Raw genomic sequence first — 262,141 nt, forward strand, 5'->3', positions numbered from 1 at the left:
ATATGATAAAATGTGGCACAGTTATCATCTCCCTGATAATTGCTGATTATCCACTTGTTCTCTTCATGTGCAGTCTGCAGCTATGAGCGAAAAGGAGTTTGCCCTTAATGATTCTGCTTGTGCAGGAGAAGAGAACACTTGATTTCATAGAGCTTTAGAAGTTAAATCAATTCACCTTCTGCAGAAACAGCACTGTAACATTCTTGCTTTTCTGGGAAGGTTTATACTTCTGCCTTGAAGTAGGAGACAAGATCACTTCTATCTAATTGATGGAAGGATACTCACTATTACCTGAAGCAAAAAAGTATAGTGTAAATATCCAGATTTCTCTCTTCTCTCTCTGCATATGCACACACTTGAAAACTCCAATGTGAATGCAAAACTCATTTTAGCAGTTCAAATTGGGAACTTCACACAACAGAGGACAAATCCAGTTAGAATTTCAGGGAGACAGTATTCATTCTCCTTTAAAGACAGCAAGTACTCAGCCTGGATTAAAAAGAATTTTGTTTTATTTGAACAACGGCAAACAATCTTTATTATAAAACATGTATGTTTCACCTGCAGTAGAAGAATCTCAAAATCATTTTTATAATCTGATAACAAGTATCACCACAACTAGTCAAGGTTCAAAACTAAAATCAGTTACTCATAGGTTAACGATGTTTAAATTTTTTAAACACATAAAATGGGTATTTTCTAAAAATCACTCTGCATTATGATTATGAGACTGTTTTCAGAGGAAAACTCAACTAGCACAAGTTTTCCAGAGCAGAAAAATCACAACTAGCCCTGAACAAGAACAGTTACATTAGAAATCCAGAAATTCTTCCAAATACTTCTGTCAGTTTTATGTACAAGTTAAAAAAAAAAATTCTAATTCTGGCATTACCACCGCCAAGAAGAGGTAATATGAAGACAAGTATTTATGTTTATGCTCTTCGTTGCTGTTTTTCTTTGGTTTAAAATGTACACAAAACACATTTTATGAAACATCTTCTTTGCTATTTCATATTGCTAACTGTGTGTACTGCAGTATGCTTAATGTTAGGCACTTAATAATGCTCCAATATGTTTGACACCCCATGCAGCACGTGGGGACCTGCATTCCCTACCTGGTACACAGAGAAGGAAATCAGATGTTCTTCCAGAGGAAGTTTTGTATTTATTCAAAAGGCATGCATCTCAACTGACTTTATTATGTCTTTAAATGTTCAATTTCATGGAACTTATAAATTAAGGGACCTCTTACTTTTTCAATAATATTACAAGCAATACTCATTGGTGTACATTGTAATTCAAAGGGCTTATACAAACCCCCTATACCATTTAACCCCCTGAGAAAAGGTTTTAAACGGTGTTCCATGGAATCTCATCCACTGTGAAGGAAAACACTGAGGCATCCTGGACTGAAAGTGTCCTGAAAAACACTTTAAAGCTTTGAAACGTTTTTCCTCATCAGAATGCACAAATGCAAAATAATCTATCCTATACCCAAAACAATCCAAAATGTTAACAATAATAGCTGGAATTTTAAATTTAAGAAATACTGTCAATGAATGCACATTATGAAAACAATTTGCAAATCTGAAAAGGCAATTGTCATCTATATTTCACATATATATATATTAATATAACAATACTGTTATATTGTTATATTAAAGTTGCTTTTAAGTTTATGGTAAAAAGAACTATATGTATGTAACTTTCTGACACCAAAATTGTCCATAAAAAGCCTGGACTCTTGGAAATGTTTTAATTTTTAGTGTCTTTCCTCAAAGGGTTTGTACATTTAATCTGACCAGATGAAATAAAGTACAAATAATTTTTAGTCTAAATGTTAACTGAGATCTGTGATTAAAGTCTAAGGAAAATTTTGTCAGCTATCATGTTATAAAAGAATCCACACACAGTCATAACTGGATTGTAACATCTAACCAGGCACTTTTTAAACAACTTGTTAGTTTAAAATCAAGGATAAAAATGGGGTTTGTATACCATTTGATGTTTCAAAAAGGCACGAATCACTGGTATGCCCCTCTACTTTGTCACGTACCAAAAAAAAAATTCACTCAGTTTAAAAAAAAAATCCAAAAACTTGTATGATTATGATCACTACAAATTTTAGGATGACAACAAGAAGTGTCTTTGCTAAAATGAAAGCTCCAGGCTTTGATTGAATTCTCAACACAGCAAACTAACTGTCTGATTGCAAACTTGCAATTCATTGCTAAAGCAAAAGCCATAAAATAAACTGCAGTGCACAACTTCAATGTGATTCTAAGAACTTATTAATGCTGATATTAGAGGTGATTTATTTGGCTTTGTGGTGTTTTGCATTTGTTTGTTTTGTAGTTTTTTAGTAAAACCTTCCCCTTCTGACAGAATACTGTTAAACACAGGAAAAAAAATTTGCTACTCTCTACTGTTGTCAATCTTTCAGACACAATTAAAAAACCACAACATACAAGAGTTCTAGAGCAAGTCATCAATCTGCAAAATGTTATACATCAGTAATAAGGCATCCACTTTACAGCTATTTGAACAAAAAAGGAAGCATTTCCCAAAATATGTATTTTGAATCTGTGTAAACAAAGCTCATATGTATTGCTTCCATTAATTTCAAAAATATACACCCACATGGACTGAAAATGATCTTGATGCTATGAAGTTTAGATTACTGTAATTTCTGCAGCTGTAATCTGAAGGTACAAAATCCAAATATTTTTGAACTTAAAATTTTGAAACATGTTGAAAATTTTAATCATGCTTATGTGAAAAGAAAGCTAAAAATACACCCCAAATTTTATGCCATTTCATTGAACAAAGGAGAAAGCACTATGAAAATAAACATTCATCTGGTTTCCTAACAATAAATACAAAGACAGTTATTATAAGATACTGCAACACAGGAAATATTACTATATTGACCTTAGTGTTCAATCAGTAGTTTTTTAAATCTTTCCTCATTGACATCTGAATCTTCTACCTTGTCAGCTGTCCAACAACTTTTAAGAGGGTTTTGTTTTCTTGCTTCAATTGTTCATTTTCGTCTTCTATATCATCTAGATCCTGTACAAGAAAAAAGAAAAATAAACACTTCTCAGGATGGAAATACAAACTCTCAATTAGTAGCAGCAGAAATCTAATATCTTAGCTCTGAAATGAGGAAGCTGGGACAGGGAAGAATTAGTGTCACAGTAGGTACCCTTAGAAATGTTAAACCAGCCTGTTTCAAAGTGTTACTATAATTACAAAACATTAAGATTATATTCCTAAGCACCTTAAATAGAAACATGTTCAAATCAAAGCTACAGCAGGAATTAATGCATAAAGAAACCAAAGCAGAATTTGGGTGATTATTTTTCTGGCATATACAGAGAGTGTATTTAATCAGCTCCTGTTCCTGCTTTCCCCAATTGCCTGTCTGCAACTATGGCTCCCATGTACACACATCACTGACTATTACTGCAAGAAATCCTGTTTTGTGTATTAAGTATCAAAATTTTCAGAAAAAGACATGCCAGTTCACTTTTTTCCTGTGGAACAAAAAATAAAAACAGACTTTGTAGCTTTTGTCTGAAGCGCTACTGGAAGAACAGACAGCGTGCACAGAGTAGTAATGGGTGCTCAAAATAGATTGCTTTCACAGTGTTTGAAAATGTGTTTGACACACACAAATGTTTGTGTCTTTTCCACTAATTACCATTTTTGTACAGTTCCCATTTCACTTCTTCATTCCTAACAAGTTTTTTCAAGCCTTTAAAGTGAAAATCAGTAACAATAATGGCTTAATACAAACATTACTTCAATAAATGCAATTTTTGTGTACAAAAATCTCATGCAAAAACCAAAATGTGAACTAGAAAAGAATGAAGAAACAGAAGAGTGATGTCAAGGACAGGATTTTAAGGAGAAAAATGAAAGGTGGGCAAAGGAAAATGAACCAGAATTCTCACTGGAGATCCTATGTGTTTTTTGATTCAAGTCTGCCAAGCTGTCCTCTTGCCTCAAGAAGTAAAGAGAAGATTTTCTCTCTCTTGGTCCTTTAAGTTGTTACACAGTGTTTGACATACAAAGCTCCAGTTCTTATTTCTTTCTCAGTGAGGTCATTCCAGAAGTGCACAATAGAGATCATCTGTTCAATTGGTATAATGATTTTTAAAAGCCTCTTCAGTTTGGTAAGCTAAAATCCACACCTCAATACTTTGCAATCCCTTTACTGTTTTCTAGAGTAGAATCAAGAAATCACAAGCAGAAATTTCTCTTTGCCTCACAGAAGTAAAGCTGCATCACAATATGAACCAATTCCAGGAAAAGCATTTGACCACTCCAACATAACAGATACAAGTGACTTAAATACCTAAACAGGGTAAGTCTTGGTGGATAGATGCTATAAATACAATTTAGTATAAACAAATACACTTTATAATCTCTTTTGTGCAATTTAGATTAATAATCAGATAGATGGAAGGGATAACACATTTTCAATAAACTACTTCTTTTTCGTTTGGTAAACATAAAACTTGCATTATAATGTTTAAACTTGGTGATCGAGCCATCGGATATCTCAATTAAAGCTTACCTAAAATCCTCCTGTTTAAAATTCTTGTATAATACACTCAAAATATTAAAAGTTTCTGAAATGTTTATGCTGCAAAAATAACATTCCAGAAATTACTACATGTAAAAGTTTCTTGAATATAAGCCAAGAAAAATAACTGCTTTAAGGATCTACAGAAACAATGGGTTGAGAGATGGAGGGGATTCTGCCACTCTGAAATTTAAAGTTTCTTATTCAAAATTACAATACTAATTTAAGCTTATTAACAAAAATAAGATGCAATAGCAGGAAAGCTTGAACTTCACATACCAAAAGAACTGATAACTACACAATTGGCATTAATTGGACTGTAAATCCTCACTGACAGACTCTCTCCAAACACACTTTTAACTACACTGACATCTTAGTAAGGTCAGAGATGACTAAGTGTAAACTAATTGACAGCTAAACTTTGCCTACAAAGTATTCAAATGTTTTTAGATGCCTTTCAGACATTTAAGGTTTTTATGAAGCAATTGCCCCTTTCTTACAAAGAACATGGCAGACATACCTTTAATGTCTAATATACTGGAATAAGAGAATGCTGTTTATAGGAGAAAGCATTTTCTGTTCCTCAATATAAATGCAGCTCATATCCTTTAAGTATCTCTGTGATGTACTGACTGAGATCAGCAAAATGATAATGTCACATTAAATAAATATACTCACTTAAAATGAGAAAAAATCTACCAAGAAGTTCTCATGATTCTTGGAAAAAGTTTTTCAAGTGCAACACAAGGTCTTTGCCAATCAGGCATGCATCTGTGGTTATGAATTGACTAAAACTTCTAGAAAGAGCGTTTTGCTAAATATGGACTGAGCAGTCAGAAAGATACACAATAAAATGGCCTTCTAAGAAGTTATCTAGGGTATCTGATGTAGTATTCTTCCCATACCTGCACATGTTAACCTCCAAAAACTGTATATATTGATGAACAGAAAAGCTGGAGGAGAACCATGAATGTGTAGATGGTCAAATTTAGAGACCCCTATTTAGGCTGCTACCAGCAAAATCTTTGAAGACAACCTCTACATAGACACACTAAATAAAGTTCAGTCCTCAGGACATCCTTTCATCTAAACAGAAGGCTGAAGATTGCAGCTGTTCTTCCATGAAAAGCACCCAATACTGGTGCTAGGCCTACAGAGGGACACTGTAGGCCTCATCCATCCATCAGATGGATGTCCAAGTGTTGGCTCTCATGTTCTCAGTTATGATAATAAATCTGAAGCAAATACAACTGACATATTAATTTCCATAACTGTCTATCATGAGAATGATGTGATATTTCTGCAGCTTTTCTTAATTTTTTAAACATTTTCTCTTTCTGAATCCACATGATGGCCAATACAGAAGCAAGCAAATTCAAGAGTTAATAAACAGGAAAGTAAAACTGCATTTGTGTTTATGGAAGCATCACTTGAGACATGAGTTCAAGAAGACAAATAACTATGCTGATCATAAAATCAAAAGGCAGCTAATTCACCCTTAAGAAAAGCCTAAGAGACACAGACATAAATAACTTGCACTCTATTGAGCAAACAGACGATATTAAAGGTATGAAAAATGCTGACCTGATGGACCAAAAAAATCCCTTCTCTTCTGTGTTTAAAAGTATCTACCCTAGGAAGCACCAGCAAGATGTCTTTGTAGATCTCATGTAGAGGTAAAATTTTAGTCAATATAAAATAAAGCTGGCTTTGAAATTACTTTATTCAGTTTATGTTTTCTTCCATACAACAAGTACAAATTGCCCTTGTACTTAACACAGGCAATGCACAGACAGTGCCTAACTTTACTATGGATGCTCAAAGACAGTTTCTAGTTAAGACACTTGATGGATTTCATTTAGGACATCATACTTCAAGTATAGCCAAAAAAAACCAACATTGCTTCTGGAATATCAAACCTATCAAAAAAGCTGTGGTCCTAAACCCCAAGATTTCAGTCATTTAGGTTCTTTCAATTTGTTCTTTCCAACCTTTGAGTCAGGAAGTCAGACGTGACCAACAGTATTAAATAGCTTTGCCATCCATTATGCAGAAGGAATGAATACCTGCCTTAACTGGCCAGCAAGCTTAGATGTGACAGATTCTTTGCAGAATGAAAGAACTGCATGAAGAGCAATGCCTCAATTAAAATAGAAATCTCTCTAAAACCAACACCACCTCATTTATCCTACAGATCAACTTCCAACTTTCTGCATATAAAAGCCAAAATGTGTTTCAAAATAATCCCATCTCTTAATTTTCTAGGTTAGTTTGCAAACTTCTGAATGTTGTTCTCCTTTGCTGCTAATGCAGAGGTGCAAAATGTAGGTCTGACACTCTTCATGCCTCCCTTCACTGATGGATTCACCAGACCCCTATCTGCACTGGACTAGAAGAGAGGCATGTATCTCTAGGACATCAGGACTCCACAATTCAGCCAGGAAGTGCAGGATGAGGTCAATAATACACCCTGTGAAAGAATATCTGTTTGCCCTTAAAACTGGTGCAATTTTTTAAAATCAACTTTAAAACTTCTTATCCTGTCCTATTTCCAAGCATGTCTCACTCTTCTAGCCCTCTTCTCCTGCCTTCACACCTTGCCTGATGTTACCTCATGTCTCCTGCCCTGTGTCTTATTCTGTCTTCATATGGGATCAACAATAAACAGTATGAGAATATCTGTCAAAATATAAAGAGCTTTTGGTTTTATAACCTTGCTTTATAAACACTTAGAACAACAAGGAATTGACCAGACTTAGGGAAGTTAGTCATGACAAATACAAGTCACCTTAGAAAGAAAATACAACTTATCGACATACCTCTTGAAAAGCTACACAAATACAAAAAACCCTCACACTAATGCTTTTCTGACCTTGCCCAATGAATGTCACCTGAAGAATACAACAGAGAATGCAGTCACTTATTCCCTCCTTACAGAGCCATGGAAGAAAGTATTTGCTTACTCTGTTTAATAAATCAATTTCTTCTTTCAGCTTTCCAATTAGTTCCTCTTTGTCCTGTGCCATCTTCATTAATCTTGCATTTTCCTGTCTTTCTTTTGCAAGTTCCTATAACCAGAATAAAGAATGAAGTTGAAAATGTAAATTCTTGTTTTAAGAGACAGTTTTAAGTTAATACCGTCTAAAACAAAGAAAGAAGAACAAACACACACACACATTTATCTATAATTCCTTTCCTACTGCAAGTCAAACCCACATCTTCAAGTTCTTTTACATTTCAAGGAGCTAAAGAATCACATCTAAGAATATTTTACAACAGCAAATCTGTTTGGTTTGATTCAAGTGATAATGTTTGAATTTATATTTAACTTAAGCTTGAACACAGAATTGGACAAGGGCCCAAAACAGAAGAAATAAATGTAAAGTATCAGCTCCCAAATTATTGTCGGTTGGATTTTCTGTTGTTGGTTTTTTATAACACCATGAACAAGAAATGAAGACTCACTTTTAAATCTGTGGGCCTGAATGTGAGAAAGAATGAAAATGTTCATTAGGAAAGAAGGTGCTTAAATCTTCTTCTGTTTTTTTTTACTGGCAATAAAGTATTTCAGAAAGAAGATGATTTAGAAGGGAGGATTATGGTACACTTTACTCAAATGAAGATTCCTCAAGTCTTAAATCAAAAATAGCAATTTCTACAAAATACATGTCATTTTCCCCCTTTCCAAAAACAGACCTATTCAAATTGTGTTAACTTAGTAACTTTCACCCACACGATTCAAGAATATTTGTGAAGTTACCCACAAAAAATCCACTTCAGAGGAAGACAGAGAAGCCAGTAATAGATAACACAGAAAAGCTGAGCTTTTTGCCTAAGCCAGTATTTTGCTAAATTACTTAGCAAAATACTGGCTTAGGCGAAAAGCTCAGCTTTAACATTATTACATTCTCCCAAAACTGTTTTTATTAAATCAGTATGAAACAATGCAAACCATTTTGAATATGTGTTTTGAATGTTTACAGCTCTAACAAACAACTAGATAGCAGTTAAATTTTACAATATTTTGGTATACTAAAAAAACCAAACGAACAAGTAGATCAGAAACCAGCTTGTAACCTTGTGAACAGCCAGTGAGCTCCTTCTTCCCCCAAGGTATTTGCTCTGTGTTGGTGTGTCACGAGGTACACAGGAGAAGCACACAGAGCACTGCTGGCTCTCTAAGTGTATTATCTTTGCCTTAACTATTTCTCACTTAAATACCAAATGAAAACTAAACATCTGTGATTTGAAAGTTCACATTCTTCTTGGTCAGTCTGACTCTTTGTATGTTTTTGTAGACATAACTATCTGTACTTCAAGCATTTTGCATCATTTCTATGTAGTTTACCTGCAAATTTCCCCATGAAGTTTCAGAAGTACTTCATTTCAGATGTATGCCATAGCAAGGTTAGTTGGTGCTTACCCTTTCAAGTTCCTCAATCCTCTTCTCCAAAGAGTTACTAGGTAGAGAACTGCCAGAAGAATTTGCATCTCTGCTGTATCTGCCGTAAGCTGTCCTCTCTGGTCGGGAATATCTGTTTGGAGCATCATCTTCTGGTGCATTGGCTGTACTGTGAGGGGCAGAGAAAGCACACACCTATTTACACATCTCACAAAATGGAAAGGAGAGCAGTCACAGAAGAGCTCTCCAAAGCAGGTCAGTCTAATAAACTGCAGAGAACATATTCCACAGCTGAGAACTCACTAAATTCACTGCCTCAGGGATTCAAATACTTGGATAATGCAGCTTTCATCACATGGGTAATACACCATAAACACATACTTATCCTATTTTTCAAGTTTCATTAACTATGCACATTAAAAAACAAGCTAAATTACTTTATTTCAAGAACTAAAGTGCCACTACAGAGTTTAAACCAAGAATCTTTTTAACTAGATCAAAACATAAGAGATGAAAAAACAGGTACACATCCAAAACATAAGAATATTGACTAACTTTTTGGGAACTATGGATTTAGCCTGTAAGGGAATGGAAAGTAAACTGAAGTGAGAAAGTGATGTGACCCAACAAACCAATTTTATGCCATCTCCAGATATTTTACTTCAGAACTTTGGTAGAGAGGAGTTTGTCAGAGCTCTGTTGGCTGACGCTCACTCCTTAAGTGGTCTCTTGGGACCAGGTGGTCTAGATTACACGTCTATTTATTAAAAATCAGTCATGGAATCAACAAATAAGCACTGCAAATGCACATAAGCTATGTTTGTTTAAAAAAGCATGCAGGGTCTCCATTACTACTGGCATGTAAAAAACCAGTACTAATTTAAAAATATGTATGACAAGTCAAGCATTTTCAGTCACAAAACTAACAGCATCCTTCCCATAGCCATTTTCTTCCTAAACAATAATGTTACTCACCTTCAATGAAGAGTCTAATGAACAACTAAGAACAACAGAACAGAGTGCCCTGAGAGCAGACAGAGACTCTCCCTCACCAATTCACCAAATTACACTTAGACTTAAAATATACAAACTGCCAAGACAAAACCAAAAAAACTGAGATACTCAAAAGCCACCTGGAGATGGTCCTCAAAAATCAGCTCTAGGTAGCCCTGCTTGAGCAGGGGACTGGACAAGATTACCCCAGAGGTCCCTTCCATCATCAACCAGCCTGTGATTCTGCAAAATCCCACAGCTGAAATATGTATACACTGGTGCTCTAGACCACTTAGGAAAAGAATGAAAAGCACTATGAGCATCCCTACAACATTTCCTTTAAAACACAGAAGAGTATATATGATTAATGTGTTCATTTAACAATTTTGCATTTCATAACTCTAGAAAACCCCTGCTGACAACATGCAGATTTAGATGGATACAGTGCCAATCAAAAGCAGGAGTATCTGGCAAAGGGATGTCTTTTCGTGGATATAAATATTCTTTTGCTCCAGTATGTGTGAAGTTTCCAAGACACACTGACACAATTGTAAGGAATTTTGTAGCTTAATGTTATTACCATATTTAGCACTGTTTATTCTTCATCCAGAAGATTTTTTATAAAACATTTCTAGGACCGGATATGCATGTTGCAACACAAGACAAATATTTAAACTTAACTCTATAAATTCTACATTTTTGAGTTTTCTAAAAGACATGTAGTTTTGTGTTGTTAATGTCTCAAGGAGAGACCACACAAAAAAAAAAGTCTCAACTTTTTGTAGTTTAAAAAATGAATATTTATGCCACTATACTGAAGTATTTAAACTCAGCTCCAGTGAGTGATATTGGCAGAAGCTCCTACACAAAGATTAGAAGAAAGAATACCTGGACAGGAAGGGTTTCATTAATAAAGAAAATGCTTTAATTTTCAGGGCTTTTTTTCCTGACATTCACACTTGAATTTCCTCACCTATTCCACTGGGCTGTAGACCCTACTGAACACACTCCTTCTCACTGTAGGAAAGTACAAAGAACATATCATGAAGGCTTCTAGGTAATGGGATTTAAAAAAAAACATTTAAGAGGGCATAAGTCCAAAACCTAACACAAGGAATATAACAGATAAAAAGTTTATTATTTTGGGTGTTATAACCAATGGCTATGACACAGCAATGGCAAAAAAGTACTACCCATGACACAACAGAAACATCTTTCACAAAGAATGTCTTCAGATGCAATGTCACTTCAAGAGTGCTAAACGAGAAAGAATCACAGAATCAGAATATGCTGAGTTGGAAGGGACTCATCAGGATCATTCAAGTCCAGCTGTTGGCCCTGGACACCCCAAGAGTCACATGTGCCTGAGAGCATTGTTCACTTCTTGAACTCAAGACAGGCTTGGTGCTGTGACCACTGCCCTAAGAAACCTATTCAGTGCCCAACCACTCTCTGGCTGGAAAACTTCTTGATACCCAACCTAAACCTCTCCTGACTCAGCTTTATGCCCCTCCCTTGAGTCCTGTCATGGACCGTAAGTGTCAAGATATCTGTACCTGACTCTCCTCTCTCCCTCCCAAGGAAGTTGTAACTGCAATGAGGCCTCCCCTCAGTCTCCCCTTCTCCAGGCTCAACACACCAAGTGACCTCAGCCATTCCTCAAAGGCCTCCTGCTCCAGTCCCTTCACCATCCTTGTTGCTCTCTTCTGGATGTTCTCTAGGAGCTTGAAGTCTGTTTTATATCGTGGCACCCAAACCTGCCCCCAGCACTCAAGGTGAGGCCATCCCAGTGCAGAGCAGAGTGGGACAATCCCTTTCCTTGCCTGGCTGGTGATGCTGTGCCTGATGCCCCCAGGATCCTTTCCACAATGATGACTAGAAAAACAATATCACTGAACTTGTAGCCTCTTCACTAAGAGGAAACATCTATGAACCACCCCCAACAAAGACAGTGTCTGTGGAAGAATAGCTGTAGATTATGCTTATGTATAAAAATACACAAATATAAATTATTTTACAAGGTGCTTTTCTGGCTATACTTAAAACAAAAACAATATAGCAAAATCAGTTTGACTCCTCTTATAGAGAAACAGAAATTTTGGTTTGGTGTTCCTAGTTATTTTCTTTACAATAAAATCAGTTATTCACACAGGGACAGGTTTAAAAGCAAGGTGAAATATCTCTTGCTTCCTTCCAACTTGCTTCTTTGATTATCTCAATGTCTTTCTAAAACACTGTCCAAATTGCCATTTCATCCAGTGAAAATCACCCTGTCCAAGCTGTATTTCAACTATGACAGGTTTATTTTTATGCCAGAATCTTATAACTGTACCTGATTTGGAAACTCCTAGGTATTTATGTCACTACAACTCGGTCAGTTGCTAACTGCTTTTCTGGAAGAAGCAAAGGACAATTACTTCTAAACAGGGCACCTTGGCTTTCTGTTACTTTAGACCACTTAAACCAAATTTGTGACTCTCAGAGCTGAGCTAAGGAAAGGCAGTCTTACCTTTTCTACAGCTGCATTCCCGAGACTCCTCCACTTTTCCTGCCTCTGGCCTTCAGGTGAATGGGAAACTACTCAAACCACGAAGCAGCAATCAAGCAAAAGGAAGCCATCAACTTGCAGCCACAGTGGCTCCTTGAGGCAGTAGCTTGCCCAGCTGCATGAGCACTGGCTCAGGGGGGAGTGAGGAACTCCAGCCAGAACTTAGACCATCAAAACATTTTGCAGAAATAAACCCTACTTGTTTATGCCTTCTCATAACATCAGCAGTGTCTCAAGAAGGGCTAGAAAAGTCAAGAAAAACTTCTTAAGTGACCCCTGTCTAAAATAAAATGCTCATATCTGCAAAGCAGTGGTCCTAAGGTAACAAGCTAGATGAGACAATGCTTCCAAAGCCAGCCCTCACTGTGGAACTCCTAAACACAGACAAGCAGGCATGTCTGGGCACAGCATTATGAAACAGTATTTCATGGCTGTGGTTTTCTTTAATTAGTGAGATCAAGGTTAGTATGATGGAAAGTAAACTGTTATAGTTTGTGTTTTATAATTATCTAAAAACACTGAGCAAGGCAATTTCAGCAGTGTTCAAACTTCAGACCCCTCCAATGAATGCTCTGAAGCACTTTCTTTTTTTATGGTCTCCACTTCCCCATGTATTTTTCAACTCTTACATGAACGATAAACTCAAGTATGATGGAGTCTTTTACAATTACTGCTAAATAGTCTCTACCTCTAGGGTTCCATGTTAATGTGCTGTACTATCCTAAAAGAGGGGGCAAAAATCCTCTCTTGACATTTTGACTGGAAGCCATGAAACCATACCATACAGTATTCTTTTCCACTAGTAAACAAACTTATAAGGGGAATACACTTCTGAACCATGAAGAGATTTTAATCTAGCTCTTTTTGTAAACTAATCCAGTTGATCTGTCCGATTCAAGAACCATGCAAAAATCTTTAAATCCCAATCTGCAAGGTTTGCTTTACAATTCTTTTTTTTTAAAGAATCTAAATTGGTTCAAAAACTAGTAGATAGTCTAAGTAATCTGATAGAACAAACTTTCTGTGTTTATTAAAATACTCCTATGTCTGCATAAATACCTTGCATTACTGTTACTTGCAAACATGCCTTTTAGTTTACAAAAGAAACGTAATTCATGTTTACATGTAGATTAGACTCAAATAGTTCAATAAAGAAAATGCACTTTGGCCTTCTTATGTTTGAGAAATCATTGGTAACATCAACTATGCTGATACTATCAGACCTTAATCAGAAAACCATTCTTACTAATGGCAATATGTTTAGTACTTAAAATATCTATTCACAAAGCAGTGCAAAAAATGGCAGACCGAGTTTCATAACAGCAGTTTGAAATGGCCAAGACAAGCCATATTACATTAAAAAAACTGAGAGAAAAATGGAAGAATGGGAAGTTGATATGAGCTATTACAACTTAAGTATACCTAGACATTAAAAACACATGAAGCTCACAGTTAGGACACCTGACTGACCACAGCTCCCCAATACTCTCCTGCATGTCCTGTGGCCTTCATGTCAGCATGACCTTGCAGATTCTGGTCGCGCTTTTAATAGATCTCACAGTACCACTCCAGCCCACAACAAAACCATCACTTTCTCTTGAAAATATTTTATGGACTTAATAATGAAACTACAAAGGAACCCTCCACAAACTTCTGGGAGGTGTGAACATTTCTGAAGCAAATTCAGAAGACAGACTACAATTATAGACTTATAGATCTTATAGACTAAGATCCTCATCACAAACTTTTATTTACTTTACAGCACAAAGAGACAGGCTCAGTTTGTCCAAGTCACTAAGCACACAGCAATACACAGAAGCCATCAGAGTTCATTTGTAAACATGTTTTCCAGTCAATGGACACTCAGTGAAATAGGTTTCCCAGCAATGTCATATAAATGTTTAGTCACAGACTGTTGTATCCATAGGGGAAAATAGCCAGTGTAATTCACAGTGTAAAATCTGTACAAGTCCTTAAGTCCTGGAACAGACCAAGAGAACAATGATTCTGTAAGAACACACATAACTGATCTTCTCTCCTTTTTAATCTCTTTTCTCTTGTCAGATACAGGAGGATGGGTATCTCAGTGTAGAGGCAGAATCACAGAATTGTTGAAGTTGTAGAAGAAACTCTAAGATCATAACATAAAATATGAAAGCAGTTAAATGGAAAGGGAAAGGTACTGGATGTCCAGAATGATATCAGTAATCCAGGACTAGAAGTCAGAAAGGACAGATAATGGAGACAAAACAGGAAGAAAAAAAAAACAACAAGAAAAAAGCCACACACACAAAACCAGACAAATAATAAAGAGAAGACCAGACCTCGATGATTAAATAGAAGGATGTAAGAGAAATGGGGAAGAGAAAGGAAAGAGTGCCTAACTGTGCTAGGAAATGGAAACCAGTGAAGTGAAGAAAAATGCTGAAACGAACAAGATGCCATGTTTGATAAGGAATAACTGGGGAAGAGTGAGAAGACGAAAGAGAAAAAGCAGTAGTAGGAATGGAAGAAAGCAACCTGAATATTTCTGGCAAATAACTCAATCTCTGAATGGGAAAGAGAATCTATTACAGAATCCAACATTTCAGGAAAATACAGTTTCCTTTTTGCTATCATAAGTCTATAAAGTCTACCAACCATCTCTCCCACAAAAGTACTGGCCACTTACTATTGCAAGTTTCAAATAGGATCCCAAAGTGATTGTCCCTATGTGAAACATGCTTCACTCTCAATTTGCTTTAAAAACCTAAGAGAGTACACCTAAGACTGTTAAAAGCAAATGAGGCTGAGTGTATCTGAGCCTTGAAGCAGCCTATTATCTCAATTCAGCCTTTTGGCATTAACATTCCAATTCTAGGTACAATCACAGAACGACATTTTCCATTTCATAGATTCACAGAATATTTTGAGTTGGAAGGGACACAAGGATCACAGAGTCCAACTCTTAAGTGAATGACGCATTCAGGGATTGATCCACAGCCTTGGTGTTATTAGCACCATGCTCTAACCATCTGACTTTCCAAGGGACTCCTACTGTATTTGGGACTTCAGTGAGATCTGAGTGATCTGAATAAGAATTACTTATAGAGGAGCCTGCTTTCTGTAAGACCTTCACCTACTGCAGATGTTGGAAGAAACAAACAAGCCCAGAACAATGCTGGTTCCAACTCCTTTAGCATTCAAATCAGAAAGCAAAACCACTGGGAGTCATACCTCAAGAACCCTCACAGGAAAAATTAGTTCAGGGAGGCAGAAACTTTCAAATACAGCAGAAAATTAATAGATACTATTAACTCCAACCACAGTGGGCATTGTATAACTCAAGGAGAATAAAACCCTCTGAGTATTTGTGAGCACTGGGCACTGTGTTGACAGTGGCAAATAATCCTTCACTTTCAACTTGAAGTTCAAGACTATGCAATAAAGAAGATAGATGGCAACATTCATAAAATATTGAACAGCAGCTCGCAGCAAGTCAGATTCCTCCTGCATGTGATGCCAGCCCTGACAGAGGAAGTTGACAAAGACTCACATATAACTAAAGCTAACTGAGGGGAAACTGCATAACCAAGTCTTATTTAGCATTTTCTAGCTTGGCATTTCCTACTTTTGCAATGCTAATCAGTAGAATTAGATTATTTTCAAATAAGTTACCAACGGGGTTGTGCAAACTTCTATTTATTACCACCCCACGCACAAGCAAGTTTTTGCAAGCAAGTATATACAGCAGGCAAGCAGAGATAAGGTTTATGAAAAGCCACAAAAGTATGACACACACCACTAAGTATTTGCAGATACAAACAGCAGTAAAATTCTGCACCAGGACTGAAGAGGAAGTAAAGACTGAACTAAAATGTGCCTGATTAATAAGAAATGAATCATGAAATTACATAGTTACTAAACTTGTGACAATAAGCCCACCCATTCTGCAATGACAAAGTGATTTTTAAAAAACCCTATAAAAAGCATCACTCAACTAGGTTTATGAGAACCTGGGAATATAAATATAAAAGACACTGTGTTAGGAAAGCTAAAGCATAACAGGATAGGTTATTCTTTTTTACAGTGTGGGAGGTGAGATTCTGGAACAGGTCGTCCAGAGAAGCTATGGGTGTTCCCTCCCTCCAAGTGTTCAAGGCCAAGTTGATGTGGCTCTAAACAATCTAGTTCACTGGAAAGTGTCCCTGCCTATGGCAGGGGGACTGGACTAATATTCTTCAAGGTCTCTTCCAACCCAAACCATTCTGTGATTCCACAGGTGAACAATTTTGAGGGGTAGAAAATACAGCTGTGAAAGCTAGATAATTTAGATGGTCTTTGCACTTTCTTCTACAGCCATACATATAACTGATGAGTTAAACACCTACATATTTTACCCAAGTAAAGGATACCTGAAAGGGAATGCATTCAGGTACCAAATAAAAACATTCTTACACAAGTGTCTTGCTTCAATTGATGTAATTGAGACCCCACGTCAGCTGTGATAGTTGTGTCAGTACTAATTCCACATGGACAAAAATTTCACGGTTGTTGAGTGCATCAAGAACTTCTGAAGTATTTATCTGATTAAAAAGCTGGAGTAATGACCAGGGTAATACTTGACTCAAAGACAAACAAATAACAAACAGAACATGCTATATATGAGAAACACCTCTACAACTGAAGACAGTAGTATTACAAAACCATCTTTAACTATTACTGTGGAGAGCAACAAAATGATCTTCCTTTATTCAACTTCGGAATACAATGGTTCATAAATTAAATTGTGAAAATACTGGCTCCTAGGCAATGTGTAGTCGAGTTTGACATCTGATTGGGAAACTGCTCTGCCCTAGTAAGATCTAGTAAAACACTAGTGGAATTTATTTTAAAACTGTAACATAATAGAAGGCTTTGGATAAGCTTGCTGCATCTTTCAGGTCCTTTGCCTGGTATCAGGCTATATATCTACAGTAGCAGTATGATGGCTTCTACTACAAATAGCCATTTAATCAGCATTATTTCTGGCAGAAATGCAAACAAAATTGTTATGTACAAAGATCTCATACCTTTTATACCTGCTTGAAACCATTCTGGAGGAGTCCTAAAAGAAACAAAAAGGAAAAATGAATTAGTATTTTTCTTGTAGCTATACGGCCAAAATATCCTATCAGTCCACAGAAAACAAAGTCTGCAGTGAGAGCAGTCCCATGCCACTGTACAAGTCAGTTTTGCATGATTTTGTTGTCAGGTACAGGCAATACAAGGACTATTGTCACCATGTTATTGCTTCTGAACATTACCCCAGAAGCCTTAAGTGTCTGCCTCTGATTACATCATAAAACTGGATATAAAACACTTATTCCATAAAACACTTATTCCATCCCCCTGCATGCACAACATGAAGCAGCTCACACCCTGCCAGCAGTACATCTCCACCACTAACTAGTAAGGAAACACGTGTGCACTTTGATAGTTGTTCATCAACTTGTCCAAGAGCAGCAGAGCAAAACTGTTTCAATTCCTCAGCAGCAGTGCTGTCCTTCTGGATGGGAACAAAAACTGAAGCTGTCAAGTACAAAAATTAAGACATGTTTCAACTGGTAAACAAGGGCTCAGATTTGACAGAGTAAGTCCATAAATATTTTTTAGGATGTTGTAAGAACATGAACCAATTATTTTCTTAGTCATAGGCAAAACTCCCCTGGCAAATAACAAGTAAAAAGTCAGGAAAGAATATTCAAGGAGTTAAAGGACAATTGCCTTTATGAGAAAAAAAAAAGGCAAAGTATGGAATGCTGCCTATTTACAACACTTACTGTGGGCAAAGAAGTAAACTAGTTCTTAAAACAAGATGCAAGAGAAATTCCATCCACTCTGAAAATTCTACAGAACATTACACTGCCTTCACTAATCAGCACACTAGTGATTTTGTAAGTAAATAAACAAGCTAAAAATTAGGACACAAAGAGTATTATTTTAGTATAGAAAATAGTATTTTAAAAATATTTGTATTAAAGAAAAAACTTGATCTGAAAGTACATTTTATGAAGCATTTTCCATTTCTGCCATATGTGCTACATATTATTCCTAAGATAAGCAGAACAAAATTCAACAAATACATGGGAACTAGTTAAAGAAACCGTCAAATTTGGCAAAATTGCCGGTTTAACACTGGTAACTATTTTTATCATTGATGACAGCATCTGAAAATTAGTGATTCACAGCTGTGAAACAGAAACCTTATTTTACCTCTAAAAGGGCAGAGAAACAATTTCAAATGTTACCAATGCTATTTTTAAAGTTTACTTAAGGGTAGGTTATCTTTGAAAGGTCATGGAAGCAGGGGGAGGTTTCTGAGGACTAAAATGAAGTAAATATCATTCCTTTCTTCAAGAAGGATCATCCAGGGAACTACAGGACAGTCCTTAGCTCATTTCTTGAGCAGAAAATGGAACAAATCCTCAAGGACAGGAAGGTGAAATCAGCATGGCTATAGGAAGGGGAGACCATGCCTGACCTGACAGCCTTCTATGATGAGAGGACTTGGTGAATGAAGGCAAAGCAGATGATGCTTATCTAGATGATAGCAAAGCTTTCAACACCTTCCCACACAACATATGTATATGGAAATAGAGGCCAGATAAGCAGACCATGAGATGCAGTGACTACTGGGTCCAAAGGGTTACGAGCAGCAGCCTAAAGTCCAGCTGGATGCCAGCCACTTTGCAGGGATTGATACAGGGGCCAGTACTGTTTAATGACTTCATTAGTGACCTGAATTATGAGACAAAGTACAGCCTCAGCAAGTTGGCACACTACAAACAACTTGGATGAGAGGTTAACAATACATCAGATGGCTGTGTTGCCATCTAGAGGGACACAGACAGGCTGGAAAACGGGCTTACAGAGACCCCATGAAAGTCCAAAAAAAAAAGGAGAACGCGAAGTCCTGCACCGGAGTCTGGAGATGAATAATCCCAAGCAGGAGTACTTGCTGTGGAAAGCTGCTGTACAGAAAAGAATGCTGGTGTCCTGGTGACATCAAGTCAAACATAAGCCATCTCTGTGCCCTTGCAGCAAAGGCCTATGGCATCCTCAGGATGCACTGCCAGCAGGTTGAAGGACAGCATCCTGAGGAGAGCTGCAAGACAGTGAAGGGACTAGAGGAGAACTTGACGTCACTTGGCTTGTTCAGCCTGGACAAGACTGAGGGGAAGTTGCAGCTACAACTTCCTCAGCCGCAGTTACAACTTCCTCATGAAGGGATGAGGACAGTCAGGCACTGACCTCTCCTCTGTCGTGACCAGTGACAGGACCTGAGGGAATCTTGAGGGAATGCCTGAAGTTGTGTCAGCAGAGACTTAGTTTGGATATTAGGAAAACCTTCACATCTCAGAGTGGCTGGGCACTTGAACAGGCTCTGCAGGAAAGTGGTCACAGCACCAAATCTGATAGACCTCAAGAAACATTTGGACAATACTCTCAGGCACAAAGTGTGACTTTTGGGGTGTCCTGTTCAGGGACAGAAGTTGGACTTGTGGGTCCCCTCCAACTAAGCATATTCTCTAATTCTCCTCTGCTCAGCCCAGGTGAGACCACAGCTGGCATGCTGGGTCCAGTTCTGGACTTCTCAGTATGAGAACAATATATTGGAGAGCTCCAGCAAAGCTGAACATATAATAAAAGGTCTGGAGCATCTTACAAATAAGAAGCTGAAAGTGCTGGAAGTGTTCAGCCAGGAGAATAGGATGCTCAAGAGGTTTCTTGCCAATGTGTACAAGTTCCTGATGGGGTAAAGATGATGGAGACATATTTCTATCCATTGTGATAATAAAAACCCAACTGGCCTCCAGTCCTGAGCAATTTGCTACACATATCCTGCTCTGTCTGCAAGACTTGGACTGGAGACTTCCCAAGATCCCTTCAAGCCCTAAAGATTTTTAGCCTTAAGACAGTCAGCAATGACTGATGAAGTGATTTGACTCTGAGTTATCCGAAGAGATTCCAATTATTTCATCTAATACATTAAGATCCATGTTCCCTGTATCTGAGAACTGAAACAGCACATCAGTAACATCAGAAACAGTTCCTGGTGGTGATGGTCTCAGAAACATCCCAGCTGCCCCATCAGCCATGGGCAATTGGTTCAATCGCCTTTTGAGGCTTGGATGGAGAGTTACACTGGGTCTAAATTTTGCCTAACTGCCTGCAGATCCAATAAAGTAGGAACTCTGGGCTCTAATCTTCCTCAGTTCTTATTTTTTTAACAGCTTCTTTTCTTCAGGAAAATGCTTCCTGGTGAACATAAGCCTCGTTTTGCAGTGAAAGGCAGAATTCATGAGAAAGTGAGAAATTGCACTTGAGATTGCAGACTGGTGAAGCACACATACCTTTGTACAAAGAAATCTTAAGGTAAGAGATGCTTGTTTTGTACTTTAGACACTAAAAGGATACAATGAATGCACTGTATATCCCCATATTTGCTAAAACATTTTCAGATACTAAATGCAAATATAAGCTGTAAAGCAATTACATAGACTTGTACATTTAATTCAACTGGAGCCTTTTAAAATTTTGGCACTACTATTCAGAAAAGCCAGCTCTTCAGAAAAAGCTGGGAGAGCAAACAAATGCTCAGAGACAAAGTGCACAGTAAATATTCTCATTTGCTACAAATGACAGCTGTTAAAACAAACAAACAGAAAAACCTTGACTCAATTAACAAGTCCTTTGTAACAGATGTTTCTACAGTAAGTAGCAGTGGTTTTTATTTCTGTAGTTGAAACTAACTATGAACAAAAAGTTAAAAATGCACATTTGATGCACAAGAAAAAATTGCTCTGAACACCAAAGTAATATTGCAGATCTGGTAAATTATTCTTTTTATTACTTTAAAATCTCTAATGTAAATGCAAACCAATGATTATTTAAAGAGATTATGAAAACACTAGGAAAATGTATTATTTACCTCTGTTCTCAAATTTATTTTGTGTGCATCCAAAAGTCTCTGGCAACATGAATATAAGTAGTCATGCTGTAAATAGCCTTATGTACATATAAATCAAAAAATAATCTAAGATTTCAAACTACTCAGAGATCTTAAAATGAGGCAAGCATCAATAATTTAAGATCTTGTCTCCTCAACTTTTGGAGAACTGAAGGTCGGCAGAAAATCAAGGAAGGGAAGAAGAAAAGGAGGGACATGCCTGTTCTGACAAAGAGTTAACCTAAAAGCAGATGACTATTCTTGTACATAAGTACTTATTTACAAATCTGGCTTATATTCCTTAATATTTTTTAACTTTGATTTTTAACCCACATGTAAAATATCTAATCTTCACTATAGAAGTGAATGATTTGTCATGAGCAATGAAGAGACCTGCTCATTTGAATGTCTCCCTCTAAAAGAGGAATTATTTTTATAGTCTGTGGAAATCCTGAATGGAAAAACAGTAAGTAAAGAATTAATCTGTAACAATGCTAATGGTTTCTTTCATACTGGTGAAAAAATAGTCCTGCCAAAGACATTACCTACATCAGTTCTTTGTCCAAGGCTGAAATCAAACACTCACTTCAATGCAGTATTCCAAACACAGGCTTAAAATTACTTTTACTTTTTGCACATAATCTCAGGCAGCTTGCATTTACCTTTTAACAGTATATACTTCACTAATAAACCAAATTATTAGTGAACCCTCTGCAAACTACTGCAGAGTGACATACATCAGCATAGCTCCAGAAAACTGGTCATGTTCCTTTTTTGTTTTGTCTACAGAAGTGATTGTGTGGATGGTATAAATGCAGGACAGGGTGTGATCTATGAAAAATACCAAGGAAAAAGAAAACATTTCTCTCATTCCACATGAGCTCCTTCATCTGATTCACTGCACAGACTAACTCATGGACATGCACCTGCTGCACAAGAGAATATGCAAGGACAGAAAAGGCAGCTGAGACCATTTCAGTTAATGAAACCATTTACTGCCAATTAAATCTCTGTCAAACTAGGATGAAGGAACTTGGCTAACTCTCCTCTTTGCTCCTGGCTCATCTTGGTATTTCATCTGGCCAACAGAGAGATTGCATAAACAAGCTGGTCATCGGGCTTTAAATAAATAGAATTGTCTGTGTTTACAAGTGTCTGACAAAGTTTTCCAGATGTTAAACCAACCCTACTATTACAAATTTGCTAGTTAAAATGCCCTAACAAACACTGGCTTTAAACAAGTGCAGACTCTGGAATCAGCTGGACTATGTAAAAGAGTCACTGGAATCCCTTGAAACGCTACTTAAAAGTTTTGCAAATAATTAAAGCAAATCCCCTGGATCAAACCAGGCTGTTAGGGCTCACTAGTATATACACTGACATGAAGAATATGCACACTATTTTGAAATAGAACTATACACTAGTGCAAATTATTACTATATAATGATATTCCTGCAACATGCAAGGTTAAATTTTGCCCTAAATGAGGCTATCAAAACAATTTTCTTTTCATATATAATTCAAATGCAGGCTTCCTAAAAAGTTTCTTGTACATTCTTCAAGATGTGAGTAAATACAACTTCACTACATGGAAGAAAGAGGTCTACTGCTGGGGTTTCTTACCTTTTTACATACCAAGGTAGATTCTATTTCCATCCAGCAAATCAAGTTAACTCCTGTACCTTAAATCACATCTTGATTAACTACAGCTACTTCTCACATTCAGTATAATTCTGCATTGAGATTTGTTTGGAAATGGCAGTTACATACCTTCTGCAATACAGACAAGGTTTCATTCAGCTCCTAAGTGGGATAACATCTAAATGCTAAACAACTGAAAGGGAATCTGACTCTAATACAAACCAGGAATGACTGCAGATGTGAAAAACAGCAAAAAGCAGATGAAATATCTTTTTTCTCTTCCCACCAAAATTTCCCAAAAGCAATTTTCCCTCAGGAGTCAAGAGATACCATTTACCTTCCATTCCTGAATCACTGAATCAAAGAATATGTTGTGCTGGAAAGGACCCATCAGAATCATCGAGTCCAATTCCTGTCCTGAACAGAATATCCCAAAGATCACTCTGTGTGACTGAGAGTGCTGTTCAAACACTTCCTGAACTCTGTCAGGCTTGGGCCCATGATCACTGCCCTGGAGAGCCTGTTCCAATGCCCAATCACCCTCTGGGTGAAGAGTTTTTTCCTGATATCCAACCTGAACCTCTCTTGACTCAGCTTTATGCCATTTCCTCGGGTCACAAGAACAAAGAGATTGGTACCTGCCCCTCCTCCTCCCCTTGTGAGGATGAAGACCACAATGAGGTCTCCCTTCAGTCTCCTCTTGTCCAGGCTGAACAGGTCAAGTGACCTCAGCTGCTACTCATATGGCTCCCACTTCATATCCTTCATCATCCTTGTGGCTCTCCTCTTGATGTTCTCTAATAGCTTTTAAAGAATGTCTTTTACACATAGTGGCACCCAAAGCTCCACACAGGACTCAAGGTGAGGCCACCCCAGTGCAGAGCAGAGCAGGACTGTCCCCTCCCTTGCCCAGCTGGTGATGCTGTGCCTGATGTCCCCAGGACAGGGTTGGCCCTCCTGGCTGCCAGGGCACTGCTGACTCATGTTCAGCTTCCCATCGACCAGGATCCCCAGGTCTCTTTCCTGCTCCCCAGTCTATGCACACAACCAGGACTGCCCCATTCCAGGTGCAGGATTTGACACCTGCCCTTGTTAAATTTCAGAGTTGGTGATTTCCCAATTCTCTAATTTGTCATGGTCTATCTACAGGGCCTCTCTGCCCATGAGGGAGTTGACAGTTCCTCTCAGTTGTGTCACCCCCCTTGGAAAACATCTAGAGATGTTTTTCATAGAAATGCAACACAACTTTCTGCACCTTATTTTTTACAGCCTCATCTTACTATCTCTTTATTTAATATGTTATAATAGATCTTCAAACAAGAACTAACAGATGTGCTACAATGCTTGGGTTCAAGTGATAGATATTACCCCTGTGAAGCCAAGGGAGTTATAACTTATCTGCCTGCTTACACAGAGCCAGGGGGCCATGGAGAAACACTGCAAGAACATCTAGGGAATCAATCAGAGTTCTAACAGGTAAGTATCCTCAGTTTTTACCCATGAAGAAATCTATTAAGGACAGAAAGTGAGAGAAAATAATTAAAGAAATACCTGCAGATAACACAAGTAATTCCCAGGTAAGTCAAGTATCTTCCAGAAGAAAAGGGCTCCCAGAAATAAGGAAACCAGAAACACACATTTAAACAAATTAACAGAGCTTTTCTTATATTCGTTATTCTCTATTTCTGTATTCAAGCAATATTTGCCACTGAAGAGTCAGAAAAAGAGTTCAGGACAAGCAGTTAGGCACTCAGAACAAAAGCTGTGAAGGAGTTGATTTAATTAGGCTGAAAAAAATCTGACTAGATCTCAGGTGACTCACAGATAAAGCAGAGCAGGAAAAATGATCAGAAAGACAATGTGGTATCCCTAAGAAATAAGAACCTGTAGGCTCCCCTTAGACAAAAATATTTGAAATCACACAAGGGCTGAGCTACAACTCAAAGAGGTGTTTTCAGAGCAGGAAACCTAGCTCTGTGCTGCATAGCCCAGCATGTTGATTAAAGGTATGCAGTTGTTTCTGAGCTAGCAAAGACTAGTAATGTCCTTGTAGCACTACACAAAAGGCAGCCCAAACTGGTGCTGTGATGTTCACACCATTTAAGAGGACTGGTTCCTGGTACATGATTCCTCAAACAGCCCTCAGGTATGACATAAGAGAGCATTAGGTAGCGTGAACCAAAACCATGCCAAAAAATGTTGCTAATAATTAAGCCACAGGCTCTATCAGCAGTGCAGCAGTTGAGCTCACACCCAGGTCTAGCAGTTTTTAACAGTATAAACACAGTCAGACTGTCTCCACCAAACAACTATGAATTAGATTCCTCCTCCCTCCTGAGCCATCACCATAATTACACTAGACTGCAAGGATGGAGAGATGGAGCAGCAGTCTACCCTGCCCCAGCCATCCTCCCACCACCATGGAACTGGAATATGCACCTTCCAAATGCACCAGCACATCTGAATAACTACTGCTATGGTGTTCTCTAACTATTAGTAATATAAATGTTTGATACATGCTACAAAATGTCTGACAACTACTGCTATGTGTATTTGTGCAGAGTGCACATTTTAGCTCATCCTTCAGCAGCACCAAGCAAGCTGTCTCCCCTCTCCACCTTGCAGCAGGGATCCTCTTGGGCCATGGTCCATGCTAGCTCTTGCAGGAAAGCACCTCCTCCCTCTGTACACAGCCAGCAGGTACTCATACTGTTACCTGGGCTTCAGATTTGTTCCTGCCACGAAAGCAGCATTAATTAAAGTTCTCTCTCTAGAGTAGAAGCACAGGAAAGTGCAGGTATCAGGAGTATTTCCATGCCTTACAAAAGCTTTTAGTATCAGGCTGTGTAATCTATTTGTACAAGTAGATACATCAGAAAGACCTTCTTTTTCAATAAATTTGTATGTGCTCAATGACTCCTCTTGCCAAAGAAACCTCAGCTGCAGTTTATCATTATACTTTCAGGATAATTTGTTTCCCAAAAAAACCAAAAAAAACAAAAAAAACCAAACAAAAAACCAAAAAAAAACCAAAAAAAACCTGAGGGGGGAATACCCACTAACCCAGCTGACTTAAGAAGCTAGTCCAAAACAGAAAACATGTGGGGAAAAAAAATTAATTCCTTTATATGGGTTCCTCTAGGCTGCTCAATACATTCGTTAGGTATGTGATAAAGTGCTTCCTATTCCTTACATCTGCATAAAGGTTTCAAAAAAAGGCTCCAGACCAGTGTAACAGCAGCTAGTGCTGGTAGGATTCTGGAGCACAGCTATATGAACTCCATAGTGAAAGAAACAAAAACAAACAGGGCAACAAGCCCAATTTCTGTTCATACAGGCTGAGTACACAGCAACAACATCTGAAGACAAGAAAAAATTAGAATAAAAGTAAATAAAGCCCCCAAAATATGAAATCTTAGTGGAAGGACCATGACCAAACTTCATCAGAAGAAATCATAACTTACAAGCTTTGCTTCACACATGCTGTTTATAAGGATCATAAGGATCTGCTCTTCTGCAGAAGAGCAGGCTGTGCTGAAAACCCTGTAGATTCCTAGGCACAGCTGTGACTCTAAAGCAAGAACAGGAAGCCTTCACAATGCCATGCCTGCACAGGCTTGATTCAGCTTTAGTTTTCATGCAGGTCCTGTGACAAAGAGTTGTGCACACACATACAGGCTCACAAAATCAAATATTCAATTTTAACAGATTTCATAGGTACATTTAATTCTATATACTGGGAGTGAAATCCATTCATCAAACAAAATTTTAAGCTTAAACCACTTATCCACTAAATTAAACTTTACTAAGCCCAGATGTTAAAAATATTAATAATGCTGTATTTCTTTCTAAGAAAAGCATAGTTTGCTATCAAAGGTAATCAAATTTATGCTGACAGTGATCAAGCACTGAACACAAATAACGCCTTCCACAAAAAACTGAAAGATCTCTCTTCTTGGTGAGTTGTCAGGAAGACAAATCTTGGTAGTCATTATCAGTATTTCCCTTCAAGAGCAGAAGTCAGGCAACTCAAAGTAGGGATGCCCAAGCTGCATCCTCAAGGTTATATGTTGCTTAGCCAAGCAACCTTTTCTGGCTCACAGGCAATTTACAGCCACCCTCTTTCCCACAGGTCTCACATCAGTAACTGATGTGAGCTTCCTGATTTTTTAGGGGCAAAAAGGACCATGATTTCACTTGAAAGCACTTTCCAAAGCAGCAGTGTTGGATAGTGCACATGCAGTACAGCTGAATCAGATGTAGATGTACAGATCCTTTGGCACAGTAAAACCCACTGAACATGCATGGATCAGCAGCACTCTACCAACAGACACACATTATATACTAAATTTGCTCACATGACAGGAAAGGAGGAAGATTTTGGCAGTGAAAACCATGTTGCTACAACAGCATCTTATGACACAGCCCACTCCGGTGAGAAAACCAGACTCCACTTTTTGAAAATCTTCTTTTCTACTAAAAACACAAATCCATACAATGTAACAAAAATTAGCAATCTCATTTTTATCAAAACAAATCCTTGAGTGTAGTTAAAGCCTCCAGTTATACCAGACAAGACCACCGTGCAACATTATTACTCCAACTCAGAAGTTACCTTGAAGAGTAATTAAAAACTTACTATGTAGACTGGGGGTTTTCCAACCTGCAATAACACATGCAGAAAAAAGCAATTAAAGCAAATCAAGATTGCAAAGTCAACCAATTCAGAACAGGTCAGAACGTCCTAGACCTATTCCCCTTTCATTCAAACTCATGATGCTGCCCTTCCTGACATCATGATGTATTTTTCCACAACATCTCTTAAGTGGAACACAAAGAACAGTACTCAGTGAGTAATGCTGAATATTCATACTTGCTAGCTCTTCACAAAGTGGACATGTGCCTTAATTACTTAGTTATTAACATACTCAAACTGCTCTGAATATAGGCCCATTTTGCTAAAAATTACCTGAGTGATTGCCTGATCATGTGTGACCATGAAAACATGAAATTCCTGTGTTCCTGTTGCCTTACACAGATCACAAAAATCATCTGGGTCTCCCAAGCCATGGGAGCCATGGCAGATGGTAACTGAAGCACCTGGTTCATGTTATGACCCACACAGGGCAGCAAATTCCCTCCAACTAATGTCACTTTAAAAACACTGCACACACACAAAACTGACTTCAGGTGCAAATCTATTTTAAAAATTAGTCATCTTTTAATACTTAACATTGAATTTGAATAATTTTTAACTAACATTTATGCAAATACTTTTCCACATATAGTCAGATTTCCTAATGAGTTTTCTACTGCAGACACTATTATTGCTTAAATGCTTTGTGGATACTAATGACTGCTTTCATATCACCTCTGGGAAGTGCATCACACCCCACCTGCAAATAAAAAGCACAAGATGATTATCTGGTAGTTAAATCTCTAATATTAGAGTCTCATAACCTGATTTGGCAGAATTACTTAAGATTTCCAAACTCAAAGACACGTCACCATAATTAATGTATTTCTGTACTTTAATCACATTTAGTTCCTTACTTTTAAAAACAATACCAATGTTATAATCATGTTATTATGCAAAATAATTCCTGGCCTAACATCTAAAAAATGTAGTGCTGAAAAAAACCCATGTTTAATACATTTAGGCGTGCCTAGTGTAGCACGACTACATTTTCTCTATGGATGGAAATTAACATCAAGCAACAATCACACAAAATACTTACAAAAGATGAATTACTACCCTTGAATGCATGCATACAATTCTTCATTGTGAGAACTACATGAAACCTAGATGCCAAACACCTTTGAAAAGCCAAGATCATGTATGAATAGGCATGAATACTATTACCACATACTTTGGATAATGAGAGTAATTGTAAAATGATGTTGTATGACATTACACTGCTAAATGAAAAGCCAGAAAAGGTAAAATAGTCAAGAAGTGCAACTTGAGTTGGCTTATTTGGCAGTATAATCTCAGCACAAGACTGAAGCACAAAACTCCACAGATGCTTCTGCCAAGCAGGTTTTCAGCTGTCCTTCTGAAAGGAGATGCAGGTAACAAATTCAGATCCCTGCATTTCTCAGAGTCTGCCGCAAGGCTAAGAAGAAATTTTATTCCTTACCTTTATTTACTGCTTTCAGGAAAGCTTATAAGGTATGTCTATTAAACATTTAAACAATATACACTGATATATATCCTTGCTTCCAAAAATTTCAATGTGTTAGGCCACATTTAAAGAAAAGAATCATATTTAAGCAAACAGAACTACACTTCTGTAGAGATATCTCTGGACCACGTTCCTTTTAGAAAATACCTGCAATGTTTTGGTGAAATGTTAAACTTTTTTAGAACAAAAGGTTAAATAAAGATCAAATGTGGTTTTCCTTCAATTTTCAAAGGCTTTTGAATGACTTACAACTGAATGCACAAGGCATAACTAAAGGGTCATGTTAATAAATCAAGTTTACATTACTTCACTAGCACCTAACCTATTCATACTGAAGTTATACAATGAACCCAACCTACTGTGACACAATTTCATAGTTGTACCATTAATGCTAATTATGTAGACATTTCATCCTACCCTCACCTCCAATCAACAAGGATTCTTTCAAAGGTACTGGGTAATTTTTACACTAAATTGAATGATTATCCAAGCATCCATCACAAGCTAACCTCTTGCAGAGTACAAAAACCTGCATTGCTGCTACAGAGAGTAGTGAGAGCAACTCAAGACATGGCAATACTGCTGTGTATGTAAGTCAGTGCTCTGAGCTGAAAACTCGGGCAGCTTTGCCTTCCCTTGTCTTGGATTAACAGCTCCACAGGAATTCAGTGCTAGGATCAAGCTTTAGTCTGTCTGCTAATGCACATAACTTGTACTTACTGCAGGAATATAATACAGTTTACAGTCTAACAAGGTTAAGAGCTACAAATGAAGTGGCATTTTCTGTCTAGCAAATCCATTCTGTGTTTGTGACTCCAATTCAGTGTGGATGTTTAACTGCCTAAAATGCCTCTCACAAAGCAGTATCTTGTATAAAGTAATTTTGTAAAATTCAACATCTTAATTTCTTGTTCATGTACATGCTAAGACCAATACAGGGAAAGCAAGAAATGTGCATTACAATTGCCTACACACAGCAAATTAATTGTTGGAACATAATTATTGCTACTTCCAGCTGAAGTGCAAGGTCTTGAATGAGGCCCTGGGCTTTGAAGCAATACATAATATAAAATTAGGTACAGCAAAACAGTTGTCATAGTGAGTCATCTCATACTGGGGTCCCAGACTTCAAAATACTTGGGAGGCAAAATTCCCCTCCCAGCTTCATACCAGCACTACAAATACCAAGACAGGTTTCTAGCAGATAACTGCAGAGAGTCTTTGGCAATCAGAGAGATGCAAAAGATACTGTTAACTGTGATAGTTATGATCTTCAATTTCTTAATTAAGAAATACACTAGACAAATTCTGTGTGACAATAATAAAGATCAGCATTCCCTTTCTACAGTAAGGTATTCTAAATCATTCTTGTATTTATAAATAATTACCTTTCAGTTGAAGGATTCAGAGTATTAGTTTCACAAAGGCTGAAGTTCAGTATCTAAGTGAATCAGAATTTCCTTTTTCCATGCCCACAGGTGCAAAAATCCGTATCTCTCACTATAATTGATTCCTATTTCCATATTACGTTAGTAGCAAAAATCATGACATGTTTGGGTCAAGTCTTCCAGGGAGAGGAAAGGATTCAGCTCATCCAGCAAGACCCATTTTGTCCTCAGTGAGGAGAAAAACACACCTCTAGAACTCAATAATCCCCATTCTCATGCCAATGACAAAAGTAATTTTGAAGTTCTCAAATGCCTTTTTGTCTCTTGATGCTTTTGTCCATATGTATTTACTCAACTCCCATATCTTAAATGTCAATTATTCACAGCTGATATATTTTTGGCAGTGTACTCATTCACTGCTCAGCACAGCTAGCATTCACAGACATTACAACATTTGAAATAAAATGCAAGCAGAAAGGAACCAAAGATAACATAAAACAAAGGATTTCAAACCCTTTCCAAGGTATTGAGAATGATACTTCTGTATTAATATAGAGTAACTACCAAAAACCAGACAGTTGTAATTTGAAGATTTTAATGGATGGAGGACCTATATATGTGTCTCTCACTGCAAGACTTTATATTAGCTTTGACTTAGTCTTCTCAGCCTTCCCCTTGGCTCTCCAATTTCCCAAAAACACTATAAGGTGACATATACATCATTTTGGCTCCCCAATTTTCCAAGAACACCATAAGGTGACATATACATCACAACATACTACCATGCTCAAATATCACCTTTGTAATGACCGATAAGTTATGTTAACCCTACGGCCACATGATTACATGAAGAAGGGCACATATTTGGGACATATTTTAGGAAGCCAGATGCACAAACAACTGAATTCCAAAAGGCACATGACCATAGTATCAGCAAACGTAAATGCTCTGATATAAAGGCCTTGCATGTGGTGTTTTTTGGCAGGTTTTTTTTGAGTATTAGCTAATAGTAACATCTTTTCCACATTCTGAAACTCATAAAGTTTTCTAAAAGACTTAAAGATAAATCTTCATTAAACAAATTGGTTTTTTTCAGCCAAATCTTGTAGGTTTTTTGGATGCAAGCTTTCTGTATAGCACATAAATACTAACACTATTTTCAATGAAGACATGTTCACTACTTTGAACACACCATTTCTATCCACCTGCAAGAAAGACATTGCTATCAAATAGTTTTGCACTATTTTCATTTTTGCCATCTCTGCTAAACAAGAGCTAGATTTCTATAATTACCAGACACTGAAGATTTCTAGTTAAAGTAGAAACCTTAACTTTTAAAGTAGTAGTTTTATCTATGCTTGTCCTTAGCATTACAGATTTTCTAGCTCATTTGTAAGAGGCTCATTGATATATGACTTATCACCTTCAGTGTGCATCCCCATATGCATCACTGGTGTAGCCCACAGTACCATAACTCACAAGATCAGAACAACTGAATAGGATTTTAGTCCTACTAAGAATAGGAGGAAAATCGAGCCAGAAAGTCAAGAGTCAGATATATAACACTTGTTTAATGTTGAGATGAGATGAGGCTATCCACACTATCTTTTCCTAAAGTTAAACAACAAATTCTTTGATTGCAACAGTTTTTCAGTGCTTGTAACATTGCCAGACCTATCATCTTCTATACTTTCAATACTGCCAATATAAAATAATTCAGAAGATGATTTCAGTCAAATACCTCTGCTTCGGGAAAATACTCAAATCTACTGTATTTTTAGATCTATTCTTAACAAACCTGGTATGTCTGTGCTTTGGATGAAGAACTTCCAATTCAGACAGTTTTCAAAAATGTACATATTGCCTAAGAAAATGAGAACCGCAACCTCTGACAATATTAAAAGGGAACTGAAAAATCAGATTAAGGATTGGAAAGAAAACCTTATTAAGCAACGTATTTCCTCATCAAATATGAAGTCAATACCATTTTATTTACCATTTTCACAATAATTATGTATTTACAAATTTCATTAAATGATAATAAGAATGGACAAATGGGGGTAAATAGCTGTAACTACAGAAATGTATTTATTCTGCTTAGTACATGGAAGTAAAATATATATTGGTCAATGGCAACTTAAAATTAGTTCTTACATCTACATCGTAAGCTCTAGTTTTAAAAAGTATTAGTCTTGGACAGAGTAGAATCAAAAGGAAATTAAGTCATCAAAGCTGAAATAACACTACTGTCAATTTCTGCTCAAAATGGGCAAGTTCTAAGTCTTCTAATAAAAAGTGAATTGACAGAGCCCATAATAAACTGATTAAGTCTTAGTAGCTACAACTTTCTAAGGTTCCATCTGTTCTGTACATGTGCCACCCTGGGCCTTTGCCAGATCCGAGACCTGGGACTCATTTCTGTATTGTTGGTGACACAACACTTCTGCTGTGCTCTGTCAACCATGAAGTAGTGCCTGTTGGGAGAGAGGTGACAAACTTGGAAATGTAGGATACAATTAATACAGACAGTTTGGTAAATAAAACCTTAGGTTGCTTGTCAAGAAGAATAGAAAATATGGATGAAAAAAATAGAAAATATGGATGAAAAAAAGAGGACACGGCAATGTAGCCAAAGCATTATATAATACCACTAGGAGAAACTAAAAATTTAAACTTTTGCAATACCTGCTGAAGAAGTGAAAACAGAGTGAACAAGAAACAATTTTACAAACAACTTGGAGAAAAGCATAGAAACTTTTCAGCGTGATGGCTCCTGACAAATCTGCAAAGACAACAGATCTGGTTATATGAGGCATACTCAGAGGAGACAGTTGCTTTGAAGAAATATTTTTGTTGATGTTCACCATGGAAAAGAATGGTAAGAGTGTCATATCAGAGCACTCCCTCTGGAGAACGGTCTATTTACAGCAGAAGCACTGTTAAAATGTGGGAAAAAATTAATAAAAGAAATTTTAAAATGTTACCTACCAGAATGAGGCAGCTATTTACTCCTTGAGCTTTGAAGAAACTATTGATGTTACTAAAAAGTATAATAGCTGAACTACTCAAGATCAAATGGAACTTCTCATTTAAAACTGCCCTAGTACCACAGGGTAACATAAACATCATCCTCAAGAAGATTCTTAAACAAACACAGAACTATAGAGGAGTAAACTTGATATTTATATGGGATAAAGTGTTTCTAGTAAGTCTAGAACAATTAAGGAATAAGTAAGTAAATATGATACCATGTGGAAGAGTCACCAGGGCAATTGTAGAATAGTTACACTTTGCAAATCTAATACAGCTTTTTTAAGTTATAAAAACATGTCCAGGACAGAAATTTGATTGACAACATACTGCATTTCAAAGGCATTCCCCAAAGCCTACTCAAGAAAGTAATCTCCTCTTAGAATAAAAGAAAATGTCCTGTGAATAAACCACTGGTGAAAAGGCAGGAAATAATGGTGGACCCGACGGTCAGCTTTCACAGTGGATGGAACAACCAGAACAGTGTCACAGGAATCTGTGCAGGAACCTGGGCTTTTCAATGTGTTTGGGGAGGAGATGTCCACAGATGCTACTCAGAACAGAAAAGATATAGATCAACTGTTAAAACATGAATGACTCCTTTATGGGGAGTGACTGGGAGGTGGAACAGGAGATTAAATTTAATGTAGATAAGTATAGTGTACATAAGTGAAATGAAAGGTGAACATGTTTCTAAATTTACACAGGCATTGACCTCTGAGCTTGTTATTCTCACTCACAGATAACTTGAAAAATGTTAAGTTAGATTAGGCATTCACACATAAACAGTAAATTCAGGGCTCAGGAGACAAATAGGCATCAGGAATTATTAGGAAAGAAACAGAGAACAAAACAAACCTCACCACTAAACCACTCTATGACTGCATGTTATACTGGATGTTTCATTGGTTCTGTTTTTGGGTACAAAACAAAGCAGAGTCAAACTGGAAAGTAGAGAATGTTACTGAGTAACTCTACCTGTAATGAGGAAAAACTATGTAAAATAGAATTATTCAGCCTAGGGAACAGGCAGCTGAGAGGAGCCATCCTCTCTTTGCAGCACTCAGTCACATAAAAAGGAAGCAGTTGTTCCCCATGTCTTCCACTGGGACACCTTGCTGAAATCACATGGAACCATGGAAAATGACAGATTCAACTTTAACAAAAGGAGACTAATCTTGACATTCCAGGTAATTAACCTGTAGACTTCTCTGCCCCAGGCTCTTAATGTTAAAGGCATCCATGAGCAGATGAAAGACAAGGCCAAATTTTAGAAGGAAAGTGCATCCAGATTCACCAATCCAGCCATGCCACCTCTAGTTATGGATGGTTATAAAACTACCCATGAGCACCACATCCTTAGTTTGTTTGCATTTTTTTTCTCCCTGCACATGTGCTGTTGCCTCTGCTGTCAACAGGCAGCACTGGATGGCCTCAGTTTGTACAGCTGGGTTTGTACACACTGTTAGGTAACAGAAGGAGAAACAAGACTGGTTAAAGAGACTTAGGGCACTCAGGAAATAGATGGAACATTTGCCACAAGTGGTATAGTATGAAGGAGGGGTGTACCAGGCATAACTGGCAATGTTTTGATGTCAGGGGGAGGGGACTGCAGGAATCAGTGCGGGCAGGGAATTGGAAAGCAATAAAAAGGGAGAAAAGGTTTCACAGAGGCAAGGGCTGTTTACCCTAGGAGTTAGAGTCTTGGTTTCAATCCTAGAATCAGTAATTAGAAGTCAATAAACAGAATAAATTAGGGAAATGTGTTCTGATTTAAGAGGCTATCTCCAATTAATTGAATATTCTATGCCTGTCAGTATTTTTCACTTGAATCTCCCAGTTTCTCTTCCCCCCACTAAACAGTAAGTTCTGTGATGAACATCAAAACTATTACCTTCAAGACCTCTACAGAAACAGTAGATTCTGTTGTCAGAATCTTCATCTCAGTAGTTTTAAGTTTGTGGAATGGAACCTCATAGTCTGTTTTTAGCAATGTGTCAACTCCTGAACTTTAGGGGTTTTTTTCATGTAGGGTATAATCTATTGTTTAGAAATACAAAGAAGAAAGCAGTACGAGTTTTAAATTGGAGTAAAATGATAAAACAAACAATGTTAAGATCTCACCTGCAGTAAGTATGAGCAAGAGGTATCTGCACTGGAACTCTCATTTTGTACCGTGTTCTGCTGAGTAATAGCATCCTCTTTCTTTCGTTCCTTCTGCCCTGCTTCATCATCTTCATACTCATCAAGGCTCTAAAATGAAAAATATTTGGTTATTAGTTATAGTCTTTGTATGTTGCTCCACATGCTTCCCATATTTCACAAAATTCATGCATCAGTGAATATCTTCAAATATTAATTTCATATTTCAGGAAAGTCTAATTAAATGTTTAAATGCTTTTCTTTCCAACTAACAGCTTTTTCTTCCTGACAAAAGTAAGAAATAATCAAAACACAATCCATTTTGACAAAGGTTTAGACAATGCCATGTAAGTTCAGTGCTAATCCTGCTGTGAGCAGGAGCTTGGGCTACACCTGAAGTTCCTTTCATCGGAATGATTCTACAACCCTGTCTGCCATATGCAACTGTATTACCTTTACACAAGAGATTTTCAGGAAATCCAGAAAAGAAAAAAAAAGTTCATTGTATTCTTCACTCAACAACTGATCTTTTTTGACATAGTGGCACCTGCTGTAGTTGAAGTGTCAGTCTCAATCACCCATTTTAATTTTGGCCCTCTAGGTTTTCATTTTTTCTTTGAAAATTTACCATTGAAAATCAGTAATTTTTTTAATGACTTGGACAGTCATTAATTACTCACAGTTTTACACTTACATGTAATGTTTTGACCCTTCAGCACAAATGTTTCATACTAGATTTGCTGAAATACTTGCTTTGAGAGGATTAAGTTTCTAAAGCACTGACTGCTGTCAGGCCAGAGACAGTAAAACTAAGTAGGCAAGTAAATAAAAATATAAAATAATCAGTATTACTGCCTCTGTCCTAGCTCAAAGCCATGTTAAGGCCAGCTTTGGGCTAAGTCAGCTATGTTAGAAGACCAACTTAAAGCAGACAAAGCTAAAAAAACCCCAAAACCTCTGACTATGACATCACAAGCTGTTTGCTGGCACTCTACATCAGAACAAGAGATGTGTGAAACCTTGTTACTGAAACACAGGGAAATAACCAGTTTAAGAGACCAAAAAGCTTCTAGATTGATGTACAGTACCTTGAGAAACAGAGAACAGGACTAGCAGATAACAAAGGTGAATGTCAAATTATTTCAGTTGACATTTCTAATGCAGTAAAAACTAAATCAGTATTCTGAGGCTCAGGTACTGACAATCTCTGTCATCACCTTACACAAAGGACACCAAACTAGTCAAAAATATATAATGAGAGTGTTGGAATACAGTATCTTTAAAAATAAAGCCAGTGTTATTTGCTAGCTGAAAATAGCACTAGTATATCAAAAACTAACTCCAGCTCCTCCAAAGCAAACGCCCTGGTGATACATGTGCTAGAAAACTGGCAAACCAGAAAGGGATATGTTTCCACAAGTGAACCTGAATAAAAGCCATTTCAACTCTCCACAGCAGTGCTCATGACAGCAACACTAATGCAATTTCACTGGTCTACTTCTAACAAACCTTTCAATGTAACTCATGCAGACCTGCTCCTACCACTAAGGCACACTTAGAAGGTTACTATGGCTAAATCATTACACATTCAAAAACCCTTTCAATGAGTCTTTTCTAATAAAATAACTACAAATATTTAACATAATTCTTTAGGGTCCATTTGTAACAAAGCATTTAAAAAACACTGCCATGGTACATTCTAGGAAATTATATTTAAATCAACATCCTCTACTTTTCATAAACTGTAAAACTTAAAAATTTGATGACATAAACTTATGACCTAATTTATCCCATTATCATATTAAGCCATTATGAATTGACACAATAACAAATAGTAAGGCCCTACTGCAACAAGAAATGGAGTCATCTTTGCTTCTTACAAAGCCAGCCTTGTTCAGAAAGAACTAGGAGGTACACAGAAGTTATCATGTAAATTTTAACTACTGTCACGCAGATGAAGAATGATACTGTGTTAGAAAAACAGAAACTTTTTCAGATTGGCCTTCCGTCTCCAAGTTGTCATGACAGAGAATGGAAACAACTTTGCATTTTCAAGGGAAAACGTTCTTTAAGGAGAAAAATGAAGCTGAAATATCAATATTGTAAGAAGAAAGTCTGAGTAGTGACTGAGTAGATAAGTGTACCTTTCTCCAGAAATTCTCTCCTTCAGATACATGCTTCTCAGAAGATTTCCAAAGACAATGAGTGCTCAGTAGAAATATTTTTCTCTGAATACAATTACATCTGTAATGAAGAATGTTCTTCTCTCTTTTAATATAAGGTTACCTGCTATTAACTATTCTTTTAGCATTTTTGAACAGGAACAAAATCTGTTATGAAAGTTCTAGCCACATAATTTTAAACTAAACATTTTCAGTTGGGATTTGCCAGCAATGTCCATTCCCACCCTCTCCTTTCTTCTCAGGAAGGTCCAAGATCACCAAATTCTGCAAGTCAGTACCATTGACAGGTATTCAACCACCCCAAATAATCCATACTTCCAAGGTTAAAGGCCTTCTTCCCAAGCATGGAACAGTTGGTTAAACAGTTTATGTAAATCTAATCTGTTTTAAAGGCTATGGGGGCTTGCTCCCCGCTCCAGTTCCCTTCACTGCAGCAGGTGTCCCACCAGCTGAGGCCAGCACAAGTTTGAGTGGTGAGAACCACAGAAGCACCAGGTTTTTTATGACTTGTAAGAGGTGAGGTGGAGGAGTCAGGAGCACAGGTTGGCAGTCACCATCCATGGCTGACACAGCACATTTGGCCAGGGCTGCCAATGCCTTCCTGCCCTAAAGCAGATTCGTAGTCACTGTCAGAGGCCGTGGTTTCCCAAACACAAAGGTTGTGCTCCCCTTCCAAACGTGCAGACACACCAACTCACATAATGTTTACAAAATGCAGGCTGAGCACAAACCAACATGCTAACAACTACATCATTTAAACCTTTTACTGCCTTTTAGGAAGTTATTAAGTTTTGCTTCAATAACCATTAGCCTTAAAAAGGAAATCCACTTGTTTTGACTCATGATGAAATAAGCTCTCTTATTGAAAATATCCTGCTTATGCACTTCATCTTCAGTTATTAACTGCTAGTATTATTGTCATTTATGTTCTTAGCTAATTTTTAGAGGAATAAAAATCAATAAAACCACATTTTGCTTTGTGGGTGAGGGTTGATGCACTATTACTGAAAAAATTTAAAATGTTTAAAGTGTTGTTAGACACTTGAAAAATTGGGTTTTTTTCAAACTGCCCTGCAGCTGAAACTGCCTCAGCCCACAAGACATTTCAATTAGCTGGATTACTGTGTTGTTCACGTTGCAGGCTCTCTCAAATACTGCACTTTGCTGTAAAGACTAGTTTCACATCATTGAAAAAGACGTAAGTACAGCAATTACTTTCTCTGTCAGCACAGCAGAGAAATGGACTTGTAACCACTGAGGTGTAATTCTGACCCATTATATAATTCTCTCTGTCCATTCCCTTTCCTCTGCTTTTTTATTTTGCCACTAGGCACATACCATTTCAGATTCTTATTTTCCATTAAAATCATCTGAGTTTTGTATAGCAGATATTCAATGTGACATTCCCACATCTGATCTTAATATAAGGAATCCACAGAAATTTTTTAGGTTTTCTAGGATTTCAGTAGATGTTTGAAGCTGTAGTATAAACATTTTTTGTAAACCTCTAGTATGGAAAATACAAGCAGACTAAGATGCTTTCAAAAGAATCAGACTGAGGAAAGAAACTGCCACAAAGATATCTCCACATTCCAGCACACCACCACCTCCAGTTTAAGGAGACACTGTACAAAGAACATTTCTAATGATTCACTGGTTTGCCCCTATAAATATTTGTGCATTGTTAAGAACAAGCAAAAGTTGGGGAAGGGCTGTCTTTTCCCTGGAAAGAAGCAATATTCCTATCCTGTGCAGATCAGTTTATGAGTATGCACAAGCTGCTCTCGCCACAAGAAACCACACTGAGCCAAAATGTCCCCGTTCCCAATCCCTTTCCTGCACTAACCTGCTTCTGCCTTACAGCACATAACTGAGGGCTCCCAGCTCATTTCATGAAAGGTCAGTCAGGTTCCTTTCAGCAGTTTTAATTAGCTCAATTGATTTTGCCTGGACTAGATACAAGCCCATTCAAAATACTTATTTCACAGAACTCCAGAAAGCTGATGTAGCACAACCATTCTGCAAATGATGAGCACTTGAGATAATACCATATTTAACCAGTACAGCAAGATGTGCAGGCAGATATGTACTCTCAGTTAAAACTCATGTTCAGCTTCATATTGGGCAATAAACAGAAACTCTACATCACAAGCACCATCGGTTATCTCGATGGGCTCTCCTAGCTTAACCATGGTAGTAATGTCAGAGAGGAAACAAATCGAGGCATCTTCCCATTTCCCTGAAACAACCACAGACAATCTAAAAAAGCAATTTTAAAAAATCAATTTTACCATAAGGATATTTCCCATGCTGAGAAAAAGTTCAAAGTGCACTATCACAACTTCACCTCAAGACACTGTAAAACTGCAAAGGCTTCTATAAGCTTCTAAAGCTTATTTTCTAAAAGCTTCAACAGTAGAAATACAAGACAGGATTTAAGAATTGCTTTTAACTCTGAAAAAACTTATCCAGGCATTTAACTACTTACTGCAACATACATTTTGGAATTCAACATTATCTTTCCCTTGGCTGACCAAGGAAAAACCTGGAAAATTAACTGTGAATAAAAGACAACTATCTTACACCTATCTTACACATGATTTCTCTATAATCACTCTTCTTACTGCAACATTGAGAACCAAATGCTTCCTTGCTTTACCACCCACAACTTTGGTATCAGCTAAATACCACCTCCCTATCTCTTTGCATAGTATCAAATGCTTCTGTCAGCTCCTCCCATCAAAACCAAGCAAAAATCCCAAACTTCTATGATTTAAGATCACGTATCTCTTCCCCTCTGAAACACTAATACTAACCATATTTATAACACACTTTTATTACACTGTCCAGACAGCACCCTAAATATTTAAGTAAGACACATTTAGAGTAATAAAATCTTTTTATTGGAATGACAGTATAACTGGAAAAATTCTGCAAGCCTTTCATCACATTTCACTTGCTGAAGTGCTTTTCTGTACAAGTTGAAAACCATTCCTACAGAAGTGAAACAAATAATGTTAATCCTAGGAACTGTCTAAAACCTAGATGCAGTTGTATCAATTACGCAGCTAAAGATTTTATTTTTTTAAGACTTCAATTCTTCAATTCTCACATTAAGCGAGCCCAGAAAAGGATACTGAACTGCAACACCTTATCCACACGATTTTTGTGCACTTCTAAAAGTCTACATCTGTAACTGGAGCAGTCCAATATCAACCATTAGTATAATCACAAGCATGGATTTTTAACATAGAAGAGTAGCAAAGGCAGGAATCTTTGGTATCTGAGATCAAAAGAGACCCTAGGACAAGAATGGGTCAGTGCCCAGCAGGTGGGCCAGAGCACAGCTGACTGCAGCCACAGGATTCGCTCATCCTTGACCATGTTGCCAACAAAGCAATCCTAAAAGACGAGCATCACATAGATCAGTCAAATGTACGTCCTGCTCTACAAAATTCACAGCATTCCTGATTATAAGTCACATTTACATTTTTTAACTCTATCCTTTTCTCACCCATAACAAGAATTTATAAGTACCTACTTTGTACATTCAATTATATTCCAGAGCAAATACAATTTAAAGTCTCAAAATCCTCTTAGAAATGTTTCAGGTAAAAAACCCAGCATATTTGTCTGCATTAAGAGCAAAATAACAAAGTATTTTGAATTCTTTTAAAGCTTTATGTAAAACATCAACTGCATCAACACCAGAATGTCAATTATCCCTCATTATAATAACAAAAAGCAGCAATGTTTGCAGTTTGTTATTCATCAAAAAACACTGTTTGGTCACCAGTGTTTTCAAACATACCACAAGAATGAGTTCAAAAGTCAAATGTTTAACTTAAACTAATCGCCCAAAAATCCTTTATCACAAGGCTTGTCAAGAATGATTGGTGGTTATGCTTAATTTAACTACTTAGTACATGATAAGAAAGTCACAGAGTAAAATTCCAGGGATACAAGAAAACTTGTCTTGCAAAAGACAAGCTATTGAGCATTATTAAAATCTTTCTAGAAAATAGAGAGACAATAAAAATTATGGATTGACAAACATCAGAATTAAGCACCAAACTATTTAACTGAACTCATGGTTAGCATTTTAGAGCCCTTCTGACTGATCAGCACCTAAGAACAGAAGAATCAAGCAGCAACAATGACTGAGGACCCTTATGCAATGACATCCAACTGTTTACACCTGTTCCACAGGGAAATTATTATGTGAATAGAATTATGACTCATCCAGAAGAAATCCCAATCCCATGCTCTTAAAAAGAAAGTATGAATCAACATCAAATAAAGGGTGTAAGAACAAAGCAGCCAAACCCTCCTAATGCTGCTGGTATGATCTGTCTTTCAGAAGTATAGGGTCCCTACATAGCACATCTCTGTGAGCCAAGAGTGAAAATAAACATCCTTCTCATTCAAATTTTGCACACTGCTCCTTACTTCTATTTTGACAGTAACATGTCTTTTCCCTCCTCTGCTGATGGTGGACATCTGGTAAAGAGTTAATAAAAACTACTTTGTCTGCACAGAAATTACTAATAGTGTTGAACATATGAATCTAAAAGTTACAGAAATGGTCCCAAAAAATCACACACACACAGAGAAGTGGAGTCAGTCACCAAACCAGTCTCATTAACCTCCTAATAAACATTCTGAAATGATGCATCCTATCTGAAACAAAGATGGCAAACCAGTGGTTGAGCAGAAGAAATCTGGTAAAGCAAAGTTTGCCTGGTTCAGCCACGGGGGAGAAAAGAGATCTGTTAAAAATATTTGCACTGTTCACAAAGAAATATCTATTAGTTTGCATCATGCCAAAGATGCTAGGAAACAACAGTCACAGACTGCAAGAGCAGAAAAGAGAACTCTTCCTGGATGTATAGAAAAAAAAAGCGATCATTTAGACGCCTGATGCTCGCCTATGCTACTTTTTCTATTAAACTGGCTCCTGCATTAGGGATGATTTTGGGAGATGTTGGTATTAGAGTGCATGTAAGCAATGGCTGAACAAAAGCCACTCAAGCAACAGATAATGGAGTAAAAATGTCTGTAACCACCATCACTTTGACTTTCACTGCCATGTATGTCTTAGGAAACAGAAACAGTGCTCCAAATGAGAGGAAGACTTATTGTCATGTAGCAAAAGACCATACAGATTGAGCACCCTTCTCTTTAAAGCCACAGAAACAGGGAGAGAAAAAAAATATTGGAGAAGATTAGCAAGCTATTTTCAAAACAGAATTATTCCTTTTAATGTGACCATGTAACACAGAAGAATGTTCTTGCCCCCAGTACATCTATGGTGCTTCTGAGGAGAAATAAAGATGAGGTCAGTACTGGAAGAATGTTCTAAAAGGAGACCAAACAGGTTAATCAGTGGAACTGTATTTCTAACTATCCTATCCCCTAAAGCATGCAGTTTGTAGCCATTTACACTGTCTGAATATCAAGTTGCATTTAATTATTTTTTTTAATGCAGTGACTTCATAGGCTTCTGCTCTCCTGCCTAATGGGCTAGTTGTCATTTCTCTTATTCTACTCACTGAATCTCATTCATTGTTTACATACAGTGGGTGTGGGATTGGTCAAACTAAACAAAGGCAAAAAGGCTGATGAAAAACAACTGAACACAGGCAAGCCAGGACAGCAGACTCAAAACCCATCCCAAAGGGAAAAAGAAAACTTTGGCACAATACTTTTTTGAGAGTTGCACTACACTTCTCATTTAGGAGTGAGATCTTCTCAAACCACAGAAAAACTGATTAAAAAAAATCAGTCAGATTTTCTGCACTTCCAGGTGCTTCTTTTGAGTCCTAATACAAGTAAGTGTACTAACCAGAGATAGACTCTACATTCAGCTGTGGGGCAGAAAAGGAAAAGTAGTACTGAAAAAGGAATTCAAATAGGATAGGCACTTATCTGGATGAAAAAAAAAAAGTTTGAATTTTATTTCCAAGGCAATAAACAAGACTTTTGATGGACTCAGCACTGTTATCAGGAATAGACGGCACTGATCAAAACTGTGCAGGCAGAAAAAGCACATCTGTGGTACTGAAGCCTCCATAGGACAGATATAACCAAGTAAGATGAAAAAAGTTTAAAGTTGTTGCTCAAGTCAATATTTTAACTATTTCCTGGGAGAACACCTTATATCTACAGATTTATCCTAGTGCCAATTCTGTGAAGCGGCTTCCCAACCTAGAATTCCAAAATCACTCTTTAGCTCTGTATTTGTAGGGAAGTCCTCTTCCTCAGGAGCATTACCAACACTTTTTTTATAAATATATCAATGTCCAAGTATCTTGATAAAATCCAGCCCAGGTTCTCATAGTGCAATCTTACATGTTAACAGCCCAAGAGTCTTCTGTTACCTCCACTTGTATCCTTGCTTCTTATGGAAACTGCTCAAAAATGCCAGCTCTTTTGTGCCTGTATCTTTCTGAAGTCACTAGTGCTGGTGGGTGCGTGCATGTTGTGTTCCAGACAGTAATTAATACTTAGTAAGAGATTCTTTAAGACATGAATGTTGCACAAGTGTGAGGGGGCTAACTGAAGTTTGCTACAAGAGAAATATGCAGATTAGTTGCCAGAGTAATTCAAGGACTAGACAAAACAGGCAGTTACCCTTCCACCTAAGCAGCCAGCACTGCACACAGCCCTGAGCCAGCTCAGCAGGTGTTCGACTCTTCCCATTCAAAAGCTCTGGGAGGAACTAAAGGAACTATGGTATTGACTTGGGAGTGAGGAGGAGAAAGCGTGGGAGACAGAAAGAGCTGTGGGAAAGGCTCACAGAAAGAACATGTAGCTGATGCCTGGTGAGAGGGAGCTACTCAAGTAAACAGATATTACAGCAGCAAAAATAGCCAAGCAAGCAAAGGACACATCTGTTTCAATTGGTCTGAGAAGCAAAACTACACAAGGTACTTGTTTTTTGTGGTCTTTCTGTCACTGTGAGAATGGGCTGCCTAATTTTCCCTGCAACGTGCATCCAAAAATTTTCATATTTTGATTACCAGGTCTAAAACAGAGTTGGACACACTACACTTCCAGTAGGTAAGAAAAACTAGGATTTCAGGGTGAGAACACGCAAATAGACAAGACTTTGCCGCTAAAGAGTATTTCATGTGCACGCTAAACAGTACCAGAATACAAAAGTAGCATTTGAATATGATGACCTCAGAGCAGAGAACAACATGCATAGACAGAAAACCAAACCCATCCAGGTGTGAGGAAATCATAGTACAGGATCATAATGGGAGGAATGAGTCACGTCACACAGTTGGTCCAAAACAACTTCACTCACTGGAACCTTACACTACTGTCACTCATTCCATAAAAGAGCAATGCTATTTCTACAGGAAATCAAACCAGAACAAAGCATGAATAAATAAAACACAGAAAATGCTGGATAAATAAAAGCTTACATTCACCAGTTCAGAATTTATACAAAAAAGGCAATTTTCTGTTACTGTTATTTTAATTGTTGAGTGACTGATAGAATTTTGGGGTTTTTTTTAGCTATAGAGTTACTTGCATACAATATAGTGTATGCCTTGGCCAGGTCTTCAGACATGAATTATTTGTGTGTCACCCCATCTAGACACAGACAACAGCTCAAGCAAGGAGCCTGAGATGAGACATCTCAAGCAAATCATTAAGATTTCAGCTTATAAAGCATTTAATATCTTGATTCATAACATCAACTGTCCCATGCATTTCTTAACTTCAAAATAGGAATATTGGGTAAAGTTCCCTCTTCTGAAATACTCAGAAATCTACCCATTACTGGTGACTGGGAAACTTTGCTACAAGGTGACACAGATTTGCTCTGTGCTCCAGACCAAGGCACTGGCAAAGGTCTCCCTTGCTGAGGCACAGAACAGAAGGGCTACACCCCTTCCCCCCTTTCTATTGAGTGTAATGAAAGCGTGAGGTTAAGGTTAAGATAGATGCAAAATTAACATGCATCATGTTTGCCATGGTAACTGTTCACATGTGTTGTTTTCTGTAGACCAAACTGTGGTAAACAAAAGGTAATTCAAGCTTTACCATTCCTCAGTGAAAGAAAGGTAAACAATTACAGGCAGCCTGTAGGTACCACAGGGTAGAAGCATTCATTCCGTTGCCATGGAGCAGCCCTGAGCCACTGCTGTGTCCAGCCCAACAGCCTGTCACTCTGACCAAAGAGGACAAGGAGAGGAACTCACATGAGTTGATAACACTGGAAATGGAATTCCACTCAATTTGTCTCATATAATTACCTATCACAGCCAAATGAGAGTTAAAATCAGACTTTTGTCCCTTGATTTAAAGAATCTTAATGACAAAAAACCCCTTTCAAATATAAACTGATGCTACAGGAGGGATCTTAACAGGAGGACACACACACACACAAAAACAACAAAATAAATCCCCCCCAGCTACTGCTGCACTCTTAGTCCAATCCAAACCAGAGAAAAGGAAGTAAAGAAGTATCCGAGGAGGAGTCAGGAATGAGGATTGTGCTGTTCACGTTATTAAAACATTTCTCAGACTACGAGCTAAAGCCTGTAATAACGACGCTTGGAAAACAGAAGGCTGAGTGAGCATCTGAGGGTGAAAAGGAATGTTTTTACAGGCGCAGTTAGTAAATACCACCGGCTCCTGCAGACATTCTTCCTTAAATGGAAATTAACATTGCTTTAGGTTAGAAAAGAATCTCTTGATACAATAGATGTGATAGGGTAGTTATTAACCTTTTAGCACCTGCACTAAATGAAACAAAAATTAGCAGAAGGATTTATATATACAGTTTTCTATTCAGTAAATATTTAAAACTCTTTCCCTTCCCTGCCACATGACTTTTGGCTGTAGATCTGGAAGAGCAAGGAATCCTAAAGTCTCACAAACAATATTAAAATAATGTGGAAACGCAAAGTTTCTCTGCATATCTATGACTAACTGTGTGAGGGCACTAGACAATTTAAAGAAAGGAAACTACTCTAGATACAATCAGAACTGAACCTTCACCCTAAAGTTGAGCCAAACTTTATTTCCACACTGAAATAACTCTGCATTGCTTTGATTTTACTTCTGCTTCCTATTTTTTTTATTTTCATGTCCCCCTGCAACCGCTTTGTCCAGCCAAGAAAACAAGACTTCTCCCTCCCCCAAGATTCCTAAGAAATTTAACAACATAATGGGCAAGGGCTGAGGTTCCACAACAGCTAGAATCAGCAAGTGTCCATTTAGATATACTCCAACTCCCTCTTTCCTGCCCCTGCACAAGGGCCATCTACCAATCCTCTGCATCTCCTCATGGACACTGGCAAATCATGTCAGGGTAATTTCCTAGCAGAAAGGTACCTCTATGAAAAGTGAATGGTATTTTGTACACCTTGGTCTACCCAACTACAGGATCAAATGGGTGCCAGGACCACCACAGGCAAGTCAGGTAAAGCAAGGATCTAAAGCAGTCTGGACATGGAAAAGGATAAAAATCTCACAAAATTAAAATCTCAGCAATTCAAACCAGAGAAATATGGGTTCAACAGAAATTCATCTAAAAGCACATACTAACATTAAACATAATTAACTTTTTTGGGATAGAAATAGCGTCACTGATAATACTAAACACCATTTATTTTTAGAGGGAAACAAACTACTAATTCAGACTTCAGAGCTCCAGCACAAGGCTTGGGTGACTTCTTGAATCTGCAGGCTCTATGTGCTACAGAACAGTTTTCCCCTTGTAACCTGCACAGCTGCTACTACTCTAAGCTGGAAAAGGAGGACTACTACAGAGCTGCAGAACTCATCCATCCAACCACTGGAAGTTTCACCACCATGCCACATCACGGCACAGCGCTGTGTTAACATTCCCCAGGTAAAAAGCCCATCAAGAGTCAAACACTGGATTAACACTCTCCTCCTTCTTCTTGGCTCCACATGCAGCAGGGCCATTGCAACTCAAAGAAGACTGCAACACAAATATAAATTAACAGAATGGAGAGACAAGAACAAGCTGGACTTAACCTGTCTTGTCCAACACAAACGGCATGAGGTCAGAAATACCTACAGTCTGGTCAAACAGCCCAGCCTCATCTTCTGTTCTTCCTGATACATGCACTGCCCATCCTTCTGTCCTGGCATGTTTACCTGATCCCACAGTAAATGAATTCAATTAATCCCAAAAATGTAAATCTTCAGAGCTGCCACTTGCCCTTTATTATGACAGGTGCACAAACATAACTGACAGCACAAGGACCTGGCCTAACACCATGCAAAATTTGTAATGAATTACCCCTCTCTTGGCACAATATACAAAAACACATTAAAATATGTATACCTTGTATACATAGCATACCTCACATTAGTGACTTCTCCTGCTAACGTATGCAAGTCATTTTAGGAAAAAATATCCATTAAAACAAGACCGCAAAGGATCATAGCACAGGTACTGCATATGCCCTACACTGCCAGGATTTTAGTATTCTCTTATTTCTGCTTTAAGAAAAATTTTCCACATTTTTGAACAGGGAAGTCCTTTTTATAAGTAGAGCTTTGTACACATACATACTTCTATGCCTTTTTTTAAAGTGTACTTATGACATAGCTTGTAAAGATAAAAAGAAGGTATTGATAATTTAGCTGCAGTAGCATATGCCTGGAATATAAGTGGGGTCTAGGATTTTTCTGGCTCTCTTTATTTCTATAATATGTAGATCTTATTAAATGGAGTTAGGATAATGAAAGCTCTGACTCTCTTCTGTAGCTCCTTTGCTATTTATGGTTTGTGTTTGAAAACTGCTTCTAAATTGTGGAGAGGGAAGCAAGACACAGGTACATCTATGCAGCAAGCACCTACAAGGGCTTTCACAGTCATTCACTACTGATACAAAAGGTTTTCTCCCAAAATCTCAGCTCACTTTGTAAACAACCAACTGGATTAGTGAAAACAAAAACACACCTTGCAAATAGGATGCAGACTGATTCACTCATGCATTTCATTCAATCTAGTAAGACTTTGTTGCAAGAACAACAAGTACATTACAGAAAAAAAACCCAACAACATGCAAAAAGCCACGTCCAAAAAGGGGCATAGAGCAGCTTGTCTAGAAAAACAATATTTATCACTGGAGATTTTAAAGTACACATCAATGGAAGATAAATATCAGGAATAACACAGGTGTAAGAATGCTGTTGGGACAAGATGACAAACTGGACAGTTCTTCAGGGCTCCCTGCAGCCTAATTTCTAAGAGTTTTCAATAGCAAACTACTTGCAGGAAGAGTTGCAGTGGCAACAGAAACAACAAATAAGGATAACAAACCGCACCAAGAACACATTTATCCTCACCAACCTTCATGCATACATCTCACAGAAACCACCTGCAGCTGCACAGCAAACTGGGAGAAACAAGCATAAGCAGCAGGGCAATTCTGCTCTCACATGTATGGGATTGCAGCATGCTGGCTCTCCAGCAGAAGACATAGGTACATATCAAGAATTCCCCTAAGCACAATATAGCTCAAATCTGAGATGGTAGTGGTCAAAAAAAAAAAAAAAAAAAAAAAGGAAATAAAAAAAGTTGTTCCATATCTGCTTTGCTTTCAAACACATTCCCACTCATCCCTGCCAAGAAAAGATGTTAGGATGTTTCTGGAACGTTTCTCCTGAACAAGGACAACTGCTCTTATGTCACTTCGATTACAGGCTTTTTTTTTTTAAGCAAAGAATATCAGTTCCCAAATTACACTTTTCCCTTCTTGACCTTAATCCAAATGACTGCACCAGAGTATTAACTTCAATCACTATATCACACCTACTGAAGAAACTAGTTCACTAGTTCATCTACATTCCCTGTTAGCTTAATGAAAATTACTAACTACCTTTCTTACAACCTCTGCCTTCAAGCTATTTACAAGACATACATATGTATACATATGTATATATGTAGTTATACACATGTATATATACAACTACAACAGAGGTATGTGATTGTCTCAATTAAAATACTAGGAAAAAAAGACCTGCTAAATTACACTGCCTGTTCATTAGTCAAGAAAATTAGGTAAAATAGATCTCCCACTAATTTACTTAGAACTGACTCCTATCTAGCTGATCTAGATTTATGAACCTAGAATTGCTTTTGTAATTATAAAATATATCAAATTCTCTGAAAACTTCTCCAGTATTCCAAGGTTTCTTAGAAATCAGTATTACCAGACCAGAGACTACTATGGAAAACTCCTTTGAAAGTTTTCTGGACATGGTAATTTTCAAATGTTTATCCTTAATGGACATGAACCAACTCCCTAGAAAAGCCTTTCTTAATGTGAATACTTACACTGATTTCCACTGGGCAGAAAATAGAAATATTTCTTCAATATGTACTCCTAATGGCAAGTACTAATCAATGTAGCATAATAATACCAATCTAACCAGAAAGATACAACATGATTTACATCATAACTGAATAACTGTTTGAGGAAAAGAATTGCACATTAAAGTCAGATGGGTCCTCCAAATGAAATGTAGCACTTGGCCATGGCCATGCTACCAGACCTTAGAACCAAAAACATTCATTTAAAGTATCCAAACCTATTGTTTAAAACAACCCCTTATTTCCCACTGTAATGAGCTAACAGCACACCCTATTAGTAACTCTGCCTTAAGTGAGATAGGCACATAAGAGGCACAGAACCCAATACTAACACCATCACAGCTGATCACTAACCACAACCCCAAGTCTAAAGCAGGATCTTCCCTGGCAGATGAATGAAGGTTCTACTGAGAGCAGGACAGGTCCAAGCCAATCTGCAGTGGCCACAGTTCTCAGTAAGAGATGCTGCTGTATACTTCCAGAGGAAAAATCTGAAAACTACTGGTTGAGAAGTTTATCTGTGTGTGGAGTCAAGTGTTGGAAACACTGAGGATTTATCTGACTCTGATGGCTTTGATACATAAGTTACTTATAAATTCTTAAAAAGAGACAAGAATTGTAATTTTTTGTTTTCTCTTTAATCAATCCAATGGTTTGTTTTATTTATTACATTCCTAGAGTGCTTTAATTTGTGGTTTTCTTCATATGCTCACCCTCCAGTGAGCAACACTCCTGGCAAAGCTGCCCATGCTGAACTTTCAATTATTCAACAGCACAGACTAAACATTTACCTCTATTTGCCACAAAGCACATGCACTGCTACAGTCTATTCTTAAAGACAAAAATTTTAATAGAAGTATTTGTAAAGAATGCCTATTTTGAAACGCAGCATTCAATTGCTTGGTGAAACCCTTTGGCAAGGATCTTGTGCATTCCTAGGAGGATTTAAATTAGCTTGCCGCAGAACAAAACCTGGGTTACGGATAGTAACTTGGATACAGTCACACACACACACAAAAGAGAACCTTCTCACTCCTCCTGATCTTTTTCCTTGAAAAACCACAACCATCAACATGCAAAGCCTGTTTTAATAAGATAATGCGAGGGGGTTTCGGGGAAGCAAAAAATACTGATTGCAATATAGTTTATACACCAAGTTAAACCTGTTTGTACTTCTCAAAATTACTAAGGAGTGTAACTTGGCAAAATCCTACAATACCTGAAGCTGCTACTTTTGAACTGATATTTGAAAAGACAAATTTACATTAAAGACCCGAATTGTACATCTCAGTTTGAAATTCAACTGCTGATTTTTTCTAAAATATTATTTGAGACCTGCTTGCTTAAAATAATTTCGTAGTTGTTCACTCAAATCTCACTTTTCTGTTCAGCTAATGAGTAGGGCATCAGAATAAAGACAGGCCTTAACATAAAAAAAGAAATTTAAACCAGTCTCATTAAAACAAGGCTTCTCAGCATTCAGTTCCCATCTTCTAGGGAATCTTCATATACATGATAATTAGCTTCCTCAAAGGCTAAGGCTTAAATGTCATTTCTTTGTGTTGTAAATTCTAATTATTCATAGTAAATAAATTAGTGATACTCTTTTATTCCTTAAAGCAATGTAGAAACTTGAAGTAATCGTACAACTGGCAAAAATTAGGAGTTCCCAAAAAGGGAAGTAAAACTTCATTCTTCACATTCCAGTAGACTTAAAAAGGGCTCCATTAACACTAACGGGTAAAGGGCCAGTGACCTAGAACTTTACTTATGGTCCAAAACTATTAATGAACTCTGAAGAATAAGGAGTAATGGGTATTCAAAATCCCAACTCCTGTGATGTAGCAGGAGAATGAATAAGCTGTGCTCTAATTTACTCTGACATGCAGCACATCATGGCTGCAGAAGCAGTATGTTACAACAAACCATCTTTCAGGAGTCACATTCTTGGGAAACAGCCGATTCCTGGGGATTCTCACACGACCTTTAGTTTAATAGCAAAATACTTAAGAAATTAAACTACATTTTTTACATATAAGTCATGAAGAAAGAAAAAAGTATTGAGGGGGGGAAGAACATGCTATTTAGCCTTACTTGAGGAGACAATAAAATCAAATGGACTTTATGACCACTCTAACATTATGATTATTATTGAGCTTTATCCCATCTGTAAATTTTAGATTATGGATGTCACAGTTTTCCACTACTGGAAGACAGAGACAACTTGAATATGTCCCTTGAAAAATTCCCTTGAAAAACTGTCAAATGAAAAGGCATTTAAGCATCTCAATAGTCAGCTCTTGTTCCCTGGGCCATTTTATAGACAAATAAAGCATAATATGAACCAGTATTAAAATGACAAAATTATTTTGAGCTTTCCTCAGACTTGTTCAGATTTGGGCTCTACAACTAAATCAAGCACTTGATTAGAATTTGGCTTTCTGAATGGAAACTAAGGAAATAAAATACCATTCTTGAAAACACTAAGCTAAGTTACTCACAACCAGTAGTGTCATTCAGCTTTCAAAACCATCCTGCAAAAAAAACCCACCAAGCAAAGCATTCTATTACTAAACATACCTTAAAACTTTTATAAAGAACAAATAATCTTCTCACAATAGTGGAGTAAGTACTTTTTTATCAGCACAAAGGCGGAACTCAGCTTTTATAAAATCAAGCACTATCAGATGATTAAGATATTGGGATAGATTTGAAAAGTTATTACATTTTTCTACTAGTCAGAATAAACACTTAATGCTGTTTTCACATTCAAATTTAAACTATCTGTAACTGGATAACAGATACATTGTATGTGCATTCCATAATTCATCAAGACTATGAGTCTCCTAGATGGCTCCTGCAAGCATTACCAGAATTCTTTAAAATACTATAAATATGAGAACACATATCTATCCAAATCAGCACTGAGTATTTTTGTTACTAGAAATACTTCTGGTTCCAACTAAAATGCTTCAGTTTAAAGAAGGAGGAACAACCTAAAAAATATCTCCTACTTAAAATTACTGCATTGGACATATCATTTGTGGATTCATATTGATTTCCTTTTTTGAAAGAACAGTTGAATTAAGGTCCCTAGGTGCCTGAAACATATGGAAAGAAAAGGATCTGAGAAAATGTGAAGTTTTAATAGCTTCTGAGGTAGTTACCTTGAAAAACAGGTAATTCTTTCTTTCTTATTCCTTTATAAAAAGAACAACCCCCAGTCTCTCTGATATGCGTCTGATGAACAGTAACTCCAGCAAGGAGAACCAACAAAAAGACACTTTTCTCAGATATGCTTCAGCTCACTTACAAGAAAGATTAAGAAAACCAACAAAAATAATAAACAATGCTTTATACTCCCTTTACTCTGATTTAAATATGATTAAACTACAAAATCAGAGTAATTTCTGAAAACAGCAAATGAAGTAAACAGCAGGAAAAGAAACTAGAGATGGTTTTCAGAGAAAGAACACATGAAGCAGGGCTTGTTCAGCTTGCTAAAGAGGAAGTCAAGGAGCAATTGAAGAGCAAGCTCAAACTATCTGAAGGCTGGTTACAAAGAGGATGGGAACCAGGCTGTTCCCAGAAGCAGCAGATGATAAAGCAAAGGGCACAAAATGCCTCAACGGGATACTAGGAACACTATTTCAGTAAGAGAGCAGCAGCACAGCACTGGGTGAGGTTACTCAGAGAGACAGTCGAGAGACCATCCTTAAAGGTTCTCAAGCCATTTTAAGACAAAGCCAAGGCTGACCTGATCCAGGGTTGCTAAAAGTACTGCTCTGAGACTTCCAAAGGCCTCCTTCAATCAACATTTCTATGCATTTACAGAGCCAGCAGGGCTGCTTGATCTATCTTCCATGTCCTGTCACCCACTTCCCCCCAAAATGGAAATCTCAGAGTCCACTTCCGCTTTTATTTTTCTTACATTTGGGCAACAACGAGATCAATTCTGCTTTTTTGAGATGATTCAGACAAAATGTTCTGTAATTCAAAGGTCTGTGTAAAGAAGCATTCAGGCACAAGTCCAAAGATGCATCTAAAAAAATGTGCAGAAGCAAACAATCTGGAAAAAAGTCCACACAAACAACTAATCGGATGCATTTGAAAAGTTCTCCTAAAATATGCAAAGGAAAATCTTTTAAAAGCTAAAGCTTATGGTTTTGAAAGAGCCAGCTGATTCTCTATTATTCATTAGGGGAATGAAGAAAGATGGACTGCTTAAAATGCATACATTTTTCTGGGCAGAAATATACTTCTTCCTGTGACATTTGCTAAAGTTACCCACACCCAAAAAGTGAGCTGCCCTATCCAAATGTACCTTCACTGCTTCACTGTTCCAACTCTAACTCTACTGGCTATGTAAACAGATACACAGTAAAGTCACAACTCATATCACACATTATATGATGAAGACTAGATGTTGAGCAAAGGTGTTCCAAATGCACCAAATCCAATAAAGGTCAGCTTCCAATGGATTTGTGATCTTCTAGTTCACTGAAATCAAATCAAAACTGCCAAGATCAGAAATTTCTCTCCCTTCCATGAATTATTTTCTGCTCCTTTCTCTCAGTGCCTTCACTGACACTGCATTTCCTTCAATTGCATATTAGTTGGATTGCTTCTTTTATTGGCCTTTCATTGGAATTTGTAACTTAATTATTATTGAGAGCAGCAACTTTCTCAGATGCAAGGAAAAGAAGAAATGGGACTCATGGATTAAAAGCTGCAAAGGAAAACCAACATAGAGACAAATGTTGGAAAATCAACACAGTCACATGGAGACTGCAAATCCTATTCCATGTGTATTGCTATATGATCTAGTGAGAAGTTAATGGATACACAGGTGTAGCTCTTGACTGCATTATAAAGTACCTTCTCAAGAGGATTCCCTGACCCTCCCCCTTCAATATGAAAGGACTATTTGATGAAAACAAGTAAACTTTCAGCCAATAACTATAGTAAGCAGTGACTGTATTGACAAAGGCCATGCTGGAAATTGATATTTGAGCAAAACTAGGAACCAAAGACAAAAATAATGAAATTTTCTGACCAATTCATGGCAGCATAAAATAAAATCAGTAGAGTTTGACTTGGAAATTAAGGCTGCCTTCAAAGTAAGCTCAAGTGAAAAAAAGCATACCCTTGAGTGAATTTAATTGTATTCGGTTCTCAAAACAAACTACACTTAGTCCTCCTACCAGACATTAACATCTGGAAGTGATGTGCACATTTCTGGTACAGTACTCTAGCAGCAGATACAGCAGAGATTTCCAGTGTATAAGCTTCACACCTTTTCCTCTTGCTATTTACTGTCAAGAGGAGACAATCAAGGACTTTTTATGGGGACTAAACAGGCAGCTGCCAAATGTCTGAAATGGGTAAGCAGCCAAAACAATTCCTTCTGCCTCATTACAGGCCCATTTAAGTATCTTGTAACAAAAGGCACTAAAGCTTAAAACAAAAATTCACAAGTCTTCACTTAGCTCTGCAGTTCTCTTTCCAAATACTTTAAAATAGTTGAGTGGAAACTGTTCCCTCCCATTATCTTCTGTCCAGGTTTTGCTCCTGTAGCATCGTGACATACCCACAACGAGTAAACTGCTCCAACACAGTAGCAAGTTTAAATGTAACATCACTGTATGGACTGAATTCCTGGCAAGTTCTTCAAGTCCTGGGTCAGTTGATTACATCAGCAGATATCTACTTATATTTCAACAACAACTGACTTGACCATCATCTTCAAGTTCAACATTCCCTAAAAACCAAGGAATTCAATCCAACTGTGTGTAAAACACCCCGACTACTAAATTAAATATTTAGAGTACAGGATTATGGTCTGAACAATAAAAAGAGCCTTCTGGAAATAAATGCCTTTTTACAAATCCACCTTTCAAGGACAGCTCCATCTTTTGAAGAGGATTGATCTTGAAAGTAAAAAGCACTCATCTATGAACTCATTTAAATTATAAGCAGCAAATGCATTTAAGCAGAAAATAAGCACAGTCTTGCAAAGCTTCCCAATTAAAAAAAGAAAAATACCCAAAAACCTGAACATCCATTATCACAATTCCACAGACTTTCAAAGGTGTTAAAACATTTCACAAAAAGTCAGAACAAAAAAAAAAAAATCCAAGCAGCAGCAAATGTTAATTTTGTTCAGAACCAAACCATTCCACAGCTAGTAAAGCTAATTTTTAAGTAAAATACAAACAACACACTTTTTTATCCCAACACCACCAGTTCTGAGATCCCATGTAACACATTGTCTGCCCTGGGTGAAGTATATTTAAGTATCTGCAAAATACCCCCCTCCCTCTTGCCACATTCCCTTCTTCCCCTCCTCACTTTTTCAGCTAATACTTTGACATTACTGGCCTCACTAAACTCAATCCTGCAAATTCCTGACATTCATGTCTTCTTAATCTGAAACGTAACTTGAGGAGATGGTTAACATTTGACCTTTGCTCTACCTCAGACATACCTGGAGACACAAAAAAAGTCCAAGGCATGCAAAATGCATTCACAGCCTAAAAGGATGTTTTATTTTAAAGTTCCCAGCACACAATCTTTAAAAACAACAACCCATTAAAACTTCAAAAGATAATTTAATAAAAATTTTTCTACAACCATAGACCTTTGCATAAACATTACAAACTTGTACTGAGAATGAAAACATGAAGAAATAAATAAGAAATAAATCCCTAGAAGCATACACCCAGGAGTTTTGGTGAAATTAAGAATTAAATAGCTGCCACAACTAACGAAAACAGTCAGTCTCATTTAATTAAATTGGATACTACACTAAAGAATGAAAAACAATAAATCATACATTGATTACAGAAGTGGACATGGTACCTAACAAGCTATTAAAATATTAGTCAGAAACAAATTACTAAGATAAATGGAGGATCAGGCTACAAAACAAATCAGAAATAAAGCAACCAGCTACTTTGTAAAATGGAAAATCTACCTGCTTGCTCTAAATGAAGCCAAACAAAGGCTCAAATACCAGTACCTCTACTCTTTTTTCTTTTCATCTTTAAGATGAAGTTTTAAAACTAAACCTTAAAGATTATTCCAGCTTTTATCCACCCTCCTACTTTGCTTCATTATACACACACACCCCCCAAAGGACTTTTGAAGATGGCTAGCTACACTTCAAATGGGTGCATTTAAAGTAGGGTTTTTCATTGTCGTACTTTGGGAAAAAGATTTGTTACAAATTAAATACTCTCAGTGATCAATAGGAAATGTTGTATTGGTGTAACATGTTTTTACCTTAAATGAACTTGTCAGGCATATAGGCTTCACATCCTCTCACCTCTTAATGGCTGGAGTACCCTATCACCAGATACTGGCAGTGCCAGAATTTTGAGGGAAGAAGGAAAATAAAGGGTTGGAATACCAGGGATGAACACTATTGTTTAATGAGCCAGTGTCCCTTTGCTAGAATACAGTCCCCATTTGCTGTTATCTCTATGTGCTTCAGGCATTTTGTTTGTCATACAGTTAAGGCATGACTGAACATGCCATTCTGAGACTGTTCTTGTTAAATAAAACCTGTGGCTACAACCAATAAAGGGAATGTCCTCTTACAGACATGAGGCATGCCACCTAAATTTTAGTCAAGTTCTTAGAAGTAAAAAAGTGAGAAAATAAAGTGATTACTTTTCTTCTGTTCCCAAGAAATTCTCTTTTTCAGTTACAATTGCACCTTTCAAATCAACTTGTACCAGTAGCTGCTAACACATGAAACACTGACTAGAAAATTCATAATTTTCTCAAAAGTAAAATATTTCAAGGAATGTATTTCCATAATTACATTACATTATTTATAGTCCTCTCTGGAAGTGCTGCCTATCACAGAGAAAACATGTCATTCCTTGGACCTGTAGCTGATTCAAAGCCAAGACCTTTCAAATGAAACCAACTGCACTTGCTTTGGTTCAAGCCTAGAGGCAAAGCTGAATTTGGAGTCTGATGGCTATCCCTAGACACAAATACCTGTGACCTACCACTACGTCCTCCAAGCTTCTTTGTCTGGACAGGCAGCTTCCCCTCCCACCCAGCACACACCCACACTCATCCCATTCAGTGCACTTGGCTCCCCAAGCCAGCACCAGTCCCTCTGAGCTCACTTCTTACATCCCATCACCTATGAGTTCACAGAGTGCTGGCCTACAAACAGCTCATGCACACGAGGACAGCTAGAAAAATATGGTCTAGGCTGAGTTCCAGATATAAGGCAGCATCTGTAATTCCTGATAGAAACCCCTTTATGGCAGAACATATCCAGTGATATTTTAGGGGATTAATTCATGATTAATTAGTGCAGCTTCCTAATAAACAGTGCCCAAGCAGAAGAACCATCCCTGCACAAAAGACAGAAAAATCTTAATTCTCTAAGTTGAATAAAAGTAGACTATAATGGAAAAAAAATCCACTTAAAACTGTGGAAAATTATTTTACAGGCCTTATTTCTTTTTTGCTAATCAGCTCTTGATACTGGCCAAATACTAGTCCAGCCACAGATCCTAGTTCATACAGTCCCTCCAAGCTTCCACTGGAGTCTCTCTATGGAGAACCAATGACTGTGGCAAACAACAAAACAGGGAAAAAAAAGACTCTTTACCATTTATTTCAGATTTAGAACTCTACCCTGAACTATAGGTTGCATAAATGCTACCAATTCAATTTCATAGGGAAATAAAGAGGTGTATTTAAATTGTAATTTTAAATACTGGCTAGTAAAAATGTAACCAAACTAATTTTCATATTTAAGCTTATATTCACACACATTTATATGAACAAAAATTTTGGTCACCTGTGTTTTAAGAGTGGCTGTAACAAACCTTCCATTTTGGAACCTATAATTAAAAAACACGGAATATGTAACTTGACTGGAACACACTTTCCTTTCTCCCTTCTGACACTCAAATACTGCTGCTCTACTTTCTCTTTGTCACATGCTCACCTCTATTTTCCAATCAAAGTTTTATCTATCTCATACTCATTTTGGAGGTGCTGTGGAAAATGAAGGGAAAATCCAGCCATATAGTCACTGCAGATTTAAAACAGTTAACACTTATGCACCCCTGCCTGGTTTTTCCCAGTATTCTTCAAAAAAGTTTATCTCAGTCTCCAGACTATGAAGAAATGCAAAAGTCTTTATAAATACCATCTTATGTGCAAGTATGAGCACTGGATACAACATGTATTCAAGAGACCAAAAAACTAAAACAAAAGATAAACCAATCAACAGCATGAGAGAAAATCACCTCTGTTTAGTGAGCTGCTTTTTATTTATCATGTTCATCAATTCTCTCCAGACACACCAACAAAATTATCTCTTCTAAACTATATCTCTTAGCTACCTTTCCTTATCATCTGCTTTTTTAAATATCAGGACATTTTTCATCTTTGTTGAAGGCCTGCAACATATTGCAGGATAGACACATCTTGAATTTATCCTTCAGTTTCGCCTTTTTTTGTTATTTCCTATGATTTCAGTGAATCTAGTAAATTGCTCCTCGGTTTCTGCCTCAGGCTAAAAAATCCAAGCATATTTAAAAAAGATTTTTACAGGTATATTTTAAAGGAACATAAACCATTCCATTCTTCCAAAGTGCTACAAAAGCTATTCTTTTTAATACTGCTCCTTCCAAACTGAGATCTGATAGACAGACCTCAAGCTCATGCACCAGGTGCACAATCTGCACTCATTCAAAAACAACTGTACTTACTCAATACAGTGGCAAGTCCACCAAACACCCTTAGAAGTGGGAAAGGTCTGACATCCAAAGGTCTGAGAGTCAGCTTGAACATCACTGTATCACATTTGCATACCCACATTTTGCATTATTTCCATATGGAGTCACATAAGGTCAGCATGATTTATTAACCACAAGTTCAGCAGTGCCTGAGCATCATCCTGGTCCTTCCACATTGATCCAAGGAGGATCTCAAAACAGAAGAACAGCTATTCTCAACCTGAATTAATAAGCTGTAGCACCTAAATACAAGGCTGTAGGGATGCTTACACTTATAACAATGGAATAGATATTAACTGATAGCTTGCACAATGTACATAATCCAGGCTTCAGATCTCATTTTCTGGTCTCTCTGCTCATGCCAGTAGTAAATGATGAGAGCTTTAGAACATAAAAACATACAAACAACCTCCAGATCATTCTAAATAAATAGACCACAAAAAATATGGAAAATCAAAAAGGGAAGCGGAATGGCAGCTATGAATATGTCATGCATGCAAAAACACATCAATATTTCCAAATTCTTGGTTTGATTCTCATAAAAAATGTAATATGCAATGAGAAGTGGTTGTTTGTATTGAGCTGCTTAGCAACATCTGCATTCAAATAGCCTCTGGGTAACTTTGACAAAACTGATTTGACATCTGACAAGCCCCAATTTTTTTTAAATGAAAGGAAGAAGCAAGCCCACAAATGGGATATATTAAAACACCCATTTATGTTTTAGACTAAAGAAGATAAGGAGATGCTCCTCAGTTTCTGCCTCAGGCTAAAAATAACTCCTATATTTTGCTGTAAAAGTCAACTGCCCGGGGTGCAGTATTTCACACAAGGTAATTACAATGCACATCACCTTCAAGAGGATACAGGGTATCTCACTGTATAAGTCTTGCTAATTTTAGCTTATTTCTATTTCCACAAAATTACCTTTAGAGTTTCTATGTCTTTCTAGCCATGAAGAACTACAACAGACTTTGTCCTTTTCAAATCTATTAGTAAGAGATCAAAAGAGTAGAGAAATAGGCTGAATAGGAAACTCTTTGACAGATGGGTTAGGGCTAACAAAATTCTAGCGATGCCATTCAGAAATATCTGAATGCTGGCACCTAAATATTTGGTTGTCAAGTGTGGGTCCCTAATTTAATTGTTAAGAATGCTCAAGGTGCCCAATTCCAATATACTTCATTGGAATGCTTTATCAGAGTACTTAACACACCAAATATATGCTTCTTAAACATTCGGCTGTAGAACTCCAAATCTGAAAAACGACATTTCTGACATTCCTACAGTCTTTACTACCTTTGTGAGAGAAATGTGACCATTTTCTAGGCTCAAACATCTTGAAAAACAAAGACAAATCATTAACTAATGATTATGCTCCAAACATATCCTTTACCTCTTCTCAGCATAATACAGGATAAATGAATGTAATTTAAAATACCAAAAAAAATAATGTGGACCATCTCAATTCATCATATCTTCAGCTATTTTTCTAAAGAATAAAACCAAAGGTTTGCTCTGTCAAATGTCTCTACATTCAGTTTTTAAATCCTTCAGCATTTCTCATCATGTTGCAGATGTTTTTAGCTTTTGTCTAATTGAAATGACAGTGTCATACAATCGTCCTTTGAAGTATCACATTACAGACACACACACAAAATCTTTTATCTTGGAGTTAGTGCATTAAAGAGAACTTTTTACAAAAGGGCCTCAGAGCTTTTATAGGAAGGAAGAAATGGTAGCCCTAAATATGGCTGTGTAACAGACAGAAGTTAAACAACTCATTTAGCACAGGTCTAAACCATAATTTTCTACAGGACCGAGCACTTCCATGTTCCACTCCAATTTCCACATTCCAAAATACCTAGATCTTTACTCAAAACAGATCTTACTCAAAACTACTCCTCAAAAGAAAACAAACTACAAACAAATAAAGATAAGCTTTTGACTTTGTGTTCTAGAGGCACCTGTAGCAGCTACCAGCTTCAGGAAAAAAAAAATATTAAATATTACATGTGAAAAGGTAATAGTCACTAAAGTACAAAGAACAGAGTAGTCACACATGGAATCTTTGCTGGGTTCCAGGCTGTTTTCCTACATTGTGAAGAATGTGTATCATACAAGACAAAATGAGGAGAGGTGCTCAGTTAACAGAAGTATGAGTCCTTACTCATACTGCTAAGCACTGCTTTCTGACCAGAGATCAATATGACTCTTGGTATCAGACTTGTGAAAAAATGAAGTCATGGTCCTATTTCAGACTGGATTTAGTCAATAACTGTTAATGAACTTCATTGCCACAAATAAAAAATACACACACTCCATCTCAATCTGTGAGTTACAGTCTGGGACACAGACTACAAGCACAACCACTGCCAAACTGCAAACAACTAAGGCTAATAAGGCACTGGCATAGTTCTGGCTGGGCAAAGCACTCATTAATTCATCAATATTATTATTAAGTCCTAGTTCAACCTGCAAAAACAAAATGTATGTTTATGGAAGAAACTGAAATTATACTTTGTATCACTGATCACTCTGTTCATTGCATCTTGGGAGTATTCAGATTAAATTTGTTCTAAAAGCAGACTTAAGAGCTCCTAGAACTCTTTTGAAATGGCTGCTCACCCTATATTGTTGGTTTAAGCCTTTTTTGATGTTCACTTCTTTTAATAATCTGTCAGAGTGCAAGAATATTAATTAGCTCCTAAACTCTGCAATAAAGGTCATCTTTGAGAAGCTCAACAATCTTGAGGAATATATACAGTCACTGGTGAACAGGGATCATAACATGAGGCTTACAGATACCACACTGAGTTTCTGCAGGGAAGAGAAGGAAATAATCATAGAGAGGTATCTCATCATCTAGGAGAGTTCTTAGAAATGTGGACCTCACTGCCAGCTGATGTTTTGCTTACTAACAGTTTACACAAGCTGAAGAGGAGACTGAACAAGTATTTTGCAATAAATTCATGTTAATTTCTGTCTATTTAGCAATTTCTATACAGTGTTGCAAGTCTTTGAGATGAAAACTGCCAAGTGGCTAGAAAACTATCTCACAGGAAGCACCAAGCAACATTTCTGCAGACTTTTTCCTATGTGTCTGATTATGGCCATGATAGGAGCAGGACACTGAGCAAGGTGGTTCTTTAGTCAGACACACTGCAATTAGTCTTATTTTATTGTTGCACAGAGAGGAAAAATTAAGCTAAAGAACTTTACAAACAGCATGCAGTGGGAAGAGACCAATCCAGATGAGTGCAGGTTTCAGATGAAATCCCATGTTCCTACAAACACTAAACTGCATACTGCACACAAAACAGCTCATAAAATACATACCAGTAACTACAGTGGACAAGTAGGACATGAACAAGTTCCTGTAATTCACAAAAATAAGCAGCAGGGTCAGAAAGTGCTGAGAGGAGGAACAGTGAAAGAGGGGAATTCCCCACTACTGCTTCCTTGGCTTCTGCCTCCCACTATGGTCTCTCACAAACCTCACAGATGTCTGTGGCTCACACACCACACATACAATCGGCTGTTATTCCACAGCACCTTTCCACATCTGAGTGCTGCATGCATTCTGCCCAGCTATCCTGCCTTTCTACCTACAGATCTTGTTACATCACCCATTTCTGCCCATCTAGATTGTTGCTCTTCCAAAAAACCAAATCCATCTTTTTTCCAACTGTCCCAGGCAGACACCAAGTAGACCAAGGCTCTTTACAGCAGTGCATGGCAGGAGACAATGGATGTAAATGTAAAGGACAGACCAAAAGAAAGAAAAACTGTCATTTCAGGGACAGTCATGTCCTGGTAGCATTGTCCAAAGAAGCTGTGAAAACTTCATCCTTGGAGATTTTCAAGATCAGACTGGATGCAAGAAGGTTGAATTAAAGACCTCCTGAGGCTCCTTTCAGCCTTAATTACACTTAGATTCAATAGCTACACAAAGAAAGCACCCAGCACTGCACTGGACTATGCTTCCACAAGTCTCTCACCTACTAAAAAGCTTCTGACTTAAAAGATTCCAGACATCAGTCACTTACTTAGGTTTCAGATCAAGAAAATCAATTAAATACTGCATAAAACACTGTGTGAAGCCCATACCTAGCCCTTTGTTGTTGTTTGTTTAAAGGTGAGTAACAGTTGAGAATTAAAATAGGTAAAAATTGCAGATGGCACAGCATTACTTTTGTTTCTCTGAGGGGCTTTTTTTGGTTAATTTATTTTTTTAAGCTTACCTTAATTCAGGATGATGTTCTTGTATTTTGTACCAAACATAGCTACCATCTAAGATGATGTGATTATTACATGGTAAGACTATACAACAGAGCTGAATATAGATTTTCAGTCCTAGAGTAAGAGAGACCTAAATGTTCCATTCAGTTCTTCATAGCAACAGGCAAGCCGATCAAATACAGTCAAATCCTGAAATAAAACATCAGGGTTGTGGTTGTTATTTTAATTTCCCATGACCTCATGTAGCACAAAAAATAAGTCACCCACTTAGTATTTCAAATGAAATTATTTAAATGCACAACTCCAACCCTGGGGGAAGAAAAGTTGCAGAGAAAACCATACGTGAGTTTACATAAATGTAATAAGTGTAAACTGGATATAGTTTTAAGAACACAGTACAAACTTGTATGGAACTAATCAACAGTGGCCCTTCCAACTTGCCATCAACCAGGACCCCCAGGTCCTTTTCCACAGGGCTGCTCTCCAGTGTAACACTCCCCAGTTTGTGCAGACGCCCAGGGTTGCCCTATCCCACGTGCAGAATCCAGCACTTGTAATTTTTAAACTTCATAGGGTTGGTGGTTGCCCAGCCCTTTTATTTGTCAATGTCCCTCTCCCTTCATAGCAATAAACAGCTCCTCCCAACTCAGTGCCAAGCAGACTTATTTAGCATTCCTTCCAATCCTGTGCCCAAGTCATTCATGAAGGTGTTGAAGAGCACAGGGCCAAGGATGGAGCCCTGCAGGGCCCCACTAGTGACAGGTCACCAGCCTAATGTAACTCCACCCACCACAACCCTTTGCTCACAGTTGCTCACCCACTGCACGATGTGTTTATCCAGCTCCGTGTTGGACGTTTTGTTCAGAAGGATACTGTGACAGACATTATCAAAAGCTTTACTGAAATCCAGAAAGATCACAACTGGCATCCACTGATCAACTGGAGAGTTACCTTGTCAAAAAAGGAAATTCAGTTGACAAGCAGGACTTGCCCCTCATGAACCTGCGCTGCCTGTGACCCATGACTGCACTATCCTCCAGGTGTTTCTCAAAAACTCCCAACATAATCCTCTCCATAATTTTACCAGGAACTGAAGAAACTGAGAGACCTGTGGTTACCAGGGGCAGCCTTCTGGCCCTTCTGGAAAATTGGGGCATTTGTCAAATTCCAGTCGATTGGGACCTTTTCAGATTCCTGAGACCATTCCAGAATCATTGAGAGAGGTCTTGTGATGACATCAGCCAGCTCTTTGAGTATCCTTGGATGAACTCCATCAGGTCTCATGGATTTCAAGGGATTTGGCTGGAAAAGCAAATCCTCTACGACACTGGAGTTCAATGGGAGTTTATCATTCTCACAGTCGTGGTTCTCCAGCTCAGGGCACTGGGACTCCAAGAGGCCACCACCAGTGTTGAAGACTGAAGAAAAAATTAAATCTCTGCTATGTCTACGTTCCATTTTTTGAGGTGAAGGTGACCATCTTCATCACATATATTATTTCTGCACTGCCTTTTGCTATCAACATATTTTAGAAAGCCCCTTCTACTGTCTCCCACAGTTCTGGCCAGCTTCAATTCTGACTGAGCTTTAGCTACACCAATTTTCTCCATTTTCTCCCCACAGAGGTGAAACAGCATCTTTGTTATCTTCCCGTGTCAATGAACATTGCTTCCACTGGACATACAGTTTCCTTTTTGCCTTGGCTGCAGAAGAAGATCCCTGCTCAGACAAGTTAGCCCTTTGTCTCATATGCCCGACTTCCAACATTTTCAAGTTACCTGCTCAGGGTACTCTTAGGAACGTGGTACTGAAAAGACCAGCACTGTTAGACCACAGCACCTTCAAAAGCATCTTCCCAAGTGACCTTACTCACCAGTTCCCTGAGCAGCCTGAACTCTGCTTTCCTCATGATCATTTTAAACTTGATCACTTCCTGGTCACTGTGGCCAAGACAGCCACAGACCAGTCAATCCACTCCACTCACAAGCCCCACTCTGATGAAGGCAACAAATCAAGAAGGGCCCCCTTCCAAGTAAACTCCCTTAGCATCTATATCAAGTTACCATCTAGGTGCTCTAGAAATCCTCTGGACCTGTTTGTGTGGTGCTGTGTGGTGCTTCCAGTTAACATCTGGCAAGTTAAGGTCCCCTATAAGAAGAAGGGTGGCTGATTTCTATTCCTTAGCTCCTTAAAGGATAATTCATCAGTGCTGTCATCCTGGCTGGGTTGCCTATAGAAGACTTCCACGATGAAGTTTGTCCCTTAATCCTTACTCAGTAGCACTCAACTGTGCCACTGCCAACTCTGAGCTCCATACATTTCAGCCCCTCTATTACCTATGCCACCTCTTCACCTCACCTTCCCTGCCTGATCTCTCCTGAAGAGCTTGTAATTGTAACACAGCAGTCACAGGACTCATCCCACCAGGTTTCACTTTTACCAATGATGTCACATCTCTGGGATTAAGGAAGCTCCTCTTCCTTGTTCCTCTTGCTGTGTATATCGTTGTAGGACTGTTTCAAGTGCAGTTCACTGTAGACAACACCTCATGGGGATGACTGACAGACCTCATAAGCACACAGTCCATCAAATTTTGCCAACCAGTTCCATTGCTTATCACAGGCAAACCTGGTTTTCTCTCAGGCTTGCCAGTGATAAGCAACGGGATGGGCACACCAGGCTTGGAAGGTACACACACAGTGATTTAGAAGCTGCTACAGGATTGAAAGTTTTTCACACTTTTAAGTTTATTAAAAACTTAGTTATGATTGGTTTTTTGGACAAATAACTTCCAGTACCTAGCTATGTCAGGATATTAAAGCATACTCTTAAACAAAACAAAACTTGAAAAAAATAAGGATTAGCTTATCATATGCTAAAAAACATGGAAAGAAGAAAACATGCCCTTTGAACAGGTATTGTCAGGAGACTTGGTTAAAATCAGAATTCACAAAGGCATTAAAAGAAAAACAAAATGGATATAAACAATCTCAATACAATTCTTTTATTAGAACCTGAAAATGTTTCTATTCACCCTGCCACATCTGAAAGAAGAACCATAAATGGAATCCTAGTAAGATGTGTTCACTAGAGAAAGCCAGCAAGAGAATGGTCTAACCTATCGTGAATGGTTGTCTAGGTCAAATAAATATATTCCAGACTTCCACTATAACACTACTACATCTGCATGAATGGTAAGCATATAAGTCAGATGCAGGGGTTTTTCCTCGTACTTTGAACAACCACTTATTGAGGCTGTTTTTTGCTCAACACAAAACCAGACAAGTTGTTTTACAACACAACTGATGTTAGACATGGAAAGACACTACCTCATTAATCTCAAGATACAACATGAAGACACTTCAATCCTCAGGTAGGGAATCACTAAGAAAGATAATGCTGAAGGCAAACTTCTAATCAAAAGAGCTCAACAGCCAGTACAGGATTCCACTCCCCTCTCTATTTTCCAGCCATTCAGAGAAGGATTTCAATTCCTTTACAACACACACAGTAATTGCTATGCCCCACACATGTAGCACTTAAATTTTCTTGATATTTTTCCAACTGGAAGACAGCAACTTTCTGTTAGTCTCAACTGAGCACACTGGACTTCTCTAGTAGCAGGAACTCTTTCCCCACAGAAAGCACTCACTGCTCTGCTTGCTTCCAAGGCTGCTGTTCAGTACAACACCCACCAAGCACCACACATGCACTGCCTTCTAAACACACAGGCAGACTCCTGACAGGGAGCCATCAGTGGGGATGCAAAAAGTTATATCTTTACTGCTATTCACAAGACAAGAGATGAACACAGACTGGCTGAACATCCTTTGCAGAGTCCATATTTGAATCACTTCTGCCTTTTCACTCCAGTATTTCCCACGAACAGGTCGGGAGACTGTTGTGTCTCAGGTCTGGCAGCCTCAGGTACCAAATACACAGATCAGCATTCCTTACACCTTTTAAAATCATTCATCATCTTGTTATTAGCAAAAGAACACTTCCCAACTTAGATGACTTCCATCTGGTTAAGTAAAAATGTAAACTTTATCTATACTGCACATATTACACAAAACCCAGCTATACAACTGTCCTTCCTAAATGAACGAAGATTTTGATTATATAGACATTAAAAAAAAAGTATATTATATATACTTTTAAAAAAGTAACTACAAAAATATTTGTTATTCTCCTTTCTGGAGTTCAGAAAAAAAAAAAAAACACCCCAAAAAAAAACCTTACACACAGCTATACCAGCATAATTCTCAAATGTAAAGTTACAAAAGTAAAGCTGCAGTTTCACCAGTGCACCGTGGCTTGCTTGGAGCTGGACATAATTATTATAACAATACAAAACATAACTGTTATCCTATATATGGATCCTCATAAAGCACTGTCAGTGAATAATGGGAGGAGCTCTGTGTTTCTTAAATAGGCATTAGCATAACTGTAAATGAGAAAAATGCTGCAAGTAAACTCAACACCTGCATCAGGTGAGTACCTGCAAACTGAGAAACACATTCCAAACATAATTAAAAACGGTTATAAAAGTTAATATTTAAGGAAGATAACATACATAGTAAGGGTAATTGCATATAATTCAGTTACCTTTTACAACCTGAAGAATTGTTATGAATCAACAAAACCCAAATCCCACAGCACTTAATATTCAGACAAAATCCAACTTTCAAGAAACTACGGGTGCTGAAAGGAAAAACACTGTATTTCCAAAGCCATTTTCAAAAGTCACCATGACTTAGATAAGCACTAGTGCTGAGAAGGTAAAAAAGCAGTCTTTACTTTTGTCATGGTGGTCCCCAAATACAAAGCATTGTCAACTTCCTATACTAGTAGCAAACCTGTCACCATCTGTTTTCACAGCTTCCAATGTGGTTTCTGTCCTCCACCAACACCCATACAAAATACAGTTAAGACACAGAACTCTTTAAGAACTGGCCCTATTACCTTCCCATTGAACAGGAGAGAAATTAATCATTAATAAGTAATCTGCTAACATTTTTCATGCCTGTTTCAAGATAACTTAGAAAACACAAACTGTTCTTATTCTGCCACCTTTCCTATCAATAAATTCTCCAGCTGCATTGCAAATGAAATTAAATCCTACTTATTTGGGGCAAAACCTATTTTTGTATTCAGTTTTTGGGCACAAAAGCTTTTAGGCACTTAATGTCTTCTAGGAGTGCATTTTTTCAACAGGTACCAGTTTTCATTTCAGAGGATCTCACTGGTCTCCACCACAGTGGCATGATGATCATAAAGGGGAGATATTTAGCATAAAGTGTCTACTTCATTCTTACAAAAATTGTTTTCTTGAAAAATAAGACAACGACACATCCAGCAAAACTCTAAAATAACATCTCCTGAGAACTAATTTTAAAACATACACCATCAAGAGCTACAAGTAGTAAAATTCAGGGTGTACTACTACCAAGTCACTGTGTATTGACTGCACAGTAAACTATGCCTAGCACCAAGTGAGAAAGACAATAAGAAACTGGAGTGTTGCAGATTACTCCAACAAGCCATCAGCTACATCACAGCCTTCTTTTGTCTGAGAACTTCAGCTGACCAGCTTGAATCAATACTTTAAAGCATTTTCTCATGACTACAAAGCTGTATGAAAGACAAGTAAATAGTCTGCAAAGCATTAACCAGTAAGTAGGTACTCACATTTGACACTGGAGACTGTTTTTGAAGCTGTTCACTACCAGGAATGATGTAGTGTTCCCTAGCTAAACAATTCTTAGGAATGCGTGTGGAAAGGAATAAAAACATTTAAGAAAGGTGAAATACTGAAAAGAGATAGATCTGAATAAGTATGTACTGGTAAAAAATGCAACACTTATTAGTAGCAAGCTTCTCCAATGACACCTTGTACAACAGTTACCTACAATTATTAAAATTTGACCCCAAAAATGTGATGAAATGCTTAATTGCTACTTAAAGAAGCAATTAGCATAAAGGTACAGGAAGTTTCCAAGAAGCACCAACACATGGCGACACTCAGCAAAGTTTAGGAGGCAGGTGGGAACTTGTTTCTCAATGCCTAAACACATTACCCTTAATAAATAAAGATATCCTTAAAAATGCAGCAAATTCAAACACAGGATTCTAATGGCTGCTGAGCAAGGAATGTGTTTTCCTGGAAAGCAAGACACATTTTGAGTAATACTTTAACCAAACAAACAAACAGACACCCCAACCACAACCCAACTCACCAAACCCCAAACCACGCCATCCAAAATCTACCAAAGGAACAGCAGTTCAGAGAACTGGGATGTTAGTCTCAGAGAGCAAAAAGAAATCCACTGCTCAAAACCAACCAACCAAAGAGTGTACAACTAGGGACAGGGTACACAAGAGAGACCCCTGAAATACCATGTCATAAACACCTGCTGCAATGTGCAAAACCATTACTGACTGGGCTAGGACTAGTTCACTTAGAGAAGAAAAGATGCAGCATTTTAAGGTTCCTATAAAAGGCACAAGGGGTAGGTATTTCAGGGAGGTCCATATAAAACAAACAAGATACAGTCTATGAGGCTTGCACACCCTGAAAAAAAACTAAAATAACTCCCTTGTATTCACCACTTTACAAAACAATGGCACTGAAGACCTATGCCAAAACTCTTTACCTCAAACTAAAGACTATGCAAGCAATTGTTCTCAAAAACCACAGCTATAAAGATTTCTACTGTTCCTGAAACTCACTTCTCAACCTTCCAAGACCACCTCACATGAAAGGGTGTGCTGTGGAAGTTCCTAGGATGTCACAAGTGACTTCAGGTGTGAAGAACACAATTTCATCTTCTCCTGCTGCTTCAGAAACAAAGATCTTTAATTTTCTTGACTTACTTTAATAATCCATAATATTAACCAGAAGAACTACAATCTTTTTTCTACAAAAATATGGTGATCACCATTACTAGTTCAAAACTGTAAACAGAAATCCAACTCTGTTCAAAGTTTCCTGTGGCCTTTCTTATTAACTGCAAAACAAGCTAAAAGCTTAGTTATCATTCTTCTGAATTCCTCTAGGAGTATTACAAATCAATGCCAGATTTTTATACTAGTAGCAAACCGCAGAGGACAGTGGTGTTGGCTGATAAAAATATCTTCCTCTGCCTCAAAAAAATGCTCTTCAAACCACTACATTTTTTCCAGTGCAGGAAATTCTTCTGGTTTCCAAACTGAATAATATTTACACCTGAACATCTATTCCAACCTGATAAATCAATTTTCTCTCATTACTATTATTTCGACCATACTTTTACATGCACGTGTCTCAGTTTGATCTCCAAAAGGTCTGAACTTACTTAAAAAAAAAAAAAAAGTCGCAAGTTAGGACAGGTCTAGTTTATTTAGGATAAATGACACCCCATCTGTCCGTCGCTTGGGACGCCGCCCTGCCCCGAGCGCCGCGCGGTCCGTCCGGCAGGCGCTGCCGCCCGCGGCGGAGGGAGCGCGCTCGGGCCCGGCCCGCGCGGGGAGCCCGGGCACGGCCGGAGAGCGCCCGCCAGCAGAGCAGCACCGGGGCTGCGCCCGCGCCCCCAGCGGCGGCTCCGCTGCGGCCGCGCCCCCCGTCCCCGCTCACCTCGGCGGCCGGAATGTTCACCACACCTGTCGACCTCCTCTTCTCCCTCAGCTTTCTCTTCTCGATCTGCCCCTTCCCCTTCCTGGCGCTGGGGCCCGAGCTCTTTCCCTTGGCGGCCAGCTTCTCCTCGCCCTCGGGGGAGCCCGGTGCGGCGGCGGGCTCGGCCCCGCGGCTCCCGGCGAGCGGGCTCCTTGGAGGGGGCGCCGCGGCCCAGGGCGGCGCTGGCGAGGCTGACGCAGTTCAGCGCCCCGCCGGTCGGGGGCGCCGCGCGCTCGGGGGGCAGGTTACTGTTGTTGTTCAGCTCGGTGGAGGGGCCGCCCCCCGCAGGACGGGGCTCCCCGCCGCCCGGTGCGCCCGGGGCCGGCGGTGCCTGCTTCGCACGCATCTTCTCCCGCTTGGCTTTCCATTCCTCCAGAAAGTCCGTGGTGCTACCCCCGGCGCTGCGGTAGCCGCCAGTCGCCATGTTCCCAGCGGGCTGGACGGCGAGAGCGCAACACCAGCACCGCTGCCGCCGCCCGCCCCGAGGCGGCTCTGCTGCCGCCCGGAGAGGAGAGGTCCCGGCGGGTCGGGCGGGAGAGACGGGGGCGGGAGAGTCGGGGGCGGGGAGAGAGGCTCGGAGAAGCACAAACACCCTGGAGAGAAACAAAGAGGGGACGTGAGCCGTCCCGCCGCACTGCCCATCCCCGTCCCGCCGCCCTGCGAACTCCCCGGGAAGCCCCCGGCCCCAGGGGACGGGTCTCCATCACCGCCCGCCCTCGCACGCTCGGCTCCCACGGCTCGGAAAGCGGCGCCCGGCCCCGGCGCGGCGCCCCTCGCTCCCCGGAGCTCCCCTCACCCCTCGGCGCGGGGCCGCCCGGCAGTACCCGCCTCTCCTCCGCCCGCCCGCCCGCCCGCCCGCTGCGGCCACGACGGCCGCGCAGCGCCGTCCCTCGCCCCGGGCCATCGGGTACCATCCCCCGAAGCCGGTGCCATCCCCCCGCCGCCCGCTTGCCTGCCCGGGGGGCCGCGTTCCCGCGCGCAGCAGGGCGGGGCGAGCGCGGCCGGCGCTCACCTCCCGCCCGGCGCGGCCGCGGCTCGGGCGCTGCACAGCGCCGGCGGCACCAGGTGAGCGGCACCGCCTCCCACCGTCCCGGAAGGAGCGGCGCGGCCCCGAGCCTTCCCGAGCTCCCTCCCCTTTCCCCATCGCGGCGCGGACACAGCCGAAGCCAGGGCGGAAACTGCCGAGATGGCCCCGACAATGGGGTGAGGGCGGGCAGGCCCCGCCCGGCCCGGTGCGTGCCGCGACCCGACCGCCCCGGCTGCCGGCCCGCAGCGGTGCCCCGGCACCTGCCCCGGGCAGCGCCGGCGCGGGAGCGGACACGGACCTCGGCGCTCCCGTCCCGACGAGCGGCAGGGACGGAGAGGGGATGCCCGGGCCGGGACGACGCCGGCCGCGGCCGCACTCCGCTTCCCCGGCGGCTTTAACGGACGGCGGGCGGGGGCTGCCCGAGCCCCGCCAGGAGGGGCCGGAGAAGGCGGTCTGGTGTCACACCCCTCCGCGGGGGCTTCCCCAAACCCGCCCCGCACCTGCCGCGAAGGCTCGGCCGAAGGGCCCCGACGTGCGGCCGCCTCCCGCGGGGCAGGTGCCGGGCTCGGCCCTGGGGCGGAGCGGCTCCCGGCACCGCCGGCCGCTGTCACCGCCGGCCAGCCCAGAGCCGCGCGGAGCCCGGCGCCGTCGGCCGCGGCTTCGCTGCCATCGGGAACACGATGGGACGGGATGGGACGGGAGCGGCCGCTTGGCCTCGGAGCGCGGTGCCGCCGCTGAGCCCTGCGGCGGGGCCGGGGCACGGTGGGAAAGTGCCCGAGGTCAGCGGCTCCCGCAGCAGCAGAATGACTTCCTCTGGCCGCGCCGGTGCTGGGCAGGCTGCTGCTAGCCGGGTGGAAGTTCACTCCCGCGGCGGAAGGTTGGGAAAGATCCTGTGTTTTCCTGACGTTACAAGAAGCCAGGATTCAAGGGGTTTCCGCCAGTCATGCCGCAAAGACTTGACAGAGGTCTCGTTTTAGAAATAATAACAGCCCTCACTGGGGAAACCTGACTGGGTTAAATGTTAGGAAAAACGAACGTGGAGGGACCGTGGTGGGAGCATGTGCTATCTGTTGAACAGCTTGTGTACCTACACAAGATAAGATGGGTAAACCTGCACGGAACACTCAGCTTTTTTTTTTTTTTTTTTTTGTTTGTTTGCCTGAACTCACTATGTCTTAGTAGCGCCCTGGAAATGGATCGTGGTACTTTTGAAAATCACAGCTGTCAATAGGCTTGTGGCTTGCTTAGTCGTGCTGTGTAAGTGGTATGCTGAGGGAAGGGAACATATCGGTGCCACCTTTCCAGCTGGCTCAGGACGAGATACAAGCTTACATCAGTCAGAGGAAATCCATATAACCTGGGCTCACCTAGCTTTTCTCCTCTTTTCAGATTCAGTCCTGAATTTGTCCACCTAGTTAATAAAATTCAGTAGTACTTCAGAATATAGACTTTGCAGGGATTTTTGTTTTCTTTTTACAGAAAAAAATATATATAGGTGTTAGGGATAAAAAATATCTAGCAAAATGGAGCTCCAAGTATCTGCTGCTAGGCTCTCTGCACTATGTAAATAACAGGATTAGTCCATGTAGCCACTTGTGCCTTAAATAAGCCTCTACCTCGTTCTCTTTCACAGCAGTGGGCACAGTCTTACCCTGCCAACCTTCTCTGCCCTTCTGGTGATCATTCATTTACTTGGACTTTTCTCTGAACTCATATCTGATTTCTGCTCTGGTTTGGATTTTGGGGTGTTTCTGGTGTGTTGGTTGGTGTTTAAATGTTCATATATGTGGAAGTTAAGGCGCAGTTTCATTACTGCAGAGGAAATCTCTTATCTTTGAGGCCAAGGGAAAATCCCCAAACAAAATCAGCTAGTTGTTCAGTGTTGGGATGGAATGCTGTAAATAGGCAGAAAAATAGATGGTAAAAACATAGTTCTGCACTAGTGCTACTCTTCACTACTCAGCAGTATGAAATAAGTAAAGCTGGTCCCAAAAGAAGTTCTGACTAAGCACTCTCCCAAAGGAAAAAATCTTACCTGCACACTCATATGTAGAGTTTTAAAATTAGACAAGTACTCGATTGTATTTCTAGAAAACATAATCTACAGAAAGGATTTTTGATAGGAATTCTTGTCTCTCCTATCATGTAATTTTTTTTCCATTTATACAATGAAGAGCTTTTCTTGAGAGAATCATGTAACTGTAACACCCTCATTATTACACACCATGAGCAGCACAGCTGGCCAAATATTAGCAAAAAAGTCATATTAGAAAGTTGTCACTTACAGCATGTTGTGTATATTGAGAAATATAACAATGTATTTTAGTTCTTAGGACACCCTCCTTTCTCTGCTGCCCCTTGAGCCCCTTTCTCTGTGGCAATCTGTAGCAGCTAGCAAGGCTTAGCTGTGCCTGCCCTGCTTCACATCCCATGTGTCCACCTTTCTTATGTGTAGGAGCTGACATGTCCAGGCTTTAGCTGCATCTACCTCTGCTGTTGGATTTTTTTTTCTCTCTACTCTAAAAAGCATTGCAAGGTTTGGGTGGGGGGGTGGGTGGGCGTTGTTTGGGTTTTTTGGTGGTTTTTTGTTTTGTTTTGTTTTGTTTTTTGTGCCAAAAAGGCTTTGTTTGCTTTATAGTCTGTTATAAATTAACAGAAGTACAGAAGTTATGTTGTGGTGAGTGAGGTTGGGCTTATGTGCCCAATACAAAAATGCTGACTGTCAGATGTTTGCATCTCAATAAGGTTGTCTGTGCTGGAGAGCTTTCAGGGATAAAGTCCCAAATAGTTTAAGTATCACGCTGCATGTTTTCCTCTGCCACAAGGGAGAACAGCTTAATAGCTTGCAAACATTTTTAGAACAACACTTTTCTCTTTTCTTACAAAGGAAAAAAAAATCCTCAGGATATCCTTAAGTCCTAGAAATACAATTCATTTTACTAGCTATGTTTTAAACTGGAGTAATGATAAGGGTCCTTAAGCCTTAAGATATTGGTTTTTATATGTTCTGGACTGAGATTCTTCCCTAGAGGTAAAATTACCACCAGGATTGGGTAGGATGATCTTGGTCTCCTTTGCCATGGAAAAAAATACTTCATTTTTTAATTTAGAGTAAAACCCATGATTCATTCTTAAAATCACAAGGAAATGAAGTGCCTTTTGGGGTTGGGCACTTCAAAGCTGCCTTCTCTGTAAAGGGTTGCAAACTGCTTGAGATGTTCATAATTTCTTCTAGAGATTAAACCAAATTATCCAACTTTGTTAACATTCTGAGTTCAAGTTTATCTGAGCCATAATCATTTCTGAAGTGGCAGTTTTCAAGGACTGGAAAATAAAATAGAGAACATAATAACATATTAATGGCTGAGAAAATTAAGGATAAGATCCAAATTCCTTCCCAATGTCTGTTTACTTGTTACCATCATGCTCTGAGCTTGGCAAACATTTATTATATACACTCTTGTTCTGCAGTGAAACATTCCCTCCATCTCACCCTCCTCAGCATCTCTCCCCAAAGTCTCTGTTGAGTTTACTGTGTTCACCTGCCTGATTCTCAAACATACTCTTCCTTCTGCTCCAGACTTTACTTTGCCTCTCCTATTACTTGAATTTCCATGAAACTCTTCCACTTAGTGCACCTGTCTACTGCTTCCCATACTGGATCCCCTTTGAAGTTCATTCACTCAGCATTCTTCATCTTTCTTCTCCCAGTCCAAACTTTTACAGTCACACACTTGCTCTACTTGCTTTATTGCTCATGCCTTATTAAGCATGTAATTGTTATTTTTTAGCTTGCTCTGGCGCTGTTCCACTAAACTTTCCCTCTCTGTTGCTTTAAATTTTACCTGCTGGATAACCCTCACTCACTGTACCCTAACTAACATGTCTACCTACTTATTTCTGCACTATCTCTCCAGAAATGGTGTTGCTTAAAATTGCTGTGACTCTGAAATCTTACAGCCATCTTTTTGTAGCAACATCTCTTCTTTTTATCCATGAAATTTCAAAAACCTCTTTAAACCTTTCACATTAAATCTCTGGCTTTAACTTCGGTCTAATCTTCCTGTAAATTCCCTGCATATGTTCCATGACATTTCTAATGTCAAATCCAACCTGAAAGTAAAATAGTCCTCAGGCATATACTCCTCTTTTTCAGCCTTTTATTCCTAATGATCTTGGGTGTTTTTGTCTAAAGGCAGGTGAGCTGCTATCCCTTTCAATTAAATACCACCTTCTGCTACTTCTGAGCTATGCACACTGTTCTGAGAGGCTTAGCTTATCATCAGGGATTCTCCTTTTCCTCAACTGTTCTTGCAGAAATTGATTAAATCATTCTCTTTTTCCCCCTCGCTACAGATTGGGGCCATAGTGCTAACTTGCTGGCTAGGTTTTCCTCTCTAAGGTTCTAACAACACATTATGTTCTAGTTGGTGTAGTCAGTGGTTTAAATGGATTGCTTTCTCACAGTTTGTGTCTGCAAACTTGTACAAATCTGACAAGCCTGCTTTTAATGAAATGCCAGTTTTATCCTATTTGCTGTGCTACTGAGGTGGATGCTTAAACCCTTTAAGTGCTAGGGTTCGATTTGAAATTTTGTGTATAAATAAAACAGAATTTTGTGAAATAGCTGGATTTATCAGGAGGCATCTGCATTCAAGATCAGTCCTAGAGTGCATCCTCTAGTCTTGTTTCTGTATGTGTTTTACCAGTCTTGAACTCTGCTATCATTTGACCAAAAAAGCTATATAGTTTCTTTGAACTAGTTTGGTTTCACAGACAAACTAGTATTGTGTCTCGCAGCAAAGTCTATTCATCTGTCTGATGGAAGGATGCAGTGTCAAAAGTCAAAAAAACAAACTAACAGAAGTTTGCTTGATTTTTTTTTAAGTATTTCATCTTATAGTATGAAAAATTAATGCAGAGATTGGCATCTGTCTCCAGCTGGCAGTTGTTGGATAAGAATGACAGTGGGGATGGGAATGGATTCGGTGTCTGTGCAGATGACTTCAAAAGTGTGATGAGAATGTTTTCTGCCACAGTTACCAGTCTGACTCTGTCAGAATTCTGTTGCTGCTGCTCATGTCCTGCACCAGGAGGGTATAGAGCAATGGCTTGGTTTGTCTTAACCTCCTTGCTATTTTTGGTTCAGCCAGCATAGTTTTGACAGGGTTTATTGAGCAACTGTGGTACCTCTTTTTTTCATCCAAACAGGTACTTGGAGGGTCGGATTTGAACAGTGAACCAGGTGAGTATTCCCTACAGCAACTTGTTGAGGAATAGGGAAAAACAGACACAGAGTTAAAATGTTAAACAGTGAGGTATGAGGAGGTAGAGAAAAAGCTGATGCTGATGAGCCTCACAGTGCTTGGGAAAGGAGGGGAAAAGGTGGATGCTGTAAGGCAGCCTGTAAGTGTGACTGGGGACCAGTTTGCCAAAGGCAATTCCCCTGATGGCAGATCAGTAGGGCCAGAATATGATCACCATACAAAAGGAGCACTTTTTAAAAAAGCTTTTCCCTGCTATGAAGGAGCCTAGGGAGCATCTTGCATCAGAGCTCTTCACTATGACAGATCCATCAAAATCAAAGAATTGGAAAGAAACACAACAAATTGAGAAGATGAAAAACAACAAATTGACAAAGTGAATGGCAGTGATAAAGTAGCAGATGGAATTCAGTGTAGGTAGACATAAAGTGACTTGTATTGGGACAGGTTTTCTAATGCACAATACCACCTAGAGATAGTTGAGCAGCAGAGAGTCTGTTGAACTAAAATGCTCCTTCAGAATGCCTGTGCTTCCTTGCCATAAGAATACCAGGGAGCATAACACAGAGCCATTGGATTTAGCCATTTGCTGGTTTATTAGTCCAGCTCCAGACTTGCCCTTTTGGGAACAAACAGAGATGCTTTGCTCTCTTTGTATTCCTTCATAAGAGAGAGCTCTCTAGTCTTAAAGGATGTGAGCCAGCCTTGGGTGTTTTCTAGGGCCTGTCTTTGTGCCACATTGTCCTCTAGAGTCCTGATTTATTTGGCATACCCTAAATGTGCAGCTGGCCTGCCACCATCTTCATTAGTGGAGAGGCTGCCAGGTTACCCCACTGCTGTGCCATGTAAGATATTGTCTATCACCTTGGTGATAAAGAGCTGACTGTACCTCTCCATGTGACAGAAATAATATCATAGGTGTAAACTACCTTATAAGATAACCTTATCTTTGTTTCTTTTTATGATGTTTCCAGCACCTATGGAGCCTACTCATTCTTTTTAAAGACAGCACCCTGTGACCATATGCTTGTTTTAGTTTTAGGTAGTTCTGCAGAAACAGGGAGTTGGATGCAATGATCCTATGTGTCCCTTCCAACTCAAGGTACTTCTGTGACCTCTATGCAGCTAGCTCATAAGTTTAAAACATTGTTAAACAGATTTTTGGTCTGAACCAAAGAGAATTCTGTTCCTGTCTTACTGTATCTCCAAATGTAAGCAGGCAAATGAATAATTAGAAACCAAATCCAGTGGTTCCTGGCTCACTGTCAGTCTGTGTCTTGTTGGTACTGGTTACAATTCATAATCCTTCAGGGCTGTTGTATTGCGGTTTTGGGGTTTTTTGTTTTTTAATTAACAGCATTCTAACTCTCAAGAACTATTTTGATTTTTTGACAAACCAATACAAATTTACAGTAAAAATTAATTAGGCCTCTTGATTGTCACTGTCTACTTCTTGACTGAACTTGATTATACCTCATCCTTTAGATCTAACCTCGTTCAGGTGATGAGTTGCACGCAGTAGCAAAGTGCAGTGAGCACAAAACTATGCTCCAAAAGAATCATAGTTAAGGCTGAAGGATCTCCTCAGAGAGCTGACTAAGAAGCTTGGCCTTTGCTGAAATGCAGTAGATGATGCATGCAGAATTTAGTGTGATGGCTTTTTACAATGCTTTGTTTGAGCTATCCCTTCATTTGGAGATTATTTTTCTCCTGCAGCACAGTATTTCTAGGGCCTACTGTGCTTCATATGAGACCATAATGAAGTTGCCTTGGAAAAAGAATCAGGCAGATATTTCAGGAATTTAGTACTAGTTATTAGTAGCAATCATCTGGAAGTATCCAAAGCAAACACAAACAACAATCAAGCAATGGCAGTGACGTGTCAGTGAGTGTAAGCAGAGGAGGGGGAAGCACTTGGAAGAGTTTAGAGTGACTGTGTATGAAACCAGACTACAAAGGAAGCAAATAGCTTAAAGAACATAAATAAAATATGCATCCTATTGTTAACATTTTGTTGATATTTTATATTACAATTTTTATTTCAATGATACATGGCCATGCTATAAACATTTAGGATAAAAGTTTGAGACTGTGAAAATTGGAACAAAATCTATGTGCCATTGTAATGATTTTATATAAACAAATGTAGACGTCCTTAAAAACAAATGTTGTCATTTGCTTATAATACAGGATTTGCTGTTTCAAGATGACAAGCTTTAAGTACATATTAAAAAGAAGTTTTATGTTCAAAAGTTACTTGAGAGAAGACAAGCTGCATGCTTCAGCAAACCCACAGCCAATGCTCAATTTATTTATTGCCTAGCATTAGGACCCAACAGGCATCCCCTTATGGGTTTGCTTTATTGTAAGACACTCAAAATGAGATGAAGGAAAACTAGGAAATAGTGAATTATGCCTGCAAACACCTTGATGGGTTGAAAATAAGAGAGAAGTGTAAGACCTTTCACTCTGGAAACTGTTTAGAGGAATGGAGCCTATGAAAAATAGTGCTGATTCCTGAGGAGGGAATAACAGGATTGAGTGGGAACAGGTGACTTTTAGGAGTGGGCTTAGTTTATGGTAAAACCACCCCCTTGCATTACAGATAACCAAGGGTAGGTGGGAACTCATTGGTTGGGTAGAGACATTCCTGCTGGGCAAAGATTAGATTATCAGTGAAAAAAAAAAAAATCCAGTGGTCAGGAAAAGATTAATGGGGTCTTTGAAACCATTAGGGATCTAAGAAGCTCAGGATAAGGCAGTGTGAGGAAAGGGGAGTGGGACGTGAGGAACAGAGGCTGAGGAGAGCGTGCAGTGTTGGGGCTGCTGCACTTGTGGAGTGAGGAATTGGGACAGCAGAAAATTCAGCTGAAGACAGAACTGGGGAGCAATGAGCTCTGGAAGATGTAACCATGATGAGGTCTGCAGGGGAGTGAAACAGGAGAAGAAGTGGCAAATGAGCAGAAAGTGCACAAAGCAAGCAGAAGGAGGGAAGGTGGTCTGAGGGGCCACAAATAGGCAGCAAGTACAAGAAGGACTGAATGGGGGTGCTGGGATTTGAATGTCCAAAGGGGAGTTTTCATGGTCGGGGTGGCACTCAGGAGCAACTGAGAAAACTGACAGCTGAGGTGAGGAGATGGAGGAGAGGCTGCTCTTTCCAGCAGCTGTGGCATGTCGGTAAGCTTGTAGTGACTTGTTGGTGAAATATGAAGGAGTTCTTGCACTCAGTGCCTGCATGTAGAAATCCTGAGTGCCACTCCCCATACAAAGGGAAATTAGTGCTCAAAGTCCCGGGGAAGGTGACTTCGGGGGTCTTTTATGGCTATCTCCAGGGATAGCAGGGAATGTAATTAGACTTCAAAGCCCTCTCTTGCACAGAAAATAATTTTAGATGGTGGCTTGGAAATAGGGCAGAACCCCATCCATGCAGAACTGAGCAGAAAAGGCTGAGGAGGTCAGAAAGATGTAAGTGCCCACGGTGTACTGCGCCAGAGAAGGGACTGAAGGGAGAACTCCAAGGACCTCACAGCGTACAGAGCTCTCTGGTCACACAGCCAAGCAGCACACAGATGATACTCAAAGGGGGCTGAGCAAGAAGGAGTTAACCAGTGTTTCGGCATTTCAGCCAAGTGCAGTGCTGCTATGAACCGCTGATTTGACAGCTTTTGATATGGAGGATTACTTTTTTTGCTGTCCCTCTTCTCTGTAGCAGAGCTGTCCCGTGGTGCCTGGTGTCTGTGTTCCCAGCCTGTCTCTTCACTCAGGACGGGAGCGCTCACTGTGCAGGGGTGCCTGCCCGCACTCACACGGATCCCTCCCGTCAGACCCACTGGCCAGCCCCCCTTGGGTTACAGCTTCTGCCTCCCGAGGGATGGATTTCAGCTCACCAGCCGAGCCAAGCGCACTTTGCCGTTCCCAGGGTGTCAAGCTCCTTTCGCAGGCTTTCAGTATAAGATATTTAAAAGTAGTCCTTGCCGTCTTCAGACTAACCTGGTGCGTTCCTGGTATCGATGAATTTGAGATTGCGGCTCTCTGCCACGCTTTATCGGTCATAGCAGACCTGGCTCAGTTTACATCAGAGGCAGAGTTTCCTCCAGGCACGGTCGTTTGAGCCATTCCTACGCACGGGTGTCGAGGGCAAAGCGGGAGGGACAGGTGCAGAAGCCGTGCTGCACTCCCAGACCGACGGGGAGCGGGCTCAGGCTCTGCCCGTGCCCGGCTGCGGGGCCAGAGCTGGCCGGCACGGCGGGAGCCCGGGAGCAGCCCCGGGGAGCCCCGAGGGAGCAGCCCGGGGAAAGCGAAGCCGTCTGGTGCCACCTCCCGGCTACGCCGGCCCCAGCGGCCCTGACGCGCTCGGAGCTCCTCCACGGGCTGAAACTGATCTCGGGGTCATTATTTCTAGGCAGAAACTGGTAAAGTAATATTAGCGCTTCAGGAGTATCGTTTCTGCTCCTTCCCCCTTATACTTCTGAGTTGTGCCTTTTTAATGCACATAAAGAAGCATCATACAATCCTGTAGTGAAAGCTCTCTTATTTTCATAAAGCACAGAGAGTGGCTGTGGCTGCACTACTGGGCAATTACTTAACATAATGCATTGCCGATAGCCATGGGTTAAGTGGGAGGAAAGAACTTAGTCTAATTTGGTGCTTTTCATACAGCTGAAATTAGAGCTGAGCTGCTAACAGCTGAAGAATCACCCCCACTATCTGCAGTTGATGTAAATGTAGATTTTGATTTTTCATTAAATCTTTTCTTTCTGGGCAGTGACTGGACTGTGTGGCAAGATGTGTATATTGTGTAGTTTTGTGTAAATGTGTATTTTGCACCAGCTGATGTAAAAACTCACACTTTTTTGTCAGACTTGGGGTATAGGCCCAAGTAACCACATAGAGCAGAAGCTTCATTTTAGCTGCAATGTAGCAATTCCCTCAGAGCAGGTCTATCTTTTGTGGAATTAGAGACATCATTAAAATGTGTATCTAAGCAGCCACAAACAAGGGCAAGGACTGTTTTCTGTCTGGGGAGAGATGAAGGCAGGGGGAGGTGCAGCAGCCAGCCCTGCTGGGGTCCCACCCCAGGCAGTGCAGCAGGCACTGCTTTGCTCAAAGAGCAATTCAGCCCAGTGAGTCTCTGCTCCAAGGACTCTGTAGAGCAATGGGGGAGCACAGGAAGATGGTACCAAATAAATAAATAGCTTCTTTCCCACCACCCACCATACTTGATTGTGTTTTTTTTCTTTCTTCTCCAGCAAATAAAGCAAAGGGAAAAGACCACACCAGAAGATGAATCGCACTGTCTTGGCTAACTATTCCTGCTAAGCTTGAATAGGTTTGCAAAACAGACGTGTAGAACCCAAGCAAGAAGGGCGAAATAATTAGAGTTGGAATGTGGGGCTTTTGTCCCTGCTGTAATTGTCCCTGGGCCAGATGAGAAACATTAGACATCCAACAGGTGATGTTTTCAGATGAAAGAACTGAACAGTTCCTCCTTTCTCTAAAGGCTACATACTTTTCCTATCTAATCAGTGATACAAAATGGGGAGGTGCTGACACAAGCAGGAATAGCCGATTACCTCATCAGTATGGCAGCAGGTCTCCCTTTAAAGTGAGCAATTAATTGTGAGTTTGGGAGGTTTTGTTTTGCTTTTTAATTCTGTCTTCGGTGCAGGAACCTGCAGTCACCTGTCACGTAAGTTCTAGTCTTATTTTATATCTACATTGAGGCTGAGCAAAATATTATTTGCTACTAGTCTCTAACCAGCTCCACTGCTGCTCCTGCAATCAAAACAAATGTAAAGTAAGTAACTCCAGTTGCCAGCATTTTTTCACTCATGTGGCTTTGATTTAAGAACTTAAGGAAGCTGAATCACCACAGCTAAATGTAACAGTGTGTACATAACCATGAATAGCAAGAGCTTCTTCTGAAAAACTTAAGAGCATTTCTTCTGTTCCCTAGCAGACAGACTGGCTATCCCTATGTGGGAAAAAACTGTAATTTCACAGAGGTGACCAGTAGAACTGCAACAGAACTGTTCAAAAGAACCTTTAAAGCAAGTGGGAAAGCAACCCCCGTACAGTGCACTGACATGTTCTTCTGTCTCTTTCAACAGTACCCTCCCCCAAAAACTGCATAATGGCTGTGGAGTTTGTTTTGTTGGGTTTTTAAAATGTGTATTGTATAGTGAATTTGTGTTATGCTTTGCTTTAACAGTCCTCTGGATTGTAACTGCCAATAAATTTCATCTATAAAACATTATTAGTCCCCCAGTTGCACAATTAAAGCGCAGTCATTAACTACTGGCCACACTGTACCATGTCAAGTTAGAGAAACTGAAGCTACTACTAAAAGGTGAAGAGTGACTTCAAGTGTAACTAAAAATGAGTTGCTTACACTTCCCATGCTGCACAGGCTTGAGGCCTCAACTGCCAAGAGCCCTTGCCCACTCTTCTTTCTAGGGAGGCCCAGCCTGGAGCTTCCCAGGATCCACAGCTGCACCACATTTCAGCATGGCAGATTTGGCCGCCTCCATTTACACTTCTGTCACAAGATCACAAGCAACAGGGCAGAGACAAAAGAGTGCATGTTCCTTTCTGAGGAGCTGGTGTGCTACTGAGATGAGTAATACCTCAAGATGATCATAAAAGAACAGTAAAGTCCCAGCTGCGGGAAGTCAAGACACTTCCAGGATCACCACATCAAGTCAATGTAATGATGATTTCATACTCAATTTAGAAATAAATTAATATCTCCTTTGAACAGTATTATGAGCCAGCAGTGAGCCATAACTCATACTGTTGGCTGCACTGGACATTTCTCTGTTCAGGAGTTTGGATGAGATGGGGCCTGGCCTTGAACTCTTGACTTGGGGCCAATTTTGTTCTGATGTCACCACGCAAACCATTCATTTTCTGACATGGTCCTGCCTTTCCTAGTCTGACATCATGGCATACTTTTTCCTCACTCCCTGCCCTTTTTTGGTGTAATTTCCTTTCTACCATAATATTTTGGCATTATATCATCACTCTTGACTATAAACCTCATGGTTATGCCAGCTAACAGGGGTAGAAGCCTTCTCAGATGGAGTCCATTCGTGTCTGATAGAGGTGAAATAATTAAAATTTCTCTCTCAGCACAAATCTCCTAAGGCAGGTATCTTCAGAAACCCAAAAGCATGTCTTTTTCCTTGTCTAAAACATACATAAGTAACTACTCTTCCTAAAATAGAAATGAGAGGACCCTTGTATAGCAACCCAATTGCTCTTATGGCAGCAGATGAACAGTGGCTAGGAATACTGGACAGGTAAGTTTATCACCAGTTCAATGTTCATGTGCGCACAATCCAAGTTTAGCTAGGACAGTATTTCTAAATGAGTGAATCCTGAGATTCACATTTTGTACTTGGTGCTGAGTAAACAAATGCATTGACCTACATGCTGTGAATTGTAACTGTGCTTTTGGGGATCTGGCCAGGAAACAGCAGTAAAACAGTATGAAGTAGGAATTAGGAAGGCTCAGAGGAAATTGTTGACAAGGGAGACAAGGTTGAAAAGAAATGAAATTCCAGCTCCTGAGTTTTTTCTTCTAGATAACTGCTATTGTTTGGAGCCATAAAGGTCAGGCAGTCCTTATGCAGCCATGCTTCCTGCACTCTCCTCCCACTTAAGTGTCCTGCACTCAATTCCTCCTCCTCAGGTTATGGCTCCCTCCACAGCTGGAGCTGGTTCTGGGCAGGTCCTTTGCCTCTTCACTCTCCACACCAGCTACTTCCATGCCTCTGTGTTTGACATTAATTCTGGACACAGAGATCCCTCTCCATACTGTGACAAGTCCCCTGAAAATCTAAGTTGCTGGTCTGAATTACCATTTAAGGCATTAGTCATTTAAGGAAGCTTGTCAGGGTCACCAGCCAGCAATAATATGCTTCTTACATGCAAACAGTCTCCTAAATAAAAAAATAGTCTTCCATGACCCATTTTTCTTTCTGTTGTAGCTGGATTTTCTGGGGATATAATGGATCTTGAACACAATCAGGAACAATAAGACAATGACACAAGTTTAGCAATTGCTTTGTGAGATTAGGGTTATATCACATAAAAAATGGTTCTCAGATTCTGCACACAGACAGGTTTATGTAAAATATATAAACATTTGTCCAAGTTGTTACAGATTGCATAAATATGGCATTTTTACTGTTGCATTTACAGATGTGCATGTACAATGATGTGCAAATAATCACAATCTGATTACAATCTTTGAAAGGTACTTGAACCTTGCATCCAAGTAACGCAATGAATGAAAAATGCCCACCAAAGAATTTAAATAGCAAACTTATAACATGGTTTAAATTCATAACAAATTTCAATGTCTTATCAGTAAAACTTTCACACATTTAAAATATTTTGTATTCAGTTTATTTGTATATGTCAAAATACATTTTTTTTTCCAAAATAGTGGGTTTTGCAACTAGTTTCATGCAGATACAAGGTCTGCTCAGTACTACCAATAAAATCAATATAGCACAGTAGCCATTCATTTTTTAGATATAAAGAATAAATAACCTAAATATAAAACACTAAAATATTAGAAACACGTATTTAATCATCCACAGGCACCCAAACTTTACCAAATATAATCCAGAATATGCCTAACTGTCTTGTAACAGAACTCAATATGTTGCAGCCATTCAATTCTTTATGTTAGCATAAGACAATGGAAGTCCCTATGGTTCAGACCCACCTCTCATACAGATCAATTACAATAAGATATCTCAAACTATCTGTGTACCTTTAAAATCAAAAATCCTGAGCTTGGTAGTAAGAGCATAACCTTACATCTTCAAAAAACCAATCAACAGAGAGAGGACATCATGTCTTCCTTACCAAAACATATCCCACCCCTGTAAAGCTAACCCTCCCTCCCCCCCAAGTAGGCAGTAGGACACAACCTTTTTAAATGAAGGGGTACAAATTCACATTTAATATAGTATACAATATAATCCATAATACAATAGCTACTACAAGCTTTACAATGTACAATTTGTTTTAATGGCTGATCTGTTCAGTGGTTTTAGGCAATAAACTATGTGCCAATAGGATGTCATATTTTGAATGGTTTAGTGAAAATATAAAAGCTGTTCCTAACAAAAACGATCTTCACTTAAGTACTTTTTTGTTTTTAAAGGCCACTGAAATGTATAAAATGGTCTGACACGGTGTTATCAAATTGGATGCCTTCTCACATGGCAACAACAGTGCATATAAACATTATTGTGAGTGTAATGGGTTATGCTTTTCAAATGATTTAGTACATTACTTTGGCTAGCACAACAGTTTTGGACAGCACTCAGATAAATACAGGTATGTGAAATGTAGTGAAGCAGTTATATTTATGCATTTTTTTATTATGGTGAACACTATCAAATGAAAAAAAATGGGACAAAAAGATAATAAAGTTTTTATATAGTTTAGACCTTTTGTAAAGATAGGGCTCCATACAATGTACAATGTCTAAATTCTTTATACCATAAAAATTAACGAACTTTGTTAAACACACTATTCTGGATAGCCTAATTTGCATTAACAGACATTTGCAATAGGGAAATATATTCAAGCATGCCACGTGGTGGTCTGAAAAATCAAACCAGTACACATTTATATATACAGCATCACTCAGTACCTGCTCAAATGAATGTGACGATTACAGGATCTAACGTCTTTCACTACAAACTTCTTTTTTTTTCTTTTTTTTTTAAAGTGACCAATAAAGGCAGAAAACAGGACTCTTAAAATATTTCTAGTTTCAACTGACTTTTAAAGCATTTTGTATAGGAAGTAAATGCATATTGCACAAACAGTGAAAGCAAATGTTCCACCAAACATCTCTGTTCCAGGTGGTTGGACAATACAATTCTAGTTAGCTACACAAATTATGTAATTTAAAAGGGTGTGTGGTCTCTGCAAATGGTAAAGCTGTGAAAACACTGTACAAGAAAATCTGGTACACAAAAAATTAGAAGGGAAAAAAAATCCAAACTTAAATCTTAAAGAAAAACTGAGTATAGGAAAAAAATGGGAATTGTGGCACAACAAAAATGTTATTGAGTAACTGTCATCTGTGAGAGCTGAAAGCTTTTGTTGATGTAAAGTGTTTATGTACAACTAAGGCTTACTGGTTAAATATCTGAGGCGTATCTGGCCTTGAATACTTTCCTTATTATGCTGTGGCTGTAAACAAGATTTCTCAGTCATTTCATCTTCTCAGCAGCTGCATTTTAACAGAAACAATGATCTTGATACAAAAAAACACACAGGTAAGAGGGTGTTTGGCAGGATATCTGAAAATGACAGTCTCCGAAGGATCTTCCCACACTTCCAGTGACTGCCATACCATGGTCCACTGGAGTTATTAGTGATGTGCAATACCGTTACTTGCTGCTGTAGTAAACCTTTTATTTGGAAAGTTTGCTTATAACTCTGATCAAGGCCCCATTTTCATCTTTTAGCCTCTGGTTGTCTGCCTTCAGGTCTGGTAGCATCTACGAAAAATGAAACAGGGTGGTTATTTGCTGTTACACCCCAAGTAAAAGCAGCAAGACTAGACAAGGACTGTGAGTAAAAGTCTTTATTCAGCTTAATTATCTTGGCAGTTCTCACACTTCATATCAGCAGTTCAGAAAAATATCCCCTTTTAGCATGATACATTTAAGGGTTAGAGATTAGAAGTTTTCATTTGCTTGGACTAAATGCACTAAAACTCAGTGGTGCAGATGACCAGCCTCTGACAAAAGCATTTATAGTAGCATGAGGAAAGTAATGAAATACTTCAAATTCCAGGGGGGAGGAAGGGGGGCAGAGGGAAATTAACTACCAACAATTTAAAGAGGCTTGTCTATACTGCACTTGCAGAGTTTCAAAAAAACATGCTGTGGCTAAGCATCTCTACCACTGTGCCCTTGGATGATTTCATCCTGATCAGATACAGGGTGATTCAGCTTGTTAGCTCATAGCATTAATCCTCCAACCACTTCCAAAGTCATGTTGAAGCACACATCCTGTAATTTGAGATCATGTCCCTGAATAGCATAGTTCACACAAGATCAGATCACTGAAACAGATCACAGCAACACCAGGCTACACACTCAGGCAGACAGGTTAGGGATCGGCAAGTTACGGCTGCCAAAGGAGATAGGTGACACACAAGCACAAAAGCTGCAAGGCAGAAGCCAAATGAGGTGAGAGTTGGACAGGATCAGATAGGAAAGGAGGACAAGTCAGGGCACAGAAGTTGGTACTGGGAGAATTCAGCTTCCAGAGAAACCAGAAATTATCTCAGTAGTTCTCTGTACCTACATTCACACACTGATAACAAACGACCTATCACACTCACAGCTATTTACCCCTATGGATTCTAGCAGGGGTTTCACACAGGAGGTAACACCTATTCCTGCACAGTGGCTACTCAGTAACCTCAAGTGCTAGTGTATGCAGGAAGTTCAGCTACTAACCTACCTAACACCTTTTACCCTCTTCTTCATTATTTTTTTTGGCACTATTTATTTTCATTTTATTTAAGCAAAATTATACTTTCAATCCCATTATATTCAGAACATTATAATGGAATAGAAAGAACTAGGAAGTTTAAAGATGCAGGGTCTGTTAACTGTGCACTAGAGGTTTCATTTCTACATCTCCTGTCCACACTCTCTTCACTGAACTGCAGACTCTTTCAAAGTGAATCTACTGACCTTGCAGATCTCCCTGTAGTTTATTTCCCTGCAAATACCAAAGTATGTGAAAGGAAGTTGACAGGAGATCATAAGAAGAAAAAAGGTGGTTTCTACAATTAGAGTAGTCAAAAATCATTCAGGTATCCTTGATTCCAACTCTGTTTTATGGATGAGCCGAGGGAAAGCCACCGAAGTTGAGCTCTATAGAGTCACAGGGAAGCTTTCATTATAGCCAAATGAGAGCTGTGCTCTGAACAAAAAGAGCTGTAAAATGCTGATTACTTTCAAAAACTATGTAAATATGTTTGAAATTGGGCAACATGAGTGATCATTTTGCAATTGTCAAGCATTATTGTTAAAGTCTAAGCTGTAAAAAATAACTACTGTTGTCCAAGATAGGGGTCTTATCAGACAACACGCATGTGTCTGCACACAATGGAACAGCCATTTGTTCAGGCAAACCAACCGAAAGCTTTTCTTCCTCCTTTCCATTCTGCCACAGATTTCATACCAAAGGTACTGGGTGAAACCACAACAACCCTCATCTAGCCATGCACAGGGAATCAAGGGAGTCTGGTTTTGTACTGGTTAAATAGGTACCTTGAGTAGCATTGTGTGTGCATTCCAATGAAACCTCAAAGTAAACCCAGGAATGTCACAGTCCTCTTTCAACTTACTGAGCAGAGAGGGAGGTGCAGCCCAGAATGGTTAATTACATAGAGACAGACCCACAGAGAGGTAGATTTTCTGGTGAACTACTTTTAACAAAATCCACTGTTCAAAATTAGAGCTTTAACATAATCCAGTACCATTATATATCTGCAAATCTCTGTAGGTAGATTTTAATCCTGATTCAATTAATAGGTAGAATAGGTCTTAAGGAAATACTCTCTTTTGTTGTGAGTCTACTAGAGCATAGGGGAAGACTTGTAGGAGACAAAAGGGTTATATGACAAGATAAAATGGTATTGAGTTGCACTAGGAGATGTTTGTATTGCATAGTAGGAAAAATTTCTTCACCAAGATGGCTGTCAAGCAAAACTGCTCAGGGAAGTGGTGGAGTCACTTCCCTGACAGTATTTAAAAGATGTGTAGATGTGGCACGCTGGGCATGGTTTAGAGGTCGTTGGACTGGGGTACTGGTTGGACTTGATGATTTTGGAGGTCTTTTCCAATCTAAATAATTCTACAGTTCTGTCAATAGCAGGAGATTCATCAGGAAGGATAAGAACATGTAACCTAAAACACTTACACTTCTCATCTGTACTAATCCCCACATACTTTAAACAAATCTCTTGGAGCAGTGCATTTCTATGGGTACTCAAACTTGTCGTGAGGTGACACCATACACCTTTAATGTCAAGAGGGAGGAAAAAAGGCCTTTGTAGCAAATTCAATAAAATTACAGTAACACACTGCACTTTGAATTCCAATTTGCTTCTCACTAAAATAGCAAAGTATCTTCCTGTGATAAGAATCAATTAAAAATGCATTGTTTTGTCTGTCTGTATCATGACTAGCTAGTAACTTTGCAGTATTATAATTTAGCAAATCATGATTCAATAATCATCTGACATATGTGGAGCCATCTCAGATCTGTAAAGTAATAATCAAGTCTGTGTGTGCTAGAGGATTTACCAGTTTGTACATACAAAACAACTTGGTTAATAACGATTACAAAAAGCTCATGAACTGCTTAAGTACCTGCTCAGATTACTCAGGCACACTGCTATTGTTAACCTACCACCATACTGTCAAGGCTCCTGATGAGTGTCCACTGCTTCTCTTTTGCTGGTCAGGCTACTCAAGCTCCACAACCACCTGCCATTGAAAACTCCTGCTATGGAGAGGAATACTGAATGGTTTTCTGTGGTTAACACCCCAAATGCCTTACCATGGTTAAAGGAATGCCAGTGCTAGCAAAGAAAAAGGCAGTATGGATGTGTAGATGTGGACAGCAGTCATTAGATTAGCTCAGCTGTGTTGAAAAACCACATTGTTTGCTGAGGCTGGTGTAAGATGGACAGCCCTAAAGGGACTGCTCTGCCTCCTCATGCAGCAGTGTGCTCCTGCTGCTTTCTGCACAGTTAATTTAGTGATCCAACAATACTGGGGTGAGATGGATCGAGTACTATTATGAACAAAGGGATTTGTTTTCAGCCAGGTCAGCGAGCTGACTTCACTTCCTCAGCAAGGGTTAACACAAGGGAGCATTGTGGAGTACAGGGCCTGGATGAGGAACACCACATCCTAATGTTAGTCCAATTCCAGAAGGACACCAAGCAAAAGGATAAACCTCTTCATTTCAGGCCTCTTAGTGGGGAAAACCCGAGATCAGATTCTGAGCAGAATGCACACTCATCGCGTTCTTTCCAAGTGGGAAGAGGGGTAGATGAAAGGAAGCAGTTTAGCAGGAGTCACTGTACAGAAGGCTGGTTTGTTTTTTTCAACTACACATCTTAAAAGCTCACTGTAAACTCCAGCCTAGACACTTGTTCTATTTAAGAGGAAAAAAGGCATATAGATTTGGTGTAGAATGAAACCCCATTTTATCTTTATGTAAGTTTTGAACCTTCCATGGGTTTCTGTAACATCCCTGAAATAACACTAAGAACAACAGACTAGCATTGTTTTCCAAGATGAAACTCAAAGCAGTTCATACTCTTATCAGAAGGGATCTGAACCAATCTGACACACTAGGCAGAGTTTGTTTTGTATCTGTGATTTTACAGTTCATGCACTGTAGGACTCTCATCCACACTGGGATGCCTATATGTATAGCAATATAAATCAATGATCTTAACTCTGTGCTAGAACAGCATGTTTTAAATTGTTTATGTAAAAATAAGGATTGGCAAGACCCAAATGGGAAGTTAAAGTGAAAACAGTAATCACCTTGAAATTCCAATACATTTCTGAAAAAACAATACTTTGGTCCCCTCTGAAACACTGAAATACAGAAATGTAAGAAAAATAGTTGCTAATGCAGCCATTCAGGAATGCGCAGTATTGAAACCGGTTCTCAAACACTCTTTTTTTGTTAAGATGAAACTTTTACCAACTCTATGCAATTAAACCAAACTGCAGAAAGAAAGCTCAAATCTGAATTTCAATTTGTTAGAAACTAGAGGCAAATCTGTTTGAGCATTTACACAAACATCAAAACAAGAGACTGACTTTACTGTATCCTCATGCAAACCCAAATCCTTTCAGTTGTTGCCAAGATTTTAACATGTCAAAGGTCTCCTAGATCCTTGCCAATTTATTTTCAAGGACAAGCTTCAGTGCTAGCAGGGGCAATACCACACCAGTCCATCTGCAATACCTCCAGCTTGTACACTGGGCACCATGCTTTAGCTGTAGCCACACCTCCAGAACCGAGCAACACTGAGTCAGTCTCTGACACACAAGTGTTAATAGTAAAATTCTGCCCAAGCACAAACTGAATGTCAACACCTGCCTGGCTAAACAAAGGAGAAGGAAGAAATTACAAGTCCACAGAGCGCAGTTGCCTACAGGACCCTGACAACTTGGCAAGCACACGGGTCAAGGCCCTATTCTCAGTCACCAGTCGCTCATTTATGTGTTTCAAAGATTGAATCTGCTTTATTTGTTGCAGCTTCTGCAGGAATCAAAGAAATAGGAGTGAAAATGAGAAAAAAATCCACATGTATATTAGATGAGCAGAACTGAAAGAAAACTTAGAAGAAACAGTCCTGTTTAAAGTAAATAAGCTGCTGTGAAAGGAAAGCATCAAAGAAGTGGCACATTCTTGAAAAGCAATCTAAGTACCAGTAGTGATTAGTCACAGCTTTCCAAAACAGTTCAGGATGCATTAACAATGAGAGCTATTCCTGGAATTCTTCACTTAACATCCTAATTGCACAAACTGAATCTCCTATTCAAAACCCTGTACATAATGACATAATGACGTTTAACAGATACTTTTAAACAACTATGCAACTATGGAAAGAATATTTAATCTTTAATTAAAAACTTTCACTTCTTGCTTATTGAAAGCGAACTTTTGGAAAAAGCAATATATCCGTATTCTCTATTTTTATCAGAAGCCCTGCTTTCCCTAGAAGCTCACATCCTGTCTTCTATTCTTAGGCAGACCATTATTTTCCTCTATCATAGTTTGTTTTTTCTGTATTACACTTCTGAAGACCCTTCAAGGAATCACAGACCTTGTATCCTGCCTTACAGCAAACTATCTTGGTCTGAATCCAAGGGAGCCAGAGGCATCACAGTTGCTGTTCTGCCTGTCAGCTTCAATTACCTCAACAGAACTTGGTGCATGTATTTTAATGAAAAGAATTTGGAAGTTTATGCCATTTCCAAGCACCAGAGGGAGCTCAAAAATGAGCTTAAAAGGAAACTTTTTATTAAGCAGTACAAATTTGACAAATATCAAATGTCAAAATAATGGTATTTTCACATTCCACTTAAATTCTATGAATTTTGTAGGCCATATCCAATGTTTATACGAAAGGACATAATAGAAAATAAGCCCACCCAAATTCTCACCCTTCTTAATGATATCAAAGGGTTTAACATTGATAAAGACTGGCTAAAAAACGCAAACAAACAGAAATGTAATTTATTTTAAAAAGAATATTGCTTCTGAGATTCACTTTATACATAGGTGAAAAAAGCAGAAATCAATATGGTAAGTGTCATTTGTCAACAGCTCAAATCTATCTACTGCATTTTGTTAAGTAAAACCTGATTCACACTACACAAACAGAAGTTTTTCTATCAACATTGTAAGATGCCATCTAATTAATAAAGAGCATGAGATAAAGACTGAAACAACATTTAATGCTTAAATATCTATACAAGTATATGCTACCACTATTTAATAATCATGGATTTTAATAATAGTAACTATAAATAAAACCAAGGAGTATCACATCAAAATTGTAGACTGCTATTCCATCTTGATTAGCTTAAGATATGTTTCACTCTAACTACCTCTGAATGTTTCTTGTTAGCCATGTTATAGAATCCTAGAACTCAGCACCTTCTTCACAATCGTACCCGTACAGCTGCTTATGCCAGCACCACAGCTTTGCTACAAGCTGTGTGACAGGAGTGACTCTGACATGCAGCTGTAACTTAGTTATCTTCTAGTGAAATTACAGAAACCAGTAATACTGGTAATTTATTATAATAGTAGTAGTAACAACAACAACAACAGTAATAATAATAAAAAATACCAGTAAGACTACATGTGTTACTGACATAGTAATACATTTTGTAACTAATAGTGTACCAATTTACTTACTTTCAGTTCCTCTTCCATTTCAGATATCCTTCTTTCTAGCGCTCTTCTTTCCTAAATCAGAAGATGTGCGTTAATGCTGAACAATGCAATGTTTTAAAAATTACAGCTTGTAAATACCGTGGTAACAGTGAAATACTTCAAGTTTCAAAGATCATACAACCAAAAGCATAGTGTGGACAGAAAACTTGTGACGGCAGTGATACATAGAAATTTGGTCAATATGGAATTTTAACATCCAAAGAGGAAGAGATAGAGAAATTCATATCAAGTCCTACAAAAATACCCCTTCCTTTTCACTAATTTAGAAAGGTTTTAAGTATACAACTTGTTTGGATTTATTTTTCATGAGCTAGGCTTTTGTAAGACCTTAATATCCAAGAAATGCAGAAAATTATCAGAAACAAGCAAGAATATTAAAAGATACAAGCACAAAAGCATAAGCTTTCACAGGCAAACAAAGGTAGCTGAAACATCTGTCTCAGCTCAGTGGGATCTGTCCACACTCCAAACTGCAACAGTTGATACAACTGACACTATAGGACTTAGCTCAGTACCAAAGAAATCTAGTTACATGAGATCAGCTGCTTCTTGAGAAAATGTTTCTTGAATATTTTCTGCATTTCTCGTATAGTTTAATTTTCCTTTTATTTCCCTTTTTACCTGAGAAGCAGGAGAAATTATCCTTTGTATATGAACTTGATTGCACTGACTATATAACAAGCCAGCTTATGGAAAGTTAGCTTAGGGTTTTCTATACTACACTGCAGTCTGCAGTGCAGATACATTTTTATTTTGTTTAAACCTATTTTTCAACACATCTAACAGATGAGCAGCTAATGCAATAGACTCTGGGATTTATAGCTTGATTGCTTGCTTTCCTGTGTCAGACGATGCAGTGACTCTTTTAAAAGCAGCTGCAGTTATCAGTAATCTACAATCATTTTTTTTCCAGAGGGTGAGAGGCAAAAGCAACAGATTATTGCGAAGTGGACATATGCATCTGCATACAATGGTGTTATGCAAACAGCAAGCAGCATTGACTGAGTGTGTAAAACTTTGGTTAGATCATACCGCCCAGTAGATACTGACTCTTGCCGGACACCTTTCAGATATAAATCATTTGAATTTAGTTTAATCACAGTGCAGTTATACCCCAACATTTTCCCATTATAGCAAACAACTTTAATTTTTATCAAAGTAATAAATATATTACTGCAGTTGTTACTATTAATGTACTTAACTCCTTCAAAATAAGACTTTTTTTATAATGACTGTAATGAGCACAAGTACCAGTGAGTTAACGGGATGCAATTAACTAACAAAAATCCCACACTGTCTTACAATACTTAGAATTTAATCTGTTACCTACCAGTTTTACAAAATAACATATATGATGTGTTCTATATTAAGCAATATTCAACAATTTTTTCTATTACGAAGACATGAACAATCAAACAAATTTCAAAATTTCAGGTGTCTAGAAATTCTTTTCAAGCATTTGCTTAACTAGCATGTTGAACTTGTCTATTAGCAATAAAAGTCTATTCTGTAAAATCTTTAACTGACTTTTTATATTTCACATTATACAAAAGAAACAAATAGACTGGTATAGGAATAACAGTCTTTGTAGAACTGTTTTGTTCCTATTATTTGAAGCTATGCTCCTCTTTTTCTTGAACTGCTGACTCTTTTAGGAACTGGTTTGAGGGATGCCAATGAAATAATGCACTGCAGTGTCACTGAGAAGATTTGCCAGTATTATTTGATTATTTCCTGCACTCAAAGAAAGCATTTGAAATCTATGAGGACTAAAATTTTATTATATACTTCCTCAACTCTCTAAGGTCTGTCAAGGAACATTTGTAACTCACAAGAAAAAAATCAGACATACACAGACACACACATATGAAAAATTGACCCCTCCAGCACTACACAATTTTTAAGAAGTAAAACCAGATGTATATGCCTACATATAATTGTATAATCAATAATACAAAGAAATACACCTCTCCACAATTCAAATTTCCAGCTGAAGAATTCTAAATTTGGGAAAGAAATTGTTTAAAGGTACCTATTTTTTCTGATTTCTCATCCAGACTGAAACCTCTAAATTTAAATTTTGGTTCTAAGTCTTATTACCATGTCATACAGATTTCTGCAAAGGGCTGTTAGCATATTTGGCAGAGTGACAGTTGTTAAAGAAACACTCATTTTTGCTCATATATTGCTAGGACCTTGCACATGTGCTCTCATCTCTACCCCCATCCCCATGGAAATAGCCCTTTCTGGTACACAGTTTTCAAATGAACAATATTCACAATGTATCACCAAGTCACATCATGGAAACCCACTTCTGAAGGGTGAATTTAAATAAAATTAAAAGTCAGTATTTTCTGAATTTTACTACTGTGCAAATCTAGGCTTAATCTATATTCTCATTTTCTTCACTGAAAAGGTAGGTTTCAGCTGGAAAATATCACAGTCCAAAGATGCCTTCAGCTCTTTCTCTGTTGGCCTTTTTTTTCTTACAATTTTTCCTCACTCCTTTACTTTTTCCCTCTCCTCTTCTCTATGTAATTTATATGAAAGTCTTTAGGTTTGTATTTTATTTTAGTGAAGTCATATACTTGGAGAAGTATACATAGAAAAGCTCTACAATCTCTCTTAATTTTTACATTTTTATTGTTACATTACACATTAAAAAGATGTTTTAAAAATTATTTTTAAATGCTGAATTCAATAAGCTTATTTCTAGAGATCAGCTATTGATGACTAGCAGCTGAGAGTCCTGCTTCAGTCACATTCAAAGTGAAGCTTCAGATTTAAACAAAAACAACAACAACAAAAATCATAAATATATTCCTCATTTAAATTCCTATCTGAAAAGAAGTGGGTAATTATAAACACGATTCAGATGTACAAATTTTGTGTAAACCCTGTTTCAGCCATACAGCACCTAAGTTACATACATACATCACTAAGTTAATTATTTTATCCACTAGATTTAATAGTAATACATTTAGGAAAAATAACATTTCTGAAAGACATTTTGCTATTGGGCTGAATGCCTTAAAAAAAAAAGTGCAAGACTTTCTAAAAAAGCCAGTTGTCATAACACAATGGCCTGTTTTGGGAGAAAGCCAAGCAGTAATTCAACACTGAAATAATGTCTATCTATGCAGCACTCTGTACATTACCTATGAACCCACACAGTAATGGATGCAACTCCATCTATTAAATTATAAATGTCCACTTGTGTGGCCATGCTAGCAAGCAAGAAACCAGTTAACTGCTGCTGAAACCTTTCTACTGATGAAATCACTGTCCACACTAGGATGCCAAAAAAATTAAAGAGAGAAATATGTGCTAAATGGCAGCAATAAAGTGCAGAGACTATTAAGATAAATATAATGAAATTTCAGGAAGTGCCTGAGAGCATTTCTACATCTCCATGTGCTTCTGTAAAGTCTGTTTATATACTGGACAGTTTTGTGTAACTAAAACTTGTTTTGTATAACTAAAACCTAAAATATTGGAAAATCAATACAAAAGGCTAGTGAATATGAAATTTACCAGGGATTAATAAATGTTTACCACATCACTTCTTATTGTCAAAGTCTAGCTTTTTTTTCCAGTTTGTCTCTAATGTGTCATTCCAGGATCAAGGGAGAGAAGAACACATGTTGTTCAGAGTCATGAAGGAAGCCAAGACCACCACAAAACCAATGTAGTTTGCTTTACAGTGCCATGAAACTAAACATTTATAGGGCTGGATTTTAAGTAGCATGAAATTGCAGCCTAAAATTATCATGTGTCCAACTTCTGAAATAATTCCTGTAGTCTATCTCACATGTGAATTCACTGCATGACTTCTTTCCCATTCAGTTTAGGATTGTCTCTGACTCTGATGCCCCTCTTCCTGCACTGCTTACTCATTCTTCCACTTTCTCCCCATATCCCATTATCATATTCCTCTGGAAAAAGCTACAGTGCAAGGAAAGAGGCAGATAAAGATAATTCTATATCATTAGCAGGTTTAAGGTCCCATGTTTCTGAGGCAGAAACAGCTATCTCATTACCAACAATAATTGGTGCCTCTGGAAAGCTCTGAGGAAATTAACTTCTCTGAATCTTGGAAATGTGTTAAAAGATGAGACACAATGAATCTGCTTAACCCTCTGGAATGCCAACATTGTTTTGGATGAGATGGAACAAGTGGGAGATCCCTGGAGGGCAGCAGAGTTTATAAACTGGTTATCATGAACAGGCAAACTAAAGGCAATTTTTAAGAGTAATTCCCACCTCACATTCATTGCCACTTTGAAACCTAAAACCCCAAATCCTCTAAAAAATGCAAATTATAAGAAAGGCTTCTGTTCCTACTAAAATCTATCCAAGCCAGGGGTTGCAAAACAAGCTAAAACAAAGCTTGGAGTATTTAAAAGCTCTTTGGAAGAAACTCACCCTTTTCTCCATTTCCAAGAGTGATCTGTCAGCAAATCTTTCTTGTCTCTGAAACACAAAATTGATGAAGACATTGACATGTGCTTTGACATAACACAGAACTGATGAAAAAAACCAATTAGACATTTTAGTAGTCTGTCTGAAGTATGTAATCAAAACCATTTTAAAGTATGTTCAGGGAAGTAACACTGAAATAAAGAATAAGCTGAATTTATCACGCACTTCTTTGGTGACCATCCCTGTTATTTAATCACTACACAGCCTTTGGCTAACAGGAAAAACACAGTCTTTCTATCTAAAGGAATTACAAAACAGGCATCTTTTAAATGTTCTTCACTAACATTTGCAGGGTATCCATCAAAGACAATTAAGTACAGGTAAATTGTGATAAATGTGATCCGACAACATGAAACATTCTACAGCAAGAGTAGACAAATTTAGACAAATCTAACTCCAGTATACGTGTCTTGTAAAACTGTATGCAGCACTGTTAGCTGACAGCAGTTATTGGTAACAGGAATGCATTATTTGCTCTTCATTTCCAAAATAAAGCTATCTAACCAGCCAGGAAGAACTGCCAGGTTATGCTAGCAGTCCCACTTGTCAGTTTGAATATAAGCTTAACAGTGTAGAAAATCTTTACTCCTACCCTGCAAAAAAGCTGCATGCAGATACATGCTGGCAAGAATCACTACTACTAAAGTAGGCAGGAAGCAGTCTCACATGTTTTTTTCACAGTTGAAGACCAGAATCCTGCACTCCTTTCTGTTTAGAAAGAGAGAAATTCTCCATTCCCATCTTTGGATAAAAAACAAAGCTGATGCCTAGTGAAGAGCAGCCCATAGGCTGGGGTGCTTCTGGTTTATTATCTTTATTATGTTGGTTAAGTACATGCTTTTTTGTTTTCTACAAACCTGAGTGGTCTTCTCCAACTGTAGCTTAAGATCTGTAAGTTCCATGTTGGTGTCATGTAACTGTGCTTTCAGTTTTTCATTTTCAGCTAGAATCTGTTCATAAAGCTAAGAAAAAATATTTGTTAAAAAATCAGATAATAGTGAGATTAGCCAAAAAACTTCAGAAGCATGATTGAAGCACACGTAAAATTAAAAACACATTAACAGTCTAAGAAGTAAAATAATGATGTTTAAAATTAGCAAGCATGGTAAGGAACTGTTACTAAATATTTCTAGAAACAAACAGCTTTGTATAGGAAGCACACAACTTACCTTACACATAATTAAGCCACCTTTTTTTCTTCAGACTCCACAGATTACCCCACCACAGTAAACTTTTCAACAAACTCCTCCTCTATTTTAAAACAAGATCTAAACATATTTTTACCTCATATGTATGTAAGCTGGCAAACACATAATAAAGCCTTTACATATACATACATCAGTTTTAATGATACCTTCTTACGATAAATACTATCATATTATTTTTTAAAATTTGACTGTATCTCGGCTCCTCTGATTTCTCCCTTGCCTTGAAAAGTACAAAAGCCAGAAGCTGTTTCATAATGTATATTTTTCCCCACTGTAGTGGTTGCCATGCTTCTCCATTCGGCTAAATTACTTCAGGCAGCATTTCGAATGCAATGTGAGACTACTTTCACACAATTTAAGAAAAGCAGTAATGAAATCCTATTTTTGCACCAAACTTAGTGAATCAGATACCTTCTTAAAATCAGGGGTATCATCTTTTTCTACTCTACTGCAGTATGGTTTTCGATCTTCAAGATAACTCTGTGACCCTGATCGCCCCTGCGCTGAATCGTAACGATCACCTGCAGACATGCTGAGCGATCCCGAATCGTATCTGTAAAAGAAAAGTTCTGGTTTTTCTTTGCCTTTGCAGCCAAACTGAGACCCCTGACTGTATCAAATGTTTTAAGTTTGCTGCTACCCAGCTGTAACCAACCAAATGCAATTAGGTATTTTTGTTAGACTACCATGTCCTAATTTGATGCAAATTTCATTTTTACATTCTCCAGTACTTCAAGATTCTGGATGAAAATGTTTTCAAATTGCTCAGTCTGCAGAGTAATGCATGCAGAGAAATATTTTAAATGTAATTAAATTATTTAATGCAAGCAAATATTTACATGTCTTAAAATACTTTAAAACTGGCTTAGATAGCTTAATTCTTCTTTATTTATAAAGAACATTTCTTTTTAAAAGTATATTAATTTAATATTAATGTTTTAAAAAACACTAGATGAATGGCCTAGATGAATTTTAAGTTTTGTTACAGCAACCAGGATTTCAAAACTATTTGTTGTGAATTCTAGTATTTCAACAGAAACAGCTGATGAAACAAATCTTTAGCAGTCTTTATCCTAATAACTCAATAAAACCCTGTATTAATAAAGTTAAGAGCAATTTTATACTGTTCACTCTTCACTAATCATGTGTTAGAGCAGTTTAATTTAACAGATTTTCACCAATCAGAACATAATAAAATTCAATAATTAAAGCTAATGGTCCAAAAATAAATGATTTTTTTTTTACATTATCAATATTCCAGCATTTACTTTTTAACAAATCTTAAGGAAATACGTTTTTCAGAGACTGTATTTTTCTTGAGGTTTTGTAGAAAATTTTCAGTAGGATATTCTAAAAGAGAGGCAATAAGAACCTCTTGTCTTCTTTGTAAAAGCTGGGTCCATGCTGAAAAATCTGTAGGGCATAGTACTGTGTCCACTATGTTCTATGAAACACCCAGCCTGCCTTCAGTGCACTATAAATACAGAGTTCAACATATTCCCCTACATGGAGTATTCCACCCACACATGGCAGGACTGTAGCTTCACAATCATACTTCATGCAAAACACAAGTGTCATCACAGCCTTTGAAAGCTCAATCCAACCACTGGATTAAAGCTGAATTTGTACATAAACAACTTGAAATGACATTAAGTGTAACAATTCTAATTAATTTGTTTAAATTGCACATACCTTGAAAGGCTCTCACTCTGAGGTGGGGAGAGGTAAAAAGAGAGAAAAAGAATGGATTGGTGAATAATTTAATTAAAACATATAACAATCTGTGAACAAATACAACTAATCAGTTAAGTCAAATGTGCATGCTATCCACCAGTATGTATTATCTGAACTGTGTCAAGCTTCAATTTTGTTATGTCTGGAAAAGAAAATAAATACATGCTAGAATGCACTTGACAAAATATGATTTACAAGGACGTTAACATAACACTCTAAAAGTCAGGAGTGCCCTAAACAGTGGAGTTATTTCAGCATTTGGTGCATTCTGGGTTTGCTTCCTCGTTATCAAAGGCGTCAGAACAGTGTTCCTCAAAGTCACTGTTCCTTCCTTCTCTTCTTTCACATAGCTACAAAATAATGACTTCAGCTCTAAACAATATATTAAGATACAGGATTGCTGTTTCAACACAGTGTGACTGGAAACAAGTTACTACACCAACAACATAAGGTAGACTTAATAGACTTAATTACAGTAAATTTTGTCCCTGTGGATTCACCTGGAATGAATGAACAAATTAATGAAAGCAATATAAAAAAATAACTCTTTTTAGTTGTCAAGCAAAACTTAATTAAAAGTAATGACTTAAGAGTGAGGGAGTGTCCTCTAAGTATTACATCAGTCATACAAACCTTTTGCCCCTCTGAGTGGTCAATACAAATTCATATTTTTTTCCAATTATTATTCTAATCTTAAGTGAAGACATTTCAGTCAAGAAACTCTACTGACATATCATCACCTGGACATCCTCCAATGTTACTTTCCTAAAAGTGGCTGAAACCTTCCCCACAGGTGGTTTTCTAGGGGGGCTGATGTGGCTTGCTTGGTTTCCTTTTATAGAAGGAAACTATTTTTTCAATGTACATAGGTAAACATTCTCCACAATACACTCAATTTCCCCTTTGACACCTTGAAGTGTATTTACTGCACAGAGGATATCAAAGGTACATGCTATAGCCTAACCACTTCTAATAAAACACTATTTTCTGTCAAGACCATAAATAATGCTGAGAATTAAGAGATTTTGTAGAAAACTGGGCAACCTGTTCTGATGTTTCACCATAAAATCATTTGTGTTGGAAAACACTCCCAAGATCACTGAGTCCAACCTTTGACTGAACACCACCATGATCATAAAGCTGTCCTGTCCGGTTGTTTCTTGAATGCTCCCAGTGATGGTGACTCCACAGCCTCTCTGGGCAGCCTGTTCCAATGCTTAACTGCCCTTTTCAGCAAGAAAATTCTTCCTCATGTCCAACCTGAACCTCCCTGGCTCAGCTTGAAGCTGTTTCCTTTTGTCCAGTCCCTGTTAGCAGGGAGAAGAGACCAACCCCCACCTGGCTACAGCCTTCTTTCAGGGAGTTGGAGAGAGGTCTCTCCTGAGCCTCCTTTCCTCCAGGCTAAACAACCCCAGCTCCCTCAGCCACTCCTCACAGGACTTGTGCTCCAGACCCTTCCCCAGCCTTGTTGCCCTTCTCTGGGCATTCTCCAGCACCTCAATGTCCTTCTTGCAGTGAAGGGCCCAGAACCAGACACAGGACTCAAGGTGTGGCCTCACCAGTGCCAAGTACAGGGACACAATCCCTGCCCTGCTCCTGCTGGCCACGCTATTGCTGATCCAGGTCAGGATGCCATTGGCCTTCTCGGCCACCTGGGCACAGCTGGCTCATGTTCAGCCACTGTCACCAGCATTCCCAGCTGCTTTATCCCTTGGGCAGTTCCCAGCCACTCTGTCCCCAGCCTGTAGCACTGCATGGGGTTGTTGGGAGCCAAGTGTAGGACCCAGTACTTGGCCTTATTGAACCTCATCCAGTTGGCCTTGGCCTACTGATCCAGCCTGTCCAGAGCCCTCTGCAGAGCCTTCCTGCCCTACAGCAGACCAACACTCCTGCCAAACTTATGTTACCTGCAAACTGACTGAGGGTGTCCTAGATCCCCTCAGCCAGATCATATGGAAAAGTATTGAACAGGACTGGCCCCAACACTGAACTCTGGAGAATTCCACTCATGATCAGGTGCCAGCTGGACGGAATTCCATTCACCACCACTCTCTTGCCCTAGGCACATAGCAAAAAGTGCACATGTCCAAGAACTCTATACTTCTCCACCATTCCAGCCCAACACACTCACCCTTTCAATAATATTCATGATTTTGGGACTAATTTAGCAGTATTTCACTGTAATGTTATTAATTCTATCAGAAGCACCACACAGAATGCTCTACCAAAATTAATGTCTACAGAAGAGATTATGAAGTAATTACAGACCTTAGGATAATGATAGGGGAGGGGAAGGAAACAGGACTATGTAGTTATGTTAATGTGGCACAGAAATAAAAAAGACAGCAAACCAATATGACATAGAATGAGTCTCTTAACTAAAATATTTAACAGATGTGTAATGGAAGCTTTTACAAAAAAAAGAAAGAAATATCACTTGAGTTTTATTCCCAAGTAATGAACATGATTCTGTAGTGTGCTACTCCAGTGTTTAGGTCAAAAGAAATACATTCTTCTTATAGCTCAGCTTATATAACTAATCCCTTTTAACACCTCTTCATCCCACTGCCAAATACCTTTCTGTTTTCAAGAACTTTTCCCATCAAATCAAGCCTATTATACAGATTTCCACTGCCTTTTTATCAAGACCAATAATACTTGTTTAGGATATTTAGAAAACCATTTTGTTCACTGAAGAAATTACATGCATTGCGCTCTTTAATTTTCTGTGTTTCCTTAAATTAACTTCGCATATTATTTTTTAATTATAATAATGACAGCACTGGGATTAATTTTCAAAGCTTTTAATTCGTGTGTGTAAGTAATTGGCCATAATTTATCTGACAACAACAACGTAGGTGAAATAAAAATTTTGCTGGGTAGAAACTGAATGCTTGCTCCAGTAACCTGCTGCATCATGTCCCTGACCTGTGTGTCAAAAATCAAATCTCCATTTTCTGGATGCTAATTCTACACAATCAGAATGGAAGTCAAAATGGTCACTTATGGCCACTGTTGATATGTAAATTCAAGTGTAACAAAATTTTTACAACAAAATGTATCTCTTAAAAGTTAATGAACAAATTCTCTTTCTTAAATTACCTGAGTTTCTTTCTTATTTGTTCCTTCTTCTGAATCAGATTGGTGATCCTGTTCATTTTCATCACTCTGGTGAAAGAGGTAGGAGAGGAAAAATAATTAAAACTGTTGAAAACTTAGTAAGATTTTAATGCATTCTACACTTTGAATATGAAAATATAAGAGCAGAAGAATACTCCACAGAGAATATACAGGATATATGAAGAAAATTCTCAAACAGGTACATGTTTCAATACCAGAAGGAGATGAAACAATTTTACATTTGACACACGAAAATCTGTCTTTTACATTACATATGGATCCCATGACAAAGAAAAGGGAAAAGGAATAGTCTGAAACATCAAATATAATCTTTCTAATCTGACAGCAGTTCTTCAAGTAGTTAAATAGATAATTACTTGCAATGTGCCAAATCAAGAGTCTGATTTTTACACCTTTGGTACACATGCAACAGAAAAGTTTTGTTCAATAATTTATTTCTTTTCCTTAGATTATGATTAATTCCTATTAAGTTATGGTTACTACAGTGTTCTAGAATTCTGGTTACCAGTATCAACGGAAAAAAACTTAATTTTGATTTTGCTCCTGAAAGCATCAAACCAAAAGCGAAGAATATTTAAATTTTTTCTAGAACAGTGAGTTACATATTGAATTACTCTAAACAATTCTCTATTTTAAGAGTACACTATACACATTTCATTTTGTTACAAGTGAAGTTTACTTACATCCTGAGTCCAATATGAAACTCCTGTAGATCGTCGTTTTTCTCTTGGTCTCCGTCTTTCCCTTATAGACTTAGGCTGTGACTTATCTTCTTCCTTTTCTTCTTCTTTTTTGCCCCCTTCTGTTAAAAACAACTTTCTCATTCACTGAATTATAACACAACCTAATTTTCTAAAATACTTCTTCTCAGTCTTTAAAATGCCCACAATAAATTCTTTTTACCTGAAAGAAATTCCTGAAGAGCTTCTTACCACATACAGGGTTTGCTGTAACATACACTCCCCAGAACACATAGCTCTACAATACTGTAAATACTAATTTCACATCAGTCACCTAAACAAAATGTCTTAATGTAACAGTAATACAATACAACTTGGATTTACAATTCAGTTTTCAAAACTGTCATATAATAATTGAAACATCTGTATCAGCAGATGTATAAAAGTACAAAAAAAAAGAAGGTAATCCTTTATCATTCTTCCTCAAACACGCTTTTTTTTTCATACATCAAGGATGCAGTATTAAAAAACCCCAGCCTTTACAAATCCTTCTTAGATGCCTCCTTTTCACCACAGTCCCCTCCTCTTTTGCTGTAAGGAAGAATAAATTGGGACCTCCTAGATTAGATTATTACTGTATTACAGATATCCTTTCTCTTTAAAACCAACACAATGGCAATTCAAAATAGATGTAACAACTCAGGATTGTGTTTGCTACCCTATGTGTTTACAAGCAACTTGTGGAAAAAAACCCAGTCAAAAAAACCTGCCCAAACCAAAGTTCTTTACTTATTATCATGCAGTTTGTTCAGCCTGATGTTCTTTATTTAAATAAAGTAATCACAGAATTAAGTCCAGATAGAAGGATCACTAATCATTAATAACTATCATCACTAGTCTTCAGAGGTAAATAAACACTTTAGAGTGAAGCAAAAATTAAATAGGAAAGAAGGGAAATATATTTATGGTGAACATACACCTTTCCAAATTTAATAAACTAGGATTTTACCTCTGGGATTTCAAATGATACTGTATTTCTCCTCCAAATGTCATAACTCGAAAAAAAATAGAACCTCTGGTAGCTAATATTTACCAAATGAAAACATTTTCCATAGAAAAATCTAGCATGAGTTTCCTAGAGTAAGCATGCATTATAAAAGAATTGTAATCTAAGTTTCAGTTCATTTTAGGACAAAGGGAAGAAAAAATCAGAAAGTATATCCAGCCCCAGTAACTTCCTCAGAAATCACCATCCTAGGGAATATGGCAATACTGCTATATAGTTCATGGAGATTTCATCAGTGGATCATTTTATCTGACCCTCCGTAGAACAAAATTATCAATTTCAGTCAGTAACCCTACCGAAGTTACTGATCAATAACTTGAATTAAAATACATCTCTCAAGTCAACAGTGTCAAGTCCAAGAACAGGAGATCACACCGTTAACAGGCTCCTCATTTGACAGGCAAAGAATCAGGCACAACATCTCTCAAAATTATAGCAGGGGACTCACATTTGAAATGAAGGCAAAATCTCTGTGACATTAGAGAACATTTTGTGATCTCTATATCATGCATCTAATCCTCAGTTTAAGATGACATAAACCAGTTAAAGCATGCAGAAGTATGGTTACATCTGAACCGCAAGGGGAAACATCCCCTTTCCTTTTCCAGCTGCTCGTACAACCCTGAGAGGTCCTTAAAGAAATAAAGCATCATTTCAGTCCTTCAGCGTGGAAGGACTGAAACAAACCTCAAGTTATTTAGCAATTATTTAATCAAGTAAAATTCCTTCTTAATACCTGCAAGTATTTAGACCCTGAAATATAGCATTTTATTACAGGGACTGTGTTAAAGTAGAAATTACAGCATTATGTGGGTATTTATGGGAGTATATTTGAAATTTCTGTGACCCAACAATGGAAAAAAATCACATGGCTGCGAAACACCACCAAATACAGAAATTTTTTTTCCTCTTTTAAAGTTTTGAAATTTCTTACAGAAGATTTGAGCAAGGTACATAGTCAATGGTCTTACGTATCTCACCGCATTTTGAAATACCTATAGGAATGTAAACTGTCCTTTGTCAACAAAATAACAAAAATCTCCTTCATAAACAGTACTCCTACCTCTCTCACCTTCCTTTGTTCCACTCCGAGAATAGGCAGAAGTTATACCTATAAGGCTGTTTGGTCTGTTTAGCTGACTTGAACTGGATAGAGAGCTAGTGGACGTAGAGAGCGAAGAGGTGGATGATGAGGAAGTTGAAGTTGAAGTTGGTCTATAGCGATGATACGGCTATTCAACAGAAAAATGTCAAAATTAATTTACCAAGATTAACGAATACAAACAACGGGATAGGAAAACATTTAACTATATAAATTATTCTTACAGTACTATCAAAATTAAAATAATATTGTTGGAGTAAAGATTCGTATAATTTCTCTACCTAAAGAGACTCATCATGAAAATACCTCTTCAGCAGTTCGGGAATATCTTTGTCTATAGTCATCATCTTTAGTTTCAGATTCTTTCCTTTCTTCTTGTTTTTCTTTGTCTTGCTTTTCTTTCTCCTCCTTTTCTTTTTCTTCATTTTCCTGTTCTCTGGTTCGTGTGGGACGACTTCTTCCTATAGTTTTTTCAGCTTCTTGAAGATCTGTCAGTGTTACGCCCTGTGAAAACAGCAGTCAGGAAACACCATTCAAATATAACATTAACATTAATGTAGATGATCACATTACATAAATATTTTAAAGAAAACATTCAACTTAAGAAAATTAAATCTATCTATTAAGAAATAAATTTTACCTACATATTCTACCTATAAGCTTTCCTCTTGAATCTTGGAACCAAACATCCCTCTGAGATGTGGCAAGTATTTGCTGTAATGCAATCTACCACAGACTCTCCAGCAAGCCAATTTTTAGCTGAACTAGTAGATACAGATGGCATAGAAGATCCTATAGAAATAATTTAAGAATCCAATAGATGCTTTTAATATGATCAAGAGCATAGTAAACATTTCTGAAAGAACCCTAAAAATATAATACTCATATTTTAAGAAAGGTTAATACTTTACAAATTAATTCCTTGCAACTGGATTTTTAGGTCAGCAACACTAAAAAGCCTCTTATTTTTAGGCTATAAACTAGTTTTGAAATAAGCTCAGAAAGCAAACAATTTTATGAAGACAGTTTTTTTCTACTATACTTTTCAGCTGATGTATTTTACTGAGACATTGCTCAAAACACTTTGTAATCTACTCTTCAAAGCCAACTTTCCATCTTATGAGTTACTGAATTGCTTTGAGTGTTGATAAAGTTTAATCCAGTAATTCCTGGTAGCTTCTTCACTGTAAGGATTCAGCAATAGTTAGCAGGGCTCTGAATTAGTACCACGAAGTAAAAATACATCCTATACAATGAGGTTTTATCAAGCAGTACAGATCTCTCATTTGGAAAGCTAACCAGAAGTACAGGAGGGGTTTAAAACTGCAAAGATTTGAAAGCAACATCAGTAAGCAACGTAGCTACAGACTCAGCCTAAAAACAGGAAAGGAAAATGGCTACAGCACTTCTTTGTGCTGTTTTATCCAGGGACTATTTGCTGATAATTCTCAGTTTGCCAGCAGACAGTGGTTGGCAGTTGCTCCACTGCCCAAAGAGCATTCAAGTACCATTAGAGATACCCTATTTTGCTCCTGCCATATTGGTCCCTAGTTGCTAGTTGCTGATAGATACGGATAAAAACTGGGAAGAAATTCCAAATATATCAGTACGTAAACTCAGAGAAGTGCTGCAAGGAGATATGCAGTTAGATACTAGATTATTAGCACATAATAAAAACCTCTCTTTTAGTATGTTTCCTTCTCCAGAGAAATTAGATTAAAAGTGTTTTTTTTTATGTCATGAATCTTATTAGCTATCCATGTTGATCAGCTCCATTATATTATCTACAACAGCTCCTGCACAGAAAAAAAAGATTAGAAATGGATGCAAATGCAGTATGCTATGCCTGTTTCTCAAGAATGATGTTATGGGTATGTTTTCAAACATGTAGAAGCTTTAGTAGTACTATACCTGTGTAGATCTTCTAGACTGTCTTGCTTGCCTGGATCTAGCTTTTCTTTGGGACTCGGACTCTTCATCCCGTACTGGAGTGAGGTATGATCTAAAGAGTTAATTACAAACAAAATTGGCACATGATAATTTCTGCACAAATTTATTAAATGGTCAACTCCCCCCCAACAATGCAGACTGAAAACCAAGGCAGTCATAAGAAAATATTTAACTATATAGGATAGATTACATTTTAGACATTTCATTCACATCATACTGATCTACTTATTCATCAAGACAGCAGCTTTAGAACTCAATTAAAATACACAGTTTTCCTACTTCATTTAGATTTCTTTTTACCATTTTCTATAAATTTAACTTCAGCTCATTTAGTGTATCACTGGTCTACTAACACAGGGGTAGAAGACCTCAGAGATTCAGCCAGTTAGACATTTATATATCAAATATGTGTATGTATTACCTTTTAACATAACTTATAAGCTTTCAGAAAAAGCCAAATGTACTGTTAATGCAGAAAATCTAATTATATCATCCATTTCACTAGAAATTAAGAATCCCTGAGGAGGTGGTTACCATACTTTCACATTAATCATCCACACTTTGAGTAATCCAAATCCCTTTGAAAAAAATGAGCTTAAAAATAAATCTTCATGAAACCCACAGAAGTCCTGCAGAATAAGCAAGTAAGTGTAATCAAAGATAAAAGGCTACTAGGGTAGATACAAGGTCTGGATTCTTTTAAAGAAATTCTCTAATCCAGATAACAGGTAAAAATCCAACAGGACATAGATACATGCACAAATGCATAAATTTGTATGTATGTAAACCCATAATTAAAGAACCTAAAAGATTTTAATGCATTTGTTGATTTTCTATGGCAGAATACTCTGGGAAGCTGCTATAATTTCACACAGCTTTAAATCCTTAAATTGGCTAAAAATTAGAAAAAAGTGAAAAAAAAATTTGAAAAAGCGAAATCAAAAGATTGCCAAAAGGCTGCTTATAACCTCTCTGAGGCTTCTTTAGATCAGATTCTATAATATTTTCTGATTGTGTCTCTTTATACATAATTAGTTAAGAATAGTTAAGAGTCATTGGATAAAGTTTCAATAATTTTCTAGTGATTATGCCATCAGTTATTAACACTTAAGTAACTTACGTATGGAAAGAGCAGTTTGCTCACCTAATAATATATTTAGTAGCCTTAGCACATACTAAAAAGAGTTCTGAAACAATCATAAGATTTAAAAAACTTCATTTACACAGACCTATGTATTGCAACCTATGCTCTACCCCATTAAAATACTTAAAACTTACTGCTATACTTAAAAATGTTGAAACAAATCCCATCTTATGGTGCATCTTAAAAAACCTACACTATGTAAATTTGATTTTCTTACTGGGTCTCTTGCAAGCAGCATTTTTGATTGACTTTCTATTTCCCAAAAACTCTAGGCCATTAGGCTGCTTTAGTTAACCTGACCTGAACCACCACCTACCTAGGAGGGCTTGACAGCAGAGCAGGTGTCATCTTTAAGGCTTAAAATTGCTACAAAACTGTTTTGCATAACTTTCTTTTTAGTAACTGCTGTACCTGCACCTACCTTCCAACAAATCCGAAATACTTTAAACTGCACTGAGAAAAAATGAGAAGTCTCAACTTTTCAGGTGCACATTGCAGCTACAGTCAAGAGTAGAAAGTGCTCTTCCCTAGCATCTCTTGCATGTGCCACATACAGCTACCTATGCTGTATTATCCACGATACAAAGACTTAGAGACTCAAGTTTGTAATTTCCTTCCCTGATTCTCTAAACCAATCCCAAAAATCAAATGAAGAATATAGCTTCTTCAGCTGCTCCAGAAGAATGCACCATTATGTGCTTCATCAATGAAATACTTTATATCTTCACTTTCAACTATCTTTGAAAGAAGTCTTGCAAACATACTTTCTAAATATACAATTTCAGTCGATAAACACAGATTAACTGTCTTCATTACTTAAGAAAATATATAGCATGTAATATTTAATATACATTTATTTTTTCATGTGCATAGAAACATATGTAGATACACAAATATATCTATCTGTATATATACAGATAGATATGCTTGTGCTCATATTTAGAGCACAACATTCTCAAACGCATGCAGCAATTATTCCAATTTTGATTTCTAAGATTCATGGATATACTAATATGCCATCAAGAATGCATCTGCCACAGTATATTACACAATCAGCCCAGTCAGAGAAAACCACAGCATTTCAGGCCAACTGCAGGTATCTAAAACATATGTACTATATGCACATTAGTATACACACACCGGTTAGAGCAAACGAGACAGCAAAAGCCTAATTCTAATTTTCATTGCCTTTCTAGCTATGTAAGATAGATATAGCTATCTATCTAGATATAAGACTGAAACAGCATTTGAATTCTAGAATTTGAACTACTCTGAATTACTTTCGAGAAAACACACATTTTGTTGGTTATACCTTTCATTTGCTGGGTTTAGTTCAAATTTCACTATGGAAAATGCAGGTTCTGACTACTGTAGCTATTGAAATTGATTGTTAGCACATGTGGACCCTTCCTGAATCATGGTGGGGAATAATAAAAACATAATCCACTTATCATAGAAGTTTTTTCATCTCAGTTTTGGGTAGGAAGGCAGACTACAGAAAACAGACTACCCTAATTAGGCCCCTATAAGGAATCTTGAAATGCTGCTGCCTTAAGTGAACCAAAAGAATCCAATTTTCTCCTGTAATAAAGAACAGCTTCATTACCTCCTTGAACATATAGAGATACACATATCTGGCACTGATACAGAAAGTACATTTTGAACCTACTACAGGAGCAACACACAAATCTGAACTTGCAGCAGGAGGGTTAAAGGATAAACATTTATAAGTATCCAGAAAAAGAAGAACAAAGGAAAGCTAACACGAATTACCAATCTTTTGAAATCTTATTTTTGCTTCCATAAATAGAAGGAAACAACTCTTTATGGAAACAAATATGCACCAATCTTAAGTCATCCGTCATATAACTGTAAACAGAAAAACCCACCATATTCTTAAAATAAGATTTACATCAGCTTCTTACTCATTCTTCATACTGAATATCTCTTAAAGCATTGCATTTAAAATTGTATGACTATCTTTCAAGTAGAAGAGACCCTAAATCATGCAATGAAATAAACAGAATGTGTTGGGTTCAATACTCTCTTCTCAATAATGTCAGGCATACAAAATGATTGGAAAACCGCTATGCTGTGACTTATTAGCATACTGCCAATGGCACACTACCTCAGTCTGCAGCAATGTAATTATAGTAATTAATGAATTAATTGATAATTTAATTCTTTTTAATTCAGTGTTTTTACAGAGTTGCATTACTGGTACTTCTAAGAGGACTCATTTAATCTGTTAAAATAAATAAAATCTGAAAATACCATATACCATATGAGTAACCAAGGCCAGTCAAAAACATAGAATATCACAGTTTAAATTTCATTAATGGTCTCTATTAGTACTAAGCTCTTAGATAAACTGAGGTACCAGTTGTTTCAATGCCCAGCAAGAAAACAACATTGCTTTACACCCCATACTGTTCAAATCTGTGGTAACCAACACATTCCTTTAAATAATAAATAAAAAGTAGAACTTTTGGGTAAGAGCAATATTACTCTTAGGACCTTTACACACCTCCGTCTCTCCCTGACCTCTGATGTTGAGGACACAGTGCCAGAAGTAGCTGTAGTCATGGCTGTAGTAGTGGCTGCAGCATTTACAACTGATGGTGCAACAGGAACGGTCACTGCTGTAGGAACACTGTCCTTTTCTTTCTCAGTACTATCCTCAGCCCACAAACGATTTGAGGTACTACAGCATAACAAGCAGCAACACAAAAAAAGAGAAAAGGAAACAGCTAAACAATGAAAGCACTTTACTAAACAACTAATAACATGTAAAATGAGGGATGGATTTTTTTTTAAGAAGCAAAGTGAGAAAGGTCTCTACTATGAAAGCTCAGCTTGAGCTATTAAATTGAATAAATTAAGAATTACCAGTTCACAATAATTGAACTTTTATTCTCCAGACCCTTCTAATATTTGATATATTTTTTATACCAACATGGCTTTCATGTTACAGTAGAAAGCCATTCACAATTTTTGAGCCAAATTGAATAAACTCAAAACAAATTTAACAGTAAAGTGAAAAAATCCAGAGCCCCAGGATCTACTAAACAAGAACGCATGCACATACATAAGCACACAGTAGACCTGACAAAAAAAAGGAACAAAATGTCCTGGTGCCATTACCTGCTTTGTACACCTGCTGAAGTAGAACCCGTTGTACTCTTTGTAGTAGTGTTTGTGCTGGCAGGCAGCGTTTTCTGAGGACCAGCAGAAGAGGTAACTGTTGATGCAGTACTTGGAACATTAGAACTTATCAAATCATCTTGTTTTCTACCAAAGGAGCCACTGAAGGAGAGACATGTACAATGATGGCATTTATTACTGATATTTACTCATTAAAATATCACCAAGCTGTGAATGATCTATTAAACTTCTGCCCATGTATTCTGTGCCTCAGTTCAGTCTTGGAAACTTCTGGTGCAAAAGAAGACTTTTTTCCATTTTTTCCTTGGCTAGGACTTTTAATTTATGATTTTGGAGGGCAGCACAAGTGTCCCTTAGTCCCAACCATTTCTTCACCAAAGAGGATAAAGAATGGAATCTCACTCGTTTATGTAAGAATGTCTTGATCAGATCTACTAAAGCATTCATATAGGGCCCCCAATGTCCCATTTTTAAACTGCTGTTTCACCCACACTGAATACCTCAGAAAATGCAGAACCTTACTGCACAGCTTGTCAGGAAAGAAAATGTCATCAATATCACTCCTCTTATAATTTGAAAGCAATTAAATATACTGCCCCATTTAAAAAAAAAATCTTTAATCATTCCCAGGAAGAATAACCTCCCACTCAGGTTTTTCCCTTGCTCTTCAAGCTATAAAGCAGATCCAATGGTTTACAAGAAATAAATATGCATTATGCCATATGAGACAGCCTGGTTACTGATAAAATCAATGTCAAGACTCAAAAAATTGCTAAGTATGTATCATGTACATCAGCAGCATGTACCAATATGCAGCTTCGTTATTTGACTCTTTTCCTTGATCTATTCATTTTAGCTATTTATTGCCCCACTAATTACAATGAAGAATTTGACTCACATAGCTACATTGAAACTACACAATGCAGCAAAGTTAATCATGTATTATATGTGCAGCATATGATTCCTCCTAAGAAAATTCTGCAAGTTAGGAACCAGCACACCTGAGAACTATTCTCGTATTTTCATAATTTACTTTGCATTCAAGTGAATTTTATGTATTCTATGATGCTGATACTCAACATAGGTATGGATATAATTTACAATTAAGGACAGCAGTCCAATACTTCCAAGACTGTCATGCAATAACCAGAATTCAACAGAGACAGTGTTTTCCCCCTTTTCATATACCAAGCAGAATTATACCTATTGCAACATTTTAAAAAATTGTCTTTGACTACTGAACTAATCTGGAAAGCGTCAAATGAACCCCAAACTGAAATAAACCACAGGAAAAAGCAAGCATCTAACTTTAATTACATAGATTAAAATCAGCCCAACCACTCCATCAGCATACAACTGCATGTTTAAAACCAGCACAACCATTGCAATACACACTTTGCAATTATTATGAACATGGCAATATGTCACCATTCAGTTCTAAATTGTCCTTACAAAATGATTCAGTGCTTGTTAACTTTTAAGCCTATTTTGATTAAAAAAAAAGAGAAAATCCCACACCTTTTTTGATAACTTGTGTTTAATGATGCAGGACCTTCATTCAAACTGTTTTTCTTGACATCTTCCTCCCATTTTCTCCTGGTGTAGGAACTGCCACCACGTATTGAACTAGCAGACGAATCCCTGTAAAAGAGATTTTAGTTTAGCAAACTCACATTAAAGAAGGAGGTTCTTGATGTGAGTTGAACAGGAGCTTTGAATTAAAATCCTGGAAAACACACTTAAACATAACTGAACAAGGAATAAAATTGCTTTTATGGACAATCGTTTTCAAGCCTGTGTGAAAAGATATTACGTTCATAGTAACACAATTAGAAATATAAGAAGAAAGCAGCATCAAAAGAAGACTGCTAAAGAGGATTTAATCAACATTAAATCAATTATTGCTTTTTATCTGTGGTCATTGCTAGCTTTGTTTTTCTCAAAAAAAGAACAAGATGTTTTTCTGTTTGCTCCTGAGATTATCCAGTGCAATAAGGGAAATCTACTTGGCTTTTTTAATAGCTGATTTGATGGCATTTTTCATTCTTTGATGTTATAAGAAGTTTAAAAGCTGGCAAGCCTTTAGAACTCATGATACTCTAAGACCAGCCTAAGTAGGCTTGCAGTAGCCATTCCTGAGGGGTCTGACATGTATCACTAGCTGACATGACTTCAGTCATAAGGAATTTCCAGGCTGTTGTTGCAGTTTATAGCAGCAAGGAATGACCTTGCAAAAAGCAACTTAGAAAAACTATCCCAAAAACTGACATGCAAAAACTGAATTTCTAATGAAAATACCAGCTCAAGATTTGAAGTTCAGACAATAGGAAGAATAAAACATGTCTTTCACAAAATTATACATAAGGAATCAGGTGTAGGAGGCAAAATAAAACAAAACTTTGAAAAGATGTATTCTATGTTCAGATAACCTTGGCCATCATAATGTACCTCTTTTGGCATGTAAATGTATGTTAGCACTTCTGCAGTTGCAAACAAATTGGTTTTCTGCATAATCTATACAGTCAGACAATGCTATAAATTAGCAAAGTTTTAAAATATCAAAGTTTGTCAGTCACTCTAAAATATTATTTAAATTTCATATTAAAAAGTTATATAACTTCATAGTCACCTGTTTTCTTTTTCATCAATGTCAGAGGTACTGGCCAGCCGTCTTGGTATTGTAGGTGCAACATATGCAAGTCGAGTTCCTTTTCCGTCTTTCTCCTGAAAGACATTAATTTTTTTGTTAATTGTTACTATTATTGATTATCTTGTCTGGAAAAGCATCATTATGCCAACTCTGACCATGTTCATTGTAACCCGATTATACAAATGAGTTTAAAGCTTTAGTTAAGTATCATAAAAGACTACAACAGGAAAATGAAGCTGCTAATGTTTCCATTCTCGTAATGCTAATGACTTATTTTTTTCTGCTTTGCTGCAGTACACTTCCAACAGTGATTCCTGAAAGCAACTGGTTCAGTATTTTTATATAGCACAGTACATTACTATTCTTAATCTTTAAATCATATAAACATTTGTATTTAAAATAGAAGCACAAATTTTATTTTGTTCAGCTACCAGAACAACACTTGGTTTAGCGTATCCATGTTTAGTTACAGAACCAATTTTTGAAAATAAAAAATCACTACAAAATGAAAATTAATACAAAAGAAACTTCTTTCATTTGTAAGATTCTTTCAGCATAATTCTCCAAGTGATGCAAATGCTATCAAATCTCCCATGTCCCCGAATTGTAAAAATGACTACTAGGTTTGCAAGTCCTAAAAAGGAATAAAATGCCAGATCTATGTACCAGGTCGACAGACATTGAAGGAGCATATCACACTTTGAGAGATACTATAAAGAAGCTCTGTAATTTAACTTTCTGGAATTTTAGTAAAGAACAGATGTGTACTACAATCTTACTTCTATAATATATCATTAACATCTAAACTAAGAAAGGTATAAGAATTCCTCAAAATGTTGTTTTATCCTGAAAATTATTACCTTTTCTTTGTTGTCCAGTGAAGAGGAAAGTCTAGGACTTGATGCAGAACGCATAACACCTGCAGAGTCCTTTTCTTTCTGAGCTTCTTTGGAAGCGGTAATCTCTGCAAGTGCACCATAACTACCAGTTTTTCTAAGACCCAACCTCCATGAAGCAGGAGATTCATCTTTCCTCTCTTCATCTTTGGGAGAAACCTTGGCTGTAGATGTTGGAAACTATAAAACACATGAAAATGAATTTACATTATTAATTTACGTTATCTATGGTAATTCACGCTCCTTGCAAAGATTCGAAAACACAAATGTTTTTAATAATCACAAGTGCTGAACTTGTACAGAAGTTGTAGTGAGAGGCAACCTATGCACTTTTCTCTTGAATTAGTCAATGGGATCAGAAATGTAAGGCTGGTCAAGGAATACCACTCTTATAAAAGTTAGCTTACAAAAACCCACACTTTGTAATACACGCTGTGAACTTGAGATAAAAACTTAGAAACATGCAAATCTGGTATTAACATTTTGATTAAATATGTTATTTTGCAACCTGTACATAAACCTGTGCACACAAGAACCTCACCATAGATTTTTCACCCTTATTGGGCACAAGAACAATGCCAGTTTTGCGCAAGCCCTGCCTCCATGATGCAGGATCTACTGACTCCACGACAGGCATGATAGGAGGAATGAAATCATACTAAAGCCAATTAAGACAAGACGAAGATGAAAATTGAAAAGAAGGAAAAGAGAAACCAAAGGTCGTTTTAACAACATATAGTTTGATCCTAGGTATATAGTAAGTAACTCTTCATTACAACACAAAAATACCAAAAAAGCAGTAAGAGACTTAAAACCATAGTAACAGATAAGAACTAAATGTAACACAGCATGTTTACCTCATTCAGAGACAGAATTACAGCTTGCACAGAAAAGAACAACAAAGCCTGTGACCTTACAAGGTCTGTGGCCTAAATCTTCACACTGTTGAGAATACTGGAAGATTCACACTAACATACCCCTCATCTTCTTACCATGTATCATTCATATCCCTGAATCACATCCCACATGCCAATAGCTAGCGTGGCTATCCTCCCAGACTTGCCTTACCTTCAGTACCTGCAGTCACAGAGCAGCAGACTGAAGGAAATCTGACTTTAGCTTAGTATACTGCATCTGCACCTCTTGGTTTGGCCATCTGTGATGTAAAAGCAGAAGTGCACCTACAGCACATCAGATGGTGCAGACCCAAAAAGGCAGGTGCAAGAATAGGTGCAAGATTACACACAGAGTGCTGCTTTACCTTCATTGGTAAAAACAGTTTAAAGCATTTTTGTTTATCGATAGAAGCTGTAACTGCTCCTTTAGATCACATGAACCTGCTATATTACAAGATAATAATTTTGATATAAAGTGCATTTATTTTATAGCTACAGAAGGCGCTGAGCTTTCCTAGTAATAGGAAGCTAACTACAGTTTATTTTTAGCCCTGCACCTTTTACCTAGAAGACCAAAATATAAACCATTAATTTCTGCATAACAGAATCAGAAGTGTATTGATGATTTATAAAAGCTTATAATTTAGCTTAAAATCAAGCTTATTTCCTCTCTTATGAAAATACTCCCCCATATCATTAAATCACACACCTGTACCTGTTACATTAAAGTATACTTTGTAAGATGAATCACTATTAGATTCTATTGTGAATATGGAAGTATAACCCCAGTAAGCTCCCAGGAGCAAAATACAATTCAGAGTAGTATGTCCTAGTAGTATGTCTTTTCTCTCTACTGTGGCTGCAGTGTATCATGGTTACCACTTCTCCTGAACATGCATTTCAGATGCATTAGTACAGGGCTCCCCTTTATGATGATGTGTACAGGAAATTTGTAAGGAATGACAAATGAAGATTTACTGGCTTACTATCCAGCTTGCTCTGATATTCTAAAAGTTGGATTTCTGACTATGCTTTCTTATCTACTGTAATTTTTTTCCCCAAGATACCTATCTTCCCCATACCAAGTAAAACTCAAGTTCATCCAAATAAACTTTTCCTGTAAAGTTACAAGCTGTAAAGGCTTCCAGCAAGCAATATGGCTTTGTTGGGTATGGCTTTGAGCTATGCATTGAATAAATCATGTGTCCCTATTATCTAGCTCTTCCATGAGGTCCTAACCATATTAAAACAGGGATGAGACCCACACAATTTTTTACTTCTTATTTCAGGTATAATTTTCAACTTCTCTGCCAAAATACTAGCTGAATACTTCAAAGGACTCCCAAAAGTCACATAGTCATGCCTGCCTCCCTTGAATTAAGTGCATCAGAAATACAGGTACTGAGAAACACAAGAACTGTAGGTTCTACAAATTCTGGAGGAGTTTGACATACAAAAGACTTTCAAAAGATGAAGTTTAGTTTCAGAAAATAGAAGAACTCCACTCACTATGCAACAGCATTTTCGTTTTCAGAATGATTTTACATTCAGCTATTTAATAGCTCTGTATTTTAGGTCCCTGTGCAGAATTAAAGTCATTCAAAATTAAAAAAAAATTAACAGCATCTGGGGAAGAACATAAAGTATTTTAAGAATCTGTGCATACTTTTCTCAATTCACTGGTTAACCAAATCTACTATTTACACTAGAATCAAAAAAGATATACTTACACAGAAAAAAAGAAAGAGAAAATCATAAGATTACAATATAATAGAAAATAAAAAGGTATTTTCTTTTACCTTCTTAACAGGTGATGTAGGTGCCCCTTGGCCACCAGCTACTGAGGGCGCCGTCACAGCAACTGATGCTGATTGTGTGCTTGTGGTATTTGCATTATTAGCTGCCAAGGTTTTGGTCTTATCTGCAAAATATTTACAACATTTAATCATCATTCTTCATTCACAATTTCATCACCTTTACAACACCTAACTGAATTTTCATCCAAGAAATTTGACAGTTAACTTTATGACCAGCATTTTATTATTTATTCCTCAGTGTTTTCTCCCTCACTCCTAATTTACATCTCAGCTAGGTCCACCTTCTTTTCCTAAACAGTTGTGCACACAGCATGCAACAATTATTTTGTATTCATCAGGTGTTACCACTCAGAGATGCAGAGACAGAGGTATGGAACCATTCAGGTTCAAAGTGACTCAGGAGATCACCTAATTTACCCTTCTGCACAAAGCCTATGAATCAGGTTGCTAAAGGCTTTGATGAGTCACATCTTGGAAACCTCTGGACATAGAGATTTCAGTCTCCCCACACAGCCTGCATTTCAGCATCTGGCTAATGACTTTATATAAAAACTGAAACAGGAGGAGATCTGTTAGCATCTCATCTGATCTCATTAATGCATATAAGTATCCCAAAGGCAGGTGTTGAGGATGGTGCCAGACTCTTCTTGGTGCTGGCCAGTGACAGGACAAGGAGCAATAGCCATAAACTAAAATACAAGGAGTTCCACCTCAATATGAGGAAGAACATTGAGGGTAGCAGAGTACTGGAAGAGGCTGCCCAGGTAAGTTGTGGAATCTCCCTCTCTGGAGACATTCAAAACCCACCTGGATGCTTTTGTGTGTAACCTGCTCTAGGGTCACCCTGCCTTGGCAGGGAAAGTTGAACTTGATTATTTCCAGAGCTCCCTTCCTACCCTGACTATCCTTGGATTCCATGATTCTGTAACAGTTAATTAAGTACAGAAGGCAGGTGCCAATTTAAAATGAAACCCTTATGCTCTGATAATTATGCACATTTGAGTTCAAAGAAATAATTAACTGTACAGAGAAGCACATCAGGAATTCTGGTCACCAGAATGACCTGAGACAGGTACTTGCCTTCCAGAGCACCAATTTACCATTTGCTTCATTCCTTCTTTGTCCCTTGTTTTTCTTACCCACATTTCACTGTTTACCTACCCAGTCTCTTCTGCTTTCTCCAAATTCCTTCCTCTGCCCATAGTTCATGAACCTTAACCCTTCTTACACAAACTCACAGAAAATGTCATGATTGAGATACAACAACTGCTGTCACTGCTTTTGCTTGAGCTTCATAATGTTACACCTCCCTTCTGTTTCGTGTATTTGAACTGCACATTCTTCAGGCTTGGATGTTGCCTCCTATTTATAAGCACAGTATGAAGCAACATGGGGGTTCATTCCCCACTGGTTTTGGCCCTACTAGAGACACATCTTTCCCTCTATGTGACCCACAGAGCCTGGGAGCAATTAATTTAGAAAGCATACAAGGTTTTCATGCAGTGTTCTTACAACTAACATTTAAATTCAATAAAGTACTGATATACAATTAGAAGTTGTGTAATTCACAGTATTGGTGTTACACACTTGTTTTAATTATGGACATAGTTGAACAGATGTTTTAAATGTTAGTTATGCAGTAAACAAATACAAATATAAATAGCTCACATGACCAACGGCCCTAGATGGAAAGTTCTTTTTAAACACAAGTGAAAAAAATGGGTGGTAAAATTCTAGGTTATAAAAAGCTGAACAAGGCAATGTGGACTGACAGTATGATTCGAGATGATGCACAGGCAGACCTGATAGAAATTTGTAAGTAATACATCTTTAAAATACACAGAAATGATTCCTTAAATTTTAGCTTTCAGTTTTCCAGGTTCTGTGCTGCAGTAGTATGTAACTCTGAACTTCACATAAAGTGTTAGCACCTTCTCCTAACAGTTCAGTTAGACAAAACAATCCTTTTCCAGCCTGAGAACCAAGAACACCATTGCAGCTTCAGGCCCAAAAGTTATAAACGGTGAACTGAGAAGAGCAATCTGGGAGAATGGGACTTCATAACCTGAAGCTGTAATTGGACAATTAACCCCAATATGTAAATGGACCAAAAGTTTTAAAAGTCTAAAAACTTGTGATCTGTTGTCCATCTTGGGTGTAGCCTTGGCCAGGCTCTTGTATACTGCCCAAAGTGTATCCTTTGAAGGCCTTTTAATAAATAACTACTTTATTCCTTTAACGCTGTCTAGCCTCTGTTCTAGGTGGCCTCTCAAGGCATCAGAAAAAGTTATCAGGAGTGAAAGCATGGAAGGAAAAAATGGATTTTTCACAACTGTGTTCTGAAATTATTTATAGAGCAGCAAGAACACAGTTGTATGCACGACTAAGCTGTTATGGACTAATTAAAAAAAAATTAGAGTACTTCAAAAAGAGTAAGTTACAAAACCTGAACTGATGAAAATTTTATTTTTTATCTTGTTTCCCGGTTATTTGCAATAAGCTACTTTCATATTCATGTTTTCCTTCTTGGTCTTACAGACAGAAGTGTATTTATATTTAAACTATATTCTCACATAACCAATGAAACAAAAACACAGGAAAACCTTTTAATTATCCCGAAAGTTTTGAAATCACCATTTCCACAACTTCAGAATACGGAACGCTGTTAAAATATTCCACAATCTGAATGCTCCTTATAATAATATTTTTCACTTGAAAAATCTTTCACTACCTTAAGCTGAATAATGGTAGAAAAAGGGGAAAGTAAAATCTTGGAACTTAAGAAATGTAGTTCTACAGGGAAAAGCTTCAAGTGTATCTTGCCAAATAAAGTATGATAAAGCCTTGTTGATATTAAAACCCCTGAAGTTTACATAAATTAATTCTTGTGTCACAGTCAGATTTTCCTGGCACGAACTACTGGCAATGAAGAGAACACAGTTACCAGAGTCATAAAGTTCAGCAGACATTACAGTCAGCTCAGTGACAGAGAAATTACTACATGTTATATATTATAAATAGTTTGAGTTTAGCAAAGCTCAATAAATAATGGATGCAAGTACACTAAGGTAAAAAAGTAATTACAAAGCCTGCCAGACACTTTTTTTTTCAGCTTAATATTGAAGTGCTGGATTATTTTAAACTACCAAAAAAAAAAAAAAAAAATTAAACCATAATAAAAAATTTGGTTTCACAAGTTATTTTTACTTCTATCTACATTAAATGCATTATGATAAATTGGCTAGCTCTGAAATACACTATTAGTCTTGTCTTTTCAGGTGTAGAAATTAGAATGTATTAAAATAAAAACTGATAGCTCACCAAACCCGGTTATTTTTCAAAGTTTATGTATAAAATATTAACAGGCTGTTTCGAATGACATCCTTGTCTATGAACTGTACTGCTGCATTGCAATTCTAATATTCTTTATTAGGATTAAACATACATCTTTAAACACTTATTGTCAGACACTTGTTTTCTGGTTTGAAAGGAAAATATACACATTGCTCTTTTATTAGTACTTACTGCTCTGATAATTGTTCAAGAAAAAAACAACCCACTAATTCTATTTCTCAGGAGAAAAAAACAGAGTAATGTGCAGACAATGCAAAACTTTTCAAAGAACATTCCTCTTGAAGTCATATATGAATTAACAGTCAACATTAAAATAATACATTTAAAAGTTTATCTCAGAACACACTGAAAATATATGCACTACTACTTTATGAATACCTGAGCCAGATTAAGTAGTAATTACTTCAAGATGATAAGAACAAATGAGAATGTTTGCACTTCTTCTGATCCAATCTCTGCACCAGTTCCACAAGCAAATACTGCTAAGAATTCTTCCTCTCTAATTTGACCTTCTAACTTTTTCAATGTTTCTGACATGCTACTTCAGGCTGATATTGTTTTATCTATGTAACAGCATCTATTTGTTAAGCAGCCAATCAAGAAAGCTGGCTAATAGCTTTAACCTAAGTAGCTACCAGTGAAGACATCCATTTGATACATCTGTTATGACTCAACTTTAGACATCTACAAACTTACTTTCAAATAACCGGAAACTTAGTGAAATACAGAAGAATAAGAGAGATGTAACATACTTAACTCTGTATCATGTGATATTAAACAAGTAAATGTATAAAGTAAATATTTAATGAAATGCAATGCTCCAAATAACATACCTGCCTCTGCTTCAGATTCTGAGTCATCATCTTCTTCCTCTTCACTAGAACAACTGGATTCATCCTTCTTTCCTTCTTCTTCTTCATCTGCTTTCTCTTGCTCCAGAGACTCTATACTAGATGCATTCTTTTCTTGCTCCATAATCAGCGTCTCCTTACTGAGTTTGTAAAGAGAAGTATTTACTAAGTACTGAAAAAATTTACTAAAGCCTGTCAAGTAGGACTTTGTGACAGTTTTAAAGTCATCTTTTTAAAGACTTGATAATTTTTCTTATTTTTACTTACTTTTTAAATGTTTTCTGTGTCTGATTATTATCCATGTTGGCTGTGGATTCAATTAGGGGAGATTTCTTTTCACGTTTTTCACTATGAAGCTTGAAAACAGAAAATGATGCAGTTTAATTGTTAGAATGGCATCAGTGTGACAAAATAACAAATGGAGGGGAATTTCTAAATACTACAAACACTAGAATGTGTAAAAAATTTCAAAAAGTATGAATGTTCAAAGCTCTAAAAATCTTAGAAACTGTTATTCCAAGTAAGATGCTCATTGTTGATACTTTGGATCATAAAATGCCCACTGGACAAGGCAAGTTGTAGATTGCCTTTTTTCTTCCAAGGCTTTTTTGGCCACCATAGGTGACAAGTAAAGGCATAAAAGACCTTTTGAGATGACTGTGGCATCACCTGAATTGAAACCCTGAATTTAAAACTTTACTTTTAATTTATATCCTGCCCTGAGGTGGATACCATAATCATATGTATATTAAAATGAAACATACATACATATATATATATATATATATATATATATATATATATATATTATGTGCAAGGCCTACCAGATTCTGCTTCTTTTGTAACTCTTCTAAATATCCTAGAATATCTTCATCTGCCACATCAAATGCTGTCTGGCCCTGGAGAAAGGGAAGAAGTAAAACCCCGTAATTGTACAACAGACTTTAAATATATGGGACTACGATGTCTTCTCATCACATGATGATGCAGGTTAAGGAGAACGTTTAGAGAGAGAAATTGGAAAATATGAATCAAGCTCTACTGCAAACTGTTAGTCTGTCAGTACTTGAAAACAATTTTGCAATATTCCCTTTTTTTGGGTGGGGTGGGGAGAAATTAAAAAAAACCACTTATACCTGATGAGTAAACACATTTTTAAGTGATAAAAGACATGACAATAAAATTTTACTATTGTTTGAAGGAAAAAAAGAACACCATGAATGAAAAGTAGATCGATGAATATAATCTCACAGTATTACTGCCAAACAACTGTTCACAATGGCAAGTTGAATTGATGGATCCTGAGCAGTTCAGTATCCTGCCCATCTTAGACTATCACATACAGCTTGATTTTTTAAGTTTTAATGATTTAAAGGAGTTGCACTAAATTTAAGCAGTCATGCACTCACAGTTTACAGCAAAACTCTATTTTACAATTTACATTCTATTTTATAAAAGATCTGGTACAACCACTTGTTATTTCTCCCTAGGGTATGATTTCCATGGCACATATACTTGAAGGCTGGAATCTAGGCAAAGTCCTGTATTCACTGGCATAAATGCAACTGCATCAACATGCTGGGTGGATTTACTGAGATGTTGGGGGAGGATCATGACAAGATCATTGTACTTCATATGTAAAGAAGTACATATTGTACTTCTGTACAATAACCAGTAATGAAAACAGAGCAGTCATTTAAAAGTGGCCACAGCAGCTTGTAAAAATAATGAAAGGTGCTCCTGTTTGTCTGTGCTTATTTCAGTGTCTCAAAATGTTAACTAAAGGCAAACTTATTCCTACTTACACTGTGAAGACTATCTTAACTGGTTAGAAATGATGAACCATTAAACTACTAATTCTGATCATACAGCAGAAGCACATGCACCTTTCAACAAGAATTAGACAAAACAGCTTGAGGTCTTCTACCATGTGAACTATTATCACAAGTTTATATTTGCATTATAACTACAGTTTTTAATGTGGCCTTCTACTTTCAGGTAGCTGTTAGGTGGTAATTAGACCAACTATGACCACAAAAAGTCACTTTGCAGAAAACTGTTGCAGTTGGAAGGTTACATCTTAAATCAAATCTGCAACAGCTGATAGCTGAAGTCAGGTGCCTAAACAATAATGGCTGAGTTCTCTGAGATGCTAAGCACATACAACTGAAACCAAATTCAGAGCTTTCAATCCCCATATCTCCGAAAGCAAAATGCTTACTAGCTTACTTAAAAACAGGCAAATCTTTCCTAGCTTGCAGAAACAACTCCATATGCAAAAAAAGCTGATATGTCTGTATGCCTCCTTTTTTCTTATTCTTGTCCAGTGGATTTGAATGTACTAGAGAGTGCTCTCTAGTGCATAACATCCACACTTTCACAACCTCAGTAAAAAACATCTAACACATACATTGGAAGGAGAACAGAATCTATCTGTAAAACACACTACGAAGAGAAGAATGAGAGCTCAGCACTTACATGGCTGAATGAAAAGGTTTGGATCCTTTTGATGGCTATGTGAACTCATGAACATATTTATGTCTACTGGGAGCAAGATCAGCAAGCCACACAGGCCATTGCATGAAAGTCAAAGAAATAGAGCTTAGGAAGCATTGAGGTTATGTCCAGGGGGTGCAGAGCTGCCTACAGCTTTCTTCCACCACACCCAAATCAGCATAATATAGTGACAACTCTTCAATATACCAACACAAACTGATTTTAAGAGTTAAAACACTAGCCAAAGGCACCATCATCATCTTCAGAGATCAAATAAAAGCCTGTAATGTAATCCATCAAGTCACTAATTTTGTACCTCTGAAATGCCAACAAACTCTTTCAATTATTAATTTCCATGTCAAAGATTGAATGGATCATTTAATACACAGCTAAGCATAAAGCTGGCCTTTAAATTAATTTAGACAATCAGAGAATTTAGTTCTGAACACAACCATGCTGTTTTGACAACACATGCATTATATAAAGCTCCACGGACAGTAAACAGCAGTTTATCATCACTTTTCTTACCCTGGCTTCTAAAGTCACTTTAGAGACCAGAACTTTGTATCTTGACAAGGATTACATAAAAATCCTACCACTTTGTTGACAGCCTCCATATCACATAGGTTTTCCACTAAAATGCGACATGCTTCTTCTTTACCCCAGTGAGCAGCAGCATGAAGTGGTGTCCAGCCATCATAATCTTTAATATTTACATCGTAGTGAGCCTGTATTAAAAGCCTGAAGAAATTAAAGAAATAGATCTTGATACTGCTGACAGGGATAAATAAATTTTCGTAAAAATTGTAAAACTGCTCTATGGTAATATATTTCTCTTTTTTTTCTCACAGATATTTTCGTTGGGCTACTGACAATTGATTAATTTTACTTCTCACAGAAACATCTGCCTTTTCATTGTTTAGCAGGTGTGTATACATATTTTAAGGAAAATTCAAGAAAAACAGCCTTTTCCATTTTCTCCTCTATTCACTTCCTCTCCAAAGACCATTGTTTCTACAGTTAGATATTCTTTGTACATGCGGTAATAGGCAAAAGGCTTTTTAAGGAAAAGAGTTGCAAAATGTAAAAAATTGTTAGATACAGTGTTCTTATTAGTAAACTATTAAAACCTCCTTCCATTCTAAAAATAGCTGTTTGAAACTTTCACTTCCTGTCATTAACTTTTTGCAAAAATCTACTGTTTACATGCTTCAACTGCTCTCTGAGAGGGAGCAGAGTTCCTCAAAGAGAGGACCTGCTGTTCTGCCTGCATTCAGGACTCACATTCATCATGCTTCTCAGGTAAGCATCAAAGTGACAAAGGACACTTAACCCATCAAGTATTTTTATGTAAAGAGCTGTCTGAACCACTGTTCATAATCGTTAGAAATCACATAAGAACAAAATTTTTTTTTTCAAAAAATTCTCTCAAGTTTCTCAAGAGCCAATATACTTATAGTAATATCTCCAATGAGTCAACTTTCACACATGCTGAGCTGCAAATCTTGCAGTCTTGCATCCAATACAGAGCACACATTTTTGATAATTGCAGCAATCACAAAAATTGGCTGCACATATGTTTTGCCTCTCCTAGGAGAAATATACAGACTGGACTACAAAAAAGCACAGTAACGGAGGGTGCTAAAAAATGCCCAAACAGTTATAGATACAACTCCCTTACAGACACCTGCCACTCTAAAACAAAAATTCCTTTTTTTCAACAGAATAATTTGTCTCCATCGTGTTGAAGCATCAGGGTTTTTTGAAACAGAACTCCCATTCAAGAAATTGCTCTGCAGACCTTAAACACATCAATACTCACAGTCAGGATGCGTGTTCATTTTCACTTATGTTACAGTTTGTAAGAACTCCTAGCACTGCTAAAGCAGTCAATTAAATTTACAATCACATTAAAGCAATGTATTACTAATTATGCTTTACTACAAAAAGAGTAAAGCTTTGATGAAAAAGAAATTAAATATGTTACAATATATAATATTACATGATATAATATGATATTACATTAATGAAAAGCAGTGAATTAGAGGACATCTGAAGCCTAAAGCTTTCCAGGGAAGATTTCAAGAGTCATTGAATTGAATTTTAAAAACATCATCAAAACACAAAGTTAAATTATCTGGTTTTTAAGTGTAAAAACTTTTAGCCTGAATTACAAACTCTGCTTTATGTATGGAAATAAATATGGTGTCCTGAAAATATGCACCAACCAGGATGCTAACTGGCATTATAAAAAGCTCTTAAGCTTGTTTACATAGCTGCCTTTCGAAACAGGGAAGTTTTTAATCAACTTTCTTCTCTTACAATTAAGTATTTAGGTTCAACATGTATACTGTATTCATATTTTGAATGACTTAAATAGAAAGCTAACCACATCACGATTTATGAGCACTTGAAAACACCAAATCAAGCACTGAGCATAGATTGTTCTAGAGACTGGGATTTTCAAAATACACTCCCTAAATGTTAGAAGTGCCCAATTCCAAGCAGCATTACATCAAAACAATAAAATATGAAAAAGCTAAACCACACTTACTTTAAGACTTCTGTATAGCCCTTAGCAGCAGCTACATGAAGTGCTGTACCACCAGATTTTGCATGCCTGACATCATTTATATGGCCACTGTTGAGCCACTGTCTTGCATCTCTTAGCATTATTCGTTCTTCTTCTTTTCGAGCTGATTCTATATCAACCCCTAATTCAGACAGGGAGGGGGAGAGCGGAAGAGAAGACACAAAATATTTTAGTTCAAATATTTCATTTCAATTATATAACAAATTTTATGCCACATTTATATGATACAGTAAAAAGCCCCTAAACCTGAATAATGTTCAGTTAGATACGTATATTTTTTGGAAGATGAATTCCAAGGCTACGGAAACATCCAACACTGTGGGACAGCTTGCATAATGCCTTTTTTAACAAAAGGAGGGGCTGGGTGGACAAAGTATTATAAATAAATAATAATAAAATCAATCTAGTAAAACTCTTCAAACTCATTCTTCTAAGAATGTCTACCATCACACTAATAACTACTGAAGCAACCTGATAAAAAAAGAGAAAAATTATATTTTAATTTTCTAAGCACCAAAAACCAAGTCTGTGTTGATGTAGCTGTACAGAGTAGAAAACAGCTGAAGTTGTTTTACAAACAGATCTCTATGGGAAGAGAAACAATCTTGCTTCTTAACAGTGATGACAAAATGGAGCTATACCTTCTATACTTTCCAAAGCATGAATCACAAACCTTTTACACAAATAGACAACAATTTGGATATTGCACTTTCATAGCTCTACTAAAAAAACACCCAAAACACTGAAAACTTTTTACAGCATGTCTCACAAAAAAAAAAAAAAATTATACACTGATGGAAAGGGAGAAACACAGTCTATCATCATAATACCTACAAGTATATGCATCAGGTTAAACAAATGGAAATAAATTCCAGACCCTGAAAGGGTAATACAAACACATTATTTGCAAGCATTTTTGTAAGTACTACTTAAAAACATAGCAGGAGAGAGATCTTGAACTATGCAGGAGCATAATTCTAGCAATGATGGCTGAAAGGTGACAACTCATAAGGAAAAGCAATTTAGAAACTGTGATCATCAAGAGCACAAACTGTACATGGGTTGACCTCTATCAGAAAATCAGTGGCCCAACCCTCAACAAAATGTTTTTATGTGTATGATTTCTCTAATCTTACACACTGGTATGCAGGGATTTAAGAGATATATACTGTAAAACTTAATGCTAAAGACAATCAAAAGATAAATCTTCACTTAGTACCATAAAGTAATTGAAGCAAGTTAAATAGTCAGTGTTCTGAGGACTTGACCAAACCCCTAGACTCATTCAATAAATTGCCCAGCAAAACCATTTTAATCTTGACAATTTAGGTAAAAAATTAATAGAATTACATTTTATCAGAAACAGACGAAAAACCATAATCTGGATGTTGAGTCTCCAAGATGCAGGAAGACATACAAGGCTGTTGAAGGACTCAGCAGAGGAAAAAGCTGAAAAACTTTCCAAGTATGACAAATATGAAGAGTTAAGACCAGGAACTCTGAATCTATAATACACTGATAGTCACACATTCTCATTCCTTAGGAAGCTCCTACATATTGATAGGTGAACTACTAACTTCATGGGCATGAGCATCTGCTTTCCTTTCAGAATGACACAGCAGTGACCAGCAGATCCTGGCACAATACTCTACAATACAGTCATTTACATGTCAGTGTTGCCTGCAAAATACTACTATATAAATAAATACTGTATATTTGACAATCTCTTAGTCACATTTATGTCCATTCCCTTTTTTGTATGCTCAAAGTCCAACTGTGAATCCTTATCAGCATGAGTAACCTTCTCCACCTGAAGAATCTGAAAAAACTCCTATCAGTGTAAAACTGTTATTTACATATCTGTTTGTTCTGAGGCACTTTGGTATAAAGGAAGAACAGAGTAAAAACTCATTCCAGACCCTGATCTTGTGAGCTTCTAAGGGGTCACATCTAAGCTTACTTTCCAGACGGCCCTAACAACCCAGATTATTATGTCAAAACAGCAATGCTTTGCAGAAAAAGTAACTAATACTCAATACAGACTTCCATTAATATCACAAACTACTGCATTTCTGAAGCCCAAACAAAACATTATGGTTACAGAGGAGTAATGGCTGTATCAATACATTATTTCACAAGACAGTTAATTTCTGGTCATATTTCAACAGAAGAAAGTACCAGAATCTTGGCAATCTAAATAAAACATTCCACATTGGTAACGGGAGTGAAAATGGGAATTAAAATTTGTGGCACAGAAAAAAAGTTGTGCTCTGAGATAAATACAATTCCCATTATTAACAACAGAAAATGGAATGTAAACAGCCATAATTATACCTTGTATGGGCTTTTCTCCTTCCTTTTGTTTTCCAGACCAGGGGAAAAGAAAATGCTCATCATCTGTTTCCAACCCTTTCTCCCGACGGCCCATAGATGGCAATGCGCTGCCTCCCAGCTCAGCCTCAGACACAGCACTCGCTTACACCACCAGTGCACTTAACCTCTCTGGCAGCCTAACAACTTATATCATTAATGATTTATTGCTAAATGCTTCCACTTTTTTCTGATCAACAAGTTTTACTCAACAGCCCAAATCAGGTTTGAAAACAGTGTGCCATTCAGTGAGCATTTAATGAAAATTCAGCATAAATTTAACTGCTGAATCATTGTTTCAGGACGACTCAGCCATATAAAGGCATGTTTTATAGATACTGCAGGGAAGACGAACCCACTTTTTACTTCATGAAGTGAATGTTTATATACAAATGTAATAGTTTGCATTTTATCCATATAAACAAATCTGAGTTCAGCAATACATCTGGGACAGTCTTTTTACATCACCTATAATTAAGAATGAGGAACATGTGTTTCTCCTTGGAACAGGAGTGACCATTCTGATAGTTACTGAATAAATAGCTACTACACTGAACCCCTGATTCACCTCACATCACCTCTCCCCACTAACTGACCTTGTGAGAATGTTTCCTATAATTCAAAATAACTGCTTAAGCAGTTAAAATAATTTTAAGAGGCCATCTGACAATCAATAGCTAAAAAAGTCACTTCAAATCATTATACGTAACCCCACTCGAGCCCTGAGGAGAGACAACATTTAAAACTGGCCAGGGCTGGCCAGGACTAAAACCATATCTCTTCCAAGTCTGCTGGTTTTCACCAGTGCAAATGAAAACTTTACTGGTAAAAGACAACTTCCACAACTCTGTGTTAAAACACTGCAGAGTAGAAACATGACAGGTCACAATGAGAAACTTAATAATATTTTTGATGAAGCTAAATGATTTTGAGAATTGCAGTGGCCCCTTATATATACATGGGACTGACCAATGCAAAAGATAGTAGTCATATGGAGGAACAACAAAAGTCCTTGATAAAGAGCTTTTATAACACACAAAATAGTTTAACCATATGGAGTGCAAACAGAACAGTTGTTCAGCACTACTCTGGAATAATTTCCATTAAACACCTGATTTTGTTATCTGTGAAGTGTTTGTAACTGGGTCAAAAAAATCTTTACACCTTACTGGAGCATGTAATTTCCCTTCTCATAAATTACAAAGCTAAGGAAGGTTTTAAGCTTAAAAAATAATTAATCTAATAATTCTCTATTGAAGATTAGGGTAGAAAAATATTTTCCTAATTATCAGAGTGGTACAGCTTCAGTTACAGGATAGCTATTCCCTTAGTTCACAATTCCTGCACACTCCATCATGTCAAGTCATTCTATTTGCTCAGCAGGACACAAGAAGACACAGGCACAGAAAAGGCACCTGACCCTTGGTGCAATTTAGAGGTGTAGCATGTGGGGATCTGAATGACTAAAGTCAAACAGACACTCGATAATAATACTAAAAAATCTTTATTCTTTAATGGCCAACACTCATAACAATAGAACCTGTGTAACAAGATTATTTTGTATCACTAACCAACTCCTCTCTAGTCAGATCAGACCTTGGAGCCTGAGTATTAAAATAGGATGAGGAAAACATTGAAGATCCTTCCTTTTATTAAGCCTCTAATGTCACACAGAACTGAACTGTATTGTATTCTATGATTTATTTTGTGCATTTAGTGTCTCTAGAGGCTTCCACATTTTGTCCTGTAATAAGACATGTCCTTAAAATACAGCTTGATAGCTGCTAAAAAACGGGCCTAAGTACAAATTGATGATTAACAGAATGCTGAGTAGCTGGGTAGTCTGTTTTGACATTTCCTATAAAGACAAAAGGCCTGCAAAAGCAGCAAAAAAGGAGACATAACAAGTGACTCTTCTTGGATTTCTAGCAGGAACAAACATCAGATATCATCACTTAAATGTGAAATCACATTAAACCTGACCAATCTTTCCAAGCAATTTTTTGCCACCAAACAACTCTGCTAATCTGTACGAAGCCGAATTTACAGCATTAACACACAACACAAAAATGAAGCTACCATGAACACAGGAATAAATACATGAAGGGGTTGCAAGGCAAAAAAATGTTATGGAAAATGCCTACTTAATTTTCACACTGCATATTTTATCTACACAGAGATAGGATATTTTGTCACCCAGGCCTGCTTATTTTCAAAATAAATAGGCTGGTCTTCCATCACCCTTAACATTGAGCCAGGGCTGATCATTCCACAGATCCCACTGTTAATTTGCATTATCAAAACTGTGGCAATGTTTTATTTAATATGAAGGAGTGTATCATATGGCATTATCTCACTGCTACAGGGATAATTATACTCAGCTACACGTAGCTGAATAGCCAAAGATGAAACTGTCACAATGCCTCACTATTAATTGCACATTAAGAGAAACAATTAGGTTCCTATTTTAGAGCTATTAACTTCTCTAGCCACAACACACAAAATTATGCACTTTTTAAGTGATTCTGATAATGACTAAATAATCCTTTTCTAATGTAATATTAATACACAAATTTATGTAATATCTATATGCAAGCTAGGATGCCATCAAAGGTGCATAATTAAAATATCATTGCTGAGACAACAGTCTCATGATTTAGTAAGATATCCACTGTAAGTTCACATCCAGATTCATACCCTTCCTAGTCCATTCTCATCCACAATCATGAAATAATTCCTTTGGTTTTATCTCTGCGCATAAAAGCCCTCAGTTCTTATGTCTTCAAACACAAGTTTAGAAGGAGGGATAATGCATGCCTTCTTCCCTGCTTCCGTGAAACAAGCAAGCAAACCAGCTGCCATAAAAATGCAAAAAGAAGCAAAGTAGGTTGCCCATACTAAGTGAAATTTAGTATTTTAAAACAACCTAAATTCTTCCTTTAAAAGCTAATAGCTATGGTGTGGGAACACGTACCTTCTTCTCAGATTTATAAGGACAATACCTTACACAGTTTACAGTAAGCTTCAACTGTGAAATATGCAAACCTCACTGAGATTTTCAGTGCTGTGGCATTATGCTGATTTTACAATTGGGATGTTCAAAATAATTAAACTTGCAAAAGAATAAAAATTAGTGTTGTTGTAATTTGTAATGTTGACTATCCACATTATAAAAATGTATGTAAAATCCTATATAACAAAATATCTCTTTAAAAAAATGCAGTAACATATAAAAGAGATTTTGGAGGAGTTCATTCCCCAAACAATTCCAATTTGATAAAGAGCTACTGCAGTCATTTAGTATCACACATCAGTAAAGCCAAGCATTTCAAGAACAACCTTAAAAAATCTAGGCTGAGGTGAATTCTAGAAACAACTCTCAAGCAAGACTGACAGTATTGTTAGAAAAGAGAACAACCAATTAAAATAGAGAAATGGTAATACAGACAAAAAATACACACAACTGTCTAATCTGATGTTCGTTGTGTGTTAACTGTAAAAATGGGTAATCAAATTTCTGCTAACACTACCAATTAATTGAATCAAAGCCTTTGCAAATCCACTCTACTTCTGTGTATCTCTTATCTTAGTAGGTATCTCTTATTTCCCTGCAGATCATGTCTTCCAGTTTCTTTTCACCATTTGCTTTGGGTTTTAAATGGGTTTAAGCATATAAATTAAAACTGGGCAAAGCCTGAGACAATTAGTAGTTTACTGTAAAATTATGTAAATCTGTTTTAAGAGACAGACACCTAAACACCATACATTCTATATTGACCAACTCTCTTTAGAAAATAAATTGACTACAACAGTCACAATTTAGCCCAAGTTTTCAAAAATACATTTAGTGTCCATAAATACAACTACCCTTCTGTATTCAAAATTACCTTGTCTATTTACTTCATTCTGAAGCAGCTCTTCCATTGCCTCTTCTTCAGCAATATCTAATGGAGTGTCTCCTTCACTATTTACAGCTCCTACATGTGCTCCTTGACTAATTAAATACCTGCCAATAGACAAAGAAAAAAAGTCCATAAATAACACAGCAAAGCTGATGGAAAAAAACCCAAAAAACCAACATAACAGCCACTAGGCTATCATATGCACACGTACAATTAATAGCAACATTTATATTGGGTGTAAATACAAACCCTTTTGACTGTCTGCAACCTATGAATACTCGCATGTCTCTTCATCCTAATACCCATTAATACAAATAGCCTTCTGGTGTTAGTTTGCCACAAAGACTCCTGACATGTTTCATACATACCTGAAGAACTGAAAGAAGAAAATGGCTAGATAATGACCAAAAGTGATGACAAGTTGAACAGCGACGGAACCACCAATTCCTGTGACCTCCTCTAATTAAACCACTTTTTCTGTAACTCAGTGGCACATACAATTTGCCAAAATGATGACTCCTGATCCCTCCGCAGATTCTTAAAGTCAATAAAAACAAAACTACATCTCCTTCTAAGTATTCATAAGGTCAGCTTTTGGTGGGGAAGGAGGAAAGGGGGAGAAAGAAAACAGTACTTTACGCATTTCAATCCCTTTATGTTTTCTTATTTAATATGTTACTGTCTCAGGAGTCAAGAACCCCAAATTCTCTATTTCCAATTACATCATAGTATCAATTCCAACAATAGGTCACTAAAGTATTATATTATTTAATTGTGTTAAACCGTAAGCCTACCAAGTTATTGAAAAGCTACAGTTAATGAACAATTAAAATTGATCAATAGTGTCTTGCAGCTTCTGACCATAATATTTCCATTAACCTAAAAAATTCAATACTTTGAGCCATGACAGGTGTCAAGAGAAGAAAAAGCTGCAAATCCACCTCCTGTCTTGCACAGCTTAATCATATATTTGACATATTTGAGAAAAAAAAATTCAGGATATACCAAAGAATCAATCATCTGTCATAACAGGTGTACAAAATAAAGAGTGCTTTCCTACCTTCACTATTACAGAATGCCAAATTATGCAGGAGACAATCACAAAATTAATCCAACACTAATACAAATGCTTTGAAGTACTTTATTGCTGCCTTAACTTCTGCCAATTAATTATCATCCTAGATAGCTGGAATCTGTTATCTTTAATCAATAACTCAGAATCTAATATTCTCATACATTTGTATTTTTTAATGTATGACTTAACTAGTATTTGCTACTAAATTTCTGTAATTACGTCAAGAAGTGGTAAGAACCAGTAGATCACAAAATGAAAACGAATTCCCAGAAAGGCAACTATTATCTCCTGACATATACATCCTCAGTTGCTACCAACAACTTTGATGCTGGTAAACCATGCTGGTTTTATACTGTTCTTCTTCAAAGAGTGCTGCGCTCTAACTCTGACCTCCCTCCTTTTAAGAGATTGAACTTCTGCAGGAATGAAAAATTAATACAGAGGAACGATGTTTCTCAACAATACTAGCTGTATTAACAGTGAAACAGCCTCCCAGGTCACAGATCAGGTAATTGCTATGCAGGGGGTTGCTAAACAGGCAAAAACAGCACTGGGGAAATCAACTCTCTTACAAAGTCAAAATAAAGTCAACCACTTACAAAAATATCTTTATTTAAAAATCCAAGTGGATATTAATGTTCTTTCAATGTTTACGTTCTAATATAGACAGGAAAAAACCATTTTTATGTATTTCCACAGAGTAACTCTAGCAGAAAATGAAACCACTTCTCTAAAGAAAATACATATCTCATTGAAGCAGTTGTATTTGGTCACTGGGTGAATATAGATATGACAAAAGAAGGAATGCATAAAAAAGTGAAGGGAATGAATAAAAGGCTAGTATAGCAGTTTAATGTTATTATTTTTATAGATGGACAACTTCACGATCAATTGATCCTTTAAAGCAGACTTAAAATGAAGCTGCTTACAGATCAAAATCAGATCAGCAATGCTAGGGGATTAGTAGGGTTGGAGAAGTACAGTTATCTGATTTTCCTTTTGCAGGTACTTACAGGGCTTTGGTTTTCTTGGGTCAGCAAAGCAAGCATAGGTGAACTTGCTCCCGAGTTCACAGGATTTAAAGGGATGGAAGAAACACAGCAAAGATGAAAGGCAGCACACTTCTTGCCACAGAAGTGAGAACAGAACACACTTTTTCCAGCCTTCCTTCAGCCACCCCAACTAGGCTCCTCCACTGCTATCCCTCTCAAAAAATTAACAGTGATCCTCTCAGGAAAATTAAATGAAAGAACATTATTTATGATAAACCAAGTAACTCAAATTCCAACTATTTTAAAGACACCTTTTAATATGTAACCTTTTTTCACCCGATAATGAAATCTACATTTGTTCTGTTTTCCATATCATTCAGATTACCTCGTCCTGTAAAAGTGTATGATGCATTTGTTTACTTAGAGTACTGCTACTTTCAGCAAGCAATGACAGGGTTCACATGGTATATGAAGTCAACCTGCTACCTACAGAATCAATAGTTTTCTTAGGAACTTAGTGCTACCAGTGGAAAGGAAAGGAATCATTTTCCATGTGGAGATCATTTGACTCTACATTGCATACACAAAGGAAGCAGATTTGGTAAACAAGACCAGGCGAATGATGCCCTGACTTCATAGGGCATCACTGAGCAGAAGACAGTACCAGAACAATCCTAAGAATGCGAAGATTTTGCTTTTTACATAAGAAAAATGTTTCTCGAGGGAACTGTATTTCAAACTAAATGTTAATTAAAACTTATATAGTATGACTTCAAATAAAGGTGTATTTGACATTTTAGTTACCCTGGTGCCATAGACTAAAATCTTCACATGCTACCATGTATTATTGTGTGTAGGTATGTATGCATATATAAAACTTCCATTTTTGGGAAAAAAACCCCAAACAATGTATACAAACAACTGCTTGTATTTTACCTTTTTAAAGTAGATGATACCTTCATCTTGAAATTTCATCTTTCCTAAGCAAGTAAACATAATATAACTTAATTTCCTTGACAGATATTTAATTTATACAGATACATGTATACAGTGAAAAGGAAATTGAAGCTGTGTAATAAAAAGTCCAGACCCATGCATTTTGACACCATGTCTATAAAAAGGTGCTTTATGTAAACTTGGAAAGCAGTGAAAAAGTAAAAACATGTAAGATTTCCGCCACCACCTACTAAACGTTTTTGGTATAGCACTTGAATTTGTATCTTTTGAAATTTTGAAGTTTTGAGTTCAAAAATGGTAATGTTAAACAGACAACTACAGAAGAAAAATTCAGTGATAAACTGTATAATGTATTGGAAAGTTTTCATTCTAAATCTAATTAGATCACAAGGAAACAGTAGCTTGATTCATACCATCCTGTTTTATTGAGTTAAAACTTTCAAGTGTTAACACTGAAGCTAAAGGTATCACTTTTAGTCTCTTGGGATCTAAATATAGAGAACTGTAAGTATCCCAGGAATACTAGGAGAGATAAAAGCAGCAAAAGAAAAGAAAATAATTTGTCCTGATATTTCTACGACAAGGATTATGCAGTCTGGGTAAGACTAGAAGAAGTTTGCTTTGCAATACCATTGTTTTATGAGGGCAAATATACTTCTAACTGAATTTTTTCTTCTAGGAGTCACTGCTATATACTCCTCAATAGCTACTGAAAACTGAAATTAACTACTTTGAAAAAAAAAAAGCAGCAAACATTTATTTTTCTAGAATTATTATGAAACCCATATACTCTCCTAGCCTTTAGTGAAAAATATATTTTTATATAACGAATAAAGGGCTGGAATCTTAGTATATCTGAGACAATAAAAACTAACCCTGAGATTACTGTACAAAAGCCGAACAGTCCACACCAAAACCAGTCCCAGGAACTGGAAATAAAAAAAAGTTTAACTAGCAATGTGGCCTACATTCTGAATTAAAAAAAAACAAACCCAAACCAATAAAAAACCCTTACAACTGAACACTGTGTGTCTGTACATCTGTTAACAAAATGCATATATAGACAAAAAGAGAGGAAAACCTCTCTCTGAAGACACTTTGTATACAAAGTTGAGTCATATCTCTGAATTTAGAACTCAAGAATCTGGAAGATGCTCAAACTTGGCTAACAGCATACACTGCAGATAGCATTTTCGTATTATTTATCTCAGCAGCAGAAAGAGGGGCATATGTTTACATTCGAACCTTGGCCCAGTTCACAGTATCTGGAAACAAGTTTGCAAAGGCATTACAGATATAATTAACTTGAAGTACTGGCTGAACCTGAAGGTCACCAGAAGGGTGGAAGGCACAGGGAAGGGCAGAGCACAAGTGGCCATTACAAACTGCTTACTGAGCTCATTGGAGACTCACTGGTGCAAACAAGTGGTCCCTTCAGACTGTTCAGAGGACTGGACAGCAGATCCTGACTCCTAAAATGTGATGAGAGGGACCTGCCTAAAACAAAGTTACATATACATCTTAAATAAACATGCTCAGTGTGTCCTTCCCGTGAAACAAGGCCTAATTGCCACTGAGGGGCCCAACTAATAGCACAACTGCCAAGAACTTTTAATTAATTAGCTAACATTTAAGATTTCAGCTAAGCCCAGCTGGTTTAAAAAAAAATCCATACATGTTGGAGTTCAAATTAATTCCATGAGTATATTAACAGAATGATAATAAGGGGCCAGAGACTGAAAAAGTATCACTGTATACATGCAGCTGTGTAAACCCTCATTTGAAGAAACAAACAAGGAAAAAAATTAAAAAGTGACAATTTTGGAATATGTATTTTAATTGGTTTTTTATAAGTGCCTTTCAGAATTGTTTCACTGTTTATTTTTTTAAAATATAAAGTATCAATGCACTTATAAAAGCACATCTTTGTAAAACATCCATATTACTGGTAGACATACATTTACAATAACTCTGGCCAAACAGAGTCTCTGCCTCCAAGAGACACCTAACAAATAAAAATATAAAATTTTAACATTACTATTTCCAGTTTTTTTAAAAGTTGAAGTACACTGAAACTGTAAAACCTGATCCTTCTCAGACCTTCTATTGCTCTAAATGTCAGGGAATATTTCTTAAAATATTTTCTAACTGTAAAATAGTTCCACTCTGATCTCCTAACAATGTTCTTATTAACTCAGACAAGGTAGAAATGCTAACTCAAGATTACTTGTCATTTCCAAATATAGTTTTGTTTTGGTCTGGCTTTATCAGTTTGGAGTTTTATTTGGCATTTAACTTTCAGCAAAAATAACACTTATAGGCCAGGTAAGAAAAGATATACATACCTGTAGGACAACACATTGAGAGATAGGATTATATCTTCTATGTGATTCTTGAATTATAACGATGTACTTCTCAAAATAAAATATTTAAGCAAGTCCTGGTATTTTTATTTTTCTTGAATGTCTTAAAATAATACAAACCTCAAGCAAATCCAGTAGCATTAGAGTAACATTATGCTAAATTCTGTTGTGGTACACAGTATAAATATGCCCTGTGTCAGTGGGCAAGCCCCACGGAAAACATACAGTTGGCTGAACAGGTATGAACAGCCAGTGTACAGCTACCCCTCAATCACTCCCTCATGCACCCTTCACAATGTTACACTCACTTTTGAACATGTAATCCAAACCCCAGATAAATGTAATGACAAAAAGCCACAACTTCACAGTTTTGGAAACCTATGTTGTAATCCCTACAAGCATTTGGTGGAGAGTGTTAAAATGTGTGCAGCATGGGGCAGGCAACAGCAGGTCTGGCCAGGCGTGGAGGAGCCCTGCCCGCCTGGGCAGGGACCCCTCCCACAGCCCCCCCTGCTCTGCACCACCAGGGACCCTGCTCACCCCCTGGAGAGAAATCCAACAGGTAACTTTCCTCGACGCCCTTCCTCCACAGCTGAGGTACTACTGCAGTTCTCTCTTCTCAATCTATGATTTATAAAAGAACGTGAAGGTTCCAAATTCAGCATTGGAACCAAAACGACAGAAATTCCAGTGGGCCTAGAATCCTTTCTCCTGAATGATTTTAAGACCAAAAGGAGAACAAATCAAATTACTTGAAAAACAAGGTCAAACTCGCAGGGATGTCTTATTCAGGCACTCTGCAAAATGCCATCCCACACTGTCAGTCACTGGGGTGTCTCAACATTCTGCCTCTGAGCATTTAAAACTGAATAGACACTGGCACAAGAAAGACAGTCTTCTGTGATGGCATTTAAATTTAAACCAAATAATGAAAAAACTCATGCACTTCTAAGGTTATGCTGCTTTGCAAAATCCAGAAGACTTTCACTCACATCTTCCTCTTCTGAAAAAAGAGTGCTGCAGCACTTTTAAAAAAGGAATACTCCCCCCATAAGCAGTATCATCAGCTAGTAGCAATGCAAAACACAAAGTTAAATCAGACCAATTAGGGTTATTTGGCATGACTAGACAATTATTTACTCTGAAATACATGAGTGATGATTTTAAGACAGCTAATATCAACAAGAGACCTGAGCTAAATTTCTGATTTTTCTCTTGCGGAACACAAACCCCAAGAATTTCTGATAGCTAGAGATGCTTAAAAAAATAACAACAAAGAATAGGGGAGAAACAAATGGCCAAAAGATTTTAAGGAAATAGAAGGGAGACATTTATTTCCAATTTTCATCAGGATAATCCAGACTAAAGCATGTATATTTTTTTCTAAATATTTAACCAGTTTGCAAAGACAATTTTATGTCCTTCAATATGCAATAGCTCTTGCAGATAGCATCAAATCCAGCTTCTGATTCTCTCCCGTGAAGCTCTTATGAAAGGCATCTTGGACCGACCGATCTTTGCTTCAAAATTGTCAAATACTCCCAAAACTATCAAAGTAGTCAAAGAAAAAAAAATCTTCCTATGTAAACACCACTTTCTATCACTTCTAAATATTGTACCTCTAGAAAAAATAGATTTATGATTAGGAAGCCAACATTCCATAACATACCAACACATCCCTGAATTTTGCACGTAGCTGGCTGTTCCCAGCCTCCACTGCTACTTGTATGCCCAAGGAAGCACACTGTAGAATCTCATCAGTCTTCCTTTTTGGTATGCAGGAGCATAAAAGAAACAGTGTAGATAACAGTATCTGGTTAGTTTTAGTCCTCTTGGGCTCCAAGAAACCTCTGAAAGAAGCCAGCTCTAGAAATATTTGTACGTAGGTGGCCAGCTAAACTTAATAACGCAAAGATGGAAAAGGAAAAATTCCTACTTGCAGCATCTGAAAAGCAACTAAGCCTTCATATTTTGCCTTATCCATACAGAGGGAAAGACATTTGAGAGGTGGCAGAGCAAGGTTTAGGTGAAAATAAACAGCGAGCGAAGCAAGTAAAGTCAAAAACACGAAGAAAGCCATATAGGGAAACATATGGCCTATTCCAAAAAAAGAACAAACAAAAAACCAACCTACCACAAAAAAATCTGCAAATGAAGCAGCACCCAAGAAAAAACTGAAGTGGAGCCTGACATTGACAGGAGGAATAAAGGGCAAAAATTTCAGCAGGAATGAAATGAAGCAAAACAAGAAGTATTTTTAAAGTGCATATCTAATGTTATTTTCATGATGCACTGCATGAATGAGCGTTCATCTTGAAGCTTGCAGCATATTGTGCAAAAGTGAAGGCTGAGTATGAAAAATGTCTCACTGCAGCTGCAGAGGTCATGCTGTAACTCCAGCTGACAACACTATGCTTGGAATGCTTCCCCATAGCAAGTCTCCAAGCATTTGTGGTGATTTACCTAAACATCATCAAGGTGAACAACTGGGATTGAGTTACAGTGGTTGAGAAGAAGAGGTAACAGCAACATGGAGGCAGAAGAGGAGGAGGGAGAAGGAAGACCATGCTGCTTCCCACTTTCCTCAGCTAAGAAGAGGTGATCCCACCAGGAGCTCACCATCCCTCCTGCCTTATTGCGAAAAGCAGCATTGCTATATTTGGGTATGGTAGCATCAAAAATAATGATTTTACCTGTTGACTTCTATTTCAGCAGAAGTTATGAGTATGGACTTAACAGGCTTGTTTTCGTCCAACAGCCACATGATTGCATTTATATCAGAAAAATTTAAACCAAGATCAATTCATTTCCTGTGTTAAAAAAGGTCTTAGTATATACATAACTACTACATCCCAGAACTTATCTTACTTGTAATTATATTACATAACAATACAGTAAGCAGACCTCTCTGTAAAGCAACACTACTATCACAGTTGCAGTTTCTAGCATCAATCAGTAGTACTGAACTTAGTCTGACCCCCATTTAGATACCAGCAATCTGCACTTCATAGCAATTGTTTACATGTTCAGTCTGCTTTGAATTTCCTTGAAATCAATCTTCTTCCAAAAGCAAGTCCTACTCTTCATTCAAATGTCTCAATCATTCATTTGATAAGCAGTATCTTGTCTGTAATAAAGAGGTTTCAAATAATTACTTTTTTATACCTTTTTCTTGTCAAATCCACTGCTTAAAGAAAACCCTCACACTTCTGTGTCTTAGTGTCTGTCTGAATTGTACCCAAATAACCCACTTTCATCAATGCACAGCAGCCCTTATGTGTCTAGAGACACCATGGCTACATCTACATGCGTTTTAGGAGAACTCAAACATCTTTTACCCTGTCTCAGTCAGGGGTAAGACTAGAAAACCACACGCAGATTATGGTCATTTGCACTGAAATGACGCAGTTTAGGATAGCCAACAAAAGACGTGGCTTTAAGACAAGATAAGTAGGTCATAAATTGTTTTAGTGTCACTAGAAAGTCTACTGTATTGTGCCAGAATAGGGTCAAACTCACAACAGATAAACCACTCAAGTACAAGCTGAAACAAAATCAAAACTGAGATGCAGAGAAGTGGCAATCTATACCACAACCTTGTTTTCTCCTAGAACACAATCCTCAAAACCAACTTTGTTGCAAGTTAAATTATTTTTATATCAGATAACTCAATAAACACTATATTCAGTGGTCAACAGCACTAATAATTCCATAGATTCCACAGTGTACAGAGGATCTATCATTGCCTCTGTCATACACAATTTTGAACTGGTTGATGAGGCCCCTCACATGTGACAGTACGCCACACTCACCAAGCCTTTGTGCAATTCAGAACTTGGTTGCCCATGTATATAATATACCTAGAGATGTTCTCCCATGTTCTAGTCCTACCTAGAAAATAGGAACTTACTGGTGTCAATGGGCAGTTACAAGTTACAAGGGAAGGACCTCCGTGTTGTTTCTTGTGAGTGTATACAATCTCTCAGGTTTCCATATCTATCTCTGTTCTGTATATGTTCTTTTCCTTATGTACCACCTTCCACTTCAGAATTCAGACATAAGGCATCTACTTTAAATTGTTCTCAGAATACCAATAAAACCAATGTTTTGTGAGAAACAAGTAAGATCTCTCCTATTTCACTTCTCAAAGCATGATGGTTTTTTAGACATCATCTCCATTTTCAAATTCTTTTTCAGCCAAATACTACGAGTGCATTGAGCATTACAGTGGGCATCAGTCACTTGACTTTCATTAGACTGAATGAATTGCTAAACTGTATTAAAAGAAAAAAAGATATTTCCCAATTAATTGTGGTCCTGAGGAAGATATCTCTGAACCTAATTTCTATTACATTTACCCTTAGAAGAACAGGAACACTTACTAAATATTAATACATTAACTAAAAATATTTAGGGTCACGAATAGAGATGCACACAGTAAGCCAATCTGAAAAAAGGCAGCTATAGAGCACACACTTTACTGTACATTCTACAGTGACCAGCTCTCCTTAACTCCCTCACCTGAACAAGCATGTATGAAGATCACTTAAGTCCTATAGTTTCCTCTAACCTATCAACCATATTTTACTGTGTATTTCTGTCAGCTGGGTTTTATCCACACATCAGATCACAGCTACACAGTAGAAAAGATTAAACTCTACCACATAATGGCATGATTTCAAAAAGGGAACTTCACCATCAACCTTAACAATCTCATTAGCATTTCATTATTCTTAGGACATTCATGCAGCAAAAACATGCTGGCAACAGGACACTACCACAGTACACCTTCATAAAAGAAAATGCCAACTGATACTACCTCACTGATCTTCTCCCAGTCTGTCCACTATTTTATGTAACAGAATTTAGTTTTATCATTGCAGATAACTAATGCAAGTTTGGAGAAGGAGGAATTTTTATGTTGCACAGAGTATCACAATTTGACTGGGGGCGGAAAGTAGGGGACACGTTTTTTCCCCAATCTGTTTTTCCACAAAGAAGGCAACAAATGGAAATTAACAATCTTCTAAAGCCTGCAGCGACCTTTTCCCAGCTCTCAAAACAAACACTTGCAGCTTTACCAATATCAACTTGTAAGAGTCAGTCATTCTTCTAGAAGAGATGTTTTTCCTTGGCTGGGAATATATCTTCTTTCCCTGTTTTTATTTTGTCACATGACTTGTTTTATCCTTCTGAAGTCCTCTTCTCATTTTCTTGAGTGGGTTGTATGATGTTTCATCTTTGCTTCCTTTTACTTTTAATTCTACACCTCCAGTCAGCATTTCCTACTATTTAAATAAACATTTTAGATCCTGACAAAAACATCCCTTCACCTTATAGCATCTCTGTAAGATCAAACCCCATACCAGTTTGCCTCATCAGTTTGCATGTGGTTTACCTCAGACCACAAGCTTTACCTTGTTGTTCAAAAATCCAAATTTCCAATTATTCTCCAAAGATCCATATCTGAATGCATCACTAGTAATATCACTTCCTACTCAATTAAAACCATAACTTGTAACCAAGCTGAAGGAGATAGGAGCCATCCCTGACATTTTTATTACTGTGCTTTGCTTAAGTAATGTTTTGCTCTTTAGGATTAAAATGTGTTACAGTATAAGAGTTTAGATTAAAAACTCACTAATAAGAAAGAAATAGCTTCAGATGATCAAGTTATTAAGACTTTGGGAGAAGATGGATTAAAAACAACTGCTTTGAAACATACTTTCTAGCACTAACACCCTCAGATATCATGAAAGAACATTGAACAGTACCAAGTGGTTCAGGCTCATGAGCTGGGAGATGAACCATGGGACTCCACCACTGAACAGGCAGCTCTATTCAGCCAGGCTTCCAATCAGAAGCATAAGATATGTCTGAAAAGCAACTTAGACTTTTTTTTTTAACCTGAATATCTATGCCAAGTGCTGCTGGCAAGCCAGGTCAGCTCAGTGATCCAAAAGAGAATAAAGCCTCCAAAGCCCCTGAAGGCTATTCTTATGCATATAGTTCCCACATTGTTGTGTGATCATTAGATAACACGAGGGAAGGTGGAGGAGGAAGTGAGTATCTGCCTGTTTCTGCAATAGTCCCAAGTTAGATCACTCTAATCAGGTTGTCAAACTGCACTGAATTCTCTTGACTAGCTGTTGCCAGATGAGCACAGGTCCTGTACCACAGGCAGGAATCACTACCAGGCAGCACCCACAGCACTCCCCCCAAGGCAATTAGAGCTGTAAGAAAACCACCTATCACTGAACATCTAGATATCCAACTACAGGTTTGCAGGATTGTCTCGAAGTCCTCTGTCTATCAGACAAGGATCACTCATTTAGTCTTAATGGACTGTTACCAAAATAGGGAGATCCTGGGACAATGGTTTGCAAAGGCTTCAGCAAACAAGTTTGGCTGGGTTCACTTTCGGGTGTCTGGAGTCTGGAAGAACAGATGGGCGTCAGCAGCAAGCCTGTGGTTACACACAAGGCTGTTAAAGTCTGCTTTAAATATTAGGGGAAGGAAGGGATATATAACATAGGAAACTTTGGGCAGAAAGGAAGAGTCGGTGTTTTACAGCAACAGAGTTGGTTAAACTACTATTCTCTTCCTAAATAAGCTGAGGAGACTCTGAACTTGAGATGTTTTTTTGTTTCTGACTGTAATCATATGCTTCAGCCTTCAAAACCTCTTAAATAAAGAAGGTGTATTTTGAAACTGGGCTAAGTCTTAGGATTTGTATGGGTATCAAACTACAGGTATCAAACATGCTTCTCAAACATAAAAGCTACTGAAAAGAGTCAGTCCAAATATCCAGAGAACATCAAGCCCATCTCCAAACATAAGATCTCCACGGAGAACTAAAGCAGAGCAAATACATGCTACTTTTCATATAATACCTTTCCAACTACTGCCATGGACTTTCTCAATCAGATTCCATTTGTATGTATGCATTCTGCCTTAGTATTTTTTTAACGTATCCACCCTCCACAGATTTGTCATCCCTTGAACCCACGAGGAATTTCAGTATCTCCAGCAACATTTGTCAAACTGCTCGTAATACCTACTGCATGAAGGTATGAAAATGCTATTCTTCCTTCAGCAGACATCTCTCTCCCCCTTCAGTTTTTGGGTGTTTTTTTGCAACAAAACTGTAACTGTCACTGACTTTGTTAGTTTTGAAAAACATTTTTCTTATACTTCTTGGAAGATGCATCTTTCATTCTGGGTAAAATGAAAAAGCACTCCTATTTAAGTAGTATAACTGCATAGTAGCCTCTGAGCAGTTGCAAACAAGGTTCAAAATATGTAAACTACACACTCACAACTAGGCAACCTACAAAGCCCACAAGAAAGTAATTTTTAACACAAACTTTAATTATTGAACAAAAGAGAAGTTTCTGCTACTTCAGATTTTTCTTTATCTGGTGCAATACATAGCAGAGAAATAAAAAAGTAAGCATTTTAAAATTGTTTCTTAAATGCCACTTTTGCCCTCCCCGATTACTTATTTTGCATTCAAAAAAAGTTATTTGTTTATTTCCTGATACTGAAATAATATACGAACTTTTCAACCACAGAAGAGATCTACAGACAAGATAATTCATTATACACAAGAAAACAACTGTATAAAGGCAAATTCAAGGGTCCTACCCATTAAATAGCATCTTAAAGAATGCACACAAAATTTCTGTTCAAGTCCTGTATTCAAGTTAGTTTCTTTTCACATAACTATAATTTTAGAAAGCATTTCATGTTGACTTCCTAATTTACACTAATATATTAGTGAAAAAAAAGTTCACTTGGGTAAAGCTTTCTGTGTATAAAAAAAATGGAGAACAGAAAAGAGAACATACTATACAAAATCCACCTATTATGGAAATGTTGAAGAATTTTGATTTAAAACATGTTCTTATTACAATTACTTGCAAGGTGATTTACATAATCATAAACTAGATGAACAGCAATCTAAATAGACAATTCTAAAATTAAAGTATTCAAAGAATTTCTAATAAGCTGAAACACTCTCAGTATTTACAAATGTCAGAAACAACAGAAGCAGTTGCCTTCCATACCAGAAATTTTACTTTTACAGCAGGACTCCCCCTTTGCAAGCAGCTGACACATTGTTACACACTAAACCATGTTCTTTGCTGTATTTCAATTGAAGTGGCCTTCTACAAGACAAACATTTCTAAAAGTGGAAGATGCATTTTTTTAGAATAGACAGGAAACATAGTCAAGACAAGATGGCTGTTCTGAAGGAGCAGGAAACTGAAATGGCACAGGAGATACTGCTGGGAGAAGCTGTCACAGGAGTGGTGAACCCAGTGGAGGATAACAGGGACAGGGAATACACCTGCAATGACAAACCCACTGACCAGACAGTACAGAGCAAAATAAAATCCCAACAAGTGGGAGACCATGCCACATATTCACTCAGCTCACTAGCAATTAGCATGGGACCAAGGCAAAAATATTGCTGAAGTCGTGGCTCCCTCAGATATCCAGAGGTTTTTTTCAGAGAAGCTTCCTACCACCTCCATGTTCTGTACTTCTCACAGATCTCCAGCACATGGAGTGCACTCACTGAGGAACATCTGAGTAGCAGCAGGGACTACTTAAGAGTAATGTACTCACATATATATGTGAGTACATTACAGCTCACATATATACCTTACAGCAGCCTTCTTGTACCTAAAGGGGCCTATAGGAGAGCTGAAGAGGAACTTTTAACAGGAGCATGCAGGGACAGGAAAAGGGGAAATGGCTTCAAATTGAAAGAGGGAAGGTTTTGATTAGATATTAAGAAGAAACTCTTCACATCTACAGGGCAACCAAGGGATCAGGTGCACCCAGCATAGGTTTAGGAAAGGCAGGTCCTACTTGACCAACCTGATCTCCCTTCTATGACCAGATGACCCATCAACTGGATGAGAAAAGCTGTGGATGTTGTCCACTGAGACTTCAGAAAAGCTTTTGACACTCTCTCTCAGCAGTCTCCTGGAGAAACTGGCTCCTCATGGCCTTGTCAGGCACATTCTTTGCTGGATAAAAAACTGTCTTGATAGACGCATCTAGAGAGTGGTGATGAACAAGTTACATCCAGCTGGGAGTTGGTGTTCCCCAGGGCTCTGCACTGGGGCCAGTCCTGTTTATTATCTTTATGGATGATATGGACAAGGGGATCTAGGACACCCTCTGTCAGTAAGTTCAGCAGGAGTGTTGATCTGCTGTAGGGCAGGAAGGCTCTGCAGAGGGCTCTGGACAGGCTGGATCAGTAGGCCAAGGCCAACTGGATGAGGTTCAATAAGGCCAAGTACTGGGTCCTACACTTGGCTCCCAACAACCCCATGCAGTGCTACAGGCTGGGGACAGAGTGGCTGGGAACTGCCCAAGGGATAAAGCAGCTGGGAATGCTGGTGACAGTGGCTGAACATGAGCCAGCTGTGCCCAGGTGGCCGAGAAGGCCAATGGCATCCTGGCCTGTATCAGCAATAGTGTGGCCAGCAGGAGCAGGGCAGGGATTGTGTCCCTGTACTTGGCACTGGTGAGGCCACACCTTGAGTCCTGTGTCTGGTTCTGGGCCCTTCACTGCAAGAAGGACATTGAGGTGCTGGAGAATGCCCAGAGAAGGGCAACAAGGCTGGGGAAGGGTCTGGAGCACAAGTCCTGTGAGGAGTGGCTGAGGGAGCTGGGGTTGTTTAGCCTGGAGAAAAGGAGGCTCAGGAGAGACCTCTCTCCAACTCCCTGAAAGAAGGCTGTAGCCAGGTGGGGGTTGGTCTCTTCTCCCTGCTAACAGGAACTGGACAAAAGGAAACGGCTTCAAGCTGAGCCAGGGAGGTTTAGGTTGGACATGAGGAAGAATTTTCTTGCTGAAAAGGGCAGTTAAGCATTGGAACAGGCTGCCCAGAGAGGCTGTGGAGTCACCATCACTGGGAGCATTCAAGAAACAACTGGACAGGACAGCTTTATGATCATGGTGGTGTTCAGTCAAAGGTTGGACTCAGCGATCGTGGAAGTGTTTTCCAACACAAATGATTTTATGGTGAAACACCAGAACAGGTTGCCCAGAGAAGTCGTAGATGTCCCACTCCTGGAATTGTTCAAGGCCAAGTTGAACACGGCTCTGGATAACCTGGTCTAGTTGTAGACGTCCCTGCTCACTGCAGAGGGGTTGGACGAGTTGACCAATGAAAGGTCTCTGCCAACTCAAATACTCTGTAATTCTAGGATTAGAATTAAAATCTCCTAGTTCAGTTGCTTTCTTAAATATCATTTTAGATTTTGAGACATGCAAGCCTGAAATAATCTTTTGCATATTTGGATGATTTAAAAGAGTTGTGCTCTCTCAATAAGTAAATTTCAACTAAGAGGAGGGAGGGAGGCAGGAAGGCAGGCAGGAAGGAAGGCAGGCAGGAAGGCAGGCAGGCAGGCAGGAAGGAAGGCAGGAAGGCAGGCAGGAAGGCAGGCAGGAATGAAGGCAGGCAGGAAGGCAGGCAGGCAGGAAGGCAGGCAGGAAGGCAGGCAGGCAGGAAGGCAGGCAGGCAGGCAGGCAGGCAGGCAGGCAGGCAGGCAGGCAGGCAGGCAGGCAGGCAGGCAGGAAGGAAGGAAGGAAGGAAGGAAGGAAGGAAGGAAGGAAGGAAGGAAGGAAGGAAGGAAGGAAGGAAGGAAGGAAGGAAGGAAGGAAGGAAGGAAGGAAGGAAGGAAGGAAGGAAGGAAGGAAGGAAGGAAGGAAGGAAGGAAGGAAGGAAGGAAGGAAGGAAGGAAGGAAGGAAGGAAGGAAGGAAGGAAGGAAGGAAGGAAGGAAGGAAGGAAGGAAGGAAGGAAGGAAGGAAGGAAGGAAGGAAGGAAGGAAGGAAGGAAGGAAGGAAGGAAGGAAGGAAGGCCTAAGAAAACTTAAGATGGCAGCCAATGAAGCAGAAACAAGATTGCCAAGTCCCCAGTTTGAGAAGTACTACAAAGCTGTGCAACAGGTGATTCCACAGGAGGATGAGAAAGGGAAGCACAGGTCAGACTCTCCCCAGCCCTTTACTAATGAAGGTAGAAAACAACAGAACTCATTCCCCGAGTGTCTTCTCTCTTGCACAAAAATACGTGCTAAAAGTATAATACATCAGATTCAGTCACAGACATGCATGAACACACATTCTCATGTCATGCTTCCCAGGAATGCATTCTCACTAAAGGAGATGCTGAATCCAACGCATACTATGGACTAAATAAAAACAAAATTTCTAATCTCTGGTATTTTATTGAATTCACAGAATCACTGGGTTGGAAGAGACCCTAAAGATCATCAAGTCCAAACCATGCCCTAACACCTCAACTAAACTGTGGCACTGAGTGTCACATCCAATCTTTTCTTAAACACATCCAGGCATGGTGACTCCACCACCTCCCTGGGCAGACCATTCCAGAACTTTATCACCCTTTCTGTAAAAAACTTCTTCCTAATATCCAACCTGTATTTCCCTTGATGTAGCTTGAGACTGTATTCTCTCATTCTGTCAACTGCTGCCTGGTAAAGAGACCAATCCCCACCTGACTACAGCCACCTTTCAGGAAGTTGTAGAGTGATAAGGTCACCCCTTTTCTCCAGGCTAAACAAGCCCAGTTCCCTCAGTCGTTCCTCACAGGATTTGTGTTCCAAGCCCCTCACCAGCCTAATTGCCTCCTCTGGATGCGCTCAAGCGTCTCAACATCCTTCCCGAACTGAGGGGCCAGAACTGGACACAGCACTCAGTTTTGCTTCAGCTGTTAACTGTGGTTTCTAGAATTCATTTTTGTAAATTATTTGAAGATGAGATTGTGGAGAAGCAGTCTGAAGAAGATCTAAACTCTATGGGCATCATCAGCTATAAATACTGCTCCATTCACATCAGGTTCCCCTTTTCAGCTGCATATGGAAATTTGTTTCAACGGCTTATCTTCGAAACTCCATGCACCTCAGAATCACTGCTATTCCAACATCTTAGATTCTCACATCCCAAAGGACTACAGTTCAATAATCCCATTTCTCTAAAGGCTATCTATAGAAAATATGCAGAGAGGTTCCGCTCCAGTCTGAGAGAACAAGAACCAGACAGATCTCAGATATTCAAGTCAATAGTGAAAAACTGTTCAGTGGACAAGGGACATTGCTCACTCTTTCCTAACCAAGTGCAGTGGACAAGGGACATTGCTCACTCTTTCCTAACCAAGTACCTATGCTCGGCTGCAATGCCAAATCAAGATCATTTAACTAAACTTTTTCCTATAGTGGAATAAAGGCAGGTGTTTGACTTCCACTAAACTGTAGAAAAGCCTATATTACCTCAATTTGCAGGGAAATTCTTTAGCCAAGTATAGTATAATAGTATAGCCAAGAAGTAAATACTTCCAGTACTCATGCAAGGGGGACAACAGCATCAAACATCAGCATAGCGTAGAAAGGCAGATTACAAAGTTAGTGGTCACACAGTGCCCCAGGTATACTGAGGATATACAAAGGAAGTCACTCTGTGAACACCTCAAAAAAAATTCCAGGGAAAATTATACACTAGAGTCTCCAGAATTTTTCATTTCTCTCTAGACTGCAGCAAGTAAAACTCTCAAACTCACAGAACAAACTCACAGTTTTCATTCCTCACCACTGCAATTAGTACATAATTATATGATAAAATACCGCTTTCTATTTTATCCAAATTTTACATTGGATCAGATGTCACAATGAGTTTGGTAAAATTAATGAATTTTGTGTTTACCCAAAGGGTTTTAAAAAAGACTTTATTAACTGCTTAACTGCAACAACAGCGTGCTGAACAACATATGCCACACATTTTCTCAAAAGAATCGTAATTTCAGGCTTGAACAGGTAACCTATCAAAAATTTTAATTTTAGCACACCTTCAGTGGCCCTCAACAGACTTCAAAAATAACAAAACCACTCCTGGAATTCAGTAGTAAGCTTTAACTAATACTGAAACTTATTGTAGGCTTTTGCTCCACAGCCAAAAGAACTAGTCAACTGTTCTATACCACAGCTGAAAAACAAATGTTTCAAGACTGCAAATACAACTGTAAAACTTATGTCCTACACACAGACTTATCTCAGGATAATATTTCAGACTATTAATAAATGTAACTTGGAACATTGTCCCTATGCCTTCCCCCAGAAAGCCTTTCTACAGAAAAAAAAATAATATAAAGAAATAATCTGACAGTCATAAGCAGTCTTATGTTTATGTTTGTATCTATCTAATATGCAATATTAGATAGATATTGTATCTATCTAATATGCAATATGTAAAAAAACTAGAAATAGAAAATGCAACACACAAAGTTATAGACGTAGCACACTTCACAAATATCAAAGCATTCTTCCTCACTACACATCCCAGAGGCAACTAAAAACATAACTTATGAATACCATAATGCTTCTATTGTCTCTCTAGCAATGTATGAGCAAAATACACAGATTTAAAAGTAGAGGAAAAAGTCTTACTCTGCTATATCAAGATATCCACAGGAAGCAGCTGCATGTAGAGGTATCCAGCCTTCATTATCTGGTTGATTAATATTTGCTCCATTTTCCACCAGAAATTTCACCATATCTACGTTATCATCTATACAAGCCTACAAAGAAAGAAAGAGTTAAGAAGTAAGTTCATATCAAAGCTGTTCTACAATGGACATCTTTAAGCAAAATCTTCAGGAGAAAGCGTAAGTATTTTCAGTTCTGATGAGGAAGTAGGGTTTCTTTGTTGGGGTCTGACAGCAAAACAGGAAGAATTTGAGAGATAAACAACACGTGTTCCAGATCTATAAAACTTTTTAAATAAATGAGTTTAAACAGTTTAAAAAAGCAAAAAAATATTATTTTCTCAGGTAAATGCATTCTGGTTTTATGGTAAGCCCTTTACAATCGCCACTGAACCCCTATTCTCCAGTATAAAGTGGTTCCTCAGGCCCTCCCTTCGTCCCAGGCCCAGCTCAGCCACTTGAGTGGATATTAAAATTGAATAAACAGCTACACCATGAAGTAGAATTGTGACTAAGAGCAAGGGAAACACTTTGAAAACAGTGCCATAATGTAATTTTACCTGTAATGTACATGAAACTATGGAGTACAATGGGGATGCTACATAGTATTTTAACATCACCCTACCCTTTTCTACTGCAGTATATTCTATACCACCATAAATCTTCTAACAGTCTATTAATCACTCCTGTTTATAAACTTATTTGGGTATCATTTTGGCAGTTGCAAAAATCTTATCATCTGCCCACATCTGTTAATTACCAAGCAAACAGCGTTGCTCAGATGCAGAACTACTGCCATTCTGCAGACCTCCATCTTGACTGACTCCTGTTTTGCCTTTCTTCTCTGTGTTCGAGTATTTTTCTCACAGGGTGCTCAGTGAGTTTTCTTGCCAACTTCTATCCTGCTGCCCTTAAAAGGGCAGAGCAACCGAGAGAAAAGTCCCTCTACATTTCAGGGCAGCAAGAACTCCAAGCAGCTAGACCCCACAAGACTGGTATTAATTTTTCAGCTTAATAAATCAACAATGCTACATAGCCACAAGGCTGAAATGAGAACCTCTACTCTCGGGCTCCTAAATCCTACTAGGGAATTATGCCTCTAATGAAATGTAACTAAGTTATAAATTTTACTTTTCAGAATACTTCTGAAAAATCCCCCAAATTACATAATGTTTCACAATAGAAAGAAAACAACTCGGATATCACTATTTAAGTAACTGCATGCTCAAAGATTAATCCTGAAGCTTTCCTCCATTCTGCAATGCTGAGGCAACAGCCACATGAGGAGAATGTTACTGCCCAGTGTGACGAGCCAAAGAAAACCAGCCACAAATTATCCTTCTTTAACTCCATTTGCTTTAGTTAGGTACAGCTAGACTGCAACTAGACTGCAATACACCGCTTGCATTATTTGTTTTTCAGTTAAAAACAAAACCCCACTCTTAAATGAAACCTTCCCTTCCTTTTCAGGTATTCTTGAAAACTGACTTGAAAACTTTTTAGTCATATCCATCCCTAATAAAATAATGTCTTAACATACTCCAACAATAGAGACTACAAGTTTGTCAACCATATTTGTCTTCAATTTCTCCCACTTATCAGTAAGTGTACAATGATTACACACTTATAACAAGCTCTGAAAGAAGAGAATCACCTCTTTTTGTAAGACTTAAGTCTGTAACTTAGTGAAAAAGAATCCAAACACAAGACATGGTTAATCAGTTTAGGAGAAAAACAAATTCAAGAAACTCAGATGTCTACACTTAACAGAAATATCAACTATATATAGCCATATATCCAGTTTTTCTGGATATTCAATTTGTCCAACCACTGATATTCCTCATCTATAATAATATTCACCATATAATTATAAGGAAAAATAAATTTATATGAGAAACATTTTTTCAAACACAGGTATTTGAACATTAAATTTTAATATGATGCATGCTTATCTTAAAATTCAAAAAAATTCATTATCTGTGAAAAAGCTATCTTAAAACTGATTACCGCTATTAACCAAAAAACCAACCAACCAACCAACAAAAAAAAAAAAAAAACAACCCCAAAAAAACCCCCAAACCAAAAACCCAACCATCTGATTGTGACACAACTCAACAATCCTTGCCTATTTTTCAAATACACATGAGAAAACCTGGCAAGACATAGTCATAAAACTGCTGTTGCTAAGTGAATCAAAAGCTTACATATGCAGCACATTAAAAGACATATGACTAAGTGGCTAAAAATATTTGACCAAATTTGGGCAGTTTATTGTGCCATACATGGCAAGAATCAGGAGAGCTCAAATACACTTTTCAGGTATTATCAGAAACATTATTCATATTATTCATAACAACCAAAAATATTTTATTAAAACCTCGCTGTTGTCTCCAAAAAGATAATACCTATCTTAAGTCTAGTACAACAAATTGCAATTGATTCTATTGCTGAAAAACATGAATCGATTGCATCCTATGTCTCCATGTCCCCTTTTTCTTCTTAACAGAACTACAGGCAGGTGTTAGGTAGATCCTATCACTCTCAGTACTTTCCATAGGAAAGGCGCTTTTTACTATCATCAGGTATCTTAAGACAGAAAGCCAAGAAACAAATGTTATAAAAGAAATTTTATCTAAATGTTTTTCCATTTCTATTGCTCTGTTCACTTCTAAAAGCAATGTTTATCAAGTGTCAGAAGTGCCTCTGTTGCTAAAGACTGACATCTCAACCACAAAAGGAAAGCTTGTCAGAGCAGCATGATAAACTTAAAGCAGTAGCCTCTGAACAGACTGCCCTTCTAGATTTCAGCCTGCAAGTTATTACAAAGGAAAAAGCAATGTACATGCAAGATGTAAATAACTAGAATTCCACTGATGCTGCAGTAACTCAGAAAGATAAATTCTCACTTTTATTTCTGTCCCAGAATCTGAACACAGGACACAGACAGCTGCAGGTCTTCCTTCTGCACATCTCTTACAGCCCTTCCAAGATTCATCTCAGTTCTTCACAGTCATCTGCCCTTATCCCCAGTCCCTCCCTCCATGGCCCACAGTTCCCACCTAGAGCATCGGTTACCACTTAGTGAAACCACAGGTCATCCTGAAGCTCTTCCCAAGTGCTTGCAAAACACATCTGTAGAGCACATACACCAGCCAGCTCCTAGGGCAAGCAGAACATGGGAGCTTACACATAAGATACCCTTCATCCATGAATTGCTTTCTCTCCCTCAACCCCAGCCTCACCAACTGGCAGAAAGGCATTTCCACATGAAGCACTCACTACCCTGCCAGACTTGACCTAGCAAACAGGCCTCAAACAGAATGACAGCTGCCAGTGCAATCATATAAACCTTGTTTCCTTTGAGAACCAATTTAGAAATTAGGCTAATCAGTCATAAAGTCAAAGCAAAGTTGAGAATACAAAGTCTGGTTACCTTTTCTGATAAGAAAAAGGAAGTACACTGAAGTCCAGGAAAGAAAACCAGTTTCCATTTGTACAACAACCTGAAACCTGGACTGCAAAGACCAGCAAAGATCAACAGCGCCTGGCTCCCACACAGACCAGTCCTAGGTAGATCTAGCTTGTGCTGGTAACAACATTTTAACCTTTTCCCATAAATACCCAAAAGGGGACAACCAGATACCTGCTGAACATGCTAGACTATAAACTGCCATGACTTTGTATTTCAGTGCAAGTGGCAGGAGATGGAGCTGACTCTTGATACTACGCGTTAAGAACGCAGGTGATGGGGAAAAACAACTTAGTCAGTAGCCTTAAAAAGAAGCAATTTTAAAAGAAACATCAGAATGCTCGGTTCTTCAGGGAGTAAGCACCCAAAGAATTCAGCAGACAGTACTCTTCCCCAAAAGACAGGAAGAACAAGCCTGTAATTATTTTGAAAAAATCAGAAATCTTGTAGGGAAAGAGGCAATCAGTCTGTTAGACCACTGTCCCATTTACATGAAGCAGAGCCATACACCATGCACCTTACATGGGGCTACAATTTTTACTGATTTTCATTAACATTAACATCTAAAGAGGTAACGCCATCTAAATTAGGCATTCAGACATTACACTTCTTTTAGTAAGTTTTGGTAAAATTTGTCTCCATTCTCCACAGACAGATTAAAATCTACCTTTTTACTGATTAGATCAGTATTCTGATCTAGTCCATAAATTATTTTGCATCTATTATGAAAGCAAACGTTTTTTGTTTCACACCTCTGCCATCAAATTTTATTTTTTCCTTTTTTACTCTTGGTACAGAAAAGTCAAAAATATGAACACAGAAGAATATATTAAAGGGATAAAACAAGTCCAACAGCCATTCTGAATTGCCTTGTTAATACTGGAAACACAAAGAAGACCTCACACAGTGGGTCTGGAGTATAGTTTGTCCCCTCTTTCAATTTTTCCAGTGAAGTAATTCCAGTTGGTCCAACAGGACTTAGCAGGACATGAACATCTGTGCTAATGCACCCAAGAATCAAATTAAAGCAGCAGAGCTAGTTAAAAGTGGTTCCTGTTCTCTTTACCTTGGGTTGCTTGTTCCTCTGCCATCACACACCACACTTCCTTACAGCTATGCTGACACATTGCGCTAAACTGGACCAGAAAGGCAATTAGAATTTAAAATGAAATAAGTAAAAGAAAGAAAAATACTCTTATCTTTATCTGTTTAAAGCAGAATTATTTGCTTGGATTACATTAAAATGGATTTTGTATTCAGAGAAGCAGCATTGTTCTGAAATTTATTGTCATATCTTAATTCCACTATCAAAGAAACAAAATTTAGTTTCACTCTGAATTTTCACCCATTATAAAGCCTGTGTTAAAACTTCTTGTTTCAAACTGACACTTTTTGAAAGACATATTTCTAAATTAGCAACGGATTCTACCACTTGTACTTTTGAATTTACAACACATTTAAGCCTAGTTTCTTGTTTGTAAGTATTTCACAGAATAATAAAATATTTTGGGTTGGAAGAGACACATCTACATCCAAATGCCTGTCATGGGCAGGAACGTCAGGTTGCTGAGAGCCCCATCCAACCTGGCCTTGAACAGCCTTCCTACAGAAATCACATAACTCTCTCTGTCTATCTCACTGTCCTCCCTCCCTCCCTTACAGAGCAGTTTCAACTGAAACTGAGACAGGAACAGAGGCTGAAGAGAACTAAATTCACCAGTTGTCATGAGAAGGTGGTTAACCATGAATCCTCTGAAATAATGGCACCACAGAGCAGTTCACAGTGTGAGCTCAACAGTTACTACTCCCACCCAAGTCCTCGTGCTGACCTCCCAGTGAGCACAGCACCATGAGATAACCCCCACAGTTTGAACACTGGTCTCACTCTGCAATGATTTTTGCCCTCATGAGGAAAGGTTTTCTTAGGAGAGAGGACATTGCAGTTCACTAATCACATCTTCTGTTCATCTTCACTGACACTGGGAAAAAAAGAATAAGTTTACATATTGCAATTCTTATAGGTTTTCTTCTGTCAATAAACCACTAATGGAGAAGGTCTAAAAAGAAATTTGGTCAGAAGAACCAAACCAGGTCCAAGCAACACCTTCCACTTTTCAATAATTTACATATTTATGCTACACATTAATTAACAATGAAGTACCAACAAATGAAGTGGCAGTAAAGTGTATGAAATGAAACATGAGCCTTATCTAACTTTCAAGTTACAGAGTCAAAGTAATCTGCGAGTTACTGCCACCAGAACAAAAGAGGAATTTTTTTTTGCACCTAAATTTGTTACTCGGCTATTAATTCAATGTTTTCATACCAAGTATAGCATCTTAAAGTTCTAATACTTGTAATGAGTATATCCTAAGACTCAATGAATATTCTGGAACACTTTCAGGATGAAAGGTAGTAAGAACGACCAACAAATGAGGTTATGAAGTATTAGTGATTACTACACTTATTTACCATTCAAGTAATCACTATAAAAGCAGGTATTTCACATTTGCCAAGCATTCTGTTTAATACAGTACATACAGGCTGAAGAGGCTGCTGTTGATGTCCATGTTTATGTTAAGAAACAGAAGAGTTTTGGTGTTGTAACAGAACTTCACATCTTAATCTAGTATTACAGATGACAAATGTTGCTCAATTATGAAATTAAGCATTCATTTAGCGAACCCACAAGTCACAGCCTCTATTTTTCACTGAGCTGGTACTGGATACCTTGCCTACTGAAAAAATCTAGTTTTAGGATTGAATATTTTACTTTATTAAAGCAAGTTTTCTAGTAAAAATTGTATGGTCCACAATGCAAATATCCTTGCTAAACTAGTAATATTACCCTTTTGCTAGACTAGTGTTACTTTGTTTAGCTTGCCTGTAAATATTGTGCCTATGATACACTTGTGTGTTATTTTTTGGTAAAAATGGCCTACTATTTAAAATCCTGGAGAACTGACCCATAAGAAATAGTTAAAATTATTATTACTTTATCTGATAATTCAAACTACCAAAGTACTTCAAGAGTATCTCATGGCTTCTGCAAGTAACAGCAAAATCTTCTCCAGAGAAATTTCTTGGGAACACTTCACTTTTAAGCGCAGAAAATGAGAATCATTTTAGACATCTGCAAAAGCAGGTAAGAAAGACACTTTCTCCTAAGGAAAAACCACTACTTGAAGATGATACAACATTTCATGTCCATTCAAGTCTCATGGGGAAGGCATGCAGAGGCTATTGAAACTGAGCACCCATTAACTATCGTTACTTAATTCAAATACCGCAGAACTGTCAAACACTGACAAAAATAGACAAATCATTCCAGAACTCAAACTTCTCTAGCTATTATTTCCACTTCATGTAAACAACTTGTCAAAGTTTAAGATATACACGAATATATCTCAACAAAAGTTCACGTAAGATTTTCTTTCAGCTCCAAGATAAAACCAGGAGCTACATGAAGTCAGTAAATGTTTAGCTCAAATATGCAGTAAGAGCACAATGTAATTTCCATCCTACAATTCTGTCATGTTTTCTTTGCTACACTGAATTACAAATTTAATTATATGCCTTTAAGCTTTGCTAGTTTGTAACTTATAGTTAAAGCTGTAGGTTTAATTATGGACACAATTAATGAAAAATTCTAAAATCTATCGCTGCTGATAGTGATATAATCTACATGTTAAAAAGTTGATCTGATAGGGATTTTCCACTTTTTAAATCCTAATGAATGCTTAATCATAGATCTTAATCAGGACTACAATATTTGAGTTGTTTCAGAGTTTCAAGTAAAGACAGAATTATCCTTGCCCTCTAACCTCCTGCCAAGATAAAAAAGGAGGAGAGTTGGCTGCTGCAATGTTATTTACTCTAACCGGAGATGCTGCCCTAGTGTTACCAATCCCAGTAATGGATCACGACTCATTCTGACAGACATTATATGGACAAAACAACCCAATCTAATGCCTGCTCCTGTTCTAGCTGAAATAATCCCGACTATTCCAGGCTACCTAGCATTACATGCAAATGTGCTTCAAATAAATATTTGTTTTCATTTTTAGTTCTGTGAAAATCTATTTTCAGGAACACTTGAAATTCCCATACCAGAAGTTATCGCTTAATTAAAACCACCATACTAAATATGTAGTATTAAATTTTAATGGTATTCATCTACTGCAACACGAAGGAAAATCTCAGGACAGCCTGCCAAAAACATCTGCCTAAACCCCTCAAATAATCCTTGGAAAATGAGATGTCATGGAAAAAAAATATTTTGGGAGAGATCAAACCAAATGGCATTGAAAGACTAAGTTACTGATGCTGGTGCAGATCTATCTGCCTGAGTGGTATTTTTTTTGTCCTGGCTCAACATATTGACAAAGTTGGTGAAGAGACTGGACTCTATGAAGCAATCTTTGACTGAAGTTCAAACAAATGAGGCTTTTTCTTAAATTTGTGGTATTAAGTGCCTGAGAAACAACTTCTGCTTTTTCTTCTGATTTCTTTCAATTTAAAAAGAACATTAGTACTTGTTGTGGAACTTGCTTATAAATGAACTTTCAGGTTTCTTAGGCAGCTTTTTAACCATATGCCAAGTGAAAGAACAGGAGTTTACCAGGCAAAATGGAGAAATGAAGATCTGACTGACACCATGGTATTATAGCTGGTACAATGTGCAAATTCACAAGATGTCTTGAACCCTGAAGCCTTAGGCAGTAAGTATGTATAAATTACATATGACAGATCCTCATTTTAGCACATACCAAAAATCAGTGAATGTGGGAGTTGCATCCAGAACTGAATTTCAAGCTCTTTTGTTCCACAAAAGGCTTTCTCTTTTTTCTGGCCTCTGGCGAGGCAATTTCAACAGATCACAGAATCACAGAATGGGGTCAGGTGGGAAGAGACCACAGAGGGTCATCCAGCCTAAGCTCCCTGCTCAAGCAGGGTCATCCTAAGAGCACATGGCACACGATGGTGTCAAGACAGTTCTCAAGCATGTCCAGTGAGGGAGACTCCACAGCCTCTCTGGAAAATCTGTTCCAGGGCACAGTAAAGAAGTTCCTCCTCACACTCTGGTGGAACTCCTGTGCATCAGTTTGTGCCCATTGCCTCTTGTCCTATTGCTTGGCACCACTGAGAAGAGTCTGGAAAACTCCTCTGACACACTCCCTCCAGATACTGACAGACAGTGACCAGGTCCCCTCTCAGTCATCTTTTCTCAAGACTGAACAGGCCCTGTGGTTGATGCACCATGCTCAGTGGGACAAAGACAATACAACCCTCCACATCTACCTCCTGACAAGTATGGAAAAGAAACAAGGTTCAGGAGTAAACAAAACTGGCATACTGTAAAAATATAGTGGCATTATACAGTAATGCTTTCATTAAGCATTTATTGCTACAACTTTGGCAGATAGCAATTAGTTTTCATGGTCACACAATGTGTAGATACTACATCTCGGGAGAAAGCAATGTCATATATTTTTGTGCAATGACATGTATTTTTGTCCCAGTCAAATTAAAGAGTAGCCAATTGCATTTCAAATAGGGTTTTTTTTTTCCATGAGTAAACATAACCTGCTTTTAGCATATGGGTGACTAATCAAGTTCTTGAGCCAAAGTAGCTTTCCAGTTTAAAATACTTAACCTCCTGATATCCCCTAATGCACTTTCTTAACCAATATAATCTAGCAAAACAAAAAAGCATCAAGAAAACTTTGTAGGGGAACCTCTTTACATAAACAAATAGGTTTTTTCATTTCTATGTTCCTTCTATTAAATTTAAACAACAAGTGCCAAGTTTTCTTTTTTTCCCCTCTGCTTCTGACTATCACCTCTATACAGTTCTGAGTTCTTCAGAGTGGAAGAGTGCACTGCCTTGGAAGAAAGCAAACCTAACCACATCTATCAGCCTTCCTCTGTGAACTCATAGGCTGTTTGTATTCTAGTCATCAGCTGACGTTTAATCTTCTGTATTAGCAGGATCTAGGGGAAGTGTTCCCTGCTTTCTAATTTTAGCTAAGTGAAGTGGCAGAACAGAGTAGAATAAAAGAAATAACATTGAATTTAAGAAAAACAATAATAACCCTTCACACCATCAAGGAGGAAAAATTTACATGCTGATAGAGCATCCCAGAGTAATCAAGGCAACTTTCTGTGCTGTGATCCTACTACACCTTATTGCTGACAATAAAAAGGGCCCTTAACAGAAAAAACCCCAAGATTACAGGTACAAAAAGGCAGTAAGACACTCATTCAATTAGCACTTGCCATGTGTGGTTTTCTCCTTAGCATTATACAGTATATTAGTAGTAAAAGCAGATATAGTAAGCTGATAGGGGTGGTATCAGTCAGGGCTCTTTTACTCCCTAAGCAGGGGAATCTATGCAAATAAATGACTAATTGGTATAACTCAATTTAACATAGAATAAAAAAGTACATGTGAAGTACAAATAATACATCAGTTAGATTTATATGCATTTTACATGTAAAAAGTGAATATCATCAAATTGAATGAAAAAACTCATACACGGATGGAACCAAAAATAAAATGAGAAGCAACACTGGCATTTCAAATTGCTTAAGCATTAATCAGATAATCTTAAATATGATAAATATATTTGTTTATCAAAACTGCATTCTGTGCACAAAGCCACTTTAAAAAGGTAGGACTACATATACACATGGAAACTAATTGTTTCTCAATTTTCCATTTCTAAGGAAAGAATATCTTGCCCCTGCTACTTTCTGTTTCTGGACTGGGAAAAGAAAAGCTATTCTTTTCTCATGTAAATCCCAGAAAATTCTTCAATTTGTGATCAAACTTACAATTCATTGAATTGACTAGATAAATTGGAAATAATTTTCAGCTTTTCAAAAACGCTACTAAGTCTTGAAGATGACTTAGGTTGCAAATCAGCAGGTTCAAGATGAAGGTAAAGTATTCTGACAGGCTCACCAAAATTGAAGCAGAAAACCAGGGTTTTTCTGAAAAAAACTCAATTAAACAGAGTTTAAGTGAAATTATCCAAAAGCAAATCAGCCAAACTTGTTACAGTAAATATCAAACAGTTTCTTTTTCTCAAAACTGTATTTTTAATATAGATTTTGTCTATTCAGATGGTAATAAGGTGAGAAACCTGCAGCTTCCAGTCCCTGCAACTCTGTAGGTGTCAGACAACACCTTTGCCTGGTGTATCAGCAGTGACACCCCAATGCTCCTCAGGACAGGCCTTGCTCTGAGGCAGGGCAACACAGAAGTGTTGAGAAACCTCCAGAATAATCCTTGTAGCACAGTGTGTTTTACACATAACAGTGATGCATTTAAACTTAATTTTTCAACAAAAAAAAAAAAACCCTAAAAACCCCAGGAAGCAGCTCTCCAATTTTCTCCAATGGCTGTGGAACACACATATATACATAACTTCATTTTACAATCACTCATTTAACTTCTGCTTTCAGAAATACATGCAGAACAAAACCAGAAGAAACTGGGACCTGGTTTGCTTTCTGTTCTGTTGAAAGTTTGAAGGAATTACTCAGGGGAGTGCATAAGGTATAGACAATGCTAAAAAATTTGGTGTCAGGTAATTTCCATACACATTTTCATATTCCACATTGTAAGAACACACAGAGCATCATTTGGGAGAACCTGTCCAAAGCCTTTTTTCTCATTCAATCTGCACAAAAAAATGTCCCTGTGGTCTCCAAAAGTTAAGGTACTTACAACAGACAAGGGTCACCAAGACTCAAGTTCTCTGCAATTATAATTATAAGATGAATGACATCAGGATATACCTAAAGGCAAAATTCAAGTCAGACAAGTCACTTAAAGAAACCTCTGGAAGTTAAAAAAAGTGTTTTCAGGGTGTCCCACTGCTAAGCAATCTTCTAAAATAATTTGTATGCGTGCTTCAGAATATTTAACAAAATTATTTGTTCAAACAAATAAAGAGATAATAATCAAGCACATCACAAGCCTCTGTCAATTTTAAAGAATAAAAAGAAATATGCAAGACCAAACTCCCTTTCTCTCAAAGGCCAGCTATGCAGCTGTTCATCTGCGTACACATAGTTTACAACTTCTAAAAAAGGCGTTTTTGCCACAGTGTAACTTAACACTGTCCTCAATAAGCTCGCTACACTGTGAACTTGCTGAGCTTCCTCACTGGTTGGAGGGAAGATGTGCACCCACGTGGATGCTTCCTCTGCCCCAGCAGCAACCCCAGTCCCACCTCAACAGCTATCTTGATTCCATCCAAATTTTTCACTAGCACAAGAAAACAGCCGTGAGTACTTCCTAACAGGGACGGCCATCTAGGATTTCTCTTGAGCCACAAAATTAACAACATCCACTTTGGAACCCTCTCTCTCTCCCAAAAGAGCACGACAGAAGTACCAGCTTTGACATCGGATTCCCTCTGGTCTATATAAACAGGAAATTCTTTGGTACAGTTGTCCCATTAGAAACTCATTATGACAGATTAACGAAACTGCAAGTAATCACAAGTTCCTAAGAAACTACTTACAACCCAATTGCACTGAAAAATGGTCAGGAAGACAACAGCCAACAAGTAAAATAATCTGAGCTTACTTAGACCCACCCACAACAGTATGTATCACTATATATACACAACACATGGCATTTTAAAAGAGCCAATTTTCAAGTCTTTTTTTTAATCCTCTGAATGGGTATCACATGGACCAGAAGCCATTTTCTAAAAGGCAATTTTATTAGGAAGCTACAGTAGTAAGGAAATAAAGCAAAATTATGGTAGGAATTAAAAATAATTTTTTAACAGATAAAACTGAGACAATCAAGATAAAATCTGAAGTAAAAATGGGTATGGATAGTATAAACTTATAGTAACAGAGCAGAGATTTGGAAAGAAAAGTTAGAAACATCAATGAAAAAACACAGCTGTCAGGGGCAGGAATACTAAAACATTTTTTAGATATGTTAAGAGTGGAAAAAAACCCCACAAACAGTATATAGGGCATAAATAAATAAATAAATAAATAAATATAGAAAATTGGTCAAAAATACTTCTATCTTGTGTTTTGAAAGAATCAGAAAGTTTTATCTTGCATAATGAGGCTGATATACCTTCTATTCTACTAGTAATAAGGAAGAACATTAAAACCCCATGGATCACTATTTTAACTTAGTAGATCTTGGTCACAAGTGTGCTTGGGTAGCTCCCTAGGCACTATTCAAGAACTAATGCAGCTTTAAGTTTGCCAATGTTTGTCTTCTAAACAGATTGTGAAATACATGGAAAACAGCAAAAGACTGATAACACCATAGCAGCTCCGCAAAGCAGCAACAGCAATGCCTGAATGTGTTAGCTTGTCAGCCATACTGGATAAAATAAATAAAAAATTAACTAACAAACAACCAAAAAATAATCCATGTGAAAGATTCTAAGATAACTGAGGTTCATTAGGCTTATCAGCCAGAAGGCTATACCATGTCAACACAGTTATACTGTCCCAAAAGCTTTGCTTAGCTTCACCACCAGCACCACTGCTTTTTCTGCATCATGGAGCCAGACCTGGCACAGAATGCAGCTGACACTCACTCCTATGATCTGGGGCACTAGCAAACAGTTTTGAATCAACATGGGTCCAACGAGGCTCTTTAAGCTTGCAGCCTTGCCAGATGAAAGCTTATCCCCCCCAGAACAGCTGTTCATAGATGTTCATGAAAGCTTACCAGCAGAGACAACTTTGATGCAGAACCTGAAGAGGCTTCCTCAGGAGAGGACACCTTGAAGTATGTCTCCCCAAACCTGAGTTACAACAGATTTCTCTTCTTTTTGTCACAGTATACCCTCACCATATGAAGTATCAGATTATCAGATTAACTCTGATGTGTGCTGTTTTGGCACACAGTGCATGAAAACCCAGCACAAACTGAGTATTTTTGAGAAGCAGTTCTCTACACTGCATCTGCAACCAGTGTTACTGTTGTTCTCTTCATGGCATTAAAAAGCAAACCAGACTCTGACAGAGTCTCCAATACTTACTCTGATACAGAGGTCAAGAATTATATATGTTGACTTTTCCTGACTGTAATAGAAGCATTGTTATACTAAAAATGTTATACTTTTTGTCAGTATCTTACAAAAAAAGCAGCTTCTTTTTCTTCAAACTGCTGTGTGTGCTCCAGTACCAACACCATCTCAAGCCTCGTTCTGGATTTGTTTGCATGCTCTGATGCAGGCTGTACCACCTTCACCACTGCCACCAAACACGTGAGACAGCAGATCTGCAGCATTTCACACAGCAACACTTAATGACTCTCCAAGTCACAGCTCTGGTCATGCCTATTTTGTGTGGCAGAACCTGCACTGCCTCAAGAGGTCATGCCTGCTATCCCCTAAGTGTCTACAAATTCTAGGGAAGAGTTTACAGACAGGGCAAGGAGACAGCTGTATATTCCCCATCCTCTACAGAGCCTTTGATCCTCACAAATCAAGTTATCTCTGTGGGTAGAGGCAAACCTGTAAACTAGTCAATGCTGAATGTTGTAACTCTTGCTTAACCTTCTGAAGAGCAATTTAATCCATGCAAGCAAGCCAGAGCAAAATACTGTACCTAGAGGAGCAACTGTCACCCACAGCACACATGCCAAAATCAGCATGGCAAAATCATGGTGTCCTCCGCACTTTTGTCACAGAACAAGGAATTCAGACTTTCATACACCTGCTGCAGCAGCTCACCTCCAGCTTCTCAGTCCTGCATGCCAAATTTTGGAAGCTCAGAAATGAGTTCCAAGGAGAAAAGGCACTAAAGAAACTTGCTAATGATGTATTTTTTCACTGTCTTTAGCTGCACACAGTACCACTTTTAAGAGATAATGGAAAATATACCTTTGGTAAAAGTTCTTGAATGCTGATGAAAACAGACACTTTAAGAAAGCATTTAAAGTGAGCTTTTATGATCTTCTTTTCCTGCTACACTTGATTTTAGGCAGTTACACAAAAACCATATCCCAGTTGATAGCAATTAGACCCCCATCTGAATATTTTGCTTTAGATTCTATGACATTCAGATGATGAAAACATTTCAAAGTACTTATAAACACCATCCCTCTCCAATAATTTGCCTATGTTTCAAGATGACTTTTAAGCAATAATCTGTTCCCTGCAGGAGGTAGTGTTATAAGACCAGAAAACACTAATTCCTTTGAGCTAACATACACTAATCATAATCACTCAGGGCATGATTCTACACGAGCTCACTGTTGACAAACAGGGAGGTCCCACTCTCCCTCCTCATTCTCAACTGCACACTCCCAAAAGCATTTGTCAGACTCTCCATTAGCCAATTCACTAGCCAGCAAGGCAGAAACAACCTTTTCTTCCTCCCCACCCACTGAAACAAACAAAAAAGGGGGAGGGAAAGAAAACAGCATGGTGGGAAGAGCACACCCTTTCAAGGCAGCAAAGTAGGGTATGGCCTCAATTGCACCTGCAGGAGCTGCAGCCACTTCAGAGTTTCAGTCTAAAAAGGATTCTAGAGAAAAGGACAAAAGCCTAAATTGCTAATTATGCAGTAACTCGTTTACATTGACTTCTAACTTCTGAGAGGCTGCTGACATATTTGAATTGCATCAGGACACAAAACACACTGAGTTTCTCTTAACCAGGACTGTGTCAGCTTGAAAGAAATAACAAAAGCGCAGAAGTCTGCTGTTTACCTGACCTTAGCAGTAGGCATGTCATCACAAAATCAATCACAAATGTTCTGAAGTTTGCTTCTTGTACATCAGATTACTAGTTAAAGATGTTTATTATTAAAGAGCACAAAAATGAAAGCCTGGCTGAAAAGCACATTGGCTTCAAGGTGAGCCATACAAATGCACACTGGCTTTACTGACTGCCTTTCCCCCACAAATACCTACAAACAAATGCTAAACAAGTGAAAAAAACACCCCACAAAAAATGAAATTGCTTTAACATTATGGAGAAAGCACACACACACTGCCTGAGCAGGGGGAAAGTCTAAGCACTGCAGTTTTAGTAGGTAACCCTCAGTGTCCCTGGAAGGGGAGGAGCAATAGCAAGGACAGGAGCAGGGTTTCACAGGGAAGACTTCCAAGTTTTCACATTTAAGACAAATGAACAAAAGCCTGTGCGACTTTCTCTACTATTCATCATCCACTGTTCATGCTGTAAACTGAAAGCTCCTGCAATGCAAACTGTTTTGAAAACTGGTTCTCAATTAATTTTCACAAAAGTTCTATCCATCAGGCTAGGGGCTATACTCCAAATGCCTCCGAGTACTTGGTGAGAAACTGACTCCATGTTGTACAGAAGAGAGAAACCCACTTCCTGACATTCCAGAAGATGACCTTTGATGTCTTGAGCTTGCTCTTCCTACGCTACACACCTCGACAAAAAAACTTCTGGAGGGGAAAGCTGTTCTGCCAGCATAATTTTCACTATTAAATTAGGCAAAAAAGTGCTAGAGCTTTATGCTTCTCCTAAGGACTCTACTTCGACATTAAATATTCATTTATGCACCTATATATAAGCAATACTAAGGCTGAACAGCCAAATATTCCACGCCTAGGAAATGCTTTAATTAACACTGCCTAAGCCAAAGCAATTGGCCCAACAAACCTCTGACCTGTGTAGAGTCCTAGATGATTTCTACTTCCCTGTGGCTAAATGAATTTGTTTCATTCAATCTGTGAGATGATCAGTACTTTTGTAATGTGTGGTTATTCAAAATTATGGATTTTTCTTTACAGCTCAGTGTTCAGCCTGTACTATTTAAATCTTGTTCCAAATAGAGCTCACTCTCATGTGCTCTTACTTGCCACTTGACAACCATTTAGGTACATAAGCAGGATTCATAAAATCTCCACCCCAAAAGTTATTGCTTTAGAGATCATAAAACAAACAAAACAAACAAAAAGGTCATCATAAGCCATGTCCCCTGACCTGACCATACAATTTGAAATACCATGGAACTGAGGTTTTAGGATATCCACTACTTCATAGGGCTAAAGGAAAGTTTCCTTTGATTACACTTACAATCACAAGTGCATACAGATTTTCCTGCAGATTTCCCTCCTACCTCATCCACCATTCTCCTCTTTTCCCCCTCACTGATAAAGCAAAAGTTCGATGAGCAACAGCATCTTTTATCATATGTCCTGAGCTATCCCAAGAGTAAATCCTCAATGAGGCCCCATAATCTAGGTATGATGACATAATACAGTATTAAAAGGTTAATGCATGTTAAGTCCAAGTACAGATTTCATGTTAATTACCTCATATCTAATATACCAACAAACGAGTTCCTTTATTTCAGTATTCCCAATATCAGTCTTTCTTTTCCACACTATCAATTTTCCTAACTCTCAGTTTCATCCTGACAGCCAGCCCACATCTGACAGCTTGCTCTTGCCTCCACTCTTCTGACTCACTCCTACGTCCCTACTCTATTTTTGAATCTTACAGCTTCCTCCTCTGTGCTAGTGGAGGCAAAGAGGTCACAGCACAGATAGAACCAGCCTAAGTCTAGATGAATTTTACAAGTCCACAGCACCCTGACATCTGTACAGCTTCTGTGTTTTGAATTATCATACTCAAAATTAACACACATGTATCACTGTATGGTACTGTAGGTTTTTTTAGGTCTTGGTATATTCTATTGGATATCAGCTTTTCCCTGAAGCACTCTTCTGATAAGCCTGAAAATATTTGAAAAAAGGTTTTCTTCTGAAAAATCCTATCTTACTGCAAAATGCTAGAATATTAAAACATAGATCCATCCAAGGAGATTTTGCTTCTGGCAATCTAATTCAGTATTAAAAAAATTCCATCCTCCTTTACAGCTTCATAGCTGAAAACAGTAAGAGAACAAACATTGTAGAGATCCAGAGTTCTGGTCAAAGGGATGGACTATCTCTCAGAAAAATAACTCAATAGGCAGAACTCTTTGGCCTAGAACAAAATGACACTGATGACCATGTCACAAGACTAAAAATCAGTAATAAGAGAAATCTGTTCACCATTTCTGCTAAAACAATGAGTTCAAGTCATTACATGAAGCTAGTAGAATCTGCAACCAAAAGACATGAAGAAACAAAAGCTACTTTTCTGAGAGCTGATTGGAATGCTATGTATCAGCAGAAGCAAAGATGACTTATCACTGGTCTCAGTAGACTGGCCTCTCCTTTTCACACAAATCAGACATTGGAGCTGTATGATTAACTGAAAGAATGCTAAAGGCCTCAGACCCTTATAGAGGAAAAAAACCCTCTTAACTACAATTTAAATTAATAGTGTAGCATTTTTACTGATACTTCTCAGAATGGGTAAGTGATGAAGGGCTTCGTTTTTTTCTCTTTTTCTGCAACAGAAAATACGTTATGGTTTTTTCATTAGGACTACAAGTAAAGACAATGCCATTCTTGCATTCAACAAGATTCTGTGTATCTGAATACAGAGATATGACTAAGTTTAACAATCTGGCCTCTCATTCAGGAGGGGTTTTTAAAGTACAGGTATATAAATTACCACACAGAGAATTACAGTAAAGCTTCTGCGCATCCTACTACTTGAGAGTAAGTACAGGGTAGCTCACCTCACTGGTGCTACTATACCCAGATGCTCTTTCCAGAGGAACCTGAACCAGATCCCTCTGAAGCAATCCCTTAATATGCAAGCCACAAAAGGCACCTATTTAAACTCTTAGCATACAATGGGGCAGAGCAACTGACACCATCCACCTGGACTTATGCAAATGGTTTACACTGTCCCATATGATATCCTTCCCTGTAAGCTGGAACGATCTGATGAATGGATTTGATCAATGTATCACTTGGTGGATAAAGAAATGACTGAATGGCTCCATGTAAGAGTTGTGGTCAATGCCTTGTGGTCCACATGGAGACCAGTGCCAAGTGGAATCCCTCAGCAGTTGGGGCAGATACTGCTCAACATCTTTGTCAGCAACACTGACAATGGGACCAAGCACACGCTCAGCACGCTGGCTGACACGCCGCGTGATGCAATGCCATCCAGGGAACCTGGACACGCTTGAGAGACAGGCCAAGGCAAACCCCAGGAAGTTCAACAAAGCAGAGTGCTGGGTCCTACATCTGGGTCACAGCAATCCCAGAAACACCCACAGGGGTGGGCAAAAAAGTCATTGAGGAGCCCACCCTGGGGAGAAGGACTTGGGGTGATGGTTGATGAAAACTCAACATGAGCCATCAGTGTGTGTTCACAGCCCAGAAAGCCAACCCTGGGCTGCACCAAAAAGAGCATGGCCAGCAGGCCAAGGAGAGGGATTCTCCCCCTCTACCCTGCTCTGGCTGTAACAGCTACTGGAATGATAACCAGTTTATAGCAAGCTTGGGTAGAGGCACAACAGCTTACAGACAGCAAAAGTGCATTATGCAATAAAGCAGTATTATCAATATGCTACTACCCTTCATTAATTTAATTAAGTTTGTCGTATAAAGTCATTGCCACAAAAGAAATTTCTTCTACTAGCTACACAGGTTCTTGCCACATTTTCAGTTTTAATAATTAGCTACTGTGCTACTGAAGGAGGCCAAGAAAGAGGGTATTAGAGACAAAGCTAAAGACAGCTGGGCTGGTTTTTTTCCCCCTGTTTTTGGATGGCTGCCTTCATTTCACTGGAACACTACAAAGCAAGTTGACCATATAAGGCACTGGGATTCCCATGGAAAATGCTTACACAAATCTATCCATGAAGTCTATTTAGTTTATATATCACAGTTAAGATGAACATTTGCAGTACATTTTTAAGACACTTTAGAATTAAATCTTACACATATAGTATTACTTTGCCTTAACTGAGCTCATGCAAATAGCCTTCCAAAAGAATCTACAGCTTAACATTCAACTGAATGCACTTCTTTACATAATATTAAGACCAGATCAATTTCAAAACTGCAGGGAGCATTCATAAACACAACATCCTTGATTTTGGTGCAAAGGAAAAGTACCAGAAATTCAGGGGTCTGACAGCAAATGAATCTCACTGTCAGCCACTAGCTGCAGTCTGCATTTATCAGAGGCAGCAACTTGCTGCATGGGAAGATTATTTGTAGCCTAGATTCCAACAAGAATAACTCTAACGAGCAAGTGCTTATAAGGAGATGGTAATACACAGTCTACAGAGAAAGAACAGAGAGAACTGAAGAAAGCAACATTCTTGAACAGATAGGGATGTAAAATAGAAAGGACTGCAGGGTTTCCACTTGAGAAGGGCAAGGGACTTTTCAAGACAATGGAAGGAAACATCAGTCTAGAAGATGGGGCTACAAAGAAGTAAGTATGAACCTCAGGATTAGACATATAAATACAAGAATACAAAAAGCTGAAGTCAGAAGTATGTGCCAGTATGACAACAGTGTCTTCTTAGCTCTAGGGTTTATTTTTCAGAAGGAATCAAGCACTTAAACATTGGGAAGCAACACTTCTAACACAGTATCAAAATTTCTAGAGAACTCTGTCATACTCTTTATATACTACCTCCCCTTAATATTTGCATTAATCTTTTTAGATAAGAATTTCACAATTGATCTTTATGAAAGGTCAATTTTGCCAATAAAATGCATAGTTTAGTTAATACTGGTTTTCCTCTTCATACAGATATCCAAACCTCACAGTAAAACCAGACTACCAGATCTGCTGAATTAAGTAGAACATTTTGCGCCTACTTTAGGTAGGACTAGAATGTAATTCTTCAATAGCCTATTGACTCCTAAGGACAAAAAAATGTGCTTGTAGATTAACACAATCTGAACAGAACTATTCCTTCCAGTAAATGTTAGCTGCTGCCAGACCTAGCTGCCTTTTTGCACCTCAGCAAATATACTCCATCTAACAAAGACACTAACAAAAAACAAAGCAGAAGAACTAAGCAGTGTGTAGCCAAACAAGACCCAGAACTAGTTTTATTATAGAAACTGAGTACATATGTGACCATGGTAAAAATACAAAAAAATTACCACTACCTTTGTGTAAAAGATGAAACTTTAGTCTGATCTTAAATTTGACCCTGAGGCTAAACCCATTTGAAGCCTATATGCCAGACTGTGAATCAGGAGCCATCTCTACTCAAGTTTGGAATTCATTTGGCTAACATTCCCCCGGATTAAAAACACTCCTTAAGAAGCTGTAGATTTATGTAATTTTATCCACAGAGGAGAGCTAAGACTAGTTCTCACCATCATGCCACTGGGTGGACCTAAGCAGCAATTTAATGGATGGCTCAATGTTCTTGTATCAGTATTTTAGAAGTTACTGCTGTCCAACTGCAAGCTCATCTACCACACTGACTTGCCAAGTCAACAAATTAAACTTCCCTACACAAGAGTCAATGGGTATGGGAATGTACAGGAGCTGTCAACAGGATATGGGAAGGCACAGGAGCTGCCTACTTGTGCTTAAGTAGGCATTTAGTCTATAATAACAACAGCACGTAGTTCACAATATCTATATACCCCTATCTAAAGTAAATGCATGCTTAGTTCAGAAATATGTGCCATTTTATACCAAGCTACTTCAGATAACTTCAGAGTAGCTACAAATACATGTTTGCTCTGCAGGGTATCAACTTGCTAAAAGCACATTTTACAAGGTCTTAGACTCAAAAAGCCACATATGTGGGCTCTCCTTAGAAGAAACCTTTAAGGGCAGAGACTGCCTCTGTGGGATGTCTCAGCTGGGATGCTGAGGTTTGGTTTGAAAGGACTGTATTGATACATTTCTAGATTCAAATTCACTCCTTATCAGTCCTGCACTAAATATAAAGCACTGAGTAAAACTGAAGCAATAAATACAGCGTTAACACTCCTGGCTTTAGGAATGGCACAGTAAATACCTACTACTACTGCTCTGCTGAGGACTTACTCATTAGATTGAATTAGGTTAGGCAAAAGACAACACGACTATAGCATGCTGCAGACATGAATATCACAAGCACTCCTCTGTAACACGCTAGGGAGCAAGAGGGAGAAGGAAACAAGAGGGCGAGTTTTTGCCTTTCCACGTTAGTCTCAGCTATAGTTTGCTTTCTTCCCATGGAAATCACTAATGTCTGAGACAGAACAAGTTGCTAAAAGGGTCGCATACTTTGCAATTAAACAACTTAAGCTGCAGTGCACAAGACGTGGGGCTCTACACAAACAGGAGTTGATGCTGCGCAGTTGCTCTGGGCCCTCTTATCCAGTCACTAGCAGTCATTACCTAAAAATTTTAGAATCAGTTCATATCTTCCCCTTTCCTCATTCCACTCCTGCTGCCCAGGAATAGTGAGAAGAGGTGGTAACTGATGATCAACAAAATTCAGCCCCACCAGTCTTCACGACCATTTAGGAAAAAAATGGAAATTCAGGTCAGGGAAAATCAAAAGTTTTAATATGTGATTTTGAAGTTTTAAGCCTAGTAAGATCACAAAGGTAAAGCATTCTTTGAAAACCTACAAACAGCTGACCTTGAACACATGTTGGGGCAGTGCTCACCCTCATTTTAGACACAAAATTGCATCTCAAGTGCAGAGGATAGTGGTGAAAGAAGATATGTGGCCAGAATGCACCACTCACTTTTTGAGTTCAAAGTGAAGAAGTTCAGATCCAGACTACCTGAATCCAAATAAAGTCACTTTCTAGTCAAGAAACTTCCAGTAACTTTGCAGCTGTTCTTTGTATCTTTGTACAATATCATTTTATTGATATACTCATCAATAAAATATGTATATATGTGCACTAAAATCAACATACATATCGAGTTTCAGAAGAAAAAGGTTTAAGATTGTTATGAGAATTAATTCCCGCAGCCTTAACGAAAACAACAGGACACCCACACATTTATGAATGGATAAGATCATTAACCAAGCTGAATAAAACTGAGCTGAGCTGTCCCACATGAAGATGGCAAGCAAAAACAATGGTGACACAAAATACACTTACACCATCTTGCTGCTCTAGGGTTTGCATCTAACCACACTATTCCAAAAGCAGAGCATATAATTATCTAACAGACCAGAAAAAGTACTTTGATAAGTACTGCTGTAAAACAGGTTTAGGTATTACCATAGATAGTTCCTTTTACTAAGCAACTCATTTAGCTAAAACAGATGCAAACCCTGTGCTTGGATATGAGTTGTTTATTGTTATAGAGAAGGGAAAATCTAGAAAGATGAGTTAAAGTTATAGCTATAGTTGTGGAGAACCTAGAAGATAGCATTTTCAACTTGAGCACTAAAAGAGGATGCTCCAAGTACACTAAGGGCTGTAGAGTTTGGCCACAAATCTGCAAGCCTTACAGATAATTCTACTGAAGTTGTGGTATTTACAGAAGCTTAAGTGTTTCCAGGAGTAGAAGCAAGATCCAATTCTTGAGTTTGTTTCTCACTACTTCTATAGTAGAGCTGTATAAAGACTTACAAAGAAATTAATTACTGTTTCTTACACAAGCATTGAAAATTGAGGTTTTCAGATTAAGGTGTCAGGCATTGATTCATAATGTTCTTAAAAGTGATCAACAGTAGTTGGTGAAAAAGTTCAAGTGTAACATGAATTGATGTTATCAAAAACAACAAAAAAGGGGCTCATGGTGGTAATTTTCCTTATGCTTTAAACTGCTGTGTTCAGGTGTCTGTGGAGCCTAACAATGAGATCAGAAAACTGTTGGACTGAAATGTGCCAGTGCCTATAAAGGTACACCAAAGCCCTTGTTCCAGAACTTTCCCATTCTTATTTGGGAAGCTAATGCTATCTAGGGAAGAAGTCTACAGCATGCTCATGTCTTAAGCCATCTGCATAATGGAGATAGCATTCATGCAAGAGCCAGCAGCAAGGACTGGATGTGGGAAGGTAAAAAAAGGAAAACTCAGAATCGTCACCTTGAAAAAAGAAGTGATTCTGTGTTTAATTTTCACTTCCCCCTGAGAAACCTGACAATAAAGCCAGCTTTCTGTAATTTGGAGCTAATTTGGATGTCATAAAATCAGGAGTTAATTCCTGCCATGTTATTTATACACTTATTTAGAGAGCACTGAGGTAACAAAAGAAGTATCTCTAAAATAAATGTCTACCCAATTGCAACTGTGCATCACAACGCAAGTTCCAAGTACTGCTTTGGTAGGTACCTATACATGTCTAACTACAGGCCTAGCAAGAATATCACACTGCAGAATATGACTATGCAGTTTAGAAAGAATATTCTATTTACTAGTTCTAGCATGGGCAAATATATAGCTAGAAGAGCTTAAATTCAACAAGAATCCAAGGAAAGAAGGACCTTACTGTTGATTTGATTAATATCATTCTTTGTATGAGACATCTATGAGCTAGCTTCATTCAACTATGAAGTAATGACTCCCTAATTACAGCAATCTTCTCTATTAATGCTTAATATTCAAAATTACCCTGTACTTAAGGTCTTGAACTGAAGATATGAGGTCTAAATGAAGGTTAAATGTGGAACTGCAATACAGTATTTGTCTTGCTCATAAGGAAATGGCTTATTTCTTTCATTTGCGAATTGATCTACATCTCAGAACTCTGGCATGCACACTAGCACCAGAGAAGCTGAACAGCTGATGGCCCTTGTGTCACCAGCAATCTCCTCATGACTCCCAAGAAGCACACAGCTATTGGCAGAATTCAAGCAAACTGACACCACCCTTATTCTTCAGGTGTCGTGTATAAGTGAGCAGCATGAGTTTCCTCAGTTAAACAGTACCTTAATCTCAGATGACTGTACTGTGTTGTCTCATGGTTCTTGAGCTAAGCTAGTAGCAGACCCATCCTAGCACACCAAAGTATGAAATCTACTTGGCAAAACCAGGAAATTTTACTGGAAGTAGCACACGAACACTACGACTGAAGCACTCATGTAACTGGAAAACCAGAAGTACAGGATGATCCTAAATGTCGTTTATGAAGTGCTTAAACTTAGCTTCTGTTTTAAGAATTACTGTTTGCCTTTTAGCTAATTTCTGTTCTCAACTTGGACTGAGTCATTTTTTCCATTACTGCAAGCAAGCTACTTTGTTTTTGTTGGATGCTTTAAGTCTAAGCATGTTCAGAACACCACAACTACAGAACTATAGTTAAAGCAAGATAAAATTGGCTGAAATTAACAATTCAAATGAGCTTGAAGCAAGAGTTACAGCCCATTTATTTTCAAAAAAATCTTTCAACTACTTTAATATCAGTATACAAAATTTAACCCATTCCTTCTTTGCCCTCAAGTACATAACAACAGTTATCACCGTTTGGATTGATTTTAGAGACCCAACCTTTCGATTTTTTTACCAGTAGAGATCTAAACTTATACCATCTCATATGCAAGAAGGTAACCAATTGTGTAGTTTTAGTTTATTACTTTAGGATCTCAGCTTTCTCTAAATGAAAACTTAATAAAAATCAGAGACTGTTGAGAGATCCTCTCTGTCATGTTAGAAATAAAATGTTTGAACAGCAAGACAGCATTTCTTTTATTTAATAGCTATTACATTACATGTGTGAAGACATTATTACAAAAAAAAAATACAATTTGCAAGATCAGATAATTTCACATGACAGCATTTCTGTTTCCAAAAAATGCCAAAATGTTTACAGGTTAAAGTTACCCTAAGGAAACTGAATAATTATGTCTACACAACTAAATAAGGTAAGTTAAAAAAAACCCCAAAGCACCACAAAACAAACACCAAACAGCCCAGAAGTGTCAAGAATCCCCCCAGTACTACTATAGTGCCCCTCAATTACTGATTGATCAGTTACAGATACAAATATAGTACAATCTGTGTTTGACAGAATGGTATAATAAGTTAAAAATTTTCTTCAAAAAGAATCAAACATTAAAATGCAAGCAAGCATATTTCTGTGTATTTGATGGTGCTCTTCCTCCCCAAACTTCATACACATCTTCCACTACGATGCACTGCAGAGCAGGAACGATGTCTTCAGAGGCCTACACAAAGCCTAGCACGAGTGAAGCCACTGTTTCATTAGGAATTTCTGCTGTGTCTCTATGTCAGGCCCATTATGAGAGAAAAGCCATTGAATACAGTAGTTACCACATAAATTCCTGTATTTCTGTAGCAACTAAGAGCTCTAATCAGACCAGGATCTCAAGAAAGATCTACATCCACATCTGTGGAGTAATTCAGGTTTTCTGCAAGAGATTTCTGCTTCAGTAGCCAAAAAGCTACTGGAGTGTAGAAAAAGCCAGCAGTGTCTCCAAAAAGGGGAAAAAAAAAAAAAGCCAAAACAAGAAAACCAGACAGACAAGCATTAGTTAGGACACCAGCAAAAGTCCTGATCTCCCCAAACAATACTCTTGAAGAACTATATTGGGCATCTGTGTTTCTGTATCCAATTCAAAGCAGACAATCTAAATCATACTTTCATTTAAACAAACAAACAAGCCACACCCAAAAATACCTTCTGTTGAAACTTATTTCTCATCAAGCCAGTACACTCTGGCACCTCTCAGTCACCTGTTCACATGTCATTAAAAAAAAAAGTCAAAAGACAACATAAGGCAATCTCTAGAAATGTAAGATAACCCATGTATTAAGTAAACATTTGCTTACTTACACAGCACTAAAGTTAACAACTGCATTTTACATTTCTGCTTTATGGAACAAAGCCCGTCCAGCAATTAAAAACCTTGTACTCTTTTTGTAACAAACCTTTTCTGCTTGGTATGCCACAACAATTCCTCTTTTCCACTCATTTCTCTGCTTCCTATGCCATGCTTTTCAGGAATTAAGACCACACTTCTGTCCAGACTAACTTTGCAGTAGGTGGAAAGATTACAACACATGCCTACCTACCTGCCAAAAAAAGTAAGCGCTGAGATCCAGGAATAGATTGAGCAAAGACATCCCTGTTCAGCAGACTCAAGCCTGTATGCTTGCATTTAGACTGGAGAGAAATTCCTTGCTTGGACTGACTAAACCAGGACCACACTACATGCTATCAAACAGCATTCTGAAACTGCTGGCTAAACGCACATAGGAAAAAGATGTGTAAAGCAAAAATAATTTTATTCCTTCTGGTAACTTTGGGAACAGAAAAAAAGTAAGGCACCAGAATACAGCAAGAAACAGAAGATAGGATGCTTACTATAGTTGTCTACCAAAAAATCTCTAGTTATGCACTTGCTTTCAACAGCCAAGGATTTGAGGACGTCAGAATTCCTCAGACCATAAAAATCAAAAGCCTCACAACTCAGATTAAAAAAAAAGAGTCTTTAAAGTAGAAGAAAATCCCTCATTTTTATTTCACCTAAAAGTAAGCAGACAAAGGCTAAGCAAATATCCCCCAGATACACCAGTGGCAGAAGTATCTACCCCTTCCACCAGACACTCAACAACCAGCATCTAAAGATAACTTTATATACTTTAAATACAGCCCACCTCATAACAGAAAGTAGTACCATGCTCACAGCATCTACCACTTGAGAGCTAAATCAGAAAGGCTGTAAAACTGCAATAGCAGTTTTTTGTTTTCAAGGACCAGTAGAAGTTTTGTGCGTGTTTTGTGTTTTTCTTTCTCTTTTACATCATTTTTAACAAACCACAGCTCTATTTTGTCTTTCACCTTCTTAATGATCACCCAAAATGCACTTACCACAAAAAAAAATTCTTATTGGGAAAGATCCTTATGATTTTTCACCTTTCAATGCATTAGTTGGGTTTTTTTGCAGCCTTAGGGTATAACCACAAAAGCCTTTCTTCTTTAAAGGCAAAGCTTCAGTATGGCTACCAGGAACACAGATTAAGGAGGCTGCATAATTTTTCTTCCAGTTTATATATATATAATTCTTCTTCCAGTAGGAAGTAGAATTATATATTATAATTCTTCTTCCAGTAGGACCCTTGGGAATGGGGTTACAGGAATGTTAGCAGAACTGTTTGTGGTTTGCCTGCATATATTGCCAGCTTTGCTTCTGCCTACAAGTCAGATTTTTGTCAAAAACTAAACTTGAAGTAGTGCTAGTTGCAAGCCTCCACAAAAACCTAAAATATGCAGCAAGCTTTCACACAGACTAAAAATTTCTACAACAGTTAAATGATGGTTTTATAGGTTTAAATAAGTAGCCCCCTGGGAACAGCACAGAACACTAGCAATTAATACAATTTCACCCAGTTTTCGTCTTCAATTTCCAAAGCTAAACTAAGGATGAAACAGTAGATCTTTCATCTAGGCAGTACATTTAATTCTGAGCCACAGATTCATGGAAGTGTCCTTGTAACCCATATAATTTGTCATTTCTACATTCAGTAGGCTTTATAGCTAAGCAATTCCACACCAGCCTCTACAACTGCAGGTGATCAGCATCACTGCTGCATGAAAATGTACTTATTTCTCAACCTATCCTGGTTTCCTGCCATTCAATCAGTAAAAGCTGATTCAGTGCAAATAATCACTAACTCCCTAAAACAGCAGCCATTGAAGTGAAGGTTGGGGAATAGCAAGAATTTGTTCTTTTAGGAGAGGAAGTTAGGGAAAGTAAGTATTACAAAGAAAATACTTATGTGAAAAAAGAAACAAAAAACTTTGTCTAGTAAGCAGTGCCTTCATACAAATACTTCCCGACTTCCTGGAAAAAGATTGAAAGCAAGTGGCAAATGCAAGGCTCAACTGTCATTTGGTTTTTGAACAGAAGACCAAAGTTACGAGTTTGCTTCAGTATTTGTCTCCTGGAATTCACAGCTGCTTGGCTCCAATTTCCATCTGCAAAATGGATAATTTCCATTTTAGGAGACCAGCTTGCAGGAGGTCAGAGCAATCTGGCTATACTTGATTACACATCACAGTTGGTTACAAGCTGAAGGAGCTGCCTGTGCCAGTACATGCACAAAATAAAATCTAAGTTCATCAAAGCAAGTTTACTAGAACTTCATCAACTGAGGCAAAAGTTGCCCTGAACATTACTCCTGAGATTCAACTGCTAGTGGAGAATTTAATACCTATGTCTAGCAGTTTTAGCTCAAATGCTGGATGAAATTGCAAACTAAATAACCCCATATCACAGTGATGGAGAGCCAGGATTTTGGCTTCATGCATCCAAAGATTTCTCGATCTCCTAATTCAGCAGCATGTACAACTCATACATTTACCAATTAGCAAATACACAACATCCATTCTTCTCCTTCCCCAGAGTCCTTTGCAGGAAATCAGGGGAAAAAAAGGATCAGTGATTTATGGTGCTTAGTGGAAGTACAAGTTGTCACGACTACTGGCAAAATACAGGAAAGAATTATGGCAATACAGAAAATTCAGAATTATTTAATTGTATGTGAAACTTACAATGAAATTACAGGTCAAACCCGACACTAACACTAAAGTAGACACTTGAAAGTTAAAGCTTGTCAATTTGAACATTCTTCTAAAAGAAAAGAAAAAAAATTACTGACATTGGCTTCAATTCCCAAGCTCAAAAAGAATGCTGCAAAAGTTTATTGCATCAAGGATTCAGAGATTTAAAGCCAAAATTGTAGCTTGTTGTTTTATGGCTGAAGAGCACTGTCAATCAGCTAAGCACCTGTTCTACCCATACAGGAACTGTAGTAACTGTAAACTCTAAAAACAGTATGAAGACATGGTAATATTGCAGATTAATTGCATCACTTCTATACATCTGATGATTTTAGAGCACACCTGCCTATTCAATCCTGAACGCAGGGGACATCACAAGAATCAACAGAAACTATGTGACATGAAGACGCCTCTTAATAGCTGCAAAGAAAAGCCACTCAATGTTAAGAATTATTAGCCATAAAATATAATTACACTTGAAGTGGGAGGGGAGAAAAGTATATCGAGTTAGACAATAGCCATCACAGCAGCCTGTTTTAAAAACAGGCTGCAACTCCAGGGGGGAGAAATGAAAAGCTGTTTAAGTGAAATAGATACGAAACTCTGAGATCGCAATACTTCTAAAGCCAAGTAGACAAACAAAGCCCTTCTTATGAGGTTGCTCTAATCTATAACCCCCTGATACTTGCCCATAAATAATACCTATTCCTGTTGCAAAAATGCACCTTTTTTTGACTACAGCTGCTTGTAACTATACCACCTTCAGCAAGAGGTTTCCAGGAAGCTTTCCTGAATACTGCAAGTCCTACAGCCTTTACCATAACCAGCTCAATCAGATCTTTTGCACTATTTCGATGAGATGCAGCACTTCCCCTTGATTCTTGCTTTTCTGGACATTGCCTGTGACAGAGACAAAGGGGTACACTTGATGGCAACTCAAAAGTCTCACATTAAACAAATCTCAGAGTACACATTCAAATCCAAGACAGCAAAGCAGCCACACCACTTACTCAATTGTAGAAACTCACCCCTTGCTGGCTAAAGGGAAGATTCTCTTATCAAGACAGACCAGTCCATTCAGCCAGTACATTACAGCCCTGCTGTATTTTTCAGTTTATACACTGTGCCCAGTGTAATTTTCAAATTAAAGGCTACCGTCATTCCCTCCATCCCCCTTGCAGAGAATGGGGTAGACACATTACCTTCCCCTACTTATTCCAGAAGACCCCATCACTCTGCTACTTATCTGCTACACCACCTCCTACACCACACTCCTGGAAAAGCTGGCAGGCAGCCCATGGCTTGGACAAGTGCACCCTTTACTGGGTTCACAGCTGGCTGGATGGCTGGACCCAACAAGTGGTGGTGAATGGTGCAGCATCCAGCTGGTGGATGTTCCCTGGTGGCATCCCCCATAAGCAGCTTTGGGCACAGTCCTGTTTAGTATCTTTACTGATGACTGGGATGAGGGGATTGAGTCTACCATTAGGAAATTCACAGACAGCACCAAGCTGAGGGTGTGTGTTGATCTGCTGGAGGGTAGGAGGGCTCTGCAGAAGGCCCCAGACAGGCTGGATCCACGGAATGAATCCAATGATACGAGGTTCAACAAGACCAAGCGCCATGTCCTGTACTTTGGCCACAACAATCCCATGTGGCACTGCAGGCTGGAGACAGGATGGCTGGACAGTGCCCAGGCAGAAGGGGACCTGGGGGTGCTGATTAACAGCAGCTGAACGTGAGCCAGCAGCGTGCCCAGGTGGCCGTGGCATCCTGGCCTGTATCAGGAACAGTGTGGCCAGCAGGGCCAGGGCAGCGATTGCTCCCTGGTACTCAGCACTGGTGAGGCTGCACCTTGAGTGCCGTGTCCAGGGCTGGACTCCTCAGTTTAGGAAGGGTGTTGAGATGCTGGAGCGTGTCCAGAGAAGGGCAATGAGGCTGGTGAAGGGTGTGGAACACCAGCCCAGTGAGGAGCAGCTGCAGGAGCTGGGGATGTTTAGCCTGGAGAAAAGGCTCAGGGGAGACCCAATCACTCTCTGCATCTCCCTGAATGGAGGCTGTAGCCAGGTGGGGCGTCGGTCTCTTCTCCCAGACAACCAGCTACAGGACAAGAGCACACAGAGTCAAGCTGCACCAGCTGAGGTTTAGGTTGGACATGAAGAAGAAATTGCTCACAGAAAGGGTCACTGGGCATTGGAATGGGCTGCCCAGAGAGGTGGTGGAGTCACCATCTCTGGAGGTGTTTAAGGAACAACTAGATGTGGCACTTAGTGCCATGGTCTAGGTGACAAGGTGGTTTTAAGGTCATAGGTTGGACTGGACCTCAAAGGTCTTTTCCAACCTAGTTGATTCTGTGATCATATATTAGGAAGAACTTCCCTCCACTCCTCATTCTCTGCTAAACTGGCAACAGTATTGCTTTTGGATGCATTCAGTGTTTTGGGAAAGGAGAGAATCATATTTATCCTCTAAGAAATTGACAACTTTCTACGATATTGACTACAATGACTAATAACGTCTTTCCAAGCATTTGTTATCATAGAGTCAGGTTCCACCAACTGATAAAATTCAAACCACTGCACTGTCTAGAACTTGAAGTCCTACATGCAGAAAGCAAGAAGACTGCAGAACCCCCCACCACCTCACTGTGCCTAAACTGGACGTAGTGCATCTTAACCTAAGATTTTAAGAAAGATTCTTATATGCCACTTCTAAAGACAGAGCATTACTAAAACTGGACTTCACCCTGACACACCTACAGGTTGGGCAGAGAGATGACTGAGAACAGCTCTGTGGAAAAGGAATTGGAGTGAAGTTTGATGAAAAACTCAGCATGAATTGTCAGCACGAGATCACAGCGCAGAAGGCAAACCATTCCCTGGGCTGTGTCAAAAGGAGTGTGGTCAGCAGGTCAAGGGAGGAGATTCTCCCCCTCTCCTCTGCTCTTGTGAGACCCCACCTGGAGTGGTGTGTACAGTTTTGATGCTTTCAAGGTAAGGGCATGAAAGTGTTGGAGTAAGCCCAGAGGAGAACCACAAAGTTGGTAAGAGGTCTGGAGCACATCCCTGGCAGACCAGGTTGCGAGAATCAGGGCTGTTAAGCCCAGAGAAGGAAAGGCTGCATGGAGACCCTACAGCAATCTTCCAGTACCTGAGGTGGGCCTACTGGGAAGCTGGAAAAGGACTTTCTGTCAGGAACTGTAGTGATAGAAATAGGAGTAATGGATACAAATAGAAAGATAGGAAATTTAGACTAGATGTTTAAAGAATTTTTTTTACTGTGAGTGTGGTGAGACACTGGAACAGGCTGCCCAGGGAGGTTGTGGATGACCCAGCCCTGACCGTGTTCAAAGCCAGTTTTAGTAAGGCTTTGACCAACCTGATCTAGCAGGAGGTGTCACTGCCCATGGCAGGGGTTTGGCTGGGATTAGATAATCTTTAAGGTCCTTTCCAACCCTTAATACTCTATGATTACATGAAAAATAATTGGGATTAAGGAGATAAATACCTTAACAGAGTCATAATATTCTCAGTGAATCAAGAGTCATCAGAAGTGCCAGAAGCATTTCACAATCTACACTCTGAGGCTGACAAAAGCCAAAGTATATGGAAACCTTTGATTTACATATTTGGCTTTACAGGAACAATTCCGTGTATTCTGCAATTAAACAAAGTTAAAACATGCCAGAGAGAGAAATTTATAGTGCACTCATGGGTCTGGGAGTATGGAGAGTCATCGTAGGTAACCTAACAAGGAGGAGGAAAAGCAGACACGTAAATACCATGTGTCTCAATGGTTGCCGATAGTACTAAAGGAACCAACCATCATCAGACCTTTCTTGGAGAAAGAAATCAAAGCAGGGCACAGATCGTATTTCTGTAAACACCAGCACCTTGTTAAGGTCTCCACAGATTAAGACTTGAATTTGAAGACTGCTTTTATAACTCTAAAAGCACCAATAACCAACCAGTGCTTCTTATTTAATAAAAGCTACAAGGCAGATGGATTTGATTGTCAAAAATCCAGGTTCTGTAATACGAGTAGACCAAAGAGACAGGAGGACATAAAAAGAGAAAGGGGGGGCAATTTACCTGGATTAAAAAAATTCCTATCTCTATCACTGTTCTATCTTAGGATCAGAAGATTGTTTTTTACCCTGAGTTTCCCAATGACCACTTTCATCTAGGTCACAGAACTTCTTAAAAAGAGAAACTTATGCAACTGCATGGAGTAATATGGGTCTCATGAATCACAGCTGCAAAAGGTAAGTACAGAAGTGTATTGATAAACAGTGAGTGATGTCACTCGTAGTTAAAGGACACTCCTCAGCTTTACAGCTTACTATGAGCTCAACAGCAGAACAGCTGAAGCCAGATTTTAAGCCATTTTTGTTTTAAAAAGTGAGGATTCTGACCTAAAAGTTTAAAATCCAAGTAATATTTGCAGCTAAGCTGCAATGAAGCAGTCCAATCAGTTGACTTAGGCTGTTAATTGTTTAAATTCTGCATAAGCACCCTTCAAGTAATAGAATTCAAAGCACGTTATCAAATACATTATCAGCAGCGAAAAACGACAAGGCAAAATGAACAGGAGAAAAAAGCACCACAAAAATTCTCCCATATTTAAGTCATTTAACTTGGCAATATAAAATAAAATTAGATAATTACAGAGAAAAAATTAAAAGGGTCCAAACTCCTACAAGAAATGAAAGAACAAAGTCTTTCAAATGTGGTCATGAGAGCTTGTCTTGAAAAGACAAAGTACTTGTTAAAATATGTGCAGGTAAGAAACTATTGAGATACAAAGCCCTTGGAGGATCTCCCAGAAGGGGGAAATTACTTATCAGCTCTTAAAGCAAACACTACAGTCATATCTCTGTGTAGTTGATGATAAATGATGTCACTGAAGAAGATATGGCTCTGATGCCAAGGTTTCTTAACAGAAAGTTACTTTTAAGTCCTATTTGGTCTTTTATTTGAATCCCCACAGTTTGCCTGCCTTCAACTTTTAGTGGTGCTTTTATTTATATATTGTGTTTTGGAAACCAAAAAAAAAAAAAAATCCCCAATACACACAAGAAGTCGTAACAAAAATCTTTAAAACAAACTTGAAGGAAAATTATTTTCAATAGGACTACTATAATGCAAGCTTTTCTATGCCAGAGCTTTCTTGGTTTTATGTTTTCATCCAGCATATGCACCTGACACGGCAGGTGTCCTAGCCTAAAAAAGGATGCCAAACCATAACTGCAGCAACAGCTTTTGAAACCTGACATCTTAATAATCACAAGTAGCTTTCCTAGCTCTTGCAAAGTCTTTGTAATTCAAACTGAAGCTGTTATCTTCCCTTGGGAACTGCTCCATACACATCCAGAAAAACTCTTGTTTCCCTGTTCCTTGTGCCATAGAACCTACTAATGATTAGGCTCCAGAAAGTTATGACACTTTGTTCACAGGTACAGCGATTCTCACAAAATTAGGCTTCTTGCAGAAAAAATTCTAATAGTGCTCATCTCCAGCAGTCACATCTTAACAGCTACTTGAGCTTGCAAATGCTATTTAATATAATACAATTGACACGTTTTTTACTATTACAGAGTACAGCAACCTCCTCAACTGCTGAGAAAACAACTGAGAAAGAGCTCTCCCACCCCCAGATCCCACATGGGTAAGCGATAAAACACTTTATAGAACATATAATTGACATCAAGTTGTTCCCCGTTTTCCCTAAAACTGGTAATATGTGAATCACCAGTGCTGTATTTACCTAGAGCTACAGATAAGATTTGTTTCTACAGTAACTTCATGAGCTTTCTTAGGAGTCATATTTGATAGATCCGGCCAAAGTCCGCCTTCAATACTGAGTAAGTCTATTGGAAGTGCTAAGCACAAGAGACACTAGACCTGTTAAGTCACTGTCTGCAGAGATGCAGGAAAGCGGTTTCTCTTCCTAAGTGCACAAACACCAGATAAGCACTGTGACACACAAGCATTAGCATTCACTATCGCTATTAAACACATACAAACACAGGCACAGAGAGCCAAGCATGTGCTAGCAGGCTAGGCTGTCTGCAAGGAAGGAGACAATGAGTGACCAAAAAGCCATGTCCAGTGAGGTTCATAAACAAAAACCCACTGACAGCACAACTCACCCCCTCTGCTCTGTTATACTCAGAAACCAAGAAACTGACATGACACAAAAATTCTTCTTTCAGAGGTAAGCACTAAACTTTTATTTTCTACTGACGAGATCAAGTGCAGGCTCCTCAAAAAAATAGGACCTAAAATAATTCAATTTGCTACAGTAGCTGAATAAAAGTGGCGGGAAATTGGGAAGTTTGGCAAGCTTTCTAGAGACATTGTTTTATATGAGTGGATAACAATGAGATTATTACTTATCAGGAGTCCACATTTGACCTGCAGACACAATGTTGGCACCCCAATTTTCAGCCTTCATTTTGGATAAAACCTAAGGTAATTCATTTTGCCCAAATTTTCAGAAGGTTAAAGCACCATGTTTAAAAACATTTCCAAATAACAGATTAGAAAAACAAGTTAAAGAGCATTGCAAGCAACAACACTTTTGTTAAAACTTGGGACAACATGCTTTGCATCCTTAAAATAACAACTTTTCCACTTCAGTAGAAAAGTGTAGGTTTTCAGTCAAGAGCACTAAAGCAAATTTCAGGATATTTGTAAGCTGAAAGTTTCAAAGTCTGAGATGGTATTCCAGTTTCAAAAGGGGCCCACAAGGATCCCAGCTTTGACAGAGGAATGCAGCTCCTCAGTGAAAGCTTCATCCAAGTGAACTGCTTCAGAAGGCAGCACTGACCACACACATACAGTGTACACGCCTGTCAGATGTCGTTCACCTTGGTTACCAGATGAAGATATTATTTTGCCCAATATAAATACCTATACCTGCTTCAAGTGTGAATTTTAAGAAAAGCTAGTAAGGCAAGTTCATCCTATAAGATTGGAGATTTGTTAGAATTACTAACAAACAGGTTTCATGTTAACATTCACCTCAGTCCTTCAGTGAAAGAACAAAAAAAAAGAAAACCCTAGGAAATTGAAAAAACAAGAGATATGTCTATCTATCTATATAGATATATCTATCAGATCCACAACACAAAGCTAACACTTGCAAGTAATTCTCTGATGTACAAGAAACCTCAAATACTCAAGAAGTGTATCTATATAGATTACTCCTGTTACTCTTCTAGCTTCACAGTCAGGGCAGTAAAACAAGCTCCAAAACTAAATAATCACCCTAGAACTAAAACTTGTCTAATAATCACCACTGGCTGGCTAACTGATCACATCAAAGCAAGCTGTCAGTCCCAACTCAAGACCCTGAACTACAATCATAACATGAGAAAATCAATTAAAGCATATTTCAGAACGAACTAAAAATAATTAAAAAAAATCAGTGAGAGACATGGCCCTTTTGAATGTTTTAGGGCTACAACCATTTCTAACAATAGCTTACAGATAATTTAGTATCAGAATCAATGGTCATGTGCTAGTTATAGATCAAGCATTTAAGCATTCAGAAACTACAGCAGTATAGGAGCTATTTATTTGCCATCTTGAAAATAAACCTACTTCTGTGTGGAGGCCCAAAATGAGGCTACATTTGATTCTCAGAGGCTTCACCCTCTTCTTAAAGCCAACTCCATACTTCTCTCTGTTTAACAGACCTTTAGAAGCCATTAGCCTAACAAATATATTGTTAATGGGGTAAGTGCTAACACCACTCAGGCATAAATGGGAAACTGTCTTGTTCAAGGACTCCATCATATTGCTCTAATTTTGGTTTCGTTAATGAGCCAGCAAAGATTCAGTTTCCAGGATAAGCACAGTGGCTGATTCAGTGCTCAATAACTGAAACACAAGAGCTGGGTACCAAGTCTTGTCAAAACAATGCATTAAAAAAAATTCAACAATGCTTCCCCCCACCAAGTACTGCGAATCATCTTTTGCCTTCTTGTATTGTCTTACAGACTTGAAATTACTGGAAAGGAAACAGCTGAGGAATGCTGCTACTCTTATGCCACGCTTTCCATTGACTGTCATTTCAGGAATGCATATAGGAAAGTAAAGGAGCTTGGAATGTCTCCACCCATCCAGCAGCATCAGAGGCCGACCAGCTTAGGGATGGCTCCACTGCCTTACAACTGCATTCCAGTTTGCATTTTACGGTTGTCAAGATCAATGAAGAAAAATATACTCTTGGGCATCGACAAAACATTTGTTGGGCAAATGCCCTCATATGCTGCATATCTCACTTGGTATGATCTATATTTATACTACAATACAGAAGTAATAAGATGTAACTTACAGATTCTTGGCTGCAAGAATCCCAGAAAGGTGTTGTACTCGTGCCACAATTTCAAAACTACCTCCACACTGCGTTCAGAGCATATTAGTTCATCTAAGCCTAACCCATCTGGACGTGTCCTTGGATAAAACATCAGTATGTGCTAAAACAGGTCATGTTCCTCAATTCCACATGCTATGAGTCCAGCCTCAGGAAACACAATTACACTGACAGAGACAACCAATTTGCTGGCTCTCAGTTTTTGAGAGGATTGCACTAAGTGTCTTACTAGCCTGAGTAATAACTTTGAGAAAGGGAGCAACTGAGAGCATGAGCAAAGGGATAAACAAGTAAAGAACTGCACAAGAGCCTGTCAAACCATCTGTTCCAACTACAACATAGCATATATTGTTAAGCCTGGAATACAGATCCCTCCAGAGGGGTAAATCTACTAGTGATTTATACTGACTGCTTCTGTCTCCTAGCCTCAGATTTAGCTAACAACTGAAATTCAGTAATTTAGTAAAACAGCATTCTTGCTACTACAATGTCAAAATCATAAAGGCCTTAAATCAAGTATGTTCATATCCATTTTATTCATACATACAAAAGCACACCTCATCTACTCTTACAAGCTGCTTTTTGATGACCTATCATGAGAAAGTGTTCTAATAATACCAAAAATATACTAGAACACATAGAAAACCACAGACAAAGCTGTACTGTAAAAGCAGCATTAATGCTACAGTGAAATTCATATCTAGAGACCAACAGAAATTGTCCTTGAACATTAGCTTCAGTAAATACTAAACTCCTACCAGAAGAATGCATCCTTACATTGGAATGCAGAACTCTTCCTCCATGACTACCAAGTTTAAGCAACCTGTCAGTTACACTAACATGAAAACTGGCTTTAAATACTTTAAGTAATTTCTATATGCTAGAATTCACTTGGGTTATTCTGTTTGTGAACAAGAAATATCCATAGCAATGAAAATACATAGAAATCACAGGTTCAGACTTGACAGAAATAATAAACCTAAAAAGGTAAAGAGATTGTTACTCATTTCTTTCATAAAATACCAAGGAGAACACAATTTTTTGAATACAGTATTTAAATATCCACTATTACACTCACAGTATGTTATGGAAAATCACACCTTTTTCCCCCTCTTCTTGCCTCCCTTTCAACGAGTAAAAAAAAAAAATTAAAATCTTGGATGACAACATCAGTAGGAAGTTAACAAGTACTTACTGTACCATCTGAACCTAGCTACTGTAACTACAGAGAGAAAGATCTGTGGCCCACACAAGAACCAATCACAAAAGAGAATTTAAACAAATATGCCTCTGTAGTCTGATCACTGAGTGAAGTCAACATTACATTTATTCCTGGACTCATTTTCTCTGTTTATCTTGTAGCATAGATAAATAGGGAAAAAAAAAAGCCACGATAAAAGAGTAATAAAACAAGCTGAACAAATTACCCCAAAATTCTCAGTGGCAGAACATCCACAATGAGAGCATTAGGAGGTTTGGTGATTAGCAGGTTGGTTCCTATCCAAACAGCAAGACTTCAACATCAGTTTTGTAACTAAGTACCAACCTTTCAGTACGAAATGAAGTCCTCCTACTCAACAGTTTCGAAAAGTTAACAAGTTTACCATATGCACCAGTATTTTCATTCTCTGAAAGAGTAATGGTAGAAGTCATAGCCAGGAGGTTACTAGGATAGCTTTGAGCTATTTCCATAACTTCCTTACCCTTGGATGTTGGGTGCTGCTGCTATGATGCAAACACTCTAGATATTTAAGACTGGCAACCTGGTCTTTGCCCTTACAGCTTGATGTGCTGCAGCCCCAGCTCAAACACGTGACCTGTGCTACCATTCATCAGAAGGAATACGGACAGTGCAGCCCTAACGCCCTCTATCAAATTCTAAGGCAAAGGGACCCAGTGCTGGTAGATTTTATGTTCCTTTTGCATCACTGGCTGCAGTCTGAAAGGGTGTTGTACCAAGAACACAGTTGGTGCCAAAGGTATCCACACTCGTTACCATATCAGGTACTAAGAAAATGCCACCAGAAGCCCTGACAGAACTTTTCACATAAACAGTTGCAAAAACTCCTGCAAAGGAAGGTACTTCTTATCTAAGAAATAAATCTCATAGAACCCAAATGAAATGACAGCAATAACTGTCCTTAATCAGAAAGAGTAAGCAAACATTCTGTGAAACACACAATCTTAATTAGTATTCAGGGATAAACACAGCACAGTCCTACAACAGTGGGACCAAATCAAAATTTCTATTTATCACTGCATACTGTCCTATCTGCAAACTAGCATGTAACTATAATGTTGGTAAAACAGTCTCACCTTCACATTCAAATGAGCACCTAAAGAACTGCGAAAAATCACAATTTGATACAGAGAGATAGCCTTTGAGGAGTTTTGTTTAATTAAACTGTAGTTGTCACAGACAAAAAAGACAACATGAATCCTTCAACAGGAGCTGGGGCCTTCCAACAACATCCCCTGTGGTTACACAATGATCCCCATGCACAAACAGCCAAGACAATTTCCCTTACCTCAAAAGCAGTACCCTCCCCAGAACAGGTAAGAGCAGCACAGCAGGACATGCTCTTTCCATGCTATGTGGTGGAATCAGGCTACAGCACTCACCTTCCTCACCCAGAGAGAATGAGGCCAAAAACAAGGTTACCATCTCCTAGGTCTGAGCAGCCTCAGAGAAAAAGGGCAGTCAAAAAGCAGGATGCATAAATTGTGATACCTAACCACAGCCTAATCTCAGCCAGTGCTGAGGTGTGTGCAGGTACTCCACACTGCACATCCGATATTCCCAGGGGAGCAATGTGCACAGGAAATCCAGCCTTCCAGGAAACTGGCCACATCGTGGTCCCTCACCACTACATGTAGCCTTTCTGTAGTGCTGTCCAGAAAGGGTGGGCTCCACTTTCCTGTACAAAGCTCTATGTAACTTCTAGACAAACTACTTTCAGCCATTTAAGCAATAAATTCCAGTCAGAGCTAGTGAACTAAATTCTCTTTCATGAAAGCCAAGGAAAGCAGAAGAGAGTCCAAACTCTGAGGAATGATAGGCGTTGAGCTTTCGGGACGAGAGAACTGAATCCCACTCTGAAGACGTATGTCTGCCTAAGACAAGATCAGGTTTTATTGAAAATATTATATAGCCTCTTCTTAAGATTATTTTGGAATATGCCACTTCTACCCCCCCCCCTCCCCCCCCCACTCTGGAGACACAAATAATCTGCAAGGTCACAGCTCACCTTTGAGCTTCTTTCTTTTCCCAAGTTCCCCTTACATTCCATTGTTAAGGCAGATTAAAAAGCTGCACTTCAAATTAGAGCTCATCCTGCATAACAGCTGTCTGAGACGGCAACATTCAAAACTCCCACCTCCACTGGAGTAATGGCATTGACATCTGATTGTAAATTTAAAGTTCTCATTTACAAGTTTTCTGGTCTTACAGATACATACACACAATATGTATATAATGCAGATCATGCAGCACAACACAGTATCCTGCTGCAATATCCTACACTGCACATATACCTCACAGATAGGAAAACAGTACATAACAGTTTTGTCCTTTGTGCTGAAGGCCTAACCTGAGGACTCGTGCAGAGCAAGTTCTTAAAGCGAGCTTTGAACTCAAAATTCTATAGAGGAATAATAACCATAACCTACTGACAATTTTTCCTTTTCTGCAAGATACCAAAGAATTTAATTCATCTGTCCTCAGATATGATGCACTCAAGTCCACTCATTCATGCACGTGCAGATATAAAACAAAATCTGCTCACTGGCAGTGTCAAGGGCTGCAGCAAGTACCTATATATATATCCTCCCTGCTTTCCTCCTCTCAGCTACCAAGTCAAGTAATTGTTTTCCTTCCCATATGCATGAAGAGAAACAATTCTACAGGCAGCTCTCTGATGGTGATGGCACTCTACCCCACTCAGAGAAAAGCTTAGCTAATGGCTTCAGCAACAAAGCTTGATGCTCCATTAAAGACCAGATCTGAAGTTCACCAGAATTTCAGAATTAATGGTACTTCCCCCTCAGCATTTCCAACTACCTGGGCTGTGAAAAATAAAACAAAGCTGAAGTCTCTTCCTATAACTGCCACATGTAGCAGGAAAACCAAAGGCTAAATATTACATTATAACATTATATTATATGTAATATAACATATAACATTTAATTCTATCACTTTTTCAAATATATGCATTTGGTCTCAATAACTGGAAAAAATAAATTGATGGAGGACAAACAGATACAACCCAAAAAACTACAGTAATTTTACCGTCGCTGAGATAAATTTATTTCTCTGAAGAGCAGTGTCTTCTACATGGGATCTGACAGACAACACAAAACAGAAAAAACCCCAACAAACCAAAGAACCACAAAGCAACAGCACTCCACAGCAATCTTAAACACAATAATATGGACTTGAACACAATTACCATCAGTCAGTCAAAAGTGTCAGGAAGAATGACAAGTTTTTGAAGACCTTCCTTTGAGAACAGATACAGCTTTTTTCACGCTGCAGCCAAAATTGATGAAATTAATTCATGCTACAGACTGCATCATGTGTGATTTGCACCTTTTATATGGCATATTAGAAGAAAATATGATTTTGTGTTAATAATGAAGTGAAACCATTCAGAGACGTCACAGGCATGGATCTGCTTTATGTTTTTTTTAAAGCAACAGGTAACCTCCACTTACTGTACCGCCTCAAGAGGATTATAACTTCACAACTGATCTTATTTACTTTCAGTATCATAAAATCAGAAAAGGTCTTTTGGTATCACTAAAGGAGGGGAGGGGGAAGGAGGAGCGTGAGCAAGAATTTTAGCAGTGATGTCAATCTTTACCTCTGTTCCCTTAGACTTTGCCCTTCCAAACTGAAAGCTGACTACAATGTACTAAAAAGGGGGAGAATATGCTCAGAATTACCCTGATGAAAGCTTTCTTGTATACAGTATCACAGACATTTTGAAAATGCCTTCTGGACATCAGAAGGCAAGAATGCCATCTCTCATTCTAACAATAGAGTTAAACTAAACGTCATCCTTCCCTACCAATGGCTGGAGTGCAGCAACTTGCAGACCCAAGGATCTAACCAGTTAAGGTATGGCTTCTCATACAGAGCTCCCTGGAAGCATGACCCGACCATAACTTGATTAGAGGGGGATAAATACAGAAAACCTTACAGCAAAGTGACAGGCTAGCCTGCAGTCAGGTAACCGTGCTGCAGTAACACGCTGACAGGCTTAACCACAACACACACTCATTCTTCCAGTTCAGTTCACAACTGAAAGTAAACCAACACCCTATACAGGGGAGCAAGTGACAACTCAGACAAAGCAAACAGAGCAAAGAGTCATATAATTTTATATCCCATGCTCAAGAGGGGATTCTATCCAGTTCTGCAAGGCAGTTTATGAATTTCTAAAGCCTCACATCCTTGAAAAACCTATATAGGATGAAGAAAACAAATTCACCATCTCATTTTTTTTTCAATGTAAGAAACCACCTCACCTAACCATTTTGGGAAGATTTCTACTTGATCAACCTACAACACATAACCATTGAGATTTTTTTTTTAACTACTAAACAACTTCTAAACTTAAGAACAAGAAGCTAGCCTGTCAGAGATATTTTTTTGTTTTCCAGATATTCAGTGAATCCAATATTGTGTGGAAGCTTTTGGCCTTCTAGAGAAAAAAACTATTCAGGCAAACCCGCATTATCTCCGGATTGCCACAGCCTTTCCTTATTTGGCTAACGTTTTGAGATTCCAATCAGACTGCTATGAAGTTCAACATGCACAAAGCATCCATTTTGAGGAAACTTCACAGCCAGTTTCCCGTCCATTCCCCCCCCCCCCCGGCCCAAGTGAAAGTTACCTCCCTCGGCACCAACACCCCTCCCACATACCCACACCAGAACAAAGCAATATGGATTGGGTTTTTTATTACTTTCCAACGCACGAAAAAAAAAATTAAGATCCCCGCTCCCCTTGAAGTTAAGCTTTCATACTGCGGCGGGAGCCATCGGTAACGAAAACAAGCAGCCCCTTCCTGATACGCGTTTCTATATAATGAACAAAACACTGGTTTCCCCTAGAAACCGGAGAGAAATAGATGATCCGTCTCTCAACGCGGCCGCCCGCACACAGGAGCGGGCTTTAATCGGCTAAACTACTGCGGAACCGGGGATCCGAGGGAAGCAGGGAACTACTACCGGGATCCCGGGCAAGGGGCAGCGGCAGAAGCGCCCCTCGAGGGCGGCCCGCTCCTTCTCACCTGCGGTCACCCTCCCACGCCGGGGGGCACCTGCCTCCGGCCCCCTCAGCCCACACGGGGCAGGGCCCGCTCCCCCCAGCCCTCCGAGGGAAGCGCTGCCAAAAGGGTAAAACGAAAGAGGGTCAGCGGCACCTCCTTCCCGCCGCAGGAGAGGCCCATCCGCCCCTTCCGACGCCCTGCTCGCGGGGAGAGGGTGCAGCCTCCCGCCCCTGCAGCCCCGCCGGCCCGGGGCTCGGCCCGCGGCCCCCGGCCGGTCCCAGGCTGACCCTGCCGCCACCTCCCCGCCCCGACACCCCCCAGCGGAGGGAGCGCAGCCGCCTCCGGCCCCTTCCTCCTCCACCTCCTCCTCTGGGGGGGGGAGGGGGGGGGGGGGGCACTCGGGCGGCCTCGCCCCCCCTCCGCCCCAGTCCGGCAAGGGGTCCCTCGATCGGCCCAGCACCGACCTGGTGGAGAGCGGTGAGCCCGTCCACATTGGCGTAGTTGATGTCGGCGCCCCGCTCTAGCAATCGCAGCACCTCCTCGGTATCTCCGCTGGAACAGGCGGCCAAGAAGACGGCGCCGTCGTCGAACTTCACCTTGGTCTTCTTGCGCTTGACCACAGGGCGGCTCCAGGTCGGTCTCGGAGCCGATCCAGCGCTTCAGCTGCTCGTTCCGCTTCTGCTTGGCGTCCGCCATCTTCATACCCCGCTCGCGCCGGCCCCCTCAGCCACGGCCGCGCGGAGCGTACACACTTTATACCGCCACTATCCCACAGCGCACCGCGGCCGCGCGCGCTCACCCGCCCAGGGAGGGCGCAGGGCGGGTGGGGAGGGGCGAGGCGGGGCGGTGGTGCTCATTAGCATAATCCCGCGAGATTGCTGGGGGGCGGGCAGCGGGGCTGGGCCGGGCCAAACCGAGAGGGGAGTGGGAGCTGGGAATGGGAGTTGTGAGGGGAGAGTGGAAGTTGGGAATTGAGAGGGGGAGTTGTGAATTGTGAGGAGGAGTTGGGAGTTGTGAGTTGAGAGGGGGGAGTTGTGAGTTGAGAGGGGGAGTTGGGAGTTGTGAGGGGGGAGTGGGAGGTGGGAGTGCAGCCCCGCCTCCTGTCCCCTTCGCTGAAGGCGCTGGCCATTCCCACCCGCGACTTCTGTCACCTGCGGCGAGGTCGGTGTTTCCGCCTGCGCTCGCAAACGGGGCACATGCAGCCACTTGACTGGAAAAGAGGAAATAAATGGAGCAACCTGCTTGAGGGTCCTTTGTTTTGGGAGGTTAGACAGGACCACCTCAGACCAGCTTGATGTACGAAAGCACCAACTACCATTTGCTTCTACACTTCAGGAGGCCCCAGGGAAGCTGGAGGTGGACTCCTTGTAAGGAGCTGTAGTGATTGAACAAGGAGTAATGGGTACAAATTACACTAGATATTTTTGCAAAAAATTCTTTATTGTGGTGAGACACTGGAACAGGCTGCCCAGTGAGGTTGTGGATGCCCCAGCCCCTGCAGAGATCAAAGCCAGTTTGGGTAAGGCGTTGACCAACCTGGTCTAGAGGGAAGTGTCACTGCCCATGGCAGGGGATTGGGATTAGATGACTTTTAAGATCCATTCCAACGCCATAACATTCCATGATTCTGTCATTCAACATGGCAATGGACAAAGCCCTGTGCTTATTGTCCGTTTCACTTACAGTTCACTTCCATGATGTCAAAACCCAGGAGTAGCACAGCCATCCTTTCTCTTGGGAGAAAACAAATAGTTACAAACCACGCAGCATTTGAAGATACGAAGACTAAAACATTTTTGTTCAGAGTTGCAACTTCTAGAAACCAAGCTATAACAGATAATAAAGTTTTTTCTATGCACAGCCTGTTTTTTTTAGCTAAAAGCAATATGTATTTTGCTTTAAATGGAATAATCTCTGGGGATAAAATGTGGTTTTGAACTTACAGGAAAATAAGTTTTATTTTCAACTAATTATAGGAAACAAAGTATAGTTTGAGAGGGTCATCAAACCTCATACACTTCAAATTTTGCATGATTTTTCTAATTGCAATCTCTCCTTCTTATGGTGGGCAATCGTGCAGCCAGCTCAGGCTCTTATTTCCATTTATATTGATAAAGATGTCTGACATTTCACAAGAAGTAGTAGTTGCAAGGTACCTGCAGCAACGTGCTGTTCTTAAGGTCTTTCGGAACAGATTTTCATCTGGAGATATTTGCATAATATCCATCAGACTTACTCATACAGCAGTGCATGAGATACATGCACTGACAGTTTGCAGGCGTAATGTGATTGAGAACAAAAGACAACATCTGGTTGTCAAGATGAAAGATTTGCCAGAGAAAGATTTGCAGTCGAAGTAGGTGGATGAAAGATTACCTGGCACCTAATTTATACCTTCCCGTTGGCAGCCTGTGTGACTATCCAGGGGTACATGTTAGATTCCTGGGTTTGAAAATATGGCTGACTGCAAAGCACAACTCAAAGCCGGTCTTTGCAGTGTTTATTACTCCCACGAGTGATTTAGCTGTGCTTTGGCATTGCACTGGTACCATCAGCATGGCATGGACAACATGGCTGGGAGCTTGGCTGCAGCACCCGACTCATGTCTAAGGAGGGAATTTGTGCAGGTTCCAGCCTCCTGCTGTGGTCTTGTCCTTGTGGGCAAACTCCCCTGAGGACAGACTCTCAATCCAGTGCCATTTCTTAAGGACTTGGAAACTATAACCTGGAAAAAGGTAATGCAAGATAAAAGCCACGTTCCCCTGCCCCAAATGTCTCAGATATTTTAAAGTCACCTCCCCATCATGCTGCTGCTCTCTCAGTTGGCTGTCTGAAAATTTGACTCTTCAAGAAACCTCATATCTGAAGAATGCTTGATTTCAGCACACAACATGTAAATAGAGTGCTTTATTAGCAACAAAGTAATTCTAGGCAAATGGATAGGCACATGTTCAAAATGCACTCTCTCAGGAATTTCAATGTCATGGAGCAAGTTTCTGAGTTTTCATTAGAGTTCCAATACCCTCTGCTTGATTTCAATTTTCCAGCTCAGCTTTTTCTTTCTGGTCATGGATCCTCTTTTAACTCCAACTTGCTCTTCTTGGCTTGTTAGTGAAATGCAGAGGTTCTACAGCTCAGTTTTGTTCTTAAATATCATGCAGTTAGTTTGGTTTTAAAAAACAGGTCTCATACTTTCCTTTTATTCTTCTTTCAGGAAAGTTTTTTCACTGATTCAGCTCCAGCTTTTCAGAGAACTTCAGCAAATATTTTTCCATGCACTGCAGCTATTTGTATGTTCCACATTTTTGACATTATTTTCCTTGACTTTTTAATTTTTTGGATTGCACCTCATGGTTGGGAGTTATGTTTGAGGGGTTTTGCAGACACTACAGGCAAGATATTATTCATTTGTACAGTCAGCTGAAACTCACATATTCCATATATATTGAATATAAATGTCTTTTGGAGAGAGTTGTGTGCTCTGCTGGAAATTATACATAGTACTTAAATCTAGCAAAGCATATGGTCTTCCTTAAGCAAAAAGTAGAGCTGTCATTCATGTAAACTAGTTAATCTCTGCATGTGTTCACTCTTCAAGAAGGGAATAATAATACTACTTCTAATAATATTTTTAATTTCTAATTTTTTCCTATCTCATATCTCCCATAAATGTTTGTAATTTCAATAGCAAAGCCATGTTGGGCCATATTCTTTACCCCATTGTTATGCCATTCTACCCCATGTCTAATGTCATTCCATTTCATTGTAAAATCAGTGTAGCTGAGAGAAGATGAGACAGTCTACAGCTTCTAATTCCATACTAATTGAGATAAACATATGTAAATACCAATAATAATTTTGGTAGAAATATGAAATTATTGTCCCATTATCTAAGCATGGAGTGTTAAATTCATTTGTGCAGAGGGTTAGAGCAAACATCTATAAAAGCTGTCTTTGAAGACCATATTAAAAGCGAGTATCAAATTAATTCTGAAAGAGTCAGTACTGCAAGAGTCACAAGAGTGAATTAGATAACTGCATAAGTGTGCATGTGTGTTTACAATAATCACAGCATGCTAGCAAGAGATACTTAACCATGTGAGCTACATTATATGTGCAACTTAAGAACATACTAAGTTAGATCTAGTTTTATCAGGCTTTTTTGATGTATTGCTACCAGACTACCCAACACACTAGGTGTGCTGTTAAATCCCTTGTTTGCATGTATATACACAACACTAAAGGTGATTAAGTATGTAATTTTCCACATACGAATATTAGCACTGAATTCAGTAGGGCTACTTTTCTGTAGAGGTAATGATGTAAACATTTCACAGAGATAGCATCTATGTGTATACACATTTCCAGTTAATTTAACAACAGGCTTCAAGTGATCAATACAATGATTTAGCAATGAGATTATTATCAGTGTGCTTTCTGGATTTCTATCTTTTCTTCAAAGCATAACAACCATTATTCAAAGGTATTTCACACAGATTCCTAGACAACAGATGTTCTCAGATGAAGCTTTTGCACTACCCAAAATCATCATCTTTTGGGATGTAGAATTTTGTTCTGACCTCCAACTGGATAATTGCTGATTTGTCTCTCATTTTGAACAGCATTACACACAGTGTGGCTTCTAAAAATTTTGTCTTAACATTTTTCTCTCCCCATTGAAGGAAAACGAATATATCAAAGTTAATGCCATTAATTCCAGCTCTGGGAAAAAATGGTAATTTGAATGATAGTGACAAATATTGCATATATATATTGACACAAAACTTTCTAATAAATCTTATAAAGAATCTGGGTGCTAAAATGAGAGAAGGGATAACAAAATATAAAAGTATCTTTTCACATGAAAACACCGTGACAGACATACCTATCATAAGAATAAGGTATTTCTTTCATTGCTTTACTTGATAGTCATAGTCATTTCTGTCTTTAAATCTGGTGCATTCTCTACCCTAATTGTGTGACACACCTACACACGTAACAGTGAAACCTGTGGTACAATCCTTATCCAGAAAAAAAGAGGTAAGAGGACTATGCACAAATTGCTATCAAAATTTTCAAGTAAACTACATAAGAATCAGACTTCTTGCTCTTAGTCAGTTCTGAGTAAGATTCTTATACAGAAGCCCCACATTTCAAGGTGGGTTACTTTTTGATGCTGCATAATCCTGAGTCACCAAAACCAAAACTACCATAGCAACCAGAGCATAGATTTATAAACTATGAATTGGATTTGCAGTGGTGTATTCTCCCAGCATCTTCCATGAGGTTTACACAGATTGGTGTCTCTGTATTCCTGAATGGCAATGCAAGCTAACATTTAAACTTGATTCACATAGAGATGCTTTCACATATTTTTATGTGTACCCATCTGTTAAACTAGCATTTGTTCTACGGACATTTCAACAGTACATGGATTAAGCTAAAAATAGCTGTCTTGGCTAGTAAAAAGTAACACTATGTCCTTTAGAAATAGGAAAATATACTTATTTATAAATTTGACTTTATAAAATCATTCTTACTTTCAATTAAATTTAAGTTTTGTCTAGTCATGTCATGAAAAAAAGAACTGAGCCATATGTTGTGTAACAGAAATACAGATGCTCTGTTTCTATCCAATCTATGCATAGGTATGGATACAGACACAGTGTTTGACACTGCCATGACAGCTGTCCATTTTGTCCTCTTGATATTGAGAACAATTATCTTTGATTTATTTTGCTATCTTAAAGGCCACATAATCTTATAGTAGCTTTTATGAACCTCTGTTCAACTTTCTGAAGGTGAAGTGTTTCTTTCCCAGTCATGTGTGTGGCTTGAGTCAAGGAGCATACTGCTGAAACAAACAATTCAAATACTGAGGAGGAATGGAACGACCCATCCCTCTGAAATGCATTCAAGTTGTTCCCTGTGAACTGCATTCTGAACATATCACAGCTGGGAAACATACTTCCAGGACTGCAGGAGAATGTTTTGGACAAATAGAAATGAAAGTCATCTTATTCTAGCTTCTCACTTACGATGCAAATGTACATGCACGCAAGGGTTAGTGACATCCATGGCACATTTCTGCCTTTCTGCTACCAGAAGGCATATGAATTTCCTTTTAAATATTTGTTTTGGTATATGAATGTGTCATTTCTCTAAATTAAAATTACTGAAATCTATATGTGGCTGAACAATTGGCTTGGCTTGGATTTTGGGCAGCTAGGAGTATGCCTTGCTGCTCATGGTGCCTACAGGTTCTATTTTTGTGAGCATGTGACATAACTGCACACTCACATCATGATTAGTCTTAGCCGTGTACTAACAGAAGTGACACACCTATATCACTGCAAAAATAGTGTCATCCTTTAGTCTATTCAGACAGCCAGTAAAATAGGAGTTTTTAAAGAAAGAGGACTGGCTGTTAGCATACAGCAATGCATATTTATAAGAATATTCAGAAAGACCTGTGGCTCTGAATACAACAGAAACAAGCAACTGAAAGCAGTTTTCTTGCTCAGAAATCACTTCTTCTAGCAGTTCATTGTCCTAATAAACACTTCTACTGATTTTCTCTGCCCCATATTTGTTACAAGCCCTTTGTTTGCTATGGAAATCTACTTTTGTAGGTAACTTCTTGCACTACAGCTCAACTGATCAGACTTCATCCAAAACCATCAAGTGACTTCTTTGGTGACCTCCTATTTTTCCCTAGCGCAAGGCCATTAAGAAATTAAATTGCTTCATCTTGTAAGTTCAAAAGAAGAGTTACTTAACTGAGATAATAATCTGAGGCAAAATTACAGCAGCCACTAATATAACACTAAGATACTCCAGAAACTTTAACATCTACATCATAAATGAAGAGATGTATGCTTTAAAATCTTTTAAAATGGCTTCTGGTTTGATAGGTTTGTGACTTTCAACCCCCATCTGATGAAATTACATTTCCTAACCATTCCAGTATTGGTGCGCTGGCCTGCAATTGCCCCATTCATCATGGTAACTCAAAACACTTGAGAAGGAACCTGTAAAATTAATTTTCCTTTTAGTAGGTGCTTATGTAACTCAAAACCGTCTTCTTTTCACCAAAGCATTATTTAGCCACTTAGTTTAAGATGAGGAAAAGGCTGTAACCTCTAGATTTTAGCCTTTTTTTTTATTATTTCCCTAAATAATTTGGATATATGACTCAGCCTTCTCTTTGCCTGAGAGAAAGACACGTCTTCCAGCATTTTCTTGGAGACCTAGGCTAAGTTTCACTAGATAATGAAGATATTCAGGCAGGTGAAGATATGAAGATAATGAAGATATTCAGACAGAAAAGTCCAGTTGTCTTTTTTTTGTACTGCCCATTCCCTACCTCTGGATGCACAGATGCCCTTCCCAATTGTTTCCCAGGCTTTGGTGTTAATTTGGCACCTAAATGAGTTGGCTACACTAGCAGACTATTTACTTCTTGGCTCAGCTAGTTTTCTGCTGCTCCAGCAAACAATGAACAAATGTATCAAAGGGTGACAGGAGGCTAGATAGACTTGGGAGTATGTGACCAGGCCTGAGGAAGGACAGAATGACTCTTCTCAGAAGCAGGATATATTATGTAGGCTCAACCATCACAAGAAATCTCACCTCTAGTTTTAGCTGTGACCATTAAACCATTATTTTGCCCATCTGGAAACATTTATTTAATGGTTTGGTGTCCTTTTGACCTGGATTCTGGCATGTGGAAAATAAATGCACTGACTTGAGTAAGGCAAGTGAGCACAGTCTTTGTCTTCTCTGTGGAGCTAACGTACCTGTTTCATGTGACTTTCTCTTTCCTTCCACATAGCAGCCAGCAAGTAGGATTCTGTGCAAACAGGGCAGTGAGTGCAGGGCTAGATCATTTTCATGTTAAATTATAAGAACAGCTTTCTCATTCTTGGCAGTCTTTTAATTTTAAAAACTGACCATCTTGAGCGGACAACTTAGCAGACACTCAGTCCTGAGTGTACAGCAATGGTGGCATGAAGTGAGCCAGGACCACAGCAGAAACTCACCTCCCAACACAGCCAGGCTGTGCTGTTCTTCATGGGCCATGCTCACCTGCCTCTTCCTCCCAGGTGTGTTCGGGTTGTGATCACTTCCCTATTACAGCACTGGTATAGTGTATCTATTACGCAGGTATAGTGTAGTGTATATACCATATACTTCTTTGTGACTAAACAGTTAGGGTATGCTTTTACTTCAAGCACTAACTGAGATCTAAAACACTGCTGTCGCACTGATTTTTTAAGATTTTCTAAGTCTTCTGATGTTGACATTCTTGTAATGAACTTTCTCACACACTTTCTGTAAATAACTCATTGTTTTACATTCTTTTATAGAAGAAAAGAAATTTGATAGACTGTTAGTTTGTCCAGTGTCATTGGAGAGGTGGCACTGTCACCCTCCAATCCACTGTCACTTTTAGAAAACTATAAATGTTAAAGTCAGAAAATAAGCTTCCCTTTTTTATTCACCTTGAGAGCAGCGGTGTGTGCTTGTGTTCTTTCATGTCCTATAGTGACACACTGATTTTGCTGAGATTAGACACTTGGTTTGGTTTTATTAAGCATTCCTTGAGTTTTAGTTATGCGCATTTCATTGCTTTCTCCTTCTGGCTCAAGAAAGTAAAGGCTGGTCCTAGAAAAGTACATTACACACATTTTACATTACACTCATTTTAAGACAGATTGGTGGATAGATAGATGATAGATAGATAGACAGACAGATAGAAAAATAAAAAATTGCCTTATTTCAACTAGATTAATAGCTATAAAATTACCTACTTGTGTATACAATTAGAGTTGGAAGATAAAATTTTAAAATGTAATTGTTTTAATAATTTTTGTTATTAACATTTTGATAGCTAATTTAGGCTAATAAGCAGCATAAATAATAGGATCTTGTAAAATTCCTGGCCGTGCACCTGAATCTTGATTTACATGGGATAAATACCTTAAAATTCTTAATTTTACATTTCTGACCTAAGTTTGTATTTGAACCTCAGAAACTGAATAAAGAATTTTGATCACGTTAATTAGAATCTTTCCACTTCCACTGTTCACAATTTAAGATCTAAAATATTTAAATTAAAGCCTTAGTAAAGATATAATAGTCTACTAGAAATACAGTGCCCAATGCTGCATCTTCTTTTGCAGTGGGAATTTTGATTGAGCTAAGAGTGCTCTGAAAAAACGAAACATTCCTGCACTAACAAAAAAGTGATTTCTGTTCTAAATGTCTGTATCACAATTCTGTGGGCTCCCATATTTAAAAAGGCAGAGTTTGCATCATTTTGAATTTGTACATAATATTAAATCTTACACTCTTTGTAAAATCCCTGTGGTACTCACAGTAAAATAAATGGCAAACAATTACTTCAAAAGGAGAAGGATCTGCTCCTACTCCCTCATCCCTTGCATTTAGATAAGATTATAAAGGAGGTCTAACTGCTACAGAAAGGCAAATAGTGTAAAAAAATAACGGCTTAAGCACAACTACTTTGTCTTCTTTTTGTAAAAAAGCGAATCCATAATTAAAATTCAAAATTTATGTCACTACTTTTGTGCATTGCTTACTTCCAAAGATTCTTACTTTCAAAGAAATGCCATTCAGTTTCCCCACAAAAATTAGAAATATCCTGCAACTGTATCCTGCATACAATCACCATTGTATAACACTCACACTGCTCTGCTGCAGCAGTAAGCACAAAGGAAAATATATCTTGTATTGTTTTATACCCTAAATGTGTGCAGTAGCTTTAATGACTGTTTCCTCTAGAAGTATAATAATTGTGTAGGTAATACCTACAAGTTACATTAGACACTTGCTCTGTCTAGAGAATGTCTAGATGTATCAATTTGTTTTCACTTAAAGCAGTCAAGACTCAGTTTAGAAACTCCTACTTGTTTTAGTGACTTTGTATTAACTCCCAATAATATCCCACTGAATCCCACTGGAGTTTCTTATGCAAGTAAATGATTTCCAGTATAAGTTCCAAAATCTGTAATTTAATTATGCGTTAATTTATGAAGGGGTTATACAACACACAGATAATTTCCAGCCTGGCTATTTATTCAGGTTAAACATATTATAGCAGAGCTGGAATCTCCTTCTCCTGTTATACAATGTTCCCACAGATTCACACTTTAGCTTTAATAAAGAGATGAGGGTCAGCCCTCAAAGAAGCAATTACCCCACGCAGTCCTCATGAGTAAAGAGATAAAGCTAAATATAATATAAAGCATGCCATTTGCCCATGCAGTGTTTAATGAAGTCCATACCATAATCAAAACATTGTTAAACAAAACCAGCCAGTTACCTAGAAACAAAAGCACAAAAATCTCTGTCTCTGTCACATGTCTGAAAGCATTTATGGCCAGATCTTGCCACTGTGCCCTCGCTCACATCGTACAGCTTTTATGAGCAGACCCATTGAGGTACTCAGGTATTAAAAACAATTTAGAAGTTAATAAATGCTTCATTTGCTTTTAAAGCTGCCATAAAATAGGCAGCCTTTAGATTCAATATTTGCTTTAATGATTCCAGTGTACAGTGGCTTTGTTAGGTTTGTGCTGCCTGGGTTGGGTACAAGTTATGCAAGCACAGAGCTCAGTTTAACTTACAAAATTTCAGTTGTCTAAATTAAATCTAGCCTAACTTAGTTTACACTTGAACTCTGCTTATATTACTACCGGTAGCCAAACTAGTTAGCTTTAGGGCAGCTCAAGCACATCTCTCTGGCATCTTCTATATCTATCGATGTTTCATCTGCTGGTGTGGAAATTACATGGCATGAAATCATCAGCTGGTGTAAACTAACTGTAACTACCCTGGGAAAAGGCCTAAACTTCAAATTCTAGTACTGTGGAAATGAGATTTGTGTTCCACTTATAGAAATACGGATTTTGAGGAAGTCTAGACTAACACTACTGAAGTAGAGACACCTAATTCACTGTATTGGGTCTGGCTGAGATGGAGTTCCTTTTCCCACAGCACCCTCACAGTGCTGAGCTTTGCATTGGCAGCTAGAAAAGTCTTGATAACACCCCGCTGTTTTGGCTGCTGCTGAGCAGTGCTGGCACAGCATCAGCACTGCTTTCTCTAGCGCTGCCCTCCATCAGTAGGCTGGGGTGGCCAAGAGGCTGGGAGGGGACACAACTAGGCCAGCTGACCTAAATTGACCAAAGGGACCTTTGGTATCCAAAGGTACCTTGGTACCACATGATGTCAGCTCAGATATAAAAGCTAGGGAAATAAGAAGGAGGAAGAGGAGAGCATTCATTATTTACAACATTTACCTTTTGGAGCAACCACTATGCATGCCAAAGCCCTGCTTCCCATTACATCACTTGCCAATGGGAAGTAGAGAATAAAATTATTTTTTTCCTCTTGCTTGCACACACACAAAGTTTCACTTTTGCTTTAGTAAACTGCCTTATCTCAACCTATGAGTCATTTTCCATCTTATTTTCTCTCCCCTGTCCAGCTGAGAAGAGAGAGTGATAGACAAGGTTGGTGTCCAGCCAAGGTCAACCCACCACATTCAGAAAGTGTGCTTCAGACTAGAATTGGCTTGAGACCCAAATTAATGAAATGCAATTGCTATGCTTCATCTGAATGGCATGGTCAACATAGATAACATTCACAGATAAACTGTAACCAGTTTTAAGAAAGTTTAGTAGAAATCTTTCTGCCTTGGTCCTCTCCAACATGCACAGTAAATTTCTGTCTACCTGTGTGGCACAGAGGATGCTGCTCAACATCTGGGCAAACATTTGAGACACGTGAACATTGTGTCTCTACTTGGTATCTAAATTTAATCTCTACCCTAAAAGTTAGTACAGGTTTGCACAGTATGTCTAAGTCAGCAAGTATAGGCAGAGGTGGATACAGTTTGTCTGTGTTTCAAACTGCTGCATATCTTGTCTGGTTATAAAAGAGCTCTCCCCTTCAGGTAATGTAGAAGCACAGCTTCGAGACCAAAGCTGGCTCGTTTCTGCCCAGCTTGGAGCACCAGCAAAACAAGCTGCTGTCTGTCTGCACCTGTCTGTGAAGACTGTTATGACGGGACATGGGAGTTACAAGACTCACAGTGAAGCCCTGGGGTTTGAGTCTGGGCGGAGGCAGGAGCCGGGTGATATAATTAAGGGAATCTGAAATCAAGAACCAGAGACATATAATGCTCGTTAGCCTAACAGAGTAAGGTAGGCCTATGGGCGTAGGGTTTAGCACCAGGAAGCTTGCATTCACTTTGACAAGAGCATAGCTGAACTTCAGATGGAGCCAGAAAACCAGGGAGTGTAATTCATGAGGTGAGTCCAGGAGAAGGAGCAGACAGAGAAACAGCAAGGACAGATGGCTTGGGACAAAGCTACAAATGAACAGGTGGTGAATGCCAGCAGGATCCTGAGCAGTGAAGCCAAAGACAGTAACAGAGACCCTGAGGCAAGGCAGAGAACAGAGTTCAAGCCACTATGCTTGTTCGCAGGACATCTTTTGTATACACCCTATCTGCCAACAACTAATGACCTCTGTCTGCTGGCTGTAACACATGTTTTGGGAGCTGGGTCCACTTCCCAAGGGCACGGCACCCAGTGGCTGGCTGCATGAGGTAAAAGTCATCTTCCTTGGCTAGTCATTGCATAGTCATACCAAGAAGGGAATGCATTAATTAACTTTAGTGAAGTTAGAGGAGGCCTGTAAAGAAATCTGTGGAACATTTGTTTTCACACAATATTAATCAATATAATTAATCAATATAATTAATCAATATAATATAATCAAAAAATGAGGTGCAATCAAGTAATGATCCCATTGAAACCTCTAAGGCCTAGTAGGTATGCATATGCTTACATGCAAACTAATGAAGTAAGCATTTACTTATGAAGGCCTCTACTTCAAAATATGCAGGAACCTTAATTTTTAAGGGGATGAAAAGATGTAGTAAACTGGAATTGGGCATACAGTATTTGTAGGGCTGAAGGTGGTGCAAGAAGATGGGTTAGCTCTCTGGCATGTATATCAGTCATTATAATAAAAACTTTTCCTGCAGTTGTGTACATATTTGCACACTGCTTGTGAAATGACTGCTGGGAGATTAATTATGATATTTTTATTATTAATCCAACTGAGTGCATATAACTACAATTCTGTCTGTAGCACCCATTGCTCTTGTGAAGTGCAACAGAACTGAATGCAAGTCTTTTTCCCTTGGCATATCTGCTTCTGGCTGGAAATATATATATATCTGTGTGTGTGTGTGTGTGTGTATGTATGACAGAAGCTGGACTTCTGCCAAAGTGCCATTTGATCCTATGCCAGCTTTTGGCTTTTCAAAACCAAAACTTTTGGCTTTCGCCATTTAGACGGTGACCAGTTCATCCCCAGCTCTCCTTAAGACTTAAAAGTATTAGTAAGACTAGTTATTTTCAGCAGTGAGATGGGTTTTTCAGGATGGGATGTTCTTACACAATTATAAATGTATATGGGAAAGTCTAAGTAAAGGGAATTAGCCTGCCTGCTGAATTATCCCCATTTGCTTGTTTCTGTCAGATGCTTTCTTCAAACAAATTTTTTTCTTTCATCAACATACATAAGATGGTAAAAGGCACTCATGGTAACATCTTCGGAATTTATTGACAGTGATTTTTGTTTATCCCAGGATAAAAATAAAAAGGAAACACAATAATTTCATATAATTTTTATATTTGTTTCACAATAAATAGAGAAATGAAAAAGGTACTATCACATCTTACAGCATGTTTAGGATACGTATCCAAAGCAAATGCGAGGTTTCCAGTGCTTTTTGTTTTTTCAGATGACTTTATTATGTTCCAGTAAACAGATTGTAATCATGTCTTATCCTTGTTCTAGCTGGAAGCTTTGCCAGATCTTTTCTTTTTAAAGCAAGGACTCTCCTGTTTGCTTTTTATCAAGTAGTTTAAAAAGGAAATAATCATGAAGCTTTAGGATTCTTGCATCTGATTTAAGAATCACATGGTTTCTCATGAAATAGCCATGTTTATTTTCAATCTCATGCTGTACAAAAATAATTGATTTTCCGTAATTTTAAATGTATTAAAATGCATTCATTCTCTTTTAATGTGCTTTTACATCCTAGATATCCTAATTCTACTGACAGTAGGCTTGATTCTCTGTTGCTCTGTGTCAGAAAGTGTGTACACAGTCTGAGTTCAGATGTTCAGTAGCCTTCCAGAAAGGTCTTTCTCCTTGGATAAGAGTCCAAGGAGACTGCTCCCCTAAGACAGGTGTCTGAAGTCAGGCAGCATTAATATCCCCTACTTCACACTCATTTAAATCAACAAAATGCAAGTGCTAAGTGGAATGAAAGGTATTGGCTTCTGGTAGGGTTATTTTAAACATGCCCATTATATTTTCTATGCACTCCTGTACATGGCTGGACAGTGAATCAAGCTCTTACATGTTGGCCTGCAACTGATATGAGTAAAGGAAGCAGAATCTAGAGACTAACCTTGCAGAGAAGCACCTGAAAGAATTTATTATTATTCACATCTTTAGCTACAGCCCTTGTATTTCCACAGCTTTCACTGTTGATCACATGCTGTATAGATCTGTTTTGGAAAGATGTGTCATTAGAGAATCCGATATTCCGTAGTAGGCTGCATGCTATGGTTTGTTGGTCACTTCTGCACCAATGGTTCAATGCAATAAGAGCAGATCAGCAGCTGGAAATGGCTGGTACTGATTCCTCAATTTAAAGAACCATAGAATCATAGAATAATTTAGGTTATAAAAGAATTCTAAGATCATTTAGTCTGACCATTAACCCAGCATAGCCAACACCACCACTAAACCATGTCCCTAAGTGCCACTTCCATAGTGACTCAGTCACTTCCCTGGCATATATACATATGTGGATGTTACCTTAGATCAGATTTACTGTGATGGCTGAACTATTTCTAGGTTTATATTGTGGGTGGTGCCTACCATACATGTGGTTCAGAATCCTTCTGCTCTAATTATGATGGCAGTGCAGCTGGTATACTTTTGGAGTGAAAGTTAAAGTTCCATTTCCCTCAGAAAGAATGTCCTATGTATGCACCAAGCCCACTCTGCAAACCAAGCCAATGCAGAGTGAGTGAGGATGATCAGAGCATGGACTTTAAAGACTCAGTACTTTTCTGAATAAAACCCCAGCTGGAGATACTGAAGATTGCCTACTGAGACTGTTCCTGCTCCACTGTACATCAGTGACCAAATCCTCAGCAGAATGAGGACAACTGCCTTTAATTAAAATGCATGTAATATTACTGCATATCTGGGCCATGAGCTACATTACTATCTCAGCACTGCTAAAGCTGGCATTTAGAATGATGGAAAGCGGTTGCAGAATTTCAGTCTTTCCTTTTACTTTGCTATGTCACTTTTTTTTTTCTGAAGTGTGTATAGTATACGCAGCTATCCTAGGTCTTACATTCAGGAAAAATTCACTTTTAAAAACTGAAGTAGATGCTTGCTTTAATTTTTTTGGAAGCAAATAGGATATAACAGAAGTTACTGTGAAGATTGGATCACAATAATCTAAAATACCTTGTATTTCATTAAATATGCATCTTGTAAATCACCCTTTATATTCTTATATTTGTAGTGTTTCCAAATAATTTGCTGCTGTCCCAAGGCAAGAACTTTTCAGTCTGACAATGAAAGCATTTTGGTTTCATCTCATTTAAAATACATTCATCCAGCCACCTCTTTGGCACCCAGGCATTCAAGGTCCTAGAGAATGTCAGGAAAAAATTCTCTCTGATTAGCACTGTTAAGGAGATCTGTAGGCTGAGTGTGAGCAATGTCTATATAAACTGAGATATGAGGAGAGGTTTTCTGATAGAGGGAATTAATGTATCAGAGTCTGTGGATTGTAAACCACAAGCAGTAGAAGCAGAGAGATATCTTGTCAATTTGACTGTCAGCAGCCTGTTTGCATGCATAACTATAGTTTCTATGGTATGGTGGTGAGTAGTAAAGATGGGTGTATTTTAAAAGGTATTGTTAGAATAACAATGAAGACTGCTAGCATTTAGCAAACCTCATGTGGCTGCTGTTACATAGAGGTTGGTAAGGTCTAACCACACTTATTTGGCCAGTAGAACTACCCCTGGTTTGGCTTTTACTTCCATGTTGCTATCTGAAGTCTGGTTGGTAAAATCTCAACTTTTTTTTCTGATTTAATAAAACTAGGTGACAAATTACCTTTTAATCCTTTTCCTTTAGTGCATGTTGGGATGTTGCATTAATTATCAGTGATTCATCCTTCACACACTATGCCTATGTTCCTATAACTAGGACTGTTCATGTTATTGACTTGAACTCTCTGGCCCAAATCACAGCAATTACATCTCACAGCCCTACTTTTCTTCCATTAAAATTCCCAGAGTTTTAGAAATGCTTGTTCCTAGAAACCCATTTGTAGTCTAGCTCCTTGACTTTCTCAAGAAAGAAGCCCTGAACTTCTTCAGTCCATGTGGGGAAGAATCAGCCATAAGCTTGGCTGCAAAACAACCCCAGGAATGACGATGAAACCCTGACAGTATCATTACTCTGAAATATCTCATTACACAGGTCCTTGATCCATCTCAATTTATTCCACTCATTCTTTGGCACCCTGACAAGCCAAATATCAGTCAGAATCACAAGTATAGGCAGTTATCTCATCACTGTTGACATCCATCAGTCCATTGGTCATGTCCTTCATGTGTTCATAATACTGGGATTTGCTGAACTGTCCTGAATGAGCCATCTAAAGCAAATTAAATACTTCTAATTATACCCTTACGGAAAAACTTTAAAGAGTTTTTTCATTTATGATTTTCTTCTTGCTCATTAGATATTTCTCAGTGGCCTTCCTGTGCTAAGCTTGAAAAGCAAGTATAGAAACTTAGCTGGAAGAAAGAAAAAATAGGAAAAAAGGAGGACAACTTCTAACTTTGCCAAGAGTGTGCAGAAGCTAAGAAGTGAAGGCAGTAACTTTTCAAAAGAGGGCAAAAGGACTAGAACCTGATTCAGGAAGCATACAAGATGTTTGCAGCCTTCAAATACCAAAAGATTGTGTTATAAAGTGTAAGGACATCGAAGAATCTGAAACTTATTTGCCAGGCTCTACTGTACAGTATGGATGTTTTTATGGTCTAGGTTACAGCCATCTTCTGGCACATGATAACATCTTATGGCCAAACTAGGTCTTCTCCTTGTCTGTACACTTTGTACCCACAGCATACTGACCACATTGTCCACTAAAGGTAATGATACTCCAATCTGTGATCCACGTAAGTGGTCAGCACATTGAATCTTCTTCATGGATAGAATCTTCATAGAAATGTCTGTGTTTGCTATGATTTCTTATGTAGATGATGATTTACTCAGGCTTTCAAAACTGGCCTGTTTATTTAAAATCAGCAGTTTATTTAAAGTCTATATGCAAGCCAACTACACTGACACAAATTAGCACAAAGCAGACATTCCTCTGATTCTGACACAATATCAAAGCATGCCCTTAAGGCCTCCTTTGGGTGCACATCTCCACAGTCTGCTCTGGTAATTGCCTTTATGTCTGGCAGTTCAAAATCAGCAGAGATATTTTTGTCCCTACCCTCTTTCCCGGTAACATTTTCCTTTTTGTTTTACAAATCATCTGTAAAATGTAACATTCAAATATCACAACAAAAATATTTTGGCTTAGACACAGACTAATTATGAAGTGTTTCCAGCATCAGTCCACTTCAAACAGTCACTTTGCAAGGCAGTGCAAAATCTTCAAGCTATGCTCACATCTGCCTTTGCATCCCAGTGGCTCCACAAAGAAAAGGAAAAATAGGTGGCTCCTCAAATAATTGCTAATCTGGCAACTACATCAAAGTGCATGTGCCAGTCTAGGAAGGTGCTCCCTCTAAGAATTTTTAAAAGCTTAGAAGATAGGGTTTTTTTTTTAAAAGTTTTTTTAAAGTTGGGGTTTTTAAATGAGAAAAATGTTTTGTTCTGAAGACTTATCATGGATTTTCCTAACCAGTTGTGTTCACAGTAATGATGTGTTTCCATTGCTTCAATGACGTTTTCCCAACCCTGGAAAATGAGCTCTTTCTCTACCATTGGTAGGGTAGGGAGGAGGCTGTGGCTGGAAAAGTTGTGATATTATTTTCTTCTAAATCACAGGGAGGCAAAAGGAAGCAAATTAATTGTGCTCCTCTCTTACTTACCCTGTATTGCCCCATAGTCACAATATGCAGACCAGCTTTGCAGTCTTAGAAGAAATGCCTCAGGTCTTCCAGCTCCTACCTAGTTACTGAAAGCCAGGTAACAGCCTTCATCAGTGTCATCTCTTTAATCTTCATCAAAGCTCTCATCATTCAGTGGATGTGAAGTTGGAAACTGGTGCTGAACTCCTGAAGAGTCATCTCTCACAACCTCTCTTCTCCTGGTGACTGTCAATGTGAATGCTCAGCCTCACTTCTCACGACTTGTCTCACAATCCCTGTAGCTTTGCCTTACCAAGTGTAGGTGGTAGATAAATGCTAGTTACATTCAGAAACTATTTTGTTGTCCACTGCAGTTATTCTCTATGCTTTCATAGAATCACAGAATATGCTGAGTTGGAAAGGATTCATCAGCATCATCAAGTCCAACTCCTGGTCATGTGGAGGAAAATTCAACAATTCTCCTGTTGAAATGATGCAAATAATAAGAAAACTCTAAACACCACAACTTCCTGATGTTATATATCGCTGATACCAAAACATCTGTTGACATCCATATCACCTGCATTTCTAGAAAAATTAATGAAGAGAATGAAATGACATGAAAAGCATTATGACTTTACAGAGAAAATGCAAAATAGAAGAGAAGATTACAGGAAGTGTAAGTAGATATGTAAGAATTTTTCCCATGAGTGCCACCACAAACCACACAAAAGGTATTTTGGACTGACAGCCCCTGGTGCAGTGCCACACCAGGCACTGTAGTGCAGAACTCTGGGGCTCTCATCCTGGGGAAGCACTGCCTGTTCACCTGGTCTAGCCAAGCTGCAATGACAGAAGTAACCACAGCAGGGTTAATGACCTCGTGCCAACACTCTGAGTACTTGAAGATCAGCCAGCTATAAGTGTGTCCTTGTCACTGTGACTGAGGAGCTGAGCTCTGCCATAGCAAAGAGAAGGTGTTAAAGCAAGTATTTTACTGCAATGGTCATAGGGATTCTCTCCAAGATGCAACTGCAGCTTGCTGGTGCATGCAGAGCTGGCCTCAGGGCAGAGCTAAGGCTGCATCTCAGAGGGGATATATTTCACCTCTGCACTTCCTACAGTTTTGGAGAGCGAGTTTCTGCCATTTAATTTATTCATTTCCCACTCTTAAGAAACTCAATTCCTGCAAGGACAAAGCTAGTAGGTATTTTTCAGCTTGGAGCAGAGGAGATTGAGAGGAAACCTCCTAGCAGGCTACAGCTTTATTACGAAGGCAAGCAGAGGGGCAGGCACTGATCTCAAGCCTGCCAAAACCCAAGAAGCATTTGGAGAAGTCTCTGAGGCACATGGTGTGACCCCTTGGGGGGTCCTATTCAGGGCCAGGAGTTTGACTTGATGATCCTTGTGGGTCCCTTCCAATATAGGACATTCTATGATCTCAGAAAGTGTTCCTTTCCCCATCCAGGAGCTGTCAGCTGCTGCTGACTGCCCCAAATGGCTGCCACAGTCCAACATCATCATCTGGAAAAGTGAATTTTTTGTGTGGCTGAAGATACATTTTTATGGTAACATTTGCTTCTAATGGAGTTTCTCTCTGTACTAAGTCTGAAGTGCATGTGATCAGTGTGGGAACTGTCTGAACCTCAGTCTGAGTTCCTGTGTGCTTGCTAGCAAAAACAGTGATTCTTTAAACACATAGTTTGGGAGACAGTATAATTCTGAAAGTAAAACTAAACTTGGTCACTTAAGCTTCTCCAGCATTAGCTACACCAAATTTCAAGAGCAATAGGAATGAGAAAAGCTTATTATTACACTCAAAATGCCATGTTTACAGATGGTATAGGTAAGTACCATTCTGTCTTTACAGAGATTATCAGAGCAATGGTGTTGAGTTTGAAGAAAATAAGTTCAGGCCACAGACTGCAGTGTTATTTAAGAGGAATGGAAGTCTGAACACATTTAAATTACATCAATTTAAAATTGGCAGTGAAAACATATTCATAAGTCAGGAAAATCTTTGTAGGACACTAGAGCACCAATATATTTTACAATGCTTGTCCTACAGTTAAAGAAAATTTTTGATTTTTAACTGGAATCAGAAAGAAAGAATAAAAAGCTTGTTTGCAAGAGACCTCTGCTTGCAAAGGCAAATGTGGCAGCCATTATATACTTAGCATTAATCACACTCTGTTTTGATGCTAGTTCTGCTGAAAACTGGGATGTTGGCCAAGGCATTGGGGTTATTCCCCTTTCTTTCCAAAATATTCCCTGAAATCTTTGACATCCAGAAGCCCCAGGTCAATATCTTGTTCGAAAGATGAAGCCACTAACTGTTTAGACTTCTGTCCACAGCATCAGGAATGATTTGAACATGACCTCTCAGCCTAGGGGTGAGAGGGCCACAGCCTGAGCCACGCTGTCATATGTCCCCACTACCCTTGCTGCCCAACAGTCCCAGTGAGAGGGAGAGAGAGAGAGAGGGAGGGAGGGAGGGAGGGAGGGATGGACGGCTGGATGGATGGATGGATGGCAGGCTAGATATACATACACATGTGCACACGCATCAAAGAACCCCACAAGAATAACTGAAAAAGAATGAAGGATGAAGATGATGTTGGATGTGTCAGTAGACCTTAGCACACACTAAATATACACTTACACAGATTTAAAAGAAAAGTTGGAATCGAGAGACAGAACATGAGTGATAGAAAATCCTTATAAACTCTTAGGCTTGCATGCTGAGGCAAATGTTTTCCCTGGGGCAATATCTGAACAAACAGAAGATGTGCAGGTGTCAGGGTGGGGCTACAATAGTAATCCCCAAGGGCTATTGCGTGTTTCAAAAATTCTATGTTTTTAGGATTAAATCTGGTTTAACAAACCTGCATCAAGAGAAATTCGCTCCAAGATAAAATGCCCCTGTGATAAAGGACTTCTGTGAGAATGATCCATTTTCACTGGTTTTTTTTTTCCTTTAACATGATTTCAAAGGTAGTTTCAGCTAAAAAACATTTCCTGACAATCTTGACTCAGGAATTCACATTGCTGCAGGCTCCCTCTGCAAGGCAGAGTGACCTTTAGAGCAGCAGTCCCAGCCTGAGCTGTTTCCCACCCCCTCCTGCTACACAAAACCTTGGCTAAGACAGTGACAGTGCAAGTCTGGTTTAGCTCTGCTTGGCACCTGGAGTTGGGATCCGTGGAAAATGCTGATCTGGACTCAAGCTATTATCCAGAGTTAGACCCCAAGTTACATTGCTTTTCTTGCTGTTTTAACCTCTTAGTTAAGTGAGCTTAGCTGTTACCAATTCCCCTCTAGATGTGTTGTAAACAGACAGTAGCAAGTTCCTCAATGACTGCACCATGCTGTTACAGTCATGCAATGGCTTTCAAAGGAAATTAATTTTAGGAAAGCACTTAGTGTATTTACATGAATCTTTAAATACAGGTTTGACATGGAAACAAGGTGGGGCCAATGTCTTATAACCAGCTCTTTGCTGGCCCAAAAAATCACTAAAAGATTGAGAACTCCTGCTCTGTATGCCTCTGAATAGACTCCTACTGACTTTCCCATTTGGAAGTATAGACTCCTGTTGAAAATGCATAGCAGTATTTTTCTTTTTCACACAGCTGGCTCAAAGGTTTCCTTCTGCTGGAGGTTTTGTCCTGCCTGTAAACCCTCTTTCCTGAAGGACATCTGAGTGAACTTTCTACTGCGAAGTTTACCTGAATTACAGATAAAGTGGGGAGATAAGTCCACTGAAAAAAGCCATGGAGTTGTCCAATAAAATAATGTGAGTAGTAGTTAAAATACTAAGAAGAAACTTGTAAGTAGCAGCCCTTAAGGAGCCAGACTTGCATTTTCCTGTAGCATTACTGAGGTCAATGGATTTACTTGAGATTTATGCTTATATGAAAGCAGATTCCTTTCACTTAAAAATTACTTTCATATCCCTGATAAATATATAAAACCAAAGAAATTTCATAATCAAGATCTCATGTAGGTAGCCCTACCTTTATGGGAGAACACAGATCATAGCTGGAGATGCAGAAGAATGCACAAAGTTATCTGTCTTGCTTGCAATGTCATAGGCCATCCCAAAGCAAGGTCAGACTCACTGTTATGCATTAGTATGATTTGTTATGAAAAGTGGCATTTAAATATTTAAATGTTCCAGGTCCTATGTGTTTAATTTCATTGTTTAATCATTGCATAGTTTCCCAACTAAGTCGTAGTTGGCACAGAGTGGTGGGTTGCTCTTAATTTATGTGCTGCTGCAGCTTTTCAGAGCCTTTCACTGATGGTGAGGCATTTCAGCTATACATTATTCCTTTTTTGCTCTTGAAGCTGTACATCAAGGTAAACAAACTTGCCAAACTTTTCTTCCCTGGAACGTGGTAAAAACAAGATATCCGAGTATATATTCAGTGGTGCCTATACAGAAATTCTTGCTCTTTTAGAGTGCAGCTATAAATTCCTTGTTAATGTACCATGCCAGGAGTAGGGCACAGAGTAGATGTACATCCTACTGATTATAACAGGAGTTACACATACAAAAATATCTTGCACCACACTAAAGAAGAACTTTGAGGCATTTAAATGACACTTATCAGGTTGTAGCTACTGTGTAAGATAATAGGCTCCAACAAAAACCATAGATGGCATCCTAGCTGTCCCATTGTTGTATACACTAACAAACCTTTCTAACATCACATGCTTCATACAAAATAGGCATCCTCACTGGAGGAATGGGATTGCCTGCTAAGGACTGCAACCCTGCTGGTGTCAAGTTTAAACAGACAGCAGATTAAACAATTGAGAGAAAAATGTAAAACCAGAAATGTTTATACTAGTATTGCTGAGCACCAAAACCTTAAAAAAGTGAAGTCATAGGTGCTCCCACATTAAAATTTACTATGGTGTTTACAAAAAAAAAGCTGGAGGGGTGTAAAGACCAAATAAATGGAGGCAGAGGGGAAAGACAGAACATGATTTAAGTCAGAGACGAGAAAAGAAAGTACAACATTGTAATGCAAACATGCAACAAGCATTTGGAAGTAAGCTACTTCAAAATCAGTGCTAGGCTTTGAACATTTATGCAAATATTTATTTCTGCTCCTGCTTTCCCTATGTGCCCAGTGAAAGACCCCTTTGACAGGCCCTCTTCCGCTGGAGCCAATGTAATGGCTCTGAGCAACATGGGGTAAATATCTCTCTGTGCTTGTATGTGTGGGTTTGGATATGTGTATGGCTTGCCCTAGAAAAAGCTTCTAAGTGAGCCCTCTTTTCCCCCCAAGAGGATCATTCTGTCTTTCCAGAGGAAAATCTGATAAAAAAACACCCATAACAACAAAACAACCCTGAAATCACCCTTCCTTGTGCCTTATGTTTTGGATAACTTTTTTTTTTTAGCATAGTGGTGGCTGCTAAATTTACTCTTGCTGTACTGGCATTTGTTCATCTTTGGACTGTTGCAAGCATTTGGCTAATAGGGACATTAAAAAAAATAATTAATTAAGAATTTTAAATGTGCTCCTAAAACTTAGATAAATTTATGTTATAATTCTACCTCCATCTCCAACATAACCTGAGTTTGTGTCACCTAGAAAGCCCCCACAAGGAATTACAGGCATCTCATGCAGAGTTCACATGAGGACAAGTCCTTTTCTTCCCTCCTAGTGAATCCATGATTGCACTGTAACTAATGCAGCCTGCTGCATAGTTTTCTATAAACTCCATGCAGAGGAACAAGATTTGGGTAGGGCCAGGGCTTGTTTTCCCACAAAAGTTGTGAGTTTATTGGTTGATACAAACCAGATTAAAGTAGGGGTTTGACTGTTCACAGATATGGCAATTAAAACAACATCTTAAGTAAATTTGTTGTTAAACCAGTACATATCTTGACTGCACTGGCCTCCAGCTTTGGCTTTGAGAGAGTGTTTATGCAGAGGGAAAGCTCTTTGCAAAGCCATGCACACAGGCTTGTCTATCCATATACAAACTTAGATGGAATGAAATTTATTTTTATCCAGGAGGATGGAGCTGCCCTGTGACTACACAACAACATGGTTCCAGCTGCATTAGATGGTACTAATGGGGTGCCATTGTCCCCCTTTTCAATTGAAAAGGCACCACTGAAATGTACCCCTAAAAATGTACTGATATTTACCACCTAGAATGTAATTCATAGCATAAAATCTTTTTTTGTCACTAAAAAAAAACAGGCTGTTATTAAAAATCTGACTAACTGTGCCTGCAACTGCTGTATTCAGCTCTTGTGAAGACTACCTTTTTTTTGGCAGTAGCCTTTTCTCTGCCCAAAAATACAAAGAATTAAAAGTATATGGTCAGAGAAAACAATGTCTGTAAAATGATGTTTCTTTATTATCCACATTCTCTTCTAAGACAAAACAAAAAGTACTAACAAAACCAATCTGTCCAGTCCCTGGTGACCTAGTAGCCTGTCCTGCAAAGATCATCCCCAGAAACATTCTTTCGAAGACAGAGAGTTCTGCTTCAGATTAGACTGCCGAGTCCTGGAGCTCACACAACAGCCCTACTGAAAACAATTAAGTAATTTATACTAAGAAGCAACTGTGACCTTATCCAGACAAATACCTTCCCATTATTAGGACAAAAGAGACAGTATGTTGTTTTACTTTCTCTCATATTATCTGCTGTAGTGGTATTTTTTTAATTATGGGAAATAAACTGAAAAATAACATGTTGTCTAGCAACAAAGAAAACAGACACAAACAAAAGAGAATCAGAGTGACAGTTCTGCTTTTTGTAATGTATACTTCTACTTTCAGGTAAACTGAATAAAACTAAAACAACAAACAAGTTTAAATGCACTGGCTAATCAAACTCCCAACAATTAACTAATACTGGGACTCTGGGTCAGTCCAGAAGTTGGTTTGTTTTCTTGGGTTTTTTGTTTTTTTTTTTTTTCTTTTTTTTTTAATTTAAAAAGCATCTGAGGTTCATTAGTTATTCTAAGGATATAAAACTTTATAATTCAATCTTTTAAATTAAATCATTAAAGCTACATAATAAAAATGATTAATTCAGAATATGGGATATTCTGGTGAATTACATGGTTTTCTTACTATTTGTATAGATATTTATGTCATGGTAATACACTACATGGCACCATCAAGCTATTGGTAACAATAGCTGGATGGTGCCATGTAGTGTATTACCATGATATAAACACATTCTGCATTTAAATTTGCAAGACAAGAATAGGAAAAAATGATAATGAAAGAGAAAAAAATGGCAAGGGATGTTAATCACCTCAATTGGTGATTCTTGGCAGAAGCACCTTAAGATTTCTCTCATGGGCCTAGTCTTAGGAATACACTACACTTAAAGAATTTAATGATATAGAATAAAACTATGTTTTCACCATGATTTCATTAATTTCACCTGTATTTTGTAGAGCCATATACTCATCCACATGCAGACCTGGTAAAATATGTAAGAAAGCGGCACAGATCCAGCTGGAGTTTCAGAGAATTAAACCCTATTTAAAAATCTAAAATAAACTTCCATTGACCATGACTTCTTTGAAGTTTCTTTTCTCTCGAGGTATTCTTAGAAGCTGCATAATTACCATGTTAAGAAAAACAAAACTACCAAGTTAAGTTATACACAGCCAATAAAAAATGTTACTGATGGCTTATTTAAAATATTGGCAAGAGATATCTAAAAATCTTGCAGTTATCTAAACAACAGTCAATAGGAGGAATTTGAAGACCTAATATTGTCTTTGAATGAGAAATATATTTGAGCTAGGAAGGTGTTTGAGTTGCAAGAAGGCCATGTCAGCAGTAACCAATGAATGGAGTAATTTGTTGTATCACTGGTACTTGCAGTGTGGGATTTGGCACTCCATTTCAATCAGAACTAAATTCATGATTGTCATACTGTGTATGTCTTATGATTCCTGACTTGCCTCTTCTGCAACAGTTAGGAAAGTGGCTGAAAGCAGTATTTTTTGAAGTGCTGTAACTAACCGTAAAATGGAGGTCAAAGGATGAGTTAAAAGATGGTAGCAACATTAGTAACTTTCTGTTCTGAAGCAAATGTCACAGTCTGCTCTGATACATCATGATCAAAGACACTGTTCACATTTCTGCTGTAAAATTTAGGTGTTCCAGTGTAACTCATACACCATCATTTCAGATAAACAACCCAAAGAGGTCACTAAATGCCGAGGCCTCAGATCTATCTTTACTGAATTTAGCAACTATTCAAGCAATAATTTAGCACTTTTTATCTGGAAACTAAATAAGAATTATTGCAAAGAAAAGTCTACTGGCTTTTGTCATAGGAAAAAATGAGGATCTGTGGAAAGCAAATGCAAATAAGAGGTATCCCAGCCTGTATGCATCCTGAGAGGATAACAAAGCAAAGAGTAAGGAGCAGCAGCCCTTGAGGAATTGTCAAGAATAATTTGTCTATCTAATTTCCTTTATAAAAACGTAATGGGCCCTGCAGACTGGAGATTGAGTCAATGAAGCAGAAAATCAAGTCATCAGAAAAATACAGGAGAAGAGGAATAATGAGTTTGGGTCAGACCAAAGAGTCCACTCAGCCCAGTATCCTGTCTCTGTCATGGCCATAGCAGTTGTTTATGTAAGAATGTAAAACCAGGGCAAATGCATAGTGACAATGTCCTTCCTCAGTATGGCCCTGTATTGGGTTTGTATGGCAAGATTTTGGTAGTGAGGGGCTACTGGATGGATTCTGTCAGAAGCTGCCAGAAGCTTCCCCCATGGCCCACAGAGCCAATTCCAGCCAGCCCCAATACACACCCACTGCTGGACAAGGCTGAGCTCAAGAGCAACAGTGGTAGCACCTCCTGGATAACAGATTTCAGAATGGAAAAAAAAAATCAAAACTTAACTCTCTCTTTCAGACATTATCACACTGATTTTAGTAGCTGACTCTTTGCTGTTCAGGGTAGAGTAAATAAACAAGGATGGGAACTATCACTGCATACATACAGGAACACAGCATAGGCTAAGTTATCTATGTGGTGTCATTACAAACTTGCATGTATTCAAGACAGAACCCAGAAAATAAGACAAAAAATGTTCTTGTTCCCAGAAAAATAGAATGGATTGTCTATGGGCAATCCAGTGGAGTAGACTCACTCAGCAACATTACTCAAATAGATTTTGGAAACGAGCAAAATAGAAATGTAGCAGGCTGACTGTGTCTAAAGTTCCCAGAGTACATTTTAGCCCCACAAGTCATACTCTGTGTACTTCTGAGTTTTAGGACCATCTCAGAAGAAGATGCAATTTCTTGGTCTCAGTTAATCATTTTGGCAGTGGGAAATTATATGAGTAGAAGATGCCAAAATATTTTTTACAAGTTGCTCCAGGGAACATAAGAAACCAAACAATGTTTCTTGCTTTACTAGAGTATGTTCTTTCACAGGAAAGGTCCTTTTATTACAGTAGATTGTTTATCATCTCTATATTGAATGAGAAACCTAAAAGTTTAATATTTTTTCTTCAGTCATTTAATCCTAGAACAACACAAGTCTTTAAGCCAGTTTCATTCTCTCCCTCCTGAAGAGTAGCCTTATGGCTCCTGCTGTGACCCGCTAGATTTCATAGCTGATTCTGAGCCCACCACTGCTCCTGCCCACTGTGATGGAGAACTTGCTGTTGTAAATGGATACAGCAGTGCAAAGATCATGGGAAGCTTATCCCTTTGTTTTTAATTTCCCCCCTAAGGGCAATTTGTTCCAATTAGTGCCTCAGCTAGCAATTATTGCTGCACAGTACTCTGACTTATTTCTGTTTGAACTGGCTGAGTCAAAGTTAGAGAGTCTCTCGTGTGATGTAATGTATACCCTGGTCTAATGCTCTTGCAACAAAGAGGATCCCTTGTCAAGGATGCTCTCTGGAAAAGGACTTTCCTTGCTGCCTTATTTGGTTCTCTCTTCCATGGCACACAGGAATAATTTTAAACAGTAGCTTTCCTTTGTTGTAAGGGCACACGTACCTAATGCATGCACAAAAGTGCACAAGTGATTTTTGGTTGTTGTTATTGCTTTGTCTTGTCTGGGTGCTGACCGTTCCTCACAGGCAGGTCTCTCACTGGATCCAGTGGCTGGTACTCCTGGGGGAGCATTGCACTGCACAGCACACACATGTGAGAGTCTCCCACACAGCATGCACCAGCTCCATTTCTTTTTTCCTGTTTTCCTGAGTACAAACCACACCCAGAGGGTTATGGAATAGCTGGTTTTATCCCATATCCAAAAATCAAGATACATCAGTACACACAGTGAACTATGTCACCCCCAAAGCTTAATCAGAATAGAAAATTTTAATGCTGTAATGTAGAAAGAATCTTGTCAGAACTTTGACACATTTCAAGTTTCTGGCATTAAACAGCTTATTTAAAGGAAAAGGCCACATGATGATGGAGACCTAATCATGGCTGGAAGGAAATGCAAATGAGAATTAGTCCTTAGTCTCTTTGGTTTCCAAGCAGTAAGGTTATTCTGATTATCTGGCTGAAAGTGAGAGAAAGCTCTCACACACAAAATCTGCAAATAGTCCATAGATTCTGGGAGAAGCTTAGCATAGAAAGAGATAGGAGCAAACCTTATCTAAAAACTAATTGGTACACTCTAAGAAACTATTTCACCTTAAACTAGCTCCTTATAATTCCCCGTTGACTTTCTCAAAATTGAAACACTGGATAAACATTAAAAAATTAACGCAAATTATGCATATAATTTTCTTCAAAGAGGGTGGTTCTGTTCAAAATTAAGAAACTGGGTAACACTATTCACAAAGACAAAACAAAACAAAGTGAAAAAACCCCCACATCCCTTTTGGAGCATGGGTCCCTGAGGACTGTCAGATAACATATATTCACACAACCCTCTGGGCTCATTTGTTTACTTATTTGTGTAGTTTGGCTTATGGCCATACAGCAAAAGCACTAAATAAAGAGCAACTTATGTAGTCAATTACAGACAACATTAAAATCAAACAGATGTATACAAAAAATAGAAATTAAAAATACATAGTCATCTTTGCCAAACGCAACAAATAACTAGAGATGCAATCCAGGCTACAATTATCTCAGTTAAATTATATCTTAGAGCAGCTTCAGATCTCCTTAAACTAATTACAAGTATAACGTGCCTCTGATGATAGTGTCACTGAAGATGTCTCTTGCAGAACAATACAGTTCTTACTTTTTTGCCTCTTTCATTTTATTAATGTGAAATAGCTAGGAGTAAATAGTTGTGCTAAGTAATACAGAGGCTGTGGAAAAAAATGGGTTACTTTTCTGATGTCATCATAACATAGTAAGAAGTAAAGGTTATTATCTATGTCGCTTAATGCCTAGATGCTTCTGTCATGAGAATTGTGATCTGTTTAAATGAGAGGAATATTACCTATTTTATTTTTTTGATAATGTGCAATAATCTAAAAGGGTTTGGTATGTCAATGTGATCACAAGACAAAAGTACTTGGCGAAAAAGTAAAAAGCATACCTGTGAATACAGGTAGATATCTAAATGGAAGGCATTTTAGAGATCTACATCCTCTAGACTATGAACATGCTTCTTTAGTATTGTGATAGTGACTGCTTTCTGACTGCACAACAATGCCTGTGAAGGTGAACAGAATTGCCTTGATTTGTATGGCACCAGAATAGTTTGCCTGGACTGTAAAATCTGCACAAGTCTACCTACATTTAAGATGCTTGCCTGGTTAGAAATATAAACCCCTCATGAACACATGTTCAGAAGGCATAAACAATGCTAAATCTGGTTATGCTTGTACCAGTACATTACCATATTAATCTGAACCAAGTTTTGATTTGGTTGTACCATCACAGGAACAGCAGTAAAAGAGAAATTAAGAAAATTACTCTTCTTCTCCAAAGAGGTGATCTCTCACTGTGTATGTATTTTTTGTACAGAGAAAATCTAGTGATTTGCTTAAACAAATGCATTTTGCTTTGAATTGAAGTGGATCAGGAATACATATGTTTCTGCCCTTCTCATACTTACATGACCTAAATAATAACACCCTATAATACCACATTAAACAATCACAGTTTTTTCAGTTATTCAGTAGTGTTTTGTCATTTGAGAACATCCTGAGATGCAAAGCTGCCACCCAGATAGGTCTGAACCAGCTCACATCTAAGTTTTGATTTCATCCTCTAAAGTCAGGGTGAGGTTGCAGAGTTCCCACTGGAGTATGAAGTTTACAAAACATGAGGCTGCCATGAATGCTGGCAACATTCAGGCCCACGGTACCATTTAACTTAGTGTCATTAGAAAAGAAAATTCCATGAGGTGGTAGACTGAATATCCCTGCAGGATGATGACAGTTCAGAGGAAATCCAGATGCATTTGCATGGGGGAAACTTATGTAAACAAGTTCTGCACTCCAGCAAAGAAATAAATGTCAAGGTAAGCTTGGCAAGCGACAAAAAAGGATGAGTCATATTTCTCTAATTTAATTCCAAAGATGCTATCTTTCACCTTCCTCAGTACTGTAGTCACAAGACTGAAAATGCTGCTCCTTTATGGGAAACAGTATTCAAACATTGTGAATAAATTATTTAGCAGAGCCCTATTGTAATTTTTCATACTTACTTTGTTTTTATTACCAAAATCTGGAAGGAGTAAGTCTCCATATGCAGCAATTAATGTGCAATTGCCTATCTAAAATGTTTGTAAATCACTCCTCTGCCATGCTTTTAGCTGATATTTTCACATTAAAATATATAGGATGAAGTCATTTTATGACAAGCTTCTTGTTAAGCAATTAATGGAAAATGTTATGTCCATTTTGCAAAACAAGAAATGAAGGCAGCATCACTGAGCACACATTTCCAAAGAATCATTTTCTTTGAGTTGTTTAACTTCTGATTAACCAAACTGACACACCTTGAAAGCTCATTTTTAGACTGCTATGCACTCTGGTTACAGTCAACAGGATCTGTATGCACCTAGCAGGTCTGAAATTCAGCCCAACTGCTCAGAAATCAAGGAATTAGAAATAAAAGGCCACTTTTGCTAAGATTTGCAGAAGATTACATGTGATGGGGCCACTTACATGTCTGGGACACTTAGCCAGGACTAAAACCAGTTTCTTAGCTCTCAAGCCAGAGGACCAGCAGAGTAATTGTCATTTCTGCTAATGCTACTGAGTATTATTATTATTTTCCTAAAAGAAGCATAGAAAGTAATTTTGTCTAGCTCATCTCTGTTTTCTACTGTTTGTTAATCTGACTCATTAATATGTATTCTCTGGAATGATTAATTATTTTTACTTTAGGGAACAGAAGTCAGTCCATGATACAAATATATTAATTATTAATTAATTATTGTGATATTAAATGAAGAAACCAGACATTTAGAAAATATTTTCAGCTGAGTTCATCAGTACTTTATGCTATTAGATCTCTAGGTGAAACTTTATATATAATGGGTTCCTTTCCTTTCATTGCATAAAGTGTTGCCATTTCTGTTTTCAATTAATTTTTTTAAAAACTGAAATGCATAGAAGAGTTTAATGTTCATAAAGGAAATTCAATTTTAATCTTTTTATGCCTAATATCCCAGGATAGTGATTTTTTATAGTGTCCAAGTAAAGTTTTTTAGATAAAGAGATTCCAGATTGTTTCTTATTAAAAATTACATTTATTCTTGTCCCTGTTCTCCTGTGATTACTCTTGCAAACGCTGATCCTTGAAAATGTAGCAAAGTGTTGCAATGACATGGTGTTATTCTGTGCGATTCACATTGCAGAATTCAGCCAGGTTCTTTTTTATGTGGTAAATTTCTATCTTATCCAGATGATTTAATCCAAATTATATCTGGATTAGAAAAGCAATTGAGGTCTGTTGAATTCACCAGCAAGCTGGAGATTTCTAAGTTTGTCAACTTAAGACTATATAAGTATAAACAAAGCTCATAATTTCCAAAGGATATGGCAGCTATGATTTACCACGTGCTTGCTTCTTGCTTATGGACATCAATATGCATGCTGCTGCACAAAGAAGATATTTAATCCCAGGCCAACAAACAACACCAAACCTATTTTGAAAAAGCCAAGTCACCACATTTTTATTCAGTTCTGCCTATTGTCAAAGCTAAGTGTAAGAAAGAGAAGTGTCCTGAAAAGCCATTTGGAAGCCTTATGGTAATCTCCAAACTAGTGATAAAAACATCTTGGTGTTACTGATTCAGAAATCTCCCAAACCTGTGTTTCTGTATTTAGGAGTGATTTCTGGTTTCTCTTGGTTGGGAAGAAATCAAAAAGATTTCTTGCAGCACTAGTCCTGGGACCTTCAGTAGCACCATTCCCAGGCTCCCTGAGTAAGCAGAGGTGTGCAAGTAAGAAACGCTAACAACCAGAGATGTAATTTTGGTTCAGAGAAACTCTGATCTTGCCTGCACAGATCCATTCAACCTTGCTTTCCCCATACTTAGCTATGTGATTCCTTCAGCTATGTCTCTGCAGGTCTGTTGAAGTGACTGGGGTGACAAGACCTGATGAAACTATCACCCCCTGTATGATGACAACCAAATAAGATCTTCCCTTACATGTTCTGTACCCCATCACCTTTTTTCCCAGCCTACCTTTCGTGTCTCCTCCTCTGCATTTCCATATGTGGGTTTCTATCACTTCCCTTCTTCCTGGTAGTCTCCCTCATAGTATCTTTATCCTGGTTTTTTAAATGTTGGAAGAAACTGAATTTGACCTGTCAAATTCATACATATTGCATAGCCATGCCCCTGTAACCATGAGACATGTTTACTGTGCCCTCCCTCTGTTCCTTTTGCCCACTTACTCAGTCTCAGATCAGACTTTCTGTGTGGAACTCATCTCTCCTGGCTTCAGACAGAAACCCCTGAGCCAGCTTCCCATGGTTCTTTCTTACAGAAGAAAGAAATAGGTGCTTGGAGACATGATTTATCTCAGGCTTTTTAAATGCCTACCTTTGGATGAAACTACTTGAACCTTGTAAGATCTTCTTTCTCTCCTCTGACTAGAAGGGAAACCCAGATAACCAGCTCAACAACTGAGAGTCCTCTTTGAGATACTTACATTTGGCCAGAAAGATCTTTAGTAGTCCTGCTCCATGTAGACTGGTGGCAGAAATTGGGGATTTGAAATAGGAAGATGGTGAAAACCACAATTCCAGCTCTAAACAGAAAAAAACCCAAGAAATATTTAGAGCTGGAAGTACCAATAAACAATGTGCTGTTGCATGGATTTCAAGCATTTGACCCTTTTAAAATGGCAATTTGTAAGTTATACATAAAATGAAGTTTAAAAAAAATCCAAATCAGCAATATCAACAAAAAAATCCTGTAATACCCAGGAAAAAACTTTTACACTATGAGTTAGGCTTGATGCTTTAGATGTTACAAGCTGCCACTCTTCATCCAGTTTCTGAACTATTAAGATGGGATTTATGGCCTTACAAGCATGAAGGTAAGGAATCATAATAAAAATAAGCATACTGATTCACATGAAAAGTATGTGCCAAATAAAGCCTTAAATCATTTTATGCAGCCTGTCATTCAAACATATTTGACTGTCATCCAAATTGCTGGAATTGTCCTTCACACAGAAAAAAAAATCTCTCTGTTTATTTTTAGGATAATTGGAAGAGCAACATATTAGCTTCAAATTAATGAATAGGTCAGATTGTTTTTATAAGCTTAATAATATTTTCCATTGTCCCTCCCTCCTTAACACCTATCTTCATTGCCTAATCATTCACATACTTTATTTTTTTGAGTTTGGGTGAGTCATGAAGTGCACATTATGATGATAAATATATCATCTCTGCTTCCTTTTAACGTGAACTCAGTGGTGTGATTCACACCATGAACCTATTTTACTCATTTTACCCTTTGTTCATAACCTTGACTTTGTTAACATCAACAGTACTGCTGGAATCACATGTTTCTACTTAAAAGCTAACATAAAGGTCTTATCTGCTTTACATTCTATAAATCCTGTCTGACACATTTTTTTCCTATGACTCCAGCTATTCATTTGAAATCACAAACGTTGTTGTAATGCAAGCTGGAGAAACTCACCTTAAATATGAAGGTGATATTTTCCCTCTATAATGCCATATAACTGATTTGTTTGAGTAAATTAAATATTGTAAAGGATATTTTAAAAAAGCCCTTTCTTTCTTTTACAGCTTAGTTCACAATCTCAAGGGGCTGTTTTCCAGTTAGAAAATCAATCACACACTGTGTGTGTTGCCCAAACAGAATCCCACTCAGTACTTTCCTGCCCGGCCCCAAAGACCTGTATTCACACCATCCCTGATCCCCAGAGCAGGTACTTTGCTTCTCCGATTTCAAGTGAGTAAATAATGACTTTGCAGTAATTCTGGGAGTGCAGTGCTTGGTGATCCTGACTGAGAGCAATTACACGTGTGTCATTAAAGCAACATGTAGCTGAGCCATAATAGTCTAAAGATAGTAATACATCATTATGTGTTCTTGAGTCAGAACACCAAGGGACATAAGATCTTCCTTAAGAGGAAGTTATTGGAAAGTTAAAGTAGAAAGCAACACAGCATAAGATGTTTTCTATGCAATCCTTTCAGGAGGCTCCATTGTGACGTTAAATCACTGATTGACTGTGCTTGTGTGCTCAGAGAAAGACAATGATTAGAAATTGCTGGTTAATGATGAGGTGGAGAGAAAACAGTGAGATCATTTGGAAAGCACATAGAAATGTTGTAGGAGATGCTGAAAGCAGAAAGAATAGCTTATCAGCTTCCAGACCTAGAGAAGACAAGCAAGTGCAGAGACTGTTTCCTGTAGCTACAGGGGAATTTTGGTTGGTTTTTTCCCTGAAAACAAGTAATTTCAGAGAAAATATTTTGTCCAGTATGAACCAATAACCAATGGCCTGCCTTTGCATTCAGGGCTGAATATACGTCAGATTTATTTGAAAGGGTCTTTGCAGGGAACAGATGTGGGAGTATGTGCTGTGAAGCTGTGAGAGGAGTGAGTAGGGGCAGGTAAGGAGAGGTGGTGTAGGAGATTTGGAAGTTTCCTAAAGTGGCTTCCCCCAGTAAATCTTCATTTGTTGCTGCAACAGGACATTTGCTACAGAATGCAGATCTGCTAAGGCAACCAGATTGATTAGCTCTAGCCCACAGATCTTGGTCCATCCCTAGACCAGGAAATTGCATGGCAAATTAAGGAATGTATTTTTCACTCAAGCACATGGCAATCTTACTATTAACTTCCATGGGTCAAGACGTGACATTAATTAAAGCACCTACTGGGACTTGTTTAAAAACACCTTCTTTGACCCCAGATCTTTGAACATCTGACATTTTGTTTGTGATGTTCTAACAGCAGTAAAACTTAATTTTCCATTTTCACGGCTGGAGTAAGTTTTGACATAACTCAAATTCCTATGGTTAATTTTAATATTAAGATTAAACAAGGAAGTGTTGTTCTACTTGAAAAGCTTCTTTCCATGAAAATCTCATGTATAGCATAATGTTGAAGAGAGAGAGCAGGGTTATCTAAACACTCACTATCCTGTTTACTATGGTTATCAGCTGAGGACTAGTGTGTGTTTATTACAGAATTGTTAGTTGCTCTGGTACAGCTCACCTATCTGGACCTTTTTTCTTCTTTTTTTCTTTCAGGATGACCACTGTGTGCTTATCCTGGCTTGAGAGGAGCACAGTACACAAAGTCATCTATTTCTATACCTGTAAGAGATAACCCACCCCTGGCGATGCCTTGCCAGCCTGTCCCACACCCTTTACCTTCCATCCTTCCTTCTTTCCCTCTCCTGGTGGAGACACAGCATTCTCCCACCTCTGGCCCTGGCTCCTCTGGCACTTAGCCACCGTTCTGCAGCAGGTCTGACTGGATCTGATGTCTGCCAGAGACTGTTCTTCATCAGCCGGGCCCTGGAGGTAAGAGCAGTGACTGAGGCTTCTCCCAAGTAAAATATGACTTATTCATAGAACAGAGCACTTGGGGAGAAAAATGTTAATGTGAGATGAGCTGATGTCTCACCAGAAAGATCTACAGGCCTAACTCTTCCTTGGACCCTGCTCTGTGGATGGAAATACCCCTGAAGACTTCACTTTTCTTAGCTTCAGAGCAGAGATCTTCTCTATAACAAGGCAATGCCTCTGTTTTGTGTGTTTGGGAGCTCCCTTTGCCAAGCTCGTCTGGTGAAGAAACTAATGGACACTGGAAACATTCCTGAGACTGCCCTGCTTCATGTACTGCATGCTGCACATCAGCACAAGAGGAGTCCCTGCTGCTAAAATTGAACTCTCTTTCTCAACAGCCTCATTTACCAGGACACTGAGCTGGCAAATCAGATGCACACAACTTTCCTGGCTGTGCTGCATCCAAGCTCTGCCTTCCTACAACACAGGCTCTCCCCTTGAAGTTCTTTGCAGGTAATTTCATCTCTAAGTGCTTGTAGGTGTCTGGCTATCTCCTTGTTTTGTTGCTTATTGCATTTGGGAATCTGGGAAAACTCTTGAAATTATTTGTTTCTTTGCTGCTTTGAAAAACCATACCATCAGAAAGACACATGTAATATTCAAAAAATATAGTGGAATGTCTCCCAATATATCTACAGTTGATTTTAAAACTGTTCAGAAATATCTTGGTTTGTCTTTCATTTAATTATTAGTGGGTAACTAATCAATCATTGTATGATTTGCACTCAAGGAGTAATCTGCAAGTATTCAAAAATTCAGGCAAATCTTTTTAAGTAGTGTGTGTGTATATATTTAGTAAACAAAATAAAAACTCCTACTTATTTTTGTGTGGTTTAAAATTCTGCACATTAAATATGAAGGGCACTATCTACTGATATAATCTAAGGAATTATTTTCTTAAAAACAGTGACTATGATCTTGGTTCAGGAAGTCAACGAAATATTTCAGAATACAGGCTATCTTTCTGAGGATAGAAAAAAATTGGGTGGGACAAATATTTGCTGCATCTTGTATTATTTGTAGGTAGTAGTTGTGTTCCTTGTGTCATTTGAAAAGATACAAACATGCATTATTACTTGCTTGTTGGCATACAGGCAAGTAATAAACTAATTATCTATTTAATTTATGCCCTTCCTCCTGGATCTCAGGTTTCAGCCCAGTCAGTTAAAGTCACTATCAGCTTTCAGGCTATGAGTTAAGTCTCTGCTCCTGAAATGTCAGTAGGAGGATTGCCATTACATTAATTGGGATCAGGATTTTACTCCATGAGTATTTTTTAGGGAAGTTCTGAAATGCTGTGTTGAAAATTCAAATGAGAGAAATCTCAGCTTACAAGTAAGTAAGGCATTAATTTCTTTCTTTATGTAAAATGGTTTGGTCAATACCCAGAGGCAGTTAAATTAAGACTGGTTACAGCTTTACTTGCTGCTAAAAACTCAGCAATTCACATTTAGAATAGATTTTTTTTTAGTAAGAGAGAAACAGACTCCCGATATTTAGCTTGTGACACAAATATGATTTATTTTAGACCATGCATCAGTCTAGAGTGGATGGCTCATGCTGCCAAAGGCTGGTTGTCTTAGAAGCCCTTCTAAGTGGACTAGAAAGTTATACATCAAGTTATGTGTCGTTGTGCGTAAGGTTTGTGGATGGTAAAACATGCAGATGTTTTTCCTCACAAAACACATGAATACATTAGCCAAGGATTTCTTAAAAAGCAGTGTGTTGCTCCAGTGACAGCTGAGCAGTAGTGCTTTTCAGCTGAAGAAATTCAGTTTCTTACAGGAAAAAGATTAGTAACCTCTTAATTCACCCAGCAACCTGCAGCTTACACCAAAAATACTATAGGCTATGTGTAATAATTCACAGTATTTCACAGATAATATGTCCCTTACCACTAGGCTTACAACTGGGGCAAAAAGAAAATAATACAAACTCACGATGTAAAAATACATTCTTGCTATTTCTACATAAACTTTCCAGCACAAAAGCAAGCTCAGAGCAGCTGAGAGATGAAGAGAGTGCCCAGTGTGGCACCCAGGCTGTGCAAAAGTTGCTTTAGTTTAACTTTATTTTCTCCTGATTGTGGAACCCTGTTGGAGCCAGTGTATAGCAAAGAGTTTAAAGGCTAGTGTAGATGCCAGCAGTCTCAAAGGGCTATTTTAGTAGCCAGGATTATTGGGGCATAAAGGAACCACAAAGCCCTTGCTCACTGACTGCCTCATGCCAGTAACACACAGCAAAGGAGTGACAGAAGATGCTCATAGCACAGGAGTTTTCACTGTTCTTTGGGAATATCTGTGTGACAAATTCCTCTGGCATCCTGGACTCATGCAGGTGTGCCCTGGTTTACTGGTGCAGTGGAGTTACAGTTTTGGGGAGACAACCAAAGTGCTGAAGATTACTTTTTAAAAACATGATGCTGATAAATTACGTTCAAATTCTTAGCAGGGCCCTTCCAAGTGGCAACTCTCCAGGGCTGGACAGTTATAGCATTAACTTCTATAAATCTTTTCAGGAGCTTCTTGGGCTTCAAATACTTCCAACATTTCATCATTCCCATTAAACAAGGAAAATTGTGGAATCCTTTTTTGGAGGCCAGAATAATTATATTCTCAGAAAATAATAATAACTAAAAAAAGAGGCGTTAGAAAATACTATATGCATTGGAAAACAGACTATATGATAGAATTAATTATGTATCACAGTAAATATTGGCAAAAATGTTAATACAATATTGCTCTTAGATGTGGTCCTTGAAACTGATGTTGATACAAAAAGGTGCAAAGAGAACTTTTAAGAGATTTGTTTAGGACTCTTCTTCGTAGCCAGGGAATAGTGTAATTTCAGCTATAAAACCTCTGCCAAGCTGTGTACGTGTCTCACTGTAAAGTGTGCACTTCTTTATTTGCACGTCCCAAACAAAACCAACTGGAGCAAATTTTTTTGTTGCTTTACATCAAGTGCTTTTTCCTTCATCACATTTGCTTGCTACTTCTATTCCTGTTAATTAGCATTCTGGGATATTTGGGAGGAAAAAATGGGAAAACAAGTGTCAAAGAAGTCTCTTCAGCAATAAAACTGATCCCATTATTGCAGCAAGAAACTCACAAGGCCACGTGAGCAGTGTGCTCATGCAGCTGGATACTTCTATGAATGACTCAAATAAAGTATCAGTTGTTTAAAAATGAAAACTCTCCAGTGAACTAACACTCTACAGTAAAGCCTCCAATAAGGTATGCTTTCTTTTTTTTTTAATGCTGTTATTGAGATAAAATTTGGTGTCCACACTCACATCTCTGTGTAAAACAAAACAAAAGAGAACAAGTCAGACAGAAGCTGGGACAATATCATATGGATTCAGAGAAAGAAGAGATTCAAACTGATGAAGATTCAAAGAGAAAATGAAAGGAAATACCAGTCTGGAAAACTGAATAAATGAGATGCACTGTGTTTGGACCCTGTTGGACTCTGTTCCAGACTCTCAGAATACCTTCACTTGGCAAGGCACTACACTGCCTATCACTATTTTTTGAGCTGATGCATGACATTGGTGTTCACACATTTCTTAAATAAATTAATTCATCTGACACAGAGTCCTCTCTGTTTGCTACATGGATAGAGGAAACAGATTTAGTGTGATTTATAGCACAGAAATTGAATACTCATATAAATCTGCTACTGGATTTATACTGAGTTTTCAGAAAGTCACAAAAAGAGGAGATCCAAAAGACTATTGGATGCAAGAGACTTTTTCTAAAACATGAATTGTTGGAAGTTCATCATTTCAGTTTGAGGAACACCTTTTGAATCCTGTATTTCCTAAGAAGAATTTAAGTGTTAAATTGTAGTAGTCAGCTCTTGAGCTGGAAACAACTTGGGACAGAGCTCACTTGAAGCATAAGAAAATAATTTTTTTTTTAATTTGCAGAAATTTTAAAGGTTTGGTGCATAGAAAAGCTAAAGTTGCTGGAAAACTGCAAATCTCACAAGAGCATAGAGGGAAATATACTTCTGGAAATGGATTAATGAGGAAAATTGAGACAAGGACCTATCACGGAGCATACCACTGGATGGTTGACACAGAGTGAGACAGTGGGGTCTGGGTAGATCATGGTATGGCTGATCATGAGGTCCTACTGTCATACTCTTGCACACAGACAAGTTAGTTACAACAGGCTCAGACTTGCAGGCTAGAGGTGAGCAGGCTCCAGGGTTCATCTGCAGGAAAGCTGGGTGTGCACGGGTGGCACCGCAGGCGCTGCTGACGGGGCTCCTGCTGCCACTGGAGCAAGGAGTGCTCAGGCTCAGCAGGGCTCATCCCGTTTGTCACACGGTTGTCACACGTTTGTTTTTCTGTCTGGTTACCTGCTGTGTGTGCAGGGAGCTGTGTCAGGGCAGGAAGGTTATCCTGTGTCAAGGGAGCTGTGGCACTGCTCTGTCCTTCTGCACGTTCAGACCTACAAGCAGGGCCAGGCTCACCCTTGGCATCAGGCAGTGCAGAAACCAGCCTGGGGCACAGGGGGGGAGCCCAGCCACACCTGCGCTGAGTGGTGTGAGTGGCAAGCCTTGAGCTTCACATCAGGCTCCTGGAACAGAACAGGACTTTGTAATGTATCCCAGTGGCTTTCAGAAAGTGGAGGCATCTCACACCAGCAAATATATAAAAGGTTATTTTCTAAAATATTTATATATTTATAAATCTAATATAAATCTATTTTAAAAAGGAGGTTTTTAACCCAGGTACTTGCATCCAGATTTAATTAAAAACTCATTTAAGTTATTTAAGATAACATACTTGAATATGTATGATTAATATCTCATTTTTAAAATATTATTTAAATTTGTAAATCCAGAAGTAATGGGATATGGCAATTGGCTTCCCAAAGCCATAACTGAGTAATGACTTAGTTATGATTTCAAAAGAAGTCTGTTCCTAAAAATACTGACCACATTTTCATGTACATCTAGGAAGCTTAACAGGAAAAAAAAAAAAAAAAAAAAGGCATCAGTAACTGGACCCCAAAGTTGTGTCAGGGGAGAAAGGTTTCACCCAGAGCCTGGTTGGGCACTGGAGCAGACTCCCCAGGGAAGTGGTCACAGCCTGACTGAGTTCAAGAAGAGTTTGGACAATAGTGTCAGGCACATGCTGTGATTCTTGGGGATGGTCCTGTGCAGGGCCAGGAGTTGGACTCCATGATCCTTATGGGTCTCTTCCAACTCAGCTTAGTCTGTGATTATAAGGTATTTTTATAATGGTCAGCATTTGCAAAAATGCCATGCTTGAAGACTACATAAGGTTTTATATATGCTCTAATACTTCCATAAGGCTCAGTGGCCACAGGAGCAGCTTAGACAAGCTAAGTGTTTTTCTAGCATCAGTACTTCACCATCTGTTTCCTCCTGCAAACATCATTCTCAGCAGGAGCCAAGCAGGGTATGTAGCAAGCAGTGAGAAATGGCAGAACTAAAAAGTAGGAACACAGTATAGGAAAACATCTACTTATAGAGTGGACTGTCACCAAGGGAAGCAATTTTTGGGCTTTAGTGTAATAAAACTAAGTAATTGTACCACACTGAACCTTTCCTGAAGTTTAAATACCAGATGCTAAAATATGAGGTATCTGATAATGTTTTTAAATTAGATACAGTTTTTGACATAAAATTAGATTGGACAAAATTGTAATTAAATATAATACAGCACTGCAGATTCAGGAATTCTTATCAAGATCAGTTAACTAAAGAAGAAATAAGTCATTCTATTTTCACTCTTCTCCAGTTTCTATGGCTACTGAAAACCAAGCTTAGAAACGGAATGATGCATATGTCTAACTTGGCAGATGAATTAAAGTCTAAATATCACTGTAATAGTGTAATTCTGAACATTATTCTAGCTTCCTGTGTTTGAGTTTCCTTTACATGAACTTGAGATGAGATAGAACATAATTACTTGTTAATTGCTTTTCATAGAACAGACTGCAAGAAGAGATATGCAGCACTAGGAAAAGTTAACAGGCATGAGAATATTGGTTTATATTCAAGCTGAACCTTCCACAGCACAATAATATATTTATGAACATCACTTCACATGAACTAAAAGTCCTTCATCTCTCTACCTGCCCCTTGAAAACAGTGTAGGTCTCCCACAGATTTTGTGTTATCAGCTCTGAAGGGTGGCTTAGATACTCCAGAGCTTCTTAAATAGCATCAGGCTCCCAAGTTAGGCAACTAAAATGCTCTCTCTGTGACTGAAATAGCCTTCGGGCTACTAGAACAACAGCTAAACAAATTCTGGGTTTATGCTCAGGCAGCAGGTAGTGAACTAAAAGAATTATGCTGGGACATGCAGATTGCATCAAGGATTTAGTAGGCAATGAACATAAAAATTCATCTGGGAAGGAAACACACGAAAAGTACTTTGGGAAATGATGCACACCAAAAAAGAGACATGGGTTTTGTGGTCTGATAAGATCAAGACAAGTGATGTAACCTGCTTGCCTCTTGATATATCAGATCATACTGGTACAACTTACATGCACTGGAATGATTACCTGGCACATGATACTGGAAATGATTCAGTATTTAAGTAATGTAGCAGGCAAAGCTCCTTTTTCCTCATGGAAAACCTTCGCTCTCTGAGTATTCTTTTGTACATAGACTTTGTTCCTTTAAGGTGCTATGCAAGCCACACTGAGACTTCATTAAACATGTGCAATTTTTAGCTCATAGGAGCACACACAATTTCTGGACCCATGAAAAAAACCACCCCAATATATAATTAATTGCTTAAAAATGAAGGCAATTTGATCTCATCTGGTTTGGTCCTGCTCTTTGCTGCTCTTATCCCTAAAAGGCTGCCACCTTTGCTGCTCAGAGGTGTTCCCCCTGCTCAGCTCTATGCTTTGGTTCCCACATGTTTTGCCTGGAAGACCTCATCTCTATTGGCCTTGTAGGGCAATTACACCAGTACCATAGCTGCACATAGGGGTTTCTTCCACTTCCATTCTGTTTTCTCATGGATAGCATATTTCTCCAAGTTTCTCTTTTTTCTCTTAGTAAACAAAGATGTAAGGTAGCTACATTTTCTCATTTATTCTCTCTCCCTTTCTTAAAGCTGTCTATTCTTCACGCCAGAGACAGTTTCAAAGGCAAACAGATTGTCACACTAATTTTCATTTGGGATTCAAATTTACCTAACTGAGAAAGTCTGACTGTATTTAATAACTTTTAAAAACACTTGAAGAAGTTAGTAAAATGCTAACTGTTTTGAGTTCTTTTGAGGGCAGGAGGATCTAGAAAAGACACATTTTGAGCAGCAACAATCTGGATCAGGAAAGACTGCCAGTCAAAAATCATCTCAAAGGAGCGTGGTAAGGAAGCAAGAGAAGTCCTTTCAGAACAGCTAAAGAAATATAAATATCCTCGATCCTTCCAGCTTGTGCTTCTTACTCAGCTGCAGACTCAGAGAACTTGGGAAGCAGCTGAACTGGTGTTAGTGGCTTCTTCCCTGCCTTGGGGCTAACAGAAAACTGAGATTGCAGAGGTTCTTCTACCTACAGCTGCCATTGCAGTCATCTTTGCTAAGCAAGAACAGCATTTGATGAGGGATTGGTACTTTTCCATTAAAAAACGTCAAAAAATTACAGTTCCCTCTTTATTGTCACAGCAATTGGCACCTCCTGTAATCAAACTTTCCACCAATGTATAGTCTTGTTTGGGTATCTTTCATTGGCAATACAAAGCTAAAAGTGGAAAGAGAGTTTAACTAGGACACAGCCAGCCAATCTGGCAGTGAATATTTTTCTAAGGATTTTTGTCCATATGAGTTCTGAGCGCAAATGCCAAATGACATTCAGAAGAAAAAAGATTAAGCTGATAAAACTGTGAAGCAGGGCTTTTCCTACTATTTTGGCTGCCTGTGGTACATGAATTACATTATACTTCTTGCTTGATTAAAAGGAAAGGAAGTAAAAGTAAGTACTAACCTTCCTTTTTAATTAAACTGATTAAAAGGGATCATCTGTGTGTTTGTCCTTTCATTTCATATTTCACTAGCCAAATGGGTCCTCAAACAGAGCTGTGCTGCAAGATAGAATATCTCTAATGAGGTAGCAACTTTTTTTGCAGGTAGCTACTTAGTTTATCAGGATGCCTTATTGTTAATAGTCTCCTCTGCCCAAGCAGCTGTGCCTGTGATATTAGAACAACATGTTCCCTCCAGGACAGTGTGTGGAGTTATTTCATGTCCAACCAGAGATAAAATGTAAGCTACTCTAAAGGAACTTACAAATCACCCTGTAAAAGGAAACTGTAGAGAGACAAGTTGCTGGTAAGAAGAGAGATGAAAGGGTTATGTTAAGCACTTACTGACCATATTTCTCTTTCACCAAGCGACATTATGTAACCTGTCATGTGCAGAATACTTGCAGTTTCTAAGAGCTGAACAAGCATTGCAGATATGTGCAGAGCAAATATCTGTTTTGAAATGACATGCTAGAAAAACGAAGTCATTTTGCATGGAAGTCAGGATGTAGAGGGAACAGGTGGCAGATACAGATATTTTGGAAAGGAGCATGCAAGAGAACAGATTTAATCTGCATTGTTACAGGGGTCACTGGATATTTCCCTTCCTTATTTACACATATTTACTGAGAAGAGAGTGAGACCACATGGTAATATATTTTTAATCTTAAGTATTCCTGCAGGGCAGGGCTGGACCTGGAGACCGGCTGCAGTGTCACAGGAGCAGGAACTGGCAGTCCCAGGGGATTGAAACAGCATCCTGGCTTATGGGCAGCACAGGGGGAACCCTGAGAAGGGGTCAGGGACCCCTAAAATAAAAAAAAAATTGTTTGCAATGGGTGCCAAACTTTTAGTTGGCTACATTTAAATGAGGTAATGCCCCATAGCAGATCGAGGCTTATTGTGTCTAAAGAAATTTATCGGGAGACATTCTCACCAGCTGATTTGGAAATCTTACTTTCTTAAGTGCTTGTGCTTTCTTTACCCTAGTCCTCTGTCACTTGGGTGATTTGTGCCAGGCAAATGGTAACCAGGCAGATGTCCCCTGCAGAGAGTTCTCCAGCAAAAAGGCATTAAACACTTTAGATCTTTCCTCCCCTCATCGCAGCAGACCAAAGCTCTCTCGGCCTTCCTCTTACCCTTAGTGCAATTACAGAAGGATTTCCTGTCACTCCTTACAGGCATGGTCTTTCTGCTGCTCCCTCCCTAACTGTGTTTGTCTCCCTTGCTTTTGCAGCCATGCTGGGGTATTTAGTGCTCTCCTTCTGAACCCAGGCGGGTAACAAAGCCTTCCACAGCAGTGGCTTGCACTCCCATCCTCTCATCTCACAACTTGGTTTCCCTCTGACTTTACCTATCACCCTTTGAGGCTGGTGAAATCTGCTTATTTTGAGTACCTATAGCCTCACACTCTTTCTCTTTACAGAAATTAGGGAACTCCAAAACTTCAGAAGTAGCCCAGGCTGTTCCCATCATGATCTCTAAAGTTGTTGAACAGTTAATTCTTGTGTATTATTTTCCCAAGTAGTTAAAGTACTGCATTACTACTCCTGTCCTCTGAATGCAGAAATGTAAAAGCATTCAGAAATAATAAAACCTTAATATCTCTTTATTTTTTTGTGCTGAAACTGTTCCTCACTGATATGTTAGTATATGAAGAGGTTAGAAAAACTTAATTTATTTTTAAAAAATATAAATCACCTCTGATACAATATATTCAGATAAAGGTAAACACAACTTTCAGGTCTTGCAGTGTAATTGAGCAATCTGTTGGAAACATGAAAACTGCAGACAGCTTTTAAAGAAGTTGTTTGTAGCTACATTTTGATTCTGTCCAAAACTGCAGAATAATTTAATACCACAGGATCTCATCCATATTGCAATGAAACCAAGAGAGAATTTCTTGTACTTGTTGGTGGATTTTAGCTACAACTGCAAGTATGGAACAAAATGAGATGTTCAATGTTCTAAGTTAAATCTCAATAACCAAAATTGGGGGGAATATTTTTAATTGTTTATAACCATAATAATATTATGCTTAAGATTCCCATGTCCTATTTTATTTGCTTTATAAGAAGCAGAGTGTTCTTAAAAAGCCTCACGTGCAGGGATTTTGCAAAATTCAGACTATCTAAAATATCCCTCTAAACCACAAATAGTAGTGTTTTAGCATTTGCTTTATTTAGCTTCACTGCCTTTTTGAGTAATCCATACTACTTTAAAAGCTTAACAAACAAATAAAAAATTATGATAGTCAACAAAATACCAAACTATTGGTGTAAACAAACCTGTACAAGCATAGTTCAGATGTAGGAAAAGATGAAATACAATCCAGGAAGTAGTGGATAGTATGTCTAAACTATTTTTCTCTCTTCATGGGCAAGGTAGAAAACCACAAAAGATGTTTAAAAGAAAAGATAAAGTGGTAGTTTAATCTCCTGCTCTTCATTTTCTTGGCAGAAAAAGGATTACAATCAAAACATGGACTGATATCGCCAGAACAGCAAAATTGGGGTGAATATTTTTAAGTGCAAAAGCACACTTTTCATAATGACTAATTGGATGAAAAAGAAACGACATCAGTATTTTTATGAAAGGAAGACATTTGACATCACAACACCGAGTGGAAGTGAAAGTTGTTTCTAATTTGCCATAAACTGTTTGCATCTGTAGATGTGCAGTGGGAGGATATGCAGTAAATATTTTCAGATTTTTGCTTGTTTCTTTTTGGGAGCACTTTGCAGATGAAACTTGCACCATTCTCATCAAAGATAAGGCAGATTATGGCCCTGGGATGCTGTACAAAACCATTTTTCCATTATTGGAAAGAGACACAGCATTTTTAAAAGACAAAGTGACAGGCTGATAAGGGTTTTGTTCAGAAATCACAGAGCAATGAAGCATGTCAGAGAGGTGTGTTTATTTCAACGGGTCTCGATTTAAAGCAGAGGGAAGCTGGGGCTGAGCAGCCCGGCACCTATTCCTGTGGGACACGACAGTGCCTGCTGGGTGTTGGCATTCCAGCAGCTCTTGCTCCCGGACAAAAGGAGCTTTCACTTAAACTGAGAGGTATTGAGTAACCAGCCCCTGCACAACACAACAAACCAAACACAACTGTCTCAGCAAGGCTCTATTAAAGCATGGGAAATTTGCCATGGCCCCATGATTTTTCATTTTAATTGGAATAAGGAAGATTTCATCAACAATTACAGAGCACAGCAGCAAGAAATCTATGTTTTTCTTTAGCAGCAGTTATTGTGCAAATAGACGAAGAGCTAAGGTAGGAACAAAACTCCTTTTCAGTGTAAGCAGGTATCTAATCTGCAGAAGAAAATAAAATATAGAATCAAGATCTTTCAGATACAAAATACACTGAAGAAGCAAAATCATGCCTTTTCCACAGCCCTAATATGGCTACAGCCAGTCTTCCTTACTTCTTACGAATTCCTCCGCTAGTGCTGCAGCAACTTCTCCCTGCTCCTTGGCATATTTGAACAAGGGTTTTCAAAGAGTCATTCTTTGACCTTCCCAGGTGCTGCTCATTTAGAGTTTCATTTTATAGGCAGTAAGTCCAGTAGGGGTCAATGAGGACCACAAGCATTAAAAAACAGAATGCAGCTTAGCATGCCTTGTTATAGACTTAGAATTTTCACTATGTGAAACTAAGCATTTAAATATTATGCCTCAAAGGTGGTATAGGAGGCCATAATAATTAATTTTAAAGTTATAATTTTAATTAATACATATCATAGCCTACCAGCTATGTTTTCCAATGTCTCACAGCCTTTGTGAAAATGACACACTGTTAAGCAGAAGAGCACAAGACTCAGAGCAGGTTAACTTGGTTCAAACAGGATTTTGCTGCCCAAAAGACTATTAATGATCCACTGTTTCCTAAACTAAAGGTCACTATTCCATCCTCTGAATGCATACTCATTTCAGAACAGGCAGTGTAAGATTTGGGACCTGGGCATCAGTGTGCAATACAAACTTATGTCTGGAAGACAGGTGTCCACTTTAGGACACAAGGAGATGCATGTATCTCTAAAGATAATCTAAAAAATACCTAGCAGATATTCATCTAGAAATGCCTGAAATGATTAAAAGCCAAATTAAATAAAAATTTATGACTGTGCCACTGCAATCCAAATGTGAATATTGTAAGCAGTGGTAGGAATGTCCTGGAAGTAAGCAAGAGATACTGGCCAGCTCCTGTGTGGTAACACCACATGGATCAAATTTTTTCACATTCGAAAGATGCATATGGAAAAGGTATGATGGGGACCTACAAAAAAACCCCTTGGTTGGGATTAAAAAGGTGAATAGAATTATTTCTTACAATAAGGGTGATGAATTAAATTAGCAGAGAACAAACTGGAAACAAATAGATTAATTCCTTTTTTAAAATGCAGAATTAATTGAAGACTTTGGACTTAAAAGTTCAAAAGAGCTAAGAAAAATAGGTGAGATAAAATCATGGAATGCAGGTCCAATGCTGCCTATTAAACAGGACAATCCAAGTGCAGTTTATATGGGAGGAAGAGTTAATTGCTATTTTTTTGTTGCTGTTTCCTATTGTTGGAAATAGCATTCTGAGATGTTTCATTAGCTGTACACGAGTTTAAAATATGAAGTTAAATATATTGATTGAAACCACTATGGAAAGAGCATGTTTTTATTCTCATTACAGTTAAGAGTACTGATACCACACAGCTGATGAGCTATTTTGAGTGATGAACCATGCCTATTTTGTCATCCCATACCCTTTCCTGTTGTAGCAAAACAAAAAGTTCTAATTCTCAAAGCTGAACTTATTGCCTAATCCACATTAATAGTGAAAAACACAATCAAGACTAATTTGATGAAACAAAGGGTTTTTGATTAAATATTATGCAGAAACACCAAACAAATTAAACACACTATTTCCTAGAGTTGCATTCCTCTCTAGTCCTGGTAGAGATTGAATTTGAGTGTGCAATATATCATGTTTAAATCACTTCTTTTAATAATGTCATAAAAAATACACAGAGACTGGTAAATAGTAGGCTAAAGGGTAGGACACTGACAGTGGCTGTCATGGGTTTGCTAAGCAGGAAAGCAGGAAATTGCCAGATCTCCCTTCTTTCACATTTCTCCCATGCACAAGGGACAGAGAAGAGGTATCTTTTTCCCATGGAAAAAAACCCCAGCAAAACAACTTAAATTCTAAACTACCTCCTACACTTTCCTGAGAGTTAAAACCCTAGCTGCATATTGACCAGCTCTTGGCTCCTCACAGTTACCCAGTGTCAACTCTGAAATCTGCAGCACATTAAGAAAGCACAAGCTGAGGACAACCCAAAGTAAAGTGAATTAAAATTAAGACAAATATTGCAGAGAATATAATTCCCTTTTTATTCAGTGCTTTGACAGAGTTTCCATTCTGAGATGCCAGAAGAACAGAGGAAAAAAGTGGAAGAATCAGGGAGAAGTCATGTTAAAATCAAATCAAGGAAAAAAATCAAAGGCTCAAAATAAGGAGTGCACCTTATTTTGAGCCTTTATGATCTTCTCTACAAGAGGCAACTCTGCAAACAGCATGCAAGTATAAAGTGCAGTTTGAGAAAAAAAAAACAACAAACGAATAAAAGAAAGAATATATCACATCAGTCAATCTCTATTTCAGGAAGTGATGCAAGCAAAAGTCTGCAGCAAAGTGGGCCTCCCAGAAATACCCTGCCACCCACAGCATTGTGTAACCTTCCTTTGGTGTGAAACACGGCTGGGCTCAGCTCCTGCTAGCAGCAGTTAGCTGCAGCCCTTGCAACCTTGCTGAAAGTTAGAGAAACAACAAACAACTGCTGTCATTCCCCCCGCTGCAAAAGTGCGTCTGATTAAATTCCTCTTACAAATGAGTCCTGCAGTTTCTGATGGGAAAACTGCCTGCTCCACATCCCACCAGAGGGAATGGAAATGCTAGTTTGCTTGAGAGCTGTTCATGTTTTGGATCTTGCCTCTTTTTGGAGCCCTTAGCCTTCAACTTTATTGTCTGTGATTTTTTCCCATTTCTCTCATTTTCTCCCCCATCAGCTAATTTTCTTTATTTCTTTCTACTTACAGTTTCCAAAACTGAACAAACAAGGAAAATACATGGTCAGGTAACAAAACTCAACACCTGACAATAACATTTAGGCAAAACTTATGCAACAATTACAGCTGAAAAATTACTATACCACATCATTTTTAATTTGGCTGCCACCAGAGTAAATCTTGCATACAGAATATCCCACTGCACTACCTCAAACCTGATACTTTCAAAGCGTATCTACATGGACTATTTCCTGGCAGAGTAATGGCTGCCTTAAAACTATTGACTAAGCAAAGTAGGACTAGAAGAGAGCACATTATTTGACATAATCTACCCTGCTCTCAGGATATTTGGTTGGATTTTTTTCTCCCCTATTCCTTTGAGGCTACAACTTCCCACCGCTGCTGCAGCAACGGTTCATCTGCTATTGCTTTCTTTCTTTCTGAGCAGGGCTGGTGGCAGGAAGCCACAATTGCTCCTTGTGTTTATCTCTCCCCATCTCGCAGCCCTGACAGAGTGAGTCTATTTGGATAGCAAGAAGCTGTGGTAACTAAGCAGCCACAAAATTTAAAAGGGACATTTCCAGCTACTTGCACTCCTAAGAGTAAGTGCAAAGCAAGTCTTTTATAATAGAATATTTTTTTAATGTGAATGGAATGAGAAAAACAAATAGCAGGTTTTGTGTGGGTGCTTTACTTACATAATCTTAAACTAAATCTTCCTGCTTAAGAATAAAAAGCTCTTCATCCTAGAGATGGCTTTTGCTGACAAACATTAGCAATAATGTCATATTCCAGTTACAATCTCTATGTATTTCATCTTTAGCCTTTCTGTGAGGAGTTCAGAGCCATGCACAGCCATGCACAGCTCCTTCTTTCTCTAGAATGTAGCTCCCATTTCCTGAGGGAATCAAACAGCCAGACCCACTTAACTCCTTCCTGGAATATTTAACATCCTGTGTCTGGAAGAACTGTTTCAACCAAACAGTTAGAGAAAACATTTGAAGGGGTAGGTATAAAATGCAAGCTTCAAGCCCAGACCTCAGCTTTGCCAAAGAGGTAGTGCTCAGATCTAGGACTTTGGTTCAAGGTCAGCCAGTGAGTCAGGAGTAGACTCAGAGCACATACTGGAATCAGCAATGCTCCTGGTCCTGCCTCTTGTGCCTGGACTACCCCTTTTGTTTTTGTATAGAAAATAACAACTGCAATGCTCTCCAAGAAAGACTAACAGAATGGTGATGAGACTGCTAGCAGTAGTTATTCTTCTAGATGGGTCACTAGAATTAAAGAAAAATTTTTTCATCAGTGGTGTTCCTGAAAAGTAAGATTTGATCCTATAAACATCACCACAGATTTCATGTCTTCTGTATTCACGCACAGTCCAAGGGTTTGATGAGATCAGGGTGCAATTTTTACATCTCAAGCACTATTCTCTTTAGTGGACTTCCATTATAGACAATGAAAAGCACATTTTAAAGAAGGGGCTATGTGGTGGTGTGTGATGTAACGTTGTTTGATTTGGTCTGGTTCATCCTGAATAGTTTCCCCCTCTTTCCCTGGAAATCCCCAATTTCTTATCGTTATTTGTCTATCACGTCTCCCCTCCCCTATCCATCAGATGTGTCTTGTTGTCCCCACCCCTGGCCTTTGTCCATCACTTGGCAGCCCTGCCTTTCCTTCTAGAACCTTCTCCCCAGGGTGTCAAGTGATTGGGCAAGGGCAGGGACCCCTCCCCAGTTTTTTGCTGATTTGTTAGCCTCATGCGTTCATCAAACTATGTATCAGTTTTTCCATACCCTCATTTGCTGTCGTGTTGCCCCACCCAGGCCCTCCCCCTTCCCTTATAAGCTGTTACTTGCCCTCAGTTCGGTGCTCAGTCCTTCTCCCTCCACCCTGCTTTTTCTCCCCCTTCGACCTTCCTCCAATAAACCTGCCAACCCTTCCTGAAGGCTGAGTCCTCCTTTCCTTGCCTGCGCCTCCCTGCGTCTGCCGCCCTCCTTGCTCTCGCATCGTGGATCTCATCAGGACCCATAGGCGCGATAGGAGCTCCGGGCTCCTCAAGCGCCCCTTCGCCGCTGATCGGGGCTGAACGTGAGCCGGGCAAACTCATCACCCCAGCACCGCAGCAGTTTGGCGCCCAACGCGTGGCGTGAAGACCCCTGCATCTGAGGCAGTCTGCGATCCTGAACACCGTTCGGAGGACTGCATCTCGGAGCAGGAGTCCCGCGACGCGCGGGTTGGATTGCTCTAATCCTTTGGGCGACTCACCGCTCTCCGTGTAGCACGCCCTCGTTTCGGGAGGTGCGGTGCTCCGGAGAGAAGAAGGCGACACCCTCTCAGCGCACCCTAAAGAGGCCGCCTTCGGCGCAGGCAGCTCCCGCTAGCAGCAGCCTTGGTTCGTCCCCCTGACGGGTGAGTCTCTTGGCTGTGTTGTACAGCCCACCACCTGACCTCACGGAAAACCTGGCATAGGCATCCCGGTCCTCTCCTCGGCCAGTGGGAGGGGGAGGTCAGGGTCAGTGGGGACCCCGTTTAGTTTTATTTTAGATTCCTTTTGATTTCCCTGTTGCTAGCGGTAGAGCGAGTGGCTGACCCCTGCGTATTCCATCTGCAAATATGGGTGCTAAACTGTCGGCCACTCAGAAAGGGGTTTTTTACCAAGTTGTGGGTACCCTGGGGGGTGGGAATTATAAGTTTAACAAAAGGGAAGTTAAAAGTTTAGTCCGCTGGCTGACCCGTACCTACCCCGATTTAAATGCCGAGTCAGTCCGGGATCCCAAATTCCTGAGGCGAGTCCAATCCCGCCTTCAGAGAGAGATCCAAGCTGGCGGCAAATCCTTTCAGAGCCATTTTTGTTTAATATCCCTTTTGATTTCTGCCCTCACTGTTAAACCCTCCTCCCGGACTCAGCCAGCGGACCCCCAGTTATACCCCAGTTCTCCCCGTCCCCATGCGCCTGCCCTTCGTTCCTCGCGCCCTCCTTCCCGAACCGAGTCCCTGCGGGGAGCAGCCCGCGACAGCCCCGCGCCAGGGAGACACCCGTCCCTAAGTTCCTCGCGGGCGACCCGGTCCCCGAGCCTCCGAAGGTCTGGCCAACCTCCGGAGGAGACTGTTCCTGCTCCCTCTTTCCGCACCCCCTCGACCCCAGTTGTTAAACCCAAGGTTCGTTTCAGTTCTCCGCGGTCCTCTCGCCAAGATGGCGTCAAATCATCCCGAAATGGAGGGGACCGCGTGTTCAATCCTAAAAAACCCCCTTCTCCTTCCCAGAGTTCCCCCACTCCTTCCCGGGCCCCCCCCCAAATCCCTCCCCTTCCCCCCTCGCGGGTTCCTCCCACGTCCCGTCCCCTCCCCTTCCCCCTCCCCCTTCTCCCCCCCCTCCTCCTCCGCCCCCTGCTCCCGAAACTCCTCCCCCTCCTCCCCCGCCTTCACCCCCTGCAACTCCTCCCCCTTCCCCTCCTCTCCCACCACCCCCCGCCTCCGCAACGACGTCATGTGGCCCCTCCCACAAGGGGAGGCACTTTGCTGCAGAACCCTCCCTCCAGTTCCCACGCCGGGACCCTCCCTCCCCCGCTCCCGGTTCCCACGCCCTCCCTTCCGGTTCCCACGCTCTGGGGGCTAGCGGGGGGGGGGGTCCCGAGCCGGGGACCGGAGCTGTCTGCAGTCCCATCAGCAGCCCCGGTCGTTTTTCATCCCGCGGGAGATGGGACAACCCTGGCTCAATGGGTCCCCTTCTCTCACTCGTCCATGAAGGAGCTGTGCAAAGCACAGAAAGAGTTCGGGAGGGACTCCGAACATTTTCGGGGACTCCTTCAGGCCGTCCTGGCGGAGTCGGTCATTACACCTGCCGACCTCCGCCGAGTCTTCCGCTGCCTCCTCAATTCGACCGAGCAAGTGCTCTGGGAGGCAGCGTGGAGAAAGGAAGCCTTGAAGGTGCTCCCGTCCCTATGGGATTCCCCGAACTCCCGGACGAGTGTAGATGGGGATGTCATTTCCATTGACCATATGCTTGGGACGGGGAACTGGAGTGACGGAGCAACCCAAGCCAGAGCCATACCCGTGGAGGTTCTGCAGCAAACTGCCCGGGCGGCTGAGAAAGCTTTCTTGGGGTTGCGAGCGGCCACACCCCAGGTCCCATATGCCAAAGTCCTGCAGGGTGCCGAGGAACCATTCCTCGAGTTTGTGGAGCGGCTCCGAAAGTCCATTAACTATCAGGTTGAAGGAGAACACTTGCAAGCCGAGCTGTTAAAAGAGATGGCATTCCTCAATGCCAACTCGGCTTGCAAAGATGCAATCAACAGCCTCCCTCTGGAGCCAGCTCCCACCCTGCGGGACATGCTTTTGGTGTGTGGGAAAAAGGTATTAGTTCCATCAGGTACCGGACCACCACCTGCCGCAGCCTCCCGTCTGAAGACACCTTTTCGTCCTGCCGCCGCCGCCGTCGAGGAGCCCCCATTTACCACCGACGTCTGTCCCACTACCGCGCAGCCACTGCCACCAACATCAGCCCCGGTGCCCAAGCCTCCAGCCACACCGTGCCATCTGTGTGGGAAGCTGGGGCACTGGATGCCCGCATGTCCCCTCAAACAACAATTTTATGAGTTTAAAAAGTCCGTGCAGGGGACCCACGGGCAAACTGTTCAAAAAAACTAATTAAACAGCGCAGCGGCCCCCTGCGCCAGGACACAAATGCGGAGGCCTGTTCACACCATCCGTCCTGGCGGGAGAAGAGGGAGAACAGTGAGATAATGCCTCCAACTGGACTTGACTTTCATACCGGACTGACACAGCCACCTATTAATACTCATGCTCTTTCATCCTGTGTTTCCTCCCGTAGGTTGCAGCTTGCGGAACCATTACATCTCCGTTCCGCCGGTTTCCACCACGTTGCTGTCCTCCCGGAGGGTCTAACAAACTGGGAACGTCAAAGCCACAGTCTCCTCGTCCTAGGCGACACAAAGGCGACCCCACCAGAAGTGAGTATTGTCCCGAGCCTGCTTCCCGCTGGCTCGGAACAAATCTCACTCATGCTGCATTGTGTCCACCCCCCGCTCTTCCTACCGAAGGGGCAGATAATAGCCCAATTCTTCGTCGTGCCACGACCATCCACTGTTTCCACTTTACCATCTATAAAACCTCAATCAGCGGCCCAGGCCTCAAACATACCTACAGTAGCCTGGGCTCAAGCCCTTGGGCATGAAAAGCCCAAACTTATTTGTAAATTAAAAAAGGGGGGAGAGCAAGTCGCACTACGCGGCTTGCTGGACACAGGGGCAGACGTCACGGTTATTCCCTCTCGGGATTGGCCGTCGCGTTGGGAACTGCAAAGCGTCCCTGGCCACATCAGAGGTGTAGGAGGGCTTCAATTGGCAAAACAATCGAAGAGCATCGTACAAATTACGGGGCCCGACGGACAATTGGCTTCGGTTCGTCCGTTTGTTTTAGATTACACGGAACCCTTGTGGGGGAGGGATCTCTTGGCCCAGTGGGGAGCCCGAATTGACCTACCAGTGGCTCCCCAGGTTTTTCGGGCAGCGACCACTGCTGAGCGCCCCACCTGGAAGCTGGATTGGCTTTCAGATGAACCAGTACAGGTGGCGCAGTGGCCGCTAAACAAACAAAAATTAGCGGCGCTCAACGAGCTCGTGCAGGAACAACTACAGAAAGGGCATTTAGTAGAGTCCATGTCGCCTTGGAACTCTCCCATCTTTGTCATCAAAAAGCCCAACAAAGACAAATGGCGACTCCTGCATGACCTCCGTCAAATTAATGCAGTTATTAAAGATATGGGACCCCTCCAACCAGGGATGCCGTCCCCTGCGATGCTCCCTAAAGATTGGAATTTGGCAATTGTTGACATAAAAGATTGTTTTTTCCAAATTCCCCTACACCCTGATGACGCGCCGCGCTTCGCCTTCACAGTTCCATCCATCAACCGTGAAGCCCCAGGCAAGCGCTACCATTGGACAGTATTGCCACAAGGCTTAAAGTGCAGCCCGGTGATCTGCCAATGGTACGTCGCTTCCCTGCTGACCCCTGTCCGTGCAGCTGTGGAGTCAGCCGTCATCCATCATTATATGGATGACATTTTGATTTGTGCGCCAGACGACGACCTGTTGGCTCATGCGCTTGACCTAACAACCACTGCGTTGGTTGCTGCAGGGTTTGAGCTGGCGCAGGAAAAGATTCAAAGGATGCCACCCTGGCGGTACCTTGGCCTTGAAATTACCAAGCGGACCATTGTTCCGCAAAAATTGGCAATAAAAAGCAATATCCGAAGCCTAGCAGATGCCCACCAACTGTGTGGTTCTTTAAATTGGGTGAGACCTTGGTTGGGTATTCCCACGGAAGACCTAACCCCTCTCTTCAATTTGTTGAAGGGGGGAGAGGAGCTGAGTTCTCCCAGGACCCTCACCCCGGAGGCCAAAACCGCTCTGGAGAAAATTCAGAGTTTAATCTCGGCCAGGCAGGCCCACCGGTACCAACCGGGCCTGCCATTCCGTTTTATTGTTTTGGGAAAACTGCCACACCTTCACGGCATGCTCTTCCAGTGGGACGGAGTCATCGGGAAGAGCAAGGACCGCGGGGCGAAGGACCCTCTCTTGATTATAGAGTGGGTATTCCTGAGCCACCACAGGTCCAAGAGAATGACATCGCCACTGGAGCTGGTGGCTGACCTGATCCGAAAAGCGAGATCACGGATCAGGGAGCTGGCAGGTGAGGACTTGACGTGCATTCATCTTCCCATTAAATTCGGCACGGGCCACCTCAAATTAACAATGTTTGAGAACGTCCTTCAGACGAACGAACTTTTACAACTAGCTTTGGACAGCTACACGGGCCAAATTACGATAGATCGGCCGGCCCACAAATTGTTTAATCAAGAATTTGTTTTCACCATCAAGTCAGTGCAGAGCAAGAGACCCCTCGATGCCCTGACCGTTTTCACTGACGCATCTGGAGCATCCCACAAGTCAGTGATGACTTGGCGGGATCCTCAAACTCAGCGGTGGGAGGCAGACATCACTGTGGTGGAAGGATCGCCACAAGTGGCTGAGTTAGATGCAGTCGTCCGGGCTTTTGAGAGGTTCTCTGAGCCATTCAATTTGGTAACTGATTCGGCATATGTAGCCGGTGTAGTGTCCAGAGCGGAGGGAGCAATCCTCCAGGACGTCTCGAATGTTCGTCTTTTCGAGCTACTCTCCAAAATTGTAAATTTAGTCTCCCACCGAGAGCAGCCCTTCTACGTAATGCACGTAAGGTCGCACACCGACTTGCCGGGGTTCATTGCGGAGGGCAACAGGCGCGCTGATGCCCTTGCCGCTCCTGTTCAGGTGGCCCCGCTCCCTGATCGCTTCGGTCAGGCCAAACTAAGCCACCAGCTGTTCCACCAAAACGCGCCTGGCCTTGTTCGCCAGTTCAATCTGACGCGCGAACAGGCCAAAGCTATTGTGGCGACATGTCCCCAGTGCCAGTCCCACCAGCTTCCATCATTGGGCCTGGGGACAAATCCTAGAGGACTTTCGAGCTGTGAAGTGTGGCAAACAGATGTCACTCATGTTCCCTCCTTTGGCCGGTTGAGCTTTGTTCATGTCTCGATAGACACTTTCTCCGGCGCGGTATTCGCCTCCGCCCACACGGGGGAAAGGGCAGCAGATGTCGAAAAACACCTACTTCAGGCATTTGCTGTTCTGGGCATCCCTAGGCTGCTCAAAACTGATAATGGGCCTGCGTACAAGTCCAGGGAACTGCGCCAGTTCCTGCAGCAATGGGGAATAGAACATCGAACAGGCATCCCCTATTCCCCGACAGGCCAAGCCATGGTAGAGAGGGCTCACCAAAGCCTTAAGAAAATCTTAGAGCGACAGAAATCCACCACAAAGGTAGAGCCCCCTCACATCAGACTCTCAAAGGCGATGTTCACTTTGAATTTTTTGAACTGTTCCTTTGAGAGTCTGAACCCGCCCATGGTTAGACACTTCGGGAGCCACAACGCGCTGCAACCTACAGCCAAGCCTCCGGTCCTCATTAAGGACCCGGAGACTTGGCAGACCCAGGGGCCCTTTGACTTGGTGACCTGGGGGAGAGGGTACGCTTGCGTCCTCACTCCTTCTGGTCCCAAGTGGGTGCCCTCAAAGTGGGTTCGGCCTTTTGTGCCCAGGGAAGCGAAACACCGGGCGAAAGAGCAACAAGTCCGTGTCGCCAGTTGGAGGCGCCGAAGGAAGCCCCCTGACCCCCTTCTTCCGCCTATCTGTTTTTTATTCAGTGATGAGCCAGAACCATTCGAATATTTAGTTCACGTTTCTTAAAACCCAGTTCTCCTTCCCTGAATAAGTTAGTCCCCCCCGTCCCCCCTTTCCTTTTTTTTGTTGTTTGCGAAAGGGGGAGATGTGGTGGTGTGTGATGTAACGTTGTTTGATTTGGTCTGGTTCATCCTGAATAGTTTCCCCCTCTTTCCCTGGAAATCCCCAATTTCTTATCGTTATTTGTCTATCACGTCTCCCCTCCCCTATCCATCAGATGTGTCTTGTTGTCCCCACCCCTGGCCTTTGTCCATCACTTGGCAGCCCTGCCTTTCCTTCTAGAACCTTCTCCCCAGGGTGTCAAGTGATTGGGCAAGGGCAGGGACCCCTCCCCAGTTTTTTGCTGATTTGTTAGCCTCATGCGTTCATCAAACTATGTATCAGTTTTTCCATACCCTCATTTGCTGTCGTGTTGCCCCTCCCAGGCCCTCCCCCTTCCCTTATAAGCTGTTACTTGCCCTCAGTTCGGTGCTCAGTCCTTCTCCCTCCACCCTGCTTTTTCTCCCCCTTCGACCTTCCTCCAATAAACCTGCCAACCCTTCCTGAAGGCTGAGTCCTCCTTTCCTTGCCTGCGCCTCCCTGCGTCTGCCGCCCTCCTTGCTCTCGCATCGTGGATCTCATCGGGACCCATAGGCGCGATAGGAGCTCCGGGCTCCTCAAGCGCCCCTTCGCCGCTGATCGGGGCTGAACGTGAGCCGGGCAAACTCATCACCCCAGCACCGCAGCAGGGCTATGCCTGCATTTTTGCAATGGTAAACTCTGCCTAATCTCTGCACATGCCTGTCCTCTGGACACCCTGCTGCCAGCACAGCCCTCCTGGACCTGACGTGATGCTCAGTGCCTCTGCATGGGGTGAGGGCTCGTTTGAGGAGGTTTGTGCTTCCTTAGTTTTTCCAAATGATGGGCAAGATTTCCCAGTGCACTCTGCCTGCCTTTTACTGCTTCAGGGATTCAGAGTGATCATAAAGTTTAATTGCTCAATTAAGCAGGCTTTACAGTTGCTCTGTGTTGTTGGAGTGCCACAAAGCAGATTGAGCAAACTAGTGAAGCTGGATCATAACTGTGTTAAAACCAAGACACACATATTTGTGTGTGTGTGTGTTTGTGTGTGCGAGAAAAACATTAAATACATTTTTCTAAATACAGAAGTAGGTATAGATTGTACAGGAAGGCACATGTTTCGGTGTTGTGGAGTGAGTTACAAGCAAGAACCCTAAATCCCCCAACATCTCTTTACAGGATGGCAGAGGGAGCCCTCAGTGTGCAAGTCAAGCTGGCACAGCCAGGGTTCTGTTTGGGCTGCAAGATGGAGGGGAAACACAACAGCTGAGGCTTCCTTCCTTCTCCCGGGGCAGCAGAAATAACCTGCTGTGAACGAAGCACAGGAAAAGGAAAAAAAAAGATGCACACAAGCATCTATGACAATTTGCCAATGGAGGAATCTAAACTCTCATGGGGAGTGCAATTCAGTGAAGGTGGCTGTAGGTGAGGGCTCAGACCAGCTCAGCTTCTCATTGTCTGCTTGACCTTTACCAGCTCCCTTTGGCAGCCCCACAGGTTCTGTCCCCACCCACCATTGACGGGTTCCTGTTTCTTTTCAAGTCTCTTGGTTGTGGGTGACGCCGGATGCACGTGCCTAAGGAGTGCGCAGCAAACACTTTAGGGTGGTGGAGGCCTCTAGAGACAATTTCACAACAAATTCTTTGGTTATCCTAATGCCAGCAGGCATCTCAGTAAAAGTGGTTTCGTGTTCAAGAAAGATGCCTGCTTACTTCCAGGTTAATAATTTTTCTTTTTTTTTTTTTTTGTTTTATTAACAAAGCAGTTTGCTGACAAAATAAACTATTGACTAGAGCAGTGCTGCTCAAACTGTCAGCTATGGCTACTGTCGGAGCCATGCAACAATTCAAAAGGGCTGTAGCTCACAAAGAGTTAATCAAACCACAATACTTTTACACTAAACTGTCAACAGTTCAAGCCAGTAAGTATTTCTTTTGGTAAGTGGGTGTTGTGGAGGGCTTGCAGGATTTTCAGAAACAGACAAATCAAAAAGTAAGCCACGCTTAGAAAACCAAAATAATATAAAAGTGGGAAATGGACAATAACACCAGCCCCCAGCTCAGACCTGATAGGATGGTGCCCATTTGGTGAGACACTGCCTGTGTGGGGGTCATGCTCAGCTCCTGACTCCTTCCACCTCAAGGAGCTACTCCAGTCCTCCTGCTCCCTGACAAAGTCACATTGAAAACCATTGCTTTTGGGATGCATGTCAAAGCCTTGTAGCAATATTTTTTTCAAGCATTATGTTTGAGTCTGTGACAGTAGTACAAATCAGCTGATTTCTAGTTGTTCTTTAGTACAGATAAGTAGTGACAGATTTGAGTTAATACAAACACACTTCACTGTAGCTTTTCCACTAGGTTTGAGGTGCAGGTCTTGCTTGGTGGTGATGGAAAAGCCACAGAACATCAGCATTCACCCCCATGGCAGCTGGCATTAGCGCCAACCCAGTGTGCTCCTGCTCTCCATACCACAAGGACGCTCACAGCTACTTTGGGCTGCACACTAGCCAGCTTTGCCCTCCCCATCTCCTGCCACCCACACACACTTACATCAGCACTGAGTCTGTTCCAGGCTGCTTGTCACAACCCTCTGACAAAGCAAAGAGAGGCAAAGGATAAAGGGTTCAGAGAGAATTAGCGAGGAGGGAAGAGATGGAAGGAATACATATGGGGAGTGGAATAAGCTTAAATAGATCATTGACTACAGTTTTCAGTTGTGCTGAGGAAGCCTTCAGTATCAAGCATTCTACAGGACTCCAAACAGATGACAGAAGTTGCAAAGGTCACTTTAAGAGAACTGATTTCAAATCTAGATCAGATTAGAACAACTGGAGGTCTGATCACTAGATGGTTATGCATGAGTCACATGTGAAATCATTAATTGCTCCTTATAGTGTAACTTGAATGAAACCCTCTGCCCAGCCTTTCCTCTGGAGAGTTAATGCAGGAATAGCTGAAAAAAATGCATTTTTTGATATTCAATTTTCATTCTCAGAACATCCCATAAAGTAGTTGTTTCTTTTGGACATTTGGGAAAGAATAACTGCATACATTCTTTAGAGTAGTGTTATGTTGTTTGGACCAGAGCTACCTATTGAACAGTTGTCACATCATAGCTCAGGGACACATGCCAACAAATTTGAAATCCAAACTCGCAAACATTAACAGGAACATGAAGAATTTAGATAAAATATGCATTTCAACCTCTAAGCAGGCAAGCCTGCACTGACATTGCTCTATATAAAGCAAGATTTCTGTTGCTACGGTTTCCAAATGGCCTCATTGTGAGCAATCAATAAAGGCACTGAATGAAATTGTTAAATTAAAACTGCAGCTCCTGATGCTGAAGGCAAGGACTCTGTGCATGTTCAGTCACAACTATAGGTTAGTTTGTTTAAGTCTTTGTATTCAGAGGATTTGATCACTGCATAGAGCAAATTCATGCATGCACAGCCTGAGATCACACAGAGATGATCACTTTTTCTTTTTGCACAAATGATGGTTTGACTTTTGAGCTGTTGAAAGGCAAATATGTGTCAAGATCATGACATACAACTAACTGCAGTGTATTTTGTTCAAAATTATAAATTTCTGTATCACATTTTAGTATTTTATTAAAGCACTATTAATATTATTTCTGTTACATATGAACTATATGAATAAAATTTCAAAAAATAATACAATACAGAAAATTTCAAGTTTTCTACAATTTTAGTGAAAAAGGTATAAACACTAAGTACAGTCAAATTGAACATCAACAAATCTGAAACTGAATGCTGTCTATGGATAAAAAAGTATTTCTATCAGCTCGATATGAGGAGACAAAACCATATAATTAAAGATCATTCGGGATGACAGAAGATTGTGAAAAATGATGGTTTTGGTTTACTTATCTAAAATGCTGCTGACCATGGAATGGAATTACATGGTAGAGATTATATGGGACCTTCTTTTCAAAATACTTTAACTCTTAAAATAAACAACTAGCAACTGAGTCCAGAGTGCATAATAAACAGAATTGAAGAGCTTTTAACCCCAATCTTAAAAAAAAAAAGGAAAAGTGCTTATTTAAGAACAACTAAG

General features: G+C 38.9%; 2 protein-coding genes across 2 annotated transcripts; both read right to left on the minus strand.

Moving 5' to 3' along the window:
- Positions 1-494: 494 nt before the first annotated feature.
- PAWR (pro-apoptotic WT1 regulator) lies at positions 495-72,610 on the minus strand. Its single transcript, XM_036400159.2, is given in 7 exon segments — positions 495-3,072; positions 7,558-7,662; positions 9,018-9,165; positions 17,589-17,623; positions 35,877-36,005; positions 72,084-72,252; positions 72,254-72,610. Coding segments are annotated over 7 exon segments (966 nt in total). The 5' UTR covers positions 72,547-72,610; the 3' UTR covers positions 495-2,985.
- A 14,199-nt stretch (positions 72,611-86,809) lies between these two features.
- PPP1R12A (protein phosphatase 1 regulatory subunit 12A) lies at positions 86,810-200,134 on the minus strand. The gene is given in 26 exon segments (XM_036400331.2): positions 86,810-88,948; positions 95,430-95,480; positions 99,894-99,941; positions 100,808-100,912; positions 101,570-101,711; positions 102,851-102,867; positions 105,995-106,060; positions 106,717-106,835; positions 108,843-109,011; positions 109,188-109,385; positions 110,793-110,883; positions 114,503-114,679; positions 115,120-115,281; positions 116,659-116,781; positions 117,770-117,864; positions 118,651-118,866; positions 121,382-121,503; positions 125,587-125,744; positions 125,872-125,960; positions 126,429-126,503; positions 128,697-128,841; positions 130,655-130,814; positions 136,951-137,069; positions 155,833-155,963; positions 199,809-199,967; positions 199,969-200,134. Coding segments are annotated over 26 exon segments (3,102 nt in total). The 5' UTR covers positions 200,047-200,134; the 3' UTR covers positions 86,810-88,861.
- Positions 200,135-262,141: the final 62,007 nt, after the last annotated feature.

The sequence above is a fragment of the Molothrus ater genome, chromosome 5 (genome assembly GCF_012460135.2).
Source record: "Molothrus ater isolate BHLD 08-10-18 breed brown headed cowbird chromosome 5, BPBGC_Mater_1.1, whole genome shotgun sequence".
NCBI classification, from domain to species: Eukaryota; Metazoa; Chordata; class Aves; order Passeriformes; family Icteridae; genus Molothrus; species Molothrus ater.